This window comes from Prionailurus viverrinus, chromosome A1 (genome assembly GCF_022837055.1).
Source record: "Prionailurus viverrinus isolate Anna chromosome A1, UM_Priviv_1.0, whole genome shotgun sequence".
NCBI classification, from domain to species: Eukaryota; Metazoa; Chordata; class Mammalia; order Carnivora; family Felidae; genus Prionailurus; species Prionailurus viverrinus.
Window position 1 is genome coordinate 18,983,992 of NC_062561.1, and position 288,358 is coordinate 19,272,349.

Consider the following 288,358-nt stretch of genomic DNA (forward strand, 5'->3'; position numbering starts at 1 on the left):
AGTGCGTGAGCATAAACCCTCTGGGAAGATGCCAGCTAATAGGTCACGTGGGAACCTCTGGCTTAATGTTTAAGTTTATTTATCATTTTTTTTCAATTAAAAAATTTTTAATGTTTATATGAGAGAGAGAGAGAGAGAGAGAGCATAAGCGGGGGAGGGGAGAGAGAGAGGGAGACAGAGAATCTGAAGCAGGCTCCAGGTTCTGAGCTGTCAGCACAGAGCCAGATGCGGGGCTCCAGCTGTGAGATTGTGACTTAAGCCGAAGTTGGAGGCTTAACCGACTGAGCCACCCAGGTGCCCATATTTTTTTAATTAAACATTTTTTATTTTATTTTATTTTATTTTTGAGAGGGAGGATCAGAGAGAGAATCTTAAGGAGGCTCTGCACCGTCAACGCAGACCCCCAACCAGGGTCTTAAATTCACAAGCCGGTGAGATCATGACCTGAGCTGAAACCAAGAGTCAGTGGCTCAACTGGCTGAACCATCCAGGTGCCCCTATTTATTTATGTTGAGAAAGATAGAGAGCAAGCTTGTGTACACACTCGAGAGGCAGAGAGAGAGAGAGACAGACAGACAGACAGGGAGAATCCCAAGCAGGCTCTGTGCTGCCAGTGCTATGGGTGCTGAGCCCAACTCAGAGCTGGAACCCAGGAACCTGTGAGATCATGACCTGAGCTGAAATTAAGAATCAGATGCTTAACCACTTGGGCCACCCAGGAACCTCTAGTTTAGAGTTACACGTGGGCAGTTGAATGCTGACATTAACTTTTCCCCCACAACTTCAAAAAAGAATCAAGATTGGTGGCAAATTTTTTTTGTAATCTGAAATACAGAAGAGTGCACAAGTCATAAACATGTTGAGGAAAATGTGCTTAATGAATTATCTCAGAATGAATTTGCCCATGTGAACCACCACCCAGATCAAGACATAGAATATTACCAAGAGAGTATACTTAATTTGATATCACTTGATATCTGGTTGAAAATCCATTCATGAGTGTAATAGTCCATTAAAATCACATTAAACTTTTTAAAAATGTTTATTTATTTTTGAGAGGCGGGGGAGGGGCAGAAAGAGGGAGACAGAATCCAAAGCAGGCTTCAGGCTCTGAGCTGTCAGCACAGAGTCTGATTCGGGGCTCCAACTCACGAATCGCGAGATCATGGCCTAAGCCGAAGTTGGGCGTTTAACCGACTGAGCCACCCAGGGACCCCCAAATCACATTTAATAGTTACTTCATCCTTTTCCCAATTTCTTATAATAACCCTAGCTTTTTTTTTTTTTCTTTTAAGGTTGACAAAGGGGACTGAAACCGCCATCTCAGATTCACAGCTTCTCTGGAGGTATATCCTGTCCCAATTATCCTGATCCTAGTCAACTCTACTGCACTATCCATCCTGTACATTACTTAACCTCCTTCATTGGGGCAGATAGGGTGTGACTTATATGAGAGTACCGGGCTGAAGGTCACAAGCAGGGATTGAAATTCAGCCTTGCTCAACTCTCTGACTCCTTCAACTGTCACTTTCCAAAAGAGGCCTTCTTTGACTTCTGTAGCCTCCTGTGCCATCCAGTCACACTCTCTGGCAGGGATTACTGCTGTCTACCAGTCCCTGTTTGCTTCTTTCTCTGGAGCTTTAGCTCAACACATGGCCACAGCAGAGACTACATTTCCCAGCCTCCCTTGCAGGCAGGTATGTCTGCATCTAATCAATAGAATGTGGGTAGAGGTGATGTGCCCTTAAAAATGGGCACAAATTGCCCACAACCTTTTTCTCCTTCCTCCTAGTTGGAATATAGGCCAGATGATAGGAGCTGAAGCAGCTAGGGGATGGAGAGATGAAGGATTTCGGAGGTGAGGATGACAGCCATCCTACCTCTGTCCTTACCCACCTCCTCCAGACAGTCACAAACAAAGGGGAGGGGGGAACCACTTCCATGTTATTTAAATGTATTTTTGAGTTTCTTTGTGGCAAGTAATCTAGATTGTACCTTATCTAAGGTACCCTCTATGTCAAAACCTTGTTTTATTTTCTACAGAGTATCACTAAGTGAAATTTATCCCATATTTATATGCTTAAATGCTTATTATCTCACTCTGACAGAATGTGTGTTCCATGAAGGAATGGACTTTGTCTTATTCACTGCTGCATTCCCAGTTTCTAGAACCATGCCTGTCATATAATAGATGCTCATATTCGGTGAATAAATAATTTCCAAGTGCAAAGGGGAAAAAAAAAATGGTGCAGAGAGTTTAAGTAATTTGCCCAACTTTCTGCAGCTCGTCAATGGCAGAGCTAGATTCAAATTCAGAACCAGTTAACTCTGATATTCTTGTTCATTTTGGAATACTTGACAGTTTAGGATTTTACTCATGCATAAAAGTCACATGGAGGCACTTACTGATATACATTACTGAGTAACTCACAAGATCTGAATCTGAGATTCAGCACCCCAGGTGATTCTGATGCTGGTCTTCAGACAAAACTTTGAGATATGCTACAATGACCCTATGGCATATTTAGCTGTTCACAGCTCTGTATACACTTAAAATGCACATAAAGAAAAAGTGTTGTAATTGGTGCAGCATTAAAGCAACAGCCAGATTATTACTTTGCAGGAACATCAGAGTCATTATGCTATGTGGACAGAGTGAGATCAAAGAGACAGCACTATATGATTCCATTTATATAACAATGTGAAGAAGACAAAGCTCTAGGGACAGAAATCAGATCAAAAGTTACCAGGAGTTGCAGCCACTCTGGAGAACAGGATGGAGGTTTCTCAAAAAACCAAAAATAGAACTGCCCTATGATCCAGCAATTGCGCTATTAGGTATTTACTCAAAGGATACAAAAATACAGATTCGAAGGGGTGCGTGCACCCCACTGTTGATAGCAGCAGTATCAGCAGTAGCCCATCTATGTAGAGAGCCCAAATATCCATCGACTGATGAATAGATAAAGAAGATGCAGTGTGTACAATGATATATTACTCAGCTATCGAAAAGAATGAAATTGTGTCATTTGCAACGATGTGGATGGAGCTAGAACGTATTATGCTAAGCGAAATAAGTCAATCAGAGAAAGACAAATGCGGTGTGATTTCACTCCTATGTGGAATTTAAGAAATAGAACAGATGAACGCACGGGTGGGGGGGTGGGGAAGAGAAGAGAGAGAAACACACCACAAGAGACTCTTAACAATAGAGAACAAATTAAGGGTTGATGGAGAGAGGTGGTTGGGGGATGGGCTAGATGGGTGATGGGTACTAAGGAAGGCACTTGTGATGAGCACTGAGTGTTGTATGTAAGTGGTGAATCACTGAATTCTACTCCTGAAACCAATATTGCACTGTATGTCAACTAAAATTTAAATCACAAAGAAAAAAATAAAGTAACAATGGTAAAAAAAAAACAAAAAAAACCCATTACCTCGAGGTGGAGCTGGAAGGAGATGACTGAGTATGACAGAATATGACGGAACCTTTTGAACTTATTGAAATATTATATATCTTGACTCTGGTGGAGGTTGTAGCTTTTCACAGTTACCAAAACTTAAAAACTTGTACACCTAAAATGTGTGAATTTTGCTGTATATAAATGATACCTCAACAAACCTGACTTTAACAAAAAAGGTAATTAAAGCAGTTCTAATTGGCCACAAATTAAGCCACAGGAGAATTTGAGTACATCCTAAGAAAAAGAAAAATAAACCTATCCTTTGAAGAAACATAACTTGTGCAATTGTCCAGAGCAGTCATTTATGAGAGCAACAGAAATGTAGCCTGAAAGTAGAGGATGTTTTCCCTCCTTCTTCTATTCTGGCATTGACTCACTAGTCATTTTCTTCTCAGTGCCTCCTTGAAATGCACTTTCTAGAACACTGTACCTTTGACAAGAGAGAGCAAATCAACTGAAATAGGTCCTGATATACACCAGTGACTTCTTCCTAAATGCCTCATGAAATTCCACACTAATTAACTCAATAAGCCTTCCATGAAAAGAAAAAACAAAATTATTCAATATTTCAATTATCAATTGCTGCATAACAGATCACCCCGAAAAAGTGGCTTAAAACAACAGTTTATTCTCTCTCACAGTTCCGTGGCTCACTGGGCTCAGCTGGTGGTTTCTCCTTGGGGTCTGTCATGTGGTTGCAGTCAGAGAGCAGCTAGTTTGGATTGGATGTCCCAGATGTTGTTGTTGTTGTTGTTGTTTTAATTTAAATGTTTGTTTGTTTGTTTTGAGAGAGAGAGAGAGAGAGACACAGCGCAAGGGGGGAGGGGCAGAGAGAGAGAGAGACACAGGCTCTGAGCTGTCAGCACAGAGCCAATGCAGGGCTTGAGCTCACAAATCATGAGATTATGACCTGAGTTGAAGTCGGATGCTTAACTGACTGAGCCACCCAGGCATCCTTGCCCCAGATGGTTTTTTTTTTATTCACATAGCTGATGGTGCAGCTGGGATGGCTGGAAGAAACGGGGCCTGGCTGAGTAATATTCTCTCTGTCTCTCTCTCGCTTGCTCTCTCTCCACATGGCCTCTGAAGTGTAGCAGAATATGCTACCCTAAAATATGCCACTTCGGTATAAAGATCATCTTGAGCTGTGGACACTTAAGAAGCAAATCCAAGTGGAGCTCTCTACCTTCCCCCTATTTGCCTAAAAACAGGGCATAAATTTGTGAAGGTGTTCCCCCTTCCTTCTCTCCCGGGAAGGACAAAAGTTAATCACTGAATACAACCCACCCTAGACCCTGGTCAGCCCGGAGATGACGCTGAAGAAATCCACATAACTGACTGTACTCACTAGCCCTAATCTTACGTTAGCTCCCTCATGTATTGCCTTTTTATGATTTGCTGGCCTAGAAAGGCCTAGTCCTTTGCCTTGGTGTTGTCACTTCTCTGAAAGCGTACTGCTGTTTTGTTAACATGCTACCTAAGCCCAAATTCTAACCACACCTTTGAGTTATTCATCTCTGAGGGCTCCCATGTGTATGTGTAGTATACACATTAATAAACTTCTATTTGTTTTTGTCTTCTTAACCTGTCTGTTATCACTCTAATTTACAGGGTCCCAGCCATTGAACCTAAGATGAGTAGAGGGAGAAGAGATCTTTTTCCTCCCCTACCCCTCTCTACTTGGCTAGCTTGGGCTTCCTTACAGCATGGCATCTTAGAGTATTTGAGTTTTTCACAGAGAAACATGCTTGCCTTACAGTGTGTGTTCCAAGAGACCCAGGCTAACTCTGCACAACTTTTTAGTACCTAGCATTGGAAATTACATAGTATCACTTCTGTGACATTCTGTTGGTAAGAAAAGAGTTGCAGGGCCACCCGATTCTAAGGAAGGGAACTATACTTCCCTTTGAATACCAGGAGTGGCTCATTGGGATCACCTTTGGGGACTTGCTTCCACCTCCTGACAAACTTTTAATTAAGTCCATTCATTTTATCAGCCTATTCTGCTGTCCTGTTTAGTCTTTTTTTTTTTTTAAATTTCCAACCATCTTGATTTTTTTTAAGTTTATTTATTTATTTTGAGAGAGAGAGGGACAGACGGTGCGAGCAGGGGAGGAGCAGAGAGAGGAAGAGAGAGAGAATCCCAAGCATGCTCTATGCTGTCAGTGCAGAGCCCGATGTGGGGCTTGAACCCACAAACCATGAGATCACGACCTGAGCCGAAGTCAACAGGCAGAGGCTCAACCGACTGAGCCACCCAGGTGCCCCCTGATGGTCTTCTAAGAACTTCATATTTCAGTTTATATAAAATTTTACAATGAACGATCACATTATTTAATTTGATTACTGTGGTAATAATTGAGGCAGGCAGGGCAAGGGTTTTATGCCCAGTGTTCTAATGGGAAAAATGAGCCTCAGAGAAGTTAGGGGACTCACCCGAAGTCACATGACTAGTAACTGCCAGCCCGGAGCCTGCTGACTAACCAGGGCTCTTGGCTGGCTCTCATGCCTGCTTAATGGCATGTTTGTGTTCCTTTAGCATCTTTCCAGCCTGAATGTCAAAGTCCACTTGACAACATCCAGGTGCTGGTGTCAGCAAAGCCATGCTTCTGAGATTAGTGTGGTAAGGCAAATTTTATTTTTTTTTAATTGTTAAAAAATGTTTAATGTTTATTTATTTTTGAGAGAGAGACACAGAGCAAGAGCGGGGGAGGGGCAGAGAGAGAGAGGGAGACACAGAATCGGAAGCAGGCTCCAGGCTCTGAGCTGTCAGCCCAGAGCCTGATGCGGGACTTGAACCCACGAATCATGAGATCATGACCTGAGCCGAAGTCGCTCAACCAACTGGGCCACCCACGTGCCCCTGTGTGGTAAGACAAATTTTAAAAAAGCAAAGGAAATTTTACGGACCTATCCACTGGAGACTATCCATTTTAATGAAAATGTACTTCAGATGAAGATTGTAGGTGTTGATTGTGCTATTTAAAAGAAAAGGCTTCTTGATTTTGATTTTGTAAAATATGAGATAACCCTTTTGAAAAAAGTAGCAGTAAGTTTGCCATTATGCACTAATGTTAGAGCTGATGCCAAAGTAACCTAAAATAATACATAGACAAGTCATGAGTGCTCAAAGGGTAGTAAAGAAAATATTCTGCCTTTTGAGGTTTCAAATATTTGTATTGGTGATATTGTTTAGTGTTGGTGGTTGACAAGGCCAAGCAAATGTCAAAGTCAACAACAAAAGGATATCCTGTTACATGTTACAGAGTTAACTTCATAGGTCTCCTTACCTCCTTAATACCTGGAGACATGCTGAGACAGGGCCCAGTACTATAAGCAGATAAAACTATTTGAAATGTGCCATGAGACATAGACCACCCACAAAATTCTCATAATTAGAGAAAAATAAACTCTAATACACATATTTATACTCTTCATAATTTTCCCAAGAAATTGAAAGTATAGAAATGGAGAATAAAGCAGTCACACTTAAAACTCTATAGCTCAGGGTATGCCTGGCTGGCTTAGTCGTAGAGCATACGACTCTTGATCTTGGGGTGTAAATTCAAGCCCCATGTTGAATGTAGAGATTAGTTAAAAATAAAATCTTAAAAAAGCAACAACTCTATAGCTCAGGTATAATAGATGCAGCGGAATATAACGGTTCTGGGATGGGCAGAGTGAGGGATTAGGCCCTGCCCCTTTCTTTGGGACCTTGGGCAAGTTTTCTTACCCTCTTTGGGCCTCAGGTGCCTTATCTGTGGAAAGGGAATAATAATAGCATCTACCTTCAAGGTGGCTGTGAGGATCAAGTGGGTTAAAATGTGTATAAGTGCTTATAACAGTGCCTAGCACACAGTAAGCACTACAGAAGTATTTGCTACTCTCACAGTAAAATTTGAAAAGTAATATGCTTTGAAAATTTAAAAAGCAAAGAAGCTGTGCGGAAGACAAGTCTTGAAAGTGTTTTGTTTTGTGTTTGTTTTGTTTTTTTTAAAAAAAAATTTTTTTTTTCAAAGTTTATTTATTTTTGGGACAGAGAGAGACAGAGCATGAACGGGGGAGGGGCAGAGAGAGAGGGAGACACAGAATCGGAAACAGGCTCCAGGCTCCGAGCCGTCAGCCCAGAGCCTGACGCGGGGCTCGAACTCACGCGAGATCACTCGAGATCTCGCGAGATCGTGAACTCCCGGACCGCGAGATCGTGACCTGGCTGAAGTCCGACGCTTAACCGACTGCGCCACCCAGGCGCCCCTGTTTTGTTTTTTTAAAGTAATTTATGCCCAATGTGGGCCTCAAACTCACCAGCCCAAGATCAAGAGTTGCAGGCTCTACAGAAGGTACAGAAGGGAAAGGATTGGCCTAGCTACCAAATGCAGTATTTGAGGCCTATGCTTACAGCTAACTAGAGTACAGAATGGTAATTATATTTATTGTCATAACACACACACACACACTCCTCCCAAATTTTATATATCTAAAGTGCTCTGATTCCAAAGCACTCTGAATAAATGATCATTGAAGTTTTTTAGCTAATGAGTTGGAAGTGGAATTCAATGACTAGTGGTTCACTAAGCTGAAAAACAATTTTGGACATAATATTAGTTATACTGAGATATTAAAAACAGGTGGAATTACCCAAAGTTACAAAATAGCAGCAAAGATATTTAAATAGCAGGTCAGCTTCATGGTAAAGGCGATTTCACCCCATCGTAATGCACTTACTTCCCATGCTATCGGATGTACCCCAGATTCATTTCATACATTATTTAACTACTGTGCTAATTCTAAGGAACGCCTTAGATCTAAGTAAATAATACATCGTTGAAAAACTTAGAAAATACTCTGCCAGTCTGCTGTTTGCTACGGATCTGTTCATGCTGGTGGACCACAGCAGGGCAAATAGAGAAGCCACTTGTCTCCGGCGGGACAGGGAAACACAAAGGTCAGGGCACAGCTTCTGTGGCTGCTTGCCTGTGCCTTCATCAAAGTGTTTGCTGCTATTTTTATTCCATTCTCCATCACACTTGCTCTGTCTGTATACACTTCATATGCAATCAAGTTTCATTTATTTATTTAAAAAATGTGTTAATGTTTATTCATTTTTGAGAGAGAGACAGAGTGCGAGGAGGGGAGGGGCGGACAGAGAGGAAGACACAGAACCTAAAGCAGGGTCCAGGCTCTGAGCTGTCAGCACAGAGCCAGACGTGGGCCTTGAACTCACGAAACATGAGATCATGACCTGAGCCGAAGTCGGATGCTCAACCGACTGAGCCACCGAGGTGCCCCTCAAGTTTTATTTATATTGTGAATTACTTTTCAGTCACTAGAATTACCTGTATATGTGATTCGTTTTCCAATAAATATGTTGGTTTGTTGTCCATTTTATACCAGTATTTGCTGATACCAATGTATTTATTTTTTAGCGATAGATTTTATATTTTATCTTCAGCGTTGGTAGATGTTACTAAGTATCCAGAATTTATGATTCCATCTATCAATAAAAGAGGCTTATTTTACGTGGAATGCTTCAGTGTAAAAGAGTGCATAAGCCTTTTTCCAACAAAACTAGGAGGTACCATATATATCTACAATATGGTAACTGGTGATAATAACAACACTAACTGCCATCACTGAGCACCAAACAATCTATAGGTCTCATTTAATTTTCTGAGTGACATCAGGATTATCCAATGCAAGGTAATTATGTGCCACAGCAGAGGGATGGCACCATGTAAGAAGGAGTCCAGGAAGAGTCTATCAATATTTGGAACTCCAACCAGCCAGGCTGGCAGTGGTATTGGTTGGTACATTAGGATTGTTCCTTGTGAAATACGCCTGCAGAATAAATCCACTTATCCAGCACTTTTAGCTAGTCATTTCAACTTACTTGTGATCCCACCAGCAAAAGTAGCAAATTATTATGAACACCTTTGCCAAGACGATGTACTGGCTGAAAGTTCAGAGGAGAAATGAGCCTAGCTCATTTGGGGCGTAGCTTGTCACGACGTTTCCCGATTTGGGTGCAGGATGGGTGGGTGTGTATGGCAGAATGTCAGATGTAATATTTCCCTTCTTTTTTCATAGTTGAGGGAAGAGCTCTTTTGTTACCACACCTTCCTCCATAGGAAATTTTTATCTTTCCCTACTATATAAGTGTATTTCCAGCTAATCTAGGCTATAAACCTAGTCAAATAACAGTATCAAACACAGCCTAAAATAGATGAATGTATGTGTTTATATAAAATAAATGTAGATGTATTAGTATAAATATGTAATACTTAACTATGTGAAAATCAAGTTGTGGTCTTAGAATACAAAGATGAGTAAGACTTCATCCATGCGTCCAGAGGCTGGTGACCTGGTCAGACTGACAGATAGGTTAACAGATAGTGCAACAGTATTTACAAGGCATTATGTTCAAAGCTGCGCAGTTACGGGGGGGGGGGTGCGGGGGGGGGTGCTGTGAGGGCCCAGGTGGAGGAGCTCCTGGGTCACGGTCGCCTCTTCACTAGGTCTTTAGTGCCCAAAGCTGAAGGACAGTGTAAGGTGGGAGGGGCAGGGAGGCACCTGCAGCAGGACACGTATGGGAAACGGGACAGAAGAGGAAGTGGTTTTGTGCCCTTCGGCTCAGACTGTCTAGATGCTTTGCTTTTCCCTCTCTCTGTAAAGTGATTCATTCTCAGCAGATTTATGTGTAAAATTGCTTTGGATCTCAAGTTTATGAAAGAGCAGGATCATGTCATTCTAACATGGATTGTGCAGCGTAAGACATAGAACCAGGATGAAACGGTGCTTAGCAAATAATTTCTGGAGACGACAGAAATGTTTCCAGGCAGAACTGTCCTCAGCCCAAATTCTGAAGCCTCTGAAAATTCCTTGGTTGCCCCACTCCCACCCCTTGCCTTTTCTTTTATATATATATATATGTATATATATATATATATATATATGTATATATATATATATATATATACATGTATTTATTTTTGATAGACAGAGAGACACAAGTGGGGGAGGGGCAGAGAGAGAAGGAGACCCAGAATCCGAAGCAGGCTCCAGGCTGCGAGCTGTCAGCTCAGAGCCCGACCTGGGGCTCGAACTCACAAACCCTGAGATCATGACCTGAGCCGGAGTCGGATGCTTAACCGACTGAGCCACCCAGGTGCCCCCCCCACCCCTTGCCTTTTCATTCTGTCCCTGGGGCTGTGTCTATGCTGCCTTCCGCTCCTCAGAGCCTCCCTGCTCTGGGCTTCACCCAGGCCTGGCACTCTGGCTAAGCCTCTCAAAATTAGGCTTCTTCTCTCCTCACCTACCTGTCAAACTGCCTCTCTCTCATTTATGCCCCAGAATGACAGCTATATAATTCGACTAACTTACCCTAACGGATGAAAGCCCAAATTGCGGTTTATTATAAAGCCGTTGCAAAGAAATTTAATTTTTAAAAGAAGAGCTTTTACATCCCAATAAACAAAGACTGTAGCTCCAGATGAGATGGCCTTTGTTTTTGCTTTCCTGGCTCTCTCAAATTATGTCCTAGGGAAAGGGCCTCTCTGCCCTTGGGATGTATTTGTAAGGCTCAAGTGCCCTCTGGAGGCAGAAATAATCTCATGCTACATAAAACATTTATGCCCTGGTGTGGGTGTGTATGTGGTGCTGTGTGTGTGGAGGTGTATTTGTGTGGTGTGTGGTATTGTGTGTGGGGGGGTGTATGTGAGTGTGTGGTCTGTGTGCGTTGGTGTGCATCTGTATTTGGTATCTGGTGTATGTGTGGTATGGTGTGTGGTGTGTGAATGTACATCCCCACCCAAGACTACAACTGATTGGCATCTGATCTGGGGGTTCCCTCCTACCTCCACCTCCCGTTCTAGGCCCCCAGTCCAAGCCACCATCATCCTGGGCTTTGACCATTTTAAGTCACCTAACGGGCCCCCTTCCTGTCACTCTCACTCTCCCGCAATTTCTTCCCTACCCAGCCACCAAAGCGATCATTAATAACTTAATTCAGACCATCTTTTTCACCTGTTTCAAATCCTGAACTGGCTTCCCATTGCACTTTGCCTATTTTTCCCCCAGAGGGTAAGATTTCCCTTCATTGTCACATCAGTCTGACAAATAAGCCTAACACAGCCCGGAACACTGCGCAGGTCAAGTGCCAACACAGAGGCCTGCCAACAGCAGGAGAGAGTAATCCAGTCTGTCTCCACGTCCCCAGCCTGGAAAGATAATTCTATTGGACAAGAGCGAGGGCAGCTGACAAACACAGTAATGCGCTCTGTAGACATTTCGAGCGGAGGAATAGAAAAGCTTCCTAGGCGGATTCTGTGCAGGGCAAGGAAATGGGTCTAAGTGCCCTGAATGCCCAGCTCTTGCCTATGGCTCCCACCTCCTGCCCCAACTCTCTCCTCCCCTCACTCACTGCATGCCAGCAACTTGGGCCTGTTCTTCACAGGCACAACACAGCTTTGCTCTAGGATGTTTAGCTTTGGCACGGAATATCCTTTTACCCGGAACATTCTTCTCGAAGGTTGTCCCATGATTGCCTCCTTCACCTCTTTCCAACTTCACTCCACAGCCACCTTGTCAGTAGCGCCGCATCGACTGAAGCCAGTCTTCCCACTCCAGCATGTTCCCACTCCATCGTGTTGCCCGGTTTCACTGCCTTCCTAGTGCTCATCACCTTCTGAAACGATCTCCTTTCATCCACTCGACCCATTCACTGAGTGCCTACAGTAGGCTCTGCCTCATGCGGTGGGGCTACATCAGGGCCAAACAGAGAAGCCCTGCCTCGTGGAGTATACACATCTTGTAACCCTTTTGTTTACTTATTTATTGTCAGCCTCCCCCACTAGAATATAAGCTGGGAGCAGAGACCCTGGGCCGCCTTGTTCAGCGATTTATTCTTAGAGTCTAAAACTGCCTAGCACATCATTCGTGGTCAATCTATATTGGTTGAATGAATAAAATGTTTAGATTTTTATTAGGGTACACGGACAACATTTTAAATTCCTATCATTGTGGCAAATTTAATTCATTCAATTAGTATTTAACTATAAAAATAGGGACACCTCGGTTAAATGTCTGTTGATTTTGGCTCAGGTCATGATCTCACAGTTCATGAGTTTGAGCCCCACACCGGATTCTGTGCTGACAGCACAGAGTCTGGGATTCTCTCCGTCTCCCTCTGCCTCTCCCCTTGCTTGTGCGTGCCCTAACTTGCACTCTCTCTAAATAAATAAACATTAAAAAAAATAAGGCAAACAAGAAACCTAAGAAACCAACGACCTATAATAATTGTTAGCACTTACTGACCACTTACTATGTGTCGGGCACTGTAGCAAGTGCTTTATATTTTTTGCCTCATCTTACCTTCACAAAATTCCACGACACAGTTAGGATTGTTCTCCCCTTTTGTAAGATGAGGAATTTGAGGCTTAAAGAAGCAGTCCACCATCACAAAGCCATCGAATGAGAGCCAGTCTTCAAGGACAGAACAGTCTGGCTCCATAGTCCATGCCTTCAACCTCCTCTGTGCTCTACACCGTCCACATTTGCATCACAAAGAATGTCTATTCACTGGCTCCCCCTACCACCCTCTGAATAAACTCAACACGCTTAGCAGGGCGTGTGGGACCCTCGGAGATCAGCCCTGCTCCTTGCTAGCCTCTTCTGTTACCCTCACCTCCTATCCTGCACTGAACCATCGGGGCTCCTAGACTGCCATGCTCTTTCTCCTTTCTTTTCTTATAATTGTATGGCTTGTTCCCTCCTTTGAAACTCCTACACATAACTCCTTCTCATACTTTAAGACTCAGCCATTACCTCCTCCAAATATGGCCTTCCTGGTTCCCTGGGCTTGGTTATGTGCCCTTTCCCTGTTGCTCCCTGGCATTCTGAACATGCCTCTACAACACTCAGCCTTCCCTCGCTGCAGTCCCAGCTGTTTGGGAGATGAAGCTTCCCTCTTCGCCTCTAAATTTTCAGTGCTTAGCACAAAGCTTGGAACAGAGATGTTGGCTAAATGCTTTGAATGATGGTTATTCATTTGGGGATTGGCTGAATGCCATGTTTTAGTATTTTACACACGGCAGGGAAAGAATCCCATTATAAAGAGAGGGTTGGGGCGCCTGGGTGGCTCAGTTGGTTGAGCGTCCGACTTCAGCTTAGGTCACGATCTCATGATTCGTGAGTTCGAGCCCCACACAGGGCTCTGCGCTGACAGCTCAGGGCCTGGAGTCTGCTTCGGATTCTGTGTCTCCGTCTCTCTCTCTGCCCCCCCCCCCCCCACTCACATTCTGTCTCTCTTTGTCTCTCAAAAATAAATAAATGTTAAAAAAAATTTTTTTAAAGAGAGGGTTAGAACGTGACATGTGGAAGTCTTCATTGGTGAGATCACATGGGCATTGGGGATAGTGGGGATGGGGTAGTACACAGAGCATCAGTGGTAGAACCATATCTCTCCCTCATTCTCACCCCAGAAGATTTATTCTAATCATCCAGCTGGAAAAATAGATGCTGGGATTTTCCCCTCAGGCCATCTGACTCCAGAGCCTCCAATAATCTCTAGGCTATGTTGCCTCAAATATACTGGGCCTTCCAAAGAATGGGTGCACCCCTTGATTTATCCTTTCAGTGGTTGTATCTGTTTTTCCAGAACAATTTTCTAAAAGCACTTTTTATTTTCGCTTTTTAAATTAAGTTTAAAAAAAATCGAACCCAGGCATCTTTTTCTCCTCCTCCTTGTCCTCATCGTCCTCCTCTTCCTTCTTTCTCCTCCTCCTCGCCCTCCTCCTCCTCCCTCTCCCTCTCCTTCTTCTACTTTAAAGTTTATTTATTTATTTTGAGCGAGAAAGAGAGCCCACGCACATATGAGTGGGGGAGGGGAAGAGAGAGCGAATCCCAAGCAGGCTCCACACCACCAGCACGGAGCTGGGGTGGGCCTGGAACCCACAATCTCTGAGGTCATGACCTGAGCCGAAGTCAGATGCTTCACCAGCTGAGCCACCCAGGTGCCCCTAAAAGCACTTTTAAATTTTTTCTTTTTTCAACGTTTATTTATTTTTGGGACAGAGAGAGACAGAGCATGAACGGGGGAGGGGCAGAGAGAGAGGGAGACACAGAATCGGAAGTAGGCTCCAGGCTCTGAGCCATCAGCCCAGAGCCTGACGCGGGGCTCGAACTCATGGACCGCAAGATCGTGACCTGGCTGAAGTCGGACGCTTAACCGACTGCACCATCCAGGCGCCCCTAAAAGCACTTTTTAAATGTTTACAAATGACTAAGTGTCTAGTGATGGGTGCACAGAAAGATGAAATGATGTACCCGAGTGTATACACTACTGATAATAGAGCAATTTGCCTCTAGACTCTTAGACTATCTTAAAAACAACTCAGCCATTCATTCAATTACTCGTTCTACAAATATTTATCGAGTGCCACAGCATGCCGGCTATTGTTCTAGACCAGCAATGTTCAAGAAAACTGTCAGTGATTTTGAAATGTGCCTTATCTATCTTGCCCAATATAGAGGCCACTAGGCACATGTGGGTATTAAGTACTTCAATGTGGCGGGTGCGACTGAGGCCACGAATTTACTTTATTTCATTGTGAGTTCAAGTTAAGTAGCCACATGTAGCGACAGGGTGCCGAAAGGGACAGTATCATTCTAGATGCTAGAGAAATCAGTTAAAAGCAAAGATCCTTGATCTTGCCGAGTTTACATTTTGGGGTGAAGGCAGAGGTGAGAGGGAAAGAGAAAGTGAACAAGAGACATAATAAATAAGTATATGGTATAGCATATACAGTGCAGTATAGAGGAGCTGGCTTGCATTTTAAAGCAGAGTGGTCACATCAGTCTTAGAACTTTCTGATCCTTTGGTTAGGATAATTAGGTCTGATCCAATTTCAGCTCCAATCTCTCTCCTTCTCTCCTCTCCTTCCTCTTCAGAGTTCAGCTCCCCAAAGATGAGGCAGGAAGGCGACAGAAAAGGCAGGCTTGTCTTTTGAACTGGCCTTGCTCTGGGTCCAGCTGGTGCTGCTGATCTCTGCCCGGGTGAGGGCCCTTCAGGGAAAGTGGGGTGGGGCTCTCTAGGGGATAGTGTGCAGATTTCGTCTGGCCCCCTCCATGGTGGAGCACCCCCTCAGACAAGGGCGGCCATACTTCCCTTCTGCTGCCGTTAGCCTACTCCCAACACCTCCTTCAGGTGATGTATTACCTCCTTTGGCTCCCTGGGCAGCCTTTCTGTAACCATATTCTCCTTCATATGCGGCCAGGGGGATGGCTGAGAACCCCGATGTCCTTCACCAGGCCACTATCTCTGCAAACCAGCTGGCCAAGCCTTCCTACCTTCAGAAATCTCTCTATGAGAAATAGGCATCAGTCCTTATGTCTGTGAGACTTGTACACTCCTGCTGCCCCAGGACACACAGCAAGCCCTTCGGAGACTCCCTCATCATGCTCACCTCTGCTTGGACAGTAACTGCACCATGGAGGGTACAGACTTGACAGCTCACAAGCCACCAGCTGGGGAGAGAACTAAATGTATTCCCTTCCGTTTTTTAAAATGTTATTTACTTTTTTTTAAATCTATCTATCTATCTATCTATCTAGAGAGAGAGAGAGAGTGAGAGAGCATAGGAGAGGGGCAGGGAGAAAGAGGGAGACAGGGAATCCCAAGCAGGCTCTGCACTATCAGCATAGTGCCTGACCCAGGGCTTGATCTCACAAACCATGAGATCAAGACCTGAGCAGAAAGCAAGCGTTGGATGCTTAACCAGCTGAGCCACCCAGGTGCCCGATTCCCTTCAAACTAACTGGCTGGCTCAGTTGTTTAAGCGTCTGACTCTTGATTTAGGCTCAGGTCATGATCTCATGGTTCATGAGTTTGAGCCCTGCATCAGGCTCTGCGTTGACAGTGCAGAACCTGCTCGGGATTCTCTCTCTCCCCTTCCTCCCCTGCTTGTGCACTCCATCTCTCAAAATAAATAAATAAAACAACTTTAAAAAATTACTATTGAAGTGTAGTTGACATACGGTGTTATACTAGTTTCAGAGGTACAGCATAGTGATTTGACAATGCTATGCCTCACACAACACTCAAGTGTTGTCACCGTCTGTCACCATACAACGTTATTACAACATTATTGACTCTATTCCCTATGCTGTACTTTTCATCTCTGTGGCTTATCTACCTGATAACTGGAAGTTTGCACTTCTCAATCTATTCCTCCCACCCCTCCCTGCAATCTTTTGGCGACCCACATGATTTTGTGAGGGGAAGGACAGGCATCTCGACAAGCACCCTGCACTCTCCCTGCACCTCTCAGTTTGTCTAGGACTAATGACAAACATGTCCCTGCCACCCAATCCATTTCTCCCCCGGTTCAGACTGTGACAGTGGAGCCTGGACAAGGACAGCTGGGCTGATGTGTGAGAAAGCAGTGGGTCGTGCCACCTCTCGGTCAACTCTACGAGGAGTGGTGCTATTCACTCATCATGGCTCTGTCTAGAAGGCATGAGGTTTAGCACCTCTTCTTAGAGTCTTAACAGCAGTTTAGGACAAGAGGAATCAGCCTTCCTGATGTTAAATCACAAGTGTAATTTGTAACAATATATTAAGTGATCAGTTGATACAACATCCCTGGCACTATAATATAAAGACTTCTTTTTTAAAAAAAAGTTTATTTACTTGTTTTTGAGACAGAGAGAGAGAAAGACAGAGAGAATCCCAAGCTGGCTCCGCACTAAACCACCCAGGTGCTCCTAAAGATTTCCTTTTTTAAGGGGCACCTGGGTGGTTCAGTCGGTTAAGCATCCGACTCCTGATTTCGGCTCAGGTCATGATCTAACTGGGAGATCGAGCCCCACGTTGGGCTCTTTGCTGACAGCACAGAACCTGCTTGGCATTCTCTCTCTCCCTCTCTCTCCCACTCACTCTCTCTCTTTTTCTCAAAAGTAAATAAGTAAACATTAAAAAAAGATTATTGTTCATTCTGGCTCTCAAGCCATATTTTATTATCACTATTTTCAAAAATGGTTATGATCTGACATCTAAATGAAAGTATCAGTGAAGAATGTGTATGTGCCTCTAAGAGTTAGTAACTACATACTTCCCATGTCTAAAACAAATTAGCCTATAGAAAAGTATCCATTGCAGATAGGCCCATTTGTGGGGAAAGAAGATCACAGACACTTACAATGTTCATGGTGGTCAAGTGTATGACAGTGATGCAATCCGACAAATTTATTGCAACGATTCATTTTGACGAGAGTGCCTTAAAACCCACCATGGGCAAAGCCCAGGCCAAGTGAGGAATAAGTCAGTTCTTGTGCCTTAGCAGGGGACACTAAGTAGATTCCACTACAGGGGGCTTCAGGGCTCAGCAGGTGGCTCCTCCCACCCATCCAGCTGAATCTTCCAGCACCTCTCAGAGCCAGACTGCTGCAATTCTCCAAATGAGTTGTGTTGCTTCCTGCTTTGCTGCCTTTGCACACGCAGTCTCCTCTGTTAAACACACACACACACACACACACACACACACACACACACACACACCACACATCCAACAAGCCCCAACTGGAATCATTTGCCCCCCAGGACAGCAAACTCAGACTTAATCACAGTCTCAGCTTATCCCAGGAATGTGACCTTTCAACAGTCAATATGAAATTTCCTAATCAGCACTAGCAAGGTGATGTCTCCATGTTAAACCCTACTGTTCCATTTCCCCATAGAAGAAGATTACCTGGGATGAAACAATCCTTTCTTTTCTTTTGCAAGTAACTTCTTGCGACACCTTTCTTCCTATAGAAACCTTCCATTTTGCACAATTCCTCGGAACTCTCCTCTGCTTGCCAGATGGAATGCTGCCTGATTCGTGAATTACTTAAAGCCAATTAGATCTTCAGATTCACTTGGTTGAATTTCGTTTTGTAACACCTCTGATGGGAATGCTCAGCCTGTCTGAAGTGGACATGTGTCATGTTCTCTGGCTGCTTGGCATTGTTTTATTTATTTTTATTTTTTAATATAATTTATTGTCAAATTGGCTAACATGCAGTGTGTACAGTGTGCTCTTGGCTTTGGGAGTAGATTCCCATGATTCATTGCTTACAGACAACACCCAGCGCTCATCCCAACAAGTGTCCTCCTCAATGCCCATTACCCATTTTCCCCTGTGCCCCACCCCCCCATCCACCCTCAGTTGGTTCTCTGTATTTAAGAGTCTCTTATGGTTTGCCTCTCTTCCTCTCTTGTTTGCAACCATTTTTTCCCCTTCCCTTCCCCCCATGGTCTTCTGTTAAGTTTCTCAAGATCCACATGAGTGAAAACATATGATATCTGCCCTTCTCTGACTCATTTCACTCAGCATAATACCCTCCAGTTCCATCCACGTTGCTGCAAATGGCAGGATTTCATTCTTTCTCATTTGCTTGGCATTGCTTTAAAGCCCTGCCTACATTCAGGGAGTTTCCTACCAAGTGACTCCTTCCTCTTCAAGACAAGCCAGAAGTCTCGCGTTCCCGGCCCCCTTTGCAGATCCGGGTACAGGCACGTGACTCAGGTTCCATCCATCGGCTGCATCTACGTGGTTTATCAATTTGGAAATGAGCTAGACAAGGTAATGGACATGGTGTGGCAGTGACCTGTCAGGCAAAGCTGGCGGCAAAGGTGCCCAGCAATAGTTCCCACGCAGAGGCCCTGGCACAAAAGGGACAGTGGTACAGGCTACAACATCTAGAAGCTCTGAAGGAGGTGCACCGTGGTTTCCACGGCGGAACACTTCTGCAGTGTGTTCTGGGATTTGTTTCAAGAAGTTCTTCAGGGTACTCCATCTTCTCATCCAGCGATGGTGAAAGTCACCCAGCATCCTTTTTTTTTCGTTTTTGTCTTTTTTTTTTTTTTGAGAGAGAGTACATGTGCATACGTGTGCAAGTGGGGGAAGGGCAGAGAGAGAGGGAGACAGGATCCGAAGTACGCTGACAGCAGAGAGCCCAATGTGGGGCTCAAACTCACCCAACTGTGAGATCATGACCTGAGCCAAAGTCCCACGCTCACCCAGGCGCCCCCACCCAGTATCCTTTTAATAAATTGTTCCTGTGCTCCAGAGCTGGCTTCTGTTGATGGCAACTAAGAGTTCTGAGTGACATATCAACAGGCTTTCCTCCTAAGGGGCCATTTGTCTTTCAAAACCCACCCTGACATGGGGGGCCCCTGGGGGTCTCCCCGGAAACCCTCTTTTCCATCATTTATTCCCTTCTCTGGGATGCCATGCTACCCACACCCCTCTCGCTGCATATCCTCCCCAAATTCTAATTATTTGTTCCTTCCTCCTCTCCTTGGATGGAGGTTTCTCTGAGGCTAGCAATTGTCTCTTTAATTTCTGTATTTCCAGCACTTAGTGTGGGTTGACACAGAGCCAATCAGTGCTAAATGAACATTTGTTACTGATAGGAAGCAGTGAACGGATTTGTTTGGGAGAACTAGGGATCATGAAAAGGCTTTTGAGGTGCCTGTGTCTAGTACAGGTCTTGGTAAATAGCAGAGGGGTTTCAACAGGTAGAAATTGTTGGGACTGTCCAATTGCAGCCCATGGGGACATACGGTGTGCTCTTTAAAAATGTTTTTTAAAGTTTTAAAGTTGAAAAAAATCAAAATAAAATAATATTTTGTGACAGGTAAAATTACATGAAATTCAAATTTCAATGCTCATAAAGTTCTTCTCTGACTTATTTGGCTTAGCATGGTACACTCTAGCTGTATCCACATCATCGCAAATGGCAAGATCTCATTCTTTTCGATGGCTGAGTAATATTCCATTGTATAGATATACCACTTCTTTATCCATTCATCAGTCGATGGACATTTAGGCTCTTTTCATAGTTTGCCTATTGATAGCGCCGCTACAAACACCAAGGTGCCTGTAGCCCTCGAATCTCTCTTTTTGTATCCTTCGGGTAAATAACGAGTGGTGCAATTGCTGAGTATTAGGAGGTCACTTGTTGTGATGAGCACTGGATGTTGTACGTAAGTGATGAACCACTAAATTCTGCTCCTGAAGCCAATATTGCACTGTATGTTAACTAGAATTTAAATAAAGATTGGAAAAGAAAAATAAAAACTTTAAAAAAGTTTATTGGAACACAACCTACTTACCTCTTTACCATGTCTATGGCTGCTTTTGTTTACAACAGCAGAGTTGAATAGATGTGACAGGGATTGCATGCCCTGCAAAATACTTACTGAAATATTTACCAGCTGGTTGGGCCTTTTCAGAAGTTTGCTTGCTGACCCCTGTTCTAAACCAAATATGGTAACTCCATTCTCTTCCCAGTGTTTATGTTTGGGCAAGCATGAGACTCAGTTCTGGGCTAATACAAGGGGAAGCTTAACAGGGGAACTCCGGGAAGGATTTTTTGTGTGATAAAAAGGATATGGAGAAGGCTTCCTTCCTGCCCTTGTGTGTTGCATGTGAAGGTGTAATAGAGCTATGGCAGCCACTTTGTGATCATGAGGGAAAAGTCAAGAGAATCACAGAGAAGCTGACCGAGATACTTTTGAGGTATTAAATTAACCAACTCTGGAACTTCCTATTTCTAGACTTCTTTTTATATGCAAAATAAATATATTAATAGTAGTTGGGCGTTCTTTTACTTGTGGCCAAATATACCCTAAAACATATGATTTAAGAAAATTATTTTTTAAATTATGTCATAGTATTTCCTCTTATTGATGATCCATTGAATCGTATCCATTTATGGGCATTTATCCTAAGTCTTTGCTATTATAAATTATGTTTTTAAAAATATTTATGTATTACGTGGCAATGAGAAAAAATGAAATATGGCCTTTTGTAGCAACGTGGATGGAACTGGAGAGTGTGATGCTAAGTGAAATAAGCCATACAGAGAAAGACAGATACCATATGGTTTCACTCTTATGTGGATCCTGAGAAACTTAACAGGAACCCATGGGGGAGGGGAAGGAAAAAAAAATAGGTTAGAATGGGAGACAGCCAAAGCATAAGAGACTGTTAAAAACTGAGAACAAACTGAGGGTTGATGGGGGGTGGGAGGGAGGAGAGGGTGGGTGATGGGCATTGAGGAGGGCACCTTTTGGGATGAGCACTGGGTGTTGTATGGAAACCAATTTGTCAATAAATTTCATAAAAAAAAAATAAAAAAAATATTTATGTGACAAATCCAAATCTAAGACTCGTGAAATATACATCTCAGGTGATTTTCTTTCTTTCTTTCCTTCTTTTTTTTCTTTCTTTATTTCTTTCTTTCTTTCTTTCTTTCTTATACCCTTAAAAGCTGTCAAGGAAAAGACAAAAGAAATTCCCCCACCCTTAAAATATTGTCTTAACAAAATCTTTCATGGGATACAAAATACCGTCTTATTCCACATAGATGAAAAAATCCAAATCCATGTTTTTTGCAAATACAAACTCTACTTGATTCCAAAAAAGATTTGAGAGAGTCTTCAGTAAATGTTACATCAGCAGCCAACAATATTCAATGGGATTTGTGTAATGGGAGTTGTGTAATCAAAGCATTTTTTCTTCATTCTCATTAATTAAAAGTACCCTTGAATCAGAGATGATTTACATTTTTGAATTATTTGCAACTGCAATTAACACTTTGCTCAAACACATCCACATGGTATTAGGGCCAAAACGCTTTAAATAATGAAATTATTTCTCCTTTTGGTATCATTAACTAGTGCATTGTGAAATACTGTTGAAATAGCAAAGTCTCCCTTCTCCACGTTAGCCACTCTGTCCCCTCACCTCTGACCTGCGTTACACCTGCCCCCTCAGCACACTGTCAGCTGCACTAATGCCCCTGGATTACACAATCCCAAGTGCAGCAAACAACCACCGGAGCAAAGGGGTCAGTGCACCGACTTGCTTGTTGTTTGGAACCCAGATCTGAGATGCCACTGGGTGAACCTACCTGTATTGACAGCAGGGATGCAAGAATCTAAAGTCCTTGTTCTCAAGAGGCCATCGGATTCCTGGGGAGTTACCCTCAGAACAAAGTTCACGCGGTCACTTTCATGATTTAATGCCAAGCAGGTGATTTTTTTCCAATCAGTTCTCTCTCAGCTTCTGTGAGCTGTTAAGCTCTTCAACACCTTGTAACTGTGCCTCTATTGCTAAAGCAAAGATAACAGAAGGAGCCACTCCTGTGAGGGATTTTCAGCTGCGGAGGTGATTTTATACAATATCATGCAGGGAGACTTATTTCGGGAGAAACAACTGGTTCCTGAAACCCTCTGGCTTTTAAGAGGAAGCCTTCTGGGAGGTATTACTGTGGAGGGTCACCGTTACGAACATCAACTTCACATTGGACAGAACTTTGTGGAGTCCCAGCGCTTTCATTAGTACCTATATAAATTTGGGCAAGTGTTGAGCCTCAGTTTCCTTCACGAGCATCATTGGTGCCAGCCACGGGGTAAGGCACCAGGATACAGCAAGGAAGACAACAGGGCAGAGGCTATGGGATGAGAGTTTGTGCAAAAAAGGTAACTTCGTAAGTTAGGGGTTAAAATGTTGCACAAATGTTTCCTAGTTGTTTCTCTTAAGTTCATGGGAATAAATGGAAGCTAAGGTTGTTGAGGAGAGGTGAGGGAGAGAAGAAATGTAGCAGGAGTGAGGAGAGCCTGGAATAGCCTTTGAGAGAGTAGAAGAAGGGGCTCAAGGGAGACAGGACAAAGCATGAGACTGGCTGGGCGCTCAGCAAGGGTGCATGCGGTGCACTGGAGAAGCCTCTGCCCTCGTGGTGGATTGCCCCAGCAGGCTCCCAAAGCAGCAGTGGCCCACGTGGTGGACTGTTCCTCCAGGATCACAGAGATCAGAGGCCGTGACGCTGTCGCGTGAAGGCTGGGGTCTGAAAAGGTTAAATGGCTCATTAAAAGTCATACAGATTTTTACCCAAGTATGCTGGCTCCAAGTTCAGTGCTTTTTCCAATCTGTAACTGCGGATCTGGATCTGCCCTTAATTAGGGTTCCTTTGGACCTCATTCTAGTTTGCAAAAGCCACCGGACCAGGGGATACTGAAAGTCCCTTAGTCCTATGGGGTGTTCTAACTGTAGGTTCTGCTCCTTAGTCTGCTTCCCACCAGTTACGACACAAGCCACTTTGGACAAGTATTTCAAACTCCCTGGCTTGTTTCTATAATTGCATTCTGTTTCAGAAGTTTGACTTCTAAAGTGCTGATTCTGTGAAAAGTCAGTTTTGTGCTGTTTTGAGGAGTGCCCCCATTGATCAGGGGTCTGGTACCTTCATGGCACCGCCTACCACAGGAAGGTCTAGTCCCTCCTGCATTCACCTTAAGCACTAACACAAGTCACGTGGAATATTTGAGTCCCTGCCTCCTGCCCCCATCACTTTAACTTACATTGGCATTAGCCACATGCCGCATCCAAACAGGGCAAACACAGATTGTAAAAGAAAAAGATAGCATGGTTTAAGGAAGAAAACAGTGTAGAAAATGAGAATAAATGCATGAAGACTGAACCAAAGGAATCAGAAGGCTATGACCGAGTTACACTGAGCAGCTGGAAGCAACGCTAGACCAAGTTGTTTCCAATTGAGTAGGTGTTGGCTCTTTGGTTTAGGACACTAGAGAAAATGCCTTTACTCCCAGTATAAAAGATTCCTTGAATAGTGCTTTTTCATAAAATGTCGGAGAGCCATAGAAATAGCCTATAATTCATTAGAACTGAAAGATCAGAGAGGCCGACTGACAGCTAGCTTTCATCGGTGGGTGTACTTTCTCCAATGTCATTGGTGAAAGCGGAATTCCGTGCGGTAGGCAGAATGGGAAAAATTGTGTGTGTGTGTGTTTATGGCAGTAAACGAATGTGTTTTTATCACTACAGTTTCCAGTACTTTTGTACTCAATTATAGTTTTTTTTTTTTTAATTTTTCAATTATAGTTTAAAATTGAGGCCTTGAGTCCCACCAAGGTAACCCAGCCTAAAGACTCAGTGGGTCCTCCTAACTCCTGACACCCCCAGCCCCCGCCCCGAGGTCTAACTGGGGTCTTGCCTCTCACGAGGGCCCCGGGAACCTGGAAGAAGAAAGGCAACCGGGACTCCGAGACCTCTGCCCGCCCGCCCGCTCCCGCGCTCCCGGCGCCGGAGACCCGCGAGCTGCGCGGCCCGAGCGCGCCCGCCTCCGCCGCGGACTTCCGCTTCCCCCGCCCCCCGCCGCCGCCGCCGCCGCCGCCGGGGCGCTCCTGGGCCCGCGGGGTCGCCGCCCCGTGTGCTCCCGCGCGGGAGGGCGGGGCGGAGGGCCGGCCTGCGGCCGCCGCGAGTGTTAAGCGGCCGCCCCGAGCCGCCGAGGCAGAGCCGGGAGCCAGCGGCGGAGCCCGAGCACAACGCGGCCAGCCGGCGCGGCGGTGAGCGCAGCCCCGGCCGGCGCTCCGGGCTGCAGGGAGCCCGCGGGGAGGAGGGAGCGGGACGCGGGCGGGCCTCCGCGCCCGGGCGGCGTGACCTTCCCCGGCAGCCGGGCAGGGCTCAGGGGTCCGCGGCCCGGCGCGCCGCACACGTGCCCAGGGACCCGCGGGAGCTGCCGGCCGGGGCTCGCCGGAGACTCGCGGGCTCCGCGGCCTCCTCCCCGCGGTGCTCACCTGCTGGGAACGTTGCCCTCTTTGCTCCCTCCGAGTGTCATCAGGCCTCCGGGCGCCGCGCCGCCGGTGCTCCAGCCCGGGGTGGGGGTTGGGGTGGGGGACGGAGGCGCTTATGAATGGGAGACTCCTGCAGGTTGTTGGGGGCAGAGTCAGCGAACGCTGAAGCTGGGAAGAGAAAGTTGGGAGCGGTCTCCCTGAGCTGCCCCTGTGCCCGCCAGGACCCCGAGCCCCGGAGCAGGAGCGCCTGCCTGGCCGGCGTCCCAGCGGCCAGACGGGTGGGCATCGCAGCGCCTGGTGCCCCGGCTCTAGTGACCTGGCGGGCGGGCGGCCTCCTCCCGCGCCAGCTTTGGCCTGAGGCTGGAGTCTTTCCTCAGTGCGCGGAGTTACCTGGCGGAGAACGCGACCTCAGAGGATTCTCCCGACCGAGAAATTAATTTCCCCAGGGAACGAGAGAAGGCCTGTTTGGCTCTGTTGTTTGTCTCTCCTGGAGTCAGACTCGCGTGTCCTTTGCAGGAGGGGTAAAGGGACGCTGAAAGGATTCGGCTGTTCAACAGGTTCAGGAATGAGTTTTAACTCCTGCTGACCAGTCTTGCCTCCCTCGGGGCGAGCCGTATGTCCTCTTCAAGACTTCTTGAAGCCTTCTTAAATTACACAATGATTTAAGTCCGTTGCCCACGCGTTCTGAGTTGGTCTGTTCCCACCACTGTTTAGTGTCCTAATCTAGAAGTCGTTATTTGTAGGATTCAATGTGTTTAAGTTTGGCTTACCTGCAGGGGTTGAATTCACACTGACGACACAGTACGGTCTATGCCTGCCTTTCTTTGTGAATTAAGAAATGTCCACACCCAAATAATTGACCACTCTGAGAAGCCACATTTGGTTGGGCCCTGTGTGACTCTTCTTTCTGTGTGCTTCCATTTTTCCTCTAAAACGCAAGGTTCAGTGTTTATTTTTTTCCTTTTTGGTCAGGTTGGAATACTCTGGAATTAAATACTGGTTGGTAAGCACAGACCCAAAAGGCAAGACTTGAGTTGAGACCACTGACTACTTATAAAACCTTGGAAAAGCCCTTGCTTACTGGCCTCAGTTTTCCATCTGGAAAAGGGGGAGATTGGATTAGGACCCTGATATCCTTCTCGAGGTGCCGGATGGCCACCACCTTATCAGCTTTATTTTTTCCTTAACTAATCCCTATGCCTAATGTGGGGCTTGAACTCAAGACCCTGAGATCAAGAGTCCCCTGCTCCACGGACTGAGCCAGCCAGGCTCCTCCCACCTCATAAGCTTTAGTTATTGATCCTGCCTCTCCAGTCCTATCAACACAAAACCCATGTCTTGTCTAACTTAGTTGCTTTTTCAAGTCCAGTACTGTGCTTTTGTGGTTGCAGTTTTTGGTAAAGAAAGATTCTTAGTGTCTGGTCATTGGCAACATGCTTCAAGTGGCTAAACTTGTGAGTGGATAAAATTCTTTTCTGCTGATGTTTAGGCTGACATTGGCCTTCATTAATGATCCAGCCGGCCCACCACCCTCTGAGAGGTGGCCTGATGAGCACAGAGGTCTTTAGTGTGATGAATAAAAATTGTTCTTTGTTATTCACAGATAAGTCACTTACATAGCTTGAAAACCACACAGAATTGGTTGCTGAATTGGTTATCTTAATATTCTGTCAATGAGCCACCTTTCCTTTTTTTAATCCATATTTATAAAGTCCCTCCCTCTGCAATAGGTGATTTTTGTGTAAAGGCAGAGGAGTAAACTCTAGTCCTCCCAAACTTCTTGGGATCTAGCACAAGCCTGCTGAATCATGATCATTAGCACAGAGGCCTGGGTAACTGAGTATTAAGTGCCCCAGTGATTCTTATCAAGCAAATTGAGCACACAATTGACCAGGTGTTACTTTTCAAAATGTGGTTGGGGGCTCAGTCATTATCAGCCTCATCTCGAAGCTCGTCATGACTGGCAGGGTTTCTGGTCCCATGTGAGGCCTATCTCATCAGAATCTAGTTTCACGAGGTCCCCAGGTGATTTGTGTATACGTTTATGGTTGAGAAACTCTGGAAGGGACTATGATGATCATGTTTGGTGCTATGCTTCATAGCTCTAAGAACACCTGTCCCATGTCACTATTTGTGATTGCCTTTGTATTATAATACTTCTATTACTCACTTTTTATATGTGGGGACCCCTAGCTTTAGGGGCCCAAGGGGCCACACTGCAGGTGGCAGAGCAGGCGTTCAGACCCAGGCATGTGTCACCCTGTGGTGCTCCTAACCCATTCCTTTACAGACCTACCGTTTCGTGACTTCCTTTTAGGGACCCAACACAGGCTGCTGTCTGAATTTAGAGCTGAGCCTAGTGGACTGATAGCTCCACTTAGGGCTCTGAAAAACTAGTTTGATGTGGCTTGGGTGTCTGTGGTATTTGGCATTAAGTTGTAGGCTTTTCGGAAAGGTCGGTTGAAATGCCCCTCCCCCCACCCCTCCCACCAGTGGCTATAGCATTGATACTCCATTTTTTGACTTGTGAGACTTGTGAGTTTTTTATGAGGAGGTGGTGGGTGGGGAGAACGGGAGGCCAATTTCTAAGCTGCACTGACACTTTTGGCTGCCTTTCTTTGGAGAAATGTAGAGCCGATCTCCTGGCTCCCAGAAGTTGAGGTCCCAGTAGATGGTGAGCTGCGGAGGCCCCACTGATGGAGAGCTCTTGTCTCCTCTCAGGGATATGAGACATCCATCGTAAGCTCCAGAGAGTTGCCTTCTACGGAGCCCAGCAGAGGAGTGGGCAAACATGAAGTCCAGCCCTGCCATCCAAGCTGCCATTGACCTTACAGCGGGGGCCGCAGGTAATTCCAGGGGAAACCTCATCCTCTATTCCTCAAGTACCTGCTATGAGTGAGCTCCAGTGAAAGGGTGAAGAGAAGATTACCTTTGTCACTCCAGAAGCAACATGCTTTCGCCTTGGAGTGGATCCATTTAACGGATGTGTAATACTGTGTTCCAAGAACGGCCGAAGGTAGAGTAGTTCCCTTACAGTAAAACTTTGAGTCAGGGTACAGAGTGGGAATGTCCTCAGTTTACAGCCAGAAACCCTCACAGCTCAAAGCTGAAGTCACTTGTCCATTGTCACATGGCTGGGATATGCAGGTGATATGGGATTTTACTCCAAGCCTGGCAATCAATCTGCAGAGCCCTTGTAGTCCCGGATCACACTGTGCCACCTCTCCAGGGAAATCCCAGTTACTGCCCTTATTACTGCCAACGACAGGAAGGAGGACACCCTTTAGAAATGTCTTTGGTAAATGAGATTGATATTTGATGGTTTCTGCAGCCCTAAAAGGAAAGGAGAGGCCCTAGGATTTGCCAGGGAATGGTGGGCTGGACTGGGGCCGAGCCCCAGAGTTGACCGCAGCCCCATAGGGCACAAGTACTCTTGGGCTGTGCTTGTAACACACAAGCCACTCTCTAGAAAGATTACCTTTGCTCAGCCTGAGGTCAGTAATTGGAAGTGCATGCGTAGTAACTTGGTTCTCTAGGTTCCTGTGTTATTTTAGGGGCAGAGAAGTGCTGGGATGCTATTTCCCAGATGAGAACCCTGGTTTACCCTTGCCCCTTGTACTGATTCTTCTAATGGGTCACAGCTCCTGGGAGTGGAGAGGCCAAGAGGGGTGGGTTGCCCATTGTCCTCTTATCTAGTGGGACCTCCTGGGTCAACACACCAAGTGGGCTGCCACCTGTCATCCTGTCATTCCCTTAATTGTGAAGAAAGTCACAGTTCTGATGAACCAAGGGTCGACCAAGGTAGGCTAATGAGGAAGGCTATAGACCGTGCATTGTAGACACTAGTAAGTGCAGGCACCAGCTTCCAGGTTGAGACCCCAGGAGGGTCCTGGTCCAGGAGTAGGGGAAACTAAGGGCTGCCTAGGTTTTGCCCCACTGGCCTCTTGGCTGCTGAGTGCCTTTGGGTCGGTCCCTTACCCGACTGCAACCCTTGACCACATGTTCCATCCCCCACCCCACTCCCCATGCCACATTGGGAAGGCACCATGGGAACGGTGGACCCATTTGCCTACCTCTGGCACCTTCTTAACAGTCCTGTGAATGCTCTGGGCTCAGTTTTTGTCTCTGTCACAGGAGGGTATTTAACCACATGAAAAATTCTCAGCTTTTGGAATTAAACGTCCCTCAGTCAGTCTATCAAAGATGTAGAATCTGCTGTGATAGGATTTTCTTTTTCCTGTGAAGGCTTTTCTGTGTGGACAGGTGTTTGGGTGCCACATTTATAATTTACAGTACACTTTAAAGATCTAAGTTGCAAGGGTATTGTTGGGAGTCTGGCGTGTAAGGCACTTGCTGGTGGACATGCTTTTTTGTTTGTTTGTTTAATAATATTAACATGTTTTGGGCCCTTATGTGTATGGCATTTAATTATCCTGATAACTAGGTAGGATTTCTTCCTGTGCTGGTAACACAGGGTCACCCCTCACTGATGTAGATTGCCCTGTATTTACCTTTGGAGGACAGCAGGCTCCTTTGCAGGGGTCTGTGCTCTAAGCCAGCAGTGCTGGCAGAGGAGGCTCCTGTTAGTGATCTGGGAACTCCCTCTGCTGGGAGGTGTGTGCAGTGCCAACAGCCCCACTTTGGAGGGGTCTCAGTCTCCCAATGATGGAGCTAGAAGGGCCTTTAGAAGAGACCATTGGTTCTAACGCTCACTGTATATGTAGAAAAGAGACCCAGAGAGGGACAGTGGATTTGGTCATGATTGCACAGCTAGATGGTGTCAAGACAGCGCTAGGATCTTGGATGCTTGGTTCCTTGACAGCCCTATTGTCTTTGTTTTAATACTATGTAATGGGCCAACAGCACTCCTGGGGGTGGAGGTTAGTCTGGAGCCTTTGCCGCCCGGCTCTCTGGATCAGGACATCGGGCCATCGTGGTCTGAGGTGATCTAGGTGTAGCATACCTATGTTCTTCTCTGTGTCACTCCTTTTCTCTGAAACAGACCTCTCCCATCTGGCAGGTTTTGGGTCCAGGTGCTGGGAAGCTGTCACTGCCTGTCAGAAGCTAATATAGGAGAAATTCCAGGAAGGAACCAAGAACTCTAAGCAGCTAGGGTGGGGGAGGGTCTGGAGAAGATAGTTAAGTAATTGGGTGATGTTGAAATGAGGCAGTGTGGAGCTCAAAAGTTAAATTGCCTTAAAGGGTAACCTTGGTCTCCCTTTAAGAATTAGCAGTTTGATGATGATAAAATAACATGCACCACCACCCTCCCGCCCCCCCCTTGACTGCTCTGTTGCTGTATGCCTTAACTAGTGTAGTTTGGGAATGTGACATTTTCGATCATTGGCATTTATCCTCTCAAATGCCAAAATTAAAAATAAGCCAAAAGCCTTTTTTCCTTATTGAAATATGGTTAACATCTGTTAATTTCAGGGGTGCAGCATAGTGATTTGACAGTTGTATAGTGTGCACCATACGTGTGGTCAGCTTCTGTCCCCATACAAAGTTGTTAAAATATTATGGACTGTAATTTTCATCTCCATGACTTATTTTATACCTGGAAGTTTTGTATCTCTCAGTCCCCTTACCTGTTTTGTCCACCCACCTCCCCTCTGGCAACCACCAGTTTGTTCTCTGTATTTAAGAGTGTTTGTATGTTCTTTAGATTCCACATATAAGTGAAATCACATGGTATTTGTCTTTCTCTGACTACAATTTCACTTAACATAATACCCTCTAGGTCTATCCATGTTGTCGCAAATGGGAAGATCTCCTTCTCTTTTATGGCTGAGTAATATTCCATTGCATGTGTGTATATATATGTGTGTGGTGTGTGTGTGTGTGTGTGTGTGTGTGTATATGTATATAGGCAATTCACCCATTTTTACTGTAGAAAGAAACATAGGTAAAAGGATTACTTCACCTAGTCCTGCCATTCATAATTAGTTCACACCGAGTATGTATCTTTCCATATTTCTGTGGACATACACACGTATAAGTACTTGTACAAAGATAGGAACATACTATGAATATCTTGGTGTCAGTTTAAACCTGTATCTTATTGTATGTGCACATAGGTCTGTACGATTAAGACTGCATTCCTTCTGCTGTAGGGATACACCAAAATTTCTTTACTTGTCACTGGACATTTTTGTTTCATGAATATTTACACATTGTAAACTCCCCTAAAACAATATCTTTGTGTTATAATTATTTCCTTAGGACAAAGTCCTAGAAATGGAATTGCAGGGTTTAAGAGATTATGAGCATTTGTAAGGCTTTATAACCTCTTTGGTGTGTATCTGTTTTCTCTCTTCCAAACAATTTCCTCTCTGTGGTGAATCCCCAGTCTACAGCTTTCAGCACAGGTGAAGACAGCCCGAACACCCCACTGACACTTGTGTTCAGTCCATCAGCCTTCAGGTAGTTGAGCAGCCGACACATGACCTGGAATGCAGAGATGTTGTTCTCTTGACACCACAGGGACAATATGGAATATCCTTCTCTTGAGGGATATTTTCACCGAAGATCCAGATGGGTGCAATCCCTCTGCCATATCTGAGAATCTGTTCTGGCTCACGGGCTATTTTACTTATTTATTTTTAATTTTTTTTAATCTTTATTTTTGAGAGAGAGAGAGAGAGACAGTACAAGCGGGGGGAGGGGCAGAGAGAGAGGGAGACACAGAACTGGAAACAGGCTCCAGCCTCCAAGCTGTCAGCACAGAGCCTGACGTGGGGCTGGAACTCACAGACCACAAGATCATGACTGGAGCCAAAGTCCGACGCTTAATTGACTGAGCCACCCAGGCGCCCCTCAAGGGCTATTTTATTTTTAAACTTATGGAAAATTTTATCTTCCTTGGATTTTTGTTTTGCCATGGAATCCAATTCTTCAGGTACTTATGGTTCCCATAATTTCTGATTCATTTGCTTTTTCAACAACTTCAGGTGTAATCTCATCTTGTTTCTATTATGATTCCAAATTCTGGAAAAAAGTTGTGGTCTGGAATTGTTCTGTCCAAATAATCTGATTGTGTGCAAGCCTGCTTATGTCCCAGTCTCCAGTCTAAGGGCCTGACGCTCCTTGTGCAATAATGTGCCTTGGGACGCCTGGAGCATGTTTGGGGGCCTACACAGCCACAAACCCTGCAGAGATGAGCATCAGACTTGAGCTGGAGGCACACAGACTCACCTGTCTCTGGACGAGGGGTCCTCAGAAGGTGGCTCATATGTGTAAAAGTCATTTTTCCAAGGTAGCTGATTTCTAAAAACAATTGATTCACTCAAAAGCTGGGGCCCAGAATGCGCAAGGGAGTGGGGTGGGGGTGGGGACCGGGCGCTGCGCGGGACCACGCCCCCTTCACCTTGGCTGGCCCCTACCTTGCGAGGCCAGCGCCGCCTTCCCGGTCCTGGCCCGGGAACAGCGGCTGCCCGCCGCGTGGGCCTGCACATCATGGTGGCGCCCGGCAGCAGAAGAGGAAGAGGCCACGGCGGAAGGCGTTGGCGCGGTCGGCAGCTGCGGTGGAGCTGTAGCGAGGAGGCCAGCTCTTCTGGCCCTCGCAACCCTGCCTCCCACCTTGCTTGGGAACTGCCGGCTGCCACGTGGGCCCTGCCTCCGCGGAGCCTAACTCAGGCGGCCGCCACTGGCCGCCACCATGGAGCGTGAGGGGCCACCTTTATCGCCTCCTCTTTGCCTCTTCATCTGCCAGTGGGCGCTTGGGTTACCCATATCTTGGCTATTCTAATAATGCAGGGAACCTAGGGGTGTATGTATCTTTTTGAATTAGTGTTTTTGGTTTTCCTGGGTAAATACCCAGTAATGGAACGAATGGATCACGTGGTATTTCTGTTTTTAACTTTTTGCGGAACCCGCCAACATGCTTTTTTCCCTTGTGGCTGCACTGATGTACATTCCCACTAATAGTGTTTAAGAGTTTCTTCTTCTCTGCATCCTTGCCAACGCTGGTTATTTCTTGTCTTTTTGATTCTACCCATTCTGATAGGTATTAGGTCATATCTCGTTGTGGTTTGGATTTGCTTTTCCCTGATTAGTGATGCTGAGCATCTTCATGGATCTGTTGGCCATTTAGATATGTTTAGAAAAATGTTTATTCAGGTCCACTGCCCTCTTTTGTTTTTAATGTTAGAGAGACAGAGCGTGAGTGGGGGAAGGCCAGAGAGAGAGGAAGGCACAGAATCTGAAGCAGGCTCTAGGCTCTGAGCTATCAGCATAGAGCCAGATGCAGGGCTCAACCCCAGGAACCCCGGAGGTCATGACCTGAGCCGCTTAACAGACTGAGCCACCCAGATGCCCCCCCCCCATTTTTTAAATTTGTTTTTTTTGATGTTGAGTTATAGAAGTTCTTTATGTATTTTGAATATCAACTCCCTATCAATATCATTTGCAAATATTGTATTCTCTTCCATTTAGTAGGTTTTTTGTTTTATTGATGGTTTCCTTCACTGTGCAGAAGCTTTTTTATTGTAGTGTGGTCCCAATAGTTTATTTTTACTTTTGTTTCCCTTGCCTTAGGAGACCTATCTAGAAAAATGTTGCTATGACCAATGTCAAAGGACTTACTGCCTATGTTTTCTTCTAGAAGTTTTATGTTCTCAGGTCTCGCATTTAGGTCTTTAATCCGTTTTGAGTTTATTTTTGTGTATGGTGGAAGAAAGTAGTCCATTTTCATTCTTTTGCATATAGCCATCCCTTTCCCAGCACCGTTTATAGAAGAGTCTTTCTTTTCCCTATTGTATATTCTTCCCTTCTTTGTCACCGAGTAATTGACTCTATAAGTGTGGGTTTGTTTCTGGGCTCTCTGTTCTGTTCCGTTAATCTATGTGTCTACTTTTGTGCCAGTACCATACTGTTTTGATTATTATGGCTTTGTAGTGTATCTTTTTTTAAAAGAAAAGGTTTAATATAAAGATTCAAGATTCACATTAATACATATGATAAAATTAAATACCTTCTTAATAAGAGTTCAAGTTTTGCATTTTTTCCTACTTATCCTGCCCTATTTTTCCTGTGCTTTTTTTTTTATTACTTTAACCCCACCTCTGTCTATAGTTCAGAAAGTCTACTTCTACAGAAGCTATGATGATTAATATTAATTTTAATATACTCTTTAACTTTCCCAACATCTGGGTAGTATCTATAACATGCTTTTCCCCTACTTCCCAACTACTTTAGCTGTCCATCTTCCTAGGTAGAAATGTGACATTTTATTTTCCAGTTTTCCTTGTTTACTTATGGTGTGGGAAGAAGATAATGTATATTGTGTGTATTTATAGTCATCCTAGATTGAAAGACTTGTTGGAGTATATACTTTAGCAAAGGGGGGGGGGGATGCAAGAAATAAACTTTGTGAATGCTTTGGTATCAAAACATGTTCTTGTTTTACCTTCAACGTCAAATGCCAGTTTGGCTGGGTATGGCATTCTAGGTTTAAAGCCTTTTGCCTGAAGAACTTTTATGATATTGCTCCGTTTACTTCTAGCATCCAGAGTATCCAATAAGTCTGCCATCAGTCTGAAACTTGTTCCTCTGTATGTTCTCTCTTCTCTTTCTGTAAGCCTTTATGATTTTTTTCTTTATCATTGGAATTCCAAGATTTCACCGAGATGTGTCTAGGAGCAAGTCTGTTTTCGTCAGTCTTACTAGCTACTTGATAAGCACTGATCCTCTCAAAACTTGAATCTTTCTTTACCTCTGGAAAGTTTTCTTCAATTATTTCCTTAATTATTTCCTCTGCTCCATGCTCTTCATTATCTTTTTTCTGGAATTCCTGTCAAAATGGATGTTGGAGCTTCTGGGTCTATCCTCTGTGTCTCGTGATCTTTTTTTTTAATGTTTTTTTTTTTTTTGCAGCATGATCTCATTTTTATTTTCATTTTTAACATTAAACTTTTAAAAAATAATTTATTTTTAAATTTACATCCAAGTTAGCCTATAGTCAACAGTGATTTCAGGAGTAGATTCCTTAATGACCCCGCCACATTCCCTCCAGCAACCCTCTGTTTGTTCTCTATATTTAAGAGTCTCTTATGTTTTGTTCCCCTCCCTGTTTTTATTTTTGGTTCCCTTCCCTTATGGTCATCTGTTTTGTATCTTAAGTCCTTATATTAGTGAAGTCATATTTGTCTTTCTCTGACTAATTTCACTTAGCATAATACCCTCTAGTTCCATCCACGTAGTTGCAAATGGCAAGATTTCATTCTTTTTGATTGCTGAGTAATACTCCATTGTGTGTGTGTGTGTGTGTGTGTGTGTGTGTGTGTGTGTGTGTGTGTACACCACATCTTCTTTATCCATTCATCCATTGATGGATATTTGGGCTCTTTCCATACTTTGGCTATTGTTGATAGTGCTGCTATAAACATTGGGGTGCATGTGCCCCTTCAAAACAGCATACCTGTAGTGCTGATGCATAGGGGCACTTGTACCCCAATGTTTATAGCAGCACTTTCAACAATAGCCAAAATATGGAAAGAGCCTAAATGTCCATCAACTGATGAATGGATAAAGAAATTATGGTTTATATACACAATGGAACACTACGTGGCAATGAGAAGGAATGAAATATGACCTTTTGTAGCAATGTGGATGGAACTGGAGAGTGTTATGCCAAGTGAAATAAGTCATACAGAGAAAGACAGATACCATATGTTTTCACTCTTATGTGGATCCTGAGAAACTTAACAGAAGATCGTGGGGGAGGGGAAGGAAAAAAAAAGGGGGGGAGGGAGCCAAACCATAAGAGACTCTTAAAAACTGAGAACAATCTGAGGGTTGATGGGGGGTGGGAGGGAGGGAAGGGTGGGTGATGGTTATTGAGGAGGGCACCTGTTGGGATGAGCACTGGGTGTTGTATGGAAACCAATTTGACAATAAATTTCATATTAAAACAGCATACCTGTATCCCTTGGATAAATACCTAATAGTGCAATTGCTGGGTTGTAGGGTAGTTCTATTTTTAATTTTTTGAGGAAGTTTCATACTGTTTTCCAGAGTGGCTGCACTAGTTTGCATTCCCACCAGCAGTGCAAAAGAGATCCTCTTTCTCTGCATCCTCGCCAACATCTGTTATTGCCTGAGTTGTTAATGCTAGCCATTCTGATGAGTGTGAGGTTGTATCTCCTTGTGGTTTTGATTTGCATTTCCCTGATGAGGAGTGATGTTGAGCATTTTTTCGTGTGTCAGTTGGCCATCTGGATGTCTTCTTTGGAGATGTGTCTATTCATGTCTTTTGCCCATTTCTTCACTGGATTATTTGTTTTTTGGGTGTTGAGTTTCAGAAGTTCTTTATAGATTTTGGATACTAACCCTTTATCTGATATGTCATTTGCAAACATCTTCTCCCATTCCATCAATTGCCTTTGAGTTTTGCTGATTGTTTCCTTTGCTGTGCAGAAGCTTTTTGTTTTGATGAGGTCCCAATAGTTCATTTTTGCATTTGTTTTCCTTGCCTCCGGAGATGTGTTGAGTAAGAAGTTACTGCAGCCGAGGTCAAAGAGGTTTTTGCCTGCTTTCTCCTCGAGGATTTTGATGGCTTCCTGTCTTACGTTTAGGTCTTTCATCCATTTTGAGTTTATTTTTGTGTGTGGTGTAAAAAAGTGGTCCCGGTTCATTTTTCTGCATGTTGCTGTCTGGTTTTCCCAGCACCACTTGCTGAAGAGACTGTCTTCATTCCATTGCTTGTCAAAGACTTGTTGGCTATATGTTTGTGGATCCACTTCTGGGTTCTTTATTCTGTTCCATTGATCTGAGTGTCTGTTTTTGTGCCAGTACCATATTTTCTTGATTACAGTTTTGTAATACAGCTTGAAGTCCAGGCTTGTGAGGTCTCCATCTTTGGTTTTCTTTTTCAAGATTGCTTTGGCTATTCGGGCTCTTTTCTGGTTCCATACAAATTTTAGGATTGTTTGTTCTAGCTCTGTGGAGAATGCTGGTGCTATTTTGATAGATATTGCATTGGATATGTAGATTGCTTTGGGTAATGACATCTTAACACCATTCTTCCTATCTAGGAGCATGGAATATTTTTCCTTGTGTGTGTGTGTGTCTTCTTCAGTTTTTTTCATAACCTTTCTATAGTTTTCAGTATATAGATTTTTCACCTTTTTGGTTAGATTTATTCCTGGGTATTTTATGGGTTTTGGTGCAGTTGTAAATGGGCTTGTTTCCTTGATTTCTCTTTCTGTTGCTTCATTGTTGGTGTACAGAAATGTAACTGATTCCTGTGCATTGATTTTATATCCTGTGACCTTGCTGAATTCATGGATCAGTTCTAGCAGTTTTTTGGTGGAATCTTTTCGGTGTTCCATATAGAGTATCATGTCATCTGGAAAGAGTGAAAGTTCGACCTCCTCCTGGCCGATTTGGATGCCTTTTATTTCTTTTTGTTGTCTGATTGCTGAGGCTAAGACTTCCAATACTACGTTGAATAATCGTGGTGAGGGTGGACATCCCTGTCTTGTTCCTGACCTTAGGGGGAAAGCTCTCAGTTTTTCCCCATTGAGGATGATAGTTAACGTTGGGTCTTTCGTATATGGCTTTTATGATCTCGAGGTATGCTCCTTCTATCCCTACTTTCTTGAGGGTTTTTATCAAGAAAGGATGCTGTGTTTTGTCAAATGCTTCCTCTGCATGTATTGAAAAGATCATGTGGTTCTTTTCCTTTCTTTTATTGATGTGATGTATCACATTGATTGTTTTGCAGATATGAACCAGCCCTGCATCCCGGCTATAAATCCCACTTGGTCATAGTGAATAATATTTTTAATGTATTGTTGGATCCTGTTGGCTTGTATCTTGTTGGGGACTTTTGCATCTATGTTCATCAGAGAAATTGGTCTATAGTTCTGTTTTTTAATGGGGTCTTTGTCTGGTTTTGGAATCAAGGTATTGCTGGCTTCATAGAAAGAGTTTTCCTTCCGTTTCTATTTTTTGGAACAGCTTTAAGAGAATAGGTGTTAACTCTTCTTCAGATGTTTAGTAGAATTCCCCTGGAAAGTCATCTGGCCCTGGACTCTTGTTTTTTGGGAGAATTTTGATTACTGATCCGATTTCTTTACTGGTTGTGGGTCTGTTCAAATTTTCTATTTCTTCCTGTTTCAGTTTTGGTAGTGTATATGCTTCTAGGAATTTGTCCGTTTCTTCCAGATTGCACATTTTATTGGCATATAATTGCTTGTAATATTCTCTTATTATTGTTTATATTCTGTGTTGGTTGTGATCTCTCCTCTTTCATTCTTGATTTTATTTATTTGGGTCCTTTTTCTTTTTGATCAAACTGGCTAGGGGTTTGTCAATTTTGTTAATTCTTTCAAAGAACCAGCTTCATTGATTTGTTTTACTGTTTTGTTTTTTTGTTTGTTTGATTTCCTCCCTAGCTCCATGCTTTGAATCTGGTAGAGTTTTACCCATTTTTTCTTAAGTCCGATATCGTCCTCCTTTTTTTCATTTTGTGGGCATGTATCTTTCAGTAATTCTTTTATAAATGATTTTTGGCTGGTAAATTTGCTGAGCCTTTGCATATCTGAAAATGTCCTTACTTCGCCATGCTTAATGCTTAAATGCTAATTTAACTTGGCCTAGAAAGTTAGGTTCAAAATCATTTTCCATTAGGATGTTGAAGACATTGCTTCATTGCTTACTAATGTCCATCGTTGCTGATGAAAAGTCTGCTGCCGTGAGTATTGCTTCTTCATCTTTACCAGAGGTTTTTTAGAATTTTCTATTTGTTCTTTAAATTCTGAGGGATTTTTTTTCCTGTTATTCTTTGACCACTTCATCCTCTTCAATCTCTCTCTTTCTCTCCTGTTACTTCTGCAAGGTGCTGCAATCTCTGCATCCATCACTATATTGCTGATGGCTTCTTCCACACTTCTCATGACTTTGTGATTTTGTGATTCATCATGGGACAGTTCCTTACCTTGGTTTGTATCGTACACTTTAGCTTCACCTAGCTTGCTACTCAGATCACTTATTTCTTTGAAAGTCAAATTTTCAGGGCACCTGGGTGCTCAGTTGGTTAAGTCGCTGACTTGATTTCAGTTCAGGTCATGATCTCATGGTACATGGGTTCAAGCCCCATGTTGGGCTCTGCGCTGACATTGTGGAGCCTGCTTAGGATTCTCACTTTCTCCCTCTTTCTGCCCCTTCCTTGCCCATGTTCTCTCTTTCTATCAAAAATAAACAAACATTCTTTTAAAAAGTCAAATTTTAAATATCCTCAACTACTTTAGAGTTTGCTCTTTCTATTTTCTTTATCTTGTTTTTTGTGTGGCTAAATCTTTGTTGCCACTCCTTTTTGGTACTGGAGTTCTTTGGATTTTTCATTTCAGATAAGGTACTTTTTATTCCTAAAATTTCCTTTAGGTCATTTTTAAGAGATTCTCTTATCTCTTTAACCAGCAAGGCAGATTCTCCATCAAGCCTTTAAATTTCATAATTATTGATAGGTCTTTGCATTTTTAATTAATTTTTTATTTTTTTGCATGCATGAGTACTTTATTCATTTTTTTATTTTAATTTACATCCAAATTAGCATATAGTGCAACAATGATTTCAGGAGTATATTCCTTAATGCCCCTTACCCATTTAGCCCATCCCCCCTCCCACAACCCCTCCAGTAACCCTGTTTCTTCTCCATATTTGAGTCTCTTCTGTTTTGTCCTCCTCCCTGTTTTTATATTTTTGCTTCCCTTTCTTATGTTCATCTGTTTTGTATCTTAAAGTCCTCATATGAGTGAAGTCATATGATATTTGCCTTTCTCTGACTAATTTCACTTAACATAATATCCTTCAGTTCCATCCACGTAGTAGCAAATGGCAAGATTTTATTCTTTTTGATTGCTGAGTAATACTCCATTGTGTGTGTGTGTGTGTATGTGTGTGTGTGTATATGTGTGTGTATATATATATATATACATATATATATATACACATATATATACATATATACATATATATATATAAAGTCACATCTTCTTTATCTATTCATCCATTGATGGGCATATTTGGGCTCTTTCCATACTTTGGCTATTGTTGATAGTGCTGCTATAAACATTGGGGTGCATGTGTCCCTTTGAAACAGCACACCTGTATTCCTTGGATAAATACCCGGTAGTGCAATTGCTGGGTCATAGGGTAGTTCTAGTTTTAGTTTTTTGAGGAACCTCCATACTGTTTTCCAGAGTGGCTGTACCAGCTTGCATTCCCAATTAATTTTTTAAATGTTTTATTTATTTTTGAGAGAGATAGTTTGTGGGTGGGAGAGGGGGAGAGAGAGAGAGAGAGAGGGAGACAAAGAATCCGAAGCAGGCTTCAGGCTCTGAGCTGTCAGCACAGAGCCCAATGCAGGACTCAAACTCATGAACTTCGAGATTGTGACCTGAGCCAAAGTCAGACGCCTAACCAACAGAGCCAACAGGCACTCCTTCATGTCTTTACATTTTAAATCTAATACCTAAACCATCTCCTGGTCATTTTCATCAACTGAATTCTTTCCCTATAGGTGATATTTTCCTATTTCTTTGCAAATCTAGAAATTTATGGCGGTACACAAGACATTGTGGCTATGTTGTCAAAACTGGATAGTTTTGTTTTCCTGAGGAGTAATTTTTGTTTTTGCAGTCTTGCTAGACCTTCCCAAACTCAGGAAATTAAAAAAAATATATATCATCCAGGGAGGATCATTCACCTGGGAGGAAGTACTCTGCAGAGTAGGATTTGGTCTTCTGTACAGCTGTGTCTTAGTGCCTGGAGAAGGAATCCCGCCTGAGGATGCACACATGGACCAAGGGCTTTGTAGTATATCTTGAAATCTGGGATCATGATGCCTTAAGCTTTGTTGTTCTTTTTCAAAACTGGTTTGGTTATTCAGGGATGTCTGTGGTTCCTTACAAATTTTAGGATTATTCTTGTTCTGTGAAAAATGTTGTTGGTATTTTGGTGGAGATTGCTTTGAATCTATTGATTTGCTTTGGGTAGTATTGACCTTTAGTCAATATAGTATTGACAATATTTGTTCTTCCAATCCATGGGCATGGTGTGCCTTTCCATTTGTGTCATCTTCAATTTCTTTCTCAATGCTTTATAGTTTTCAGGAGTACAGGTCTTTCACCTCCTTGATTTATTTCTAGGTATTTTATTCTTTTTGGAGTGATTATAAATGGGATTGTTTTCTTAATTTTTCCTTTTTTTTAATTTTAAAATTAAAAAAAATTTCTCTAATACTTTGTTATTAGGGCACAGACACGCAACGGATTTCTGTATGTTAATATTGTATCCTAAAAACTTACTGAATTCATGTATCAGTTAAACTAGTTTTTTGGTGAAGTCTTTAAGGTTTTCTGTATGCAGTATCATGTCATCTGCAAATTAGTGACAGTGTAACTTTTTCCTTACCAGTTTGGATGCCTTTTATTTCTTGTATGATTGCTGTAGCTAGGACTTCTAGTACTATGTTGAGTCAGTAATAAGAGTGTACATCCTTGTCTTCTTCTTGATCATAAAGGAAAAGCTCACAATTTTTCACCATTGAGTATGATATTAGCTGTGGGTTTTTCGTACATGGCCTTTATTATGTTGAGGTGTATTCCCTCTAAACCTACTTTGTTGAGAGTTTTCTTCATGAATGGATGTTGTATTTTGTCATACTTTTTTCTGAATTTATTGAGACGATCATGTGGTTTTTATCCTCTTGTTAATGTGATGTATCCCACTGATTTGAGAATATTGAGCCATCCTTGCATCCCTGGAATAAATCCTACTTGATGGTGCTGAAGGATTTTTTTTATTGTTTTGTTGAATGTAATTTGCTAATATTTTGCTGAGGGGGATTTTTGCATCTCTGTTGATCAGAGATATTGGCTTGTAGTTTTTCATAGTGTCTTTTTTTTTTTTTAGTGTTTCTTTTTGAGAGAGAGTATGAGTGGAGGTGGGGCAGAGACAGAGGGAGACACAGAATCTGAATTAGGCTCCAGGTTCTGAGCTGTGAGTACAGAGCCCAATGTGGGGCTTGATCTTGTGAACTGAGAAATCATGACCTGAGCTGAAGTTGGATACTTAATTGACTAAGCCACCCAGGCACCCCTACATGGTGTCTTTCTTTGTTGTTGATTTCAGCATAGTGCTGGCCTCATGGAATGAATTTGGAAGTTTTCCTTCCTCTTCTATTTTTTAGAATAGTTTGAGAAGAATAGGTATTTCTCTAAATGTTTGGTAGAATTCACCTGTGAATCCATCTGGTCCTAGAATTTTGTTTGTTGGGAATTTTTTGTTTCTGTTTTTTTTTTTTTTTAAATTTAATGTCATTACCAGTAATTGGTCTGTTGGTCTGTTCAAAATTTTCTGTCTGATTCAGATTTATAAGATTACAGGTTTCTAGGAATGTATCCATTTCTTTTAAGTTGTCTAATTTGTTGGCATATAATTTTTCATAATCTTATAATCCTTTGTATTTCTCTGGTGTCCATTTAAAAATTTTTTTTTTGGTTTTTTAGCCTTTTTAAAAAAATTTTTAACTTTACATCCAAATTAGCATATAGTGCAACAATGATTTCTGGAGTAGATTCCTTAATTCCCCTTACCCATTTAGCCAATCCCCCCCCCCCCTCACAACCCCTCCAGTAACCCTCTGTTTCTTCTCCATATTTAAGAGTCTCTTCTGTTTTGTCCCCCTCCATGTTTTTATATTATTTTTGTTTCCCTTCCCTTATATTCATCTGTTCTGTCTCTTAAAGTCCTCATATGAGTGAAGTCATATGATATTTGTCTTTCTCGAATTTTGCTTAGCATAATATCCTCTAGTTCTATCCACGTAGTTGCAAATGGCAAGATTTCATTCTTTTTGAATGCTGAGTAATACTCCATTATGTATGGGTGGTGTGTGTATGTATAGACATGTATATACACACACACACACACACACACACACACACTCACATCTTCTTTATCCATTCATCGATGGACATTTGGGCTCTTTCCATACTTTGGCTATTGTTGATAGTGCTGCTATAAACATTGGGGTGCATGTGCCCCTAAATTTTTTTAAAGTAGGCTCCATGTGCAATGTAGGGCTTGAACTCACAACCTTAAGATCAAGAGTCATATGCTTTACAGGCTGAGCCAGCCAGGCATCCTAGTGGTTTTAGTTCTTATTTATTCCTTCTCATTTTTGATTTTGAGTTCTTTTTTTTTTTTCTTTAAAGTTTATTTATTTTGAGGGTGAGAGAGAGGGAGAGCTAGAATCCCAATGTGGGGCTTGAACTCACAAACCAAGAAATCATGACCTGAGCTGAAATCAAGTGTCAGATGCTCAATGGACTGAGCTACCCAGGTGTCCCAGAGGCCTCTTTTTTTGTTGTTTTTGTTTTTAATGAATCTGGCAAAAGGCTTATAAATCTTGTTTATCTTTTCAAAGAATTAGCTCTTCATTTTATGTATCTTTTATTTTTTAGTCTTTCATATTTCTGCTCTGATCTTTTCTTTTACTGTCTTTGGGTTTCATTCTTTTTCTAGCTCTTTTAGGGTGTAAGCTTAGATTGTTTGAGATTTTTCTTGTTTCTTTAGGTAGGCCTGTATTGGTATAAATTTCCCTCTTAGAGTTACTTTTGCTGCATCCCAAAGATTTTGGATCATTTTGTTTTCATTTTCATTTGTCTCCATGCTTTTTTAAATTTCTCCTTTGATTTCTTGGTCAACCCAGTCATTGTTTAGTAGCTTATGTTTAGCTTCCCTGTATTCGTTTCTTCTTTGTCTTGTTTTTGTGATTGGTTTCAAGTTTCATACTGTTGTGGTCAAAAAGATGCTTGATATGATTTCAGTCTTTTTAAATTTTATTTTGAGAGAGCATGTGCACACACATGAGCGAGTGGGGGAGGGGCAGAGGGAGAGGGAGAGGGAGAATGCCCAAGTAGGCTTCCTGCTCAGTGTGGAGTCAATGTGGGGCTCGATCTCACAATTGCAAGATCATGACCTGAGCTGCTATTTAGAGTTGGACGCTTAACCTACTGAGCCACCCAGGTGCCCTGATTTCAGTCTTCTTAAAATGTATTGAGATTTGTTTTGTGGCCTAACATAAGATCTATTCTGGAGAATGTTCTATGTGTACTTGAAAAGGATGTGTATTCTTCTGTTTTTGGATGGAATGTTCTGTGTGTATAGGTTATGTTCAACTGGTCTAATGTTTTATTCAGAATCACTGTTTCCTTGTTTTCTGCTAGGTGATCTGTTGATGTAATTGGGGTGTAAAAGCCCTCTACTATTATATTACTGTCAGTTTTTCCCTTTATGACAATTGCTTTATGTATTTAGGTGTTCCTGTGTTGGGTGCATAGCTCTTTATAAATGTTACATCCTTTTGTTGGATTGATCCCTTTATCGTGATCTAGTGCCCTTCTTTGTTTCTTGCTACAGTGTTTGTTTTACAGTATTTTGTGTAAGTATTGACACTCCAGCTTTTTTTTTTTTTTGGCCTTATTTTGTATGTTAAATGTTTTTCCACCCCTTTATTTTCAGTGTATGTGTGTTTAGGTCTGAAGTGAGTCTCTTGTAGGCAGCATATAGATGTTTGTGTGTGTGTGTGTGTGTGTGTGTGTGTGTGTGTGTGTTATTGATTCAGTCACCCAGTGTCTTTTTTTCTTTTTTTAATGTTTTATTTTTAAGACCGAGAGAGAGACAGAGCACTAGCAGGGGAATGTCAGAGAAAGAGAGAAGCACAGAATCTGAAACAGGATCCAGGCTCCGAGCTGTCAGTGCAGAGACTGATGCAGGGCTCAAACTCACGAACTGTGTGATCATGACCTGAGTCGAAGTCGGGACGTTTTACTGATTGAACCACCCAGGCGCCCCCTCTTTTTTTGCTTTAAGTAAACTCTGCACCCGGCATGGGAGTTGAACTCACAACCTTGAGATCAAGCATTACATGCTCTACCAACTAAGCCAGCCAGGCCTCCTTACCCTCTGTCTTTTGATTGGAGGATTTAGTCCATCAAGAGCATTTTTCATTAGAATATTTTAAAAATGCTATGCTTCCAGTGCTGTTAAACAGAACATTTGTTGAGTGCTTCCACTGAGTTTGAGATTCTCTGTTTTGCATAGGTGGACAGGGTGGTCAAGGGTCTGCTTTTTGGTCTTTAGCTCTATCTTCCCTACTTTCACCACTGACACCATCCCTGCCCTGCCAGTCATTGCTGACTCAGTTGTGTAGAGCAGAGAAAACCCACAACACTGACCTTGGTGAAATGTAGAGTGTACCATGGTCTGAGTGCCTGTCTTGCAGAATAAATGCAGGGCCTGTTGGGATACCTACAAAAAAATGCAGGTGCTGTTTCCACTTGTCTCTCAAGGAGAATGAGATGATCAGAGGTCTGTGCTCTAAGTAAGTGGAGAAATATTCCTGTAAATTATTCATAGCTTCGTGGATACTTGATGGGTACCTAAGCATCTACTAGGTCTCAGTGACTGGTGCTGGTGTTCAGAGTAGTCCTCATCCACATGAGTGGGGCTCAGCAGTGCCTCGACAGTGTCATTTGTGGTAAATTACAGGAGAGTCAACTAACCTCCATAGATGAGAGGAGACAATTGTTGTAAGGATTTGAAAATGTGCTAGCTTCCTACCTTCTCTCTGTTGGAAATGTAACTGTTACAGATATGCAACAAATGTGTCTATTAGCAACCTGTGATGTGGAACTGTTTGGGATAACTGGGTTAAAATATGGAAACTTCCAGTTAAAATTGTGATGCTCTGAATTGAATGCTTTATTCAGTGTATCTGCATCTAGGTTACCTAGATTATGTATCCTCTTTAAACATGCTGACATTCACTTCCTCTTTTCAAGTGATTAAATTATTTTTTGATTTAGGGTCTTATTTTATTCTTCTCAATACTTGGCAAAGAATAACCCTAATAGTAGCAACCTCTTATTGAATTATATTCTAATTCAGAACTACTAATTCAGTGGGAATGTATCCTTACTCTCCTAGAAGAAATGAACAGTAGGGAGAGGATCCCAGAGATCACACTTGTGATTGCTTAAGAGAAGAGTTCAGTTTTCAGAACTCTTGAAAATGTCTTTTTATCTGCCAGTAATTACTTGGGGTTATTTGAGACAGGACCTCTCCTATCTTTGCTTTGCACAGTTCAGTTGGGGTAACTGTGTGTAATGTCAAATTATGAAGTTGCATTCCTTAAATATTTAATGTAAGACTTCAGTTTTGATGAAGCTTTAAAAACTTCATCCGATGGTTATGTTTCCTGACACAAGCAGGGAATGTCTGAGCTACGGTGGCCTCTTAGGCCCCAGAAAGATGGAAGTCTTGTGGCATTTCACAAATGCTGACCCAGTCCGGGGTCTGGGATATCACAGGGTGGTTATAGTTCGTTATTTCCCTTATGTTCAGAATTTTTATTGAAGTCATCTGACGCAGTTTTGATCTTGCTGTTTTCTAAAGTCTTACAGTATAAAAGTGCAAAAATATGTGATTTGTACTAAGCAGAGTCAAAGTTTAGCTCTTTAGCGATTGGCCAGACTCTTTGTCGCCTTTACCTATTGCTTCTTCCTCTGTTTTTCGGATAATCATCAGTACGGCTGGGCATTAGGCAAAGGGGAGTGATTAGCTCCTGCGAGACTTTCTTTCCCTTCCTTTTATATGGTTGCATGTACACAGAGACTAAGTGCTATTTATTAACCACTTGTGCAGCAGCCGTTACGTTAAGTCTTTTCATCCATTTTTATTTAATCCTCGTGCTAACTGATTGAGGAACCAGGGCTCAGAATTGGTATTGCTTGTCTGGGATGTCACAGCAGAGCCAGGCCTCAAGCCCAGGTCCCTCTAACCCCAAGCTGACACCCGAGAACACACTCCACTCTTTTGCATCCTCTGGTTTTGACTGTTGAACACATATCAGTCTCCTACCGAGGGTGAGCTCTTTCAGGGCTGTAGCTGGGTGCTGGGCACATTGGGAACCCTGTGTTGTTTATTGGACTGGGCTCGAAGGTTTGGGGGAGGAAGAAGTCGAATGAACACAAGTGTAAGTAAGCCCTGGGGTAGGCTGCTCCCCTCTCGTTTCTGTGGGTATTTGAGGCTGCACTCTAACACACGTAGACTCGTGCTGGAGATTTCTGTCCTGGTTGTAGGGGGCACGGCATGTGTACTGACCGGGCAGCCCTTTGACACCGTGAAAGTGAAGATGCAGACGTTCCCCGACCTGTACAGGGGCCTCACCGACTGCTGCCTGAAAACCTACTCCCAAGTGGGCTTCCGTGGCTTCTACAAGGGGACCAGCCCAGCGCTGATTGCCAACATCGCCGAGAACTCTGTCCTCTTCATGTGCTATGGCTTCTGCCAACAGGTGGTGCGGAAAGTGGTTGGATTGGAAAAGCAGGCCAAGCTAAGGTGAGTCGTGGGCACTAATACCTGCTCAGTTTGTTTCAAAAGACAACATTGTTGGGGGCGCCCGGTGGCTCAGTCGGTTGAGCGTCCGACTTCGGCTCAGGTCATGATCTCACGGTTTGTGGGTTCAAGCCCTGCGTCGGGCTCTGTGCTGACAGCTCAGAGCCTGGAGCCTGCTTCGGATTCTGTGTCTCCCTCTCTCTCTGCCCCTCCCCTGCTAATGCTCTGTCTTTCTCTTTCTCACTGTCTCAAAAATAAAATAAACATTAAAAAAAATTTAAAAGACAACGTTGTTGTATAGTCAAGGTTTTTGTGATACCTTATGGGAAGGATGTTTCCTTTTTTAAAATAACCCACTTTCTCTCTGGTTATGGAGGAATACGTTGTCATCCTATAAAACTTGCAAACCACGAATTCTGCAGGACGAGGATTGCCTGTAATGTACCATGGAGAAGGAGACACACTTACGTATTGGTGTCCTTCACGAAGATGCTTTTCAGATGCTGCAGGTGGTACTACTACTCTTGTGGGCACAGGTGCTGGACCAGAGCCACAGATGCAGCCTGGGAGCCACGTTTGGGATTCCACTTCATCGGCAAAATGCGGAAGATTGGAAGAAGCTGCCTGAGCCAGTCTGAGAGACACTTGGAATTTTAGGAAGAGTCGGCAGCATCTCAGAAGATGGAGATGAACCTGTTTGGCCATGTCTGCCCCAAACGTCAGACTCTGCCATGTGCTTGGCCATCCCTTGGATATTTATGTACACAGCAACTAGGAAGAACTCGGGAAACACTGGGATGTGTAGCCATCCCTTTTCTGAACGTTGAATTTTTAAAAATCACTTAAATTGTATCAGCTGCATGGTTCTTACGGGTTGTATTGGTAAGAATTGGAAACCCTATTGCAACTCGGGTCCCACTTGACTAAAAGTAGGTCCCTTTTGTCCAGAAGTTCCCTGGAGGTGCCTAGTGGTCTTTAAGACGTGCCCTTTTGCAAGTGGGAATTTTGTCTTGATGGATGGAACTTGTTTTTTAAGGGGACTGGATGAAATCACCCAGGGAGATAGCTTCTGTAGGGGGCTGCGCACTGATTCTAGGACCTTCCAGCACAGAGGGGTCAGGAAAAAGAGATGAAGTAAAGAAATACGCAAGAAACAAACGAGGAGAAGGTGGGATCTCATGATAGACTGATGGGAAGAACACTGTAGTGAGTGTCGCCCTCCCTGTTCAAGGGGGGAGACTTTCTACATGAGGAGACCTGGGGTTTAGGTCCCCTGCAGCATCCCCAGAGGAGAACGCCTTGCAGAGAAGACAGCAGCCACATGAGGTCTCGGAGGAAGTCCTGCAACAAAGAAGCCGGCCTATTTCACTTGGCCTAACCCAGCACCCTCCTCTTTTTTTGGTCTTGGCATGGGAAAGGGCTGCTTTTTCATCATTCAGAACAGTGTGTAGTTATTGCCTGTTGGGAAAATGCTACCTTAGATGCTACCTTAGAGTTGACAGAGCTATGACTCCCACGGCTATCGTGGTTTTTTGGTTCGTTTTTGTTTTTCTTGTGTTTTTTGTTTTTGTTTTTAGCCCTCACTGATGTCCTGCGAGAGCAGCAAAGCCGGTGGATGGTGTTAATTGTGTTACAGATGGGGGGAATTTCATGCAGATCCTGACAGGCTTAGGATCATATTATCTGAGCTCATAACAGAGAGCAGGACTCAAACCCATGCCTTCTGGGCCCCCATCTGGTGTTCTTTCCCTAAGACCAGAGTCGGGGCTCTGGACCGTGGGTAGGGGTCAGGTCTAGAGAAAAGATAAATCAGCAGAAGCAGTGAAAGGAAGGCACTGCTTGGAAGAAACTACTGTGAATTTCAGCAAATTTGTAAATATTTGTCCGTCCATGGTTTAAATTCCACCCTGAGTCATGTTCTCCTTTGACCTTTGGCTGCATGGGGTCTAAACACAGCAGGCATGTCCAGGTACTTGTTTGTTGAAGGGGTGACAAACAGCGGATTCTTACAAAACCCCATCCTAGGCCTACTGAAGCTTCAGTTCCAGTTCTGAACGCCTTTACGGCAGGTGCAGCCTTGGGCCGGCCTACCTTATTTAGTGCCCTGGAAGATGAGAGTATTTATCAGAGAGCCAAAGTCTGTTGCACACCTGATTTGCCTTGTTGTTGTGCTGGAACAGCATGCTCGGTATTCCTTCGGGTGGCTGAGCCATTATTGTGTCTTAGATTGATAGATGTCCCCATTTATTGATGCCGCCTCTGTTCCGGCAAACTTGGTAACTCTGGTTAATGACCCTAATTGACTGTCGCCTGTCGCAAGTTGACAGAGAGTCCCTGAGGGAGACCAGGTATGGATCTGCAGGCTGGCTGAAAGACCACAGAAACCCCCTGAAGCTTTGGCGTTGACAACCAGCTAAGCAGGAGTGAAAGGCAGAGAAGGAACAGTGTGAGTGGTGTTGGGCACTTTCCACACACTAGAAGCTGAGAGCAAGGATAGTCGTGTGTCTGGCTCTCACCAGGTGATGGGCTGATATTTAATTCTCTGAAATGAAAAGTTTCTACTCAAAGCAGCGTCTTGCTCCTGGAAGAAGCCTCCCTCCAGGCCAGCTATTCTGAGACCTGGGTGTGCAGCCGACCGGCTGGACCCGGGGCACCCTCCTCCTGTCTGCCCGCAGCACCGAGGCCAGGTCACCTGGGGATAGGAGAGGGGGCTGAGATTGGAGGAAGCCCTTGATTTTATACTAACGTCTGATGTCAGTTTATGTAACTGTTGGACATAACTTGAGGATGAGTGAACATGTTAGGTCTATTAGGCTCTTGCTCATGGTTTGGAGGAAAATTGTTGGGATCTCCACCCAGGGCAGTCAGCTGGGGGGCTTACCCCCCAGGGGGGTGTCATCCCAGTTGTCCAGTGACAGTGGTATGCTGGCATTTAACGGGGGAGTATCAGGGAGCCCACTGTCCTGCTGTGAGCCTCTTGCTGCTTCCTTGCCCAACCCCATGTGCCAGCTGAGCTCCTGTGGCAGAACACTGCCCGGGTTGGAAAGGGTCTTATTTTCTGGCCCCCATGAACACTCACAGAGTAATTCCTGATGATGGATTTCTCAGGCTTCTCCCCATATTTTTGGACTCATCAGACCTCAGTTTCACAGCCCTGCTGGTGACTGTGGCCAGTGGTACCAAACCCTTTTGAGGTGAGGTGAATACTTCCGGTTTCTGTGCGTTCCTCCATTTAGATTTCCGACTTAGCCTTTTTGCCTCCAACTGTCGAGCTTGCTGACTGGCACTGGCTTCACTCCCTCCTTCAGTACTATTGCAGCCTCCTGGTGCCCTCTGTTGCTGAGGTCAGGAGGTCAGCGGAACTGGGAAGACACTTTGTGATGAGCAGCTTTATGGTTAAAAATTCATCCCGGGCTTTCATCTGGGCAGTTACGTTACATATCTGGTTGCTCCAGGTTGGATTTTTGGGCATGTGGGGATAGCCTTGGAACCTAGTTTTATAAAGCTTAGTGGCAGATACTCTGAAGTATTAATAACGGGTGCCTTTGGGGTGGTGGTGGGAGTATGGGTGACTTTTTTCCTCTCTCCTCCCCCCCCCCCTTCCTCTCCTTTTGATTTTGTTTTATGTGGCATTGTGTCTTACTTCTGGATGCTGTAACAAAATACCATCAACTGGGTGGTTTATTTTTTCATACATATATATAATTTATCATCAAATTGGTTTCCGTACAACACCCAGTGCTCATCCCAATAGGTGCCCTCCTCAATGCCCATCATCCACTTTTCCCTCTCCCCTACCCCCCATAAACCCTCAGTTTGTTCTCAGTATTTAAGAGTCTCTTATGGTTTGCCTCCTTCCCTCTCTGTAACTTTCCCCGCCCCCCCATACCCTCCCCCCTGGTCTTCTGTTAAGTTTCTCAGGATCCACATATGAGTGAAAACATGGTTATCTTTTTCTGCCTGACTTATTTCACTTAGCATTACACTCTCCAGTTCCATCCATGTTGCTGCAAATGGCCAGATTTCATTCTTTCTCGTTGTCAAGTAGTATTCCATTATGTATATAAACCCCATCTTCTTTATCCATTCATCAGTTGATGGACATCTAGGCTCTTTCCATAATTTGGCTATTGTTGAAAGTGCTGCTATAAACATTGGGGTACAAGTGCCCCTGTGCGTCAGCACTCCTGTATCCCTTCGGTAAATTCCTAGCAGTGCTATTGCTGGGTCATAGGGTAGATCTAATTTTAATTTTTTGAGGAACCTCCAGACTGTTTTCCAGAGTGGCTGCAAACTGGCTGGTTTAAACAAACCTTTGTTTCTCACAGTTCTGGAGACTGGAAAGCCCAAGGTCATAGTGCTGGTTGATTTGGTGTCTGGTAAGGGTCCACTTCCTGGTTTGTAGAGGGATACCTTCTTGCTGTGTCCTCAGTGGGTGGAGGGAGAGCTAGGTGGTCTCTTATAAGGACACTAATTCCATCCTGGGGGTTCTACCCTTGCGATTTCCTCTCCGTCTGATTGCCTTCCAGAGTCCCTCCTGAAATACCAGCATATTTGGGATTAAGGCTTCAGCATAGAAATTTGGGGGTGGGGGATACATTCGGTACATAGCACTATGACTGATGAAAGGAGCATGGGTTTTGCAGTCAGGCAGACCTGCGTTTGAATCCTAGTATTGCTACTTGGTAGTAGCATGCGTTCTACGTATTCTGTGTGTTGTGTTGCCACATGACAGTTGGGGCGTTGCTGTCAGCCTCCCAGGGTTGTGAGACCCTTAGATGAAACACCACGTGCAGGTTCCCAAGTGTTCCTCTCTTTGATGGTGGCTGTCCCTCACTGCCCGAGTGCTCTGCGTGGTGAATGCTGAATGAATGAATAACTGCTTGTCTCCTTCCAGTGATCTGCAGAACGCGGCCGCTGGTTCCTTCGCCTCTGCCTTTGCTGCTCTCGTGCTTTGCCCCACTGAACTCGTGAAGTGCCGACTACAGACCATGCATGAAATGGAGTCGTCAGGAAAGATAGCCAGAAGCCATAAGTAAGCACTGCTTGGGCACAAGTGTTGGGTCTCTGTTGCCTTGCTGCAGTATTTGTATATTTTATATTGTACTCAAACTAAGTGAGAGAAATGGATTTATCTACTCCGAAATACTGTTTTCAGAACTCTTTCCCCTGCCAGAGGATAACTTTCTGGACGGACTGCCTGTGATGGCTGCACCCACCCCCGCCCCCACATCAGAGCATTGTAGGCAGATATTTAATAGCTGGGAAGTAAGCCAGGAGCTAATACTGCTCTTGGCGTGTTGAGTGCGTGAGGCATGATCCTCAGCTGTGTAGGAGGCACATAGCAGACAGCTTTGGAACGTGTCTGAGAGCTGAGCCTTCATAAGTATCAGTTTGGGCTCGGAGATGAATATTTGATGGCCATTCCCAGGTCTCACATGGGTGATCACCCCACATGCCAGGGTAACTTCCTTACTTCCCTCCCTGATCCTTCACATGTACCCAAAGAGGGCCCATGTTCTAAAAAAACTCCTCAGAGCCCTTGTGAGCTACTCTGTGACCATCAACCCACTATCCTCCTCAGTCTTTTTTTTTCTAATAAATATTACCTCATTTATTCATTTATTTATTTGAGAGAGAGAGAGAGAGAGAGAGAGAGAGAGAGAGAGAGAGAATGAATGAATGAATCCCAAGCAGGATCCACACTCAGCACTGAGCCCAACACGGGGCTCAATCCCATGACCTGAGCCAAAATCAAGAGTCTGACACTCAACCAACTGAGCTACCCAGGTGTCCTTCCCCCTCAGTCTTTTAATGAGACCATATATTCATTTATTGAACATAGTATTCTATACCTCTATTAGGCCACATTAGTTAATCATGTTTAAGTCTCTTACCTTTTTTCTATAAGCAAATTCTTCCAAAAATTTTGAAAATTTAAATTTTAGTTAATATACAGTGCAGTATTGGTTTCAGGAGTGGAATTAGGTGATTCATCACTGACCTATGATGCCCAGTGTTCATCCTAAATGCCCTCCTTAATGCCCATCACCCATTTAGCCCATCCCCCCACCCATCTCCCTCTGTCAACCCGTAGGTTGTTCTCTGTCATTGTCTCTTGTTTGTTTCCCTCCCTTCTCTTCCCCTGCCTTTCCCACATGTTCATCTGTGTTGTTTCTTAAATTCCACATATGAGTGAAATAATATAGTATTTGTCTTTCTCTGGCTTATTTTGCTTAGCATAATACCTTCTAGCTCCATCCACATCATTGCAAATGGCAATGTGTATATATTTACACACACACTACATCTTTATCCATCAGTCAGTGGACACTTGGGCTCTCTCCATAGTTTGGCTATTGTTCATTATGCTGTTATAAACATTGGGGTACATGTACCCTTTGAATCTTTTTTTAATCCTTTTCCCCTTCAGTCTTTAAAATAGATTCTAGTCACCTCATGAGAGTGTGTCATATACAGTATGATTTATTTGGATTCTAAAGCAATTTATTGTCTTTGTTAATCTCAACACTTGTTTATTTATCTTAACATCTGGCTGACCAAAGTTCTCGTCAGTGTGGTTTACTCAAAGTCTGTAAATCTGCTGGGAAAAAAACAGATAAATCGGCCATTTACAGAGTTAGTCTCCTCCTAGTGAGGATGGTGTTTGATTAACAGAGCTCTATATCCTGTACCCTGGAGATTCATTACAGCCAGTTTGAATCTAGTCCTAGCTTAGGGGTCCAAAAATGTAAGTCTTTAAAGCTTTTTGTTGAACTATAATACATATGCAGAAATCATAAGTGTGGGGTTCTATAGTCCTAAAACAAACATAGTTGAAACCAGGGCCCAGATCAAGAGGTAGAACATTAACAACACCCAGAAAGTTGCTCTCATGCCCCTTAGTAAAGGTACTTTTAAGAAAGTAAATTTTGGGGCCAAAGACTTAGGAAAATGGATACCTTGCACAAAAGTAAATATTGGTTGACTGTATTTTAGGTGTGGCAGTGCCCACGCAGGGGTGTAGTAGCTTAGGGTTAAAACTTGGATTCAAAGGCACTGAGTTGAATTACTCTGTTACATTCCCATTGTAGAATGGGAGCTGAGTTGCAGGAAGGACCTGGCCAGTAGGTGATGCCTGAGGAAGCCTTCTGAAAGGCCTTTTATTACCTTCGGTTTGATCCTCCACTGGTCCAAGCCAGGGTCACCTGCTGAGCTAAGTGAGAAGCGAGGGGTTCTCTACACTGCACTGAGCAGGTGTTTCTGGTACTGTTTTTCTGGTGGGTAAAGCCTGCCATGGTGCCCACCGTCAGGAAGAGGGGTCTAGCAGAAAGTGTCCTGCATCCCGGCTGCTACAAGGCTCTGAGCGGCTTGAAATGAAAATTATTACATACCTACTTCTCGAAAAACGAAATTCTTGGTGCTTCTTGCCCTACAGGAATTTTTTTGAGAGAGAGGGCACAAGCAGGGAGGGGCAGAGGGAGGAGACCGAGCATCCAAAGCGGGCTCTCTGAGGACAGCAGAGAGCTTGATGTGGGGCTCAAACTCACCAACCGTGAGATCATGACCTGAGGCAAAGTCAGACTGAGCCACCCAGGTGTGCCCCACCCTCCAGGTATTTCTAAGAATTTCCTTTGTCTTGCCTTCAAGTAACATTTACTCCGTTGTTCATTTCCCTGTACGAGCCCAGAGGAAAACAAACCTGAAGCACCTGAACCAAATGCCTCAGTACACATCAGTTCAAAACAAAGGTTGGGGAGGGTAGGACTGGTGGGAGGTAGGGGCCTGGGCAAATACAACACCATTTTATTTTTGCTGAGTTTGTACAGCTCCTTATTGTAATTTCACTCATTTGCTGTTGGAAAAAGATGGGTATTGGCTCTCTTACAGCTTTGATAACGACCTCTAGAATGTATGAATGCACTTTTTATTTTCAAATGAAGAACTAAGGAATTTGTTTATTGAGGGCCAGAGGATGCAAGCCATAAAAAAAAAAAAAAAAAAACTTATCTGGCTTTCACAAACCTCTCTTTCTCTGCTTGCCAAACGGGGTTGGATTTTATTTGCACATCTTCGGAGGGTCCTTTACACGGGGCGGGGGTGGGGGGGAGCTGTGGGGCAGATTCCTGAAGAGCCCCTCCAGAGAGGGGTCCTTGGGTGGGAGGGGTGGGAGTGATGCCCGGTGCTGTCTGCGTCTTTCCCTTCTGCTTCGTGTGTGCTACAAAAGTCATTGCATGTGATGTGAGCCCAGCAGTTAGCCAAAAGGAACTCTGTGAGCTCCCTCTGCCATGTCCGTTCTGGTCCGGGTCCATCGCTTGTTTTGTCCACGGCCAGAGCACCTGATTTTCCAAAACTCCAGGGAACTCCTTTTCCATGTGTACTCTCAGGCCCTCCTTTGCTGAGTAGGCTCGATCCCCAGCCCACTTGGGACGTGTGAACACCATGCTTCCGTGTGAGACGGGGTTCTGGTGCAGTCTGTTGAAATCTTGGTGGGGGGTGTGGTGGGCACACCCAGCTTTGTACAAATGCACTTTAATGAAATGTCTTTGTCATCGGATAGTTTATGAGAACACTGGTCCTAAAATAACTGCGCTTCTCTGAGATTTCCTCTCAGTAGAAGCCTTCTGTTCTCAGAATCCGGGTCCCTTGGTTTCTAGAATCAGCCGCTGCCTGCCCTAAGCGCGGCTCACTGTCTCCTCACAGCACAGTCTGGTCCGTGGTGAAGAGCGTCCTCAGGAAGGACGGCCCCTTGGGCTTCTACCACGGCCTCTCCAGCACTTTACTCCGAGAGGTGCCAGGCTATTTCTTCTTCTTCGGCGGCTACGAACTGAGCAGGTCGTTTTTTGCATCAGGAAGATCGAAGGATGAACTAGGTAGGTGTGCCCACGTTGACCCAGTCGGCTGGGATGGGCTGTGCCCCAGAGTGGCGTGGTGGCCAGGTGTGCTGTTGGGAGTCTGTCTGGCGTTTCTGGAGGCCGGCAGGGAACTTGGCACCTTCCTGTCGGTGTGGTAATGTCCCCGGGACGGGGGTGAAGCCGTGCATCCCAAACTTCTTTACTGGAATAACATGTGTTAGGGGAGAATATCAAAATTACCTTCCCTGTGGGAAATCTCCAATAAATGGGTGAATGGCCCATAAAGGATTTTGCAGTAAGCTTAAAACTTGGTAATAAATCTCAAGAGTGCTTCCAGAGCGCTGAAAAGTGTAGTTCTTTCTAGATAATCCTATTGAGCTGCTTGACTCATGTCATGACTCATGACAAACCATGGCCACGTTTGGCTCCCATGAATGATTCCTTTTTTTTCTCAAACACCTCCCTTCAGTGTTTCGGACTCACTCTGGGGTTCGGCAGCTCCCAGGCTTAACCGTTGTGCTTAATAAGACAGTTTGGGTTTTCATGGTAAAGGAAGAATCAGGGCCGTGAGGCATTAAAATATCGAAACACTTGAGAGGGAGAGAGGTGAAGAGATCGTGGCCTGTGTCTCAGTGGCCACCGTTCTCATTCCTCCCGGCGGGGCGTGCTGCTTCTGTGTGGGCCGGCCCCCTGGAAGACAGGCCACAGTGATCAGCACGGACCTGGCACAATGAGGGGCCGACCCCGAGTGCCACAAGGGACCTTGTGCCCGAAGAGCTTTGGCCGCTCCTTCTGAGGACTGTGCTCTGCGCATTAGCAATTTTATTTGCACCTGCCTGCAGCCGCTGCTACCCTGACCTGTGGAAATGCTGTTCTTGAGGCAAAACGCTGTTTGCTGATTTCCTCGCCTAGGCCCTGTCCCTTTGATGTTAAGCGGTGGAGTTGGTGGAATCTGCCTCTGGCTGGCCGTGTACCCAGTGGATTGCGTCAAATCCAGAATCCAAGTCCTTTCCATGTCTGGAAAACAGGCAGGATTTGTCGGAACCTTGATAAGCATCGTGAAAAATGAAGGTGAGTCCGCTCGTTGCAGAAACAGAGTAGGTGTGTCCAGTGTGGTCGTTTCTCCGCCAACCTTCCCGAGGTCGATCGGGGAGTGTGGTTGCGCTCTCCCCCTGCCGCCTCTCTCCAGCCCTGGTGCTGTTTTCACACCCTTTCTTTAGACTCCTTTCATCCTCAGCCATGTTTGAAGTTGTTATCCTTCACTTCTGGGCCAGTAGTCTGTTCTAAGTCACCTGGGGGGAACTTTAAAAATACGGTCTGTGTCCAAGGGGATGAACGTTTTGAAGCCGCACCATTTATTTTACACAATACAGATGGGATCAGAAACGACCTCTGACAGAGACACTGAGGGATTTAAAGGAACGCGCAACAAATTCTTAATGCTAAGTCCTCCTGAAGGCCATTTGCTATTCATTGTGAGAGTTATACAGGAATATAAAGGCTCTTCAGGTGATGTTTGTATAAAGCCAGTTTCATGCCACTAGTGAGTCAAGACCTGTTCTTCTGGCAACCACTATACAACTTGGGATGTGAACTTCTCTGTCTTGATTAAAAAAAAATTTTTTTTAATGTTTGTTTATTTTTGACAGAGCGCATGCAGGGGAGGGGCAGAGAGAGTGGGACACACAGAATCTGAAGCAGGCTCCAGGCTCTGAGCTGTCAGCACAGAGCCCGACGCGGGGCTGGAACTCACGAACCATGAGGTCATGACCCGAGCTGAAGTCAGACGATTAACAGACTGAGCCACCCAGGCGGCCCTTGATTTTTTTTTTTTAATGTTTATTTTTTTGGGGGGGGGCAGGGGAGGAGGGAGAGAGAATGAGAACATGAGTGGGGGAGGGCCAGAGAGAGAGAGAATCCCAAGCAGGCTCTAAACTGTCAGCTCAGAGCCAGACGCAGGGCTCAGTTCCACAAATGATGGGATCATGACCTCAGCCAAAACTGAGTTGGACGCTTAACCGACTGAGCCACCCAGGTGCCCTTCTGTCTTGATTTTGAGCGAGAGCACAGTTACGGTGTGTGGCAACAGTTTGGTTCATGTCCCAAAGCTGCAGAACACTTCATAGTTTCACAGAGTCCTCCCACCTCCCTTACCCACCTGGATCTGCATAGCCACCTTGGGCCGTGCCAGCAGTCGACACGGGACTCAGACTTAAGCGCCTGTGCTCTTCGCCCGATGCTTTATGGTCCCTGCCCCCCGGGGGCCCTGGGCTGCCAGGTGAGGCCTCCGCTCTGCCTGATCCATTTCCTGGGGATGAACCAGGCATGAGATTAGGGTGTGTTACCTGAGCATCCACCAGCTTTGCTGGGAGGCCTGACGCTTGTCCTTGTTTCCATTAGTCCGTTTCGTTCCTGTTAGTCCAGGGAAACCTGGAAGGAAGTTCTTCCATCACCTACCGCTTTGTAGTGCGTTGTCTGGATTTGTAGGTACACAGCCCTGTGCTCTGCAGTTTCACGTGATGTCTCAGACTTGGGTCACTTTTTGTCTTCTAGGAATAACGGCCTTATATTCTGGACTGAAACCTACTATGATTCGAGCATTCCCTGCCAATGGGGCGCTATTTTTGGCCTACGAGTACAGCAGGAAGTTGATGATGAGCCAGTTTGAAGCATACTGAAGTGTCCTGGTGAACCTAGATCCAAGTATCGGCGTTTGAGGACAACAGTTCATCTCAGGGTTTCGTGGAGTACAAGACCAATGTAGAATTACTTTGGTTTCATAAGAATTTTATTTTTTGGTCTTCCCTTATCCTACCCTAAATCTTAAACTTTATGGAAGAGCCTCTATTTTATATCCTATAATTTTTGCCTGTAATTGAAAAGTTGCTGCTCTTGTCCTCGGTGGGACATTTAGGGTGAGCCGCTGGCCCCTGTGTCCAATCTGAAAGGCTAAATATAGTTCTGTCAGGGCTTTTGCATAAACCTGTATGTGTCCATGCAGTTTGGATGGTTGCATGTTGTTAAAAAAGCAAGGCTGGTTCCATGTTTAGTCTCAGATCTCACCAGAAAAACCCAGAGGTAACCATGTTCATGAAATGGCTATAAACGCATACTTGACTCATTGTAGATGTAGGGTCTCTTTTAAAATCTGCTTAGCACATGCACTACACTAAGCAGCTAAAATTTTAAAAAGTTTTCCTGTGGTGCTTGAAAACTAAAATATCAATCTAGAACTGGTAGAGGAGAGCACACTTGCATACTGGAGTGGCTTCCGTGTTACTGATACAAATTTAGAGTAAGCATCTTGGAATTTCCCAAGATGTTCTGTTAAAATAGTGCCATTCATTTTCTAGATGGGGCCACATTCTAAGTGGGATCTAGGCCTAGAGCGGCGTAGCCTTACCTGTGCCGACTTCCCTTCTCCCCTCCCAAAGAACTTCCCCTCTGCTGGGCTTTAGGTTGAGGAAGGGGCTGAGGGGAGGGGACTGTGCTGCTTTGCTTTGTGAAGGCCAATGACTGACAGCAGCCCTTAGCTTCTGTCTCTGGGTCCTGGCCTGGGTAGGATTCCAGAGTATTCCTTTGGACCACCTATGGGCTGTTGATCCACTTTTGAACACTCACTTATTGCCTCCACCGATCAGAAACCCTTCCAGGGAGCAGAGTGCCAAAGCCAAGAGAAGCCCTTTTCCCTGGCTGGTGACTGAGTGATGGTGCTCGTGGGCAAAGTCCTCTCTCCGATGGAACTGGACACAACATAGTGCGTGTCCCCCACAGTGAGTGATGTCGGGGCTGGCCCTTTCTGAAGTTTATCTTGGGATCCGTAACTGCTTGCCATGTTTCTTACGGAGTTGGAGCCTTTTACATTTGGTACCAGCGGTCAGTGGATCCTCATGATGATTATATATAGGGGGTGACTTTATACAACAAGGAAACAAGCCGAGTAATTAAGTTCTGCCATATGTATGCACTAACAACAACCACAGAAGCTCAGGTCACCTGGTCTAAGAGGATCCTTCTTGTCACCACTTAGGCAAGCCCCATCATTCCGTGCTGCTCCAAGACCAGCAAGGACTCTCTCGGTAACAAGTGTTTTTAAGCAGGCTGACCTGTGTCTGTCCCGTGTGCTTCTGTCATTGTTGGCACAATGAAAGCCTTGCGTGAAACCTCCGGTTTCCTTAAGCTTTGTGTTCTGCAAAGCTTCTGACATGCCCAAAGCAGGAGGGTCAGGGAAGTGACATGCTGACCCATGGGGGCTGCTGTGGACATTTGGGGAGGGGTGCTCAGTGTTGTGCCTGATGGACTCTGGAGCAATGGCTGGTCAGCCACCTGTGTTTTCTTTGAAAGAAAATCATTTTTCTACCTTTTCTCTCCATACCTTAAGTGGTCAGTAGCTACTGAGTGGTGCTTCATCTGAACAGGCCTGGACCGAAGCAAAATAGAAAATGGGGCTGGCTTCCAGCAGGAAGTGAGCTACCTGAGAATCCGTGAGCCCATCTGAGTTAGGCCTGTTGGCAGGGGACCTTCTCATACGTTGTCCTTTTAAGATTCAACTAAACATCTGCAATAGTGGCAGTCCGAGGCAAGGAAAAGAGTAAGGAATGAAACCTAAATCAGGGGAATTATTTTTTTCCATTCTATTTGCTTAATTCATGGTTCAGTATTTGAATACAATTTGTACCATTTCAGATCTGTACTCCAAAAATAGTAAGTTGAAGTTGTGTGTTTAAAGCAATTCTGGTGTTCTATCATTAAATTATTTACCTAAAATTTGAGTACATGAGTTGTTTTAAGTATTTTACATGCTAAGAACCAACTGTCAGGACTGCTTAAGAATATAGTAAGGTTTCAAGGTGGTGGCTTCATTGCAATGAGCATTTTTTTTTTTTTTTTTTTTTTGGTCAGCATCATTCTTGATGTAAAATAATTTCACTGTAAGTAAATTGACAAAAATGTGTTCTTTATTACACTGCAGTTGTGAAACTTGGCCCGCTAGCATTAATCTCCCTCTGCCAGGTGGTACCTGTGATGTTTCTGATGGGGCAGGATGCTGTTCTATTTCTAAAAAATAGTGAAACTTGCTATTCAGTTTTGGATAATTCTATTCTGGGTAGCAAATTCTATTTAAGAAAACTGGTATCGTTCTGATGTATTATGATGTAAGTTTTTCAAGTTGTTCAAAGGAAGTATTTACATTGGGTTCTAAGGTGGAAACCTCCCATAAAATCTCTTTATAGGAGCAAAAGCACGATAGTGTGGCACCTCATAAGGGCCAGGAATCTTGATGCACCTTAGAGGGTTAGAGAAGAGAAACCCCGGCTATGATATTTCAAAAAACAAGAGACTTAATGGGGGTTTCCTTCCTCCCTTCTTGCCAGTATTGAGAAGGGCTAGACCTTACTGCTCCTCACTGAGCCAGCTCGGTATTTTCCCACTGACCTAAGCCTGCCACCTGATCTGCCCGCTGTAGCTCACTGCTGCATGGGTTTTAAAGGATACAGTACAGGGGCATCTGAGTGGCTCGACTGGTTAAGCATCTGACTTCAGCTCAGGTCATAACCTGGCCATTTGTGAGTTTGAGTCCTGTGCTGACATCTCAGAGCCTGGAGCCTGCTTCAGATTCTGTGTCTCCTTTCTCTGCCCCTCCCCCCTTGCACTGTCTCGCTCTCTCTCAAAATTAAACATTAAAAAAATTTAAAGGCAACAGTACCAGCTGTTCTGCTGCAACACATTCCTATCACAAATTACAGGAAGTAATGTAGTCCTAACACGTTGAGAACTTGAAAGACTTTTCCTCCAAAAGGAGCCTTCAGGTAGGTTGCTGCACTGGCAGCTGGGACCCCTTGTGGGCTGACTGGAGGGAAAAAGTGAACCTTTCATGCCATGTTCATAAATAAGGACAGTCAAGGTACAATGACGGGGAAGGTACTTGGAATAAAATAGTAAGAGAAAACGCTTCCCTGGGGACACAGGACTAACCGATATTTGCAATGCAAAGATGACCTTTCTTCAGAGTTCCCTAAACTTAAGTGAACTTGGCTGTGAGCAGAGTTGGTGAAGAAGGAGGTGGACTTTAAAAGAATCTAGATTTCTCTAGGCAAACATTTCCTTTGACTCCACTCGTGAAGGTGCAAAAATAAATAGAATATTCAGTAACCGCTGCTTGTGTTTACCGAGATTCCTGTGCCCTCCCCGAAGTCTGCGTGTGTAATTAGCCCATGCACTGGTGGGTCTGCTTGTGTGCACAGTTTTCTGGGTTGAAAACAAGCAAGTCTTTGTGCCAATCTGATGTTTGTTAAGTAGTTTATAAATCAAGCAGAGGAAGAAAACAGAAGTGACCTTTCTGATCTGAAATTAAAATGTAAAACAAAGCAGGGAATACTTGTATTTTAGATAAGTAAACTCAGATTATTGGGAGGAATCATAATTCTTAAATATTTTAAGGTTTGTTATTTAAAGGTTCTTCAAAGTGATAATTTGGAACATAGTACATAAGAACGTTAGTTCTCGCAAACATGACCTAACTCCTTCAGAAAGTAAGAAGCACCCTTGAGATTTTACTTTGTATGTATTTAATAGGTTTGGCAAAAACATATGTACATGAATGTAAATATAAGTATACCAGCAAGGAAGGAGGTTTAGAAGCTACAAATATGTGGCAGGGATTGTGAAGAACATGATTCTGTCCGAGAAAGGGAACTACGCTTAATTAGGTACCAGCTACGACCTCATCAAAAAATACCTCGACTGCAAACTCTGGACGGTAAATTTTCCATGTTTTTGGTTTATGGGGATTATCCAATTCATTTCTTGAAAGATAAAGCCTAGAAAAGCAGAAACATCATTGCAAGCACAGAAGGGTAAAAAAGGAGACCCACCTGCCACGGTTAGTCGCAGCCTCTGTCCGATCCCCTCTAGCCAGCTCCCCACAGCCAACCAAATCTTAATCATCAGTAATTACAACCACAGCCAACCAAATCTTAATCATCAGTAATTACACATCACCGATTCTTTTCACGTTGCCTTTTATAGGATTAAGGACATTTGACATTAATAAATTGCCATGTGAAATCCTCCAGAGAGACTAGGTGTGTATTAAAACCAAGTAATAAAATACCGAGTCTTTTAAATGAGGACAGAGGCATTTTTGACCAGTTAACCACCTTGCAGCTAATAAAACAGCTATACCAAGCAGTAGGGAAAATTAGATCACTTCTCTCCTCACTTTTATAGGTTTCTAACTCATTGCCTCTCTAGTATGATCAATGTGTTTTAAAGGAAAAAATTGTGCCCCGTGGCAAGAACCACTTTGGAAGAGTAACACCCAATGAAGTTTCACCCGGATCTCGACTGAGGGGCTTGGCTCAGGTTGGGAGTCAAAGTTTATTGTTTGTATACACCCAGGGAAAAATTGGTAAAAATTCCCCCATCAAATCCAAAGTTCACTCTATCCATTAAATAGGTGCATCAGAAGGATGTAGACCAGATATTCAACTTACTGTTGCCTTTACTGGACTCGAGGTGTGAGAGGAGGTGGTCAGATTTGAAGAAAAGGCTGGGATTATATGTAATGGGAACTGTCGATTCATGCCACATACAGTCACAGCTACCTCAAAACTCCGGTTCTGGAATATTTTTCCCTTTTTGTATTGGATGATGATTACGGTATGGTGAGAACAATACACCTCAAATTTTCAGCGCTGAAGAACAAATACTCCTTAAAGTACTAGAGGACTAGAATTCTAGAGAATGTCTAGACTCAGGAATGAGTTTCCAGACAAGAAGTTTTCTTGGAATAATCTTCAGTCAATAACTACTTTTTAAAAAAAACTTTCCTAGGTGCCTGGGTGGCTCAGCTGGTTAAGCCTCTGACTCTTGGTTTCGGCTCAGGTCATGATCTCCTGGGTCCTGGGTCAAGCCCCACTTTGGGCTCTGAGCTGACAGTGCGGATCCTGCTTGGGACTCTGTCTCCCTCTCTCTGTGCCCCTCCCCCACTCAATATACTTTTTAAAAAATAAGCAGAGGGGCGCCTGGGTGGCGCAGTCGGTTGAGCGTCCGACTTCAGCCAGGTCACGATCTCGCGGTCCATGAGTTCGAGCCCCGCGTCGGGCTCTGGGCTGATGGCTCAGAGCCTGGAGCCTGTTTCCGATTCTGTGTCTCCCTCTCTCTCTGCCCCTCCCCCGTTCATGCTCCGTCTCTCTCTGTCCCAAAAATAAATAAACGTTGGAAAAAAAAATTTTTTTAAATAAGCTTAAAAATGATTTTCTAATAACTAAACTGGGAAAGGTTTTTTTTTTTTCTTTTCTTTTTGAGAGAGAGCATGAACAGGGGAGGGGCAGAGAGAGAATCCCAAGCAGACTCTGTGCTGTCAGCACAGAGCCCAATGCAGGGTTTGAACTCACAAATGTGAGATCATGACCTGAGCCAAAGTCAAGACTTGGAGCCACCCAGTCACGCCAAGAAAGTCATTTTTAAATGGGAGACTATTAAAGCGGTCTTCATTAATGCTTACTGTGTCTTCTAACTTCTGTCCTAGATCTAAGTGTGTCAATCACCTTTAAACTAGCTGCAGCTTCCCTAGAAGATGCCTTCCTTTGGGGCATAGAATTTAGTGGGTGGTCGGTCTAGGTAAATTAACACATCGGGAGGACCTCCCACAGGGTACTGAGCAGACTCCTACTAAACTTGCATGGGAGGGCTTTATTACCATACTCCAGATCTGATCAGAACATGTTTTAACTTCTGTGAAACAGTCCTAGGGCACAGACCTTGAGGATAATGCAACGGTAGTTTCCAAGAATAGCCATATATTTTACATAACCAGATTAAGAGGAGAAAGGCAGTGAAGAATTGGGGAATTTGAGGATTCTTGGTTTCTGGAAATTGAGCATATGGCAATCAGCAAAAGGTTTGCCTTTGCACTTTACACAGACCTTGAAGATTAAGCTGTTTCTACTGGATTGTATCTGAGCCATACCTGTTATTTTGTATAAAAGATGTATGGAACCAGAAGAAAAATGGGCAGTTGTCATAGTATTTAGGAAGAACCTAAAATTAAAAAAAAAAGTTATTTTTCATAGTAAAATTGATACCAAAAGCTAATTCCAAAGGGATTAAAATTCCATTCATTTCTAGATTTGTCAATTGTAGCCATTAAGTACATAGCACTCACAGTGTATAACTTTATACTCATGACACAAAGGAGGAGGCTTTAAGAAATGGCTATTTCTAGCAAATGTAAGGAAATGTAATTTTCTCTGTACTTTTAAGCAATAGTCTTCTAATATAGTTTAGTTCTAAACAGAAACCTATACCAGTTTATGCCTGAAGAGATCATCCATTTCTACAAGGAGCAGCTACATTGATAATTGTCATTATTGGTGATAAAAATACCTAAACATTTTGAAAGTGTTTTCATCTCCTGGCCCTTGAAAATCACAAAATGACCAACATTGCTTGGGCCGGTGCCTGTAGCAGTGCTTCTGCTCAGAGACCACCGACTGAGAGAGAGTTCAGACTGGCTTCGTTATTCAAATCCAGTATGGGTCACTTGCTTCAACACAGATACTTTTTTCAGTACTGAATAGATTCTCCCACAACAGAGAGCAAGCAGGGCATGAAGGAGGGCACAGGATATACATTTTAAATTGATCGACATAGTTACTTGTTGGCAGTTCTGCTTGATAATTTTAATAGAAAAATGAAACTACTGACCTTTAGAAATCTGTTACATATAGAATAACACTCGTGCACTTTATGACTGCTCAATATAAATTATACACTCATGATATTCAGAGTAATGACTATGGCAAACATTCTCGTTTTATGTAAGGCAAATATCGGATTAAAAACACTTTTTAAAAAAAAACTTTCCTAGGTGCCTGGGTGGCTCAGCTGGTTAAGCATCTGACTCTTGGTTTCAGCTCAGGTCATGATCTCATGGTTTCATGGGTTCAAGCCCCCAGGTTCTGTCCGTGCAGAGCCTGCTTGGATTCTCTCTCTCTCTCTCTCTCTCTCTCTGCCCCTCCCTCACTCATGCTGTATTTGTCAATCTCAAAATAAACTTAAAAAAATACTATTTAAAATGAATTATATGTCAATCCAAAGGAAAGTAAAATCTCCCTTTTACCCCCAGGTTTTTATTTAAATACCAGTTAGTTAACATATATGGTAAGATAGGTTTCAGCAGAATTTAGTGATTCATCACTTAAATAACACCCAGTGCTCATCCCAACAAGTGCCCTCCTTAATGTTCATCACCCATTTAGCCCATCCCCCCACCCAACTCCCCTCCAGCAACCCTCCGTTCTCTATTGCAAACACTTCTAATTAATGAAAGAAGATGTTAGTTCAAGGATGCTTTCTACACAGTATAGATTCATAGAGTTAAACGTACACATAAATTTACAAACAATGCTACCTTAAGGAAAGAAGGTGTTTGTTGAAAGATGCTTTCAACACCATAAACTACAAATTATGGGGAACAATGTGTTTTAGAGATATAAAAGAAAAATGTGATCACTGCTCTGCAATAAACATACCTTGGTTTGTTTCTTATTTGAAAATATATGCAAACTGTATAGAATTTAGAAAAAATGAGCAAAAACCAGTTTAGGTTCTTTTTAAAAATTTTTGTTATGGATCTGACTTGTTTTTCTCCCTCTCCCTGGCCAGGGCTTGACATCTCCTATTTCTTGCCGGGAATTGTAGGAAAGGAAATCCTAAAGCAGAATAATTCAAAAGACCAGACGAGAATAACACTGTTTCTTGATTACTCACTGAGGAAGAGAGAAACCGTACTTTCACATCATCATACAGAGGTGGACAGCTGGATAAATGAATTATCACGTTGTCTGTTTCAATATCGTGAAGTATCTGTGAATGAACACATGGAATTCACAACCTTAAAACCAGCTGGTAAGAGAACAGTGAAGTTCATGGTCACAGATAAAGGCTTCCTGTATTTATCAAGTACGCTTGGTCTCATAGTCCAGTCACTACATGTAAACGTGAATCATTATTTCTATAAAGTTGCAATACTGTTACGTTTTTAAAAGGCCAACATGTTTGGAGGTCATGGTAGGGCAGTGGTAAAGAACAAAGCGTTCCCATTTCCATTAGAGTTTAACCAAGTAAACATTACTGTTGAATGTGTGCCACTTGATTTTCATATGCTGGGATATGCTAACAGGCTCGGTTTTAAAGCTAGCCTTCACATTCAAAAAGCAATACATAATTGGTCATGTTTTATCAAAAAGGGGTCAGCTGATGGGATCATGGACCTTGTCCATGGCTGACTGCTGGATGGAGTGACCAAGAATTGGCCAAGTTTCTGGAATGAAGGACTTTCTTGAAACTATACTAAGTATTTCTTTGTTATTGATTATCCTTGTGTAATAGTGGCCCCCACAATAAGAAAAGTCTATGTACCTGTGCAAAATAGAAAAGAAGGTGCAGACTCAAGGCATGCTTCAGGGAGCTACATGCACAAGAAGTAACAGAATGGCATAAATTACATGTCAAGCTAGATGATGAAGACTTTGGAGAGGTTAACAAGAAGCATAGAATGAGAAAGGTTCACAGAGAAGGTAGAAACAGAGTTGGGCATGGAAGGATTTGTATAAATGAGGAGCACTGAAAAGAGAATCCAGTGGAGGCAGGGTGGTGTGGGAGAGGGGGAGGAAAGACCAGCAAAAACATGAAGCAGAAATTAAGCGTGTTGTGTTCCAAGGGCCAGAGGACACCCAATCTACTTGGAATGGAGTCTGCAGGTCAAGTACCTGATGGAAGTAAGCTCAGGTCTCAGGTATGTTATGGCTAAGGTTCAAGAGCCAGGGAAATAAGAATGAAGTTGAAGAATATGGAGAGGGGGGCATTTCCTATGTGACAAAGTGGCCTGATGATGATCACATATAACACTTAGCAATTTATCGCTCACAAAGAAACTTCACATATATTATCTAATCCTCAAAACACTTGATATGTGATCTTTACAGATAATGCTGAGCCAAAGATAAGATATTAACTGGCTTTGACTACGGGCATGCCGTGTGTCTTCTCTACTTACAGCTTTGCACTGTTGGAGCAATGAAATACCTGCATATTGCAGGACTCTATATACTGTATTGTATGAGGGGAAGGAAGAGGTAGGGAGACCGTTGTGGAAATCTGGGCATGAACAAACGAGGTGTTGGCAACAGGAACAGGAAGGAACGGAGAGAGTGAAGAGAGATTCCAAGGTTACAATCAACAGGAATTAGTGACTGACTGGATGTGCAGGCACAGCAAAGAGAGAATCAAAGATACTGCTAAATTTTAAGGCCTCAGTGAGAGAACGCTGGTGTCAGTTGCACAAGCAGAGGAAAAGCTCATTTGACAAACGTGGACTGACAAACATGGTTGGATTGTTGGGGCGGAGACCGTCCATGTTGTGGGTCCTGGTAGGTGCTCATAATCATGTGCGGAGTGGAAGAAAGGAAAAAAATATATAAGGCAGGGGAATGGACGAGCAGAACCAAGAGTAGGGTATGTACAGAGGTAAGAACAGAAAGCCAAGGATCAGGACTGGGTGAGGGCCTTCCGTGGAGGAGAGGGGAAGGAGTGGTGCTGGAGAAGTGATAGAATAGAGGCAAGCCTGCGAGAGAATTCTAAGAGTTTATATTTCTTAGATCTAGGAAGGTTTCTTATTGCTTCAGAAAAGGTTGATGATCTTAGGCATACCAGGTCCCATTGCTTTTGGGCAGAAAGCTACATCCAGCCAGCCACTTGGGTTACTCTTGAAGGTACAGACCCACAGGACATGTGAGATAGAATCACTTGGGACATTGCTAACTCGAGAGATTCCTGAGCCCCATTCCAGATTCCCTGAATCATATTGAGGTACAGTCTTGATGTCTCCATCTTTTTAGTGTGCATGCCAATCACCTATAAGCTTATAATTTCAGAATCAGTACCATATTATAAAATGACAAGAAGAAGACTATTTAGCTAAAAATGACCAGATACATGAATCGAAAACTCTGATAAATTCCTGGGAACATGCTTGGCATTTGTGTAAAAGGGAAAGGCAAAGCAACACACTGAACTGAAAAGATAGTTTGGAAAATGCCCTGAAAAGACTATTTTGAATAAGGAGTTTGTGCTCTGACTTGTATCTGAACACAGGGATGCCAAGTTGGATGGTAACCAGAAAACAGCATGGTCTTTCTTTGTGGTGAGTGACGGTCTGGGAGGTCAACATGCTGATTGACGTGGAGAATTAAAACAAATGCCAGCATTTTCAGTTTACGTGCTCTTACCCAACAATTTTTGGAAGCAGAACTTAAAAAGACGATTTTGCGGTGCAATATTATTTGTACTTTTAGATCATTTCCATTGCCTTTTCCAACACCTGAATGAAATAAAATTAGGCCAGTTAGAGCAAAGATCAAAATGTCTTACCAATTAACATTATGGTTTAGAAAGAAAATTATTCCAGCTCACAATGTGTCAGTACTGAATCATTTGGGTCTTGCGTGAATTCTGTCTTTAAAAGACAAAGCTTCAAGCCCAACTTTGTCTCCCAAAGCCCAATTTATAAGGCTGGAGCGGGGGGGGGGGGGGGGGGGAGAAGAAATATAGTTTAGCTTCTTAGAATTTTATCTCTTTCACCTTTCTAGAAAAAAAAATCAGGGAATGGGACTTGTACCCTTTCCTGCTGATGGGTTGCATTTTTCAGATACCCAATACTGTTTCTTAATAATAAATAGCCTAAATTCCTCTTGCTGTCCTTTAACTCCAGTTCCCAGGGCAGTCCCCATGAAAATACTGGATGGCTATACCTAAACATTCCTGTGACGTTCAGTATACATATACAGACAAATGGTTTCTCTCCCTGTATTCAATTCAGAGGACCTTCTTTTAGTAGTTCCTAAAAGGACTGGTTTCTCAAGCCTTCAATTTTTAGTGCTTTCCTTTTATCCATGCAGGTCACAAATATGCACAGAGGTAAAGGTACAGAACTCAAAAAAATATTCTAACAAAGTCATATATATATATATATATATATATATATATATATATATAATTCTTGATGGTCATATTATGTTTGCTTTGTTTCCACCAAACCCACATTATTAATTTGTAGTAGACCATCATCATTTCTTTGCCTGTCTTCCCCTGGCCCCATTCCAGCTGGAGAACCTCTTCCCACTGATGCCAACTGGAGATCAGTGAAATGAACAACTAAACGAATTGAAATACTTGCTTTCTAAGCTTAGATTACCACACATTTAAAATTTTTAAAATGAAGCATATTTACACAATATAACTTTTAAAGTTTATTTTGACAGAGAGAGAGCAAGCATGAGTTGGGAAGGGGCAGAGACAGAGGGAGAGAGGTAATCTCAAGTAGGCTTTATGCTGTCAGTGCAGAGCATGATGGGCTCAGTCCCATGCACCGTGAGATCAGGATCTGAGTCGAAATCAAAAGTCAGATGCTTGACCTACTGAGCCACCCAGGCACCCCTATTTACACAATATAAAAGGTAGAAAAGACATGAAGTGAAGAGTCTGTCTCATCCACCCCCCCCCCATTTATTTCTCCAACTCCAAATAGATGTTTTTTATGCATATATAATCAAATATGAATACATACTCTCCCAGAAGTTTTTATGTACGTATATATACGCAAACATGAATACATGTTATTCCCCACTTTTGTTTTACAGAAATCGTTGCATATCGTCACTGTCCTGTACGCATACCATAGCACTGTCCTCTACCTTGCATTTTTTTAAATTCTTTTTTTTAATGTCTATTTATTATTGAGAGACAGACACGGAGCATGAGCAGGGGAGGGGCAGAGAGAGAGGGAGACACAGAATCTGAAGCAGGCTCCAGGCTCTGAGCTGTCTGCACAGAGCCCGACGTGGGGCTCCAACTCATGAACCGTGAGATCATGACCTGAGCCGAAGTCAGACGCTTAACTGACTGAGCCACCCAGGCACCCCATCTACCTTGCATTTTTTTAATACACGTCAAAAATTTTATTTTACTCAATGAGAAACCAGTAAAATGTTACAGCTCATTCAAAGTACTGCACAAGCCACTGGGAAAAACAGTATGGAATTTCCTCACAAAATGAAATATCGAATTACCATATGGTCCAGTAATTTCACTCTAGGTATTTACCCAAAGAATATAAAAATGCTAATTTGAAAAGATATGTACACTCCTATGTTTATTGCAGCATTATTTACAGTAGCCAATATATGGAGGCAACCCAAGTGTCTATTGACAGATGCATGGATAACGAAGATGTGTACGTATACCATGGAATGTTGCTCAGCCATAAAAAGGAATGGAATCTTGCCATTTGCAGCAATGTGGATGTACCTAGAGAGTAGAATGCGAAGTGAAATAGGTCAGAAAGACAAATACCATATGAATCCCCTCATATGTGAAATTTAAGAAAATAAATGAAAGAAAAAAAGAGACAAAAGACCAGACTCTTGAATACAAATTGGTGGCTGGCAGAAGGGAGGTGGGTGGGGGGATGGGTGAAATAAAGGGGATTAAGAGTACACTTACCTTGATGAGCCCTGAGTAATGTACAAAATTGTTAAATCATTATATTGTACACCGGAAACAAATATGAGCTAATGTACGTTATACTTAAATTTAAAAAAGTACCGCAGCTACTGGTAGCTCAGTCAGTTGAAGGTCCGACTTCGGCTCAGGTCATGATCTCAGGGTTCATGAGTTTGAGCCCCACATCGGGTTCTGTGTCTCCCTCTCTCTCTCTGCCCCTACCCCATGCGCACTTGGTCTCTCTCTCTAAAATGAATAAACATTAAAAAAATAAATAAAAAATAGGGGTGCCTGGGTGGCTCAGTCGGTTAGGCGTCTGACTTCAGCTCAGGTGATGATCTCACAGTTTGTGGGTTCAGCCCCGCGTCGGGGTCTGTGCTGACAGCTCGGAGCCTGGAGCCTGCTTCGGATTGTGTGTCTCCCTCTCTTTCTGCTCCTCCCCCACTCATGCTGTCTCTGTCTCTCAAAAATAAAAATAAAAAGCATTAAAAATGTTTTAAAAATAATAAAGTACTGTACATTTATAGGCGGATAAGGGCTGATGGCATGAATTTACAAATAAATACAAAATGGCTCAATAATCCATTGCATTCCACCGGACACAACTAATTTGCATTTTTAAGTACAAAAATTATTTGCAGCATTACCAGTTTTCTACAACTTACAGTTATAAAATAGCTTAAAGACCACAAGAGGTGAAGATAATCCCAGAAGCGTCCACTAGACAATTTACTCTCATTTCAAATTCTTTCACCCTTTCTTCTGACAGTCTCCCCATCCCCCTTCTGTTTTGATCATAACAATCTCAAAGGAAGGTTATTCTTATTCCAAAAGAAGGCTGGTGTTTCCAACAGTGAGTCAGGAAAAAATAGGAAATCTGAACAGACCAATTACTAGTAATGAAGCTGAATCAGTAATCAAACAACTCTTAACAAACTAAAGCCCGGGACCAGATGGATTCACAGGTAAATTCTAAACATTTAAAGAAGAGTTAATACCTATTCTCTGCAAACTATCCCCAAAAATAGAAGAGGAAGGAAAACCTCCAAATATATTCTGCGAGGCCAGCATTACTTACACCAAAACCAGACAAAAGTCACTATGAAAAAAAAACTACAGGCCAACCTTCCTGATGAACATACATCTAAAACTCAACAAAATATGAGCAAAGCACATTCAACAATACATGAAAAGGATTATCTACACAGTCAGCGGGATTTATTCTGGGGACGCAAGGTTGGTTGCATGTTTTCAACTCAGTCAACATGGTACACCGCTTTAGCAAAAGGAGGATAAAAATCATATGATGATTGTTTTTCGTTGCTGGAAAGATGGCAGAGTAGGAGGATCCTGAGTTAAGCTCGTCCACAAACACACTGAGATCACAGCCACATCAGTGCAACTATGAAAATGTCCCCAACACTGGCAGGACAGACTTTCCACAGTAGAGAAGAGGCCACGTCGAAAAGGTTAGAAGGGGAGACAGTTGAGAACTGTCCCGGCAAGGCTAACCATAAACAGGAGGGAACCACCAGCTTAGGCAAGAAAATCAGACCCCACCGCAGGCATAGAGGGCCTGCACTGGGAAGATGAGTCCCTGTGACGTTTGGCTTTGAAAACCAGCTGGCTTAACAAGTTTTTATGACCAGAGGGCTTAACTCTGGGCACTTTATTTAGTCAAGTATAATTAATATACAGTATTATATTTGTTTTGGGTGTACAATATAATGATTAAGGGTTCTATACGTTACTTAGTGCTCATCAAGGTCGGGGTTCTATTAATATTTTTTATCCCACCCCTTTTCCCCTCTGGCAACCACCAGTTTATTCTTTGTATTTAAGAGTCTGGTTCTTTTTGTTGATGTTCTGTTTCTTAAATTGCATTTATGAATGAGATCATATGGTATTTGTCTGTCTCTGATTGAATTATTGCACTTAACAATATACCCTCTAGGTCCATTCACACTCAAATGGCAAGATTTCATTTTTTTATGGCTTAATATTCCATTGTGTGTATATATATATATATATATATATATACACTACCTTTATCCATTCATCAGTTGATGGACACTTTAGTTGCTTCCGTATAATGGCCATAGTAAATAATGCTGCAATAAATATAAGGATGTGTGTGTGTGTATACATATGTGTGTATGTATATACATAAAAGATGTATATACACACATATACATATGTGTGTATGTATATACATATACATAAAAGATGTGTGTATATATACATAAAAGATATGTGTGTATGTATATATATATATGTAAAAGATATGTGTGTGTATGTATATACATAAAAAAGTATATGTACATGTATATAAGTATGTATATGTGTATATATGTATATAAGATATGTATATGTATATAAATAAGTTTACTTATTTATAAATGTAAGTATACATATGTATACATATATACATAAAAGACTTGTATATATACATAGAAGATACATATATACATAAAAGATATGTGTGTGTATATACATACACATAAGTCTATATATATATATATGTGTGTGTGTGTGTGTGTGTATATATGTAAACATAAGTTTACTTATTTGAGAGGGAGAGAGAGGGAGAGAATCCCAAGCAAGCTCCATGCTGTCAGCATGAAGACTGACACGGGGCTCAATCCCATGAACTGTGAGATCATGACCTGAGTTGAAATCAAGAGTTGGATGCTTAACTGACTAAGCCACCCAGGTGCCGCCTATATCTTTTCAAATTAGGGTTTTAATATTCTTTGGGTAAATACCCAGTAGTAGAATTACTGGATCATGTGATAATTCTATTTTTAATTAATAGTTTCCACAGTGCCTGCACCAATTTGCATTCCCACCAATAATGTACGAAGGCTCTTCCTTCTCCAATTCCTCAACAGCACTTGTTATTTCTTGTGTTCTTGATTCTAGCCATTTTGATATGTGTGAAGCTATAGGTCATTGTGGTTCTAATTCATATTTCCTTGATGACTAGTGATGTTGAACATCTTTTCATGTGTCTGTTGGCCATGTGTAGGTCTTTTTTGGAAAAATGTCTATTCAGGTCCTCTGCCCATTTTTTAGTCTGATACTTAACTTTTTGGTGTTGAGTTGTAGATGTTCTTTTTAAAAAATGTTTTCATGTTTATTTATTTTGAAAGAGAGAGAGAGAGGGAGAGAGCGCACACACACAAGTGAGCAGGGGGGAGGCAGAGAGGGAGAGAGAGAATCCCAAGCAGGCTCCATACTGTCAGTGCAGAGCTGGATGTCAGGCTCAGTCTCATGAATCATGAGATCATGACCTGATCTAAGATCAAGAGTCAGATGCTTAACCAACTGAGTCACCCAGGTGCCCCTAGTTGTGTATGTTCTTTATATATTCTGGGTATTAGCCCCTTATCAGATCTTTTACAAATTTCCTCTCCTATTCAGTAGGTTGTCTTTTCATTTGGTTAATGGATTCCTTCATTGTGCAAAAAAGCTTTTCCTTTTGGTGTAGTACCATAGTTTAATTTTGTTTTTATTTCCGTTACCTTAGGAGACATATCTAAAAAAATGTTGCTATGGCTATGTTAAAGAAATTACTGTCTATACTCTCTTCTATGAATTTTATGGTTTCAGGTCTCACATTTAGGTCTTTAATCATCTGTGAGTTTGTGTGTATGGTGTAAGAAAGTGGTAGAGTTTCCCTCCTTTGTATGTAGCTGTCCAGTTTTCCCAATATCATTTGTTAAAGAGACTGTCTTTTTCCTATTGTATATTCTTGCCTCGTTTGTCCTAGATTAATTGACCATAAAAGGGTGGGTTTATTTTGGGGCTAATTATTCTGTTCCATTGATGTTTCTATTTTGGTGACAGCACCATACTGTTATGATTACTACAACTTAGTATATCTTGAAATCTGGGATTGTGATACTCCCAGCTTCATTGTTCTTTGTCAAGATTGCTTTGGCTATTTGGGGTCTTTTGTGGTTCCATGTGAATTTTAGGATTATTCGTTCTATTTCTGTGAAAAATGTTGTTGGTATTTTGATAGGGTTTGCGTTAAATCTGTGGATTGCTTTAGGTAGTATGGACATTTTAACAATTTAAAATTTTAACAATGGGGTTGTTAATTTCTCTTTCTGCTACTTCATTATTAGTGTATAGAAATGCAACACATTTCTCTATGTTAATTTGGTATCCTGTGACTTTATTGAATTATCAGTTCTGGAAGTTTTTGCTGAAGGACTTTATATAGTATCATGGCATCTGCCAATAGGGACAGCTTTACTTCTTTCTTAACAATTTGAATGCCTTTTATTTCTTTTTCTTGTCCGACTGCTGTGGCCAGGACTTCCAATAGTATGATGAATAAAAGTAGTGATAGTAGTAGACATCTTTGTCTTGTTACTGATCTTAGAGGAAAAGCTCTTGGTTTTTAACATTGAGGATGATGTTAGCTGTGAGTTTTTTATGTATAGCCTTTATTATGTTGAGGTATATTCCCTCTAACCCTTGAGAATTTTTATCATGAAAGGATGTTGTATTTTGTCAAGTGGTTTTCTGTATCTATTGAAATGATCATATGGTTTTTATGCTTTCTCTTGTTAATGTGATGTGTCACTGTTGATTCATTTGAAAATACTGAACCACCCTTGTATCCCTGGAATGGATGATGATGAATTTTTTTTTAATGTATTGTTGGATTCAGTTTGCTAATATTTTTTGAGGATTTTTACGTCTATGTTCATCAGAGATATTGGCCTGCAGTTTTCTTTCTTTCTTTCTTTCTTTCTTTCTTTCTTTCTTTTCTTTCTTTCTTTCTTTCTTTCTTTCTTTCTTTCTTTCTTTCTCCCTCCTCTTATTCTTCTTCTTTGGTAATATCTTTATCTCATTTTGGTATCAGGATAATACTGGACTCTTAGAATGATTTTGGAAACTTTCCCTCTTCTACTTTTTGGAATACTTTGAGGAGAATAGGTATTAGCTCTTCTTTAAATGTTTGGTAGAATTCACCTGTGATGTCATCTGGTCCTGGACTTTTGTTTGTTGGAAGTTTTTTGATTACTGATTCAATTTCATTGCTAGTAATTGGTCTGTTCAAATCTTCTATTTGTTCCTGATTCAATTTTAGAAGACTGTATGTTTCTATGAATTTATCCATTTCTCTAGGTTGTCCAATTTGTCAGCATTTAATTTTTCATAATATTCTCTTATAATCTTTTGTACTTCTGTGGTGTCTGTTATTTCTCTTTCATTTATGATTTTGAGTCCTCTCTTTTTTTGAAATGTGTGGCTAAAAATTTGTAATTTTTTTTGTCTTTTCAAAGAGCCAGCTCCTGGTTTCAATGATCTGTTCTGTTGTGTTTTTAGTTTATGTATCATTTATTTTTGTTGTAATCTTTATTATATCTTTCCTTCTACTAGCTTTGGGCTTTATTCCTCTTCTTCCAACTCATTTAGTTATAAGGTTAGGTTTCTTGAGATTTTTTTAAATTAATTTTTTAATTTACATACATGTAAATTTACATCCATGTTGCATGTAGTGCAACAATCATTTCTGGAGTAGATTCCTTAATGCTCCTTACCCATTTAGCCTATCCCCCCTCCCATTACCCCTCCAGCAACCTTCTGTTTGTTCTCCGTATTTAAGAGTCTCTTATGTTTTGTCCCCCTCCCTGTTTTGGTATTATTTTTGCTTCCTTTCCCCTATGTACATCTGTATCTTAAAGTCCTCATATGAGTGAAGTCATAGGGTATTTGTCTTTCTCTAATTTCGCTTAGCATAATACCCTCTAGTTCCATCCACTTAGTTGCAAATGGCAAGATTTCATTCTTTTTGAATGCCAAGTAATACACCATTGTATATATATATATATATATATATATATATATATATATATATATATACCACATCTTTATCCATTCATCCATCGATGGACATTTGGGCTCTTTCCATACTTTGCCTGTGCATATGCATTGGCTGTACATTGGGGTGCATGTGCCCCTTTGAAACAGCATACCTGTATCCCTTGGATAAATACCTAGTAGTGCAATTGCTGGGTCGTAGTGTAGTTCTATTTTTATCTCGAGATTTTTCTTGCTCTTGAGGGGACTTGTATTGCCACAATCTTCCCTCTTAGAACAGCTTTTGCTGCATCTGTAAGAGTTTGGACTGTTGTGTTTTCATTTTCGTTTTTCTCCATTTTTTGATTTCCTCTTTCATTTCTTGGTTGACCCATTTATTGATAGTAGCATATTATTTAGCCTCCATGTATTTGTGTTAAGTTTTTTCTTGTGATTGATTTCTAGTTTCATACCATTGTGGTCATAAAAGATGTATGATAGGATTCCAGTCTTTTTGAGTTTATTGAGCTTTGTTTTATAGCCTAACATGTGATCTATTCTGGAGAATGTTCCATGTACACTCGAAAATAATGTGTATTCTGCTGTTTGGGGATGGAATGTCCTGTTATATATTAGGTCCATCTGGTCCTATTTCCTTGTTGATTTTCTGCCTGGATGATCTATCCATTGATGTAAATGGGCTGTAAAATCCCCTACTATTTTTGTGTTACTGTCAGTTTCTTTCTTTAGATCTGTTAACTGCTTTTTGTATTTAGATGCTTTCATGTTGGGTGCATATTTGCAGTTATATCCTCTTGTTGGATTGTTCGTTTATCATTTAATGTCCTTGTCTCTAGTTACCATCTTTGTTTTAAAATTTATTTCATCTAAGTATTGTGACCCCAGATTTCTTTCTTCTATTTGCATGGTAAGTGTTTTTCCATCTATTTACTTTCTTTTTTTAAAATTTATATCCAAGTTAGCATATAGTGCGATAATGATTTCAGGAGTAGATTTGCATCTATTTACTTTCAGTCTGCATGTGTCTTAGGTCTGAAGTGAGTCTCTTGTAGGCAGCATATAGATGGGTCTTGCTTTCTTAACCAATCGCCCCATGTCTTTTGATTGGAGCATTTAGTCCTTTTAAAGTAATTATCATTAGGTATATACTTATTGCCATTGTGTTACTTGTTTTATGGTTGTGTTTTCATAGTTTTTCCCTGTTCTTTCTTCTCTTCCTCTCTTCCCTTGTGGTTTTATGGTTTTCTTCAGTGTTATGCTTGGATTTGTTTCTATTTTTTGCATTTCTATTGCAAGTTTTTGATTTATGAGTACCATTAAGCTCATATATACACACGTTATACACAGAGCAGTCTATATTAAGTTTATGGTTGCTTAAGTTTGAACACATTCTAAAAGCAATAAATTTTTACTTTGTACCAACCATGTTTTATGCACATGATGTCATACTTTATATCCTTTTATTTCACAAATCCCTTGGCTGATTTTTGTAGACATAATTGATTTTAGTGTGTTTATGCTTTAACCTCTATACTGGTTTTATGATTTATCTACTGCTTTTATTATATGTTTGCATTTACCTGTGAATTTTTTTCCTGTCATAATTTTCTTACTTCTGATTATGGTCTTTTGTTTCCACTCAAAGAATTCCTTTTAACATGTCTTGTAAGCCTGGTTTAGTGGTAATGAACTCCTTTAACTTTTGTTTGGGAAATTTTTTATCTCTCCTTATGAATGGTGGACTTGCTGAGTAGAGTATTCTTGACTGCAGGTTTTTTCCTTTCAGGTTGATATCAGCCCTAGCACCAGTTTTCTATATTTGTCTCCTCCAGTATGGGAAACAAAAGGAATGATAAGCTATTGGGACTTCTCTAAAGTAAGCTTTTTCACAGTCAAGGAAACCACCAACAAATTGAAAAGGCAACCTCCTGAGTGGGAGGAAATATTTTCAAATGGTATATCTTATAAGGAGTTAATATCCAAATATAAAGAACTTATAAAACTCAACACCAAAAAATAAATCCAATTTAAAGGTGGGCAGAGGACCTGAATAGACATTTTCCAAAGAGGACACACACACGAAAAGATACCCAACGTCACTAACCATGACAGAAATGTAAATCAAAACCACAATGAGATATCACTTAACACCTGTCAGGATGGCTACAATAAAAAAGACAAGAAATAACAAGTGTTGGCAACGATGTGGTGAATGAGGAACAGTTGTGCACCGCTAGTTGGAACGTAAATTGGTGCAGCCACTGCAGAAAACCGTATTGACGTTCCTCAAGAAATGAAAAATGCAAATACCATATGATCCAGTAATTGCACTACCAGGAATCTATCCAAAGAAAACAAAAACAGTAATTTGAAAAGATATCTGCACCTCTATGTTTATTGCAGCATTATTTATAATAGCCAAGATATGGAAGCTACTCAAGTGTCCACTGATAGATGAATGAATAAAGTGGTATATAAATACAATGGAATATTACCCATAAAAAGAAGGAGATTTTGCCATTTGTGAGAACATGGATGGACTTAGAGGGTATTATGCTAAATGAAAGAAGTCAGACAAAAAAGGACAAATACCATTTGGTTTTACTTATACGTGGAATCTAAAAAGTGAAACAAACAAATGCACAAACAAAAAAAGCAGAACCAGACCTGTAAAAATAGAGAACTGATGGTTGCCAAAGGGGAAGCAAGTGGCGAGGTGAAGGAGAGTGGGAGAGAAAGGCTTCCAGCTATGTAATGAATAGGTCATGGGGATAAAAGGTACAGCATTAGGAAATACAGTGAGTGATACTGTATGTGTATGATGTTGGACAGTTGCTACACTTGTGAACATAACATACAGACTCGTCAAATCACTAGGTCATATGTCTAAAACTAACATTTTGTGTCAAATATACTTCAATAAAAAAAGTTTGTTTTAAAAAAAAGATTTTATTTTTGGGGCGCCTGGGTGGCTCGGTCCGTTGGGCGACTGACTTCACTCGGGTCATGATCTCACTGATTGTGAGTTCGAGCCCCATGTCAGGCTCTGTGCTGATAGCTCAGAGCCTGGAGCCTGCTTCGGATTCTGTGTCTTCCTCTCTCTCTGTCCCTCTCTCTCCTTCAAAAATAAACATTAAAAATTTTTTTAAATATTTTATTTTTAAGTAATTTCCATACCCAATGTGGGGCTTGAATTTACAACCCCAAGATCAAACGTCACATGCTCTACTGACTGAACCAACCAGGAGCCCCAAGAAAAAGTTTATAAAAATAAGGAGAGACAACATGTAGAAGTCCAAGAATTGTTACTTATAAAAGAATGGCAACAACAAAAATGAAAGCCAATGTTGCTGGAGCTAATTTATGGAGGGACAGAGTGGAAGGGATAAAATCAGAGAAGTGGATGGTGAGGGATAGAGATGGTGTAGTGAGACATGCCAGAGACATCCTAGTTCAAGACAACAGAGATTTACCAAGCTCCACCTATGTGTCATGGCCTGGGGGATTCAAAGATGAATGGATAATGGTCTCTGTCCTTACGCAGTTTGCAATATAGGCTATATCCCCCGACTTAGACTCTAGTGTTATAAATACACCTTAATAATAAGCAAATGGCCACCCATAGTTTGAGTTCTCCTCGAAGCAGACCCTGAGCCAACCATTAAGGTGCTGGTGATTTACAAAGGAAGTGTTCCTAGGAGGAACTCATAAGAGCCAAGGAAGGGTGGGATTTCAAGCAACAGATTCAGCTTGATCCATGGGGAATTCTTTAGTGTAAATTGTACTGTCGAATTTGTCACACTTTGAAGCAACAGAGTTAGGTTTTTGTACACCTGCTAAATGGCTATGGGCTGCCCAACAGGGTGGTGTCACTCTCAGGCATTTTGGGTTCCATATAGGTGAATTGGCTCCAGTGGTAATTCTCTGAAGACTATAGCAAAGGGAGTGGAAGCTGGGGGTGGGAGCACAGAGATGTTAGAGGGGACCCAAGGGGATGCTGATGGGGCACCAAGAGGCTCCACCCCCAAGGGCTAACAGAACTTCTTAGCCTAGAAGATAGGGCTTGAAGGACAGGTGGCGGATAATAAGTGAAATAAAACAAAACAAAAGAAGGCTGGTGTCATTAGCTGTGGCCTGATTATTTACATGGGTGCAGAAAGAATGTTAACTTACCATGTGGGCCTCTTAAGTCAGCTCTGCAAGCCTGGGCCCACGTTGTACTAAACAACTGCTGAGGTTGCAACTTTGTCTGGAAGTCTACATGAGGAATCTCAAACTGGACGTTTATAATCCATTTCATGTTAGCCCAAGACGAGCAAACCAAACCCATGAAATTCTCTACCACTTTTCCCCTGCAGAGCTCCTACATTTGGGTCAGTTCCTTTGTTCTCCACATCTGTGCCTTATAGTTTTAAGTACACAACGTTTCCACAGATCTTATCTAAAACTTAAAATATGAACAGAGAAATCACAGTCTTAGGATATCATATCAGACTGAGAAACATGAAATTGTAGAACTTATTTAAAACCTTTATAATTTTTAAAAATATTTACTTAGAGAGAGGGAGCGCACATGGGGGAGGGACAGAGAGAGAGGAAGAGACAGAATCCCAGGCAGGCTCTGAGTTGTCAGTGCAGAGCCCGAGGTGGGGCTTGAACTCACAAACCGTGAGATCATGACCTGAGCCAAAATCAAGAGTCAGACACTTTGAGCCACCCAGGAGCCCCTAAAACATTTTTAAGCTTAGAATTTTGAGAAACTATTCCCACTCTCACTATTCATATTAGAAAAATATATTAAAACTCCACTGGACTGAATGCCTATTTACCTGTTTAATACGGAGGTTTGTATAGATACTATTGGTCTCATTAACAAAGAGGAAACTGAAGCAGAATATACACGCAGATACAATCCTGGCTCTCATGCCACTGAGTTGGTTTTATCATTGGGTTTATATTTCTCAGTGGAAGAAACTGCTCCTATGGCCGACTGTGTTGCTTCTCCGGCTGTAGAATAAAGCAGTTTAGTCTTTCTCCAGGACCCCACGGAATGTGGAAAGGGAACGGAGCAAAGCGCTGCTGTCCCAGCAAAGCGCTGCTGTCCCCCACCTTCTAACACCTGTTGCATGAGCCTGGTTCTACCCTGGGGAGGTCTCACAGCCGTGGAGTTCTGAGGTCAGCCATTAGGATCCGCCGTAACCCCGTCCCTCCTAATTCACACACAGCCCCTGAAACAGTCCTGATGGACTCCGCAGGGGACTTTGCAGTCTGCAAAACCTTTTCACAGTTGCTCATTTATATACATAGACAGCCTTCTGCTAGAACAGGCTGTGTTTCAAGGGTCTGCCTGCACAATGCTTGTTTGGAAACCTAGACTCAAATTTCCCACAGAAACAAATGCTACTGGGTTGACACTTGTTTTCGCAAGCCAGAAACCTATGCGATCTGTTTGTGGTGATCCGTTAAAATTCCTCACCACCACCTCTATGTGTGTGGTGGGGAGGAAGGGACACATAAATAATTGGAAAAGAGCATTTTGTACACTAATGAACTGTAATTTTTTGACTCTGCAGTTTTTAAAATATATTTTAAAGGATTCTTTTATTTCTGAATAATTGGATGAAATGTTAAAAAAAAAAAAGTCTAGATCTTATTTTGTGTGACTCCCCAGAAGGCTAAAAATACTAGGCTGTCTGGATGGTTACCAATGCCCTGACATTGTACCAACTATGAGAGACCCAGCACCTCCACAGGGTCCACAATCTGACTTTGGGGAGCCAGAGCATTGCCCCCTGCTGCACCAATGGCAGCGAGAATGAGGCCCCATCCCCGTCCCCACCGAGGGGGCCCTGCTCTGCCCCCTCCCCTGTGAGCAGTGCAGGAAGTGAGGTGGGTCATGCAGAAAGAGAGCCATGAGGACAATTCCTCCCTGCTCCTCTTCTCCCTTTCTCAAGCCCCAGAGATGGACAGTCTGACCAATTCTCCTTCCTCCCTGGGGTGATGGTAGATCCCAGTCTCTCCTGACATTCTTGAAGAAGGCGAAGAGTTTTTTTAAACATTTATAAGGATTTTTACTTCCAGTAATAACTGATAAGACACCCCCATAGCGCCCGGGGTTCTCCCAACTCTTTCTGTGTTCATGTAGATTCAGGCGGACCTGGGTGCTGCTCCCTAGGAACCTTTCTTGACGGCCAGGGCCCAGTCTCTGTGTGCCCGCAACACTGTGGCCAGCTTTTTATCTACATGTACTTATTCCTCTCCTTCTTAAGGGCAAGGAAACACTAGCATGGGACCTGGCCCAAAGCAGGCACTCGGTAGTTATTCATAAAAAAGAATTTGTGGCAACAAAATTCATTTGTTGTTTGGGCATTTCAGATGTCTTTGGGTATTTAAGACATACGAAGACATCTTGAGTTGCTGGGGGGAGAGGGCTATGGATGGAGGAAGGAGGGGAGAGGGAGAAACCACTGTGATGAGACGAGGGTTTCTGAAAGGAAGGTGTGAGAAAATGATACAAGGGTGCCTCTGCCAAGATGCACCCTGAGCTAAAGGTGGGTATGAGGACGAGGTGGTCTCCAGGGCTCATGGGCCCTTCCTGTCTTCTCCATCAGGGATCCTGTTCTGAAAAGTCTGCCCCCAGCTGAGGCCAAAGCAGCAATGAGAACAGGAGAAAAGGGAAGGGGAGGGGGCCCCCTAGTTGGTGGTGGGAAAGGAAAAGAGAGGACATGAAAGGGCTCTTGGGCTCTTCCTGGGGGAGGGGTGCCTATGTAAGGATGCATGAGAGGACAGCCATGAGTTAGGATTTTCGGTACAGATAGCTAGGAGCAACCCTCCTGCACTTGAAAACGAAGAACATCGCCCCCTCCTGCCCAATTCTCCAATTGTATGTAAAGCACTTACCGTGAATTGAATAAATAACGATTTTTTTAATCTTGAGTGTTTTTCTGGCAGGGAGATTCAAGTTGTAGATATTTTTCACATCCGCAAAATATCCAACATATCTACTCTGCAAAACAACAGAAGCCTCAATTTAAGTGGAGATGAAAAACTCCGCATTCCCGATTTTTCTTTTTCTTTTTTCTTTTTTTAACACAGAACTTAAGGCCAATCATTCACTAAAGAAACATTTGTTGGGTGTCATTATAGAACTAAGCATTTTCATGGTCGCTGCCTTACGACTCAATATCTACCCTAAAAAAAAAAATACTGAACTCAGTGCTGTGGGGAAGTAACAAGAAAGGAGCCAGGTGTTGCTTTTAGGCTGCTCATATCTGAGAGGGCATCTAACCAGAACCAACCGAGAGCTATGACATGACACCAAGATGTACCTGATGCAACTGTGAAAAAGGTCAATCTGAGGGTGGAGCCTTCGCGGTGACTGAGTTAAAGGAAGCTCTGTGGTTTGGTGAGGAGTAGCCTCCCAGTCATGAAAGAACTCAAGAAGACCTCCCCAGGCCATTAACAGACACATATGCTCTTATCCCTGTGGCCAGCTTGAGTTTACTCACTTTCCATTTCCCCAATTCTATTTTTGTAAGGAAGCCTTGGATTCTCTTTGCCGAGTCCTTCTGTGGCAAGCTGCTCACGGGGCCTCTCCTTGACTCCTTTTTTAAGATTTATTTTAGTTTTTAGTTTTTAAGTAATCTCTATACCCAACACAGGGCTCGAACTTACAACCCTGAGGTCAAGAGTTGCAGGCTCCACTGACCGAGCCAGCCAGGCGCCCCTCTCCCCGACTCCTCCTTCACTCAAGAAGTGAAAGAGTTCTGACATTGAATCAAACGGACTTCAAAGCTCACAGATTCTTTCCCACCCAATGGGAAGGGTTCATAAGATCAACTGCCACACTTTCCATTGGAAAGTGCCAGTCAAGAGAAACGCTCGAGCAAGTTCGTAGCCTGGGGATGGATGAAGTGTAGTCCACAGAACGGGCCACATGCACAGCCAAAATGTGATGGTATCTGAAATTTGCCACCCCCCAGGGAGGGAACGCTGTCTTGGGGCCCTGAGGACACAGCGCTCAAACCTGAGGCCGAGTGCTTGTTATGCCAGTGAATCAGAAGACAGTCCGTGGCAGCCTCTGGTGTGCCGGTTCCGGAGTGAGAGGGACCGCCCGGCACAGAAGCGGTGGGGAAGGGAAAATGTACAGGGAGAGTCCTTGAAGGAGTCGCATCCAACATCCCCTTGCTCCTGCCACCAGATTCTCTACTCTCCGCGGAAGGCGTGTCACGCAGCAGGGCCCTCAGGCTGCTTTTGTCCCCCCATCCTTCCTTCTCCTGGAGCTTAAGACAACAGGAGTTAATACAACGAACAGTGTGTTTACTAAGCGTTCCCTACAAACAGCACTTTGGGATGCAAAAGATGCTAAGATGGGTAAGGCAGGGGCCTTGCCTGCCCAAGAGGTGGAGAAGTCAAACAGCTAGAGAACAATGTGAAATAACTTCGTCCCCCGCCAAACACAAAAATAAGAGCCTACTTTGGCTCTTCTAATTGGCTTTGGAGTCTGACAGAGCTGGATTTGAGCTCTTGATTCAAAAAGTTAGTTTCCTCGAACCTCCATTTCCCAATCTATAAAATGGGCACCATTTTACGTTCAGAGTTTTTGAGACTATTACAGGAGGTAATGAACATGCATGCTTTTTACAACAAAGTCTAGACTGTCGTAAGCTCTATAGGATAAATATCCTGGCGTCTGCAATAAACACATTTTAAGCTATAAAAGAGACAGGTGGGAAACCTATAAACTACAAGAGACTGAAGAGATATAGCAACCAAATGAAATGTGTGACCCTTGTTTGGATCCTGACTGAAGCAAACTACATTTTAGAAACATTTTGAGATGATTATGAAAATTTAAACATGCGCTAGCCACTTGTTATTATCAAGGCATTATTAAGGTCTAACATTTTTAGGTTTGATAAATGGTTTTAAGGTGCTTTTTCCCCTCAAGAATCTATGTTGGAAGTCATATTAAAATACTCGTGGGATAGTATGATCTGATGGCTGGGATCTCCTTCACAGTAATCCAGATTCAGAGAAAAAGTGGAGAAGGGGAGTGTGTGAGAGGAGATTGGGGAGGGAATGAATGATGGGTGATAAAATGATTGTTGAAGTGCTGTGAGGGCTATAAGGGGACTTATTATAAGACTGTCTTGACTTTTTAAAAATTAATTTATTTTCTAAGAGAGTGAGTGTGAGTGAGCACAGGGAGGGGCAGAGACAGAGGGAGAGAATCCCAAGCAGGGTCCATGGTGACAGCATGGAGCCTGACACGGGGTTTGAACCCCAGGCACCCCTGTTTTGGTGTTTTATGTTTGAAATCGTCCATCATAAAACATTTTTAAAAGGACAAAATAGGGGAACTGCATATATTTCACATGGGTTTTCTGAGTATTAAATGAGATAATATATGTCAAAGTGCAATCGTGTCTGGTACATAATACGTTTCTGAAAGATATTCATTTCCCCTCTTCTTTCACTTTCAAAATACAGCAGCCTTTCCTCTGTCTCTTTCTCTCTCACACACACACACAGACGTGATGTTCTGCAAGAGTTGAATTGCCCCAGTAGGGGTTTGTGAAAGATTTGAGTTCCTCTTTAAAGGAAAATCAATTTGGGCCATCTCCCTTTTCTTTTTGAGAAGCCTGGCTGGAGGTTTATCAATTTTGTTTTTTTCAAAAAACCAACTCTTGGTTTCATCGATCTGCTCTACAGTTTTTTTTAGATTCTATATTGTTTATTTCTGCTCTGATCTTTATTATTTCTCTTCTTCTGCTGGGCTTGGGGTGTCTTTGCTGTTCTGCTCCTATTTCCTTTAGGTGTGCTGTTCAGTTTTGTATTTGGGATTTTTCTTGTTTCTTGAAATAGGCCTGGATTGCAATGTATTTTCCTCTCAGGACTGCCTTTGCTTCATCCCAAAACGTTTGGATTGTTGTATTTTAATTTTCATTTGTTTCCATATATTTTTAAATTTCTTCTCTAATTGCCTGGTTGACCCATTCATTCTTTAGTAGGGTGTTCTTTAACCTCCATGCTTTTGGAGGTTTTCCAAACTTTTTCCTGTGGTTGATTTCAAACTTCATAGCATTGTGGTCTGAAAGTGTTCATGGTATGATCTCAATTATTTTATACTTATGAAGGGCTGTTTTGTGAGCCAGTATGTGATCTATCTTGGAGAATGTTCCATGTGCACTCAAAAGAAAGTACATTGTGGTGTATTAAAGTATGTTAAGTAAGTGGAGTATTAAAGTCCCCTACAATTACCACATTCTTATCAATAAGGTTGCTTAGATAAAATCATATATGAAAATGGAATTATTACAACCAATCCCTCAGAAATACAAGTGATTATCAGAGAATACTATGAAAAATTATAGGCCAACAAACTGGACAACCTGGAAGAAATGGACAAATTCCTAAGCACCCACACACTTCCAAAACTCAAACCGGAAGAAACAGAAAACTTGAACAGACCCATAACCAGCAAAGAAATGGAATCAGTTATCAAATATCTCCCAACAAATAAGAGTCCAGGACCAGATGGCTTCCCAGGGGAGTTCTACCACACATTTAAAGCAGAGATAATACGTATCCTTCTCAAGCTGTTCCAAAAAACAAAAACGGAAGGAAAACTTCCAGACTCATTCTATGAAGGCAGCATTACTTTGATTCCTAAACCAGACAGAGACCCAGCAAAAAAGAGAACTACAGGCCAATATCCCTGATGAATATGAATGCAAAAATTCTCAATAAGATTCTAGCAAATCAAATTCAATAGCATATAAAAAGAATTATTCACCATGATCAAGTGGGATTCATTCTTGGGCTGCAGGGCTGGTTCAACATTCACAAATCAATCAGTGTGATACATCACGTTAATAAAAGAAGAGATAAGAACCATATGATTCTGTCAATCGATGCAGAAAAAAGCATTTGACAAAATTCAGCATCCTTTCTTACTAAAAACGGTCCAGAAAGTCGGGATAGAAGGAACATAAACATCATAAAAGCCATTTATGAAAAGCCCACAGCTAATATCATCCTCAATGGGGAAAAACTGAGAGCTTTCCCCCTGAGGTCAGGAACATGACAGGGATGTCCACTCTCACCGCTGTTGTTTAACATAGTGTTGGAAGTTCTAGCATCAGCAATCAGACAACAAAAGGAAAGCAAAGGCATCAAAATTGGCAAAGATGAAGTCAAGCTTCCACTTTTTGCAGATAGCATGATATTATACATGGAAAACCCGATAGCCTCCACCAAAAGTCTGCTAGAACTGATACATGAATTTAGCAAAGTGGCAGGATACAAAATCAATGTACAGAAATCAGTTGCAATCTTATACACTAATAATGAAGCAACACAAAGACAAATAAAGAAACTGATCCCATTCACAATGGCACCAAGAAGCATAAAATACCTAGGAATAAACCTAACCAAAGAGGTAAAAGATCTGTATGCTAAAAACTATAGAAAGCTTATGAAGGAAATTAAAGAAGATATAAAGAAATGGAAAAACATTCCATGCTCATGGATTGGAAGAATAAATATTGTTAAAAAGTCAATACTACCCAAAGCAATCTATTCATTCATTGCAATCCCAATCAAAATTGCACCAGCATTCTTCTCAAAGCTAGAACAAACAATCCTAAAATTCGTATGGGACCACAAAAGACCCCGAATAGCCAAAGTAATTTTGAAGAAGATGACCAAAGTGGGAGGCATCATAATCCCAGACTTTAGCCTCTACTACAAAGCTGTAATCATCAAGACAGCATGGTACTGGCACCAAAACAGACACATAGACCAATGGAATAGAATAGAAACCCCAGAACTAGACCCACAAAAGTATGGCCAACTAATCTTTGACAAAGCAGGAAAGAATCTCCAGTGGAAAAAAGACAGTCTCTTTAACAAATGGTGCTGGGAGAACTGGACAGCAACATGCAGAAGAATGAAAGTAGACCACTTTCTTACACCATTCACAAAAACAAACTCAAAATGGATAAAGGACCTGAATGTGAGACAGGAAACCATCAAAACCCTAGAGGAGAAAGCAGGAAAAAACCTCACGGACCTCAACCACAGCAATTTCTTACTTCACATCCCCAAAGGCAAGAGAATTAAAAGCAAAAATGAACTATTGGGACCTCATGAAGATAAAAAGCTTCTGCACAGCTAAGGAAACAATCAACAAAACTAAAAGGCAAATGACGGAATGGGAAAAGATATTTGCAAATGACATATCAAAGGGCTAGTATCGAAAATCTATAAAGAGCTCACCAAACTCCACACCCGAAAAACAAATAACCCAGTGAAGAAAAGGGCAGAAAACATGAATAGACACTTCTCTAAAGAAGACATCCAGATGGCCAACAGGCACATGAAAAGATGCTCAACGTCGCTCCTCATCAGGGAAATACAGATCAAAACCACACTCAGATATCACCTCACACCAGTAAGAGTGGCTAAAATGAACAAAACAGGAGACTATAGATGCTGGAGGGGATGTGGAGAAACGGGAACCCTCTTGCACTGTTGGTGGGAATGCAAACTGGTACAGCCGCTCTGGAAAACAGTGTGGAGGTTCCTCAAAAAATTAAAAATAGATCTACCCTATGAAGCAGCAATAGCACTGCTAGGAAGTTACCCAAGGGATACAGGAGTGCTGATGCATAGGGGCACTTGTACCCCAATGTTTAGAGCAGCACTCTCAACAATAGCCAAATTATGGAAAGAGCCTAAATGTCCATCAACTGACGAATGGATAAAGAAATTGTGAGGGGCGCCTGGGTGGCCCAGTCGGTTAAGCGTCTGACTTCAGCCAGGTCACAATCTCGCGGTCTGGGAGTTCATGCCCCGCGTCAGGCTCTGGGCTGATGGCTCAGAGCCTGGAGCCTGTTTCCGATTCTGTGTCTCCCTCTCTCTCTGCCCCTCCCCCGTTCATGCTCTGTCTCTCTCTGTCCCAAAAATAAAAATAAACGTTGAAAAAAAATTAAAAAAAAAAAGAAATTGTGGTTTATATACACAATGGAATACTACGTGGCAATGAGAAAGAAGGAAATCTGGCCTTTTGTAGCAACGTGGATGGAACTGGAGAGTGTTATGCTAAGTTAAATAAGTCATACAGAGAAAGACAGATACCATATGTTTTCACTCTTATGTGGAGCCTGAGAAACTTAACAGAAGACCATGGGGGAGGGGAAGGAAAAAAAAAAAAAGAGGTTAGAGTGGGAGAGAGCCAAAGCATAAGAGACTCTTAAAAACTGAGAACAAACTGAGGGTTGATGGCGGGTGGGAGGGAGGGGAGGGTGGGTGATGGGTATTGAGGAGGGCACCTTTTGGGATGAGCACTGGGTGTTGTATGGAAACCAATTTGACAATAAATTTCATATTTAAAAAAAATAAGGAAAATCAAAGGCTAGTGACTTACAATAATCTTCAAGGGTCTGGAATCTTAGAAATCAGACCTTCCTACTTTGGGAAGGGAATCAACTCTTGAACTCTGTGAGCAATGACCAATATAAAATGGACCACGGATGCCCTGGGAGAACTTTGTGTTTGCAGAGCACCAGGAGGGCCCCAGCTGTGGCTCTCGGGCCCTGGGAGGGATCAAGGCCTATCACAGGCACCAGAGTCAGGCTGCCTGATCGCCAGAGGAAAAGAATCTAAAATGAAACCAAATAATAGCTGCCAATCTTAACCAACTTCCCGAAGAATCCCCTTGTAAAAAACACAACTTACCTGAGAAGGAGTCTCAACTCCCTGATATTTAGTGCTGGTGCTTTTATCTGTTCGCCGTTCTCCAAAATAATAAAGGCTGTCCTACAGAAAAGGGGGCCACACAATCAAGGTTCGTCTGCATGTTCTTTTCCTTGTAAGGCATCCTTAAAAGTTCTGAGGGCACATTATTTCCTTAAGTCAGCAGCCTCTGAGCAGAGGCTGCCCCAAATAAAGTTAACAACAACAAAAAGCCACATGCAGGCTTGTTACACACACACACACACACACACACACACACACACTCACACACGACTGAAACCAAAGTTTCACAAAACAATAGTTACCTGTTGCTATTTTCTATCCTAATCGATTCCATTTTGTTATTAAAAATGCCAGTCATGACCCAATGCAGTTGAGTTTACAGTTCACGGATCGATTGGATCCAGTTTGAAAAACACTGTCCAATACCCAATTTCCTAACCTGTGTGTCTCGAATTAGGAACAAAGCAGAAGGTGGCGCTAGAGGGCGGGCCACATGGACAATGTGAAGGCCCCTTCTCAGACTGTGGGCCAAGTGGGGAGCAGAACTGCTGGGTGCCCCTGTTCAGTGGGAGCTTCTCAGCAGGATCATGGTGGAACTAACACTGAGAACCCCACTTTAAGAAATAGAAATAGCCCACCCTCTCTTCGCAGAAATTTCCAGAGGGCATGGACCCCACAGAGAGTGATTATGAGAAGTTAATAACACACAGGAGAGACTTTGTTCTGCATGGCAAAATGTACCTTTTATCTACCTAGAACCTCTTTATTTTTCTTAAGTTTATTTATTTATTTTTTGAGAGCGAGAGAGAATGTGTGTGTGAGCAGGGGAGGAGCAGAGAGGGAGGGAGAGGGAGAATCCTAAGCAGGCTCCACACCGTCGGCATGGAGTCTGATACGGGACTCGAACTCACAAACGGTGAGATCATGACCTGAGCTGACACCAAGAGTCGGGCACTTAACCAACTGAGCCACCCAGGCACTCCTACCTACTACTTCTAAGGATGTCTGAAGTCCTTTAGAGAACTTACCAAACCAGTCTTGATATTATTCTTGTGAGGAAGGAGGAAGTCCCCTAACTGGGGGCATAAGAGCAGGGCTGGGATGAGGTGAAGTGAAGGAAGCATTACGATTGTAGAGTTTTTTTTTTTTTTTTTTTTTTGCACTTGGACTGCTTGACCCTACCTCATCTTAATTCTGTCCCTATTTGTCCCTGTCTTTATTTACATATTTTATTAGTTTTTAAAAATTTATTTATTTATTTTCAGAGAGACAGCAAGAGCAAGTGCAAGCAGGAAGGGGCGGAGAGAGGGGGGAGAGAGAATCCCAAGCAGGGTTCATGCTGTCAGCACAGAGCCCGACTTGGGGCTCAACCCCACAAACTGTGAGATCATGCATGACCTGAGCCGAAATCAAGAGTTGAACACTTAACCAAAGGAGCCACCCAGGTGCGCCTGAGCCGTCTTTATTTAAAATGTTATGGGGCGCCTGGGTGGCGCAGTCGGTTAAGCGTCCGACTTCAGCCAGGTCACGATCTCGCGGTCCGTGAGTTCGAGCCCCGCGTCAGGCTCTGGGCTGATGGCTCGGAGCCTGGAGCCTGTTTCCGACTCTGTGTCTCCCTCTCTCTCTGCCCCTCCCCCATTCATGCTCTGTCTCTCTCTGTCCCAAAAATAAATAAAAACGTTGAAAAAAATTTTTTTAAATGTTAGAATTATTGGTGTGCCTGGGTGGCTCAGTAGGTTGAGTGTCTGACTCTTGGCTTCAGCTCAAGTCATGATCTCAAGGTCACAGCATTGAGCCTCACGTGGAGCCTGCTTGAGATTCTTTCCCTCTGCCCCCCTCCCCTGCTCTCTCACTCGCTCTCTAAAATAAAAAATATTTAAATAAAATTAAATGTTGGGTATTATTGTATATACCATGGATTTTTTTTTGCATTCGTTTTGATCATTAAAAATAATGCATTAGATTATTTATCTTAATGACTGAAAATTTTGGCATTCCCTTAAATTTTGTGCCTGAAGTGAGTGTTTCACTGACCTCACTCTAGTCCTGGCCCAGAGTTAAGAAGCACCTAGGTCAGTTGCTAACCAGCGCGAGTTAAACAAGGAAGTATCAAAACCAGGCTTTCTAATAACTGCTTCCCCAATTACAACTTTGTTAAGCACCACAACTCAAAGAATAATCTTAACGTCCTACCAGTGAGGTTTCAGAACTATCAAACTCAATCAGCATAAGACAGAGCCTGCGGTCACATCTTTCCTACCTCTGCAGTTGTAAATATTTCACTGGCAATAAGGCAGGCACAAGCCATCGTTCCAGTTCTTCCTGGAAAAGAAAAGAAGTCCATGAACCATTGTTCGTGGCAGTACTTGGTATAAAAATGCTGTCATGAATATTCAGAGAGCTCAGTTTGGATTGATTTTCTTTCGCTCTGAAAGTGCTTGTTGAAAATGTTTCAATTCAGGAATAGGCAAAGCTGTTTCGTGGGTCTGGAGCTGTCCCTGGAATTCTGTCCTGTGCGCAGGGACACACATGTGCACTCATGTAGGGTTCTTGACTCGCTACGGCTGGGGATCACAGCTGCAGGCAGAGGCAGTGAGGTCTATTCTGGGACTCCGAAGCTAAAGAGCTACTTACCAATTAAGAGCTAATTATACACTCTGTTTTTCTAACTAACCTAAGTGAAAGTACCTATAAAAGATAAAACGTGATCAGAACCCAAAACATGACGAAGCATTTACAACATCCATTTTTCCTTCTATTTTTGAGCTGTTTTTTTTTTAATGTTTATTTATTTTGAGAGAGAGAGAAAGAGAGAGAGAGAGAGCGAGCATGAGCAGGGAAGGGGGAGGGGCAGAGAGAGAGGGAGACACAGAATCCAAAGCAGACTCTGGGCTCTGAGCTGTCAGCACAGCTCATGAACCACAAGATCATGAACTGAACTGAAGTCAGACGCTCAACCAACTGAGCCACCCAGGCACCCCTATTTTTAAGTGTGTTACCAAACATGTAAGAAAGTAAAGAGGATAGTATAATGAACCCCCATATATCTGTTCCCCAGAGTATATCATATTGCTGTACTTTTCTCTCTCCTCTTCCCTCCCTTCTTCCCTCTCCCCGTTTTTCTTCCTTTTTTCTATAGCATTTTATTTAAAAAAATTTTTTTTAACGTTCATTCACTTTTGAGACAGAGAGAGACAGAGCATGAACGGGGTAGGGGCAGAAAGAGAGGGAGACACAGAATTGGAAGCAGGCTCCAGGCTCTGAGCCATCAGCCCAGAGCCCGACGTGGGGCTCGAACTCACGGGTCGCGAGATCATGACCTGGCTGAAGTCGGACGCTTAACCGACTGCGCCACCCAGGCGCCCCTATAGTATTTTATTTTTTAAAAACATTTTAAATGTTTATTCATTTTTGACAGAGAGAGAGCACGTGAGAGAGGCAGACACAGAATCGGAAGCAGGCTCCAGGCTCTGAGCTGTCAGCACAGAGCCCGATGTGGGGCTTGAACTCACCGCGAGATCATGACCTGAGCGGAAGTCAGATGCTTAGTGGACTGTCACCCAGGCGCCCCTCTTCTATAGCATTTTAAATTTTTTTTTTTCAACGTTTATTTATTTTTGGGACAGAGAGAGACAGAGCATGAACGGGGGCGGGGCAGAGAGAGAGGGAGACACAGAATCGGAAACAGGCTCCAGGCTCCGAGCCATCATCCCAGAGCCCGACGCAGGGCTCGAACTCCTGGACTGCGAGATCGTGACCTGGCTGAAGTCAGACGCTTAACCGACTGCGCCACCCAGGCGCCCCTTCTATAGCATTTTAAAGCAAACCCTTGACTTCAGTCATTTCATCCTCAAAATTTCTTATGTTTTATTCTAATTTATATTTTTGTCCCACTATACAAAATTTGTTTTAAAAAATATGTTGCTTCTTTTATTTCCACAGTTACTTCTAGCTTTTGTCTTAGCCAGTGCGTGCTGAACTTACACTTACTTTCTGTAATTGCAAACTTACCTTTTTAACTTGAGATACATTCTATTTTCTATTCGATTCCTTTTTTTTTCCCAACGTTTTTATTTATTTTTGGGACAGAGAGAGACAGAGCATGAATGGGGGAGGGGCAGAGAGAGAGGGAGACACAGAATCGGAAACAGGCTCCAGGCTCTGAGCCATCAGCCCAGAGCCCGACGCAGGGCTCGAACTCCCGGACCGCGAGATCGTGACCTGGCTGAAGTCGGACGCTCAACTGACTGCGCCACCCAGGCGCCCCTCGATTCCTTTTTTTTAATGACCCAAACTTATTTTGCAACTCATAGTTTGAAAAACATTCTAAGCCAAGTACTTCTAAAAAAAAAGACTATAATTTTTTTAAAAAGGTTAGGGACAGAGTACAAGTTGGGGAGGGAGCAGAGGGAGGGAAAGAGAGAGAGAGAGAGAGAGAGAGAGAGAATCTTAAGTAGGCTGCATGCTGCATATGGGGATCCCACAACCCTGGGATCACCACCTGAACTGAAATCAAGAGTCAGACGCTCAGCCAACTGAGTCACCCAGGCTCCCCCCCAAAAAAGGCTTGGTACCACCCAATGCTATGATACATAAAGGCTTCTTGCTAAAGGAAATCCTGACTATTAACACCCCAGCTCTCAGTGGTATAGACTGTTAACATTTCAATTCTGGAGGACATCTCTGGATGTCTATACTGGTATCTTCCCATCTGAAAAACATTTTTGCAGATTTCACGCCCTTGTGGTTGTGTACAACCAAAGACACAGTAGATGCCCTCTCATCCAGTCAAGTCAGGTAGAGCAGGGAATCATGAAAATGATTGTATGAAAAGTATTACCTTTAATACTTAATTTTAACTTCAAACATAAATATACACTTATTCACTAACCTTCCGATACCGGACAGAGGTTTCAACTTTTTAAATATGTGTCTCCCCAGTTGGAATTCTTTCTTGGAAAGGCCAGGCCTGTGGTAGAAACCACTGCATCATCTATAATTTCTAGTTTCAGATTCTTTAAAGCAATCCAGGTAGAGAAGCCCCTTAGATTCTGGGGTTTTTCTCCCCATGTTTTATATGAGTCTCACTTGCACTTTTTTAAGCTTATTTATTTATTTTGAGAGAGAGGGAGGGGCAGGGGAGGAGCAGAGAGGGAGAGAGCGAATCCCAAGCAGGCTCCACACTGTCAGCACAGAGCCTGATGCAGGGCTCGATCCCACAACCATGAGACCATGGCCTGGGCTGAAACCAAGCATCGGATGCTTAACAGACTGAGCCACCCAGGTGCCCCTAAGTCTTACTTGCATTTAATTCCGCTGCATTTTTTATTGTAGCCGCTCAACTTCATTGAACCTTCTTGAAACTTTCAACTAAGGGCTCATAAAATTATAGCTTTCTGTTCACTCTGCCATTTTACAGATCTGTATAATATTTAATTCTTTGGCAGAAGCATAACAACAAGTAGAAGTGACAGACACTGGTGGAAGAAGAAACACACAGGCACGCTAAATTGAAGCTTACTAGTTGCAAGTTCTCAAGATGCCAGGGAACACCACAGGTGTGTTTATAAAGGGAATGGAGAATATTCACCAAGTTGGTTACAGGGAGTCTGCGAGAGAGCCTTTGTTATCCTGAAGTCGGCAGAAGCATCTTGCATCTCTAAATGCAATACAGTACTGGCTTTCATAATGATGACTAACACTTGGGTAATACTTTACAGATCTCATATAATCTTTACAACAATTTTGTGAGGTAAATACCCTGCATAAGGAGGGAGAAACTGAGGTTCTACACATTGAAGCAACTTTCACATGGTCAAAGACATCTTAATACCAGTTTATATGATCTTTTACAATAGTCCTTGAACTTTATTCTTTCTCAGCTGCATCCATTACCCTCCCTACAATGTACAATTTATACTCTATATTCTGGAATTTGTAAGCAGAGACTGAGGCAATGTTCCTGACCCCAGCTGTGTGTGTGTGCGCGTGTGTGTGCATGCGCGCACCTTAGAGCTGCTTAAAGCACCTAACATGTAGCTAAAAGAGGAGAGTTCCAGTCCAAGATGGCGTCATAGGAAGATCCTGAACTCACCTCGTATTTGGACACAACAAATCTGCACCTGTTTAAGCACAGTTCCACCTGCAGAAGAACCAAGGGCTGAATGAACAGCTCCCGCTGCTCACAAGATAGACCACACAGAGAACAGCAAGAGAGAGGGAGACGTGGTAATGAAGGGACTCCCCATGCCCAACACTGCAAACTGTGGTGGGGAGGGACGGTACTGAGGGACCGAGCAGATTCATCTGCCCCAGGGCAGAGAAAAAGTCTAAAAGAGAAACCAGTAGGGCATCTGCGTGGCAGTTGACAGTCTGACTCTTGTTTTCAGCTCAGATCATGCATCCCAGCGTCATAGGATCCAGCCCTGCATTGGGCTCTATGCTGAGCATGGAGCCTACTTGAGATTCTGTCTGTCTGTCTGTCTGTGTGTCTCTCCCTCCCTCCCTCCCTCTGCCCTACTCTCTCTCTTCCTCTGCCCTACTCTCTTTCTCCCTCTGCCCTACTCACTCACTTTCTCTCTCTCTCCCTCTCCCCCTCCACCCTACTCTCTCTCTCCCTCCACCCTACTCTCTCTCTCCCTCCACCCTACTCTCTCTCTCCCTCTGCCCTACTCACTCACTTTCTCTCTCTCCCTCCCTCTCTCCCTCTGCCCTACTCTCTCTCTCTCCCTCTGCCCTACTCTTTCTCCCTCTGCCCTACTCACTCACTCTCTCTCTTTCTCTCTCTCTCTCAAAAAAATTTAAAAAAAAAGAGAGAGAAACTAGTATACAAAAGATCCAGTCCCACAACTTCTCCCAAACAATGGGAGGCCTGCTGGAACTCTCTCAGGGTCAGAGAAGCTGGTAAGCGACACAGTTTCTGCTTCCCCTCCACCTTGATACTGGGAATAGTAGCAGTGAACGGGTGCCCTAGATGTCCTGCCACCTCAGTGAGCCCCAGGCCACTAATCCACTCCAGCCCCAGCTGTCCCACCAAGGCAGCCCCAGTGTTATATGCACCGGGACACCCCTGGTTAGCGCTCACTACAACTCTGGCTGTTGTGCCAAGGTGATACAGATGCAAAGCACCGCAGAACACAGGCTTGCCCCATTTCAGCTTCAGGCAGCTTGTTAAAGCTCTGTTAATGCAGAGCACTCGGGGATCTCCCAATTCATACCTGCTTCAGCTCCAGCCACCCTGCCAGAGCACCCCTCCATGGGGGCACCCCTGGATACTGACTTGTACCCACTTCAGTTTCAACTGTCCTTCCAGGACACCCTCTGCATGGAGAGCCCCAGGACTGCCCTGGTGTGCACACTCAGTTCAGCTACAGCTGTCCTGTTAGGGCATCTCCTGGGAAGAGTACCACTGGCCTGCATGCCACCTTAACTCAGCCACTCCAGTCCCCTACATGGAGTGTCCCGGGACCCCCAGCTTGTGCCTCAGCTCCAGGACCTAGAGTGAAGGGCACCTTCTACACAGACAGCCCCAGGATCCCTCCGGTTGCACCTACGGCTGCACCAATGGCTCCAGCCATTCTGCCAAGGACCCTGTGCGTGGAGAGCCCAGAGACTCCCTGGATCACACTCACTTCAGCCTCGCCAGTCTGTCAGGATGCCCTCTATGCAGGGAGCCCAGGGTCTGCCCTGGCCAAGGCCTATTATAGCTCTGGCCATGCTGCCAGGACAGTCCAGCATGGAGTGTTCTGGGACCCACAGCCCAGGTCCTTCACAGGTCCAGTCAGCCAAAGTCACCAGGCACACACAGTCTACGCAGGGAACGACCATACACAAGACCATCCCTTCAAAATTTAGAAGAAGTAGCCGTGCTGCCTAATTCATGGGAACAAATGCAGGAAGTCAAGTAAAATGAGGAGACAGAGGAGCAGCCTGTAAACAAAAGGGTAAGACAAAGCCTTGGGAAAGGAACTAAATGAGACAGATATAAGCAATATGCCTGATAAAGAGTTTAAAGTCATAATCATAAAGATGCTTATTGTACGGGAGAGAAGAGCGAAAGAACTCCTTGATAACTTCAACAAAGAGAAGGAAAACAAAAAAGCCCAAACTAGAGTTTAAAACACAATAATTGAAATGAAAAATTCACTAGTGGGAATCACCAGATTAGCAGACGCAGAAGAACAAATCAGTGACCTGGGAGACGTGGTAATGGAAAACACACAGGCTGAACGCAATTAGGAAAATTTTTAAAAAATGAGTAGGTTAAGGGATCCCCCGGATGACATCAAGAAAACAAACATTCACATTTTGGGGTCCCAGAAAGAGAAAAGAAAGGAGCAGAAAACTTATCTGAAGAAATAATAGCTGAAAACCTCCTTAATCTGAGGAAGGAACCAGACATCTAGGTCCAGGAAGCAGAGAGAGTTCCAAACAAGATGCACCCAAGGAGGTCCACATCACAGCACATAATAATTAAAATGCTGAATGTTAAAGATACAGAGAATTTTAGGGGCGCCTGGGTGGCTTCAGTTGGCTGAGCTCCTGACTTCGGCTCAGGTCATGATCTTGTGGTTTGTGAGTTTGAACCCTGAGTCAGGCTCTCTGCTGTCAGCATGGAGCCCACTTTGGATCCTCTGTCCCTTTCTCTCTGCCCCTCCCCTGCTCATGCTCTCTCTCTCTCTCTCTCTCTCTCAAAAATAAACTTAAAAAAGATAATTTTAAAAGTAGCAAGTAAGAAGCAAAAAATTATGTACAAGGGAAACCCCATAAGACTATCAGCTGATTTTTTGGCAGAAATTTTGCAGCCCAGAAGGGAATGACATGATATTTTCAAAGAGCTGAGAGGGAAAAAAACCTACAACGAAGAATATTCTACCCAGCAAGGTTATCATTCAGAAGTGAATGAGAAATAGAGAGTTTCTCAGGTAAGCCAAAGTTAAAGGAGTTCATCACCACTAAACTGGCCTTATAAGAAATATTAAAGGGACTTAAATGGAAGAGAAAAAGGCAATAATTAGAAGTAAGAATATTATGAATAAAAAGTTGTGAATATGGTAACATATACATAAAACATGGAGTGAGGAGTAAAAAAGTTAACTTAAGTGGCCATCAGCTCAATACAGATTGTTACACCCTTGGGATGTTATACGTGAACCTCATGGTAACTACAACCTCAAACCTATAATACATATACAAAAAATAAAGAGAAAGAAAGCTAGGGGCACCTGGGTGGCTCAGTCAGTTAAGTGTCCGACCTGGGCTCAGGTCATGATCTCATAGCTCGTGGGTTCGATCCCCGTGTCAGGCTCTGTGCTGACAGCTCAGGGCCTGAAGCTTGCTTCGAATTCTGTGTCTCCCTCTCTCTCTGCCCCTCCCTCCAACAAGTACTCTGTCTCTCTCTCTCTCTCAAAAAAGTAAACATTAAAAAAATTTTTTTTAAAAAAGAGAAAGTTAAGCATAACACTAAAAAGTTATAATCACAGGAAAGAGAAAAAGGGAAGAATAAAGGAACAGAGAAATACTATAAAAACAATTAAACAAATTTAAAAATAGTAATAAGTACATGCCTATCAATAATTACTGTAAATATAAATGACCTAAATGCTCCAATAAAAAGTCATAGGGTGACAGAATGGAAAAACCAGATGCATCTATATGCCTCCTACAAGGGACTCGGTTCAGACCTAAAGTTACATACAGACTGGCAGTCAAAAGATGGAAAAAGATATTTGGTGCAAATGGAAACAAACAAAAAGCTGGGGTAGCAGTACTCATACCAGACAAAACAGACATTAAAATAAACACTGTAATAAGACACAGAAAAAGGGCATTACATAATGATAAATGGGTCAATCCAACAAGAGGATATAACAATTGTAAATATCCACACACCCAACATTGGAGCACTTAAATAGATAAATATTAACAGACATAAAGGGATAAACTGATAATTATACATTAATAGGAGACTGTAACACCTACATTGATGGAGTGATTAACCAAGCAGAAAATGCATACAAAAACAGTATCTTTGAATGACATCGTTAGACCAAATGGACTTAACAGATATATAAACCATTCCGTCCAAGATCAACAGAATACACATTCTTTTCAAATACACATGAAAAATTCTCCAGAAAAGATCCCATATTAGACCACACACACACACACACACACACACACACACACACGCTTACTAAATTTAAGAAGACTGAAATTACATCATGCATCTTTTAGACTACATCAGTATGAAACTAGAAGCCAGTCACAAGAAGGAAAGTGGAAAAACACAAACATATGGAGGCAAAATAACACGGTACTAAACATCCAATGGGTCAATGAAGAAATCAGAGGAGAAATAAAATGCATGGAAACAAATAACAATGAAAACGCAACAGTCCCAAGTCTTTGGGATGTAGCAAAAGCAGTTCTAAGAGACAAGTCCTATAGCAATACAAACAAACCTCCAGAAACAAGGAAAGTCTAAAACAAACAACCCAACCTTGTGCCTAAAACAGTTAGAAAAAGAACAATAAGGAAAATCTAAAACAAACGACCCAACCTTGTGCCTAAAAGGGTTAGAAAAAGAACAAGCCCAAAGCTAGTAGAAGGAAGGACATAAAAAAGATTTGAGCAAAAATAAACAAAATAGACACTAAAAAAAGAAATAGAAAAGATCAATGAAATGGAGAGCTGGTTCCCTAAAAAGATAAAAAAAAAAAAATTATATGTCAACAAATAATCTAGAAGAAGTGAAAAAAATTCATAGAATCATACAATCTTCTAAAACTGAATGAGGAAGAAGAAGAAAATCTAAACAGACCAATTATAAGTAACTAAATTGAATTGGTAATAAAAAAAAAAAAACTACCAACAAACTAAAGTCTAGAACCAGATGGATTCACAGGTAAATTCCACTAATCATTTACAGAAGCATTAACATCTATTTTCCTCAACCTATTCCAAAAAATAGTAGAGGAAGGAAACTTTCCAAATATATACTACAAGGTTGGCATTACCCTGATAGCAAAACCAAACAAAAAAAAAGGAGAAGAAAAGGAAAAGAAAACAAAACTACATGCCAATATCCCTGATGAATATAGTTGCAGAGACCCTCAACAAAACATTAGCAAACTATATTCAACAACACACTAAAAGGATCATTCACCACAATCAAGTGGGATTTATTCTGGGGATGTGAAGATGGTTCAATATCTGCAAATTAGTCAACATGATACACCACATCAACAAAACGAAGAATAAAAATCAAGATCATCTCAAGAGATGTAGAAAAAGCATTTGACAAAATTTAACATTCATTCATAATAAAAACTCTCAACAAAGTGGGTTTAGAGGAAACATGCACAAACATAATAAAGGCCACATATGAACAACCCACAGCTAACCTTCTACTCAATGGTAAAAAACTGAGAGTTTTTCCTCTATCAGGAACAAGACAAGGATGTCCACTTTTGCCACTTTCATTCAACACAGTACTGGAAGCCCTAGGTACAGTAATCAGGCAGAACAGAAATAAAAGGCATCCAAATTGGTAAGGAAGAAGTAAAACTCATTATTTGCAAATGACACGATATTGTATACAGAAAATCCTACAGATCCCATCAAAAACTATTAGAACCGATAAATGAATTCCCTAAGGTTGCAGGATACACAATTAATACACAGAAATTGGTTGTTCTTATATACCCTAATAACAAAGTAGCAAAAAGAGTCATTAAGAAAACAACTTTGTTTATAATTGCATCAAAAATCATTTAAAAAGCCCGGGAATAGACTTAACCCTTAAGGAGGCGAAAGATCTGCACTCTGAAAACTATAAAATGTTGATGAAAGAAATTGAAGACACCACAAACAAGTGGAAAGATATTCTATACTCATAGATTGGAAGAATTAATATTGTTAAAATGCCCGTAGTACCCAAAGCAGTCTACAGATTTAATGCAATCCCTATCAAAATACCAACAACGTTTTTCACAGAACTGGAACAAATAATCCTAAAATTTGTATGGAACCACAGAAGACCTTGAATAGCTAAAGCAATCCTGAGAGAGAACAAAGCTGGAGGTATCACAATCCCAGATTTCAGGATATACTATAAAGCTGTACTAATTAAGACAGTGTGGTACTGGCACGAAAATAGACGCATAAACCAATAGAACAGAAAAAAAGGACCCAGAAATAAACCCATGCTCACAGGGTCAGTCAATTAATGACAAATGAGGCAAAAATATATGATGGGGAAAAGAGAGTCTAGTCTCTTCAACAAATGCTGTTGGGACAACTGCACGGCTACATGCAAAAGAATGAAACTGGACCACTTTCTTACACCAGACACAAAACTAAACTCAAAATGGATTAAAGACCGAAATGTGAGGCCTGAAACCATAAAACTCCTGGAAGAAAATGTAGGCAGTAAACCCTCTGACATTGGCCTTAGCAACATTTTTCTACATATGTCTCCTAGGCAAGGGAAACAAAAGCAATCACTAAATACTACTCCTGAAACCAATACTACATTATATGTTAACTAACTTGAATTTAAATAAAGTCTTAGAAGTCAAAAAAACAACCCTAAAACCAAAAAACAAACACAACTATTGGAGTTAAACCAAAATGAAAAGAATTTCCATAGTGAAGGAAATCATCAACAAATTGAAAAGCCAACCTACTGAATGGGAGAAGATATTTGCAAATGATATATCTGATAAGGGGTTAATACCCAAAATATATAAAGAACCTACACAACTCAACAACAACAACAACAACCACAATCTGATTAAACAATGGGTAGAGAACCTGAATAGATATTTTTCCAAAAAGACCTACAGATGGCCAATAGACACATGAAAAGATGTTCAACATCATTCATCATCAGGGAAATGCAAATCAAAATCACAGTGACATACCACCTTATACCCGTCAGGGTGGCTAGAATCAAAAAGAGAAAAAATAAAAAGTGTTGGTAAGAATGTGGAAAAAAAGGAATCCTTAGGCACTGTTGGTGAGAATGTAAGTTGGTGCAGCCACTGTGAAAAACAGGATGGAGATTCCTCAAAAAATTAAAAATAGAATTACCATATGACCCAATAATTCTACTTCTGGGTATTTCCTCAAAGAACACAAAAACACTAATTTGAAAATATATTTGCACCCTTATATTTATTTATTTTTCATTTATTTATTTAAGTTCAAGTCAGTTAACATACCATGCGGTATTGGTTTCAGGAGTAGAACCCAGTGATTCATCACTTGCATGTAACACCCAGGGCTAATTCCAACAAGTGCCCTCCTTAATGCCCATCATCCATTTAGCCCATCCCTCCACCCATTCCCTCCCTCCCCCCCCCCCCCGCCCACTGCAGCAACCCTCAGTTTGTTCTCTGTACTTGAGAGTCTCTTATGGTTTGCCTCCTTCTCTGTTTTTATCTTATTTTTCCTTCCCTTCCCCTGTGTTTATCTGTTTTGTTGATCAAATTCCACATATGAGTGAAATCATAGGAGATTTGTCTTTCCCTGACTTATTTCACTTAGCATAATACAGTCTAGTTCCAACCATGTTATTGCAAATAGCAAGATTTCATTCTTTTTGATCACTGAGGGATATTCTATTCTATATATATATATATATATATATATATATATATATATATATATATGCATGCCACATCTTCTTAATCCATTTATCAGTCTATGGATATTTGGGCTCTTTCCATAATTTGGTTATTGTTGATAGCACTGCTATAAACATTGATGCACCCCTATGTATATTGCAGCATTATTTACGATAGCCAAGATATGGAAGCAGCTCAAGTATCCGCCCATAATAAATGGATTCAGAGGTGGTATAAACATACAATGGAATATTATCTGGTCGTAAAAGGAAGATCTGGCCATTTGCAACAATATGGTTGGACTTAAGAGTGTATCATGCTTAGTGAAATAAGTCATACGGAGAAAGACAAATTCCACATAATTTCATTTATGCGTGGAATCTAAAAAACAAAACATAAATGGATGAATGTAAAGCAGAAACAGACTCATAAATACAAAGAACAAAATGATGGTTCCCAGAAAAGAGGGGGTAAAGGGATAGCAAAGGTATCCTGTAGGAGGTACAGGTGCCACTTATGAAATGAACAAGTCACAGGATAAAGGGTACAGCATAGGGAATATAGCCAACAGTATTGTAACAGCATTGTATTTTGACAGATGGTAGCTAGCTCCACTTGTGATAAACACAGCATAATGTATACACTTGCCAAAATCAGTATGTTGCGTACCTGAAGCTAATGTAACATTGTGTGTCAACTATACTTCAATAAAAGAAAAACAATGTAACTAAAAGAATGTCCTCTTCAAGATATTCAAGTCAAAATAGACTTTTGCCAGTTTGATAAAGTGCCTCACTTGATATAATTAATATCTCAAAGAAAGATGTACCTTGTAGCATCCATTAAACCACTTTGAAAGAGCTAGAGAAGCTTAGACATTCACCTCTATAAATAAAAACATGCTGATTGCATATGTACTAGAAAAAGACTAAAGAAAGATAAGTCTGCTGTTAAAAGTTGACAAGTGTAGGTCTGAGGGATAATAATAATGGACAATATTATTGAGCCGTTGCCACCTCCTGTCTGGTACTTTCCACATTTCATTTAATCTCCACAATAGGACTAGGAGGTCTGTATTTCAGCATCACATTTTAGAAATACTAGAAAACAAAGGCAGGGAGATTTTAAGTAATTCATGCAATGCCACACAATTATTTAATGGCATAGTTGAGATGTGAACCCAGATATTTTATTTCAAAGCCTGTGCTTTTAATCATTATATATTTATATAGTGTTTGTTTATTTTTGAGAGAGAGAGAGAGAGAGAGAGAGAGAGAGAGCATACAAGTGGGGGAGACGCAGAGGGAGAGAGAGACACAGAATCTGAAGCAGGCTCCAGGCTCTGAGCTGTCAGCACAGAGCCTGACTCAGGCTCAGACTCATGAATCGCGAGATACTGACCTGAGCCCAAGTCAGACGCTTAATCAATTGAGCCACCCAGGCACCCCTACTTATTTATTTTTAATTTACATAGCAGTTAGTTAGCATAGAGTGCAATCTTTTCAGGAGTAGAATCCAGTGATTTATCCCCCACATATAACACCCAGTGCTCATCCCAACAAGAGAATCATTATGTTTTCATTTTTTTCCCTCAGTCTTTCAAACAGGAAAAAAAATCTAATTGAAAAGACTAAACATTGGTGAAAAACGTCTGTAAAAGACAGCTAAGGAATCTGTGAAAATTCTCGGTTAAATTCCCATGCACTTACATTCTAGAAAACTTAAAATTCCTGAATGAATAAATTTACACAAGAGATTGCTCACCATCACTGGATATTCTTCACGGTGAAGAACATGAGAAGTGCTGTCACTTAGAGCTGACTTCATTTCCTACTTTGAAAATCAGGAGGTGGTACATTTCCCAAACCGTAAGCCATTAGCTTTGGTGTTAATTCAGGCAAAAATACTAAGGCAGATATACTTAAAAGGATTGGTTGTATACACATAGATGAAGAAAAGCCATGGTTACTCAGGCCAAATATGACTCTTCTAAGTTCTGGTAGATTTCATTTATTTCTTTGATAGTCCCATGATACACTTCATACTTTCTTGTATTCTCAGGGTACTCCTTGTATGGCATCTGCTCAAATGTCATTTTATTGGTGAGACTTCTTGATCATCTATTTATATGTCAAATTAGCAACCTCTTCCCCACTTCATATTCTTCTTATCCTCTTATTTGTTTCTATTACACAAATCGCCATTTAATACATATTTTCTTTGTAAACAATAGACTGTGGTCTCCATGGGAGCAGTGCACGTGTATGCTTCATACACTTTCACATACCCTGCACTTCATAGTATCTGGTGTTAAATGCATAAATGAATGACTATCTGGTCTTTCAATTTATCATGACATCCAGTCCCATGACCACTTCCTCATCCACCTAGATGCATGGTAGACAATTTCACTATTGGTTTTGTCAACACTGAAAAATCACTGCCTTTCTTGTTTCTGGGTTCTGTACCCACACTCTGTAAAAGTCTAACCCTGGGTCGGTTCGGGCACCTACTTCCCCTGTTCCTACACCAGAAATGTAGAGACACCAGAGTACAGAGAACCGCTGGAGAAAAATCATACAACTTTTCACACTGGTAATATAAAGGAACAGTTTAACACTCAAGCTGGACCCTCAATGCAGCCAAGACATTTCTATTTGTTGCCAGTCAGTTCCTTTTCCCGGTTCCCTCAGAATCTGGTTGAAAATTTCAATACAACATTGGGCTCGATCCCACCGCCCTGGAATCATGACCCAGGCTGAAATCACGAGTCAGACATTCAACTGACTGAGCCACCCAGGTGCTCTAACACTAGGGAATTTAAAATAAGTAATTTTTAAATAATCCAGATGTTTAAAAATCACTTCTAGATAATCTCTGTGTTTAAAAATCAGATGGGGGCACCTGGGTGGTGCAGTCGGTTAAGCGTCCGACTTCAGCCAGGTCACGATCTCGCGGTCCGTGAGTTCGAGCCCCGCGTCAGGCTCCGGGCTGATGGCTCAGAGCCTGGAGCCTGTTTCCGATTCTGTGTCTCCCTCTCTCTCTGCCCCTCCCCCGTTCATGCTCTGTCTCTCTCTGTCCCAAAAATAAATAAATGTTGAAAAAAAAAATTAAAAATCAGATGATTTTCAGGAGAATGATTTTTAGGAGAATTAGTAGAATCATGAATTTAAAAAAACTAAAAAACAACAAAAGTAGTCACTATAAAACAACTGAAAGTCAGCTAAAGCAGTATTAACAACAACAACAAAAAAACCCATAAACTTTGAATAAGTCATACAGCTAAAAAATTAAAATTTAATTAGCTAAGTTTTCAATTCAAGAGAGTAGTAAAAGAAAATGAATCTACTAAAGTCAAAAAATGAAATAAGCATTAAAGAATAACTTAATGAAACAGAAAACAAAATAGTTTTTTTCCTCAAAAAATGAATACACAAGTCTCTTATAAAACTGATTTTTAGAAAAGGAGAGGAGGCATAAATATTAGAAATAAAAGGGCAAAGTACTGTACAGTAGAAATTCAAAAACATTGTAAGAATAACTTTAAGTCAATCATTTTCAAGACAGTATCAGTTTAAAAAACTGACTCATGGGGCGCCTGGGTGGCTCAGTTGGTTAAGCGTCTGACTTTGGCTCAGGTCATGATCTCATGGTCCGTGAATTCGAGCCCCGCGTCGGGCTCTGCGCTGATGGCTCAGAGCCTGGAGCCTGCTTCAGATTCTGTGTCTCCCTCTCTCTCTGACCCTCCCCCATTCATGCTTTCTCTCTCTCTGTCTCAAAAACAAATAAACATTAAAAAAATTTTTTTAAAGTGACTCAAAAAGGGAAAATCTGAATAAAACAATAACACTGTGTTGAAAATATTTATAGTTTTTCTTACTACCTCCCTCCAAGAGGACAAGATGAGATTGCTACCAAATCTATAAGGAAGAAATAATTCCTGTCTTTTATAAAATCTTTTAGATCATAGTAGAGAAGCGAAAAAATTTTAGCTTATTTACTAACACCAGTATAACAAATGCCAATACTACAAAAATACAGCAGAAGATAATTTTATACCAATGTCACTGAGGAACATAGATGTTAAAACTTAAAGTATTTGTCAAGTGAATCCAGCAGTTGAAAAAATATATAACAGGGGCGCCTGGGTGGCGCAGTCGGTTAAGCGTCCGACTTCAGCCAGGTCACGATCTCGCGGTCCGTGAGTTCGAGCCCCGCGTCAGGCTCTGGGCTGACGGCTCAGAGCCTGGAGCCTGTTTCCGATTCTGTGTCTCCCTCTCTCTCTGCCCCTCCCCCGTTCATGCTCTGTCTCTCTCTGTCCCAAAAATAAATAAACGTTGAAAAAAAATTTTTTTAAAGAAAGAAAAAATATATAACAATACCAAGTGCCATTTATCTCAGAAATGCAAGAATCCTCAGTTTTTAAAAATTTTGTAGGGTTTATTTATTTTTGAGAGAGAGAGAGCGAGCATGAGTAGGAGAAGGGCCGAGGAGCGTGGGAGGGAGACACAGAATCTGAGACAGATCATGACCTGACGCTCAACTGACTGAGCCACCCAGACACCCCGAGAATCCTCTTATATCAGACACCTATATTAATGTAATTTATCATACTTACAGAGTAAGGGGGACATACCTTGCAATCATTTCAATGAACATAGAGAAGACCATTTACTAAAATTCAGCATATATTCATAATTTTAAGAGCTAAGAAAAACTAGGAAACTTCTTTAGCTTGATGAAGGGAATCTACCAAAAAGGATTTTCGCTTTTATTAAAAAAAAAAAAAGGGAAAAAGCAAAAATACTGTTCCACTTTTGTTCTGCAGGGACTATTTACAGAGGCAGCACACACTCTGAGCAGTGAGAGTGACATCACCCAGGTCCTTCCCTGGGAACTACACTTGGCATCAAGCCACCAGAGCTTTGAACTGTGTCTGTGAGCATCTGTGCTTTATCGTGATTTATTTTGTGCCTCCATTATCAAGATGTGCCCTAAGGTACCAGGAAAGTCTAAGACAGGTTATTTTTTCAGGTCTTCGAATGCTGCAAAAATTTTCCATATAAATTAATGGCGATTGCTTCTTCATTTTACACCATTTTGGCTTACAAAAGTTTTCATGGAAATGCTCTACTATCGGATAGCAGGAAATCTGTACATCATATTAATGATGAAATGTTGCTAGCGCTCCCTTTAAATCCAAGAACTAAATAAATGTCCATTATTCACTGCTCCTACTTAACATTATAGTACAGGGCTTAGTGCACTAAGAAAAAGAAACAAAACATATAGGGATAAAAATAGAAGAAACAAACTTTCATTACTTGCAGATTAGAAAAAAAAAGTAAATCTACAAGCTAACTCCTAAAATTAATGAGAGTTCAGGTAGATTGCTACAAGGTCAACATAAAAAAATCAATAGCTAAATGGAGGATATAGGTTGAAATCTTTAATATAATTACTATAGGAATATCAAGAAGGAATATCAAAATAATATATGACTTCCAAGCTAATGGTGGGGTCAGGGGAGAAAGGTATTATATTGTAAAATTTCAATCAAACCAAAATAAAATGTCGGTAAGATTTGAATAAAGAATAAACAGAAGATTTGAATAAAACAATTAACAAATGACCTATTGGATACAGAAAACTGTTCATACCAAAGCATAATACACTTTCAAGTGCACAGAAAACATTTGATAAAATTGACCAAATTGTGGCAAGTATAAACAAATTTCAAAGAACTAAAAAAAATATGTAATATGCTCTCTGACCACAATGCAATACAACCAGAAATCGGTTGCTAAAAGAGAATTACAAATACGTCTGTGTTTAAAAATAAGAAAGTGTACTTCTATGTAATACATGGGTCAGAGAAAGAAGTACAATGGAAATTAGAAAATATTTTGAATACCGATCAAAAATACTACATATAAACGTTTGTGGGATGAAACTAAAGAAATTCTTAGAGGGAAATTTATAGCGTGAAATACTAAATAGAAAACAAAAAGCCGAAAATCTGTGAGTTCATCATCCCTCTAAAGAAGTTAAAAAACAAGAACAAATTAAACCAAAGAAAATGGAAGAAAGGAAACACTAAACAATTGTAATTAATGAAGTAGAAGACAAACAAGAGAATCAATAAAGTAAATAAACTTGGTACTTTGAAAGGACTAATAAAATCGATATATCGCTGATGAGACTAATCAAAGGAAAAAAAGAGAAGGCACCAAGAAAGTAATATAAGGAATGAAAAAGGGAGCACTATAGTAGACATTAGAATACACTGATATTTTGAACCAACTGATGCCAGGACATTTGAAAATTTAGATAAAATAGACATGTGCTTGGAAAAATACACCCTACCAAAATGTGCAGAATAAATACAATTATAAATAATTCTGTATCTAATAAAGAAATTAAACCACAATTTTACAACTTCCTCACAAAGAAAATGAGGCCAAACCCCCACACGGAGGCCAATGTGGCTTCACCTGAGAATGCCACATTAAAGAAAAAAAATGTCAATTTATACAAACTCACCCAGGGAATTAAAAAAAAAAAAGAGGAAACACAACCCAATTCTGGTTTATGAAGCCAAAATTTGAAAAGAATATTATGAGAAAAGAAAGGCATAGCCAATCATACTTATGGCCTGGATACAAAAATTCTTAAGATTAAATTTTAATTAAAATTAAATATCCACCAATTTATGCAAAATAATACAGCACAACAAAATTGTGTCTCTTCTAGGAATACAAAGATGGTCAACCAATGCGATCAATCAGATTAGTAGAATAAGGTAAAACTTGTATCATCTTCAGGACTCAGAAAAACTGTCTCATAAAAATCTACTCATGATAAAAACTTAGCAAATTAAAGGAATTTCTTAATCTGACAAAGAGTATCTAAAACACACACACACACACACACACACACACACACACACACACACCCTAAATTCATTGGTGAGAGACCTGTTAACTTTTCTGCTGAGAGCAGGAACAGAACAAGGATGAGTGCTATCACCACTTCTTTTTAAAATTTTTTTTTTTCAACGTTTATTTATTTTTGGGACAGAGAGAGACAGAGCATGAACGGGGGAGAGGCAGAGAGAGAGGGAGACACAGAATCGGAAACAGGCTCCAGGCTCTGAGCCATCAGCCCAGAGCCTGATGCGGGGCTCGAACTCACGGACCGCGAGATCGTGACCTGGCTGAAGTCGGACGCTTAACCGACTGCGCCACCCAGGCGCCCCTCACCGCTTCTAATTCAACAGAGGATCAAAGATTCTAGCCAGTGCTAGGAAAAAAAAATTGAAGAGGAAAAATTACAATTCATTATTTTCACACAATATAATCACGTACCATAAAATCCAAAAGCATTTATGGATAAATTAGAATAAGAAAGTTTGGTGAAGGAAAGAGCCTAACTGTCCACCAACTGATGAATGGATAAAGAAGATGTGGTTCATATATATGATGGGCTACTACCTGGCAATGAGAAAGAATGAAATCATGCCATTTGCAGCAACATGGGTGGAACTGGAGGGTATTATGCTGAAAGAAATAAGTCAGCCAGAGAAGGACATCATATGTTTTCACTCATATGTGGATCTTGAGAAACTAAACAGAAGACCATGGGAGAAGGGAAGGGGAAAAAAAAGAGTTACAAACCGGGAGAGAGGAAGGCAAACCATAAGAGACTCTTAAAAACAGAGAACTGAGAGTTGATGGGGGAGCGGGGAAAATGGGTGATGCGCATTGAGGAAGGCACCTGTTGGGATGAGCACTGGGTGTTGTATGTAAGCCAATTTGACAATAAATTATATTCAAAGAAAAAAAGAAAGTTTGGCGAGGTTGTTAATTGAAGGTTAATAAGATCAATTGCATTCCAGAGCAACAATAAACATTTAGAAAATAAAAATTTTTAAGGGATATCATTTATAATAGTATCAAAGATATCTAGAAATAAATCTAACCAAAAATATAGAAGCTTTCTTTAAAAAAAAAAGTTTATTTAGTTTTTAGTAATCTCTGCACCCAACGTGAGGCTCAAACTCACAACCCTAAGATCGAGAATTCCTTGCTCTTTCGACTGAGCCCGCCAGGTCCCCTCCCCCAAATATACAAGGTATTTGTACAGAAAATGAAAAAGCATTATGAAGACAGATTGAAGAAGTCCTAATTAAATGAGGAGAAATTCCATTCATGGATTGGAAGATTCGGTATTGTAAAGATTTCAATTCCTTTTTATCTACAGATTCAACATAATTTCAAACAAAATAACATCAGGGTGTGTATGTAACTTAACTAGATGATTTAAAAATTTATGTGGAAATACAGATGGCCTAAAAAACCCCAAACAGTTGTGAGAAAGGACAAGATGGGTGGACTCCTTTGACAGGAAATCAGGACTTAGTAGAAAACTATGATAAGTAGGATGGTTGTGTGACAGGCACACAGATAGATGAAAATCAATGAACAGAACAGAAACTACAGAAACTGAACCATGACCCTCAGAGCAGTAAAGAAATAAGTCTTTCCAATCAGTGTGCCAAAACAGCCATAGGGAAAGGATGAAACTTGACCCCTGTCTTATACCGCACATAAAAATCAATTCCAAATAGAATAAACTGTCTATAAGATATCATAGGAGAATGTCTTTTTAAACTGAGGGAAAGATTTCTTAATCAGGACACAAAACCACTAACCTTATAAAGAGAAAGAATGATATAGACTATGTTAGAACAAAGAATGTCTGTTAACCAAAGGATACTCCTAAGATACAGAAAAGTCAAAATACAGAGTGGAAAATGATTCTTGCAATACATAAAACAAAACAGGGTTGAAATCCAGAATACATAAAGAACTCCTAAAGTCAATTGGAAAAAAACAGAAATTCAGGAGAAAAGTGGGTCAGGAAAAAAAAAAGGGCAAGGATATTAGAGTTACTTCATAACAAAGGATATTCAAGTGCCTATAAGCCTGTGAAAACTTTCTTAATTTGGTTAGTAATAAAAGAAATGCAAATTAAACCCATAATGAGATTCAACTACACACCCAGTCAGTGGCTAAAAATAGTAAGACTAAGATTCCAATTGTTGGGTAAAGAGATGGAACATGGAACCTTCATACACTGCCAGTGGAGTAGAAATTGGTACAACTGTTTTTGGACATCAGCTATTTAAGTCTGTGATTCGTTACCCTAAATACAAAACTTACAGTCCAAGTTACATAATCAACAGAAATGGGGGTACATGTGCAACAAGGAACATACATTTATAATGGCAACATCATCCATAATAGTAAAAAGTGGAAATGATCCAAATGTAACATGAAAAACCAGCTTCCATTTGCAGGAGCAGTATGCCTAGGAATGAATTTAACAAAGATATACAAGGCCATAATGTAACATTGTGTGTCTACTAAAAAAATATTCAAGACCACCATGAGGTAGAAATTATTATTGAAAAACAACCAAACACTTCCGAGAAAGATGGCTGAGTAGAAAGATCCTAGGCTCAATTTGTCCCATAGATACACCTAGATAACACCCACAACAGTCTAAGTAAACCAGAAAATGACCTGAAGACTGGCAGAACAGGCTCTCCACAGCCAAATGTAGAGAAGACGCCACATCGAAGAGGGTAGGAAGGGCAGAGAAGTGATTGGGAGCCAAAACCCTCAGGACTGTCTGTAGGAGGGAAGGACACCAGTGGCGTGGAGAGGGGAGAAGGGCAGATCCCCCACCAGGCACCCCAGGCATGGGAGGCCTGCACTGGGAAAACGAATCTCCCTAACATTTGGCTTTGAAAACCAGAGGAACCTAACTTCACTAGCTCTTACAATCAGTGTGGCTTAACAGCTAGAACTTTAAAAGCTAACTGGATAGGCTCAGGGAAATCTTGAGGGCTGTAGGAAACTGAGTCCCCTTCCTTAAAGGGACAGCACAACAAACAGCTCAGCTGAGATACAGAATAGAAACAGTAGTTTGAAAAACAGATGTGTGGGAGGGAGATTTGTTTACTCATCTCAGAGCCTATGCTGGAGGAGGGAGGGATCTTCAGTAGACTTTTCCAAGAACAAAAGAGCTTGACAGGTACTGCTTCCCTCCCCAGCCCCCCAGCCTAGATACACAACATCTGGGGAATCAGTGTAGCAGTGTAACACTTTCCACTCTGCTTTTGCTAACGGTGCACCTCACCCCAGGCTCTTCTGCAGACCCACCAGAAGGAGGTTTCAGGGGGCTGCAGGTCCCCTCCAGCAGAGAGCTAGCATGGGCCTTGCTGGTACCACACGCTCCACCCTGCTTCTTCCATGGGCCCACCTCATCCAACACGCCCTTGTTGGATGTCCATCCAACGTGGTGCCAGTGTACAAGCAGCCCTGACAGGGCCAGCACCACTCCAGAGGGACTCCTGCCCAGGGAGAGGGAAAGAAAACCACACACACACAGTTCGACTGTGGCCCCCAGCAGTGGGCTGGGGGCAGATATCGGGTCTGACTTTTAATACCGCCCACCAATAAAAGCTTCTCCAAGGACAAAACAGAGAAAGTGCCCTGAAGTTTGGTGCTACTGCATCTCTGGCAAATGCCTGGTCTGACTGAACTCAAGCCCAAGAAGGCTCCAGACTGGCCCACTAACACCACAGGAAACGCTGCCCACAATAGGCAAAGAGAGAGCCATTGTAGATAACTGGACTGAAGGCAAATTGGCCAAGACACGACAGTAGGGCACACGCGACACATATAGGAGATACCCCTGAGGTACCAGGTTCTGGTGAATAGGGGACATTGCACTCAGGGCACTACACGATCTCTTCTTCATAGGGCCACTACTTTCAAAAGTAGGGGACATAACTGACTTTCCTAGCACAGGAACAGACTAGACAGACAAAAAGAGGAGACAAAATAATATGTTGCAAATGAAAAAAATGGGACAAAATCACAGCAAGCGAGCCAGATGAAACAGAGGGAATATGCATAATAGAAAAATTAAATGGTCATAAAGATACTCACTAGATTTGAGAAAAGAGTGGAGGACCTCAGTGAGACCCTCAGTAAGGAGACAGAAAACATAAAAAAGAACCAGGCAGAGATGAAGAACTCAATAACTGACATCAAAAGTACACTACAGGGAATAAGCAGCACACTGAAGGAAGCAGAAGAATGGATCAGTGACCTGGAGGGCAGAGTAATGGAAACCAACCAAGCTGAACAGGATAAAGAAAAAAGACTAATAAAAAATGAGAATATATTAAGGGAAATCAATGATACCATCAAGCATAATAATACTCACATTGTAGGGATCCTAGAAGGAGAAGAGAGAGACAAGGGAGCAGAAAATGTATTTGAAGAAGTAATAGCTGAAACTTCCCAAATCCTGGAAAGGACACAGATATCCAGATCCAGAAGGCACAGAGAGTCCCCAACAAAATCAACCCAAGGAGGTCCACACCAAGACACATAGTAATTAAAGTGGCAAAAAGTAGTGAGAAAGAGAATTTTAAAAGCAGCAAGTCGGGAGCCTGGGTGGCTCAGTTGGTTAAGCATCCGACTTCAGCTCAGATCATGATCTCCTGGTCAGTGAGTTCAAGCCCCACATTGGGCTCTGGACTGACAGCTTAGAGCCTGGAGCCTGCCTCAGATTCTGTGTTCTCCCTCTCTCTCTGCCCTTCGCCCACTCATGCTCTGTCTCTTTGTGTCTCTGAAAAATGAATAAACATTCAAAAAAAAAGAAAGCAAAAGAGGGGCACTTGGGTAGCTCAGTCAGTTAAGCATCTGACTCTTGATCTCAGCTCAGGTCATGATCTCACTGTTCATGAGTTTGAGCCCCGTATCGAGCTTTCTGCTGACAGCATGGAGCCTGCTTGAGATTCTCTCCCTCTCCTTCTCTCTCTATTCCTCCCCAATGTGTTCTCTCTCTCTCTCAAAATAAATAAATAAACTTTAAAAAATAAAAAATAAATAAAAGCTTGCTGCTTTTATTCAGCTGATTTTTCAGCAGAAACTTTGCAGGCCAGAAGGGAGTGGCTCGATATATTCAAAGTGCTGGAAAAGAAAAACCCACAGCCAAGAATACTCTATCCAGCAAGGCTATCATTCAGAATAGAAGGAGAGAGAGTTTCCCAGACAAGTAGAAGATAAAGGAGTTTATAACCAGCAAACCATCCCTACAAGAAATGCTGAAGGGTACTTTTTGAGTGGAAAGGAAAGACCATAAGCAGGAGTAAGAAAAGTCGGATGCACAAAAGCAGTGAAATTAAGTGTGTCTATAAAAATCACTCAAAGGATTCACAACATAAAAGAATGTAGAGTATGGCACAGTGTACCTAAAACATGGGAGGGGGAGAAGAGCACAAATTTAGTGGTATTAGAATGACAAACTTAAGTGACCATAAACTTAACATAGACGGCTCTATACATAAAATGTTATGTATAAACCTAATGGTAGCCACAAATAAAAAACCAGTAACAGGTATGCAAAAAATAAAGAGAAAGGAATCCAAGTATGTCACTAAAGAAAGCAAACTAACTGTGTGAGAAGAGAGCAAGAGAAGAAAGGAACAGAGAAGAACTACAAGAACAACAACAAACAAGTAACAAAATGGCAGTAAGTACATACCTGTCAATAATTACTTTGAATTTAAATGGACTAAATGCTCCAATAAAAAGACATGGGTTGACAAAATGGATAAAAAGCAAGACCCATCTGTATTCTGCTTATAAGAGATTTATGTCAGAACTAAAAATATGTGGAAATAAGGTTGATGGAAAAGAACGTTTCTAAAAAATTAAATAAAAAAGAATGAAAAACACATGCAGATTGAAAGTGAAAGGATAGAGGCAAATGGAAGTGAAAAGAAAGCCGGGGTAGCAATACTCACATGGGACAAAATAGATTTTAAAAACAAACACTATAACAAGAGACAAATAAGGGCACTATATCATCATAAAGGGAACAATCCAACAAGAAGATATAATAATTGTGAATATTTATGCACCCAGCATGGAAGCACCCAAATACATAAAGCAGTTAATAACAAACAAAGAAAGTAACCTATAGTAATACAATAACAGTAGGGGACTTTACCATCCCACTTACACTGATGGACATATGATCCAAACAGAAGATCAGGAAGGGATGGATGGCTTTGGATGCATTGGACCTAACATATATTCAGAATGTTCCACCCTCAAACAGTGGAATACACATTCTTTTCAGGTGCACATGGAACATTTTCCAGGATAGATCATATATTAGGCCACAAAACAATCTCAATAAATTCAAAAAGACTGATATTGTAGCATCCATCTTTTCTGACCAACACACTATGAAACTAGAATCAACCACAAGAAGGAATCTGTAAAGAGCACAAATACATGGAGGTTAAATAACACACTATTAAACCATAAATGGGTCAACCAAAAATCAAAGAGGAAATCAAGAAATGCATGGAGACAAATGAAAATAAAAACGCAATGATCCAAAATCTTTGGGTTGCAGCAAAAGCTGTCCTAAGAGGGAAGTGTATAGCAATAGAGGTCTACCTGAAGAAGCAAGAAAAATCTCAAATGAATAACCTAAACTTCCACCTAAAGGACCTAGAAAAAGAAGAGCAAGCAAAACCCCAAACCAGTAGAAGGAAGGAAATAATAAATATTAGAGCAGAAATAAACAAAATAGGAACTAAAAAACAATAGAACAGATCAATGAAACTAGGACCTGTTTATTTGAAAAACATCAACAAAATTGATAAACCTTTAGCCAGACTCATCAAAGAGAGACAGACAGACAGAAAAAGAGAGAGAGAGCACTCAAATAAATAAAATCACAAATGAAAGAGGAGAAATAATCACCAATACTCTAGAAATACAAAGGGTTATAAGAGATTATGAAAAATTGTATGTGAACAACATACAACTTAGATGAAATGCATAAATTCTTAGAAATATATAACTTCCCAAATCTGAATCAGGAAGAAACACAGTATGTTTACCTGATTACCAGTAATGAAGTTGAATCAGTATCCAAAAACTTCCAACAAAGTCCAGGACCAGATGGCAACACAGGTGAATTCTACTAAACATTTAAAGAAGAGCATGCCTATTCTTCTCAAACTATTCCAAAAATAAGAAGATGAAGGAAATTAGGAAATTTACTTATTCTATGAGGCCAATATTACCCTGATACCAAAACCAGACAAAGGTGCTACAAAAAAAAAAAAGATAACTATGGGCTAATATCTCTGATGAACACAGATGCAAAAATCCTCAACAACATGTTAGCAAACTGAATCCAATACATCAAAAAAATCATTCACTATGATCAAATGGAATTTATACTTGGGATGCAAGTGTGGATCGATATTCACAAATCAATTGACACGATACATCACATCAATAAAGAAAAGATAAAAACCATATGATCATTTCAACAGATGTAGAAAAAGCATTTGACCAAGTACAATATCCATGCATGATAAAAACCCTCAACAAAGTAGGTTTAGAGGGAACATACCTCAACATATTAAAGGCCATATATGAAAAACACATAGCTAACATACACAATGGTAAAAAACTGAGAGCTTTTCCCCTAAGATCAGGAACAAGACAAGCATGTCTACTCATCACTCTTATTCAACATAGTACTGGAAGTTCTAGTTACAGCAGACAAGAAATAAAAGGCATCCAAAGTGGTAAGGACGAAGTAAAACTCTTTGCAGGTGACATGATACTATATATAGAAAACCCTAAAGACTTCACCAAAAAACTACTAGAACTGATAAATTCAGTAAGATTGCAGGATACAAAATCAACATACAGAAATTCATTGCATTTCTATACATTACTAATGAAGTAGCAGAAAGAGAGATTAAGAAGAGAGTGCCATTTATAATTGTACTAGAAATAATAATATACCTTGAAATAAACTTAATCAAGGAGGGGAAAGACCTGTACTCAGAAAACTATAAAACACTGATGAAAGAAATTGAAGACGACACAAACAAATGTAAAGGCAGCCCATGCTCATGAATTGAAGACTAAATATTGTTAAAATGTCCGTATTACCCAAAAACAATTCATAGATTAAATGTAATCCATGTCAACATATATACCATTTTTCACACAACTAGGAAAAAACAGTTCTAAAATTTATATGAAACCACAAAAGACCCCTAAATAGCCTAAGCAATCTTGAAAAAGAATGTATCACAATCCTAGATTTCAAGATATACTACAAAGGTATAGTAATCAAACAGTATGGTACTGGCACAAAAGGACAAACATAGACCAACAGAACAGAATAGAGGGCCCAGAAACTCACAGATATAGGGCCAATTAATCTAGGATGAAGGAAACAAGAATGTGCAATGGGAAAAAAGTGTTTTCAGTAGATGGTTTTGGGAAAACTGGACAGATACGTGTGAAAGAATGAAACTGGACCACTTTCTCATACCATACACACAAATAAACTAAAAATGAATTAAAGATCCAAATATGAGACCTGAAACCATGAAACTGCTTGAAGAAAACATTGGCAGAAAGCTCTTTGACATCAGCCATACCAACATCTTCCTAGATATGTGTCCTCAAGCAAGGGAAACAAAAACAAAAATAAACCTTTGGGACTACACCAAAATAAACTTTTGCACAACGAATGAAACCATCAACAAAATGAAAAGCCAACCCACTAAATGGGAGAAGATATTTGCAAATGTCACATCTGATAAGGTGTTAATATCCAAAATATGTAAATAACTTACACAACTCAATACCAACCACCACCCCCCCCCCCCAAATAATTTGATTTAAAAAGAGGCAGAGAATCTGAATAAACACTTTTCCAAAGACATATAGATGGCCAACAGACACATGGAAAGATGTTCTACATCACTAATGATCAGGTTAATGCAAATCAAAATCATAATTAGATATAACCTTACACTTATCAAAATGGTTAGAATTAAAAAGAAATAACAAGTGTTGGTGAGGATGTGGAGAAAAGGGAAACTTTGTGCACTGTTGGTGACAATGTAAATTGGTGTAGCCACCACAGAAAACAGTATGGAGGTTCCTCAAAACAGAATTCCTTAAAATTCCTTAGGTTCCTTAAAAAGAGAACTGGCATATGATCCAGTAATTTTGCTACTTGGTATTTACCCAAAGAATACAAAAACACTAATTCAAAAAGATGTATTCACACCCCTGGTCACTGAAGCATTATTTGCAATAGCCAAGGTATGGAAGCAATCTAAGTGCCCATAAATAGATGAATAGATAAATAAGAGGTGCCATACATACACAATGGAATAGTACTCGGCCATAAAAAGGATGAGGTCATACCATTTGTGACAACATGGAGGGACCTAGAGGGTGTTCTGCTGAGTGGGATAAATCAGGGGAAGACAAACACCTATTATTTCAGTTAAATGTGGACTGTAAAAAACAAAAAGCAGAAACAGACCTATAAATACAAAAAACAAAGTGGTCATTGCCAAAGGGAAGGGAGTGAGGCTTTGGGTAAAATGGGTGAAGGGGAGTGGGAGATACAGACTTCCAGTTATGGAATGAGTAAGTCAAGGGGATGAAAGGTACAGCACAGGGAATACAGTCAATTGCATCGTAAAGCAATGTCAAAGGTATCATGAAAGCATTGCATAGCGATGGACCGGTAGCTACACTTGTTGGGAGTATAGCATCATGTATGGACTTGTCGAATTAGTATGTTGTACACCTGAAACTACTGTAACATATTGTATCAACTATACTTTAATAAAAACTTTTTTTAAATAAAAAATTACAGCTGTGTGGTATAAAGAACTCAGAAACAGTCCCAAACTTCTATTAAAACTTGGTACATGACTAAGAAGGGGTTTTAAGTCAATGAGGGAATAAATGAGCCTGCTATATATGGGGTTAGGACAACTGTCTGTCCATATGAACAAAAACACCTCCTTCCCCAAATCTCAATTAGATTAGAGGCCTAAGTGTAAAAAATAAAACTTTAATAATATTTTATAAGTAATAGAATACCTTCACTAACTCAGTGTACAGCCTGGATTTCTTAAACATGACAAAAAGCACAAACCACACACACACACACACACACACACACACACACACACACACAAAACATAACCACATACACATACACACACAAAAACACACACACTGATAAATTTCACTACATGCAAAATTATAAATATTTATTTTTTTAATTGTATTTAAATCCAAGCTAATTAACATAGTGTAGAATGGCTTCTGTGACAAAATAAATCATAATCAAGTTAAAAGACACAGTGGGAGGAGATATTTATAATATAAACTACTAATAAAAAACAGCATCCATTTTTTACGGCTGAGTAATATTCCATTGCATGTGTATGTATACACACACATACACCCCCCCACATCTCCTTTGTCCACTCATCAATAGATGTCTATTGATAGACATTTGGGTTGCTTCTAGATCTTGGCTATTGTACATAATGCTGCAATGTATATAGGGGTGCATAGGTCTTTTCAAACTAGTGTTTTTATTTTAACATTGTGTGTCAACTATACTAAAAAATTAGCATCCGCTTTATTTAAAGTAGTCTCATAAGTCAATAGTAAAATATTCTGACTATCATGATACTACTGGTAATGTATAGGCACCAACTACCAAGAAGAGAGCAAAATCAATATGAATGAAAACTTGAAAAAAAAGAGGCTACTCTGGTGCCTACCACCTGAATGCCAGCCCCCAAGCAATCCTAAAGGAAAGTCAATGAAAGACATGTGAACACAGAACAGTTTTAAGTCCCCTCTCAGAAAAAATTTAAAAATGAAATTTGAAATGAAGGTTTATCCTTCAAGCAGGGAATTAGCTTTTATTAAAAGAAAACAGAAGCCAGTTGCATGCATGAGAGATAATATTTTAGGTTGAGCTACGTGAAATGACCATTTTTGTAAATAAAAGATGGTCAAAAACAGGCAATTCCGTATAGTTCCACCTATGGTCTTCATTTCTCCGTGGTATTATAAATTACATATCCAGAATATTTCAACCTATGGAACTAAAGACAGAATCTACCTACTAATTAATGGGCTTGAAATAAGTTTTCAGGTAAGACTAAAACTTGATTCTACTCAATTCTATAAGGCAGTTTTATTTTATTTTATTTTATTTTATTTTATTTTATTTTATTTTATTTTATTTTTTTTTTTTTTACTTTTTAAGGCAGTTTTAAAGTATTGTGTTTTCCTGGAATACAATAAAAAACTGTTTTGTAGCCTACTAAAAATGTACTTCTTTGTCAAAAATTATAAAATATGCTTAGATGATTATTAAAGCCTAAAGCTGAATGAGAGAAAAATCTAACTCGACTTAAATTGATTGAATTTACAAACACTTTTTTTCCATTTTACCTCACCAAAATCAACTTCTTTGTATCTCTATGCTATAAAAATTCCACTGATTTTTGGTTTCTGAAGCAGCATCACTGTTGGCTCCTTAACTTTAAAAGGTTTTCACAAAATTTAAGAACAATCTTCAATAAAAGTGTTCTGAGTTTCTAAAATTAAACACGTTTTTATTTTCATAGATATTTTGGCAAATCAAAAATGAAGAAACGCAAGCAGTCAGAAACAAGAAAAAAATATGCTCAATCTTCCTTACTTCTGTTATTCCTATTTTCTTCCCTTCCTTAGTCTTTACCGTCCATCCTCCCTTCTTCCTGTTTCCTTTGCTTCCTTCAGTCTTGAAGCTAACATCAACAAATGTTAATAACTGGGATGCCTATGGGGCGCCTGGGTGGCTCAGTAGGTTAATCCTCCGACTTCGGCTCAGGTCATGACCTCCTGGTTTACGGGTTCGAACCCCACGTCAGGCTCTCTGCTGACAGCTCAGAGCCTGGAGCCTGCTTCGGATTCTGTGTCTCCCTCTCTCTCTGCCCCTCCCCCTTCATACTCTGTCTCTCTCTCTCCTTCAAAAATAAATAAACATCAAAAAAATAAAGTTAAAAAAAATAACTGGGGTGCCTGGGTGGCTCAGTCAATTAAGCATCTGACTTCAGCTCAGGTCATGATCCCACAGTTCATGAGTTTGAGCCCCGCATTGGCCTCTGTGATGACAGCTCAGAGCTTGGAGCCTGCTTCGGATTCTGTGTCTCCCTCTCCCTCTCTCTCTGCCTCTCCCCCACTCACACTCTGTCTCTGTTTCTCTCTCAAAAAATAAATAATAAATATTTTAAAAAAATTATTAAATATGTTAATAACTGTTAATACTAATTAGCAGCAGTCTGTATCTTGTTCTTGTACTTTACTGTATTAACATTTAGAAAAAGAGAAATTTTAGAAATTTAGAAAAAAAGAGAGTTTTTACCTTTGCCTCCCTTACAGTGAATTGCTATGATGTTTTCATCATCTTGAGCCATCCACTCATCTACTTCTTTGGTGAATGCCAACATCTCACTGATTTCAAATGCAAAAGTTTTAGTTGAATTAAAATACACCCACAAATCAAGGCCAGGGTATTTAGCTTTCTTTTGACAGCCAACTTGGCATAAAACTTACCTTAGTGTGGGGACATTGTGATCATCAATCATGATTCGCCGGACCCTGTAATGGAAGTACTTAGGATCATAGGCTCTTTCACCTACAAGAAATGATGCATGGGTCATATTTCTATGCCTAATAACACAGTAAAGGATCAAGTTATGAATAAGTCATACTTTTGTATTATAAATTCCTTATCCACCTTTAAAACGTTTCTGACCGGCTCTTGCTGCTGTAAGAATATTAAGAGTCTGAAAAACAGAGATAGTAGTGGTTTGTCCACCTTGAGTAACCTAAGCACAACTTATTTGGGTCTAACAGACCTTACTTTTAATTTTCTATCAGGCTATGCATCATGTTATCATAGGGTAGAGAGACACCACAGAGCAGAAGCAAAAGTGGCCAACCCGAGTGCTTGCCTCCTGGAAATGTCTATTTAATATACAGGAAAAGTCAAGAGAGGCAGAGTAGTAAACTGGGATATAATCTGCTTTCTACAGGGTTTTGCTCTTTGAGCGTATTTCCCCTTGTTTATTGACTACTTGCATTTTTTTTTTAATTTGGGCTTTGCTGTCCTCGTACTCCACTCCTAGTGAATTAGAAATGTATTCGTTGAATTGCCTGTCTTCAAAACACGAGCTGGCAGGAAAAATAGAAGTATTTTCCCAAACCTAATACCATTAGGGCAGATTCTACCTCCCATGGCTCTGCCTCCACTTAAGCCTCCTGCCTCCCTCACCAGGGCATGTATGCCGTTGATCGGTCTTTTCCTACCAAATAGAGCCAGTGCAACACAGAGATTTTCAAACTCGCTTTCCACCGCCACCAAATACTTATGATTAAATGACATGTAAAAGCAGAATCATCTTCTTTTATGCAGTGATCTGCTTTCCGTTGGTGGTAGCAAACTATCTGACTATGTACATACTGCATAGATTATAGACTTGATAGTGGTCTTGATGTTTGGTATCCAGGAACCGCACAACTTCCTAGAAAAAATAGGCACACATGTTACATAAATGCACATGGCACCAACATAAACCATTCCTTAGGAGGAAGCTGAAATGGTCATAACCTTTTTTTTCTTTTGAAGTTTATTTATTTATTTTGAGAGAGAGAGAGAGAGCACAAGAGGGGGGTAGGAGCAGAGAAAGAGGGAGAGGGAGAGAGAGAGAGAGAGAGAGAGAGAGAGAGAATCCCAAGCAGGCTCTGCACTAAGAGTGCACAAGGGGCTAAAACTCAGGAACTGTGAGATCATGACCTGAGCCAAAAAAAGCAGTTGGATGCTTAACTGACTGAGGCACCCAGGTGCCCTTGGTCATTACCTTTTATTCACTTGTCCCTCACTTGGAAGCTTTTAGGGGAGATTTAGGGAATATAAGAGTATGTAAATTCCAAGTCCCATCTCATCCACTGATGGTTTTCAAATAGCCTACAAAGTTGTGCTTGACTACTCTGATTAACCTCTATTATAAATACACACTGTTTAAAGCTACCAGAGAAAGTAAACTGGCTTTAAGTAAATTTGTTCTGAATTATAAATTCACAGTAATATGTGGTTCTTATTTTCTGAATAGGTTTTTTTAGATAATGAGTTGGACATTATAATTTATGTATGCACTGTTTAAATGAATAAATGCAAAAATGTACAGTATGATTGTGTGTGATATGCATGACACTGGACATGTGTGATATACATGATGTGATATTGTATGATTATGGTATTATATGCATGATAGAAAAATAAATATTTTTATTATATTAAATTATTAATTATATTAAATTTTAGTTAAGTGGTGGCCATATGGAGATTTTTGGGGGGTCATCTGTGTTTTCATATTTTCTTTTATTTAAAAAAAAATTTTTTTTTTCAACGTTTATTTATTTTTGGGACAGAGAGAGACAGAGCATGAACGGGGGAGGGGCAGAGAGAGAGGGAGACAGAATTGGAAACAGGCTCCAGGCTCGGAGCCATCAGCCCAGAGCCTGACGCGGGGCTCGAACTCACGGACCGCGAGATCGTGACCTGGCTGAAGTCGGACGCTTAACCGACTGCGCCACCCAGGCGCCCCTGTTTTCATATTTTCTAAAATGAATACACATGTGTGCATATGTGCATATATGTATATAGACACAAATTTGTGCATATATGTGTAACTTGTCAAATAGACATTATTTAAAATGGTTCCTATCACCATACTAATACAATATTTCCAGCAAATTTATCCATCTGAAATACACACATGTGCATGTCTCTGTACAACAAAAGGACTATAAAAAAGCTCAAAAATTGAGGACTATAGTACCCTGAGCAATGTTTACTGGCTTCGTATTGGGGAAAAGACAAATTAAGATATCAAACTGATCAATTGGTTAAATTGTCAGGAGGAAATAGTAAGTCAAAAAGATAAACGCTTCAAGTCTGCATAATACTGGAATGGGGGTGCTAAATAGACCCATACACGTCAAAAATTCATGAGCTCCTTTACACCAAAATAAAATCCAGATTGATTGAGGAATATAAAGAAAATTTAAGCGAATATTAACCAGTTCTTTGGATAAGAAAAAGCACTGTTAAATCAGTGGAAGATCAACAGACAACAGATTTAGGTTTGACTTTATAAAAATTTGAAATTTCTATTTAAAAAAAATGTTACAGTACAACAAACATTAATAGGGGAGAATATTTTTCAGATAAAAAATTGAGTGAAGGGGGACTATGCCTAGTATTATCTATACATTAGTTACACTAGTATAAACTAGTAACTTATAATAACAATTTAAATAGTATTCTGTCAACCTATAGACAAGTGGATCTAGGACATAAATAAAATCATAAAAGAGAAAATCTAACTGTGTAACAACCTACCTAGATAAATATTCAGCCTCACCAATAAAGAAGTCTAAAACAACAATAAAATCCCATTTGCACCCATGACATTAGCCTTTTCCTTTTTAATGACAAAATCCAATGCTGGCAAAGATGGCATGAAAATAAAACATTTGATTCATTTTTAACACAATCCCTTGGATTTGGGAATATATTTTGAGAACCCTAAAAGTACTCAATACTCCATAACCAGGTAACTTTACTCCTAGGAATCTATCCAGAAAAGGTTTTATGTCTTTGTGTCTTTATGCCTCTGTTGTGGCATTAGTAATATTGGTGACACCTAAATACCCAACATTCGAGGTTGATTACAGCACTAATGAAATATAATGCAACCATTAGAATACCGTCTTGCCCTTCATTCCTTCAACAAGTAAATATGTCACAGTGGTTACTTTATATGCAACCTTCTTTAGTATACCCGCACTTAACGATAGTATTTGATTTTTTATAAAAAAGTTAATATGCCTGGATGGCTAAGTCTTGGGATTAAAAAAAATCACCTTCATAGTTATCTATATGTCTAAAAAAACTCAAGAATTTGAGTTTTTTCCAAGAGTCCATTCTTGACTCAATACATAGACAATTTACTGCTGTGTTTTCTGACTTAAATAGTTTATCTGAAGATTCCAAATACCTCTTAAACTAATTAGCTGAATAGAGACAAAAAGCATATAAAAGAAAGTTCAACTCTGCCAAGAAGCACATTTTTTAAAAAATTTCAAGTTTTTAAAATTCTAGTTAGTTAACACATATGGTAAAATTGGTTGCAGATGTAGAATTTAGTGATTTACCACTGACATATAACACTCTGTTCATCACAAGTACCCTCCTTAATACTCATCAACTATTTAGCCCATCCCCCCCCATCCCTCCATCAACCCTCGGTTTGTTCTCTGTGTTAAGTCTCTCTTATGGTTGGTTTGCTTCTCTTTTTTCCCCTTCCCTCTGCTCATCTCTTTTGTTTCTTAAATTCCACCTATGAGTGAAATCACATGGTATTTGTCTTTCTCTAAATTATTTTTGCTTAGAATACACTCTAGTGTCATTCGTGTCATTGCAAATATCAAGATTTCATTCTTTTTGATGGTTGAGTAATATCACAGTGTGTGTGTGTGAGTGTGTGTGTGTGTGTGTGTGTGTGTGTGTGTGTGTACACATGTATATCTTCTTTATCCATTCATCGGCCAGTGGATTTTTTGGTTCTTTCCACAATTTGGCTATTGTTGATAATGATGCTATAAACATCGGGGTGCCTGTGCCCTTTCAAACCAGTATTTTTGTATCCTTTGGGTAAATATGTGGTAGCACAACTGCTGTGTCATAGGGTAGCTCTGGTTTTAACTTTTTGAGGAAGAAACTACATTTTTGAGGATAGATGGATAGTTTCCATCCTCAAACAGAATAAAGAATATCCAACTGAACCCAGGTCAAAAACTAAAAGATAACTAAGATTTTTTTAGGACTGTAGGCAATGTAGATCTCCTTTTTCTCAATAGCTCAGTCTTTGCATGGGTTTACTAAATTTACAATTCCTGAAACTCTTCCTTGGGATGTGAAAGCGAAAAATGCTGTCTACTCTTTGAAAGCCTTTTGGTAACAAAAAGGCTTTGGGTATCCTGAATGTGCCAAACCCTTCTCTCTGGTGTGTTCACACAATATTAACTCAAATATTACCTAAACATAACACTTTAGACCAGAAGCCTATTGTCTACCTTAGCATTTTCCTTGATTTGGAGATGAAGGTATACCCTCATTGCTAGAATGTGGTGGCAGCAGTGGCCAGGCTGTTGACACTCCCACGAGAGTGCTTGCTTCTTCATTCCCACATATGTACAATCCTTGCTACTTCTAGGCAACACTTGACATTTCGGTTAGCAAATTTACCACTTATGAATTTCCACTGTTTGCTCTGCATATTACTATTCACTGTTGTTAACAATATAATTCTGCAAATGTATTCTCTCTTAAGAGTGAAGGGGAACCACATGATTGCTTAGCATTCTGTCGGGAGTTAATTATGCCAAGATCTGAATCTTGCACTCTTTAGTCAGACTTGAGTTAGATTAGTTTGCAGATGGCTTTTATCTTAAAAATGACAAAGGCATCCTCTGTGCAGGATTTGTGTTGTTATCATTGAACACGCAAGCACTGAAGCCGTTCCATTGCTGAATTCTCAGTCTGCCGAGGTAGCTGAAATAATAGCTCAGACATGAGCCTGCATTCTGGCAAAAGAGGGGGCCAAATATTCATATGCAGTCAAATGCTCTACCCCTGAGCCATATCCCATAAATATTCATATGGGTAGTAGATATGCTTTTGGGGTGGTTCATGATTTATGGATTTTATGAAAACTGATGATTTATTACCTCTTCTTCACATATGTTGATTGAAAATGATAAAAAGATCATGACTTATTAGAATGTCATCAATATCCTATGGAGATAACACTGTAATAATGGAAAAAAAAATCAATAGTCTAGAGACCACCCTAGAAACCAAGAGTAATGTCTTTGCTTTGACTTACAAGCTAATGAAGTTTATGGCTTTTTAACACCCTAGCTAATATTAAGTGTTGCTAAATTTATATTTATCACCATCAAATCGACAAAAGAAAAGTGAACCAATTTAGATGAGTTATAATTAATTCACAGTCATCATCTCAACTTACTGAAAAGCAATATTGGCAAAGAATGCTTTATTCCTAGACATAGATTCTGGAAATTTGAGGATGACTGTCTTGAAGTGACATGATCCATCCAATGGATACTGGTCAAATTACTCCAAAACTATTCTCATATGGGAAGAATAAAGTAGTTTATCCTTTCATTCAACAGAGGCTTAGAAAATTTTTCAAAATTGGCAAAGTAGTAGAATCATGTCTTATTCATAAACAGCATAACATAGATAAGATACAGTTCACACTCTCAAGACCTTTTTGAACATTTACAAATGGATTTTATTCGACTGCCCCAATCTCAAGACTATAAATATGTACTAGTTATTGTTTGAAAAATTTTTGCATGTATAGAAGAGTTTCCATGCCTTAGGATAAGTAGAATGATTTCATTTATTGTCCAAATACTTTGTCCTTCCCTGCATTTACCTTGTACTGCCCTTGCTCTCCAACCTTGTGCTCTATCACATGAGTTGGTTTAGTCAGTGGAATGCCACAATGCAGGAACTTGCAAAAGCCTTTTGCAAGATTCCACTCCACCTCTTACCTTTTGTCATCACATAAGAACACACCCAGGCTAGCCTAATGGAGGATGAAAATATGTGGAGCAGATATGAGGTACCCCAGGTAAGGTCATTGTAGACCAGCTGATAAGGAAAATTGAGATTCCATTCCAAGGTGGTGATATAAGAAGACTCTGAACTCATCTTCTCCATGGACCATATTTATACATACTAATAAAATAATTCCTCTTGCAGAACTGAGGGCTGACTGAACAGCTTCCGCACAACAAAAGGTAGACAAATCACACAGAGAACAGCAAGAAAGAGGGAGACACAGTAATGATGCTGTAAACTGTGGGTCCAGAAGAGATTCATCTGCCCTGGGGCACAGAAAAAAGCCATAGTTTAAAAGGGCAACTAGAATATAAAACATCTAGCCCTACAATTCTGCCAAATGATGGGGGAATTCCTAGAAATCTCTCTGGATTGGACAGGCTGTTCCATGTCATGGTTTATGTCCCCCCTTCACCTTGATAGTGTGGATAGGAGCGGGGTCTGGATACACAAGCCAGTATATAACCCCAGTGAGCCCCGGGCCCCTAGCCCACATGAGCCCTAGTCATCCCACCGAGGTGGCCCCAGTAAGGCACACACCAGGACATTCCTGGTAGGCACCACTACACTTCTAGCCATTGCATCAAAGTCACATGGGTGCAAAGCATTCTGAAATACTGCAGGCCCACACTACATTGACCTCAGACGGCTTGCTAAGGCACCTGTAGCACAGTGTGCTCTGGGACCTCCTGGCTCATAACTGCTTTGGCTCCAGCCAACTTGTCAGAGCACCCTCTGCACTGCAGTGAGCACCCTGGGACACCCTGACCTACACCCACCTCAGCTTCAGCAGTCCTGCCAGGGCACCCTCTGTGTGGAGACCCTAGGACACCCTGGCTGGCACCCACTTCAGTAACAGCTGCCCTGCCAGGGTGCCACTTGTGTGGAGTGTCCCAAGACCTCCCAGTTTGTGCCCCACCTCAACCTAGCCACCCTGCCAGGGCACTTTCTGCATGGAGAGCCATGGGCACACTGGCTGGCACTGACTTCAGCTATCCTGCCAGGATGCTCTGTGCACGTAGCACCCTGGGACCCTCTGTTTGCACCCATTTCAACTTCAGCTGTCCTGCCAGGGCACCGTGTGTGGACATCCCCAGGAATGACCTAGCTCAGATTCACTTCACCTGTGGCCACCCCCTAGGGCAGCCCCAGCATGGAGTGCCCTACCCACTGAACATACAAACCACAACTCTAGCCAGCCCCTCAAAGTCACTAGACACACACAGTGTGCACAGGGGTTGACCATACACAAGACCATTCCTTCAAGTTTAGAAGTAGCTGTTCTGCCTAACTCATAGTAACAAATCCAGAAAATCAAGCAAGATGGGGAGACAATATGCTTCAAAATACTGAACAAGACAAAACCTTGAAAAAGAATTCAATGAAACAGAGATAAGAAATATGCCTGATAAAGAGTTTAAAGATATGATCATAAAGATGCTCATTGGACTGTGGATAAAAGTGGAAGACCTTGAAGAGAACTTCAAAAGAGGGAAAACAAAAAGGAACCAATCAGAGTTTAAGAATACAATCTTAAAAAATCAACAGTTGGCTAGCTAAAGCTGAAAAGATCAGTGATCTAGAAGATAGAGAAATGGAAAGCACACAAGTCAAACAGCATAAAGAAAAAAGAATTTTTTAAAATGAGGATACATTAAGGGATCTCGTGGTCAACATCAAGCAAGCAAACATTTGCTCTACAGGGGTCCCAGAAGAAGAAGAGAGAGAAAGTAGAAGACATATTTGAAGAAATAATAGCTGAAAACTTCCCTAACCTGGGAAAGAAAGTAACATTCACATTCAGGAAGCACAGAGAATTCCAAACAGGATGAATGCAAGGAGGTCCACACCATAACACAGAATAATTAAAATGTCAAATGTTACAGATAAAGAGAATTTTAAAGGCAGCAAGAGAGAAGCAAAAAGTTAAATACAAAGAAAACTCCAGTAAGGCTATCAGCTGATTTTTCAGCAGAAAGTTTGCAGCCCAGAAGGGAGTGGCATGATATATTCAAAGTGCTGAAAGGAAAAAACCTGCAACTAAGAATACTCCACCAGCAAGGCTTTCATTCAGAACTGAAGGAGAGATAGAATTTCTCAGTCAAAGCAAAAGGAGTTCATCACCACTAAACCAGCTCTATAAGAAATGTTAAAGGGACTTTTTTTTTAAAAATTTTTTAACTTTTTTTAAAATTTATTTTTGAGACAGGGAGAGACAGAGCATGAACAGGGGAGGGTCAGAGAGAGGGAGATACAGAATCTGAAACAGGCTCCAGGCTCTGAGCTGTCAGCACAGAGCCCGACGCGGGGCTCGAACTCATGGACCGCGAGATCATGACCTGAGCCGCAGTTGGCCGCTTAACCGACTGAGCCACCCAGGTGCCCCATAAAGGGACTTTTTAAAGTGGAAACAAAAAGGCCATAATTAGAAGAAAATTATAAATAAAAAGATATAAAGTATGACAACATATACATAAAACATGGAGAAAGGAGTAAAAAAAATTCCTTTAGAATATGTTAGAACTTAAATAATCATCAACTTAATATAGACGGTTATATACTTAGAATGGTATATACAAACTTCATGGTAAACACAAACCTAAAACCTATAATAGATACACAAGAAAAGAGAGCCAAGCATAACACTACAGAAAGTCATAAACTGAAGGAAAGAGAGGAAGATGAAATAACAGAGAAGAACTATAAAAACAACCAGAAAACAATAAAAATGCCAATAAGTTTACACTGAAAATAATTACTTTAACTGTAAATGGTCTAGGGGTGTCTGGGTGGCATAGTTAGTTAAGTGTCCAACTCTTGATCTCCGCTGAGATCATGATCTCACAGTTTGTGAGTTCAAGCCTGGCATCTGGCTGTGCGCTGATGGCATGGAGCCTGCATGGGATTCTGTCTCTCCTCTCTGCCCCTGCCTCACTTGTGCTTTCTCTCTCTCTCTAAATAAATAAATAAACTTAAAAACAATTTTTTAAAATGTAAATTGTCTAAATGCTCCAATCAAGAGGCATAGGGTGGCAGAATGGATGAAAAACAAGACTCATATATATTTTGCCTACAAGATACTCACTTCAGATATAAGGATACACTCAAACTGAAAGTGAATGGATGGAAAAGATATTTCATGCAAAAGGAAGTGGGAGAAAAATCCACAGTAGCAACATTTATATCACAAAGTAGACCTTAAAGACTAACAAGAGACAAAGAAGGGCATTGCATAATGATAAAGGAGTCAGTTGAACAAGATGACATAACAATTATAAATATCTATGTACCCAATAATGGAGAACCTAAATATGTAAAGCAATTTTTAACACATAGAGTAAGAAAGAGTAATAAAATGATAGTAGGAGACTTTAACACAGCACTTAAATCACTCTGGTAGATTATATAGGCAGAAAATCAATAAGAAAACAGTATTTTTGAACAACACATTAGGTCAGATGGACTTAACAGATAAATACAGAACATGCCGTACAAATACAACACACATTCTTTTTATATGCACACAGAACATTCTCCAGGATAGATCACATAGTAGGCTACAAAACAAGTCTCAATAAATTTAAAAAGATTGAACCATATCATATATCTTTTCTAATCACAATGGGATGAAATAGAAATCAATCATAAGAAAAAAATTGGAAAACCAAATAGGTGGAAGCTAAGCAACATGCCACTAAACAACAAATGAGTCGACAAGAAAAACAAAGACCAAAGTTAAATATACATGGAAACAAATGAAAATGAAAATACAATGGTCTAAAATCTTTGAAGGGCACCTGGGTGGCTCATTCAGTTAAGCATCTGACTTCAGCTCGGGTCATGATCTCACAGTTCATGGGTACAAGCCCACACATCGGGCTCAGTGATGACAGCTCAGAGTTTGGAGCCTGCTTCTGATTCTGTGTCTCCCTCTCTCTCTGCCCCTCCCTTTCTTGTACTCTCTCTGTCTCTCTCAAAAAAACAAAAAACAAAAAACAAACATTAAAAAAAATTTTAATAAAAAAATAAAAGTTTTGAGATCTAGAGAAAATAGTCCTAATGGGGAATATTTATAGAGATACCAGCTGACCTGAAGAAATAAGAAAAACTTAGGTAAGTTTAAACTTACCTAAACTTACCTACTAGAAAAAGAAAAATAAAGCCCAATACTAGTAGATGGAAGGATTTAATAAAAATCAGAACAGAGGGGCACCTGGGTAGATCAGTCAGTTAAGTGTCTGACTCTTCATTTCAGCTCAGGTCATGACCTCACATTTGTGAGATCAAGCCCCATCTCTGGTTCCACACTGGATGTGGAGTGTACTTGAGATCTTGAGATTCTCTCTTCCTCTCCCTGTGCCCCTTCCCTACTAGTGCCTTTTTTGTTTTTTGTTTTTTGTTTTTTTAGAGAAAATCATAGCAGAAATAAATGAAATAGTCTTAAAGAATAGAAAAGGTCAATGAAATGAAGAGCTGATTCTTTCAAAATGTAAAAAAAAAAATCAATAAATCTTTAGTCAGACTGATCAAGAAAAAAAAGGAACCAAATGAAACTAGAAACAAAAGAGGTAACAAAAAACTCTACAGAGATACAAAGGATTATAAGCAAGTACTACAAAAAAATTATATGCTAACAAATTGGATAACCTAGAAAAAATAAATGAACTCCTAGAAACGTACAATTTTCCTAAACTGAATCAGGAAGAAATGTGAATTTGAAAACCAAATTACTACTAACAAAATTGAACTGTTAATCAAAAAACTACCAACAAACAAAATTCCAGGACCGGATAGATTCACAGGTGAATTTACCAAATATTTAAAGAAAAGTTAATACCAATTCTCTTTAATCTATTACAAAAAATATCAAAGGAAGGAGAGCTTTGAACTACATTCTATGAGGCCGGCATTACCCTGATACCAAAACCAGACACATTACAAGAAAAAAAGGAAGGAAGGAAAGAAAACTACAGAACAGTATCACGTAGAACATAGAAGCAAAAATTCTCAACAAAATATTATCAAACCACGTTCAATAATACGGTAAAAGGATCATCTACCATGATCAAGTGGGATATATTCTGGAGTTGCAAGGATGGCTCAATATTTGCAGATCAATCACTGTGATATACCAAGTCAACAAAATGAAGTATAAAAATTATATGATCATCTTGGTAGGTACAGAAAAATCATGTGACAAAATTCAACTTTCATTCATGATAAAACTAAAAAAAAATGGGGTTGGAGAGCACATAACTCAACATAATAAAGGTCATATATGACAAACATACATAGTGGTGAAAAACTGAGAATTTTTCTTCTAAGATCAGAAACAAGATAGGGATGTCTACTCTTACCACTTTTATTCAACATACTAGTTACTGAAAGCTCTAGCCACAGCAATAAGACAAAGAAAAAAAAAAGCATCCAAATTGGTAAGGAAGAAGTTACTGTCACTATTTGCAGATGATATGATACTACACATAGAAAATCCTAAATACCCTACCAAAAAGCTATTAGTATGTATGAATTCAGTGAAGTTGCAAGATGCAAAATTAATACATAGAAAGCCATTATGTTTTTGTACACTAATAATGAAATAGCATAAAAAGAAAACAATTCTATTTATAATTGCACCAAAAAGAATACCTAAAAATATACTTAACAAAGGAGGTGAAGGATCTGTTTTCTGAAAACTATAAAACGCTGATGAGGGCACCTGGGTGGCTCAGTCAGTTAAGTATCTGACTTCGGCTCAGGTCATGATCTCATGGTTTGTGGGTCCAAGCCCCATGTTGGGCTGTCTGCCGTCAGCACAGAACCTGTTTCAGATCCTCTGTCTCCCTCTCTCTCTGTCTCTCCCCTGCTAGAGTTCTCAATCTCTATCAAAAATAAATAAACATTTAAAAAAACACTGATGAAAGAAATTGAAGAAAAAAGGAGTAAATGAAGAGATATTCCAGACTCATAGATTGGAATAATTAATCTTGTTAAAATATCCATACTCCCCAAAGCAGTCTAAGATTCAATGTAATACCTATCAAAACACCAACAGCATCATTCACAGAACTAGAACAAATAATCCTAAAATCTGTATGGAACCATGAAGATCTCAAAAAGCCAAAGCAATCTTGAGAAAAAAGAACAAATCTGGAGGTATCACAATCCTGTATTTCAAGATACACTACAAAGCTGTTGTAATCAAAATAGTATTGTACTAGCACAAAAATAGACACATAGACAAACAGAACAGAATAGAGAGCCCAGAAATAAATCCACACTTATAGGGATAATGAATCAAGGAAAAAGGAGGCAAGAATATACACTGAGGAAAAGACAGTCTCTTCAATAGGTGGTACTGACAAAATTGGACAGCTACAAGCAAAAGAATGCAATGACCACTTTCTTACACCATACACAAAAATCAACACACTGGATTAAAGACCTAAATGTGAGGCCTGAAACCATAAAACCCCTTGTAGAAAACATAGGCAATATGCTCTTTGACATCAACTATAACAATATCTTTCTAGATATGTGTCCTCAGGCCAGGGAAACACAAGCAAATATAAACCATTGGGATTACTCCCAAATAAGAAGTGTTTGCATGGTGAAGGAAATCATCAACAAAACAAAAAAGCAAGCTACTGAATAGAAGAAGACATTTGCAAATGAAATATCTGATAAGGGGTTAATATAAAAAATACATTAAGAACTTACACAACTCAACACCGAAAAATAAATGATTCAATTGAAAATGGGAAGAAAACATGAATAGACATTTTTCAAAGACCACTAGATGACCATTCAGATGGCCAACAGACACATGAAAGATGCTGAACATCACTTATCAGGGAAATCAAAACCACAATGAGATATTTACACCTGTCAGAATAGTTAAAATCAAAATGACAAGAAATAACAAGTATTGATGAGGATGTAGAGAAAAAGGAACCCTTGTGCACTGGTGATAGGAATGCAAATTGGTACAGCCACTGTGGAAAAAAGTATGGAGGTTCCTCAAAAAATTAAAAACAAAATTACTATATGATCCAGTAATTTCGCTATTGGGTTACCTAAAGAAAACAAAAACATTAATTCAAAAAGATTATCTGTACCTCTATGTTTATTTCAGCATTATTCATAATAGATAAGATGTGGAAGAAACCCAAGTGTCCATCAACAGATGAATGAATAAACAAGAGGTTGCGCGCACACACACACACACACACACACACACACACACACACACAATACTACTGAGCCATAAAAAAGAATGAGATCTTGCCATTTGCAACAACACGGATGAACCTAGAGGGTATTTTGCTTAGTGAAAGTCAGACTGAGAAAAACAAACACCATATGATTTTACTTTTGTTTTGAATCTAAAAACAAAACAAACAAACAAAAAGCAGAGCCAGACCCATAAATACAGAGAACAAATTGATGTTTCCCAGAGGAGAGAGGAGTGCGGGGATGGACAAAATACATGAAGGCAAGTAGGAGATACAGGCCTCCAGTTATGGAATGAGTAAGACATATGGATAAAAGGCACAGCATAGGGAATATAGTCAATGGTATAATAGTGTTTTATGGTGACAGATGGTAACTACCCTTGTGGTGAGCACAGCATAACATACAGACTTTTCAAATCACTATGCTGTATACCTGAAACTAATGTGACATTGTATGTCAACTACACATCAGTAAAAAAAGAAAGAGGTGCCTGGGTAGGTCAGTCAGTTGAGCACCCAACTCTTATTTTCAGCTCAGTCATGATCTCATGGTTGTGATATTGAGACCCGCAATGCGCTCTGCGCAGGATATGGAGCCTGCTTAAGATTCTCTCTCTCCCTCTCCCTCTGTTCCCAGCTGACCCCACTTGCTTGCTTGCTCTCTCTCTCAAAACAAAACAAAAATAATGGAAAATTGAAGGTCAATATCTCTCATTAACATATGCAAAAAGTTGTACATAAAATATTAGCCAATAGAAAGTAGTGATAAGTAAATAATATATTAAGACCAAAGGGGAGCTTATTCTAGGAATAAAAAAGGTTGGCTTTACATTTGAAAATAACCGAATAACAGAGAAAAACCTTTCATTATCTCCATACACATAGAAAAAGTATCTGACATGTTCACCAATTCATGATTCAACTCCGAGCAGACTAGAAATAAATAAAACTTTCTTAATCTGGTAAAGAACATGTACAAAAACTTCTGTAAAACATCATTTTAATAGCGGAATTTCTAATTCTTTCCATTTAAGTTTGGGAACAAGGAATGGTATCTGCTCTTAGTACAAGTCAACATTACAAGTGGAGGTCCTAGACAATTCAATAAAGAAAAAAAGAAAAAGTATACTAAGTTAAGAAAGTAATTTGACATGATTATATACATAAAAAGTTCAAGGAATATACAAATTATTAAAATGAATCCATGAATTAACATTTTGCGATCTTTTATTTCTATTTTTAACTTTTAATTCCATTGTAATTAACAAAGTGTTATATTGGTTGCAGGTGTATAAATAGTAATTCAACAGTTCCATAATTCTCAGTGTTCATCAGGATAAGAGTACTCTTAATCTTCCTTACCCATTTTACCCATCTCCCCACTTGCCTCCCCTCTGGTAACAACCTGTATTCTCTGTACTAGCTCTATCCATGTTGTTGCAAATGGTGAGATTTCATTCTTTTTTATGGCTGTATAACATTCCATTACATACCCATATATATCCATATCTATCCATTCATCTATTGATGGTCATGAGTTGCTTCCATAGTTTGGCTATTGTAAATAATGCTGCAATAAACATACGGGTGCACATATGATTTCAAATTAGTATTTTTGTATTCTTTGAGTAAATACCCAGTAGTGTGATTCCTGGATCATAGAATATGTTTACTTTTCATTCTTTGAGGAATCTCCATACTGTTTTTCAGAGTGGTTGTCCCAGTTTGCATTCCCACCAACAATGCAAAAGGGTTCCCCTTTCTCTGCATCCTTGCCAACATCTGTAGTTGTTACTTTTAGCCATTCTGACAGGTGTGAGGTATTATCTCATTATGGTTTGGATTTGTATTTCTCTGATGAGTGATGTTGAGCATTTTTTCACGTGTCTGTAAGCCATCTGGATGTCTTCTTTGAGAAAATGTCTATTCATGTCTTCTTCCCATTTCATCACTGGATTATTTGTTTTTTGGGTGTTGAGTTTGGTAAGTTCTTTATAGATTTTGGATACTAGCCCTTTATCAGATGTGTCATCTCCAAATATCTTCTCCCATTCCCATAGGCTGCCTTTTAGTTTTGTTGATTGTTTTGTTCATTGTGCAGAAGACTTTATCTTGATGAAGTCTTAGTTTGTTTTTGCTTTTGTTTTCCTTGCCTCCAGAGACATGTCTAGTAAGAAGATGGTGCAGCTGAGGTCAAAGAGGTTGCTGCCTGTTACCTCCTCTTGGATTTTGATGGTTTCCTGTCTTACATTTAGGTCTTTCATCCATTTTGAATTTATATTTGTGTATGGTGTAAAAAAGTGGTCCATTTTCATTCTTCTTTATGTTGCTGTCCAGTTTTCTCAACACCATTTATTGAAGAGATTTTCTTCCCATTAGATATTCTTTCATACTTTGTTGAAGATTGATCATATAGTTGTGGGCCCATTTCTGGGTATTCTGTCCTGTTCCATTGATCTATTTTGTGCCAGTATACTGTTTTGATGACCACAGCTTTGCAATATAGCTTAAAATCCAGAATCATGATACCTCCAGCTTTGCTTTTCTTCTTCAGGTCTGTTTTGGTTATCTGGGGTCTTTTGTGGAGCCATACAATTTTTAGGATTGTTTGTTCTAGATCGACGAAAAATACTGGTAGTATTTTGATAGGTATTGCATTAAATGTGTAGATTGTTTGGGGTAGTATAAACATTTTCACAATGTTTGTTCTTCTAATCCATGAGCATGAAATGTTTTTCCATTTCTTTGTGTCCTCTTTCAATTTCTTTCATAAGAGTTCTATAGTTCTCAGAGTACAGCTCTTTTACCTCTTTGGTTAGGTTTATTTGTAAGTGTCTTATTGTTTTTGGTGCAATTGTAAATGGGATTGATTCCTTGATTTCTTCTTCTGTTGCTTCATTATTGGTGTATAGAAATGCAACAGATTTCTGTACATTGATTTTATATCCTGTGACTTTGCTGAATTCATGTATTAGTTCTAGCAATTTTTTGGCGGAGTCTTTCAGATTTTCCATGTAGAGTATCATGTCATCTGCGAAGAGTGAAAGTCTGTCTTCTTTCTTGCCAACTTGAATGCCTTTTATTTCTTTTTGTTGTCTGATTGCTGAGGCTAAGACTTCCAATACTACGTTGAATAATAGTGGTGAGGGTGGAAATCCCTGTCTTGTTCCTGACCTTAGAGGAAAAGCTCTCACAGTTTTTCCCCACTGAGGATATTAGCTGTGGGTCTTTTGTATATGGCCTTTATGATGAGGTATGGTCCATCTATACCTATTTTGTTGTGGTTTTTTTTTTTTAATCAAGAATGGATATTGTATTTGTCAAATGTTTTTTCTGCATCTATTGAAAGGATCATATGGTACTTATCATTTCTTTTATTAATGTGGTATATCATGTTGATTGATTTGCAAATATTGAACTACTCTGCAGCCTAGGAATATATCCCACTCGATCATGGTGAATAATTCTTTTAATGTACTGTTTGATTCAACTTGCTAGCATCTTGTTGAGAATGTTTGCATTCATGTTCATCAGGGATTATTGCCCTGTAATTCTCCTTTTTAGTGGGGTCTTTGTCTGGTTTTGCAATCAAGGTAATGCTGGCCTTGTAGGAGAGAGTTTGGAAGTTTTCCTTCCACTTCTGTTTTTTGGAACAGTTTGAGAAGAATGGGTATTAACTCTTCTTACTCTGGTAGAATTCCCCTGGGAAGCCATCCAGCCCTGGACTTCTGTTTATTAGGAGTTTTGAATCCTGATTCAATTTCTTTGCTGGTTTTGGGTCTGTTCAAATTTTCTATTTCTTCATGTTTTAGTTTTGGTAATTGTATGTTTCTAGACATTTGTCCATTTTTTCCACATTACACAGTTTGTTGGCATATAATTTTTCATAATATTTTCTTATAATTGTATTTTTTGTGGCGTTGGTTGTGATCTCTTTTTCATTTGTGATTTTATTTATTTGGGTCCTTTCTCTTTTCTTTTTGATCAGTCTGGCTTGGGATTATCAATTTTGTCAATTCTTTCAGAGAAACTGCTCTTAGTTTTGTTGATCTGTTTCTGCTTTGTTTCTCTATTATTTATTTCTGTTCTAATCTTTATTATTTCCCCTGATGGCTTTGGGCTTTATTTGCTGTTCCTTTCCTAGCTGCTTAGGTGTAAGGTTAGATTGTGTATTTCAGAGTATTCTTGCTTCTTGAGGTAGACCTGTATGGTAATAGACTTCCCTCTTAGGACCACCTTTGCTGCATCCCAAAGGTTTTGGATTGCTGTGTTTTCATTTTCATTTTCTTGCATGTATTTTTTTTTCTTCTTTAATTTCCTGGTTAACACATTAATTCTTTAGTAGGTCATTCTTTAACTTCCAAGTATTTGTGATCTTCCCAAATTTTTTCTTGTGGTTGACTTCAAGTGTCATACAGCATTGTACTCTGGAAATATGCATGGTATGATCTCAATCTTTTTGTACAAAAAGGGCTGATTTGTGACCCAGTATGTGATCTATTCTGGAGAATTTTCCACGTTCACTCAAAAAGAATGTGTATTCCACTGCTTTAAGATGAAATATTCCAATTAGATCTGTTAAATCCATCTGGTCATTGTGTCACTCAAAGCCATGGTTTCCTTATTGATTTTCTGCTTAGATGAGCTGTCCTTGCTGTATTAATGGGGTATTAATGTTCCCTACTTGTACTATTATCAAGGGGTTTATGTTATTAATTGATTTATATATTTGGGTGTTGCAAGTTGGGGGCACCAATATTTACAATTGTTAGATCTTTTTGATAGACCCCTTAATTGTGATATAATACCCTTCTTTATCTCTAGTTACAGTCTTTGGTTTAAAATCTAATTTGATATAACTACTCCAGCTTTCTTTTGATGTCTATTAGCATGACACATGGTTCTCCATTCCCTTTCAATCTCCAAATGTTTTTAGGTCTAAAATGAGTCTCTTGTAGGCAGCATATAGATGGGTCTTGTTTTTTTTAGTCATTCTGATACTCTATGTCTTTTGATTGGAGAATTTAGTCCATTTACATTTAGAGTGACTATTGAAAGATATGAATTTAGGGCCACTGTGTTGCCTACAGGGTTGGTGTTTCTGGTGACATTCTCTGGTTGTTTCTGGTCTTTGTTATTTTTGGTCTTTTTTTTTCTCTAAAGAGTCCCTTGAATATTTCTTGCAGGGCTGGTTTAGTGCTTACAGACTCCTTTAGTTTTTGTCTGGGAAACTCTATCTTTCCTTCTATTCTAAATGACAGCCTTGCTGGATGAAGTATTCTTGGCTGCAGAGTTTTCCCATTAAGTATACTGAATATATCACGCCACTCCATTCTGGCCTGTCAAGTTTCTATGAACATATCTGCTGCGAACTTGATCTGTTTTCCCTTATAGGTTAAGGACTTTTTTCCCCTCGCTGCTTTCAGGATTCTTTCCCTTTCTGTGTATTTTGTGAATTTGACTATGATATATCTTGGTGATGGCTGACTTTTGTTGAATTTAATGGGAGTTCTCTGTGCTTCTTGGATTTCAATGTTTGTTTCCTTCCCTAGATAAGGGAAGTTTTCAGCTATAAATTATTCAAATAAACCTTCTACTCCTTTTTCTTTCTCTTCTTCTGGGACTCCTATGATACAAATGTTATTACACTTTAAGGAGTTGCTGAGTTCCCTAAGTCTACATTCATGATCCAATACCTTTCTTTCACTCTTTTTTTCAGCTTCATTATTTTCCATAATTTTATCTTCTATATCAGTGATTCATTTCTCTGCTTCACCCATCGTCAATGTCATTGCACCATTCAGTTTTGCATCTCAGTTATAGCATTGTTTTATTCCAACCTGACTCATTTTTTAGTTCTTTTATCTCTGCAGTAAGGGATTCTCTAGTGTCTTCTGTGCTTTTCTCAAGCCTAGCTAGTACCCTTATAATTATTCTTTTAAATTTTGGTTCAGACATCTTGTATCTGTAATGATTAAAACCCTGGTTGTGACTTCTTCCTGTTCTTTCTTTTAGGGTAAATTTTCTGTCTTGTCATTTGTCTGGCTCACTGTGTGTGTGTGTGTGTGTGTGTGTGTGTGTGTGTGTGAAAGAGAGAGAGAGAGAGAGAGAGAGAGAGAGAGAGAGAGAGAGAGAGAGAGACTGTTAAGAAAGCCTGTTGTATTCCTGCTCCTGAGAGTAATGGCTATATTAATAAGTGTCCCCCCCAAAAAACCCAAAAAAACAAAAACACGGAAGCTAGATACTAGTTGTGCTTTGGTCTGCTTGCTAAAAGAAGCTAGATCTCAAAAAAAAAAAGAAAAAAGCTAGATTCTATTTCCCCTAGAGTTGAAGTTTGCAGCAGCACTCTGTGATCACTAGACTTGGTGCATGCAAGGGGTTTATGCGGGTCTTCTGGGGGTGGGGCCTGCTGCACCCATTCTCAGGCTGACGTGCCCTAATGGAGATGCACCTACAGGGTGCAGGGTGGCTGGGTTTGGTGTAAACAGCTTCAGCCTCCATTGGGAGGCACTGTTTTGCTCACTTATTTGGTCAGTGCTGATGGGGGGAGGGGAAAAATTACATGACCCCACTCTCTCCTCCCTGGAGCATTGAGTTCATGCCTGCTACTCTTCAGGGAGCTCACACAGAAGAGCCAAACAATCACACTTTTGTGTCCCTGACTTCTGCCAGATCCCTGCACCCAAGTTTTCTGTCTGCCAGGTAGAAGTCTGTGTTTTATCTCAGGCATGTAGCTGGGCTCCAAAACTCCAAATTTTAGATGTCATGTGGGGTAGACCCATACTGATTCTCTGAGGGAGGGTCTCGCTGAGTTGTGGCCAGTGCTGGTTTGTCCAGAAATCAGTTGTGTGACCATGCAGCAGTTTGGAGTTTACAGTAAAGTGCAATGGAAAGCCAACACCAAGGTTTGCTGCCCTCAGCTGGTATTCTTTGTTCCTACACTAGGGAATAGGGCAGCACTTTGGTGGTGCCAGCTCTTTTTTTCCCTGGAAAGGCCATGCCACCTCTCCCAAATGCACTCTAAGCAGGGCAACTGTTTATCCCTGTGTGATGCAGGGGATCCTTGGACCACACTATCCACTCACAGGTCTCTGCCCTCCTTCCTCACCAGAGCAACTCCAAGCCCACCAGGCATGACCCTGGTGCTGGCACGGACTCCAAAACTTCAGACTTTGCACTCCATTGCTTATAAAAACTCGCAGTAGTCAGTCCCTCTTCCTTTTCCAGTCAATGGTTTTGGGGAAGAGTTTTTCTTGAGCATTCCTCTGTGTGCACTTTCATTCTTTCTCTCACTCTGTTTCTCATTCACTCTTCTCTCCATGATCAGGGGTCCTTCACCTTCATGGCCCCTGTAGTTCTCTTCTCCCCCAAATCAACTCTCCACAGGCTCCTACCTTCCACTATGTGGCTATTTTTCCATCTCTAATTGTGCAGTTTTGCTCTCTAAGTCCTCAGATCAATTTCTTGGGTGATCAAAATGATTAGATATTTATCTGGCTGTGCTCAAGGGTCAAGGCAAGCGTAGGGTCCCCCTAGGGTCCTCTGCCATCTTAACTTCTCCCCCTAAATGCAGTATTTTCAATTCACATGTTTGAAGTCATGCAAGCTGTACGACTTCCCTGTCAAAATTACTGGTTGCCAAATTTATGGTTTCTTTAGCTGTATCTTTTTTGAGTTTTATATTTTCTGTTATGTAGATGTTATAGAATATAACACCATTGCTGTCTTTGTGACGTGGTGTATGATTGTATGATTTCTGTATGTAAACTGAATGCTTAAGCTTTTGATACAGGATTCTAGAAAGCAGTAAATTTTAGTGTTATAGTGAATAAGTATAATATATAAATGTTGTAAGAACTGTACAAAAATATCGAATGTATCTCAGATTTGGGGCATAAAAAGCCAGTCAAAAAAGAAGTATTTTATGATTCCACTTATGTGAAATTCAGCAATAAGTAAAACTAATCTGTGGTAACAGAAGTTAGAATAGCAATTACCTCTAGTGTGTTGGCATATTGACTGAAAAAGAGCAAGAAATGTTCTATATATTGTTAGGGGTGTTGGTTACATGCATATAGACCTATATATAATCTCATCAAAATCCACTTAAGGTAAGTGCAATTGACGGTATTTGTTATGCCTTGACAAAAGTATAATTATACATGCATGTATATATGCAGACTTACATGTAGACGTATACATATACGTACGTAATTACACCGTATTAATATATAACAAAAATATAAATTACGCTAATGAATACACAGCCACACACATATGCAAACTCCTTAAACAATGGCTTTTAACTGGAGTTTCATATTACATATCATTTTATGTTTGAAATTATTTAATACACAGACTCTAAAGCAGTATGCCTCCACTATAATTTAGGATCTCAACCTAAGAACACACATTTTATCTAAAGAATTCCCATCCTTCTCCCCATGATAGACTACGAAAAATGGCCGTAATTTGTTGCAATTCCTGCCAGCAAGAGATGCGGTCTATTCTACGCCTTGAATCTGGACTGAGTTGTAATTTGCTTCGTACCATAGAGTGAGGTAGAAGCCATATAATACTAGTTTTGAACCTGGGCTGTTAGGGGCTCTGCATTCTTCTGCTTGCTACTTGTGGGATCTTTGCCACTGCCACCATGTGAACAAGCCTCCAACTAGTCTGCTGGAGAGTGAGACATCACGTGGAGCCATCCAACCAGGCCATTTTAGACCAGCCAATCCTCTGATTCCAAGTAGCTGCCCACAGATGGATACATTAGCCCAGCTGTGATTAGTTACACCTGGCCCTGATCAGCAGACCCACTCAGTTAAGCCCAACCCAAATTCAAATTCAGAAACCCCATTATTATGAACTAAGTAAATGGTTAATGCCAGAAGCCATTAAGTTTTTGCACGCTTCATTACATAGAAAAAGCTAATTGCTATCGATCCTTCATAATTTTTTACCTGGGAGAGCAAATTTTTACAACACTGCCATCTCTGAGCCAGTGGTACACTTACGACTCTGTAGTCTATGTTTAGTGAGAAATATGAACATTTGTTGTGTAAATATCCTCACCTTAATGGGATTCCTATAGAAAGACTGCTGTCCAGAAGATGGGAATGACATGGCAATAATACGCTCTGGAAGTCAAAAGAGTCATTATTATGAATGTCATTATAGATGTGAAACAATGTATGAGAGCTTATTATATATGTAATCAGACTTCTTTTTCATAGAAAAGAACTTTCAGGATTGAGAATGACAGAACTACCTTTCAGATAACCAAGACAACGTATTAAATTATCCAATATAATGACCATTAAACTCACATTGTGTTCCTAGGACTCAACTGGTTCCAGCCATATGTGACAAATTTGTGTTGCCCTATAAGTGGGAATTTATTTCTTATTTAAACACCAAAGAAAAATGAGAGATCTGGGCTCCAGGAATGGTGGCATTGGTGCTTTCCAGTGCTTCTGACTCAGAAACCTTGAGACCCCTTATTCTCTAGGGGTTGAGGAAGAGAAGAGGACTCTCTGAAATCCTTGCAACACAGGAAAACAACTAGGACTCAAATTCCAAACCAAACAAAGGGAGCCAGCTGGAAATCCGTTCAATTTCCTGTAACCAAGCAGCCCGGATTTGAGAGATCAAAGCAGATTTTCCATTGTCAGGAGGAGTAAACTACAAATATGTTGCACTACCACAGTGACTCATATCTTCATGGGTAAAGAATGCTTTGAAATGACATGGCTCCTCAAAATAAATAAATAAACTTTAAAAAGGTCGGGAGGACACCTGGGTGGCGCAGTCAGTTAAGCGCCTGACTCTTGATTTTGGCTTAGGTAATGATCTCACGGTGAGATTGAGCCCCACATCAGGCTCTGTGCAGACAGCATGGTGTCTGCTTGGGATTCTCTCCCTCCCTCTCTCTCCGTCCCTCCCCCACTCACACATGAACACTCTCTCTCAAAATGAATAAATAAACTTTGAAAGAACATGGCTCAGACGAAACAAGAACAAAATGAACATAATTACACACAAGAAAGAGTCGAAGTTAATATAAGTAGACAGTTGAACTTCACGAACCAGTAACATAAGTGAGGTCTAAGTCAAATCCATCCTTCTTGTATCGCCGTTTGTTTTCTGAAACCTAAGAGTTTAAAACAATCATTAACTTGCAAAACAAAAATCAAGGTAAAATAAAGAATGTTACACAGATAAGTACAACCCTCGCCAGTATTTCCTGAAACAAACATGTTCTGAATCATAAGTATGTTTTGGCCACTTACCAGCCTTCTGGTCAGCATTTCAAGATGTTTCTTTTGATGAGCCAGATGGAAAACTCTTATCAGAATAATAAGTCGCAGAGATTGAAATAAAATTGCCAATCTAACAGTAAAAAGATCAATTTTTGCTTTAGAAACAAGATTTTGTCCATATGGACCAAGTCCAGAGGACTTGTTCTTAACCAGGGTGATTGTGCACATACACAACCCCCCACCAAGTCTCCTACCCACCCACCTAGGGAATACTTGGCAATGTCTGGGGATATTTTTCATTATCATACTGTGTGTGAAGGTATGCTACTTGTATCTAGTGGGCAGAAGCCAGGAATGTTGCTAAACACCAATCAATGCACAGGACAGCCCCTATAACAAAGAACTCTCTGGTCCAAACTCTCAATAGTGCTGAGGTTGAGAAACTCTGGTAGAGAGAGAAATAGTTATAAGATAGACTTAGAATTTGTGTACTGAACTTTTGTGGCTTAAGACAAGCCTTTGTCAGTCATTTTCCCATCAAAAGAAACTGAGCGTTCTTGTTCACCTTTGTTATTCCCATCCGTAACAGAGGCTCACTACAGCTGCTAACATACATCGGGCAGGCAGCAGACTGAGATACTTCCCAAGTGTACTAGCTCACATCTCTCCTACCATCAGAAAAAAACATGGCAGAGCACTGATGATTTGAATATGTGCTTCTCTAGCTTGAGTGTGCACATAATTCAGTAGGCCTGGAATGGGGCTAGAGATGTTTTTCCTTTTGCATTTCTGGCAAGTTCTTAGGTGATACTGAGGTTGCCAGAGGACCATACTGGATCCACTTATTTCAAAACAATTCCAAAGGCCTGTCATGTGATATGAAGTTTTGTTGGGACCTGAATTAAAGTCCTGGGTTACTGGAGTGCAGAAAGAAGGTGCTGGACTAATGAGCGAGTCATCCAACATCTATATCCCGATACACATCTCCTTCCTTTTCCTCATTACCACAGTAGCGAGACGAAGAAAGGAGGGAAAGCCATCAGTCACTTTTATACACATTTTAGTTTCCTGATAGCTAAGCAGTTCTAACTTTGCTTCAGCTTTCTTCATTTCAACTATACTGTAAGATTCCACCTCCATGGTGCTACCTATATGACCTTGTTTTCTGTTCTACTTGCTCCTTTTTAGGAGAATCATGATGGGAGTCTCTCAAATTTTGCAAACCAATACTCTGGATTACAGGAAAAACCCAGGAATTTCAGGTAAGGAACTTGTGATTGAAACTCAATGGGAATTTCAAAACGTAGAAAAGTTAAATTAGGTACAAGAGGCCAAGTTCCCAGTTTGTTCTTTCGGTGTTCCATGTTCTTTGTTCAGCTAAAGGTGCTTAATGTGTACACCCTTCACACTTCCCAATAAACAACCATGCTTTAGTGTCCAAGTAGGTGGAAATTTTTCTAAATATTTCAGTTTTGGCAACTTAACTGGCTCATATTCAACACATTCAGACTTTGAAGGATTATACAAATGGAAAGCCACAGAAGGCACCCCCCCCCCCCGAAAAAAACAAAAGGGAAAAAATGAAAACTTTAAGAGAAATTATTATGTTTCTTACCTGGGGATATCTTTAAGAACCTTAAGGTCATAAAACATATAAATTATATCAACCAGTAGAGTCACTACAATGATGACAGCATCTAAGCAGTTAAGTATATCAGAAAAATACAGTCGTATCCTGTAGTACAAAACAAAAAACATTAGTTTATGCTCCTTCAAAGAGGAGATAGGGATATTTTAAGAGCACAAATTATTTGACTCATCCCATTAAGAATTTTACTTAATGGATTCTTTAAAATGCATTTACTAGACTGGACTAAGAGGGAAGACATCCAAATTCTCTCCTACTTTATACATACAAATGACAAAAGCATCAATGTAGCAATTCAAGTATAGTAAGAGATATGACCAAACCACTGAACAAGAGGCAAGCATTGCTTTCACATATTGGACAAGAAAAGTGGGATATTTGGCAGTCCTGCTGAGCAATAGAAGCCAAATTTGTCACGGCCTTAGAGCCACTTGGCTGTGATGAGTGTAAAAGAGGAGTTTGTGAGAGATGGGCCCCCTAATTTGGCCTGTAAACTCATCATCTGGCTTTACATCCACAGTAGAATCCCAATGGGCTAGTGGCCTCCACTGTACAAAGCTGAATTTCCATCCACTTTGCCTTCCTCCCCAATACTGGCTCCCTTCAGGCAAGGACACGATGTCCCAGGGAAACCTCCTTCCAATTCTGAGGTAACCCCTCTCAGGCTCTGAGTAATCTGGAGGTAAAAAGTCCTCCCCTAAAGTGTGAGTATAGCAGTTCAGCAGGAAAGGAGACAAGCAGGCTTCTAAAATGCTCTGGATGAAATGAGGCCGGGGAATTAGTCCCTGCCTCCCACAGCTGACATGATCCAGGGCTTGGCTCACTTGATCCACCTTTTCATAAAGCCAGCAAGTAGAGAAAACCAGCTGCTGCCTCACCACCAAGCCTTGTTGATGGGATGAACATGCTTCAGAGCTCTTGTGTAACTTTTTGGGTGGGGGGAAACTTTATAACTTTTTCTTTATTTTGATTCAAGTTAGTTAGCATATAGTGTGGTATTGGTTTCTAGAGTAGAATCCAGGGATTCATCACTTACACATAATCCGGTGCTCATCCCAACAAGTTCCCTCCTTAATGCTCATCACCCATTTAGCCCATCCCCCCACCCACCTCCCCTCCAACAAACCCTCAGTTTGTTCTCTCTAGTTAAGAGTCTCTCATGGTTCGCCTCCCTCTGTTTTTATCTTTTTTTTCTTCTCTTCAGCTTTATTTTTTTATTATTTTTTTTATATATGAAATTTATTGACGAATTGGTTTCCATACAACACCCAGTGCTCATCCCAAAAGGTGACCTCCTCAATACCCATCACCCACCCTCTCCTCCCTCCCACCCCCCATCAACCCTCAGTTTGTTCTCAGTTTTTAACAGTCTCTTATGCTTTGGCTCTCTCCCTTTCTAACCTCTTTTTTTTTTTTTCCTTCCCCTCCCCCATGGGTTCCTGTTAAGTTTCTCAGGATCCACATAAGAGTGAAACCATATGGTATCTGTCTTTCTCTGTATGGCTTATTTCACTTAGCATCACACTCTCCAGTTCCATCCACGTTGCTACAAAAGGCCATATTCCATTTTTTCTCATTGCCACGTAGTACTCCATTGTGTATATAAACCACAATTTCTTTATCCATTCATCAGTTGATGGACATTTAGGCTCTTTCCATAATTTGGCTATTGTTGAGAGTGCTGCTATGAACATTGGGGTACAAGTGGCCCTATGCATCAGTACTCCTGTATCCCTTGGATAAATTCCTAGCAGTGCTATTGCTGGGTCATAGAGTAGGTCTATTTTTAATTTTCTGAGGAACCTCCACACTGCTTTCCAGAGCGGCTGCACCAATTTGCATTCCCACCAACAGTGCAAGAGGGTTCCCGTTTCTCCACATCCTCTCCAGCATCTATAGTCTCCTGATTTGTTCATTTTGGCCACTCTGACTGGCGTGAGGTGATACCTGAGTGTGGTTTTGATTTGTATTTCCCTGATAAGGAGCGACGCTGAACATCTTTTCATGTGCCTGTTGGCCATCTGGATGTCTTCTTTAGAGAAGTGTCTATTCATGTTTTCTGCCCATTTCTTCACTGGGTTATTTGTTTTTTGGGTGTGGAGTTTGGTGAGCTCTTTATAGGTTTTGGATACTAGCCCTCTGTCCGATATGTCATTTGCGAATGTCTTTTCCCATTCCGTTGGTTGCCTTTTAGTTTTGTTGGTTGTTTCCTTTGCTGTGCAGAAGCTTTTTATCTTCATAAGGTCCCAGTAATTCACTTTTGCTTTTAATTCCCTTGCCTTTGGGGATGTGTCGAGTAAGAGATTGCTATGGCTGAGGTCAGAGAGGTCTTTTCCTGCTTTCTCCTCTAAGGTTTTGATGGTTTCCTGTCTCACATTTAGGTCCTTTATCCATTTTGAGTTTATTTTTGTGAATGGTGTGAGAAAGTGGTCTAGTTTCAACCTTCTGCATGTTGCTGTCCAGTGCTCCCAGCACCATTTGTTAAAGAGGCTGTCTTTTTTCCATTGGATGTTCTTTCCTGCTTTGTCAAAGATGAGTTGGCCATATGTTTGTGGGTCTAGTTCTGGGGTTTCTATTCTATTCCATTGGTCTATGTGTCTGTTTTGGTGCCAATACCATGCTGTCTTGATGATGACAGCTTTGTAGTAGAGGCTAAAGTCTGGGATTGTGATGCCTCCTGCTTTGGTCTTCTTCTTCAAAATTCCTTTGGCTATTCGGGGCCTTTTGTGGTTCCATATGAATTTTAGGATTGCTTGTTCTAGTTTCGAGAAGAATGCTGGTGCAATTTTGATTGGGATTGCATTGAATGTGTAGATAGCTTTGGGTAGTATTGACATTTTGACAATATTTATTTCTCCAATCCATGAGCAGGGAATGTCTTTCCATTTCTTTAAATCTTCTTCAATTACCTTTATAAGCTTTCTATAGTTTTCAGCATACAGATCCTTTACATCTTTGGTTAGATTTATTCCTAGGTATTTTATGCTTCTTGGTGCAATTGTGAATGGGATCAGTTTCTTTGTCTTTCTGTTGCTTCACTGTTAGTGTATAAGAATGCAACTGATTTCTGTACATTGATTTTGTATCCTGCAACTTTGCTGAATTCCTGTATCAGTTCTAGCAGACTTTTGGTGGAGTCTATCGGATTTTCCATGTATAATATCATGTCATCTGCAAAAAGCGAAAGCTTGACTTCATCTTTGCCAATTTTGATGCCTTTGATTTCCTTTTGTTGTCTGATTGCTGATGCTAGAACTTCCAGCACTATGTTAAACAACAGCGGAGAGAGTGGGCATCCCTGTCGTGTTCCTGATCTCAGGGAAAAAGCTCTCAGTTTTTCCCCGTTGAGGATGATGTTAGCTGTGGGCTTTTCATAAATGGATTTTATGATCTTTAAGTATGTTCCTTCTATCCCGACTTTCTCAAGGGTTTTTATTAAGAAAGGGTGCTGGATTTTGTCAAAGGCCTTTTCTGCATCGATTGACAGGATCATATGGTTCTTCTCTTTTTTTTTGTTAATATGATGTATCAAGTCGATTGATTTGTGAATGTTGAACCAGCCCTGCATCCCAGGAATGAATCCCACTTGATCATGGTGAATAATTCTTTTTATATGCCGTTGAATTCGATTTGCTAGTATCTTATTGAGAATTTTTGCATCCATATTCATCAGGGATATTGGCCTGTAGTTCTCTTTTTTTACTGGGTCTCTGTCTGGTTTAGGAATCAAAGTAATACTGGCTTCATAGAATGAGTCTGGAAGTTTTCCTTCCCTTTCTATTTCTTGGAATAGCTTGAGAAGGATAGGTATTATCTCTGCTTTAAACGTCTGGTAGAACTCCCCTGGGAAGCCATCTGGTCCTGGACTCTTATTTGTTGGGAGATTTTTGATAACCGACGCAATTTCTTCGCTGGTTATGGGTCTGTTCAAGCTTTCTATTTCCTCCTGGTTGAGTTTTGGAAGAGTGTGGGTGTTCAGGAATTTGTCCATTTCTTCCAGGTTGTCCAACATGTTGGCATATAATTTTTCATAGTATTCCCTGATAATTGTTTGTATCTCTGAGGGATTGGTTGTAATAATTCCATTTTCATTCATGATTTTATCTATTTGGGTCATCTCCCTTTTCTTTTTGAGAAGCCTGGCTAGAGGTTTGTCAATTTTGTTTATTTTTTCAAAAAACCAACTCTTGGTTTCGTTGATCTGCTCTACAGTTTTTTTAGATTCTATATTGTTTATTTCTGCTCTGATCTTTATTATTTCTCTTCTTCTGCTGGGTTTAGGCTGCCTTTGCTGTTCTGCTTCTAGTTCCTTTAGGTGTGCTGTTAGATTTTGTATTTGGGATTTTTCTTGTTTCTTGAGATAGGCCTGGATTGCAATGTATTTTCCTCTCAGGACTGCCTTTGCTGCGTCCCAAAGCGTTTGGATTGTTGTATTTTCATTTTCGTTTGTTTCCATATATTTTTTAATTTCTTCTCTAATTGCCTGGTTGACCCACTCATTCGTTAGTAGGGTGTTCTTTAACCTCCATGCTTTTGGAGGTTTTCCAGACTTTTTTCTGTGGTTGATTTCAAGCTTCATAGCATTGTGGTCTGAAAGTAAGCATGGTATAATTTCAATTCTTGTAAACTTATGAAGGGCTGTTTTGTGACCCAGTATATGATCTATCTTGGAGAATGTTCCATGTGCACTCGAGAAGAAAGTATATTCTGTTGCTTTGGGATGCAGAGTTCTAAATATATCTGTCAAGTCCATCTGATCCAATGTCTCATTCAGGGCCCTTCTTTCTTTATTGACCGTGTGTCTAGATGATCTATCCATTTCTGTAAGTGGGGTGTTAAAGTCCCCTGCAATTACCACATTCTTCTCAATAAGGTTGCTTATGTTTATGAGTAATTGTTTTATATATTTGGGGGCTCCGGTATTCGGCGCATAGACATTTATAATTGTTAGCTCTTCCTGATGGATAGACCCTGTAACTATTATAAAATGTCCTTCTTCATCTCTTGTTACAGCCTTTAATTTAAAGTCTAGTTTGTCTGATATAAGTATGGCTACTCCAGCTTTCTTTTGGCTTCCAGTCGCATGATAAATAGTTCTCCATCCCCTCACTCTCAATCTAAAGGTGTCCTCAGGTCTAAAATGAGTCTCTTGTAGACAGCAAATAGATGGGTCTTGTTTTTTTATCCATTCTGATACCCTATGTCTTTTGGTTGGCGCATTTAATCCATTTACATTCAGTGTTATTATAGAAAGATACGGGTTTAGAGTCATTGTGATGTCTGTATGTTTTATGCTTGTAGTGATGTCTCTGGGACTTTGTCTCACAGGGTCCCCCTTAGGATCTCTTATAGGGCTGGTTTAGTGGTGACAAATTCCTTCAGTTTTTGTTTGTTTGGGAAGACCTTTATCTCTCCTTCTATTCTAAATTACAGACTTGCTGGATAAAGGATTCTTGGCTGCATATTTTTTCTGTGTAGCACCCTGAAAATCTTGTGCCAATTCTTTCTGGCCTGCCAAGTTTCAAAAGAGAGATCAGTCACGAGTCTTATAGGTCTCCCTTTATATGTGAGGGCACGTTTACCCCTTGCTGCTTTCAGAATCTTCTCTTTATCTTTGTATTTTGCCAGTTTCACTATGATATGTCGTGCAGAAGATTGATTCAAGTTCGTCTGAAGGGAGTTCTCTGTGCCTCTTGGATTTCAATGCCTTTTTCCTTCCCCAGTTCAGGGAAGTTCTCAGCTATTATTTCTTCAAGTACCCCTTCAGCACCTTTCCCTCTCTCTTCCTCCTCTGGGATACCAATTATGCGTATATTATTTCTTTTTAGAGTATCACTTAGTTCTCTAATTTTCCCCTCATACTCCTGGATTTTTTTATCTCTCTTTTTCTCAGCTTCCTCTTTTTCCATAACTTTATCTTCTAGTTCACCTATTCTCTCCTCTGCCTCTTCAATCCGAGCCGTGGTGGTTTCAATTTTGTTTTGCATTTCATTTAAAGCGTTTTTCAGCTCCTCGTGACTGTTCCTTAGTCCCTTGATCTCTGTAGCAAGAGATTCTCTGCTGTCCTCTATACTGTTTTCAAGCCCTGCGATTAATTTTATGACTATTATTCTAAATTCACTTTCTGTGATATTATTTAAATCCTTTTTGATCAGCTCATTAGCTGTTGTTATTTCCTGGAGATTCTTCTGAGGGGAATTCTTCCGTTTGGTCATTTTGGATACTCCCTGGCATGGTGAGGACCTGCAGGGCACTTCCCCTGTGCTGTGGTGTATAACTGGAGTTGGTGGGCGGGGCTGCAGTCAGACCTGATGTCTGCCCCCAGCCCACCGCTGGGGCCACAGTCAGACTGGTGTGTGCCTTCTCTTCCCCTCTCCTGGGGTCGGGATTCACTGTGGGGTGGCGTGGCCCATCTGGGCTACTTGCACACTGCCAGGCTTGTGATGCTGGGGATCTGGCGTATTAGCTGGGGTGGGTAGGCAAGGTGCACAGGGGCAGGGGGGGCAGGCTTAGCTCGCTTCTCCTTAGGTGATCCACATCAGGAGGGGCCCTGTGGCAGCGGGAGGGAGTCAGATCCGCTGCCGGAGGTTTGGCTCCGCAGAAGCGCAGAGTTGGGTGTTTGCGCAGAGCGAGCAAGTTCCCTGGCAGGAACGGGTTCTCTTTGGGATTTTGGCTGGGGGATGGGCGGGGGAGATGGCGCTGGCGAGCGCCTTTGTTCCCCACCAAACTGAGCTCTGTCGTCAGGGGGCTCAGCAGCTCTCCCTCCCTTTGTCCTCCAGCCTTCCCGCTTTCCGAGCAGAGCTGTTAACTTATGACCTCCCAGAGGCTAAGTCACGCTTGTTGTGGGAACACAGTCCGCCTGGCCCCTCCGCTTTTGCAAGCCAGACTCGGGGGCTCTGCTTGGCCGGTGAGCCGCCCCTCCGCCCCGGCTCCCTCCCGCCAGTCCGTGGAGCGCGCACCGCCTCGCCGCCCTTCCTACCCTCTTCCGTGGGCCTCTCGTCTGCGTTTGGCTCCGGCGACTCCGTTCTGCTAATCCTCTGGCGGTTTTCTGGGTTATTTAGGCAGGTGTAGGTGGAATCTAAGTGATCAGCAGGACGCGCGGTGAGCCCAGCGTCGTCCTACGCCGCCATCTTCTCTTCCTGTTTTTATCTTATTTTATTTTTCCTTCCTTTCCCACATGTTCATCCGGCTTGTTTCTTAAATTTTACATATGAGCGAAATCATGTATTTGTCTTTCTGATTGACTTCTTTCACTTAGCATAATACAGTGTAGTTCCATTCATGTTTTGCAAATGGCAAGATTTCGTTCTTTGTCATGGCTGAGTAATATGCCATCGTGTGTATATCTATACCACATCTTTGTCCATTTATCAGTCAATGGACATTGGGGCTCTTTCCATACTTTGGTTATTGTTGATAGCACTGCTATAAACACTGAGGTGCATGTGTTTTGAATCAGCATCTTTGTGTCTTTGGGGTAAATACCTGGTAGTGCAATGGCTGAGTCATAGGGTGGTTCTATTTTTAACTTTTTGAGGAAACTCCATACTGTTTTCTGGAATGGCTGCACCAGTTTGCCTTTCCAGCAACAGTGCAAAAGTGTTCCTTCTTCTGCATTCTTGCCAACATCTGTTGTTTCCTGAGTTGTCACTTTTAGCCATTCTGACAGGTGTGAGGTGGTATCTCATTGGAGTTTTGATTTGCATTTCCCTGATGATGAGTGACGTGGAGCATCTTTTCATGTGTCTGTTAGCCACCTGGATGTCTTTTTTGGAAAATTGTCTATTCATGTCCTCTGCCCATTTCGTCACTGGATTATTTGGTTTTTGGGTGTTGAGTTTGATTCTCACATACCTTAACATAAATTTTTATTTTAACTGAGGTAGGGGTTGTTCAGACCTATTATTTAGTATTTAATACACTGTCAGCTTTTATTTAGATTCAACTCTCAGGGAGAGTTTACATTTGTACTTCACACACATATTCCTTTTAATAATGTGCATGTAGGGGCGCCTGGGTGGCTCAGTTGGTTGAGTGACCGACTTCAACTCAGGTCATGATCTCACAGTTTGTAAGTTCGAGCACCACATCGGACTCTGTGCTGACAGCTCAGAGCCTAGAACCTGCTTCGGATTCTGTGTCTCCCTCTCTCTCTCTGCCCCTCCCCCGCTCATGCTCTGTCTCTGTCTCAGAAATAAATAAACATTAAAAAAATAATTAAAAAAATAATGTACATGTAGACACATCAGCTGCCTGGCTCTACTTTGCAAACCCTTTAAGCTTTACCTGTTGAAGGAACTATCCATAATAAGTTGCTGGAAACTAGAGTATCAGTTGCAACAATAAAATTAAAGCCCACTCTAGTAGAAATTGGGATTTGGATTGTTTTCTCATGGACCATGTGGACCATGCCTCCTCTTTAACAAAGAGGAACACATTCACATTTGGTTGGGTTGACTTGGTAATTATTTTGGGATGCTTCTCAGAGCAGTACAAGACAGCTTTATAATAGGTAAAAAAAATCAGTGAAACTTACCCTTCTGCATATACTCGAAGAAGAACATCCAAGACAAAAAATAAAGAAATAGCTAAAGAAATTAAATGAATTTCCACAGGAATATATATTGCGTTTTTAGTGACAAGCAGGTCTGTAATGACGAGGGACATATCCACAAAGATAAGCAAAATTCCAAATATTCTACAACAGATAAACAGAATAAAGATAAAATGATTTTCACTCCTAAAGTTAGACCATATTTAGGTCAATGATCTGATAACAAAATGTAATTTAGGATTAAATTATCCACTGGTAGGGAATACTGTGTTGCCTTAAAATATCAAAAAAAATTACTAAGTTTTCGCCCAATGGAAGCAGTTATTAGAGAATTAAAATCTCCCCCACACCATTTCACGTTATCATGTCCTTTTATAAAAGACATATCAGACTAACCCTCCAAGATAGCACAGGCAACCTGAATTAAAATACACGTCCCCACTTGTGAACTCTTCTTAAAATCTGAGAATTTTTTAAGAGGTTTCTACCAATTTCTCATAAAAAATAAAACCACATTCATACTGATTAACTTTTACAAATTTAGCAATAAAAACCGAGTGAAAGTATGACTAACATAACCTTAAAAGACCTCTTTGACCACTACGATGTTTTATCAGTGAGATTTTCAATAAGTATATGATTATATATTAATAGATGCTTCTAGCACAGTGCTAGGCACATGAGAAGGAATCATACTGTATAGATGATTAAACTCTAAAGTACCTCCTAAGCCTTCCTCTTATATATTCTAAACACATTCTTCATAAACTGAGTACACTACTTGTATAATCTATGAAGATACATTCATTAGCCTTCAAAATACTTTTTAAAAATTACAATGCAAATTAAAATATTATAAATTTAAAAGGAAGCAAGTATATTGTGTGACTCTGTATCATAGCATGAAATAAATCTTACTATCATGTAGAGAAGAAGTCTGAGTAAAATGGTCCCAGAATTAAGGAGTATTTCTAGACAAATAAAGTATCTAATAAAAACACTTAAAGAATTTTTAAAGGCATGCTTCATTATTTTTACTTTTACAGGCAGAAAAAACATACTAATATGTTACTATTAGGCTTAGGTAAATATCATTTCTTTGAATATCTCAATGTTCAGCTGAAACTAAAATTTCAATACAAATTATGTTACATAAAATGGGGCACAAGAGCTATTTAGCAACATACTGACAGTGAAAATGTGTTTCCCCCTCCCAGGTCCTTTATTATTAAAAATATTAAATATTATGCATATTTAATTTCCTCCCTTTCTAGGGTCTCACATACCTGAATGTGAGTGATGATACAAGTGAGTATACAATTCTCTTAATCATGCTGCAACAAAAAGAAGTAAAAATTAAATTCCAGAGTATTCAAATTTATCACAGATTTCTTCTAATATGGAATATGAATTTAGCCAATAAAAAAGGATTCTAGAAACATAGTTTTAAAAGAAAGTTCTTCAGAAGTTGCATAACAAAATGCTGTTTACTAGGATTTTCATTGTTCTGCTTCATGATTTTTAAGTTTTCATATGTGGAATAAATTCAAATAAAACCCTCAACTGTGTTTAGTAGTATTTCCCTTGCCTGCAAAGCCCCAATCCCAATTTTATGGTAATATTAAGTTGGGGTCATCAACTAAAGCAAGATAATGTAGAGACAGAAAGGCGTGGTAGAGAGATAGGCATTCCAGCTCTCCCATAGATGAGCTGAGGGATCCTGTGCAAGTTATCAAACCTTGGCCAGGTCTGTTTCCACAGCAGCCAAATAAAGGACTTCAGGGATAGGTAGGGAATAAATGATACTCTTGTCCTATAATGTTCATCTCTTGAAAAAAGATATCCCATAACACAACAGTTAACCATTAATGAGAATCACATTGGGGGTGCAAGTGCACTTTGGAGATAAAGAATTTTAGTAAGATATATTTCAAAGGAGAAACACCGTAGAGATTGGGCTCCTTCCATTAATAGGAGGAGGAGAAGCCTGTTTGATGGGGCCTTCAAGTTATGCTTCATTTTACTCTATGGCTGGAGACAAGGTAGCCACTGGGGAGCAATTTATTGCCCTGCAGATGCCTACAATGTGGGACCCAAACTCCTCTCCGGTGGCATCAATGTCAAAGCAGTGTTCATAGCCTGTACCCAAGACTGAACTAAACAATGGAGTGAACATATGCTGAATAGAACTGGGCACTCCCAAAATTGGCCACAGATGAATGGCAAAGCAGAGATATAAGGGCTTCCTCCTTTCTGCAAATTCTCCCTCCTCCACCTGCATCCACCACCTCTGCCCAGGCTTAGGAAGCTCAGGATAATGTGGATGTGTGCCTGATTGGCCAAAAGAGGTGAATTGCATAGAGGTTGCCATTTTCTTAAAGCATGCCCTTCTGATCCCACACAGACCGGATCTCTGGGTAGTGAAGAAATATTATGATAAACTGGAACTTGCTTGACAAAGTGACCACAGAGAACCATGCAGAGAATCATGAGGCACAAAGGGGGTGCTTTAATTCCCTTACCTCTTTCAGGGCTTCCCCAAACTACTTCAAGTAAATATACAATTGAGATTCTTAAAAAAAAGAGCATGTTAAGTGTATAGCTTTAAACAACGTGTGTGGAGTTTGCAGGGAAAGAACTGTAACTCAGTAATTCTATAGGAGAACTGTTCACATTTGAAGGAGAAGCACTGTTCATATTTGAAAGGAACAGAAAAACACCCCCCAACATGCCACAGTTCAAAACATAGGCATGCGTCTCTCCTAAAAACAATTACTCAAAGAAGTGCTCAACTGAGCGATGAATCAAAATGAAGAACTCAGGAATAAGGAAGATACCTCACAGGGAAAACGTGTTAAGAAATCATAAAAATTCAGAACTAAGTCTAAATAATCATTGTTAGTGTTGCATGTGGCAATGTAAACAAATGATTCTAAAACCAAGGATAAATAACATGAAATTCTCCTTAATAGCATGGCTTTAATATTGTAGGTTATCTAGAGACTTCTAGGAAGATGCTGGAGTAGGAGGATACTCAGCTCACCTTGGGCACACCAGGATAGCAGCCACATCAGTGTCACTAACCCAGAAAATGACCCAAAGACTGGCAGGACAGACTTTCCACAGTTCATTATAGAGAGGAGGCCACATTGAAAAAGGGGATGTGGAGTGGAGATGCAGACGGGAACAAAAGTCCTGCTGAGACTAACCACCAACAGGAAGGATCCTGCCTGGAAAAGGGAGAGGAGCAGACTCCACAGCAGGTACCCCAGTCATGGGGGGCCTGCACTGGTAAGATGAGTCTCCAAAACATTTGGCTTTGAAAATCAGTGGGGCTTAACTTTGTGAGTTTGTACAACCAGCAGGGCTTAACTCAGAGTACTTTAAAAATCAGTGGGCTTAGTTCTGGGAGAGCCAGAGGGTAATAGGAAACTGAGTCCTTGCCCTTAAAGAGCCAGAACAACAAACAATCCCACCAAGATAAGCATAGAAGCATCAGGTTGAAAAATACCTGGGGTACAGTGAATGAGATTTATTTACTAATCTCAGAGTGTGTGCTAGAGAGTAGGGCTCCTTAGTGAGATCCCTGGGAGATCCAGGGAGAGTGGGACCATTTGCCCCCTCCCCAGCCTAGATAGCCTGGCACTTGTGGGAACGAGTGGGAACACTCTTCACCTGCCTCGCTAACCCTATGCACCTGGCCCTCATGTTCTCCTGTGAATCTGCCACATTCAACATGCCCCACTCAGAGGGGCTCCCTTCAAAGTGGCATTTGCCCTGAGAGAGGGGAAGAGAACTACACACACCAATTCCACTGCAGTCCCAGCAGTTGAAACTTATAACTGGCAGTACAGAGTGCCCTGTCAACCAATGTACATGCCACCTGAGCAGATGGACTGGGGGCAGGCATCTGATGTGATTGCCATCCACCAATAAAAACTTCCCAGGGGGCAGCACAGGAAGAGAGACCAACAGTTAGGGCCACCACAGTTCTGGAAGATAAACTGGGGGGAGGCATTTAGATAGTCTGCAGGCCCCACCCACCAACCAAAGTTTCTCACAGTACAACACAAGGCGAATGCCCTGAGTTCAGTGTGACTACAGTCCCAGCAAATGGGTTGAAGCCAGGCATCTTTTCTGACTGCTGACACCACTCAACTGCAAGTCCACAGCGGCCCCAGACTGGCCCCTTAACAGCAGAGGAACCACACCCTGCTTACTACAGGCTACATAGGCCATTGACTACAGGCTACATAGGCCATTGACTGAAAGGAAATGAGGCTTAACCACAAGAGTAGAATGCATGCAATCCACATAGGAGATACCTATTTTTGGTAAACAGGCACTACGGAGCCTCTTATTCATAACGCCACTACTTTCAAGGTCAAGAGATATAACTGACTTTCCTGATACATAGAAACAAACACAGTGAGTTAGATAAAGTAAGGGAACAGAGGACTATGTCATAAATGAAAGGACAGGACAAAACTAGAGCAAAAGAGCTAAAATGAAACATAAATAAGCAATATGCCTGATAAAAAAGTCTAAGTAATGGTCACAAAGATACTTACTGGAAAAAAAAAAAAAGACTGGAGGACCTCAGGGAGAACTATAAAAAAGATATAAAATATAACAAAGAACCAATCAGAAGTGAAGAACTCAATAACTGAAATTTAAAAAAAAACACTAGAGGGAATAAAGAATAGAGGCAGAAGAATGGATTAGCAAGCTGGAAGATAGAATAACAGAAAGCAACCAAGCTTAACAACAACAACACAAAAGAATAAAAATGTGAATAGGTTAAGGGAATCAAGCAAAATCATCAAGCATAGTAACATTCACATTATAGGAATCCCAAAAGGAGAAGAGAGGGACAAGGGGGCAGAAAATTTATTTGAGGATATCATAGTTGAAAACTGCTCATATCTGGGGACAGAAACAGGCACCCAGATCCAGGAGGCACAGAGATCTCCCAACAAAATTAATACAAAGAATTCCACACCATGACATATAACATTTAAAAGGCCAAAGGTAGTGATAAAAAGATTTTTCAAAGCAGCAAAGGAAAATAAAGCAGTTACATAAAAAGGAAATCCCATAAGACTATCAGCTGGTTTTTCAGCAGAGACTTTGCAGGGAAGAAGAGAGTGGCATAATATATTCAAAGTGCTGAAAGGAAAAAAACCTACAGTCAAAAATATTCTACCCAGCATGGCTGTCATTCAGAATAGGAGAGAGCAAGAGTTTCCCAGACAAAAGTGAAAGGAGTTCATTACTACTAAGCAAGTCTTACAAGAAATGTTAAAGGAAATTCTTTCAGTGGAGGGAAAAGGCCATTATCAAAAGTAAGAAAATTATGAAAGGAAAAAATTCCACAGGTAAATACAAACATAGTAAGTAGACTAGTTACTTATAAAGCCAGTATGGAGGTTAAAGCAAAAAGCAGCAAAATCAAATATATCTATAAAAATCATTCAAGGGATTCACAAAATAAAAGGATGCAAAGTATGACATCATATACATAAAACACAGCGTGTGTAAAAATTTAGTGCTTTTAGAAAGGGTTCAAACTTAAGCAACCACCAATTTAATATAGACTGCTATGTGCATAAGATGTTATACATGAAACTAATAATCACAAATCAAACAGCTGTAATAGATTATGCAAAAAATAAAGAGAAAGGAATCCAAGGATATCACTAAATGAGACATCAAACCACAAGGGAGAGAGCAAGAGAAGGAACAGAGAAGAACTACAAAAACAACTATAAAACAAATAAGTACATATACCTATTAATAATTACTTAAAATGTAAATGAACTAAATTTTCCAATAAAAAAACATAGAGTGACTGAATGGATAAAAATATCTATCTATATGCTGCCTACAAGAGACTCATTTCAGATCTAAAGACATACAGATTGAAAGTGAGGGGATGGAAAAACATTTACCATACAAATGGAAGCAAATGGCTGGGATAGCAATACTTACATTAAAAAAAAGTCTTTAAACAAAGAGACAAAGAGACATAATGATAAAGGGAACAAACTAACAAGAAAACATAACTGTATGCACCCAAATATAAATTATGCACTCAACTTGGGAGAACATAAATCCATAAAGCAACTATTAACATATATAAAGCAAGAAATTGAGAGTAATAGCATGATAGTAGGGGACTTTAATACCCCCATTTACATCAATGGACAGATTATCCAGACAGAAAATTAACAAGGAAACTGTGGTTTTTGAATGACTCATTGGATCAGATGGACCTAACACATATATTCAGAACACTCCATCCTAAAACAGCACAATATACATTCCTTTGGAGTGCAGATGGAACATTCTCCAGAATAGATAACATGTTAGGCCACAAATCAAATCTCAACAAATTCAAAAGGATTGAAATCATATCATACATCTTTTCCAACCACAATGGTGTGAAACCAGAAATAAATTTTGGATGCAACAAAAGTTGTTCTGAGAGGAAAGATTATAACAATACAGGCCCACCTCAACTACCACAAAATATCTCAAATGAACAACCTAACCTTACACCTAAAGGAACTGGAAAAAGGACAAAGCCCAAAGCCAGTAGAAGGAAAGAAATAATAAAGATTAGAGCAGAAATAAGTGAAATGGAGACTAAAACAAAAACAAAAACAGTAGAACAGATAAATGAAAGCAGAAGCTGATTCTTTGAAAAGATCAACAAAATTGGTAAACCTTTAGTCAGACTGAGAGAGAGAGAGAGAGAGAGAGAGAGAGAGAGGGAGGGAGAGGGAGAGAGGGAAAGCAAGAGCAAGAGAGCACACACAAGGGCGAGTGCATGCAAATAAATTCAGAAATGAAGGAGGGAAGAGAATGACCAACACAAAAAAATACCATTATAAGAGAATATCATAAAAAATTATATGCAACAAACTGGACAACCTACAAGAACTGGATAATTACTAGAAACATAACACCCCAAAACTGAATCAGGAAGACATCAAAAATTTGAACAGACCAATTACTAGCATGAAATTGATTCAGTAATTGAAACTACTCCTGATAAACAAAAGCCCAGGACCAGATGGATTTACAGGGGAATTCTATTAAACACCTTTTAAAAATTTTTTTAAATGTTTATTTATTTTTGAGACAGACAGAGACAGAATGTGAGCTGGTTAGGGGCAGAGAGAGAGGGAGACAGAATCTGAAGCAGGCTCCAGGCTCCAAGCTGTCAGCACAGAGCCCGACGTGTGACTCGAACTCACGAGCTGTGAGATCAAGACCTGAGCCGAAGTCAGTTGCTCAACCAACTGAGCCACTCAGGCGTCCCTCTATTAAACATTTAAAGAAGAGTTAATACCTATTCTTCTCAAATTATTCTAAAAATAGAAGAGGAAGGAAAGCTTCCAAATTCATTCTATAAGGTCAGCATTATCCTGATACCAAAACCTGATAAATACACTACAAAAAAAAGAATTAGAGGCCAATATCTTGATGAACACAGACGCAAAATTCCTCAACAAAATGGTAACAAATCAAATCCAACAATGCATTAAAATTTTTTTTACCACAATCAAGTGGGATTTATTCCAGGGATGCAAGAGTGGGCCAATATTCACAAATCAATGTGATACAACATATCAACCAGAGAAAGGATCAAATATATATGGCTATTTCAATTGATGCAGAAAAGGCACCTGATAAAATACAACATACATTTATGATAAAAACTCAATAAAAGTAGCTTTAGAGGGAACATACCTCAATAAAATAGAGGCCATATATGACAAACCCACAATAACATCATAATCAGTGGTGAAAACTGAGAGCTTTTCCTCTAAGATATAGAACAAGACAAGGATGTCCACTCTCGCCATTTTTATTCAACATGGTACTGAAAGTCCTAGCCACAGCAATCAGACAAGAAAAAAGAAACAAAAGGAATTTAAATTGGTAAAGAGAAGATTAGAGTCTCTGCTTACAGATGACCTAAAACTATATACAGAAAACCCTAAAGACTCCACCAAAACTACTATAACTGATAAAGTCAGTAAAGTCCCACAATACCAAATTAATATACAGAAATCTGTTGCACTTCTATACACTAATAAAGAAGTAGCAGAAAGACAAATTAAGAAAACAATCCCATTTGTAACTGCACCAACAAGAGTAAACTACCTAGGAATAAACTTACCCAAGGAGATGGAAGACCTGTACTCTGAATACTATCAAACATCGATGAAAAAAGGAAAGCAAACAAATGGAAACCATTCCATGGTCATGGACTGGGAAAACAAATATTGTTAAAATAGCCATACTACCCAAAGCAATCTACATATTTAATGTAATCCCTATCAGAGCACCAAAAGCACTTTTCACAGAACTAGAACAAATAATCCTAAAAATTTGTTTGGGACCACAAGAGACATCAAATAGCCTAATCAATCTTGACAAACAACAACAAAGTTGGAAGTGTCATAATCCCAGATATCAAGATACACTACAAAGTTGTAGCAATCACAACAGTATAGTATTGGCACAAAAACAGACAGGCAAAGGGAACAGAACAGAGAGCCCAGAAATAAACCCATGCTTTTATGGTAAATTAATCTACAACAAAGGAGGCAAGCATATACAATGGGGAAAAGATTGTCTCTTCAACAAATGGTGTCAGGAAAACTGGACAGCTACATATAAAGGAGTGAAACTGGACCACTTTCTTACACCACACACATGAACAAACTCACAACAGATTAAGGGCCTAAATATGAGACCTCAAATTATAAAGTTCAATGAAGAAAACATAGGCAGTAATTTCTTTGAGATCAGCCATAGCAACATTTTTCTATATATGTCACCTAACGTGAGGAAAACCAAAGCAAAATGAAACAACTTGGACAACATCAAAATTAAGAGCTCTTGTAGAGTCAAGGAAACAATCAACCAAATGAAAAGAAAACTGTCTGAATGTGAAAGGATATCTGCAAATTACATACCTGAAAAACAGGGTTAGTATCCAAAATATATAAAGAACTTATACAACTCAACACCAAAAAACCCCAAACAATCCAATTAAAAAATGGGCAGAAGACATTTCTCCAACAAGACATACAGATAGCCAACAGATACATGAAAAGATGCTCAACATCACTTATTATTAGGGAAATGCAAATCAAAACCACAATGACCTATCTCCTCACACCTGTCAGAATTGCTAAAATCAAGCACACAAGAAACAGGTGTTGGTGAGGCTGTGGCTAAAAAGGAACCCTCAAGCACTGTAGGTGGCAATACCATCTGGTGCAGCCACTGTGGAAAACAGATGGATGTTCCTCAAAAAGCTAAAAATAGAATTACCATATGATCCATTAATTCTACAACTGAGTATTTACCCCAAAAATATGAATTTGAATGTTTACTGCAACATTATTCACAATAGCCAAATTGTGAAAGCAAGCCAAGTGTCCATTGATAGATGAATGCCTAAAGAAGAAGTGGAATATATACAAAATGGAGTATCATTCAGCCATAAAAAATGAAATTTTGCCATTTGCAACAACCTGGACAGATCTAGAGAGTATAATGCTAAGTAAAATAAGCCAGAGAAAAACAAATACCAAATGTGGAATTTAAGAAGCAAAACAAACAAACAAACAGAGACAAGGGGTCCCTGGGTGGCTCAATCGGTTAAGCATCTGACTTGGTTTTGGCTCAGGTCATGATCTCACAGTTTGTGGGTTCAAGCCCTGTACTGGGCTCTGCACTGGCAGTGCAGAGCCTGCTTGGGATTCTTTCTCTCTTTCCCTCTTCCTCTGCCTCTCCCTAGCTCGCTCTCTCTCTCTCTCTCTCTCTCTCAAAATGAATAAACCTAAAAAAAATTTTTTAAAGAAATAAAGAGACAAAACACCAGACACTTAAATATAGAGAACAAACTGATGGTTATAGATGAGAGGTAGGTGGAGGATGGGTCAAATAGGTGAAGGGGATTAAAAAGTACATTTATCATAACAAGAGCTGAGGAATGTATAGACTTGTTGAATCACTATATTGTACACCTGAAACTAATATGACACTGTATGTTAATTATACCGGAATTTAAAAAAAACTTGTTCCTGCAGCAGTTATTAGTAAAATATCCATGTCCCACCACCTCAAAGCAGTTGCAAACTTCCCTAGGTTTCTTAGGGTATTCGTGTCCATTTATCCTTCACTTGGCTCAAGTGCTTCAGCCCCTTCACAGATTGGTAAAAACGGAATCCCAGTGGGACTGGTCCTCAAAGGAAAGAGAAGCATTCAAGCCAAGGTGGCTGTTAAACAGGTCCAAGCCTTAGGTGTTTGTGTATAGGGACAACCATTTGAATGGATGCAGCCGGTCACCCAGAAGGGGTTTAGATGGAACTTGTAGCGATGGCAAGGGCACAAATGCATACTGTTAGGTTTCCGGTCACAGTTACGGAAAGAAGCCGCAATGTGGTATTGCATTTTAGAACACCTGTGTGCTACTTACCAGGCCTTACAGCAAGTAGAAGACATGACTAAAAGAATCCCGGTGACCATTCACATTCAGTACCCTATAGCAGGATGGCTAAAGGATACATTTCAAGAGTCCAAGTCAGGCATTGCCCAAAAATCCAGACTGTACCCAAATGGCATGTCTTCTTGCAACAACATAGTACCTTGATAAACATCCCTCTTATTGTAGATCTGTACTCCATTCTTGGCCTTGTGACTCATGTCACCTCTGAAGGACAGCCATTAGCTAGCTGAGGCAGCAAAGCCACCTCAGCTGCCACTCTTTATGCAGAAAGGAGGTGGACCGATCCCTGAGCATGCCTGTACACTGAAGAGTCAACAAGAGGTGACCCCTGCACCTTGACAGCTATTGCCATCCAACCCTCAACTGAAAGTGTCTGGAAAGATTCTGGCACTGGACACAGTAGCCCACTGCAGTGGGCTGAATTGCAAACAGCATAGATGGTATTGTTCCATGAGCCTGATTCCACTGTTCTATGAATAGATAGCTGGGAATCTACAAGGGACCAGCCATTGGCTTCTCCAATGGGAGGCACAGGATTAGATGGTGGCAGGGTGACCACTTTGGGAAACAACATGTAGAACTCCAATGCACATGAGGTCAACATTACTGTTTACCACGTAGATGCACACACCCCACCTGGTAACCGATAGGCTGATGAATTGGGCTGCATCCACCTCCTAGAAGACATTCCAATGGAAGACACTGCCACCTGGCTACACAACATGAGAAATCGAGGACAACAGACGTTGTGGGCCATTGCTAAGAACTGGGGCTTGCTGCTGCATGACAAAGACATTGCAACCATCTGCCAAGAAGGCCCAACCTGTGCCCAGGATTGACTATGACCTTTACTGAGAGACACCAGACAGATAGTGGAGAGGGGGGAACCCCATTCAGAGATGGCAGATTGACTATATTGGTCCCCTGCCTCTCTCTGATGGCTGCTGTTATGTTTTGACATGTGTGACACTTATTCAGGACACCTGCAAGCCAACCCCAGTAAATGTACCACACAGAGGGCCACCATCTGTGGCCTGGAACAGCTGTGTGCTGCATACAGGGTGCCCACTGACCCTGACGGCAATTAAGGCTCCCACTTCAGAGGACATGAAGTGCAAGTGCGGGCAAAAGCTCAAGACGTCCATTGGCATTTCCATCTACCATACAATCCCACCCCAGCTGGGTTGATAGAATGCAGGAGTGGCCTGTTGAAACAACTAACTAGAAACCCATTCACTGGCCTTTTGGACACATCACCTGTCAACAGCTATATGGACATTAAACAAACATGTACATTCCAGTTGACCCAGTGCCTATACTCACGCAAGGGCCTGATGTCACCCTTAGAAATATAAGTAGACAGCATGCAGGAAAGATGTTCTATGCTGCAGGTAGGAACACAAGGGAACCTTTTACTGCCCTTGCCACAAGATCTATTTACAGGGGAACATGTAATTGCCTGTCCCTGGAAATGGCAAACAAGTCCACAGTGTTTTGGGTTTTTGGCCCTATAGGGATAGGGATAGAACAGGTCCTAACCATCACCCCATTTCTTCACCCCACTCCACTGAAAACAATGAAAACATCCCTAGGCCTCTCATAAAAAAGGGACACTATCATAATTGCCATGTGGAGCATTGTTTTACCCCCATAACCTTTTCAGATTTGACCCACCTTGTAGCAGAAGGGGAACAAACAATTTGGTACTGCAAACCTGGAGCTAAACTGCAGCCAAGGGTGGGGTTATCTCAGAACACCACCACTTCCTGCATTCTATTAGACAACTGGGACTTTCCTTTTCTGGTGCCTACTCAACAGCTTACTTTTTGCCCTTAGATTCTGCATAAGAAACCTGTTTACCGAGTGGGCCCTGACTATAGCTTCTCTACAGAATAAGACCAACTGTTGGGTGTATAGTGAACTCCCCCTATCAGCGACCATGGGCCTCCTCTGGGGAATCCAAGCCGCCAGCCTCAGCATTTGGGAAGGCTTCTACCCTTGGTGTAACACCTTTAGGGCCCCTACCCGGACTGACCCATATTCGCTAAGTGTTCAGGCTTCCCACCCAGGAAGACACAAAGGACAAAATTTTCCAATCGATATGGGAATAAATAAGACTCTGCCAATGGAATATGCCATTGGGATGGCTTGGGATGATTAACTGCAACCCAGGTGCAAATTATGGGAGTGGCCCCATGGTGCATAGTGAGGCACAACAGGACCACAAATGCTATAGGTCATAACGTAGGATGGACATGCACACAACAGTGCAATAACACTATACTCATCACTGCTGATACTTGGCTGTGGAAACAACATGCATCCGTTCCTGTGGATGCCTTCCTCTCTCTGTGGGGATGGCTCTGGGCATGTGGTACTCATGGCTGTCCCTACTTAACCTATAACTAGACTAGGTGCTGCACCTAGGGGTGGCCCTACCTGCCAGGCTGTATACTCACCCAGTTACAGGAGAAGCCTACCAACTGGGAGGTGGTCAGGGCCCGATATAGAACCAACAGATCATCTTGATGGTTCCATCCCCTGTCCACTCTCTCCCCTCTGTGGCCACAACTGACATAAAATGGTGGGTGCAGACCTTAGCCAAATGCATGGTTGCCACCTTTAATTCCAAGCATAAGGTAATCATCCTCCTTACCAGGGAGGGTTTCCAAATGAGAAAAGTAGTTCTGCAAAGTAGGATGGTTTCTGACATATGTCATCATCAAGGCAGATTGCAGCACGTATATACCTGACTATTCCACATTTCTCAAGCCATGGCTAGTTTAAACACACATATTAAAGCTATTGATTCTCTGGACACTGATCTTGCTAGTGCTTGTTTAAATAAAGCACTTGCCTTCTTCCTGGAAAAATGTTTTTTGTAGTTTCTTAGCTATTTGTGTTCTATTATTTGGATGTTGTGGCTTATACTGTTGCTGTGGGATTTGATTGCAGCGCACCTCAGCATACCTGGTCCCAGGAACATCATGGAAGAGGAGCACGTAAAGAATGTATAGGCCATTCAGGGTGTGCTGGGATGGAATATATGGTACATGCTGGATAGCTAGTTCATGCAAACATAACCCAAATGCCTGTTAATCACTATCTTGAGAATGTAGAGATCCCATCCTCTCTCCATATTCCTATCAAGCAGAATATGCAGAAAAAATGCTGTTCAGTGTTCAAAGTCAGGGGCTCTGGGGCACCTCCCTTGTAATGAAGGGTATCCTGGTGGCAGGCCTTGATCTCCTCAAAAACACTGGCCATGCAAGGAAGGGAAGGGCCACTGGTGGCTGCGGATACTTAACTGACTGACCCACCCAGGTGGCGATGCCCCAAGATTCAGCAATTCTATTCCTCAGTATTCACCAAAGATAAATGAAACTTATGTCTACACAAAGCTTTGCTCACAAATGTTCATACCACATTATTCGTAACAGGCCCAAACTGGAAATAATACAAATGGCCATTAATGACTGAATGGATAAGAAAATATGGTTATGTTCAAATAGTGGAATACAAGTCAGGAACAAAAAGAAACAGACTACTGACACATGTATTAATATGGTTAAATCTCCAATACATTATGCTACATGTAAGAGGCTACAATTCTGCTCAAATCCATTAAATAACATTCTGGAAAAGGTAACACTATAAGGACAGAAAACAGCAGTGATTGCCACAGGCTGGGTTGTAGGAGGAGCTGAACACAAAGGGACTTGAGAAATTTTAAGGGCATGTTAGAATCATTCTTATCATGATTATGGTGGTGGTTACATGAATGTATTAGTCAAAACTCACAGAATTGCCACAAAATGCATGAAATTCATCACATATAAGTTGTATCTTAAGTTAAAAAAATGTCTTAGTGTGCTGTAAATTATACTTTAATGTGTGAAAACTGTAATGTTTTCAACAAGCTAGTAAAATCATGGAATAAAATAGATTCTGGAAGCAACAAGTATGCAAAGATTCATAATATAATAGAAAGGGACTTAAAAATCATTGAAAAAGATAAATTTTTTCAAAAAAGGGTTAATTGATTCAACCAAACTCATTGAACGCCTACTATGTGCCATGGAACTGCTTTAGACACTATACAGATAGCAATTAAAATAGAAAAAAATTTATTCCTTTATTGTGCTTGCATTCTTGTTGTGAAGATAGACCATAAATACAGTAAATAAGCAAGTATCATCGTAAGTTATAGGGTGATAAGCACAGTAAAGATAATTAAAATGGGGCAAAGAAAATGGAGGGTGATGCAATTTTGACGTGGGAAAACTAGTAGTCACGTGGGAGAAAAATAGATTCCTACACTTTATACCTTAATGCAAAATAAATTCTGGGAAGATGTTTCATTTAAATGTAGAAAATAATTTCAAAATATAGTAGAAATTTTGGTGTATATATGAAAATTTTGAGTAGATACTTTCTAAGTATGACCCTAAAGGCATGAATCATAAAGTATAGATATATTCTATTGCATGAAAATTATAAGTTTCTGTATAGTGAAAAGCTAGAGAAACTGGGAAAAATTACTTGCCCTATATAGGATATAATAAAGATCGGTATATTTAAGTTTTCAACCCAACAACAGAGATACAAAACACAATTTTAAATGGGCAAAGGTATTTTGCCAATAAAGAAATTCAACTCTATGAAAAAAGTATGTCAAAGAGATGTACATTAGAACAAACATATTTACTAATATTGATAAGATCAAAGATGACTAGTGTGGGTAGGGAGGAAATGCATAGCTCTGTATCTTGGTGTAGGAGAGCTTATCAATATCAATAGCCTCATAAGCATTTCTTCTGACACAGAATTCCACTTCTAAGAACTTATCATAAGGAAATGATAACACACAGAGATTTGGTCTCAAATATTTGTCACTTTTTGCAACAGTAAAAGTTGTAAACTATGTCCAGCAATATCTATTTAAATAAATTATGGCACATCTATGCCATGACAAATTTATTACACAGCTGTTAAAAATGTTAAAGTAAATCAACTCAGCTATTGGCAGAACCTCAGTAAAAATTTTGAAATGTTAAAAATATATAATCAAATGTATATGTGTATTTTATTAACCTGGAAATATATTCATAATACATCACTAAGGAACAAATGTATTTTTAAACACATATAAGCATGGCAAAAATAAACTATTGGGACTACATGAAAATAAAAAGCTCTGCATAGCAAAGGAAACAATCAACAAAACTAAAAGGCAACCTATGGAATGGGAGAAGATGTTTGCAAGTGACACAGCTGATAAAGGGTTAGTATCCAAAATATGCAAAGAACTTCTACAACTCAACACTAAAAAAAACAAGTAATCCAATTTAAAATGGGCAGGAGATATGAACAGACATTTCTCAAAAGACAACATACAGATGGCCAACAGACACTTGAAAACATGCTCAACATCCCAAGGCATCAGGGAGATGAAAATCAATGAGATAATACCTCCCCACTGTCAGAATGGCTGGAATCAATAACACAAACAACAAGTGTTGGGGAGGATGTGGAGAAAAAGGAATGCTTATGCACTATTGATGGGAATGCAAACTGTACAACCACTCTGGAAAACAGTATGGAGTTTCCTCAAAATATTAAAAAAAAAGAACTACACTGTGATCCGGTAATTGCACTATGGGGTATTAGCCCAAAGAATATGGAACACCAATTTGAAAAGATATGTGCACCCCTATGTTTACTGCAGCATTATTTACAATAGCCAAGATATGGAAGCAGCCCAAGGGTCCACTGATAGATGAATGGATAAAGAAGATGTGTATATACATACAACAGAATATTATTCAGCCATAAAAAGAAATGAAATCTTCCCTTTTGCAATGACATGGATGGAGCTAGAGAGTATAATGCTAAGTGAAGTAAGTCACAGAAAGACAAATACCATATGATTTCACTCCTATGTGGAATTTAAGAAACAAACAAAGGGGAACAAAGAGACCAACCAAAAAACAGACTCTTAACTGGATTACCAGAGGACAGGTTGGTGGGAAAATGAATGACCTAGGTGAAGGGGATTAAGAATACACTTATCGGGGCGCCTGGGTGGCGCAGTCGGTTAAGCGTCCGACTTCAGCCAGGTCACGATCTCGCGGTCCACGAGTTCGAGCCCCGCGTCAGGCTCTGGGCTGATGGCTCAGAGCCTGGAGCCTGTTCCCGATTCTGTGTCTCCCTCTCTCTCTGCCCCTCCCCCGTTCATGCTCTGTCTCTCTCTGTCCCAAAAATAAATAAACGTTGAAAAAAAAAAAATTTAAAAAAAAAAAAAAAAAAGAATACACTTATCATGATGAGCACTGAGTAATATATAGAACTGTTCAATCACTATATTGTACACCCGAAATATAACACTGTATGTTAAGTACATTGAAATTAAAAAACTTAATAAAAAACGAATGTAAGCATGATACCTTATCCATAAACAAAACATGTATAAAGAACCTAAAATAACAGGTTTCAGAAATTAAGAATCACTATTTATGGGTAGATTTATTGTTTGCCTGTATTTTCTGATTTTCCTAAGAGAACTTCTGTTGTGTTATTTTTGGCTTTTAGCATACAACTTATTCATGGTGCTTTAGTTTTAAAAACACTTTTACACCTATTATTTACTTTTATTATTAGTTTTTAATTATGTAACACCCAGTAGATAGGTACTGTAAATAGAAATGTACCAGTTTACAGATGGATGATCTAAAGTTTAAAGAGATTTAGTGAGTTCCCAAGTGCCAGGTGAATCTTAGATGCCAAAGCCGAGCATTAATTTCAGCTCCTACTCCAAATCTAATAACACCTCCCTGGCTGAAAACACCAGTGTATCTCACAGGGATTAATGCAAATACCAGTATCTATGCAATAAGTGTTTGCAATTTAAAAAACAAAACAAACAAAACCCCACTTTATTTTGTTTGGAGGAGGTAAGAAGGAAATGCTTGCCTTGCTCAGTCTATTCAAAATTTGCCCCTCTCTTTTTTTCCCCTTTGCGTGTTTTGTTTCTTAAATCCCACAAAGGAGTGAAATTGTATGGTATTTGTCTTTCTCTAACTGACTTACATTGCTTAGCATTATATTCTAGCTCCATCATTCAAATGGGAAGATTTCATTCAAATGGGAATGTCAAGATGTCATTCAAATGGGAAGATTTCATTCTTTTTTATGGCTGAATAATATGAATAATAATAATATGAATAATATTCATATTAGGTAGGGGTGTGTGTGTGTGTGTGTGTGTTTGTGTGTATCTTCCACATCTTCCTTATCTATTCATCAATCAATAGACACTTTGGTTACTTCCATAATTTGGCTATTGTAAATAACACTGCTATAAACACAAGGGTGCATGTATCCATTTGAATGAGTGTTTTTGTATTCTTTGGGTAAATACCCAGTAGCGTAATTGCTGGGTCATAGGGTAATTCTATTTTTAACTTTTTGAGAAACTTCCATACTGTTTTCCACAGTGGCTGCAAACAGACTTTTAACTGAGGGGAGGTGGGTTACCAGAGGGGAGGTGGGTAGGAGGATGAATTAAATAGGTGATGGGGATTAGGGGTGCATTTGTCATAATGAGCATAGAGAAATGTATGGAATTGATGGATCATTGTATTGTACACCTGAAACTAATATAACACCATATGTTAACTACAGTGGAATTAAAAACTTAAAAAACTTTGCCTCAGTCCTGGGCAGTCTTATTGCAGAAAATGTATAGCTAATATCAAGACCTAAAATTTAATTAAATAGCAGAGTTTACTCTTCAGTAATGGCCCATGATAAAAAGTCGTAGAAAATGGAAATGAATTCATGGGTAGCCTGGAGTACTATTTGGATTCATTAGTTTCCCCCTTATTGTCCATGTAATCTTTGTCTAGATAGCAAACAAATTCCAGCAGTGACCAGTTAATTTCCTCTTCAGCACTACTCACTCTCCAACATATTGGCACAAGCTGCTAAATGGTCAAATAAGTGGCCAAGAGGAAAGCAGAAGAAAAATCTCATGAATATTTCTGCAGTTCCAACACATGTGATTCTAAGAACGTATTGTTACCTTGCCATGGGTACATAGTAAAAATGCCTTCAGGTCAAGTGCAATAGGAAGTACTTCCTCTCAGGGAGATTACTCAGAAACAAGTCAAAATTAACAAAATTCCAGTGAGCATGAAGAGGCCTTTAATCAGAAAAATGTGTTCACTTGTGTTCTGGGTCCCATTTGCTCATAGACAAAATTAACAAAACTGGGAACCAGAATATATCCAGAAAAAAAATTAAGAAAGGAACACAACTAAGGAATAAGTAGAATTCTGCAATCCTCTGTTAAGAAGAAACTTTATAATAAAATTAGTGTCTATTCAGAATATTTTCACATTTTTTAACTAGATGAACATTTATTTGTGAATGTGTGAAAATAATTCTTTCAAGCATGGTACTTATCTGCAAACTGAAGTTGAGTCATTGTTGTGTACTTTCCCTCTCAAACATTTTGATACCTTTCCATAGTTCTTCTCTTTTGCCTCAACACAAGCTCTACCTTTGCAAAGATAAGAGATCCACTGATGACCCCCCTCCTCCAAACTTCAAACTGACTTACTCATATGAATTGAGAAAGCCAATGTCTTCATCATCATCATCATGGAACCTGGAGAGTCGTTCCATTATACTTTAACCACCAACAAATGCAAAAACATGTCATTAGAATTTTGCTACATGGACAAGCGATGTGAAAATGTATTTGAACTAGAATTCCTTGAATCTAAAGGATATAGCAAACATGACTTAGCTCACTGGATGGCCTAAATTTTTAGGAAGAATTTTAGACTTATTGTCCAGAAAACTGTATTCTCATGGATACTTCCAAATCTCTCTAGTTTTCTCTTCCCCTCCCCCATCCCGTCTCTCCCTCATCCCTACCCTCTACCCCTCTCCTTCCCCTTCCCTCCCCCACCCCCCACTTTGTCTCCTTTCTGTCTTCTGCCTCTTTCACCCTCTTTGTCTGTCTTTCTTGGGTGTGCGCTCTCTCTCTCTCTCTCTCTCTCTCTATATATATATATATATATATATCACTGATCCAAATAAATGACATCAGTAGTCTTTAATGCACCATCGTTGAGAGGTAAAATATATCAAAGTAGTCAAATACTTCCGATGCCACTTTATTCAAGTCAGTGTGAAGGATTAAAAATGTACATAGAGCTAAGTGAGTTCATAGACTTACTTTTTTTGGTTGAAATTGATACATTTGCTATAGAATATATAAACTAATTGAACTCTTAAAAATATGTCAATTAGTTATTTGGAATCTGAGTCCCTCCCACCACCTTCTACTCTTCACATATCATGGATAACTTGGATAGGATGTACATAATTGTTAGAAACAAGGACTTCATAACTAATTTGACCTCATAGACTTTAGTATCCCCCTTCCTCTCTCTGTATATATTTATATCTCACCTTTCCTTGGGCGCTTTAACACAGGTTACTCTTTTCAACTCACTTGAGTCATAGCTAAGGGATTTAAAATGCACATTGTAAGACTCCATGTCTTTCTAGACTTATTTTTAAATGCAAATTAGTGTCAATGACTCTAGATTTATAATCTGGCTGACCTAAGAATATAACATCCTAATCAGTTCATTGAAACCAGGTATATAATATTTCCCTAGAAACTAACTTTACATGTTTGTAATGAAAATCTTAGTCCTGTAGAAAAAATTAATAAAATCAAGTTTATGTATACTTCTTTTAATCCCCAAATATAATACCATTTTGTGGTTAAATTTGCTTCAAATTCAACCTCAGTCTGTAGATACTAATCTTGCTTGCCCTTGTAATTTTCTGTCTTAACTCCCTACACCACCTATTAACCCTTCAAGAATCATAGAGGTCTTTCCTGCACCTCAGAAAGGATCAAATACCTCCTGACCTGAGTTAGGGGCTGCCTCCAGTGTGATAGTGGGTTTGGGGTACCACCTCACATGGTGGCAGCACTCTGGAGGGTAAGAGGCATATCCAGGGTCTACGAGCTCCATTTTTTTCTGCTGAGGGTTCCTCTGCTCCCTGTCCACTGCTGATTCCTCCTTGCTCCAAATTCAATTCTGTCCTCTCTTGGCCCCATACACTCAGGGGGTATGTCATCTCACACCTGGGCAATTTCATAGTTTCCTAAGTGTTTTGGCTGCTACAAAAAGTAACAGACTATTTCCTTTTATGACCTGGTCTCCTTGCCCCAAATAGACCCAGAAAAGAAAGTTACATTCTGAAGCTTGCAAAGACTTGAGATAAAGTGTCAAAGAAACTGTGTATTGTCATGAGAGCACTTTCCTGAATGAACTTCACAAATCTCAGTATCTCCCTTCCTCTATTTCCATGTATTTATATCTCACCTTTCATCAAAGGGTCAACACCAGTTACTTTTTTCCCCTGACTTGGGTCATTGCTAAAGGATTAAAAATGCACATTTTAAGACTTCACGTGTCTCTCTAGATTTGTTTAATTTTTATATGAAAATTAGGTACAATTTGGCTACAATTTGTACTCAAGTGGATTAAAAACAATTTAATCAGCCTTTGATACCTGGCATTCAATGTTTCCCTACAAATGAGGCTTTATATGCTTAAAATGAGACTCTTACTCCTGTGGACAAAAACTTAATAAATCAAGTTTGTGCACATTTTCTTGACTCCTGAATCTTCTCCTTGCTCCAAAATGGGTTTATCTCCTCTCTTGTTCTACTTTATTTTTTTAAGCTTATTTATTTATTTTGATAAAGAGAGCACGAGAGAGCATGAACAGGGGAGGAGAAGAGAGAAAGAGAGAAAGACAGAGAATCCCAAGCAGACTTCATGTTGTCAGTGCAGAGCCCAACACGGGGCTTAATCCCAGGAACCATGAGATCATGATCTGAGCAGAAATCAAGAGTCAGATGCTTAACTGACTGAGCCACCCAGGTGCCCCTTTGTTCCGCTTCCGTTAGAGTCTCATACATGGGGCATTTTGACAATTTCCTAGGGGTTTGGGTAGCCACTGGCTAAGGCTGACAAACAGGAGAGGAATAAGATGCATCCCCTCATGACCTGTTTCTCTTTTATCCAACTCTGTCTAAACTGGAGACAAAGTCACTTTCGTATGCCACAGTAATTTGGAAATGGTGTCAAAGACTCTCAGTGTCTTCTGGAAAATAGTATGGAGGTTCCTCAAGAAAATAAAAATAGAACTACCCTACAACCCAGTAGTTGTACTACTAGGTATTTATCCAAAGGATACAAACATGCTGATTCGTAGGGGCACATGTACCCTAATGTTTATAGCAGCACTATCAACAATAGCTAAAGCATGGAAAGAGCCCAAATGTCCACTGTTTGATGAATGGATAAAGAAGGTGTGGTATATATATATATATATATATATATATATATATATACACACACACACACACACACACACACACACACACACACATATATATGTATGTATGTGTGTATATATATATATATATATATATATTTTGAATATTACTCAGTGACCAAAAAGAATGAAATCTTGCCATTTGCAACAACGTGGATGGAACTAGGGTGTATTATGCTCATTGAAATAAGTCAGAGAAAGACACGTATTATATGGTTTCACTCATGTGGAATTTAAGAAACAAAACGGATAAACATAGGGGAAGGGAAGCAAAAATTAGATAAAAACAGAGAGAGAGACACAAACCACAAAAGACTTAAATGCAGAGAACAAACTGAGGGTTGCTGGTGGGGTGTTGGGTGGGGGATGGGCTAAATGGATGATGAGCATTAAGGAGGGCACTTGTTGGAATGAGCACCGGATGTTATGTGTAAGTGATGAATCACTAAATTCTACTCTTGAAATCATTATTATACTATATGTTAACTAGGATTTAAATTTAAAAAAAGAAAAAACAAGGAAGACACAGAAGGAAAAAAAAAAGACACTGTAATGTCTTGAATGCTCCTGAAAATGAACCTCCAAATCTCAGTCTCTCTCCCTCCCACCGTCTCCATATGTGTCTTTATACATGTATAGTTCTGTTTACATCTCTATTTATATCTCACATTTCGTTGATGATTTCACCAGAAGTTACTGTTGTCAGTTCACTCAAGGCAATGCTAGGGGATAAAATAGGACAGAGTCAGACACTACATGATATTCTACATTAAATACTACAGGTCAGTTAGTTAAAATTACTCTCCAAATTACAAGATAGTTAACTCTTTTAAAATTTACATATAAATCAGTTATTTGAAACCTGGTATGTCGTTTCCCCCTAGAAATGAGGCTTTTTGTCTTTGTAATGAATACCTTGCACCTGTCAAAAAAATTAATGACTCAAGATTTAGGTATAGTTCTTTACTACTGAATCTGACTCAATGTGTAACATTCTTTTTGGGTGGGATTTATTTATTTACCTCAGCGTAGGAATACACCTCTCTTGACCAATCTAATTTCCTCATTTGCAAGTCTTTCCAACCCATCTGTGCTTTTTAGGAATCATGGATGTCTTTCCTGCCCCTCAGCTAATATCAGATCACTACAGGTCTGAGTCAATGGCTCTATCCAATATGATGGTAGGTCTGGGCTTGGGGCACCCCCCAGCTGCAAATGGGGGCAAACATACACAGATCCAAGTCTATAGGCTCAATTATTTTCTGCTGAGGCACCCTCTGCATCCTGTCCCCCCATATGTTTGCTGTTTATAATTTACTAGTATTCTCTTTCCTACCCTAGTACAGACTCAGACACAGGCAATCTGAAAATTTCCTATCAGTTTGGCTGCTCATAACCGAGGGTGAAGACTGGGGGTGAGAGAACTCCTTCTATGACCCGTTCATCTTTCTTCTACCTTGATTCAAAAACCCTTGATTCTATATTACATATAGAAGCTTACCATGAGAAGACTTTACAAACAATATCAAGAGAACTGTGTATCCCCACGGGGAGTGAACATCCCAAATCCCATCCCAAATCCCAATATGTGTGCGTACAGACACATATTTATGTATGTATTCATCATAGCTCACTTTGCATTGGAGAGTCCATTGGAGGATACTGCTGTCCATTCACTCATGGCAGTTCTAAAGGATTAAAAGTAGACATAGTTAGATACCACATGACTTCTAGACTTACTGATTTAGTTCAAATTGGTTACAATTACTCTTGAACTTATAAACTGGTTGATACTTAGAAAATTTGCCTGCAAATTAGTTATTTGAAACCCAATATCTCCTTTTTCCTAGAAATGAAGTTTGATATGTTTGCAATATGTATTTTAGACCTAGCAAAAACATGAGTGATTCAAGAGTTAAGTACAGATCTTTTCTACTGATGCTGGCTCAGTGTGTACCAGCCTTTCATGGTGGAAATTATTTCAATTCAACCTCAATTTGCAAGTATACATCCTTCTTCCCTCCCAAATGTTCTGCTTCTCAAGTCCCTCCTTCATCTCCTTTTACCACTCTTGCCTTCTCTGCCCTCAGATAGTGTCAAGTAACTGCAGGCCTGAGGCAGGGGCTCCCTCCATGTGACTGTAGGTTTGGATCTGGGACAGCAGCCTCATATGGTGGCAGAACTCTTGGAGGGCGAACGATCCAGGTTCAATTAGCACCTTTCTTTCTGCTGAGGGCTCCTCTGTCCCCTGGCTACTGGCACCTCCTCTTTTGTCTTAGTAGGATTCTGTTCCCTCTTTACCCAGCCTAGTAAGACTCATACATAGGCACGCTGGAAATTTTCAAAGGTTTTGGCTTCTAGACACTACGAGGAGGAAGGATTCCTCTTAGGACCTGCTCCTCTTTGATCCAAACAGATCCAAAAAGATAGGAAGTTACCTACAGGTGCGACAGTGAGAAGATTCAGAAACAAAGACACCGTATTGTCATGGATGATCCTGAGAATGCATTTGGAAACCTTATCCCTTTCGCTCATAGTATTTGTTTTTGAACGTGTCTTTGTGTGTCTGTGTGCATATAAATGTATACATACATATGTGCATATAAATATATATTTATCTTTATTCATTTATATCTCACATTTCACTGGTGAATTCCTCATAGCCATCTGATTTCAATTCAGTCAGGGCCGTGCTAAAGGATTAAAGAGGTACATAATCAGACACCATGTGTAATACCAGACTGACTTTCCTTCATTTAAATAACTATAATTGCTCTATACTTATGAAATGGTCAGTCTTTAAAAATTCATGTATTTACCACCTAATTGAACCTGGTAGGTCATTTTTTTTAGTAGAAATGAGGCTTGGGGTGCCCCTGGGTGACTCAGCTGGTTGAGCGTCTGACTTTGGCTCAGATCATGATCCCATGATTCCGTGAGTTCAAGCCCAGCAATGGGCTCTGTGCTGACAGCTCAGAGCGTGAAGCCTGCTTTGGATTCTGTGTCTCCCACTCTCTCCTGCCCCTCCCCTTCTCATCTCTATCTGTCTCTCAAAAATAAACATTAAAAAGATTTTAAAAAAGAAAGAAAGCAATGAGGCTTTATATGAGATGTTAATGACTACCTTAGGTCTATAAATAATGCATCAATCTGTAAGTTCTTTACTGCCACTCTAAACTGAGTGTGTAACAGCCTTTTGTAGTAGAATTTATTTCAAATTCAACTTCAGTTTGGAGGCAGTCATCCCTCTTATCCATTTAAATTCCTGGTTCTGAGGCCCTTCCCTCTTCTCCTGACTTTCATCTAAGGTTTGGCTGCTAGAAAGGGAAACAAATCCACTCAGGGTAAGAAGTACCCCTCTTATGTCTTCCCCTTTTATTCAACTAAATCTAAAAAAAAAAAAAAAAAGATAGAAAATTACCTACATATACTACAGTGAGAGAACTTAGAAGCCATATTGAAGACACTCCAGGGAGGAGTTAAGATGAGGAATGATTAGGGAGACCCCAAGCTTGTCTAGTCCCTTGAACACAGCTAGATATTTATCAAATCATTCTGACCAAAGAGATCAAACAGAGGTTTGAGAGAACAAAAATCGCGAGACTACAAGTGGAAAAGTGACCACCCTTTAGGAGGTAGGAGTCGTGGAGAATTTAATGGGGGAGCTGTTGTTCTGGGTACAGCTTGGGGAAGGATCCTGCTTGGAGAGGCTACTGCAAAGTAGTATAAATAGCGGAACACAAAATCTCAACTTTTAGCAGTCTGCTACCATGGAGGAAGTGCCCGGCTTAAAGGTGCTCAAGTGGTGAAGTGGAGCAGAATCCCAGGAGTGACAGTGTGGTCTGAGAATCCCTTGGGGCACAAGAAAGACACGCCATGCCAACATACTGTGCTGTTTCCAGGCATAAGAGAGGGGACTCGCTCTGGCAGAGGGCAGCAAACAGGAGTGCTAGCTGTCTGCTCTGACATAAGCTCTGAAGAGCGGTATATTCATGCCACTGCTTTTTTGGCACAGGCTGGCAAAAACCTGGCGAGACCCTCCCCCGGAGGAACACTGTGGGTCTGCCCCCACAGGGATCCCTAAAATTTGGGAGTTTTAAACTCAGTTGTAAGCCTGAATAAAAAAGCTTGGACATAGGCAGGGTGAATGCAGGGTTCTGATGAAAACGGGGGACACAAGAAGGGTGATTAATTGCTCTTCTGTGAGGTTTCCCTGAAGAGTAAGTGGCGCAAGCATTTAGCTCCAGAGCTATAGAGCAGGGAGCTGCCATTTTCAATCCACTTTTCAGAGCCAAAAGGCTTCAGGGAGCAAAACAGCACCACCTAGTGGAGGTCAGAGCCACTTACACCAAGCCCCTCCCCCTCGCACCCTAGAGGCGAATTTCCGCTCAAACAAGTCAGCCTGAGAATTAGTGCAGCAGGCTCCTCCTCCAGAAGACCAGCACCAAGGACTCACTTGCACCAAGTCTACTGGGCAAACAGATCTAGGAAACATAGGATCTAAATTCCATTTTACTTTTATTCTTTATGTTTTTATTATTACTTTTTTCATTCATTTTCTTATTTTTTTTAAATTCATCTTAAAATTTTTACTTTTTTTGGGTTGCCTGGGTGGCTCAGTAGGTTGAGCCTCCGACTTCAGCTCAGGTCAGGATCTCTCAGCTTGTGAGTTCTAGCCTCACGTCAGGCTCTGTGCTGACAGCTCAGAGCCTGGAGCCCGCTTCGGATTCTGTGTCTCCCTCTCTCTCTGTCCCTAACCCGCTCACACTCCATCTCTGTCTCTCTCAAAAATAAATAAACATTAAAAAAAGAAAATTTTAAAAAAATGGTTTTTTTTTACATTTTTATGTATACATTTTTATATATACATATCCTCTTACTTTTTATTTTATCCTTTGTTTTCATTTCATTTCATTATATTATGTTTTAATTTGGGTCTAGACTCCTAACAAGCCACCCAAAGCACACCCAGGATCTAGGGTGGTTGTTGTTTTTAATTTTGTTTGTTTGTTTGTTTTCTTTATTTTTTCTTTTCTTTTATGGACAAAATGACAAGATGGAGAAACTCACCCCAAAAGAAGGAACAGGCAGTAGAACTCATGGTCAGAGATTTAATCAAAGCAGATATTAAGTAAGATGTCTCAACTAGAATTTAAAACCACAATTAAAAGGATGCCAGCTGGGGTTGAAGAAAGCATAGAAGACAGCAGAGAATTCCTAAACTAAAATCTTGTCAGCCCCAAATTAAAAATGCTGTAACCAAGGTGCAATTTCAAATGGATGCCATGATAACGAGGCTGGATAGAGCAGAGCAGCGAATCAGTGATAAAGGAGATAAAATTATGGAAAATAATGAAGCTGAAAAGAAGAGGGAAACAAAGACAAAAGATCATAATACAAGACTTAGAGAACTCAGTGACTTATTAAAGAGGAATAACATTTGTATCATAAGAATCTCAGAGATGAAGAAAGAGAAAAGGGGGCAGAAGGTTTATGTGAGCAAATTATAGCTGAAAACTTCCCTAATATGGAGGACATACATCTTAATCCAAGAAGCACAGAGAATCCCCATTAAATTCAGCAAAAGCCAACCATCGCCAAGGAATACCATAGTCAAATTCACAAAATACACAGACAAGGAAGGAATTATGAAAGCAGCAAAGGAAGAAAAGTCCTTAACCTACAAGGGAAGACAAATCAGGTTTGCAGCATATCTGCCCACAGAAACTTGGCAGGTCAGAAAAGAGTGGCAGGATACATTAAACATGCTAAATGGGAAAAATATGCAGCCAAGAATACTTTATCCATCAAGGCTGTCATTCAGAATAAAAGGAGAGATAAAGAGTTTCCCAAACAAACAAAATCTAAAGGAGTTCATGACCCCAATCCAGCCCTACAAGAAATTTGAATGGGAACTCTTTGAGTGGAGAAAAACAAAACAAAACACCAAAAGCAACAAAGACTAAAAATGACCAGAAACACCAACTCCACAGGCAACACAATGGCACTAAATTCATATCTTTCAATAGTCACCCTGAATGTAAATGGACTAAATGCTCCAATCAAAAGACATAGAGTATCAGAATGGATTAAAAAAAAAAAAACAGATACATCTCTATGCTGCCTACAAGACACCCATTTTAGATCTAAAGGCACCTTTAGGTCTAAAAGTGCCTTTTAAAAGTGAAAGTGAGGGGATGGAGAACCATAGATCAGGCTAATTGAGGTCAAAAGAAAGCTGGAGTAGCCCTACTTATATCAGACAAACTATATTTGAAACCAAAGGCTAACATGAAATGAAGAATAGGTCTACCCTAATCATAATTAAGGGGTCTATCCATCAAGAAGATCTAACAATTATAAATATTTATGTCCCTAACTTGAAAGAACCCAAGTATATAAATCAATTAATAACAAACATAAAGAAACTCATTGATAATACAATATTATTAGGGGGCTTTAACACCCCACTTACAACAATGGACAGGTCATCTAAGCAGAAAATCAACAAGGAAACCACATCTTTGAATGACACACTGGAACAGATGGACTTAACAGATATATTCAGAATATTTCAACTTAAAGCAGGAGAATACACATTCTTTTCAAGAAAACATGGAACATTCTCCAGAATATATCATGTATTGGGTCACAAATCAGCTCTCAAAAAGTACAAAAAGATCAAGCCCATACCACACATTTTCAGACCACAGTGGTACAGAATTTGAAATCAACCACAAGAAAAAATATGGAAACAACATGAGTACTTGGAGATTAAAGAACATCCTATTAAAAAATGAATGGGCTAACTAAGAAATTAAAGAGGAAATTAAAAAGTACATGGAAGCCAATGAAAATGAAAATACTACAGTCCAAAATTTTTGTGGTGCAGGAAAGGCAGTCAGAAGAGGGAAGTATATAGCAATCTAGGCCTTCCTAAAGAAGAAATGAATGTCTCAAATACACAACCTAACATTACACCTAAAAGGGCTGGAAAAAGAAAAGCAAATAAAGCCCTAAATCAGCACAAGAAAGGAAATAATGAAGATTAGAGCAGAACTCAATGATATCAGAAAAAAACAAAAAATGTAGACCATAACAGTGAAACTAGGAGCTGGTTCTTTTAAAGAATTAACAAAATTGGTAAACCCCTAGCCAGATGTCTCAAGAAGAAAAAAGAAAAAAACAAAATAGATAAAAAATAAGAATTAAAGAGGAGAGACCACAACTAACACCACAGAAATACAAACAACTATAAGAGAATATTATGAGCAAGATATGCCAACAAATTGGGCAATGAGCAAGAAATGGATAAATTCCTAGAAACATATAAACTATCAAAACTGAAATAGGAAGAAATAGAAAACTTGAATAGATCCGTAAGTAGTAAAGAAATTGAATCGGTAATCAAAAATCTCCCAACAAACAGGGTCAGATAGCTTCCCAGGAGAATTTTACCAAACATTTAAAGAAGAATTAATACCTAATCTTCTCAAACTATTTAAAAAAATAGAAATAGAAGGAAAACCTCCAAGCTTATTCTATGAGGCCAGCATTACCTTGATTCCAAACTAGACAAAGACCCCACTAAAAAGGAGAATTACAGACCAATATCCCTGATGAACACTGATGCAAAAATTCCCAACAAGATACTAACAAGATACTGGCACAAAAACAATCAATGGAATAGAATAGAGAACCCAGAAATGGACCCTCAAATGTCTGGTCAACTAATCTCAAAGCAGGAAAGAATATCCAATGGAAAAAAAGATGGTCTCTTCAACAAATAGTTGAAGAATGGGAAAACTGGACAGCAACAGGCAGAAGAATGAAAACGGACCACTTTCTTACACCACACAAAAATAAACTCAAAATGGATGAAATACCTAAAGGTAAGACCATAAAAAGTCCTAGAAGAGATAGCAGGCAGCAACCTCTTTGACCTCAGTGGCAGCAATTTCTTAGACATGTCTCCCGAGGCAATGGAAACAAAAGCAAAATGAACTATTAGAACCTCATCCAGATGAAAAGCTTCTGCACAATGGAAGGAAACAATTAACAAAACTATAAGGCAATTGATGGAATAGGAGAAGATTTTTGTAAATCTTCTGATAAAGTGTTAGTATCCACAATCTATAAAGAATATATCAAACTCAACATGAAAAAAACAAACAACCCAGTTCAGACGTAGGCATAAGACATGAGCAGACACTTTTCCAAAGAAGACATCCAGATGGCTAACAGACACATGATGCTCAACATCACTCATCATCAGGGAAATACAAATCAAAACCACAATGAGGTACCACTTTGCACCTGTCAGAATGCCTAAAATTAACGACTCAGGAAACAACAAATGTGGGCAAGGATGCAGAGAAAGGGGAAGACTTTTGGACTCCCGGTGGGAATGTAAACTGGTGCGGCCACTCTGGAAAACAGTATGGATGTTCCCCCCAAAATTAAAAATAGACTACCCTACAACCCAATAATTGTACTACTCAATATTTATTCAAGGATACAAAAATGCTGATTTGAAGGGGCACATGCACCCCAATGTTTATAGCAGCACTATCAACAATAGCCAAAGTATGGAAAGAGCCCAAATGTCCATCAACTGATGAATGGCTAAAGAAGATGCGGTATACACACACACACACACTGGAATATTACTTAGTCACCAAAAAGAATGAAAGCTTCCATTTGCAATGACGTGGATGGAACTAGAGTGCACTATGCTAAGCGAAAGAAGTCAGTCAGCGAAAGACAAAAATCATATGATTTTACTCATATGTGGAATTTAAGAAACAAAACAGATGAACATAGGGGAAGGAGAGGCAAAATAAAATAAGATAAAAACAGAGAGGCAAACCTTAAGAGACAACTAAATATAGAGAAAAAAACAGGGTTGCTGGAGTGGAGCTGGTGGGGGGATGGATTAAATGGGTGACAGGCATTAAGGAGGACATTTGTTGGGATGAGTGCAAGGTGTTATATGTAAGGGATGAAGCACTAAATTCTACCCCTAAAACAAACACTACACTATATATTAACTAAATTGAATTTAAATAAATAAAAAAGACACCCCGTGGACGCACCTGTCATTTTAAAAATCTCATATCTCTCTTTGTTGTTTTATGTGTGTATGTGTCTAGATTATACATACAATTTTAAATTTACACATTCATATCTCACATTTCATTGGTGGATTCCTCATAGTTTTCTAATGTCAGTTCATTCTGGGCATGGCTAAAGAATCAAAAAGGTACATAGTCAGACACAATGTGTAATTCTAGATTTCCTTTTTTCCATTCAAATAGCTACAATTATTCTACAGTATGAGTTGGTTGAGTTTTAACAGTCCAAGTGCAAATCAATAATCTGGAACTTGGTGTGTCATTTCATATTAGAAATGAGGGTTTATATGGTGGTAATGATTATCTTAGGCCCATGAATAGTGAACACATCAAGACTTAGGTAAAGTGTTCTTAGTCATTACCCTAACACAATATGTAACTACCTTTGGTGGTAGAATTTATTTCAATTTGACCTCAGTTTATAGGTTTATAAGTACATATCCCTTTGACTCCAACTAATGGCATGATTGGCAATTTCCTCCATCCCCTGCTTACTCTTCATGCTTCATGGCTGTCTTTCCAGACCCCCAGACAGGGCTAAGTAACTAAACACTTGAGGTAGAGGCTTCCCCCCAGTATAACAGTAGGTTTAGGATGGAGTCTCAGCCTAATACAGTAGCAGAACTCTTGAGAGTCATGGACACATCAGTCTATTATCTCCATTGTTTCCTCCTGGCTTCAATGTGCCGCCCACTGTAGACTCTTCCTTGTTCCAAATACCAATCTCTCCTCTCTTGGCTCACCCTAGTAGAGTCTCATATACAGGCCATCTGGTAATTTCCTCAGGGTTTGGCTGCTACCCACTAAGGCTAACAAACATGCTTAGAGGAAGAAGCATCCCTTTCATGACCTGCTCCTATTTTAAGTGAATCTGAAAATAATAGTTATCTACAATGTTAATGTGAGAAGACTTAGAAAAAGTGTCAGACACTCTGTATTGCTTTGGATGTTTCTCAGGGTGAATTTCACAAATTCTATTTCTTTGTGTTACATATCTGTGTGTGTGCAGGTGTATGAGTGTTGTGTGTTCGTGTTGACAGGAGCATGTATGTGTGTGTGCATATATTATATACTTATATATATACACATATCTTTATGCCTTTTAAGCTCACATTTCATTGTCGTCTTCCTCATAGGTTTCTGATGTCAATTCATTAGGGTTTGGGCTAAAGGATTGAAAAGGTACATGATCAGATACCACATATAATTCTACACTTATTTTTTTTTGTTCAAATAACTGTAATTATTCTATTTTTATGAACTGTTTGGTCTTTAAACATTCATGTAGATATCAGTAAATTGAACCTGGTATATAATTTTTTATTAGAAATAAGGTGTTAGACTTCTGCGCAAGATGGTGGAAAACAAGGATCCTGAGCTCACCTCATTCCATAGATACACCTAGATAACACCCATATCAGTATAAATAGCCCAAAAAATAACCCAAGACTGACAGAGGAGACTCTTCATTCATAAATGTAGGGAATAGGCCACATCAAAGAGGGTAAGAAGGGCAGAGACACAGTCAGGAGCTAAATGGACCCACAGGACTCCTCATGGGAGGGAGGGATGCTGTGGGCACATAGAAGGTAGAGAAGACTTCACACCATGCATCCAGGCATGGGAAACATGTACAGGAAAGTCAAATCACCAGAACATTAGGCTTTAAAAACCTGGTGGGGGGGGGGGCGGTGTATCAACCTTACTAGTTCTTAGAATCAGTAGGACTTAACACCTGGAACTTTAAAAATCAGTGGGCTTGGCTCTGGGAGAGCTGGAAGGCAATATGAAATAAGTACCTGCCCTTAAAGAGACAGCACAACCAACAGCTTCCCAAGGTAGAGTGCAAACATAGCAGTTTGTAAAACACTTGTGGTATACAGGAAGATTTACTTACTCATCTCAGAGCATGTGCTCAAGGGAGAGGGACCTTTGGGAAACTTGTCCAGGAACAAAAGTGCTGGCAGGTGCCATTTCCCTTCCCCACCTCTCAGCCAAGTTACATGGATACCTGCAGGAACCAGTACAGCACAAACACTCTCCACCTAGCTTGCTAACTGTGCCATGCACCATATTCTCCTGCTGATGCTCCCCCACCATCTCAGACTGGACAAGAGTTTTCTAGGAGCGGCTGCAGGTCCCTTCCCACACTGGACCATTGTGGACCCAGTACCCCTCTCCCGCATTCTCCTGCAGACCTATCCTCAGCAGGAGTCCCTCCAAAGCTGTGTCACAAGCAGTATGCAAGCAGCCCTGACACTGACCAGCACCACTACAAAGTGACTCCTGCCCTGGGGAGAGGGAAAGATAACCACACATACCAGTTCAAGTGCAGTGGCAGGGCAGGCCCAGCCCACCAACAAAAGCTTCTCGGGGAACAACAAGGCAGAGTGCTCTGCAGTTTGGTGCTACAGCAACTCTGGCAAATGCCTGGTCTGATCCCCTGAAGCCCATGGTGGCCACAGACTGGCCTACTAACAACACAAGTAATACACCCTGCCCACAATAGGCAAATAGAGCCATTGCAAATGACTAGGCTGAAGGCAAACACAGCTCAGTCACAACAGTAGGGCACATGTAACACACAGAAGACACCCCTGAAGTGCCAGGTTCTGGTGAACAGGGGACACCACTGCAGCACATGACAGGACCTCTTTTTTCAAGAGCAAGAGATGTAGCTACTTTCTCAACACATAGAAACAGACTCGGAGAGTTAAACAAATGAGGAGAGAGAAGAATATGTCCCAAATGAAAAAAAAAAGGACAAAAATCACTGCAATAGAGCTAAATAAAATAGAGATAAGTCACATGCCTAAGAGGATTTAAAGTAATGGTAATAAAGATACTCATTGAACTTGAGAAAAGAGGTAGGACTTCAGAGAGACCTTCAAGAAAGAGAAAGAAACCATAAAAAGGAACCAATCAGGGGCATCTGGGTGGCTCAGTTGGTTAAGTGTCTGACTTCAGCTCAGGTCACAATCTCATGGTTTGTGAGTTTGAGCCCCGCATTGGGCTCACTGCTGTCAGCACAGAGCCCACTTGGGATCCCCTGTTCCCTCTCTCTCTGTCCCTCCCGTGCTCATTCTCTTTCTCTCAAAATAAATAAATTTTAAAAAAGAACCAATCGGAATGAAAAATTCAATAACTGAAGTTAAAAGTACACTAGAGGGAGGGGCACCTGAGTGGCTCAGTCAGTTAAGCATCTGACTCTTTATTTCAGCTCAGGTCATGATCCCAAGGTCATGGGATTGGGCCCTGCATTAGACTCCACACTGAGCATGGAGTCTGCTTGGGATTCTCTTTCTCTCTCCCTCTCTCCGCCACTCACACACTCACTAAAAAAAAAAACAAAAACCAAAAAAAAAAAACCCCAAAAAACAAAAACAAAAAACCACTAGAGGAAATAAGTACTAGAAGAAGAAGAGTGGATCAGCAACCTGGATGAGAGAGTAATACAAAGCAATCAAGCTGAACATGAGAGAGGAAAAACAAACAATAAAAAAAGGAGAATATATTAAGGGAACCAGTGCCATCATCAAGCATAATAACATTTGCATTATAGGAATCCCAAAAGTAGAAGAGAGACAAAAGGGGGCAGAAAATCTATTTGAATAAATAATAGTAGGAAAATTTCCTAACCTGGAGAAGGAAACTAAAATCCAGATCCAGGAGGCAGAGAGAACCCCCAACCAAATCAACCCAAGGAGGTCCACACCAAGACACATAGTAATTAAAATGCCAAAAAGTAGTGATAAGGGAGAATTTATAAAGAAGCAAAAGAAAAATCAAACAGTTATATACGAAAGAAACCCCATAAGGCTATTAACTGATTTTTCAACAGAAATTTTGTAGGTTAGAAGGCAATGGCTGATATATTAGTTCTGAAAGAAAAAAACTTGCAAGCAAAAATACTCTATCCGTTAAGGCCATCATTCAGAATGGAAGGAGAAATCAAGAGTCTCCCAAACAAAAGGTTAAACAAATTCTACATCACTAAACCAACCCTACAAGAAATTTAAAGGGGACTCTGAGTGAAAAAAAAAGAGATCATAAGCAGGAATAAGACAAGTAGGAAGCACAAACGCAGTAAAATTAAGTACATCTATAAAAATCAGCTAAGGGATTCACAAAATAAAAGATGAAAAGTATGACACCATATACCTACAATGTGGGGGAAGAGTAAAAATTTAGTGCTTTTAGAATGGGTTCAAATTCAAGCAACCATCAACTTAATATAGACTGCTATATGTATAAGATGTTATATATAAACCTAATGGAGCCACAAACAAAAACCAGTAATAGATATGCAAAAAATAAAGAGAAAGGAATCCAGGTGTATCACTAAAGAAATCCAACTAACCATGAGAGAAAAAGGAAGACAAGAAACGAATACAACAATAAAACCACTATAAAGTAACAAAACGGTAGTTAAGTACATATGTATCAATAATTACTTTGAATGTAAACAGACTAAATGCTCCTGTCAAAAGACATAGGGTGATGGAATGGATAAAAAAAGCAAGACTCATTTATTGGCTGCCTACAAGAGACACATGTCAGAACTAAAGACACATGTAGATTCAAAGTATAGGGATGGAAAGCATTTGTCACACAAATGAAAGTGGAAAGAAAGCTGGGGTGATAATACTTATATTAGACATAATAGATGTTAAAACAAAGACTGAAAAGAGACAAAGAAAGACATTACCATAATCATGAAGGGAACAATTCGACAAGAAGATATAACAATTGTAAATATGTATGCATTCAACATGGGAGTACCCAAATACATAAAGTAATTCATAACAAACACAAATTAATTGATAATAATTCAGTAAAAGTAGGGGACTTCACCACCCCACTTACATCAAAGGACAGATAATCTAAACAGAAAATCAAATAAGGAAACAGTGGCTTTAGTCCAGATGAATCTAAAAGATCTTTCAGAACATTTCATTTCATCCTAAAACAGCAGAATACACATTTTCCCCAATAACACATAGAACAGTCTCCAGAATCAATCCCAGGTTAGGCCACAAAATAAGTCTCAACAAATTAAAAAACACTGAATGCATACTATGCATTTTTGACCACAGCACTAAGAAACCAGCACATCAACCACAAGAAGAAATCTGGAAAGAACACAAATACATGGAGGTTAAATAACATGCTACTAAACAATAAACAGGTCAACCAAAATAAAATCAAAAAGGAAATTAAGAGGGGCACCTGGGTGGCTCAGTCAGTTAAGTGACCAGCTTCAGCTCAGGTCATGATCCCCAGGTTTGTGGGTTCAAAGACCCACAATGAGTTTTGTGCTGACAGCTCAGAGCCTGAGCATTCTGTATCTCCCTCTTTTTCTTTCCCTTCCCTGCTCATACTCTGTCTCTCCTTCTCTCAAAAATAAATAAAACCTGTAAAAAAGGAAATTAAGAAAGTAGCAGAAAGAGATATTAAGAAAACAGTCCCATTTACAACTGCACCAAAAATAATAAAATAAAATACCTGGGAATGAACTTAACCAAGGAGATAGAAGACCTGTACTCTGAAAACTATGAAACACCTGATGAAAGAGACTGAAAATGACAAAAACAAACAGAAAAATACTCCATGCTCATGGATTGGGAGAATATTGTTAAAATTTCTACCCAAAGCAACCCACAGATTCAGTGCAATCTCCATGAAATTACCAACATTCTTCACAGAACTAGAAAAAAGAACCCTAAAATGTATATGGAATCACAAAAGACCCCTGAGTAGCCAAAGCAATCTTGAAAAAGAATGAAACTAAAGGTATCACAATCCCAGATTTCAAGATATACTACAAAGCTGTAGTAATCAAGAAAGTATGGTACTGGCATAAAGACAGATACATAGGTCAGTAGAACAGAATCAAGAGGGCAGAAATAAGCCCACGATAATACAGTCAAATTAATTTTCAACAAGGAGGCAAGAATATCCAATGAGAAAAGAGACAGTCTTTTTAAGAAATGGTGTTTGGAAAATTTGACAGTTACCTGCAAAAGAATGAAACTGAATAACTTTGTTATTCCATACACAAAAATAAGCTTAAAATAGATTGAAAACCTAAATGTGAGACCTGGAACCATAAAAATCCTAGAAAAGAGCACAGGCAGTAATTTCTGGTATTAGCTGTAGCCACATCTATTTAGATATTTCCCTGAGGCAAGGAAAACAAAAGAAGTATAAACTATTGGGATCACACCAAAATAAAAAGCTTCTGCACAGTGAAGGAAACAATCGACAAACTAAAAGACAACCTACTAAATGGGAGAAGATGTTTGCAAGTGACATATCTGATAAAGGGTTAGTATCAAATATGGTCAAGTAACTTCAGGCCTAGGGCAGGGGCTCCATCCAATATGTGAAGAACTTATACATCTCAACACCAAAAACCAAATAATCCAATAAAAATATGGGCAGAAGACATGAACAAACATTTCCCCAAAGAAGATATCCAAATGGCCAACAGACATGTGAAAAGATACTTAACATCATTAATCATTAGGGAAATGCAAATCAAAGCCACAATGAGATATCACCTCACACCTGTCAGAATGGCTAAAACCAAGTATCTATTGATAGTTGAATGAATGAAGAAGGTGTGGTATATATACACAATGGAATATTGCTCAGCGATAGAAAATAATGAAATCTCGCCATTTGCAACATGGATGGATCTAGATGGCATAGTGCTAAGCAAAACAAGTCAGAGAAAGACAAATACCCTATGATTTCACTCATATGTAAAATTCAAGAAACAAAACAAACCAACAAAGAAAAATGAGACAAAAAAAATAATCAGACTCCTAAACCAGATTCCTAACTAGGCCAGAAGGGAGGTAGGTGGGGGGTAAAGGGGATTAAGAGTACACTCATCATGAGGAGCACTGAATAATTTACAGAATTGTTGAATCACTATATTGTACACCTGAAACTAATATAACCCTGTATGTTAATTATACTGGAATTGAAAAATTGAAAAGAAAAAATGAGACTTTGTATGGTGGTAATTAATATCTTAGGACTGTGAAAATAGTAAGCATCAAGGTTTAAGTAATGGTCTTTACTTTTCCCTAATCCCAATAACTAACAGCCTTTTGTGGTGGCATTTATTTCACTTTAACTTCAGTTTATTAAGTACACATCCCTCTTACTCCATCTAAATGCCTGATTCTCAAGTCCTTCCATCACCTCCTTACTTTCACCCATCATGGTCATCTCTCCTGCTTCTCAGACTGGGTCAAGCCCTACAGGCCTGAGGCAGTGGCTGTATCCACTATAGTAGTGCGTTTGAGTTTGAGGGTCACTTCACATAGTGGCAGAGCTCTGGAGGGTATGGGGCAGATTCCAGTCCACTGCCATCATTCTCCTTGCTCCAAATAGGAGTCTCTCCTCACTTGTCACATACTATAAGTTGGATATAGTCCCATCAAAACTGAAATGTTGAAATCCTATCTCCTGGAACTCAGAATGTGACTTTGTCGGAAATAGGGTTGCTGAAGATGTTATTAAGATATAGTCAAACTGGTTTGGGGGGCTCCTAATCCAGTCTGACTGGATAGCCAAAGGAAAAATTTAGACACAGACACACATACTTCACCCATGCAGAGATTAAGGTAGTAACTGGAGCAATGATGCTACATACCACAGAACAGCAAAGTCTGACAGCAATCACCAGAAGCTAGGAGAGAGGTATGCACTAGATTCTTTCTCACAGCTCTCAGAAGGAAACAACCCTGCTGACATCCTGATATCAACTTCTAGCCTCTAAGACTGAGACAATAAACTTCTGTTGTTTAAACTATTCCGTTTTATGATATTTTATTACAGCATCCCTGGCAAATGAACACAGCCCAAGCTAGTAGAATCTCATATACAGCAATCTGACAGCTTTCCCAAGAGTTTTGGCTGCTGGTAACTCAAGACAGGAGGGCCTGTTCCTCCTCTAACCAATTATATAAAAAAAAATGTTATATACAGAAGTTGATATTGCCAACACTTTAGAAAGAGTGTCCAAGAAACTCTGCACTGAATATCTTGTATTTTTACATATACATATACTGTACATATACATATACATGTACACACACACATACACACACACATACCACCTTTTACTGGTGACTTCCTTATCAGTTACTGATGTCAATTTATTTCGATCAGAACTAAAGGATAAAATGTATCTGATCAAACACCATGTGATCCCTTACTTACTTTTTTTCATTCAAATTAGCTACAATTTATCTACACTTGATAATGTGGTTGAAGCCTCAAAAATTCTTACGTAATTTGGTTATCTGGAAAGAAGTATTTCATTTTCCCCCAGAAATGCAGCTTTATATGGTAGAAATGAAATTCTTAAGCTTGTACAAGAATCATTCATGGATAAAGATTTAAAAACATTTCTTTACTACGGAACTGAACCCCAGTGTTTATGTGCCTTTTGTGCTTGTGTTTATTTCAAATTCAACTATATTTTCATGCTTCATGAAGTTTTTCTTGCTCTTCCACTATGGGCAAGTAACTTCAGGCCAGAGCAGGGGCTCCATCCAACATGATGGTGAATTTGGGTTTAGAACAACTAGCCTCACAAGTAGCAGAGCTCTGAAGGGTGATGGAAAGATCTTAGGTCTCTTAGCTCCTTTATTTTCTGCTGAGGGTGCCTCTGCTCCCTGTCCACTGCTTTTGCCTATTTGCTTCCCAGTAGTATTCTCTCCTCCCTTGTTCCACACAAGTAGAATGTCATATACAAACACTGTGATAATTTCCCAACTGTTTTAAATTTTTTTTAATCTTTTTTATTTTTGAGAGACAGAGTGCAAGCAGTGGAGGGGCGGAGAGGGAGAGGGAGACACAGAATCTGAAGGAAGCTCCAGGTTCCGAGCTGTCAACGCAGAGCCCGACGAGGGGCTTGAACTCAGGAACCGCAAGTTCGTGACCTGGGCCGAAGTCGGACACTCAACCGATTGAGCCACCCAGGTCCCCCAGTTTCCCAAGTGTTTTGACTGCTAATCCCCAACGCTCACAAACAGACCTATAATAAATGTTCTCCCTCTTTGATCTGTTCCTTCTTTTTCTATTTAGATCCAAAGCAGACAAAAAATTACATACAGAAGCTAACAAGCTATCATGAACAAGCCCTAATGCCACTGATGCTTCCAAGTGGTTTTCCCACCCAGATGACAGAAAATCAACTCACCTATTGTTGATATTGTGTCCAGAGGACACCAAAGAGGACATTGGAGTGTTGTTATGTCTGCCAAAGGGAAAAAAATACACAAAAAATAAAGTCAGATGACGTGGAAGGAAATCACGCTCTTTCCTGAAAGGAATTTCAGATCCGAAAAGTAAATCACACATCACAAATCCTGAAGAGAGGTGAAAGAAACTGAAGCAACAGCTTTGAGTTACCACAGTGTAACCTATAAGCCAGCCTCCAGTGTGTGTGTGTGTGTGTGTGTGTGTGTGTGTGTGTGTACACAGGTACATATTTACTGAAAATAGAAGCAGCAATGATGATTAATATCCTTGCTTCTTTCCCAATTTCTCTGCAATTCTGGAAACTGCTGAATAAATTTGGGAAGAGAGACAGACACACAGACAGACAGACATGAGAGTATATGGATGGGGAGGTGGATCCAGGTAACGGTTGATGAAAGGATACAGATTTAATGGAAAGAAATGCCCAAACAATGAGAATTTCAATGGCAAGGCCAGTCCCTAGTTGCTATTTGGTAGGGTAGAAACAAGAATATGCCTAAATTATGTTCACAAACGTTTCTTGAAAGTGGAGCACATCATCAGAATGACTTTTCTTGCTGTTAATCCTTTAACAACTTTTTTTAATTAAGGTGTAATTGACATACATTATATTAGTTTCAAGTGCACAACTAATAATTTGTTATTGTATATATTACAAAATGATCACCATAGTAAGTCTAGTTAACATGTGTCACCTTAGAGAATTTTTTCTTGTGATGAAGACTTTTAAGATTTACTCTCCTAGAAACTTTCAAACATGCAATACAGTATTATTAACTGGAGTCACCATGCTGTATAGTACATCTCTATAACCTGTTTATTTTATAGCTAGAAATTCGTAGCTTTGGACCCCCACCACCCAAATAGAAGAAACAATCAATGAATTCAAATACAGGGCAGTGCAATTCATCTAATCAGAGAGAAAAAAAAAAAAGAATGAAGAAGAGTGAAGATAAAACAATGATAAAAAAAATCTTAGGGGCACAGCAAAAGCAGTACTAAGAGGGAAAGGAGTAGCAATATAAATCTACCTCAAGAAACAAGAGAAGCTCAAATAAAAAAAATATATCCTTACACCTAAAAGAAACTAGGAAAAGATTTTAAAAAGCCCAAGGTGAGTAGAAAGTAGGAAATAAAAACTATCAGGGAAGAAATAAATGGCATAGAGACTAAAAAATATATATGTATATGTATATGTATATGTATATGTATATGTATATGTATATATGTGTAAATATGTATATGTATATATGTGTATACATGTATATACATTGTGCCTGTGTTTATATATCAATAAAACCAAGAGTTGGTTCTTTGAAAAGATCAACAAAATTGACAAAACCTCAGCCACCCTCATTAAGATAAAAAAAAAAAGAAAGAGAGAGAGACTCAGTTAAAATCAAACAAAAGGGGAAAACTGACACCACTGAAAAAAACAGAATTATAAGAAAATACTATGAAAAATCACATGCCAACAAATTGGACCACTCAGAAGAAATGCATAAATTCCCAGAAACATACTATTTTCCAAAACTGAATTGGGAAGAAATAGAAATCTGAACAGGCTATTACTAGTAATGAAATTGAATTGGTAACCAAAAAATTTCCCCCAAATTAAAGTTCAGGCCAACATGAATTCACAGGTGTATTCTATCAAACATTTAAAGAAGAGCAAATTCCTATTCTTCTCAAATTATTCCAAAAATAGAAGAGGACAGAAAGTTTCCAAATTCATTCTATGAGACCAGCATTACTCTGATACCAAAATCAAAGACACCACAAATAAAGAAAACTACAGGCCAATATCACTGAGGAACACAGATGCAAAAGTCCTGAACAAAATGTTAGCAAAATCACATTCAATAATACATTAAAATGATCATTCACCACGATCAAGTGGACTTTATTCCAGAGATACAAGGACGGTGCAATATTCACAAATCAATCAATATGTTACATCAACTTAACAAAATGAAGGATAAAAACCATCTGATTTTCTCAACAGATGTAGTAAAAGCATTTAACAAAATTCAACATCGTTCATATGAAAAACTCCCAACAAAGTCGGATTAGAGGGAATATGCCTTAACATAATAAAGACCATGTACGAAAAACCCACAGCTGACATCATAGGTGAAAAATTGACATTTCCTCAGAGATTGGGAATTAGTCAAGCATGTCCACTCTCACCACTTCTACTCAACATAATAGTGGAAGTCCGAGCCACAGCAATCAGATAAAAGAAAGAAAGAAAGCAAGGAAATAAAGGAAACAAATAAGAGACATCCATATTAGGTAAGGAAGAATTTAAACCGTCACTATTCACAGATGGCATAATACTATACATAGAACTCAGAGAGACTCCACCAAAAAAAAAAAAAAAAAAGCTATTACAGGTAATAAATGAAGTCAATAAAGATCCAGGATACAGATTAACACCCAGAAAGTCCTTGTCTTTGTGCGTGTGCTCCCTAATCCATCCATTAAATACAAGTCAGAAAATTATAAATTTGATAACATATTTGATGGTATGAGGAGGATCTAGAGAGATGGGGGAAAAGGGTATGTTCCTTAACTTAACCAGAATTGATGATTAAATCACTTATGTTTCGGACCAGAATATTTGAAAAAATTTAAAATAGGCCCCATGATTTCTGTTTAGCATCTTGCTTTGGATGTGAAGTATGCACACATGGAGTAATTAGAGAGCAATTTGAAGCAGTGTGTGGACACAAGAAGGAGATAAATCTCTACGCTGGGCATAAATGGACTGTGGAGACAAGAAAGCAACAGAGGGAAAGACAATCAGTTGTGCAGGAAACACAGATTACTGAGGAGATTGAGAATATTGGAGAATGAAATATGAGCAAGAGCACAGAAATGGGAAATAGGTGATACATCAATGCGCCATTGGTAGGCACGTGTGCCATTAACATAGAAGGTCCAGAGAGGACCAGGCCTTGAGTTTTTTACCTCAAGATGCTCACAGCCAAGCAGGGGGAATAATATGCAAACCACTCATTATAGTATCAGTGGTTAGTGAGGATAGAAGGAAAGTAAAAACTTGTCTGGTGGAGGGAGTCTGGGAAGGCTTCTCTAGGGGGAGATAAAATTTGAAGAAGGAGACAGGAACTTTCAGGCTAAGAGAATACCAGATATAGTTGGATGGAAGGGAGATCTCTGGTGGGAAACAATCTTCCACGTACTTTGAAATCTAGTATCAATTATTTCTAAATTTATCAAAAGACCTACTACTTTATGAGACTGTTGCACAATAGCTTTGAGACTTCACATTTCAAGTATTTGTGAAAATTGCTAACAATTCATCAAGTATAATATAAAAATAATTTTGGGGCACCTAGGTGGCTCAGTCAGTTGAGTGTCTGACTTTAGCTCAGGTCATGATCTCGTGGTTCGTGGGTTTGAGCCCCATGTTGGGCTCTGTGCTGACAGCTCGGAGCCTGGGGCCTGCTTCGGATTCTGGGTCTGTCTCTCTCTCTCTCTCTCTCTCTCTCTCTCTCTCTCTCTCAAACATGAATATTTTTTTTTAATGTCCATACTAACCAAAGTAATCAATAGATTCAATGCAATTCCTATGAAAATACCAACAACATTTTTCACAGAACTAGAGCAAACAATCCTAAAATTTGAATGGAACCACAAATGATCCTGAAGAGACAAAGCAATCTTAAGAACAACAAAGCTGAAGATAGCACAATCTAAGATTTCAAAATATACTACAGAAGGAAACAATCAACAAAACTAAAAGGCAGCCTACAGAATGAGAGAAGATATTTGCAAAGAACATATCTGATAAAGGGCTGGTATCCAAAATCTATAAAGAATTTATCAAACTCAACATCCAAAAAACAAACAACCCAGTGAAGAAATGGGCAGAAGACGTGAATAGACACTAATCCAAAGATGACATCCAGATGGCTAACAGACACATGAAAAGATGTTCAACATCACTCATCATCAGGGAAATACAAATCAAAACCACAATGAGGTATCACCTCACACCTGTCAGAGTGACTAAAATTAATAACTCAAGGAAACACCAAATGTTGGCAAGGATGCAGAGAAAGGGGAACCTTCTTGCACTGCTGGTAGGAATGCAAAATGGTGCAGCCACTCTGGGGAACAGTATGGAAGTTCCTCAAAAAATAAAAAATAGAACAAGCCTATGATCCAGAAATTGCACTATTAGGTATTTACCCAAAGGATACAAAAATGGATTTGAAGGAGTACATACACCCCAATGTTTATAGCAGCTTTATCAACAATAGCCAAACTATAGCAAGAGCCCAAATGTCCATCAACTGATGAAGGGAAAAAGAAGATGCGGTATATGTATATATATATATATATATATATATATATATATATATATATATACACAATGGAATACTACTCAGCTATCAAAAAACAACAATGATATCTTTCTATGTGCAATGATGTGGATGGAGCTAGAGTGTATTAGGCTAAGCAAATGAAGTCAGTCAGAAAAAGACAAATATCATATAATTTCACTCATATGTGGAATTTAAGAAACAAAACAGATGGACATATGGGAAGGGTGATAAAAAGGGAAGAGAAAGAAACTAAACCACACACTCAATGATAGAGAACAAACTGAGGGTCCATGGAGGGAGGTGGATGGGTGATGGGCATTAAGGAGGACACTTGTGATGAGCACTGGGTGTTGATGTAAGTGATGAATCACTGAATTCTACTTCTGAAACCAATATTGTACTGTAAGATAATTAAATAACTAAAGTAAATAAATAAGAAGATAAATAAATAAGAAAAAAGCCAAAATATACTACAAAGCTGTAGTAATCAAGACACTATGGTACTGGCACAAAAATAGACACATAAACCAATGTAGCACAATAGAGATCCCAGAAATAAATCCATACTTATAGGGTCAATTAATCTACAAGAAAGGAATAATATGCAATAAGGAAAAGACCATCTCTTCAACAAATGGTGCTAGGAAAACTGGACAGCTACATGCAAAAGAATGAAACTGGACCACTTTCTTACACCATTCACAAAAATAAACTCACAATGGGATTAAAGTCCTAAATTAAGACCTGAAACTACAAATATCCTAGAAGAGAACATAGACAATAATTTCTGTGACAATGGCCATAGCAACAATTTTCTATGTGCTCAGACAAGAGAAACAAAAGCAAAAATAAACTATTGGAACTGCACTAATGTAAAAGCCTTGTGCACAGCAAAGGAAACTATCAATAAGTCAAAAAGGCAACCTGTTGCATGGGAGAAACAAATGTTATGACTGATAAGGAGTTAATATCCAAAATATATAAAGAACTGATACAACTCAACACCCAAAATAATGAATAATCCAACTTAAAAAGGGGCAGAAGACATGAATAGGTCTTCTTCAAAGAAGACATACAGGTGGCCAAAAACACAGGAAAAGACACTCAAGGTCACTAACCATCAGGGAAGTACAAAATAAAACCACAATGAGCTATCACTTTATACCTGTCGGAATGCCTAAAATACAAATGCCAGGAAATAACATGTGTTGGTGAGAACATGGAGAAACAGGAACCCATGTGCACTGGTGGTAGTAATGCAAATTGGTGCAGCCACTGTGGAAAACAGTATGGAGTTCCCCCCACAATTAAAAATAGAATTCCTGGGGCGCCTGGGTGGCACAGTCGGTTAAGCGTCCGACTTCAGCCAGGTCACGATCTCGCGGTCCGTGAGTTCGAGCCCCGCGTCAGGCTCTGGGCTGATGGCTCAGAGCCTGGAGCCTGTTTTCGATTCTGTGTCTCCCTCTCTCTCTGCCCCTCCCCCGTTCATGCTCTGTCTCTCTCTGTCCCAAAAATAAAAAATAAACGTTGGAAAAATAAATAAATAAAAATAGAATTCCTATATGATCCAGTAATTCCACTATCAGTATTTACCCAAAGAAAATGAAAAGACTAATTTGAAAAGATATACATATTCCTATGTTTACTACAACATTATTTACAATAGCCAAATTATGGAAGCAACACAGTGTCCACTGACAGATGCATGGATAAAGAAGATGTGGTGTATATATACAATAGAATATTATTCAGCCATTAAAAAAGAATGCCATCTTGTCATCTGCAACGACATGGAGGACCTGGAGGGTATAAATAAGTGGAAAAAGTCAGAGAGAAACAAACACCATATAATTTCCCTCTATGTGGAATTTAAGAAACAACACAAAGAAAAAAACAAACAAAAACCTGGACTCAAACACAAGAACTGGTGGTTGTCAGAGGGGAGGTTGGTGGGAATTTGAAACAGATAAAGGGAAGTAAGAGTACACTTATATTTGATGAGCACTGAGAAACGTATAGAAGTATTGAATCGTTATATTGTACACCGGACACGAACACTGTATGTTAATTATACTTGAAATAAAAAAGTAAAGGGGGCGCCAAGGTGGCTCAGTTGGTTAAGTGTCCAGCTCAACTCAGGTCATGATCTCACAGTTTACAGGTTTGAACCCCGTATCAGGCTCTGTGCTGACAGCTCAAAGCCTGGAGATACTTCAGATTTTGTGTGTGTCTCTCTCTGCCCCTCTCTCATTCGTGCTCTCTGTCTCTCAAAAATAAATAAATATTAATTTTAAAAAAAATAATAAAGAATTAATAACAATCTCAAACTCTTCCAAAAATAGGAGGAAATACTTTCAAACTATTTTAAGAGGCCAGCATTATCCTGATACCAAAGCCAGATAAGGACATCATAAGAAAAGAACTCCACAGGCCAATATTCTTGATGAATGTGGATGCAAATTTCCTCAGTAAAACATTTGCAAACTGAATAAACCAATATATTAAAAAGATCATACGCTGTGTCTAAATGGGATTTATTCCAGGGATGCAAATATGGTTCACTATCGGCAAATCAATAAATGTAATACATTACATTAATAAAATGAAGGATAAAAAACATGATCATCTCAAAAGATGTAGATAAGGCATTTCACAAAACCCAATACCCTTTCCATGATTAAAAACTCTCAACAAACTGGATGTAAAGGGAATGTACCTCAACATAAATAAGTCCATTAACACACAGCTAACATCATACTCAACAGTGAAATTATGAAAGCTTTTTTTTTTTCTAAGATCAGAAACAGGACAAGGGTGCCCACTGTCCCCACTTTTATTCTACATTTCACCAAAAGTCCCAGTCAGAGAAATCAAGTAAGAAAAAGAAATAAGAGGCATCCAAACTGGAAAGGAAGAAGTCCAACAGTATGTATTTGCAGATGATATTATCTTATGTAGAGAAAACGCTAAAGAGTCCACCAAAAAACTGTTAGAACTAATGACCAATTTTATTGTTTGAATCAAAGTTGTAGGATACAAAATTAACATATAAAAATCAGTTGTGTTTCTATAATACCAACAACAAACTATGGGGAGTAGAAATCAAGAAAAAATCTTATTTACACAAGGGTTAAAAGGAATTAGATACTTAAGAATAAGCATAACCAATGAGGGGAAAGATCTGCACATTGAAAACTACAAGACGCTGATGAAAGATGTTCAAGAAGACATAATTAAATGGAAAGATATGCTGAACATGGTGGAGAAGTAGGGGGACCTGAAGCTCCCTCGTCCCTCAAACACAGCAGTATTGAGGTGAGAAGACTTGGAATTCTAGGAATCCTGGCTACAGACTGACAGAAACATCTCCAGGGGCCCACGGGGACAATGTGATGGGCCCTAGGTGCATGACTGAAAACCGGGAGAGATAAAATGGGCAGCATAGGAATGGAGGGGAGGGATCTCCTTCTGTGGAGACAACAGAAAGAGAAGGAGAGGCTGTGGAAGTGTAGGATTACATTTGGACAAGAGAAAAACCACAGACTGGGAAATGGAGAAAGAGCTAATTTCTCATTGTGAGGCTTTTTCAGCCCTGTTCGTGTGCCTGGAGAGGAGGGGAGCCAGCCCCAGGCATGGTGGCTAGCTCCCAGGAGCAGTAGAAGAGAGCAATTCTCTCCCATGAGTGCTGTGAGAAGAAGGCAAATAACCATTCCAAGGACAAAAGACCCTGCAGGCACCGGCCAGCCAGAGGCCCTTAGTCAGCTGGCTGGCAGAATGACAGTACCCTGGAACCAGGGTGCACGGAGAAGGATCCTTTAAGGCATCAGGATTTGAATCCCAGCAAAGCACCTGGGAAGCATGGGAGACTGTGGAGTGGAACAGAACTGGCCCACTCAGGCCACTGTGAAAATGGCCTGAACAGAGTGGTTTGGGACACCCAGGGTGGGGAGGAGAGACAGCGGTGTCGCCATTTTTTTTACCCATCACCAACAAGGTGGGGTTTCAGGGAATGGACAATGGGCCCGCAGTGGAGGTGGGACCACTTACCCCAAACCATGCCCCCCCTCCCCGTGCCTGGTAACTGCATATCTAACAGGCAAGATTGACACTGACAGAACCAGACAGCCCCTCCTCCAGACCAGCACAGCCACCAGTTCCAAGTCACCATCAGATATCAGCCCAGTGGTTTTGCATTCTCTGATTTGATTCTTGGTCAATTCTTGTTTTATGTGTGTATATACATATATATATGTGTGTATATACACACACACACACATTTTTTTTCTTCCTTTTCTTCCTCTTATTTCTTCCCTTCTCTAGTCTGGTTGTTCTGTTCTTTGGTTTGTTTAAGCAGACTTTTTAAATCTATTCTTTTTACACCTCTTCTGTATCTCCTTCTTTATTTTCCTCTCTCTCTCTCTCTCTCTCTCTCTCTCTCTTTCTCTGGACTAATCTATATAGTTTCTCTGATTTTCTGCCTGCTCAATTTTTTCTTCTTTTTCTTTTCCCTGCCTCTGTCATTTCTCTCTTTGTATGGGATAAGGCCTTTTCCATCACCTCCCCCATCTTATTTAAACTTTTCCAGATATACTTCAATGAAAAATCAAAGCACACCTGGTGGAAGGTTCAAACCACCACTACGAGTAGGGAGATAAAGCAACCAGAGTCATAACAACAGAGAGCATGAAACACACTCCAAAAACACCTCCTAAAGAGCCAAGCCCTGAACAGCATATGATCCCTTTTTAATATAGTAGTGATCACAGGTGCAGGACTCATAACAAGCTATTAAAACACATAAGGGACAGAAAATTAGCCAATATGATGAAATGGAAGAATTCTCAAAAGAAATTCCAGGGATAAATGACAGCTAGAGAATTGCTCAAAACAGATATAAAAATATAACTGAGTGAGAATTTAGAATAACAGTCATAAGATTAATAGATGGGCTTGAAAAAAGCACAGATGACAGCAGAGAATCTATTACTGCAGAGATCAAAGACCTAAGAAATAGTCACTACAAATTGAGAAATGTTGTAAATGAGGTGCAAGATAAACTAGATGCAGTGACAGTAGGATGGAGGAGGCAGAGGGGAGATTAAGTGAAATAGAAGATAAAATTATGGAAAATGAAGCCGAGAAAGAGATAAGTAAATACTAGACCATGAGGGGAGAATTAAAGAACTAAATGATTCAATGAAATGTAATAATATCCGTATCACAGGAGTTCCAGAAGAAGAGAGAGAGAAAGGGACAGAAGGTCTACTTGAACAAATTATAGCTGAGAACTTCCCTAACCTGGAGAAGGAAATGGATATCTAAAGCCAGGAGGCACAGAGAACTCCCTTCAGATTTAACAGGAATAGATCTTCTCCACGGGATATCATAGTGATACTGGCATAATACAGATAAACAGAGAAATCTGAAAGCAGCTAGGGACAAGTGGGCCTTAACTTACAAAGGTAGACACATAAGGGTAGTGGCAGACCTATCCACTGAAACTTGGCAGGCCAGGAGGGAGTGGCAGAAAATATTCAATGTGCTGAATAGGAAAAATATGCAGCCAAGAATCCTTTATCCATTAAGGCTATCATTCAGAATAGAAGGAGAGATAAAGGCTTTCCCAGACAAACAAAAACTGAAGGAGTTCATGACCACTAACCCAGCCCTACAAAGAGATCCTAAGGGGAACTCTGTAAGTGGAATGCTACAAAGATTACAAAGGACCAGAAACATCACCACAAGCATGAAACCTACAGATAACACAATGACACTAAATCCATATATTTCAGTAATAACTCTGAATGTAAATGGGCTAAATGCCCCAAGCAAAAGACCTAGGTTATCAGAATGGATAAAAAACCAGATCCATCTATATGCTGTCAACAAGAGACCCATTTTAGACCTGAGGACACCTTCAGATTTAGTGAGGGGATGGAGAACCCTCTATTATGCTACTGGAAATCAAAATAAAGCTGGTGTAGCCATACTTATATCAGATAAACTAGATTTTAAACTAAAGGCTGGAACAAGAGATGGAGAAGGGAATTATATCATAATTATGGGATTGATCCATCAAGAAGAGCTAATAATTGTAAATTTTATGCTCCCAACTTGGAGGCACCCAAATACATAAGTCAATTAATCACAAATATAAGCAATCTTATCGATAAGAATAAATTAATTGCAGGGAACTTTAATACTCCACTTACAACAATGGACAGATCATCTAGGCAAAAATCAATAAAGAAACAATGGCCTTGAATGATACACTGGACCAGATGGACTTGACAGGTATTCAGAATTTTTCATCCAAAAGCAGAATACACATTCTTCTCAAGTGCACATGGAACATTCTCCAAGATAGATCACATGCTGAGTCACAAAAAGAGCCCTCAATTAATATAAAAGAATCGAGAGCATACCATGCATATTTTCTGATCACAACACTATGAAACTTGAAATCAACCACAAGAAAAAATTTGGAACTCCTCCAAATGCATGGAGGTTAAAGAACATCCAACTAAAGAATGAATGGGTCAACCAGGCAATTAAAGAAGAAATTAAAAAATATATGGAAGCAAATAAAAATGAAAACATGACAGTCTAAACCCTTTGGGATGCAGCAAAGGCAGTCCTAAGAGGAAAATACATTGCAATCCAGGCCTATCTCAAGAAACAAGAAAAATCCCAAATACAAAATCTAACAGCACACTTAAAGTACCTAGATGCAGAACAGCAAAGAAACCACAAAGTCAGCAGAAGAGAAATAATAGAGTAGAGCAGAAATAAACAATATAGAATCCAAAAAAACAGTTGAACAGATGAGTCTAAGAGCTGACTTTTTGAAAAAATAAAATTGATAAACCCCTAGCCAGACTTCTCAAAAAGAGAGAAGACCCAAATGATAAAATCACGAATGAAAGAAGACAGATCACAACCAACACCACAAAAATACAAACAATTATCAGAGAATACTATGAAAAATTATATGCTAACAAACTGGACAACTTGGAGGGAATGGACAAATTCCTAGACACCCACACACTACCAAAACTCAAACGGAAAGAAATAGAAAATTTTAACAGACCCATAGCAAGCAAAAAAATGGAATCCGTTATCAATAATCCCCCAACAAATAAGAGTCTTTGGCAAGATGGCTTCCAGAGAGATTCTACCAGACATTTAAAGCAGAGTTAATATCTATCTTTCTCAAGCTGTTCTATAAAATAAAAATGGAAGGAAAGCTTCCGGACTCATTCTATGAAGCCAGCATTACCTTGATTCCCACACCAGACAGAGACCCCACTAAAAAGCAGAATAACAGACCAATATCCCTGATGAATATGGATGCAAACATTCTCAACAAGATACTAGCAAATCAAATTCAACAGTATATCAAAAGATTATTCACCACGATCAAGTGGGATTCATTCCTGGGCTTGCAGGGCTGGTTCAATATTCGCAAATCAATCAATGTGATACATCACTTGAATGGAAGAAAAGGTAAGAACTGTATGATCCTGTCAATAGATGCAGAGAAAGTATTTGACAAAATACAGCATCCTTTCTTAATAAAGACCCTCAAGAAAGTTGGGATAGAAGGAACATACCTCAACATCATAAAAGCCGTATATGAAAAGCCCACAGCTAATATCATCCTCAACGGGGAAAAACTGAGAGCTTTCTGCCTGAGATCAGGAATACAGCTGGGATGTCCACTCTCACCACTGTTGTTTAACATAGTGTTGGAAGTCCTAGCATCAGCAATCAGACAACAAATGAAATAAAAGGCATTCCAATTGGCAAAGAAGTCAACTTTCACTTTTCACAGATGACATAATACTCTAGGTGGTTAATCAAAAGACTCCATCAAAAAGCTACTAGAACTGATACATATAAATTCAGCAAAGTCACAGGATACAAAGTCGATGTACAGAAATCATTTGCATTTCTATATACCAATAATAAAACAACAGAAAGAGAAATAAAGAAATCAATCATATTTACAATTGCACCGAGAACCATAAAATACCTAGGAATAAACCTAACCAAAGATGTAAAGATCTACATGCTGAAAACTACAGAAAACTTATGAAGGAAATTGAAGAAGACACAAAGAAATATTAACAAATTCCATGCTCACGGATTGGAAGAACAAATATTGTTAAAATGTCAATGCTACCCAAAGCAATCTACATATTCAATGCAATCCCAATCAAAATTGCACTGGCTTTCTTCTCAAAGCTAGAACAAACAATCCTAAAATTTATATGGAACCACAAAAGACCCTGAATAGCCAAAGTTATGTTGAAAAAGAAAACCAAAGTGGGAGACATCACAATCCTGGACTTTAGCCTCTCTACAAGGCTCATCAGGACAGTATAATACTGGCACAAGAACAGACACAGACCAATGGAATAGAATAGAGAACCCAGAATTGGACCCACAAATGTATGGCCAACTAATCTTTGACAAAGCAGGAAGGAGTATACAATGGAAAGAAGAGGCTTTTTTTTTTTTAATGTTTATTCATTTTTGAGAAACAGAGAGAGACAGAGCATGAGCGGGAGAGGGGCAGAGAGAGAGGGAGTCACAGAATCCGAAGCAGGCTCCAGGCTCTGAGCTGTCAGCACAGAGCCCAATGCAGGGCTTGAACTCACAGACTGTGAGATCATGACCTGAGCTAAAGTCAGACACTCAACCAACTGAGCCACCCAGGTGCCCCGAAAAGAGTCTCTTTAGCAAATCGTGCTGGGAGAACTGGATAGCAACATGCAGAAGAATGAAACTAGACTGCTTTCTTACACCACACATAAAAATAATTCAAAATGGATGCAAGACCTAAATGTGATACAGGAAGCCATCAAAACCTTAGAAGAGAAAACAGGCAACAGTCTCTTTGACCTCAGCCACAATAATTTCTTGCTCAACACATCTCTAAAGGCAAGGGAAATAAAAGCAAAAATAAACTATTGGGACCTCATCAAGATAAAAACCTTCTGCACTGCAAAGGAAACAATCAACAAAACTAAAAGGCAACCAACAGAATGGGAACAGATATTTGTAAATGACACATCAGATAAAAGTTAGTATCCAAAATCTATAACAAACTTACCAAACCCAACACCCAAAAAGCAAACGACCCAGTGAAGAAATGGGCAGAAGACATGAATAGACACTTTTCCAGATAGGATCACCAGATGGCCAACAGACACATGAAAAGATGTTCAACACCAGTCATCATCAGGGAAATACAAATCAAAACCACACTGAGATACCACCTCACACCAGTAAGAGTGGCTAAAATTAACAATTCAGGAAACAACAGATGTTGGCAAGGATGTGAAGGAAATGGGAACCCTCTTGCACTTTTGGTGGGAATGCAAACTGGTGTAGCCACTCTGGAAAGCAGTGTGGAGGTTCTTCAAAAAATTAAAAATAGAACTACCTTATGACCCAGCAATAACTCTACAAGAAGTTATTGCCTTGAATGGCCTATGAATACAGCAGTGCTGATTCATAGGCATACATGTACCCCCATGTTTATAGCAGTGCTTTCAACAATAGCCAATTTATGGAAAAAGCCCAAATGTCTATCAATTGATGAATGTATAAAGAATATATGGTTTATATATACAATGAAATACTACTTAGCAATGAGAAAGAATGAAATCCTGTCACTTGTAGCAACATAGATGGAACTGGAGGGTGTTATGCTAAATGAAATAAGTCAGTCAGAGAAAGACAGATATCATATCTTTTCACTCATAAGTGGAACTTGAGAAATTTAACAGAAGACCACGGGGGAAAGAAAGGGGAAAAAATAGTTTCAAACAGAGAGTGAGACAAACCATAGGAGACTTTTAAATACAGAGAACAAACTGAAGGTTGATGGTGGCGGGGAGGGAATCGGTGATGGGCATTGAGGAGTGCACTTGTTGGGATGAGCACTGGGCTTGTATGTAAGTGATGAATCATGGGAATATACCCCCAAACCAAGAGCACATGGTATACACCGTTAGCTAACTTGACAATAAATTATATATATTAAAAAAATTTTTATTAAAACAAAAGATATCCCATGTCCATGGATTGGAATGATTAACACTGTTAAAAAGTCTACACTACTCAAAGCAATCTACAGATTCAATTCAATCTATCAAAATTCTGACAGTATTTTTCACAGAAATAGAAAAAAAAATCCAAAAATTTGCACAGAACTAAAGACTCCAAACAGCGAAAATAATCTTGAGGGGAAAAGAACAAAGTTAAAGAAGTCATTCCTGATTTCAAACAATTTTACAAAGCTAGGGTAATCAAAACAGTATGGTGTTGGCATAAAAAACACATAGATCAATGGAACAGAATAGAGAGCCCAAAAATAAACTCATTATATATAGTCAAATTTCAGGAAAGGAGCCACAAAAACTTGTGTTGAGAAAACTCTATAGCCACATGTAAATGAATGAAACTGGACCCCCTATCTTATGCTATACACATAACTCAACTCAAAATAGATTAAAGACTTGAATACCTGAAACCATAAAACTTCTAGAAGAAAACATAGGAAGTAAGCACCTTGACATTGGTCCTGGCAGTAAGTTTTTGGACGACACTAAAAACAAAGACAACAAAAGCAAAACCAAACAAGTGGAACTACATCAAACTAAAAAACTTCTGTGCACCAAAGAAAACCATCAAGAAAATGAAAATGCAACCCATGCAATAGAATAAAATACTTGTAAACCACATAACACATAAAAGGTTTATATCCAAAATATTCAAGGGACTCATTCAACTCAATAGGAAAAACCCAAATAACCTAATTAAAAAATAGGCAAGGGGTGCCTGGGTGGCTCAGTCGGTTAAGCATCTGACTTTGGCTCAGGTCATGATCTTGTAGTTCATGGGTTCTAGCCCCTCGTCAGGCTCTGTGCTGACAGCTCGGAGCCTGGAGCCTGCTTCAGATTCTGTGTCTCCCTCTCCCTCTGCCCCTCCCCTGCTCACATTCTGTCTCTCTCTCAAAAATAAATATTAAAAAAAATTTTAAATAGGCAAAAGACTGAAATAAACATTTATTCAAAGACCTACAAAAGGACAACAGGTACATAAAAAGGTGTTCAACATAATTAATCATCATAAAGGAAATGCAAATCAAAACCACAATGAGATCACATCATACCTGTTTATCAAGAAGACTAGAGATAACAAATGCTGGTGAGGATACAGAGAAGAAGAAACCTTTGTACTGTTGGAATGTAAACTGGTACAACCACTATGGAAAGCAGTATGGGGGTTCCTCAAAAAAATAAAAATAAAACTACAATATGATCCAGTAATCTCACTTCTGCGTATACCTCCAAAGGAAATGAAATTATTATCTCACACAATTATACGTACTTCCATGTTCATTGAAACATTATTCAAAATAGACAAGATATGAAAGCTTAACTCTTCACTGATACACAATGGACAAAGAAAATGTGGTATATACATAAATAAAAATGGAGCAATACTCAACCTTAAAGGAATTTTCACCATTTGTAATGACATGGATGAACCTGGAGTAACGAGGCAAAAAGAATTACAAAGCCATAGGATGCTCACACCCAAGTTTGAGTAAACAAGATCAGGTAAATAAGTATAGAGGGGGCAGGGCCAAGTCCCCCAGGATAGACAGGGAGGGGCAAAGGCCCCTGTGCAAAGGTATTAGGTATTCAGGGCAAAAATGTCTGGCAATTTACTACTGTAGCAGAAAGCTGCTTTTTCACTGGAAGGAAGGACCAAAATAGGGAAACAGGTAAATAGGGCTATAGACAGCTGTGGGTGAAGCTGCCCAGAGAGAGCTAATTAGCAAAAGAAAGGTGCCTTGTTAACCCTGAGGCAGCATGTTCTCTGTCTTATCCCCTGGGCTGGCTAAGTAAACAGACCTGGAGCCTCCTGTTTGCAGTTATCATCCAACTGCCCGGCGGGGCCAGGATTTTGGTTTATATTGACCCAAACCCCTAACACCGGCTCTCTTCAAAACCCCCTTTCCCTCCTGCCCATGAGTTAATGTTCACAGATTCATTGTCTCTTTGTGCACACCCATCACGTTTGCAAGTAAGATGAATTAGGGTGTGAGGACCTAATGTATAATTGGTGACTATAGTTGATAACTCTATATTGTATAATTAAAATTTGCTAACAGTAGAAGTTAAATGATCTCACACATAAAGTAAATATGTGAGGTGATGGCTAGGAATAATCCTTTCACAATGTATAGCAGATCATCATTTTGTACTTTTTAAATATCTTATATTTTTGTCAATTATACCTTCATAAAGGTGGAAAAAGGTTTTAAATGCATATGTAGTTTTATTAACTAGGAAATATATTCATGATATGTCATTAAGTAATAAAGTTATTTTTTTTTAATGTGTGATTGGGGCACCTGGGTGACTCAGTTGAGAGTCCGAATTGGGCTCAGGTCATAATCTCACGGCTCGTGGGTTTGAGCCCTGTGTTGGGCTCTGTGCTGACAGCTCAGAGCCTGGAGCCTGTATCTCCTCTCTCTCTACTCCTCCACCCCCCCCCCCAAAATAAATAAAATGTTAAAAATATTTTAAAAGAATGTGTGATTTAGTACCTAGAAACAAAAAATGTATATACCTAAAAAACTAGAAGGGTATGTATCAGATTAAGAATGACTATTTGTGGATGGACTTATTGCTTATATTTTCTGATTTTGCTATAATGAACTTGTGTTCTTTTGGTTGTTTTATTTTTAAGAGCACCATTGCACTTATCTAAAACAGGCAAAAAGTAGCTTGCTGATAGGTATGGTATTGCCTGGTTCTCCTTTCAGAGAGACCTTAGAAGATAATGTTGCCTGGCAATTTTAAAATACAAAGTTGTAGCGCTTTATAGCACATTCATTCGACAGTTTTCTGAGTGCTTCATGGCTCCAGATATGCCAGAGCAAAGAAGAAACAACCCCTGTGATCCCAGTTCAGGATGCAGGTGGCACCCACATTAGGAGACAGTTGTGTTTTGTTGGTTTTTTAAGACTTTACTTTTAAAACATTTTTATCTTAACAGCAAAATTAAGATGATGGTACAGAGATTTCCAATATGCCCCATCCCCACATGTGCATTGCCTACTCTATTAGCAACATCGTCCACCAGAATAGTACATTTGTTATCCACCAACATATTATAATCAATGTCCATAATTTCTGGTTCACTTTTGAGGCTGTACATCCTATAGGTATGGACAAATGTATAATGACATGGATCCATCATTATAATATCATACAGAGTATTTTCACTGCCCTCAAAATCCTGTGTGCTTCTCCTATTTATCCTTACCCCCCTTTTTGAATATTAGCATAAAAATTACGGTGCTTCAGAGTTTTCGAAGCACCTTCACCAACATTTTTTCCACTTTTACTGTTAATTTTTTATTATACAAATCTCAGTTAGACAGAAACCTCCAATAGTATTACCACCAGTTTACAGATGAAGAAACAAGTTTGAAGAGGTTTAGGGACTTTCCAAGCATCGATACCAGCTCTTATTACAAATCCAAGACCATCCCTTAGGTAGAAATCATCAGTGTTTCTCACAGGGAGTACTGCAAATACCTCCTTTCCCTATATAGTAAACTTTTGTAATATTAAAAAAACACAAAGAAAACCACCCTCAAATCTATTTTATTTGGAGTTGGGTGGGAAGAAGAAAATGCTTGCCTTGCTCAATCTATCCGAATTTTCAATCCCATTGCAGAATAAGTGTAGCTAATATGTAGACATGTAACACATCCACTGCCTATTTTCATATCATCAAAAAAAGGAATGCCAAGTTATTTTCTGGAAATACGTTTTGGAGAAAATGGATAATTTGGTGATTAAGGAAACAGATAAAGACTAACCATGATACGGAGACCTATGTACCACCCAGGGTCCTATAATGAGGAATCTGAACTGAGACCAGGTCATCTGTAGGCTTCTTGTTGGCCAAACTATTCATTTTTTTTTTTTTTAATTTTTTTTTTTTTTTTTAGCGTTTTATTTATTTTTGAGACAGAGAGAGACAGAGCATGAATGGGGGAGGGGCAGAGAGAGAGGGAGACACAGAATCGGAAACGGGCTCCAGGCTCTGAGCTGTCAGCACAGAGCCCGACGCGGGGCTCAAACTCACGGATGGTGAGATCGTGACCCGAGCCGAAGTCGGCCGCTCAACCGACTGAGCCACCCAGGCGCCCCATTGGCCAAACTATTCAGATGTCCCTAAGGGAGGGAGCAACTAGGCCAACTAAGGAGAGATTCCCAAGACTGAGATTCTGCCCATGGGAAACTAGATGAAGAAAAATTCAAACTGAATTCCACATCCCTACAGGTTTCGATCAGACACAGTTGCATCAGTTTAGCTCTGTACCTCTTACAATACACCAGAATACTTCCTGTGTTCTTGTAAAGTAATCCCACTGTGTGCTGTGGTTACTGGCTTCCTTCCTTCCTTGATTTACTTAAAGTATGTACCAGTGTATCACTATGTGATGAGCTATACTTTTATTTTTGGCATCATTTTCCTAAATATTTTCATTAAGTACAATTTTGGCTATATTAAAAATTGGTTTAGAATACTTACTAATATTTTCTTAGAAATCCAGTTTCTGCATAAGGAGAACAGGTTTATAGATACTACCTAGCAAGAGACTTTGTTCCAGGGACATATCAAATATCTAAATAAATAGAGCTGGCTAGGCAAACTGCCTGACATAGAGTATATATTCAATAAATGCTCATTTCTGTCACTACCCCAGTCCATAAAATTCATGTGACATACTCCAGGACCCTTAAGTGGTCTCCACTTCACTCTCCATTGAAGACCCATGATGAAAGAAGTCATGAAAATGAAAAATCATGGATTTCCAAGGAAGATGGTGGACTAGGGGGATTCTAGGCTCACCACGTCTCACAGATAAACCTAAATAACACCCACATCAGTATACATAACCCAGAAAACAACCTGAAGACTGGAAGAACAAACTCTTCACAGCTAAATGTAGAGAAGAGGCCATGTTGAAAAGGGCAGAAACATGGTTGGAAGTCAAAGTGACCTACAAGACTGTCCTTAGGAGGGAAGGACATCATGGTCACGAAGGGAGAGGAGCAGACCTCATACCAGGCACCCCCAGGCATGGGGGACCTGCACTGGGAAGACAAATCCCCATAACATTTGGCTTTGAAAACCAGAGGAGACTAACTTTTGAATTTTTATCATCAGTGGGGCTTAACACCTGAAACTTTAAAAACCAGCAGGCTTAGCTCTGAGAGAGGTGGAAGGCTATAGGAACCTGAGTCCTCACCCTTAAAGAGACAGTGTAACAAACAGCCTGACTGAGGTACAGCATAGAAGCAGCAGTTTGAAAAACACCTAAGGAATACAGGAAGGACATTTGTTTGCTAATATCAGAGCTTGTGTTGGAGGGGGTGGGGATCTTTAGGAGAACAAAAGAATTGGCAGGTACCATATCATCCTCTACTCCCCAACCTGGCTATATGGACAGCTGCAGAAACCAGCACAGTGCAAACACTCTATACCCAGCTGTGCACTCTACACCCACACTCTTGTGGACCTGCCCCCTCCACCCTAGCCTCGCCAAGAGTTTTCCAGAAGTTCCCCTACCACAGGTGAAAAACACATACCTTGCTGGCACTATATAACACACCCCTATATTTTCCTGCAGACCCACTTCATCCAACATGCCCTGGGCAGGCGTCCATCCAAAGAGGATGTGAGAGTGAGAAAGCAGCCCCAGCAGGGGCCAGCACCTTCCCAAAGCAACTAGTGCCCTGGAGAAAGGGGAAGAAAACCAAACACACATACAGTCAGACTGTGGCCACAGCGTTAGGCTGCAGGCAGACATCTGGTCTGACTTCAAGCTCTGCCCCCCAAAGAAAGCAGCTCAGGGAATAACACTGGGAGAGCATCCTGCAACTTGGTGCTACTGCATTTCTGGCAAATGCCTGGTCTGACTGAACTCAAGCCTAAGGTGGCCTCAGACTGGCCCACTAAGAACATAGGCAACAAACTCTGCCCGCAAAAGGCAAAGAGTCACTGCAGAAATCTGGACTGAAGTCACAATAGTAGAGTATACACAACACACCTAGGAGGCACCCCTGAAACAACATATTCTGATGAGAAGGGGACATTGCATTTCAGGGCACTAAAGGACCTCTTCATAGGGCCACTACTTTCAAGAGCAGGGGACACAGCTCAATTGCCAATCACATAGAAACAGACACAGACAGACAAAATGAGGAGACAAAGGAATAGGTCCCCAAACAAAGAAGAAGACAAAATCACAGCAAGAGAGATAAATGAAAAAGAGATAAGTAACATGCCTGATAGAGAATTTAAAGTCATGGTCATGAAGATATTCACTGGACTTGAGAAAGGAGTGAAAGACCTCAGTGAGACCCTCAATAAAGGGATAGGAAACATAAAACAGAACCAATCAGGGTTAAAGAACTCAACTGAAATTAAAAATACCATAGAGGGAATAAATAGATTAGAGGAAGGAGAAGAATCGATCAGCAACCTGGAGGACAAAGTAATAGAAAATAGTCAAGCTGAACATGAGAGAGGAAAAAAAAAAAAAACAATAAGAAACGAGAATATATTAAGAGAACCCAGAAACACCATCAAGCATAACAACATCCACATTATAGGGATCCCAGAAGGAAAAAGAAAGAGGGAGAAAATTTGAGTAAATAGCTGAATACTTCCCTAACCTGGGGAAGGAAACAGAAATCCAGATAAAGACGACACAGAGAGCCCCCAACAAAATCAACCCAAGGAGGTACACACCAAGACACATAGTCATTTCATGGCAAAAAGTAGTGATAAAGAGAGAATTTTAAACGCAGCAAAAGAAGACAGTTACATACAAGGAAAATTCCATAAGGCTATCAGCTGATTTTTCAGCAGAAACTTTGCAGACCAGAAGAGATTGGCATGATATATTCAAAGTCCTGAAAGGGAAAAATGTGCAGCCAAGAATTCTTTATCCAGCAAGGCTATCATTCAGGATAGAAGAAGAGATAAAGAGTTTCTCAGACAAAAACTAAAGGACCTCTCCAAGAAATATTAAAGGAGACACTTTGAAAGCAAAGGAAAGACTGTAAGTGAGAGTATAAAAAGTAGGAAACACAAAAGCAGTAAATATGAGCATATCTGTAAAAACCAGGTGAGGGATTCACAAAATAGAATGTAAAATAGGACACCATATTCCTAAAATGGTGGGGGGGTATGGGAGGAATAAAGAATGGGTTCAAACTTGAGCAACCATCAACTTAATACTGATTACAATATTACAGAAGAGGATATATAGAAACCTAATGATAAACACACATACAAATGCTGATTCCAAGGGGCATGTGCATCCCAATGTTTATAGCAGCACTATCAACAATAGGCAAATTATGGAAAGAGCCCAAATGTCCATCAACTGATGAATGGATAAAGAAGACGTGGTGTGTGTGTGTGTGTGTGTGTGTGTGTGTGTGTGTGTGTGTATAATGGAATGCTACTCAGTGATCAAATAGAATGCAGTCTTGCCATTTGCAACAATGTGGTTGGAACTAGAGTGTATTATGCTAAGTGAAATAAGTCAGAGAGAACACAAGTATCATGATTTCACTCATATGTGGAATTTAAGAAACAAAACAGATTAACATAGGGGAAGGGAAGGAAAAAGAAGATAAAAACAGCGGTAAACCAACCAAGAGACTCTTAAATACAGAGAACAAACTGAGGGTTGCTAGAGGGGAGGTAGGTGGGAGGATGGGCTAAATGGGTGATGGGCATTAAGGAGGGCACTTGTTGGGATGAACACTGGGTGTTATATGGAAGTGATGAATCACTAAATTCTACTCCTGAAACCAATATTGCACTATGTTAACTAACTTGAATTTAAATAAGTTAAAAAATTAAAAAATTTAAAAACCAGTTATAGCTATGCAAAGAATAAAGAGAAAGTATTCTATCACTAAAGAAAGACACAAAAGCAGGAAAGAGAGCAGGGGAAGAAAAGATTTTTTTTTTAAAAAATCACAAAAACAACCACAAAACAAGTAAGAAAATGGCAATAAATACATATCAATAATTACTTTGAATGTAAATGGCCAAACACTCCAAAAGAGATAGGGTGACAGAGTAGATTAAAACAAGACCCATCTGCCTGTCAGACACCATTTCAGACCTAAAGACATCTGCAGATTGAATGTGAGTGGGGAGAAACATTTATCATGTAAATGGATGTCAAAAGAAAAGGGTAGCAATACTTAAAAAGAGTATTTTTTCCTATACAAGTTTTTATTTAAATTCCAGTTAGTTAACATGCACTATAATACTAGACTCAGGAGTCCAATATAGTGATTCAGCACTTCCATACATCACCTGCTGTTCATCAAAACAATTGCACCCCTGGGATGCCTGGGTGGCTCTGTTGGTTAAGTGGCCGACTTTGGCTCAGGTCATGATCTCAAGATTCATGAGTTTGAGCCCCACACCAGCATCTGTGCTGACAGCTCAGAGCCTGGAGCCTGCTTCAGTCTGTGTCTCCCTCTCTCTCTGCCCCTACCCTGCTTATGCTCTGTCTCTCAAAAAAAATAAACATAAAAAATTTTTGTTTAAAAGTGCACTCCTTAATCCCCACTACCTATTTAACCCACCCACCCCCCACCTCCCATCTGGTAACCATCAGTTTGTTCTGTAGAGTCTGTTTCTTGGCTTGCTTCTCTTTTTCCCCCCTTTGCTCGTTTGTTTTGTTTCTTAAATTCCATATATGAGTGAGATCATATGGTATTTATCTTTCTCTGACTTATCTCACTTAGCATAATACTCTCTAGCTCCTTCCATGTTGTTACAAATGGCAAGATTGCATTCTTTTTGATGGCCAAGTAATATTCCAACACCACACACACACACACACACACACACACACACACACACACACACACTCTTTATCCATTCATCAATCTATGGATACTTGGGCTGCTTCCATATCTTGGCTATTATAAATAATGTTGCTATAAATATCAGGATGCATGTATCTCTTCGAATTGGTATTTTTGTATTCTTTGGGTAAATACCTAGTAGTGCAATTGCTGGATCATATGGTAGTTATACCTTTTGCAGAACCTCCATACTGTTTTCCAGAGTGGCTGCACTAGTATGCATTCCCATCTACCATGCAAGAAGGTTCCCCTTTCTCTACATCCTTACCAACACCTGATTGTTTCTTGTGTTGTTGATTTTAGCCACTCTGATAGGTGTGAGGTGGTATCTCATAATGGTGCTGATTTGCATTTTCCTGATGAATAATGTTGAGCATCTTTTCATATGTCTGCTGGTCATCTATAGGTCTTTTTTGGAAAATTACCATTCATGTCTTCTACCTTTTTTATTTTTGTTTTTTAAATGTTTATTTATTTTGAGAGAGGGACAAAGGGCAAGAGCAAGCAGGGGAGAGGCAGAGAGAATCCCAAGCAGACTCCACCGTCAGCACAGAGCCCAACACAGAGCTCAATCTCACAAACCAGGAGATCATGACCTGAGCCAAAATCAAGAGTTTGATGCTTAACATACTGAGCCACTCAGGCACCCCTGCCATTTTTCAATTGGATTGTTTTTTGGGTGTTGAGTTGTATCAGTTATTTATATATTTTGGAGACTAACCCTTTATCACATATATCATTTGCAAATATCTTCTCCCATTCCATAGGCTGCCTTTTAGTTTTGTTGATTGTTTCCTTTGCTGTGCAGAAGCTTTCTATTTTGATGTATTCCCACAGTGAATTTTTGGTTTTGTTTCCCTTGCCTCAGGAGACATATCTAGAAAAATATTGCTATGGCTAATGTTAATTAAGTTACTACCAGTATTCTCTTCTAGGACTTTTATAGGTTTCAGGTCTCACATCTAGGTTCCTAATCCATTTTGAATTTATTTTTTGTGAATGGTGTAAGAAAGTGGTCCATTTTCATTCTTTTGCATGATGCTGTCCAATTTTCCCAACACCATTTGTTGAAGAGACAGTCTTGGAAGAAATAGACTTTAAACCACAGACTGTAACAAGAGACAAAGAAGGACACTACATAATCATAACAGGAACGGTCTAAAGAGAAAATATAACAATTGTAAATATTTATGTACCAAACATGAAAGCATCCAAATATATAAAATAGTTAATAGCGAACATAAAGGAACCAATTGATACTAATACAACAATAGTAAGGGACTTTAACACCCACTTAGATCAATGGACAAATCATCCAATCAAAAAAATTAATGAGGAAACAGTGGCTTTGAACGACATACTGTACCAGATGGATTTAACAGATATATTCAGAATATCCCATCCTAAAACAGCAGAATACATATTCTTTTCAGGTGCACATGAAACATTCTCCAGGATAAACCACATATTAGGCCACAAAACTAGTCAACAAATTAGAAAATACCGAAGTCATGGTATGCATCTTTTCTGACCACAACACTATGAAACTAGAAGTCAACCACAAGAAAAAAATTAGAAAGAGCACAAATTCATGGAGGTTAAATAACATGCCACTCAATAATGAATGGGTCAACCAAGAAGTCAAAGAGGAAATCAAATTTAAAAAATTACATGAAGACCAATGGAAGTGAAAATACAATGAGTCAAAATTTTCGGATGCAACAAAAGCAATTGTAAGAGGGTTATTTATAGCAATATGGTTCTACCTCAAGAAGCAAGAAAAATCTCAAACAACTTAACATTACACCTAAAGGAGCTAGGAGAAAAAAGAGCAAATAAAACCCCAAACCAGGAGAAAATAATAAAGATAAAAGAGGAAATAAATGATATAGAAACTAAAAATTGAACAGATCAATGAAACCAGGAGCTGGTTCTTTGAAGAGATCGACAAAACTGATAAACCTCTAGCCAGACTAATCAAAAGAAAAAAAAAGAGGAAGCGCAAATAAACAAAATCACAAATGAAAGAGGAGAAATAACCACCATAGAAACACAAACAATTGTAAGAGATTATTATGAAAAATTATATGCTGAAAAACTGGATAACCCCCAAAAGATGGATAAATTTCTAGAAACATATAACCTACCAAAACCGAAGCAGGAAAAAATAGAAAACTTGAACAGACTGATTACCAACAATGAAATTGAATCAGCGATCAAAAAACTCCCAACAAACCAAAGTCCAGGACCAGAGAGCTTCACAGGAGAATTCTACCAGTTAAAGCAGACTGAATACCCCTTCTTCTCAAACTATTCCAAAAAACTGAAAACAAAGAAAAACTTCCAAATTCATTCTATGAGGCCAGTATTACCCTGATACCAAAAATCACATAAAGACACCACAAAAAATGAAAACCACAGGTCAATATCTCTGATGAACATAGATGCAAAAATCCTTAACAAAATACTAGCAAATCAAATCCAACAATACATGAAAAAATCATTCAACAATCAAGTGGGATTTATTCCCACAATGAAAGGGCGGTTCAATATTTGCAAACCGATCAACGTGAAACATCACATTAGTAAAAGAAAGTATAACAACAATATGATCATTTCCATAGGTGCAGAAAACGCATTTGGCAAAGTACAGCATCTGTTCATGATTAAAAACCCTCAACAGAGTAGGTTTAGAGGCAACATACCTCAACATCATAAAGGCCATATATGAAAACCCACAGCAAACATCATACTCAATGGTAAAAAACAGACTTTTTCCCCTGAGGTTAAGAATAAGACAAGGATGTCCACTCTCACCACTTTTATTCAACACAGTGTTGCATGTCCTACCCACAGCCATCAGACAACAAAAAGAAATAAATGGCATCCAAATTGGTAAGGAAGAGGTAAAACTATTTGCAGATGACATGATACTATATAGAGAAAACCCTGAAGATTCCAACAAGAAAATACTAGAACTTATAAATTCAATAAAGTCACAGGATACAAATCAATATATAGAAATCTGTTTCATATCTATATACTATTAATGAAGCAGCAGAAAGAAATTAAGAGAATAGTCCCATTTACAATTGCACCAGAAATCATAAGATACCTAGGAATAAACTTAAGAGATGACAGGTCTGTACTCTGAAAACTATAAAACACTGATAAAACAAATTGAAAAGGACACAAACAAATGAAAGATATTCTACGCTCATGGTTTGGAGGAAAAACATTGTTAAAAATGTCTATATATTTTTTAATAAATAAACTTTTAAAAATGTCTATATTATGCAAAGAAATTTACAGATTTAATACAATCTTTATTAAAATATCAATAACATTTTTCACAGAACTAGAACAAACAAACCTAAAATTTGTATGGAACTACAAATAACCCCCAATAGTCAAAGCAATCCTGAAAAACAAAACTTGAGATATCACAACTCCAGATTTCAGGTTATATTGCAAAGCTATATAGACACACAGATCAACAGACAAAAATGGACACACAGATCAACAGAACAGAGAGGCCAAAAATAAACCCACAATTATATAGTCAATTAATCTTTGACAAAGGGGAAAGAATATACAATGGGGAAAAGACAGTCTCTTCAACAAATGGTGATGGGAAAACTGGACAGCTACATGCAAAAGAATGAAACTGGACCACTTTCTTATACCATTCACAAAAATAAATTCACAAGGGATCAAAGCATCAAAGTTCTAGAGGAGAACACAGACACTAATTTCTGTGACATTGGCCATAGCAACATTTTTCGAAATATGTGTCCTCAGGCAAGAGAAACAAAAGAAAAAAATAAACTACTGGAATTACACTACAATAAAAAAATAAAATAAAAATAAAATAAACTTTTGTACAGCAAAAAAAAAACATCAACAAACCAAAAAGGCAATCTAGGATATATCCGATAGGGGGTTAATATCCAAAATGTGTAAGTAATGTATACAATTCAAGATGCCCAAACAAATAATCAAATTAAAAGTGGGGCAGAAAACTGCATCGGACTTCAACTCAGGTCGTGATCTCAGGGTTTGAGAGCTCAAGCCCTGCTTTTCTCTCTCCCCCTTCCCTTCTCCTCCCACCACTGGAATATTATTCAGCCATGTAAAAGGATGAAATCTTGTCATTTGTAACAATATGGATTGATCTAGAGGGTATAATGCAAAGTGAAATAGTCAGAGAAAGATAAATACCCTAGGATTTCATTCATGTGGGGGATTTAAGATGCAAAACAAGTGAACAAAGTAAAAAAGAGACAAACCAAAAAAGAAACCCTTAAATAGAGAATAAAATGATGGTTACCTGTGGCAGGAAGAGGGGGTCAGGTGAAATAGGTGAAAGGGATTAAAGAGTACACTTATCGGGATGGGCATTAAGTAATTATAGAATTATTGAATCACTATATTGTATACCTGAAACTAGTAACGCGGTATGTTCATACTGGAATTAAAAGAATTTAAAGGGAAAATTATGGATAATCTCAAGTATTTGTAGTCATTAGTTGGCCCTTTATGTTCCATGTAATCTTTGTCTAGACAGTAAAACAATTCCAACAGTGACCAGTTTATTTCCTCTTCAGCACTCCTCATTCTTCAACATTGACACAATATTAAATGGTTGAATAATATGGCCAGAAAAATCCCATGACTCTTTGTGCATTTCAGATATATGTGGTTTTATTTTTTTTTTTTAATTTTTTTTTTTGGGGGGGACAGAGACAGAACATGAACAGGCGAGGGGCAGAGAGAGAGGGAGACACAGAATCGGAAACAGGCTCCAGGCTCTGAGCCATCAGCCCAGAGCCCGACGCGGGGCTCGAACTCCCGGACCGCGAGATCGTGACCTGGCTGAAGTCGGATGCTTAACCGACTGCGCCACCCAGGCGCCCCAGATATATGTGGTTTTAAATATGTCTTCTTTCCTTGGCTCGAGTACACAGTAAAAATGCCTTCAGATCACAGCAATAGCAAGTATTCTCAGTCAGATTACTTAGAAACAAGTCAAAACTAATTCCAATGAGCAAAAATTTAATCTGCAAAACATGTTCACATCTATTAGTCTCATTACTCATAGACAAAAATCCACAAAATGGGGAATCATAATACATCCAGCAAAAATGAGACAGGAATATAACTGAAGATTTACCAGTGGCCCTCATTTCTCTATTTTAAAAGACTGATAAAATTTCAAAAGATATATTCACATTTTCAACTAGAATATTTAAGTGTGGTAAATAGAAAAAAAATTTTAAACATGGTACTTTTCTATATAAATTATTGTATGCCTTTCCCTCCCACACATTTTGATACCTTTCCATAGTTCTCCATTTTCTTCCTAGCTCAGAACAAGCCATATCTCCCCCCAAATGAGAGATTCATCAAAAGCTCCCCTCCCCCAAGACTTCAATCTGATTTTCCTAATTCATCTGAAATTGATGTAAATCAATGTCTTCATCACCATCATTGTGCCTAGAAAGTTGGTCTAGCTTACTTTAAACACCAACGAATGAAAAAATATCATTAGAGATTTCCTACATGGAGCAGTGAGGTGATCAATTTATCTGAACAACAAAAACCCCTTGAATCTAAAATTTATAGTCAACATGACCTAACTCACAGAAAGCCCTAACTTTTTAGAACGAATTTTATTTTAGATCACTGTTCAGAAAATTCTATGTTGCCATGGATACCCCTGAGACTGAATTTCTCACCATCCCCCAATATATTATACCTTACCTTTCATTGGTGGCTTCATTAGAGATTCCTGATATGAATTCATCAAGATCATCTCTAAAGAATTAAAAATGTGTATGATCAGACCCCAGTGGCTTCATAGCCAAACTTCTGTTTTAACTTAGCTTTGTTGTTGTTGTTGTTGTTTGTTTTTTAGAATTCAACCAGCTTACAAATTGAAGACTCCCTGTAACTATTTGTAAATTAGTTATTTGGAAACTGGCATTTCCATTTTCCTTAGAAATGGGTTTTTTTTTAAATAGTAGTAATGAAAATCTCTGGCTTAACAAATCAAAAAAGCCTAACAAATCAAGGCAAGTACAATTCTTTACTGCTAAATTCAATTCTCCTGAAACTGCACTGAGGTGGAATTTACTTCAAAATATAGCTTCATTTTGTAGGTATACAGCCTTTCAGCTTATTTCCTGATTATCAAGTTTCTTCACTGTATCCTTACTCTTCGTGTGTCATGTAAGTCTCTTCTGTTCCTGAGTTTGGTTCAAATAACTGCAAGCTTGAGTCAGGGGCTTCCTCAAATATAATGATGGGTTTATATCTGAAACACCAGCTTCAGATGATTGTAAACCTCTGGAGGGAAAGGGGACAGCCCAAGGTCTATGAGCTCCATCCTTTTCTGCTGAGAGCTCCACAGTTACCTGTCCACTGCCACCTCTCGCTCAAATAATAGGATCCTCTCTTTACCTGGTCTACTCTAGCAGAGTCTCACACACATATATTATGAGAGTATCCTAAGAAACTCTGGCTTCTGGTTACTAAGGGTCATAAACTATGAGCAGGAAGTCTCCCTCTTCTGACATGTTCTTCCTTTTATCCCCCCGACTTAGACCCCAAAAGAAAGACAGTTATTTACAGAAGCTTACAGTCTCTTATGGAAACCTCTTATTGCCAACAATGCTCTCTAATACCTTTCGGCACTCAGATCAGTCAAGTCAACTCACCCATGGTCATCACTGTTGTCAGAGGAATCCATAATTCTGCTAAAGGGTAAAAACATACAAAAAAATAAATTCAGACATTCTGGAAAGCAATCAGTTTCTTCTTCCCAACAGAATTTTATGACATGAAAAGTAAAATCATGAGGAAACATGACAAAATGACAGAAACATTGTCAGGGTACAGCAATGAGACCTCGGAGATAGCCTCTTGGCTGTGTGTCTGCCCACTGGAAAGGGAAGGAAAGAATTAAGGGAGGTATAATTTTTGTGATTAAACCTCCTTTCTTCTCCATTTTGTCAACCATTCACATATTCTGGAATCCGTTTGGGAAATAGGAATGATCTGAGCAAAAGGATGGGGAGGGAGATCCAGATAATAACTAATGAAAAGATACAGAGATAAAGAAAATGCCACAACAATAAATATTCCGGTTTCAAGGACTAGCCCCTGATCACCATTTGGTAGAGAAGAAACTAGTAGGTAGGTCAAGAATTGGCTAAATAATGGGGCACCTGGGTGGCTTAGTTGGTTAAGTGACTCCTGATTTCAGGTCATAATCTCATGGTCCATGAGATTGAGCCTGCATTGGGATCTGTGCTGACAGTGCACGGCCTGCTTGGGATTCTCTCTCTCTCCCTCTCTCTCTCTCCCCCTTTCCCCCATGCTCTCTCTTTCTCTCTCTCTCACTCAAAACAAACAGACAAACAGGTATTCAGAATGGTTTCTTTTTCTCTCAATTCATTTTACGAAAAGGTATCTGGTTAAATTATTCAAAGTCAAGACTCCTCACCACCAAACCACTGGCTTGGATAACTTAATTTCTCTACAATTTAAATTTCTCATCTGTAAAATAAGACACATTGAAAATGCACTTTACATTTGTCCAGGTCATAAAATCATGCTGTATGTTCATCATATCACAAACATTACTGGTTTTTAGGCAGCCTTCCCTCTTCACCAAATGTTATACCAAAAATACCAATGTGACAAACAACATGGAAGAAAATCATAAATTTCAAAAACACTTCAATATTCTCAAAGTACTAAATTTCCATAATTTCCTAGGAAATCTTGGATTCCTATCCATAGGAGAGTCTTCCTCCCAAAACTATAGAAGTCAAACTGAAATATGGATTTAAAAAACTAACAATAACAGAAACCCTGGGAGAAGCCAGAAGACTGAGAGCTGTCTCCTGTGGTGGATAGACTGAGGAAAAAGTCTGATACAGGCAGTCTTGAGGGGCTTAATGGGAGGGAAATTTTTAAGTTCTTTTCTTGCTTTTCCTCTGAGTTGCTTGGAGACAATAACTGCCATTCTCAGTAGAAGCCAGCAGCCACTACCCAGATGTAGTTAGGATAAAATTTGGGTAGCATTATGGCACCTGGGTAGTTCAGTCAGTTGAGCATCTAATTCTTGATTTTGTTCAGGTCATGATCCCAGGTTTGTGGGATCAAGCCCTTTGTTGGGCTCTGCACTGAGCATGGAAACTTCTTAAGATTTTCTCTCTCTCTGTCTCTCTCTCTCCCTCCCCCCCATCCCTCTCCCCCACTCACATGGTTTCTCTCACTCTAAGATAAAAAAAATTTTCATTGGCATTAGGTTAGCTGATGAAAACAGGGAAGGGCTAAAGAGCAATCCTTGGGCCTTCACTCTTCCACCCTTTTACCTCCAAAAGTCCCAGGTGAACAACCTAGAAGTCTGCCTTCTCCAATGCTTCTTTTGTCCAAGACCTTAAAAGTAGCATATCTTGACAAGAGAAATTACCTGGATCACCGTGTTTCACCATTATGCAGAGTCTCTGTCCCCAGGCTATCACCTCCCTTCATGTTAAATTTACTGAGAAAAACATACCTTAGGTCCTAGCTTTCAACAACAGTTACTATATAAAATGTCACCCAACCCAAGATACTTTTGAAAGTGAAAAGGATATGTTATTAATAATTTTGCTGAGACAACAGCCACAGATTGAGATTTTCCCAAGAAAATCTTCAGTCCTTCCCTAATACAATTTACCAGTCAGAGGGCTCAATGGCCACAAGGAATATGAGCTCACAAATCAAAATAGTTAGATACCTGATGAGTACGACTGAAAAAGAGACACAACAAACTGAACAACATATACCATCTGAAACAGAACTATTGGAATATACTGAACAAGATTTTTTTTAACATGAAATTTATTGTCAAGTTGGTTTCCATACAACACCCAGTACTCATCCCATCAAGTGCCCTCCTCAATACCCATCACCCACCCTCCCCTCCCTCCCACCCCCCATCAACCCTCAGATTGTTAAGAGTCTTTTATGGTTTTCCCTCCCTCTCTAACTTTTTTTCCTTCCCCTCCCCCATGGTCTTCTGTTAAGTTTCTCAGGATCCACATAAGAGTGAAAACATATGGTATATCTGTCTTTCTCTGTGTGACTTATTTCACTTAGTTATTTCTCCAGTTCCATCCACATTGCTACAAAAGGCCATATTTCATTCTTTCTCATGAACAAGATTTTTAAGTAAACATAAGAAACATGAGAAATACACTTAAAAATACAAGGGAAGATGTTAGTAACATGAAATAAGAATAAGAAATCGTATTGAAAAACCCAAGAGGATATCTTAAATGTAAAAGTCAAATTGTTGAAATAAAGAATCATTTCATGGCATAAACAGTAATTTGGATACATGTCGAAAGCAAGTTAATCCAGAGTTGGAAGAGGAGGTTGAGAAATCCCCAGAAAACAGAAGAGACCACAAAAGAAAAACCAGTTGATATAAAGGATAAAAACAGATCTCTAACACCTGGACTCTAGATAACAAAATATATATATATATATATATATATATATATATATATATATATATATATTTTTAGTAAATTTCCCCAAATTAAAGAAAATATCAAAAGTGATGTTTCATCTAACAAACATTTAAATGGTATTTACTAAGTGCCAGGTATTGTCCTCATGCTTCACAAATATTTCAATTGGTCCTCAACCTTCAAGATAGTTACAATTATTATTTATTTTAACCAATTCACAGATCTTGAATAGTCATGTTTCTAATATCCACCATACTGATTTATAAGCCACTCATTGCTAATAAAAATTTGTGACCTTCCCTGTGGTAATTTACAGTGTTTCAGGTATTGATTGAAATGGGACAATGGAAGCCCTTGCAATGACCATCTCAAAATGATCATCCCCCACCAGCCATAGACAGAGCATCCCCCATAAGGGCATCCAGCTGTCCTAGAGGGAAAGCTTAAAGTGACTGTAACTGGCATGTGCATATTGTTAATGGCATACTGTCTAAGCAGTAGTAGTATAGGAAATTGTAAGCATAAAACAGTGTCTTTAAGTTGTGAGTTTGCCGAATTTCATTTATGTATAGTTTACGCTCATTATGAAAGAAGGTATATATATATATTCCCTATTCAATTAACCTTGAATTGTGCTTAAAATTTGGTAAAATTTGCATCTTATTACTTACTTATTATTTCTTTGATGCGTGAACCAGAGATATAAAGGGTTCCTCTTTAATCTCTGCATGGTATTGTCTTGTGGACAACCACAATCTACAATTAATCTGAAAAAAAACAAAAGAAAAGCACATATGACTTTTATATTCAGGATTTTTAAAATACATAGAATACTTGCCCTGTTAGGAAGAAAGTCACACATAGAACCTACCAGGTATGCATTGGCCTTTCTAAAGTCTTGAATCTACAACTTATAAGATCTACAACACTGTACAATTTTATCATTCCTCTGAAATATGTATTCTGTATTTTATTTTAGTTCAAGAAATGGAAGAAAAAGTTTTTTGAATGTTCAGTAAAATTTAAGTTTAGTTCAAAGACAGAACACTTTAAAGACTGCTCTCTTGCTACATAGGACCCGGCAAGTGAAATAAAATGAATTTCAAACCAAATTTACATCATCATAGTGATTTATGATATTTCCATCTTGAAACATTCCATAGCATAAATCAAAGGAGTGGTAAAGCAAAGATATGTCCTTCAACATTTCACATAGCAGATTCGTGGCATGCAAGGTAACTGGAAGTCACTGGAGAATAAGACATTGCCAATTACATTTCCAAGTTACCAAATAGGCAGACTGAAATGTGCCACAAGGCCCTAAATTCTTGGCAAAGAGCAAAAAAATGAAAACAAACTGAAAAATACTTTTTTCATAAATAAATCAATTGGGGCATAAATTTTTATTTTGAGTTTTGGGCTTGAGAGCAAGCCACCTGTAAATGCTGTATCTTCAAGAGGTATCACCTCATGGACAGTGGGAGTAGGAATCCCAAAGTTCTTTTCCAGAGGTGACCAGGAAAAACAATGTGGACCAAGACAGAGCCACGTATCTAAGGATCCTCTGTCCCTGCAAACCTCAGATCTGCTTACCTACAGGTAGGGCTGCTTTCAAGGGGCCACAGCAGAAGGGAGGTGGAGCACAGAAGGACTCAGATCTTGGGACTTGAATACAACTTTTCCTAAGTGGAAGCAAATATTACTCAAGATCCTATTATCAGTATTCTTTCCTGGATACTGCCTTTAACTTCTTTTTCTTTTAAAAAATTTTTAATTTCCCCAGACCAAGCCCATTAAGTCAAATCTTGTCCCAATTCCTGACCAGCAACAAGGTTACTGCTTTTTGGTCCTATATTGGCCTAGTACACCCCCATCCCTGCCCACACATCACCATCTCACATCCCTTCCACCTCTGGTTCCCTGGGGATGAGGAGGTTCTTTCTGGAAGGTCTCTGGGAAGAAGTGAACATTTATTAATCCCCTACTGCTGAGCACAAGGCAAAACTTGCCATCTATGGCCACAAAGACCCCCACCTGCCCCTTTCCCCCCACCTTCAGCCCTCCCTCTAAGAAATTCTTCTGTCTTTGAGGATGAAAAACAACATTAGCCAACATAGAAGGCAGAGGATGGGATGCCTTTGTCCAGAGACACCCTCCCACCCTTAGGTGTTTACCTGGTGCTGGTAACAAGCTAGTACTGGAATAAGAACTTCGTGTCCATGGCAACCCCAAACAACAGATTCCAAGTGGTCCTGAGAGTGTAGAAGAGTGGGGAATACAATGAACTTGGTTCCACACTGATTCCAGGTAGTTCTGAGATTGTAGTAGTACGGTGGGGAATACAGTGAACTTGGTTCTAGGCTATAGGGTCTTAAAAACAGATGCTGTTCTCCTTAAAGATGGGGGTACCAAGATCAAAGATCCCAGGATAATAATCTCAGAGAAGATTGTCTCACCTTATACTTTTTATTTTGCAAGAAAGAGAATGATCAAAGAGCTAAATGTTTTCTAATATAAAATTTGACTAAAATATGCAAGGTTGACACAGGACCCAGGACAAAAATTATTTGCACAAACTATCATTTCATGGGATTCAGAAGAAACAATCAAATATTATTTGTGAATTTAAAATACACCCATTTTCCTGGTAAAGTAAATCTGAGAAGGTGGAAACAAATGCCAAAAAACAAAAACAAATATAGAAAGTTTTAAAACTCTAGATGAGGAGAGCCTGGGTGGCTCAGTCGGTTAAACAGCCGACTTTGGCTCAGGTCATGATCTCACGGTTTGTGAGTTTGAGCCCTGCATCATGCTCTGTGCTGACAGCTCAGAGCCTGGAGCCTGCTTCAGATTCTGTGTCTCTCTCTGTCTCTGTCTCTCTCTCTCTCTCTGCCCTCCCCCACTTGCTCTCTGTCTGTCTCTCTCTCAAAAATAAACAATAAAATTGTTTTAAAAAGCTAGATGAAACATTAGAATTTTCTATATGAAAATTATAATATAAAAATTACCACAAAAATAATTAAGAAAGATCTGTTTGACAGTTTGTGTTGGTACATGTTCTGATGCTGAATAAATAGTCACAGTAGAAGTCATGGAAATGAGATTAAGGTTGTATTTATTTAATATTTCTATAAGTAGTTTGCAAGATACAAAAATGAATAAAACATGGTCACTGACTTCAATGTCACATCGATGACCTCAAGGCTAGACCAGTTTGAAATATGCCCAGAGCATTCTGTTCTCTGCGAGAAAGACCCAGCCTAAAGAGAAACTACCAGAGCCTTGTCTGATCTAAGGAAAGGGCAAGAAGACAATCTTAGCCCCTTCTAGCCTTCCTGTCTCACATAGCAGGATGGAAAAGAGACAAACTCTTCTGAAGGTCACAGCCCTTGTTTCTTTTCATGTCTTAGTATTTTATTGAAGATTGGGCTTTTAAAATAATATAACAACTGCAAATCAGATTTTTCCCTTTCCCCAGGGTTTATTGTTGGTTTTTTTGGTGACTTTTCTGAATTTTAATTAGGAATTTCTAATTCAAAATTCTGTAAAGTCTCTATTCTTTGCAGAGTGTGGAAATCTTTCGATTCTTTGGAAAGTGTGGAAAGTCTCCATTCTTTGCAGAGTGGAATTCTCTGCACTCTATTTTGTGTAGTCAGCTTGATTAGCATAATGATCAGCTAATAAAAGGACAGAGATTCCCTCAGATGCCTGGAACCAGTAAGTCTCTTAGCAGAGACAAAGGAGATTCATGTACACGCTTGAGCATGTTTTTCACACAGCCAGGCAGATTACAAATCCACCATAACCTACGTTTCCTTCTATGTGCAGAGCCTCAAGTTTGGTCAGAGATGAGAGCTTTAGGTCTTTCCAGGTCTTTCTTAAGTTTACAAAATCCTAGACACGTGTACAGCCTTAGATATGCAGGTGGTCTTCTAGAGTCCCAGGAATAGGTTTCAACTTTTCAAAGCTCCCTATGGATAGCTCATAACACAGCTTTTTCTTTTGCCTCAACTATTATCTGTACCTCAGGCAGCCATGATGTTCAACAGCTGTCTTTGACTGACTATCTTCAACCAATGTCCCCAGGGCAAAGGCTGGGGGAGCTCCAAGTCAAGCAAAATGAAGACAGTCTTGTGAGTGGGGTCTTGCCAGGACCCACTAGATAGATCAAATAAGGACATTATCTGGGAATAGACCTTTGAAGGAGTTCTAACCCCATTCTGTCCCCTCCATTGGCCCTCAGGTGGCTCGTTTATTCCATGATTGCAGGATGTTGGTCCTCAAGGCTGCCACAGAGCTGAGGAGAGTGTGACGGGAATGGCGCAAGTTAGAATACCACAAAGTTCATGATTCTTACCAAAATACAGCCTATGTTCTTAAATAAATGCTCCCCAGATTGCTGAAAGCCTTTGATTAATTTCTAGAGTTCTGAAAAAGGTGATTCTGATCATTTTTGCCAGTATTCTTGGTAATTTTATAAAGGAAGAATTTTTGGAGATCCCTATTTTGTCATTTTCACTGGCATTATTGCTAAACTTACTTTTAAAAAATTTTTTTAACGTTTATTTGTTTTTGAGAGAGAGAGACAGAGCATGAATGCGGGAGGGTCGGAGAGAGGGAGACACAGAATCTGAAACAGGCTCCAGGCTCTGAGAGCCCGATGCGGGGCTCCAACTCCTGAACCGTGAGATCATGACCTGAGCCCAAGTTGGCCGCTCAACCGACTGAGCCACCCAGGCACCCCAAACTTACTTTTAAATACATTGCTAAATTCAAAAGAAAGCAAGGGAATTACTAAGTGATCACGGGCACATAAACATACACATACATACATGCATACATACACACTCTGCTATTGAAAGTAAAGTGGTAAATGACAGAAGCTTGGAATGCTCTGGAAGTATGTCAAGCAAAACAAAAAATTCAGAATTTTGTTGGTTAACATTGTGGCTGCCTGAAGTGGCAAATAGGATGTGGGGCAAACAGTAGCCTAACCAAAATGGGGGTAGGAGGAAGGAGGGAGAGAGACGGGGTGGGGGTATGTGAGGGAGAGAGACGGGGTGAAGGTGTGTGTGTGTGTGGGGGGGGTGATGGTGTGAGGGAGAGGGGAGGTGAGGGGGGGTGAGAGGGAGAGAGACGGGGGTGAGGGGGAGAGAGACGGGGGTGAGGGGGAGAGAGACGGGGGTGAGGGGGAGAGAGACGGGGGTGAGGGGGAGAGAGACGGGGGTGAGAGGGAGGGGGGGTGAGGGGGAGAGAGATGGGGGTGACAGGGAGGGGGGTGAGAGGGAGGGAGGGGGGTGGGGGGGTGAGAGGGGGGGGTGAGAGGGAGGGGGTGAGAGGGAGGGGGGAGGGGGGGTGAGAGGGAGAGGGGGGGAGGGGGGGTGAGAGGGAGAGAGGGGGGGTGAGACAAAGAGAGAGAGAGAGAGAAAGAGAGAGAGAGAGAGGGAGAGAGAGAGAAAGAGCGAGAGAAAGAGCGAGAGAAAGAGCGAGAGAAAGAGCGAGAGAAAGAGCGAGAGAAAGAGCGAGAGAAAGAGCGAGAGAAAGAGCGAGAGAAAGAGCGAGAGAAAGAGCGAGAGAGAAAGAGAGAGAGAGAGAGAGAAAGAGAGAGAGAGAGAGAGAAAGAGAGAGAAAGAGAAAGAGAGAGAAAGAGAGAAAGCAAGAAAGTTATAAAATGACATGTGAAGAAAGGACTTTGAAAAACTCTAACATAATCCTGGGAATCTAGAGTTTTATTGTTTAGCTAAGTAATGAGATTTGACTTTGACAAAGTGGTAAGCTGAATCTAAGATCTGCACACAAATCCAGGCATCCCAACTGGCTATATATTTAGTTGAGAAGAAAAACTTGGAAAAAATCTATATGCTGACAGAGTGACCAACAAGCAAATCAGTTTGTCTCTATTGGCATTGGGTTTAAAAATATTAATAATTTTAATTTAATAGTCTTTCTTAAGAGAAAGACTCTCTTCCTGGAATTTGAATTTATACCACAGTCTACCACCTCAATCCAATCAATTAAATTGAAATGGTTCTTGATTGGTAGTGATCCCTCCTAGCACTCAGCACAAACCAAGGCGAATCATCTCAATTTAGGTAGCTAAATTTAGGAATCTCAAAGCTAAAGTTTAGTCAAATAGGAGCTCTTAAAAAAAATTTTTTTTTTAATGTTTATGTATTTTTGAGAGATACAGAAAGAGCATGAGAAAGGTAGAGGCAGAGAGAGAGGGACACAGAATCCAAAGCAGACTCCAGACTCTGAGTTGTCAGCACAGAGCCTGACATGGGGCTCAAACTCACAAACCATGGGATCATGACCTGAGCCGAAGTAGGACGCTTAACCAACTGAGCCACACAGGCACCCCATAGTCAAATAGGAACTCTTAACACAATCTAGGAAACATGTGAGGAATCACACCCTCATGAACAGAAGTCAATAGAAATTATAAGAAGAAAAAAATCAAAAGACTATAGGTATTAAAGTAAGAAACTTTATGCTCAGGAAGTACGTTTAAAAGTGTGTTTGAAGTGAAAGACATCAACACTACCTGGAACAGGAAGAAGGGCTGTTGACCTGCTTTGGAACTTCAAGCTGATTTTTTGAAGGAGAGGATTCTTGGACTTGAAGGACAGTAAATAATAAGCCAGGAGGAAAGAAAGTGGTGAGAAAACTCCAGACAGAAAAATCATAAAAAAAACAATTACATGGAAACATTGAACAGCATGCAGACTTTAGGGAAAACGGTAAACATTATTACTCCCATAACATGCAGAACAGGGAAGAGCAGACATTTTAAAAATAGTCCCATACACCATATTAAGAAGTACAGACTTTATACACCAACAAATTAGACAACCTAGAAGAAATGGATAAATTCCTAGACACATACAATCTTGTAAACTAAATCAGGAAGAAATATAAAATCTGAACAGGCCAATTACTAGCAATGGAATTGAGTCAATAATCCAAAAATTCACAGCCAACAAAAGTCTAGGACCAGATGAATTCACAGGTGAATTCTACCAAACATTTAAACAAGAGTTAATACCTATTCTCAATATATCCAAAAAGAAATAGAAAGAAGGAAAGTATCCAAAAATAGTCTATGAGCATTCTCCAGATATCAAAACCATACTAAGACAGTATAAAAAAGTAAACTGCAGGCCAATATCTCTGATAGAGATACAAAAATCCCCAACAAAATATTAGCAAACCGCATTCAGCAATACATTAAAAAGATCATTCATCACCATTAGGTGGGGTTTATTCTGGGAATGCAAGGATAGTTCAATATTCACAAATCAATATGATATACATCAACAAAGGATAAAAATCATGTCTTCTCAATAGAATTTTGTCAAATGCTTTTTCTGTACCAACTTCTGTTTGTGATAAAAACTCAACAAAGTGGGTTTAGAGGAAACATACCTCAATATTATAAAGGCCATATATGAGGGGTACGTGGGTGGCTCAATCAGTTAAGTGTCTGACTTCAGCTCAGGTCATGATCTCACAGTTCATGAGTTTGAGCCCCTCGTTGGGCTCTGCACTGACAGCTCAGAGCCTGGAGCCTGCTTTGGATTCTGTATCTCCCTCTCTCTTCCCTTCATCCACTCACACTCTGTATCTCTCTCTCTCTCTCAAAAATAAATATTAAAAAAATTTTTAATAAAAAAAATGAAGGCCATATATGAAAAACGACAGCTAAAATCATACTCAGATGTGAAAAACAGCTTTTCCTCTAAGATCAAGAACAAGAGAAGGATGTTCATTCTTACCACTTTTATTCATAGGCATCCAAATAGGTAAGGAAGACATTAAACTGTCACTATTTGCAGATGACATAAATACTATACATAAAAAATCCTAGACTCCGCCAAAGAACTATTTGAATAAAGGAACGGTAAAGTACTAGGATACAAAAATAAATACATAGAAATTGGTTGTGCTTCTGTAAAATAATGAAGTATGAGGAAAATTAACAATTCAATTTACAATTGCACCACAATAATAGATAGTAAAAAACTTCACCAAGGAGACGGAAGACATGTACTCTGAAAACTATAAAACATTGATTAAAAAAATGATGATATAAATAAATGGAAAGATATTCTATGCTCACTGATTGAAAAAATTAATCTTGTTAAAATGTCCATACTGCCCAAAGCAATCAATAGATTCAATGCAATCCCTCTTAAAATATCAACAGCATTTTTCACAGAACTAGAACAAAGAATCCTAAAATGTGTATAGAACCCAAAAGACCTTGAATATCAAGAGAATCTTGAGAAACAGCAACAAAGCTGGAGTTACCACAATCTCAGATTTTGAGATACACTACAAAGCTGCAGTAATCAAAACAGTATGGTACTGGCACAAAAATAGAACACAGATCAGTGGAACAGGATAGAGAAATGAGCCAACACTTAAAGGGTCAATTAAACTAGGGCAAAGGAAGCAAGAATATACACTGGAGAAAAGACAGTCTCCTCAACAAATGGTGTTGGCAAAACTGGACAGCAACATGCAAAAGAATGAAACTATGCCACTTTATTACACCATACACAAAAATAAACTCAAAATGGACTAAAGACCTAAATGTGAGACCTGAAACCATAAAACTCCTAGAAGAGAACACAGGCAGTAATTTCTTTGACACCAGCCATAGCAACATATAAACATATGTATGTGTGTGCATATATATATGTATGTATGTATACACACACACACACACACACATATATATGTACCACCTCTTCTTTATGCATTCATCTGTTGATGGACATTTAGATTGCTTCCATATTTGGGCCATGGTAAATAATGCTAATAATATACATATGCATAAAAAAGGAGGAAATCTTGTCATTTATAACAACATGGATGAACCCAGAGAGTATTATGCTAAGTGAAATAAGTCAGACACAAATAGACAAATACCGTATGATTTCACTTATATGTGGAATCTTAAAAACAAATCTTAGAAACAGACCCATAAAGACGGAGAATGAATTGATGGTTACCAGATGGGAGGTTACCAGAGTGGGGGGATGGGCAAAATGACTGAAGGGGAGTGGGGGGGACAGGCTTCCAGTTATGGAATGAATAAGTCATGGAGATAAAAGGTACAACATAGGGAATATAGTCAATGGTATTGTAATATTGTTGTATGAGGACAGATGGTAGCTACATTTTGGAGAATAGCACAAGGGATAGATTTGTTCAATCATATGTTGTACACCCAAAACTAAGGTAACATTGTATGTCAGCTATACTTCAATTAAAAAAAAAGTACATTCTTTGACATAGGCCATAGCAACTTCTTTCTAGATATTTTTCCTGAGGCAAGGGAAACAAAAGCAAAAATAAACTATTGGGCTACATCAAAATAAAAACCTTCTGCACAGCAAAGGAAACAATCAACAAAACTAAAATGCAACCTACGGAATGGGGAAAGATATTTGCAAATTACATATGTGATAAAGGATTAGTATCCAAAATATGTAAAGAACTGACACAACTCAACATCCAAAAAAATGAATAATACAATTAAAAATAGGAAGAAGTCATGAGTAGACATTTTTCCAAAGACCACCTACAGAGGGCCAACAGACACATGAAAAGATGCTCAACATCACTTATCAGGAAAATGCAAATCAAAACTACAATGAGATGTCACCTCACACCTGTCAGAATGTCTACAATTAACAACTCAGGCAATAACAGGTGTTGGTGAGGATGTGGAGAAAGGAGAAGCCCCTGGCATTATTAGTGGGAATGCAAACTGGTGCAGTCACTCTGGAAAACGGTATGGAGATCCTCAAAATGTTAAAAATATAACTAGCATACAATCCAGCAATTGCACTACTAGGTATTTACTCAAAGAATACAAAAATACCAATTCAAAAGGATACATGCACCCTGATGTTTATAGCAGCATTATCTACAATAGCCAAATTATGGAAATAGCCCAAATGCCCACTGATTGATGAACGAATAAAGAAGATGTGCTATAGATATATATAGATATAGAGATATCTCGCCACAATAGCCTATTACTCGGCCATAAAAAAGAATGCAATCTTGCCCTTTGCCATGACATGGATGGAGCTAGAGAGTATTATGCTAAGTGAAATAAGTCCGAGAAAGACAAATACCGTATGATTTCACTCATATGTGTAATTTAAGAAACAAAGCAAATGAGTGAAAGGGGAAAAAAGAGAAAGTGGCAAACCAAGAAACAGACTCTTACTGTAGAGAACAAACTGATGGTTACCAGAAGGGAGGTGGGTGGTGGATGGGTTAAATAGGTGATGGGGCTTAAGGAGTGCACTTGTCGAGATGAGCACCAGGTGTTGTATGAAGTGTTGAATCACTATATTGTACACCTGGAACTAATATAAAACTCTCAACTAATGGGAATTTAAATAAAAACAAAAAAGTAAAGACTTTAGTAGGCAATCCAGGGTCAGCTGAAGGATTTTAAGCAAGGGCATTTCATGATCATTTTGTTTTAGGTAGGCTGTCTAGCAATAGTGAGGGAAAGAATTTAAGAGGAACAACAGCTTAGGTGAGAGATGATGAATGCTGAAAAACCCAGAGTAGTAGTAAGAATTGAGAGGAGACACAGACTGGAGAAATAACAGCCAAAAACTCTGTAAAACTTGTGAATGACTAGTTATGTGGAAGATGAAGGGGGAAATGGCTCCCGGGCTTCCTCCTTAGGTGACTGGGCGCTCCTTACTGATACTGGAAATAAGAAAGGAGAACAAGTTGGTAGAGAAAGATAATGGGTTCAGCTGTGAAGGTTTTAGGCTTGGGGTACTTGTGGGAAACCAAGGGTGGGAATGTTTAGCAAGCACCTGAAGCTTGAAGCTCAGAGAAGTCAACACTGACAGCCAACGGCTTGAGTGGATGACTCACCTAAGGAGACTCTCGGAAGAAAAAGAAAGCAGCATCTATGGGTTGTACCTTGGGTTTTCCTGAAAGGCAGGAGAAGCTGGATTCTTTTTAGAATAAGACAGTTTTTAAGCAGACACAATTAGGTCAAAAAAATGTAAAGCAATTCTCATAATATCAAAATATTAAAAACTACCTAAATGTCAAAGAAAACTAGAATGGTTAATATGATATATTCACCTCCGAGAATATCAGTTCTTTTTTTTTTAATTTTTTTTAACGTTTATTTATTTTTGAGACAGAGAGAGACAGAGCATGAACGGGGGAGGGTCAGAGAGAGGGAGACACAGAATCTGAAACAGGCTCCAGGCTCCGAGCTGAAATATCAGTTCTTTTAAGTAATGTGTAGGAAGAGTTCACATAAATGTGTTTAAAGGTAAAAAAAAAAAAAAAAAAAAAAAGTAACATTTAATCATACTTCAAAAACTATGTATCATATAAATAATGTAACAAGATGTATAGTAAAGTCTGGAAAGACACAAATATATTAGAAGTAATTTTTCCAAAAAAAGTAATTTTTTCAAATTATTCAAAATTCTCCCTGTAATATTCTTATAATGGGAAAATAACTCTTAAAAACACATTTTTCCACAAGGAGAAAACACCCCGCACAGTTGGATGGCTATCATAAAGATAGACTAACAAGTGTTGATAAGGACAGAAGTAACTGGAACCCTCATAGGTTGCTGGTGGGAATGCAAAATGGTGCAGCCACCTTGGAAAACAGTTTGGTCATTTCTCAAAAGGTTAAACAGAGAGCCACCATATGACCCAGCAATTCTTAGGTATATACCCAGAAGAAATGAAAACATATATCCACACAAAGACTTGTATGTGAATGTTCATAGCAAAATCCTAATAGCCAAAAAGTAGAAACAGTCCAAATATTGATCAACTGATGAATGATTATTTTAAGTATGGGATATCCAAACAATGTAATATTATTCAGCAATAAAAGGGAATGAAGTACTGACATGTGCTACAAGTTGGGTGAACCTTGAAAACATCATGCTACATGAAGGAAACCATACATAAAAGACAACAAGTTGTCAGATTCCACGTATAGGAAATGCCCAGAATAGGCATGTCTATAGAGACAGAAAGTATTTATTTTTAATTTTTTTTCAATGTTTATTTTTGAGAGAGAGAGAGAGAGAGAGAGAGAGCATGAGCAGGATAGGGGCAGAGAAAGAGTGAGACACAGAATCTGAAGCAGGCTCCAGGCTCTGAGCCATCAGCACAGAGCCCGACGCAGGGCTCGAACTCAACGAACCGAGATGATGACCTGAGCCAAAGTCAGACACTCAACTGACTGAGCCACCCAGGTGCCCCAATAGAGACAGAAAGTAGATTAGAGGTTGCCTAGGTCTGAGGTGGAGAGAGGGGAGGAGGATTAGGGAAGATAAGTAATAGTCATGGTGTTTCTGGAGTGATGATGATGTGGAACTCTATACTAAAATCCATTGAACTGCATACTTTAAAAGGGTGGATCACAGGGTATGAGTTCTATCTCAATAAAAGCTTCTAAAAACAAAAAAACCACGTCATTTCCATCTACCCCCAGGAGAGACAAACACAGCAACACATCCTACCCAATACCATGTCTGATGCACGGTAGGCCCTCTGTAAGTGCGGAATGCATCCAATGAAGAATGAGGGCGCTGGCCTCTGATTTCCTGCCTTTGTACACGGTTGGTCCCCCAACCCCCAGTCCTGTCTGTTGCCAATGTCATCACAGCCACAGGAGACATAGTCCTGAAGTCTGCAGCGTTCATAGCCTTGTCTCTGGTCTTAAACCTGGGGCCTCACTGGGCACCAGGGAGATTCATGGAAGATCAGCTTTCCTGGAAGCAAGCCCCAGCAGGACTGTGCCCTGACATGGATCCTCCACATTCTGGTTATGCATCCTGCAAAGAAAGTTCGGGATAGGACCCCTCAAAGGGGGGCTGGGGCAAAGGCTGAGGTCCCAGCTTCCTTCTGACCAGTCCTGACTTCCCTCACGGTGGGAGGAGGCTGTTCCCCAACACCATGTGGCAACAGCAGCAAAGCCACAGGCCAAGCCCTCCACTCTGGTACTGTCTAAAGCACCTCTCCGGTTTGTTCTCTGTCTCACCACATTTGTATTAACCGACAGATGAAATCTTGGCCTTAGGTTCCCAGCTCACCCAAGCCCAGGAGGGTTCTACAAACAGTAGTCAATATTATTATTACCTTATTTCCCTATGTCCCTGGGATTCCAGCGTTGGGGGTCCACACCCAAGGGCTCCCGCCCCTGGGCAGGCTTTGGAGCATCTGCTGAGGCCTGGAAGAGCAAGAGCCCCCAAGGGCTCCAGTGACAACAAACACCTCCAGATGGTGAAGGCTAATAGGACCCTCAGGCATCCAGAAAGCCTGCCTGACTCTGATCTGGGAGGTTACGTGCCCAATTCTTGTGTCGTGGAAGTGACAGTGGTGCTGATCAGTACGCTCAAGGGAAGTCTGTGAAAACCTCCACCATGAAGCTAGAGGAGGGCGCCCATAAGGCAGGGATCCTGGCATTGGCCCCGCCCCAGGACGTGCTGGGCGAGGCCCTCCTTCCAGAGATCCCTCCTGTGGTTTACAAACTCTCCCGGTCATTGAGGGCCAGGCACGGCACGTGTGGAGCGCCAGGTGCAGGGGGCAGGCAGTGAGTGGGCAAGACAGAGAACCAAGCTGAAAGTTACAACAGTGTGATGGAGAAAGGAAGGGACAAGAAAGGTCTCCCAGAGGGCCACCACTTTCACAATATAAGGAAGTAAAGAGGAAAGGGCTGGCATGTGAGTCTCATTGATGGTTTGTTGATGAAAAGCTCCCATCTGATGGTTTATGATTCTTCTGTGAAGTGGGTGCTCCAGCCCATCTACTCGGGGAACAAAAATTTGAGGAAAGTGGAGAATATTTGAAATGGTCTTGAGTAGGATGGAGGAGGAAGTGACTAAGGAGAGGATGATGTGAGCTCCAGAGGCAGGAAGCTTTGTGCTGGGTTCACAGGGGCTAAAAACAGTGCCTAGCACCTTGAAGGTAGTTAACATCAATGTAGTAAATGAGGTAGTGGGTGAATGATTTTCACGTGGTGTTGGCACAGGTTACTAGTTGTGACCATGAGCTTATGGTAGCACCAGTGTCCTGGTGGGTGTGTTTTATCAAATAGAGCTGAACCACTTCTTAGAGGCCAGATCTGGAAGAATCGGAGTTGGGATTTTGCCAGGTGGGAATGATGAAAGGGGCATGATGGAGGTGATGTCTGGTAAGTGATAAACCTTGAAATATACCACAGACTGAGAAAATTAAGACAAGAAGTTGCTGATGATCAAAGGTGTCGGTGGAAAGGTTGATCAACTGAAGATCCTGACAAGCTTAACAACCCTGCTGTGTAAAGGCAGTCCTTATCCAGATTTTCAGTGACACAAGTCAATATATTCTCTTTTGTATAGAGGCCACTGAATTGTATTTAAATCTCTTACACCCAGATTATTCCTCATAATACCAGAAGGGTCTCCATCCCTGGCTCCTGCTTCTGAACTAACTTGCTAAATTAATATTAACTTTTCTGTACCTCAGTTTCTTTTTCTGTCAAAGGGGATGAACAATACATAGAGTTGTAAGATTAAATGGATGATAATTTTTTTTAAATTTTTTTTAATGTTTATTTATTTTTGAGGGCGTGAGTGGGGGAGAAGCAGAGAGAGAGAAGGAGACATGGGATCCAAAGCAGGCTCCAGGCTCTCAGCTGTCAGCACAGAGCCCGACGTGGGGCTCAAACCCACGAACTGTGAGATCATGACCCGAGCCGAAGCCAGACGCCCAACCGGCTGAGCCACCCGGGCACCCCTGGATGATAATTTTTTTAAAAAAACATACATTTGCTCCACAACATTAAGATGCAAAAATCATCCCATTAATTTTTTTTCCAAACGAAAATTAAATCTGGCTCCATACCTGCATTTCCTATAAGAAGACACCCAATATTATCATGCTTCAAGGCCCCTTTCCTTCTTCTACACTTGCCCTTGGAGTTCCCCAGTAGGGTTAAGCCCCAGTTGGCAAGAGTGACAACTTGCTTGATGATAGATCCTTTATCTGTTGCCCTGCTTTGCCTTCCTCCTCTCCTTTTCCCACTCCCCAACTGGTGTTTTAAATCCTGTTCCAGGGCTCACTTCTGTGAGAATCTAAACTAAAATAGTCTTTAAAAAAATTTTTTTTTAACATTTATTCATTTTTTAGAGACAGAGAGAGACAGAGTGTGAGTGAGGGAGGGGCAGAGAGAGAGGGAGACACAGAATCTGAAGAGGCTCCAGGCACTGAGCTGTCAGCACAGAGCCCGATGCAGGGCTTGACCCCACGAACCATGAGATCATGAGCTGAGCCAAAGTCTGAGGCTTAACCAACTGAGCCCCCTAGGCACCCCTAAAATACTCTATTCTTTTTCATTTTGGCCACTGTGGGGAGTAATTAGGGAAGAAATATGTTTTAAAAGCCTTCTAAGGGGATGAGGTAATAATGAAAAAAGGTTGAGAAACATTGGCTTAGATACATGTACCATCTCAAATTTATTTATTTATGTATTTATTTATTTATTTTGATTTTTTAAAAAAAATTTGTATTTATTTTTGAGACAGAGAGAGACAGAGCATGAGCAGGGGAGGGGCAGAGAGAGAGGGAGACAAAGAATCCAAAGCAGGGTCCAGGCTCCGAGCTGTCAGCACAGAGCCCAACACGGGGCTTGAACTCACAAACTGTGAGATCATGACCTGAGCTGAAGTCGGACGCTCAACCTACTGAGCCACCCAGGTGCCCCAAATTTATTTTTGTGTACAGTGTAAGGTAGGCCTCAAGTTTCATTTTTTTCCTTTTACATATGTTTATCCACTTTCAATAGCACCATTTGTTTTAAAGACTTTTTTCCCCCCATTAAATTGCTTCAGCACCATTGGCAAAAATGATCTATCTATATCTATATATATGGGTCTCTTTCTGGACTCTATTCTGTTCCATTGGCTTCTTTGTCTATTAATATGCCAATATCACACTGTCTTGATTATAGGAAATCTTAAATAGTATAATCTTCTAGCTCTTTTCTTCTTTTTTGAGATTGTTTTGGCTAATTTTAGTGCTTTGCATTTCCATATTAATTTTAGAACCAGCTTATGATTTTCTACAAAAAGTGCCACTTGGATATTATTGCAATTGTGTGCAATCCAGAGACCAATTTGGAGAGACTAACAAACTTGAATCTTCCACTCCATCGACATGACATATGTCTCCATTTATATAGGTTTGTGTCTTAAACAAGTTTATGTATTTGATGATATTGCAAGTGGTAATTTTTATTTCATTTCTCAATAGTTCTTTTTTTAAAGATTTTATTTTAAGTAATCTCTACACCCAACATGGGGCTCGAACCCACAACCCCAGGATCAAAAATCACATGGTTCCCTTGACTGAATCAGCCGGGCACCCCTCAATGGTTTCTTGCTAGCATATAGAAATACAACTGTTTTTCCTTTATAATTTAATGAGTCATGTAATTATTCATCTAGCTGCAAATATTAGATTCATGATCATAATACCATTATTTATTTGTGTCACTATTAATATAAACCAAACCCAAAAAACTGATGAATAGAAATACATTTGATTTGGGACATTCATTCTTTATATAAAATGTTGTCGGGGGAACAGTTACCAGTTCATACTAAAGTGATAGGCTGAAGGAAATACTATAGGACATTGCATTTTTAAAATATAGAGCAAGGATGATATTAAACTTTAAGTTTCTTGAATCCCCATATAAAAGCATTGTAATTCATTTACCTCTTTTGTTTGCTACCAGACTTTCTCCACTCTGTCATATTCAAGATTCTTTTAGCAATATAATACACATTATATTTATGTATATGTATCTATTCACATCAATGTTTAAGTTATACCGTTGCTTGAAGTTAAAAAATTTTTAAACATAATTTTTATTGAAGTATATTGTATGATAATGCTCTTAATAGTTATCATTAAATTTTGCCTTTATGAAAAACCATTAAGTATCACACTTAGATAAGAGCACAGAAGTAGAGTATATACAGACCTTATGTAGTAACTGTATTCATTTCTTTGTTATTTTTTTCTTTCTGTTTTTAAATGTTTTTCATTTATTCATTTTTGAGAGAGAGCATGTGTGCACGCGCCCAAGTGGGGGAGTGGCAGAGAGAGAGCGGAAGACACAGAATCCAAAGCAGGCTCCGGGCTCTGAGCTGTCAGCGCACAAGCCCAACGTGGGGCTCAAACTCACAAACTGTGAGATCATGACATGAGCTGAAGTCAGACGCTTAACCGACTGAGCTACCCGGGTGCCCCTTAGCTTTTCTTTCTTCTTTCTCCCTTTTTAATGCATATCCTTATATGTTGGTGTTTCGTTTCCATAGGAGGTATTCTCAAAAGTAGTATTACTAGATCAATGAATACATTCATTTAAGTCAGGAAGCATAACAATACAATAAACATCCATAAACCCAGGACTTCACACAGAATGAAAACATTTCTCATCCTGGGGAAGCTACTGGAGGTTCCTCCTTGATCCATTCCTCTTGCCTTTTTATAGAGGGTACCACCTATCTGACCATTATGTTCATAACCCCCTTGCTTTTCTTTATAGTCTAGATAGATAGAAAGATAGCTAGGTGACAAAGATTATTTTGTTATGTTGAATTTTAGCTTTATAAAAATGGGTATCATTATGAAATAATATTTACCTTGAAGCACATCTTGATTACTCAAAAACACACAATAAATACTAGTTGACTTAACCGTTAACTGTTTGCATAATTTATACAAATGTTATTCTATAACATATCTAAATAACATTCCATGTTAATAAATATCAATGGCTCTTTGATTTAAAAATGGTGAAAAATAGATGCCTGGGTGGCTTAGTCTGTTAAGCGGCCAGCTCTTGATTTGGCTCAGGTTGTGATCTCATGTTTCGTGAGTTTGAGCCCCGTGTAAGATTCTGTGCTGATGGTGCAGAGCCTGCTTGGGATTCTCTCTCTCCCTCTCTCTCTCTGCCCCTCCCCTGATCAGACACTCTCTCTCTCCCTCTCTAAACAAACAAACAAACATAAAAAAAATAAAGATGGTGAAAGGCTAATTGTAAATGTTTTTCATACATCCACCTTATTTTTCAGCGGCATTAATGCCGTCCAGATATTTAGAAATAGGTCATTTGGGCAAGAAAAACTTGCTGAACTCTGGAAAATACAAAGGAGTCACAATGGGAGATTTTTGCACCTGGAGAAGGAAGGATAATATTCCATAAATGATTTTTCATAGTTGTGGTTCTTACACTGAGAGACATTTTAATTGCTGTATTACCAATTTGCTTCACTAGATGGAGATATGAGGCATATTGCAAACACTTCAGAAAGGAAAAATAACTCCTGATATCAATATTTGTAAATTTTTTTAATGTTTATTATTTTTGAGAGAGAGAGAGACCAAGCAGGAAAGGGGCAGAGAGAGGGAAGCACAGAATCAGAAGCAGGCCCCAGGCTCTGAGCTGTCAGCACAGAGCCCAATGCGGGGCTTGAACTCACAGACCACGCGATCATGACCTGAGCCGTAGTCAGCCGCCCAACCGACTGAGCCACCCAGGCGCCCCAAGAAAATATTTGTAGACGAGAAACTATCACTTATAAGGTGTCATCTTAAAGGGTTTAATCTTCTATAGAATGAATTATCAGCCCCAAAGAGAAACATTTGCTGGGATTTGACAATGAATAGTTTACTGGTTAATAATAGCTCATCAGGGAACTGAGTAGACTCCTTCGTTTATTCATCCATCCATTTGTTCGTGACTTTCATTCACTGGCCAAGCACTTACCAAGCATCTACTGTGCCCAACATTGCTAGGCATTGAGGATATAGACACAAGAAGGAGACCATCCCAGCCCGCATGGAGTTCACAGGCTTGGTCAAGTAGGGCAGATTAAGTATACAAACTACCAAATAGAATACACCTGGGGCGGATTCACTGACTGGGTTAACACGAGTTTCAGAGGTGAAATAAAGAACAAATGGCTCTTACTGCCTCAGAAGAGAGGCCTGGGATGTGTGCTAAGGAACGAATGATTCAGAGACAATGGAAGATGAAAAGAAGATGAAAGCCATAGTCCAGACAAAACTTGGTGAAGGCCTGAATCACGTGGGTACCCATGGGGATAAAGGAGGAGAAAAATGGATAAATCTGGGGGAGGCAGGAGAGGTTGGACTTCATGCCTATATGATTGTGAGGCTCAGAGCGGGGGGGAGGAGTTTCCTGGACAGTTGAAGACAAGTGCTCCGGAGGTCAGGATAAAAATTCAACATGAGTGTGAGAAATGGAAAATAATTTTAATAGAGCACCTTTACTCATATCTTAAATTGTAAGCTGCCTCCCCCCACCCTTTCCCTCTCCTGGAGATCTCCGTTCTGTTTGCTCTGGCGTGTGAACCTATTCTTCCTGCCAAGTGAGTCAGTCTCAGAGTTGTGCTGACATGTATTAAATTTCCTGTAAAAGTAAGAAACTAGTATGTCACATCTCTCTCTTTCACACACACACACACCCACACACACCCACATACACCATACACATTCAAACCCACAGAGACACAGGGACATGTACATAGAAAAAGTATAGTGTCATTTGTAGAAAATTACAAAAACAAACACACGAAATGATTGTTCCTACAGCAGAAGAGCCATCTTGCACAGATAACAAACCCCAAGAAATTCTGCTTGTTACCCTTAAGTGTTCTTCCATCCTGGAATAGAAGGTGAGCTTTCCTGCAGGTATTTAAATCTTGATGCATACTGACCTGTTTGGAATGATTTTCTAAGTGTTTTTTTCAGTTCTATTATTTTATACAAAAGATTAGAAATCTGGAATGTCTGTTTTCAGTAGTTTCTGTTTTCAGTCTTTTAATTTCCACTGTGAACCCAGCTCTGTTTTCATTTCACATCCATATGTTTAACTGCATCCACCCCTAACACAGAGGATAATGATACATACCCAGTGAGGGTGTGACTGCGAGAAGCAGATTGCCATGACCCCATAAATCAGCTCAGACATCTGCTGGGGGCACCTTGAGAGGGAGAGAAAGGGAGGAGAGCTGAACTCACGAGGAGCACCTTCCCTACGGACACAGTGGATCAAAGGCCGGAGAAAAATGAAACTTTCTAAATTCTGACTCGCTGATGAAACTTGTGTGATTTCTAATTTTCATAGTGGTAAGCAGAAAGAATTCAGATGTGTATATTCGAGTCCTATTGAGATTCTCCCAGCCTCCTTCTCCATATCTTCGTCTGTATCCACAGCATCTCTGCCTACAGCTGTACCCTTATTCACACTCAAATCCGCTCCTGTATCTTCTCATCTGCCTGCTGCCTCATCCCAGCACTACGAGTAGAGTGGACAAAGAAAGATTGGGACTCACCGCAGGCAATGCAGGCTGACTAGGACAAGCTCAGCAAGGACACACTCCACCTACCTTTACACTATATTTCCAGGAACGCTTATAAAGGGCTCAAGTCACATTGTTTAAGAAGGCACTTGCTGGGAGGAGCCCTGGGTGTTATATGCAAGTGATGAATCACTGGGTTCTACTCCTGAAACCAATACTACACTGTTTTTTAAAAAATGCTTATTTACTTTTGAGAGGGAGAACCCAAGCTGGGGAGGGACAGAGAGAGAGGGGGAGACAGAGGATGTGGAGCAGGCTCTGAGCTGTCAGCACAGAGCCCGATATGGGACTCGAACTCATGAGCCGTGAGATCATGACCTGAGCCAAAGTCGGATGCCTAACCGACTGAGCCACCCAGGCGCCCCTAGGTAAATAAACGCTTTAAAATAGACAGAACCTAAGAGGTTTATATCAAAAGGTCTTGGTTCATGAGTGTCCTTGGAGGAGTGCCTGATTCTAGGGCTGGGGTGGGAGAAATCTAATTGAGCCTGGAAAACCTTGTGTCTGAAAATAAGGAAAGACTGAAAACAGCAACCCCACGATGATAAGGCATGACAAAGGATGCAGGAGCCAACCTAAAGGAGTTTCCAATGGCCAAAGGTGGAGCGATTTGGGCAACAAAATAATGACAGTATAACCTACAGAATAAAATAAATATCCACAAGTTCATACATATCAATATAACTACTCTACAAAGTTACTAGTAGGTGAGCATCACAAGAATATTTGTTGCAGGCGAGATCTATCCATCGATAGATATACGAAAATCTGTGAGTGGAAGTCTGAGGAAAAACAAGATATGAGCATAGTCTCCATGCATCTCCTCCAGGTTATTTATCAATTACAAAGGGAAAAAATTATAAGCCGACAGTGGAGACACCGCCTCGACCAAGTGACCAAGGTTAACATCACCAGTAAGAAGACATAACAACAGTGTGTGCTTTCTGAAAAGATGCACTGAGAAGGACATTTCAACTCTGTGGTAGTCTTACCAAAAACATATAGCCTCAGTCTAATTGTAGGAAAACATCAGACAGACCCCAATGAGGGGTATTCTACAAAATACTTGACCAGTACTCTCCAAAAGTGTCAAGGTAATGGAAGGCAAAGACCGAGAAACTCTCCCAGATTGGAAGAAACTGAGGAGACATAACAACTAAATGCAGTATGAGATTCTGGATTCAATCCCAGAATGGTAGACAAAAAGACACCAGAGGGAAAACTGATGAAATTCAAATAAGGTTTGAGTTTAATTAATAGTACTATAACAATGCTACTTTTCTGGTTTCGATAATCAAACTGTGGTTGTAAAATTGTTACCATTAAGGGAAGCTGGATGAAGGGTCTACTTGAACTCCAGGTACTACTTTTAAAACTTTTCTATAAATCTAAAGTTATTTAACATTAGAAGTTCTAATTTTTAAGAGCTTAGTTCAAATATCTGCTCCAAACCTTTATTAGTTCCATGACCTTCCTGGGCCTCATTTTCCTTACTAAACAGGAACTTAGGATGGATGGTCCCCAAGCCCGTTCTAGAGAACTATAGAGTTGTGGTCTGCCTTCCCTTCCTTCTGCAGACCAAATGACCATTGATGATCAGTTGCTGAAAGGAAGAATCCTGAAAACAGTCACGAAATGATCATTGTAGGTCACCTATCTCTTTAGTTCAAGCTTCCAATTTAAGGCAAAATTATACAGCACTGGAGAATTGTTCCCAGCTTGTTAGGGGTAGGGAGCTGCTTTCCTAGTTATGCCAAGAGGTAACTTACTGGCCCAAAAGAATTACTAAGAAAGAGAATTCTGGTCTAGAAGAAAACCTAAACCAGTTAGAGGTTTGTTTTGTTTTGTTTTGTTTTCAGTTATTAAAGAGTAGTGGAATCATGAGGAGTCATTTTGTTTCAAAGTTTCTTTAACGTCATCATTGTCTTTTTAGAATTAACAATACATCTTGGGAAAAAAAAATGCTTGTACTTGTAATGGAGAAGCATATTGTTGAAACTCGCCACCTCTCTAATCCTAGCATCTAGGGAGAATGTCCCAGGAATGCTTTGGCAGTTAAAAAATAAATCAGCTTGGCAGAGTTCATTTCCCTCGACACCCTCCCACACACCCACAGATGCATTTCTCTTGACCACTACGGACATTCCATGCTCTCTTTTTCCAACAGTATCCGCCTCCCTGTTCTCATTCTCCTGTGGGCCCTTTATCCCTGCAGATACACGGCTTCTAATTCAGGCATGAATCTGAGCTCAAGGATACAATGCCTCAAACTAGCAGAGATCGCCTTTTCATGGTGATTTCCAGGTCCGGCGAAGTTTTCTTTAGCTGCTGACAATCAGAAATTTTCATCCTCTTTATTTATCCACTTTTTGCTCTCGTTTCGAAGTTCCACTCATCGAGTTTCTCCTTCAATGCAACAAACAAGTATTTTGTTGTTGTTGTTGTTGTTGTTGTTGTTTGTTTAAGATTTTATTTTAAATAGTCTCTACACTCAACATGAGGCTGGAACTTACAACCCCAAGATCAAGAGTTGCATGCTCTACTGACCGAGACAGCCAGGTGCCCCCAACAAGTGATTTTAATACTCCACCCCACGTGGTACAGTTTCTAACTGTCATAGGAAGTTGAGTTTGTTTTTAAAATTTCCTGGAAAATTTTTGCAGTCAAATCTCTGGAGAGTAGAAATCACCCAGAAAACTTACTAGAAGCCCATTTAGAATGATTCACTTTCAGAAAAACTAGCAAGACTTTTCATGGGCCTTACCCTATGGAGTGCTCACAACCATATGCCCCAAGGAAAGCACATGTTTTCAGAATTACTCAGCATTGTTACAGCAGTAATGAAATTACATGTTGGTCGTAACCGTGTTAAGTCAGTACTTGTTGGGATTACATGACCCCTTTTCGTGTAGAACTCCACTCACCTATTTCACAGTAGTCATCTATTCAAAGGTGGCTCCTCTGCCACCAGTCCTGGCTCTACCAGGGAGTGGCTTTAATCCCTGACCGGGATAGTCCACATATCTGAAAGATTTATCCTTTCAAGCACCAAAACAAAAATATTAAAGTATTCTCTATAGAATGTTCATGTATTTACCCACCCTTGCACTTAAAGTAGAGTATACTGGGGCGCCTGGGTGGCTCAGCTGGTTAAGCATTCGACTTGGGCTCAGGTCATGATCTCACAGTTGGTGAGTTTGAGCCCCACATTGGGCTCTGTGCAGACAGCTCGGAGCCTGGAGCCTGCTTCGGATTCTGTGTCTTCCTCTCTCTCTGCCCATCCCCAGCTTGCACTCTGTCTTTCTCTCTCTCTCTCTCTTTCTCTCTCTCTCTCTCTCTCAAAAATAAACAAACATTTGGGGCACCTGGGTGGCGCAGTCGGTTGAGCGTCCGACTTCAGCCAGGTCACGATCTCGCGGTCCGGGAGTTCGAGCCCCACGTCGGGCTCTGGGCTGATGGCTCAGAGCCTGGAGCCTGTTTCCGATTCTGTGTCTCCCTCTCTCTCTGCCCCTCCCCCGTTCATGCTCTGTCTCTCTCTGTCCCAAAAATAAATAAACGTTGAAAAAAAAATTTAAAAAAAAATAAACATTTAAAATTTTTTAAAAATAATAGAGTATACGGCATGTAAATTAATATTTCTGGATGAGCCCTATTTTAATGGGACATGTATAGCATGTCTGGTTTTGTTTCAATTATTCCAAGCCCACACTCTTTTGAATTTCTAGTTTATGCTTTTCATTTTTCTTTTTCTCCTTCACTGTCAAGGTGTTAGCCTACTCACTGTTACCAATGTGCTGGCCTATGTACTTTTCAGCTACTTCTAATCTGGTGTAAGCTTAAGAAGGAAATATCTGGGATCATAATGTTGCATATAAAATATAGAGCCAGAGGGAGACATAACCTCTTACGTTATTAACATACATGAGCTTTGAGTATGGTTTGGAAGAAGTGAAAGAAGCTAGAAAGAAACTAAAATGATGCACTGGACTTGATTATTGAAAAAGTCTCCTTTGAACGGCCTACAAAAATATGAGATTTTAACATTCTTTCATTGAGGTATATTTCATATACAATAAAATGCATAGATCTTCAGTGTATACTTCTGTAAGTATTCGACACATGAATATACCCATGTGACCCCGTTACTCAAAGCAAGATGTAGAGCATTTTCGTCACCCTGGAAGCTCCCTTGTATCCTTTCAAGCCAATGTCCCTCTTCCTGTTAACACACACACACACACACACACACACACACACGCAGAGGCAGCAGGTGTTCTGATTTCTATTGCTATAGATTCATTTGCCTACCCTTGAACTTCTTGTGAATGGAATCATACAACATATACTTTTCTATATTTGGCATCTTTAGTTCATTATAATGTTTTGGAGGTTCAGTTTGTTGCATATAGTCATGGTTCATTTGTTTTTATTGTTGAATATTAATCCATTGCACAGATATAGTACAATTTGTCCATTCTTCTGTTGATGGAATTTGGAATTCTAATTTGGAGTTCTAATAAGTAAAGCCTTATGAATATTTAAGTATAAGTGTTTTTGAAGGCTTATATTTCTATTTGTCTTGGGTAAATACTTAAGAGTGGAGGGTTTGTTTTTGTTTTTGCTGTTGGGGGGGGTTGTTTTTTTTTTCCCCAACACAATTTATTGTTAAATTGGCTTCCATACAACACCCAGTGCTCATCCCAACAAGTACCCTCCTCAGTGCCCATCACCCATTTTTTCCCCTCTCCCCACTCCTCCATCCACCCTCAGTCTGTTCTCTGTATTTAAGAGTCTCTTGTGGTTTGCCTCCCTCCCTCTCTGTCACTAATTTTCCCCCTTCCCTTCCCCCATGGACTTCTGTTAAGTGTCTCCAGATTAAGAGTGGACTCTTTTTAATAGGCCCAATCTTACCACTTATTTTTGTGTTTATATATATACATGTTCATCCCTTAAATGTTATTGCTTGGCTTTTAAGTTTTAGAATTAACCTACAGAGAAAGCAAGTGAAACATAACTATAGTTCTAGAGAAAAGAGTGGAGAAATGAGCAGGTGGGTAAAAGGAACAGCACACGTGAGGGCCCCAGGGAGGAAACTATTTGATGTACTTGAGGATCTGACTGAAGGGCATGTGGCTGGGGCCTAACGTTGGAAGGAACAGTGGTAGATGAAGCTGATGAGGAATGACTTGGGTTAGATCATGCAGTTTAGCAGTCTGCATTTAAGCATGCTGGATTGTATCTTAAGTGCGCCCAACCAATGATTTTAGGAAGCCAAGTAATATGGTCCATTGTTCTCCATGGAAGAGATGGAAGTGTAAAGGGAAAAGAAGACAGATTTCCAGCAGTAAAGTTCTGGGGAGATGGGCATGGCCTTCGTTAGCTATAGATGGAGAAATATGGGCATATGTGAGACATAATTTGGAGGTAGAATTTGAGCTCATGGCACCCACCCAATGAATTTCCAAGTAAAAAATAGAATAAAGTTAAACAGATTTCCAAGGACTACTTTTGAAATCTTAAATTTATCACCTTTTTGGTATGGGCTTATTTTCTGTGAGTCATTAAAAGGTATTTCCAGGACAGCTAAAAGAAATGAGACTAAAGAGAAAAGTTAAATGAAAAGCCCTCTCTCCATATTAATAAGCGTTTCCCAATCTTCCAATGGTTAAGCATTTTTCAAAGTCAGTCAGCTGTTCACTTGTATCAGAGGCAGTTGGGGGTTATTAAGCATGCATTCCCGGGTTCTACCCTAGACCTATTGAATCTCAGTCTCAAGGAGGCTAGGGATGGGGATTTGCATTTTAAGCTAATTCCCAAGAAGATTATGATTCCCAGACATTTTGAGAAGTACTGCTCTATGCTTCCCCAAAGCAGTAACAGCCACCATTCCGTACTAGCCTGAATCCCTTTTGCTGTTGGATGAGTGGGATACAGGTAGGTCTTGATGAGTCCAAACTCTTACACAGTAATATTGGAGAAGAGCATCTCAGATAAATGAAGGGAACTATTGACAGAAGCAAACATTTAGAATTACTTTTCCCAGCATAGAATATCTAAAAAATGCTATTGGAAAAAAAAAAAATCTAAATATGCTACCGCAAAAGGCATATTTTTAAACGTTACATTGGGATAAAAATGAAACAACTAGTAAGAGGACCAGAAAGTACTAGAAAACAAATCCAAAGGAAAGGCTAACATTTGTGCTGATCCTGGTGGCTGGAACATCCCAGGGAGCCAGGAAACAAAGCCTAAAAACTGAGCAGGTAAAAGGCAAACTGTATCCCCACATAAAGTCAGGTGGAAGAGGACAGCTCAGTGAATGAATCATATCATCCACCACACTACGGTTAGATGTGAGTCTTTTAGAAGGGAATATTGTGAGCCCTTCCGGGGGCAAGACTCCTTAGACACCACTCCAGAAGTCACACATCAGGGAGGCAGGTATAACACAGTGGCTAAGAGTGTGAACTGTGGAGGAAATTGCCAGGGGTATGAGCTTGACTCCACATTTTCTTTTTTTTTTATTTTTTTTTAACGTTTATTTATTTTTGAGACAGAGAGAGACAGAGCATGAACGGGGGAGGGTCAGAGAGAGGGAGACACAGAATCTGAAACAGGCTCCAGGCTCTGAGCTGTCAGCACAGAGCCCGACGCGGGGCTCAAACTCACGGACCGCAAAATCATCACCTGAGCCTAAGTCGGCCGCTTAACCGACTGAGGCACCCAGGGGCCCCAACTCCACATTTTCTTAATGTGACCTTGCACAAGCTCTTTAACCTCACCGGGTCTCAGTGTCCTTGTCTGGAGACATGTAGCTCACAAAATTGGCATAAAATTAAATTATTTAATACATGTCAAGTGCCTTGACCTGTGCCTCACACATAGCAAACTCTCCACAGATATTAGCTGGGATTACATGCACCGGTGCCCTCACAGCAAATGCCAAGCAGACTAGTTACTCTTTGGAGTTACTTAACCTTTTAATGCCCACATCACACACATTTAGCTCTAGTATTTGGAAATCCAAACAGTGGTCCCTATTTCCCATTGAAACATTGACGAGTTATTTCTTTAACATTCTAGAACACTATAATAAGTATAAATGATATATGGCCTCACAGCTACTTCTCCATAGATGTGTGATTCCACATGTTAATTTCAGGACCTAGCTTATTCCAACTGGATCCAGCCCCTCCCTCTTGTGTTCCACTCTCATCTCCTGCCTTTGGCCCATCACTGCCAACTCCAGACTCTGCCTCAGCATGGCTTCCAGACCGTCCAAAACGCAATCATTCCCCAGTTTTGCTGCTGCTGTTTCTTACCAAAGATTGGCTTCTTTAATGCTTCCCGACGTTTTGCTTTGCCAAAGCCTCTATTACTTCAACACAGAGACAACAAACAGCTGTTGATTTTTATAGTCACCACACCCTCTTGAACGCTAGAAAACAAATTCCCTGAAAGCAAACTTTGTATTTTAAAATTGTTCTTAAATGAAAAAAAACCTTCTTTCACTTGTGTTGAGTCTTATGGAGTGGGTCATAAATTTTAAACTAAGTAGTAGGACTTTGGATAGGTTTTACTAACACTATCAGTACATCCTGCGTTATATGTATCTATTGATTACTCACCAATGTCATAGGCTGGAAATGAACGTTGAAAAATGAAAAGTGGTGTTACGGATCTGTGACAGCCCTTTTCTTCTTCAAAAGTGCCTTTAGTCTTAAACTAGATTTGAAATATATGGAAATTAAGTTAAAATTCCTCATTAACAAATTTCCTCTTTTGACTCAAATAACTTTCAAACAATTATTATTTATTACTTTTGAATATCGCCTCACGGAGCCTCAGAATCAATTGGTCTTTACAGTTAGGTCGAGCAAACTTCCTTTTCATAATGTTACATTTTACAACTGTGATCAAGGAACCCATAGCAAGTTCTGCTACCTCTTGTATTTTGGCACGAATTTTTCCTGTAAAATGTCAGACTTGAAATTTAAATCTTTTTCCTAACTCGCAATAACCAAAGTTTAATCTAATGAATAAGGGTGACAAGTTACTGACTGACAACACAACACAGAAGCAATAGAACTGTCTCCTAATAACAAATGGCTCAAAACAAAGTCCAACCTACATAAAACATTGCTCTGCCTTGATCTTCTTGAACAAGAAGTTCTCGTTGGAAAGCCTTCACTATAAAGACTGTGTTAGAAGGACATCTGGACTCACAGTGGCAGAGTAGAAACAGATGATGACTGTGCAGAAGGAGAGCTGTGGCACTTTGACAGCCCAGAGCTGCTCACTCCACGTTTTCTCCCCCTTGTTCTCCTAATCTAACAGGAAATAATAAATAATTAGGAAAACAAGGATAGTGTTTTAAATGTCTCCATCTAATTAGCTTCAAAAATATTTTCTTGTTCTAGAACTCTCCAAAGAAATTGTACATTTGTATCACGGGGTGTCATAGTAATAAAGCATTGAATGTCAATCAAAATATCAATAAAGATCATGTTCTCATCTTTATCCTATGAATATTTTGTTAGATTTTGAATGCAGGCTAGTGCTTAATTTGCTACATCCAACCACCCTTACCCCACCTTAGATAAAAGGCAAATAGCTACAACATAGTTTATTGTGCGTATGTGAACTTTGGAGCCTGACAGCCTGGGTTCAAATCCTGACTCAGCCACTCACTAATTGTGCTCTTGGGCAAACAAGTTATTTAACTTCTTTGTACCTCACTCTCTTCATCTGTAAGCTGAGAAGAATGCCTTCTAGGGTCGATGTACGAATTAAATAATACACGTAAGCACCTACACACGGTGTCAGCACATAGTAGGCACTCACTAAATGTTAGCTGTCTTTAGTTTAAGACCTTACACAGACCTTTCTTAATGCTGATGATTTCTAGATTATGAAATTCCTATCCTTGTCAGTGCCCAGTGTGATGGGAAATCATGTGCTGCCTCAGGGACCTGTGGAATGGACTGGCCAACAGTGAATCTTCCTCAGCCATAGTGATGGTTGTGTGACCTTGAGCAAGTCCTTTCTCTGGGAGTCTCCCACGGCCATGCAAATTCAATGAATTGCCTTATACCTATGCACCCAGGCTGCTACACAGAGCTCACACAGTAAGCAGTTCTTGACTGGAAAGATGCATATCTGTGAGATCCTCTGGAAATTACTCATAGCAAGCCCTTCTTTTCTAAGTTCCCACAAGTTACCGACATCAAAAAAGCTCTTCAGATAAATTAGATAAAGAAACAGTACCCAATCGTTCTGAAAGCTTGGTTAAACCAATTTTGAACACTAAATTCACAGTAGGCAAGTTTGGCGCCCAAAGGATGTCTCCCTCTGGTTTCTGCTTCCTGTTAACCAGGGGTTCCTGCCTGGAGGGAGTCTCACCAGTTATGTAAATGAGTGAAGCAAGATAAAAGAGAGTGTTAGAACTGTGAAAACGTGGATTATAGAGGCACCAATGAAAACATTCTATTTAAAACTTTGTGTCTAAAAATTACCTGTAGGCCAAAGTTAATCCTCAGGCAACCAGACATCAACTTTTGTGGTTGTTTTTGAATTTGTATAGCTAGCCAAATTGTAGCAAGATTCTCACACAGAGAGATGGGACACTGAGGCTCTTCTTTCCAGAAAGCAGTTTTATCCATGGCAGCATGGGCTCAGCCGGCTAAGACCCCAAAAAGGCTGAGCCCCGAGTGCAAGGGGGTGTAGCCTTTTATCCAATTTCTACTTCTTTGTCTCCTGTATCTGGTGACACATATAGTCTGATTGGACACACTCCAAGTTACAGAGTCGTGTCAGGGTTATGCTTACGTGTATAGGAGTTGACTGGGCCACGTTGCAGGTTGCCTTCCTTTGTTCTGAGAAAGCCTCCATCAGGTTCCTTAGGGAGGGGCTCTACCACATTCCCCCCTTTGATGCTCAGACCTCGCATTTTGGGTCAAAGAGCATCATCTTGGTTTAGAGGTTTCTATTTCCATAACATCATCACATGTACGGCCGTCTTCCATTTTGAGTCTCCTGGGTTAAGGATGGCAAAATTAACGGGGTTACAGGATCCTGACTGGCAGTTTGACTCAGCCACACACTTCTGGAGGGCTGTTTTGTCTTCAGTCTGCCAGGTGGTCCAGGTGACACAGCTTCCATAAGGACAGAAAGACTGAGGTGGATGGGGTCAGTGACCACATAAACCAGACTCCTCGCACATGTGCTCATCATTGCTCTGGTAGTCTCGATCCCATGCCAGACCTCCACGTGACACACCACATGGCAATATGTCGCCTAGGCTGTGCATGCGTCAAAGCATATAGACACCGGCTGGCTTGGATTGGGAATTTGAGCTTTGTTAATTAGTCGGCCCACACTGGTGGTGCCTGTCTTGAAGGCACCAGCCTTCAATGGCTGGGGTGACTCCAGACCTCTAGCCATTCCTCCTTTGGGGAGCACTGTGGGTCAAAACAAGTGTATTGACTCTCCCGTTGGTAGATAGAATAGGTGGTCTTATCGCGTATGCAGGTCCCCAGGATCTTTCCCTGGCATGAGAAGTGGGTATGATATAGTAAGGTCCAAGTGACTCCTTGGCCTGACCTGGTTATGCAAATACGTGGGTCACATGATGAGGAATCTAGGTCTACAGAAGGGGTCCAGATTAGAAGCAACAGTACCAACGAAGCATCCTATCCACAAAAGGAAGATGAGTGCTAATAGAAACCTCCCACCACACTCCCAGCTGGTCTGGGTGGCTTCTGCCAATCCTATGGTGAAAAGTGGAGCAGGGATCACAGTAACAGCGAGACACAAGGGGTGACAGCGCATCACAGTAAGGAAACATATAGAAGATAAGGATGGTCTATTTGTTCCACCAGACTGTGGACTCCTCAAGCTTCTGCCGTGCGTGGTCAGCTTCCAGAGTGACTAAAGCAGAGCTGCAGTCTCCCGGAGCCCCTGGAGTTGCAGATTGCTTCTTTCGTATGGTCAGCTTGCGCGGCGTTGATGAATCAGGAACGCACCTCCGCTACCTTTACTGTAGTAAGGCTGGACAAGGGGACAACGAATGGGTCTCTCCAGAGGGGCTTTAGGGGTTGGACATTCCATTCCTTTACCCACACAGCATCTCCTGGTTTAAAGGGGTGAGCGTCTGTGGTCAGACACAGGTAATCGCTCCCTAACCCAGTGGTGTAAGGTGGTTAAGGTGAAGACAAGGGCCCGCATCTGTTGCCTCAGGGTTAGATTGCCTATCTCGTTTAGATCCCCCCCCTTATGCCCTTGATAATGGGGGGGGGCACCCATAAAGGATTTTAGAAGAGGAGAACCTCATCTGCTTCTTCAGCCTTTCACTTGCAGCTATAGTCTGCCTCCTGAAGGTCACTTATCTCTCCCTGCCTAATGTTAACCCTTCCCCTACTCATTCCTCCCCCTGGAATAGGACCCCGAACTGCCTTTAGGGAACAGGGATGATGACCTTTCTGGCTTCTTCAAGCTGATAAGGGACTGTGTCAGGGTACAGCAGTTAGAGCCTACCCAAGGGTCCGTCAAGTGGCCCATCGTAGGGTTCTGCAGAAAGGCTGACAGGCACGAGGCGGCACAAACATTGGCGGACACAAAGAGAAAAACACAAAGTAAAGATTATACTGACCAACAAGACAGCATCTTAAGATACTGTCCCCAGTTCCCAAATCAGTCAAAGAATGCAGGAGAGACCCTGACTTTGACCAATTATGGCCAAATGTCATCTATCAGTTCTAAGACTATGTGAGAATTATCAGTTATATTGAAACAACACATGTCAAGGAATCTCTCATAACCCAGGTGATGGAGAAGCAGTAATTAACGGTGGCTCTATTCTCCAAGAGTGGGGCCCTAACTTGATTTAATTTTTTTTTTTATTTAAAGCATCTAAAGCTTGTGAGGTGTTAGAGTTTTGCTGAGTATAAGCAGATAGTTTGCTTTATTTTGAGGTATAAGACTTTTTCAAGAGCTGGGGGTCCTACCAGAGAAAGAGTCAAGGTAGCCATTTACCATTACTAATTCACAAACATTTAGGTAAGCTGAACCCGGGTATTATTTCATAAGGCAGAGCTTTTATTACCTCTTGTGCCTTTTCAGTTTTTTTGTTTTGTTTTGTTTTTTAGAGGAAGGCCTCTACCCAATTAGTAAAAGTATCAACCCATCCCAACAGATGTTGGCATTCCTTTGACCTTGGCATATGAGTGAAACCTAATTGTCAGTCTTCCCTAAGCCTCCAGTTCCTTGATGGCCTGGGAGAGCCAGTTTGTAGTCGAGAGGATCGTTTCTAAGGCATACTTCACAGGCTGATACTACTTGCTGAACTGTCCTTGACAAATTTTTCCCAGTAAACATCCTTTGGGCCATTTGATAAGTTTTATTCCTCCCTAAATGAAAGGCCTGATGCAGTGCTTTAATGATCTTTTAGCTCTGTGAGCTCATTAAGAGTTACTGCCCCTGCTCTGTTTGTAACCATCCCGAGGGCTAGAGACAGGGTCCATGAGTCAGACCCCAGTTTATTTCCTTGGGAGAGTAGGTGGGATTGAGTCCCCTTTAAAAATTGATACAGCAGGCAACCTATTTTCTGAACTCAGGATCCACAGCCTACCAAATCCAGTAATTCCCAGAAACTCACACAATTGTTGATCGGTCCTGGAATTAGCAGCACTATAGTCTCTGATTTTGTTATAATGTCCCTTCCTAGTAACGCTCTCTGGTAGTATCAAGAAAGAAGCAGAAAAAATTAGTTTTCCCCGTATGCATCCCAGGGGCTGAAAGAAAAATTTAGTTAAAAGTCTTCCGGAGACGCCTCTGATCATTATCCTACATTTGGATAGTTGCCCCAGAGTGGAAAGGAGGGCAGAAAAGGTGGCTCCGATATCTAGAAGGAAATGAACCAGCCTTTTAGTCACCTGAGTTTTCCAGAGTTCCCCCAGGCTCCGAGGCTCCCAGGGCTTCCAAAAGACTGTGGGTTCCCAGGAGCCGCCTCCAAGAGCCCCAGGCCCCATCAGTCCTTTTCAGGGACACTGGTTATCTGAGCCCTTACAGAGAGAGGTCCCTGAGGGCATTTAGACTTCCAGTGACTCCAGATAAAGGGTATGGCTAGGAGGGCTTTGACTTCTGTGGTCCCTTCAGAGGACAGCCTCAGTTTCCAGTGCCCTGACTGGCCATGTAAGCGGCGTTTGGTCCCCAGACCTCGGGAAGTCTAGTCTTAATGCGTAATGCATAAGGCCACAATTAAGGTCTCAGATTTTTCTTAAGCCCTTTTCCTGTTGTTGTTGTTGTTTGTTTGTTTGTTTTGATCTCAGTTGTAATAACCCACTTGTAAAAGCTCCTCCATGGTCCCTTCAAGGCCAACAGCCAATTTTTGCATTTTCTCTATCTAGGGTTGATTGAGTGACAAATTTGTCCTTTAAAATCATCTCAGCCTTAAGGGTGTCAGGGGGATAGCCATATATTTAATGAGAGCCTCCCTCAACCTCTCCAGGAAGGCCATTGGGCTCTCATTCTGTGTAAAATAGTGGCTAATTTAGCATAATTTAAGGGCTTAACCTTAGACCTGCTTAATTTCTCCACAGCACAAGTTTGGAAGTGGTAGCAATACCATTTCTTAATGGGATGGTCACAGTCCCAGTTAGAATCTTGGGATGGAACTACCTGGGCCCTGGTGGAAAACTGCCAAGTTCCCTATAGTACCTCCAGTCCCATGATGATTAATGAGTTGTTTTTTTATTGTTTGTTTGTGTTTGCTTGTTTTTGTTTTCTTGGAGTTTATGTATCAAAATCATCCCAATTTTTCAGAATGCATCCCAAAGGAGTATTGGCCCCGGTTGGGGAATTGCCCATCTATAGGAAAAAGGAGGAAGAGGCATCCCTTAATTTTCATAGTTGGCCAGGAGAAGCCTCATCTCCTGGCCCTGCGTTTTGGCTGGCTATTCCACTGGCAGCCAAAAGCTTTGTCAGTCTCACGAGGTGCTGGGAGCAGTCGCTCTTATCCAGGCTTGACCCTACCTCCGAGAATTGACCTCGGCTTTCTCCTATCCCTTTGTTTTCTGCCTGCGGGAATTTGGGGATATCGACTCTGGCCAAGCAAGACTTCCCTGGTTGTAGAGGATGCCCTAATTTTATTTTGGCCCAACAGTAATCCTCTTTACAAATACATTTTAAAAGGCCGGGGAAAACCATTTTTGTAAGGATAAAATTGGTCATCAAGGGGGCTAAAAGGGCCAAAGTCGAGGTCTATTTCCTTGCCTTTTTCAGCAGTGCTCACATAAATATGTTCTAGCCACATGGATATCCACTTTAGAGTATCTAGGGTTACAAATTGGCACACCCTGGGCTAAATGTAGCAAAATGACTATGTATTCCAGTACAAGCCCTTTATATATTATAGTCATCTATCTCTTATATGGCACAGGCATCCCTTTCTTTGCTAGACAGAAACAACACAAATGGGGAGGAGCATTTGGAGGCTGGCAGCAAGGACGCCGTCACCTTCTCCCCAGCCTTTGGATCAAAGGAGGGGCAATTTCAATCAAGCCTTGAATAAAACAACTCAAAAGGACATGCTGTCCTGCCCTTCTGGTTAAAAATCATATTTTTTTCCCATCTTTTTGGGCAGACAAAAAGGGAAAACTTTGCTTACCTCTTTTTTTTTTTTTATTAAAAGCATACCAACCATCTAAGAAAACTTTGCCTTTTTAACAAAGAGTAAAGCAGAATTTTCATCTTATACCAGCGTACTTTTAAAACCCATTTATTTTAACCTTAGTCCATCCTGACCACATATAAAATTTCTTTCCAAAGAATTCCCTTCACAAACCTTCTACAACTCTTCTTTGCTTTCAGATTTTGACCTAAGCCCTTTTTCTCCAAACAACCAGTCTCATTTAGGACAAAATAACTTTCTTTTACCTTCAACAAAAAATGTGTTCCCATTTTTTATACCTTTCTTACATATCTCCTACTTTTCTACATACGGAGTTACTTTTCTTATTTTTCTCAGTCTTAATTACATTTAGCAGAATTTTAACTCTTAGAAACCTTAGTCTCCAGTGAAAACTAAGTAGTAACCAGTTGTGAACTGTTACATCAGAATTTTTTTTTTTTTTTTTTTGGCCATAAGCTTTAGCATTCCATTCGATTTGGAAAAGGCCTAAATGTCCAATGGATTTAATTTAGTTTATTATATAAGCAAACCTTTAAGGCTTTAGGTTACCAAAGACCCTGAAAGTTATCTGAATAATTACCCACGAAAACTTTGAGCCAGACAAAATGAACCATCAATTTAAGCCATGGGTTTTTTTTTGGTGGACAAATTGTAACAGAGATATCTTAATTGTTTCACCTGTGTTTACTTAAAAGTCCACCATTGTCAATTTATACTTAGGGTACCAGTGAGGAAATCTGAGGTGGGTGGTGTAAGTCTAAGGGGATGTTCTTTGCTCTTTGACAGCAAAGGAAGGAGGCACCCAGATGGTCTAGGAGCCAGATATGGAAGCTGCGCCCAAGGTGGCGCAGAAACAGGATGGGGAGAGGAAGGCAGAGGAGGTAGGTGCCACCAAGAGGCCTGGAGGCAGCTAAAAGGCCAGAGGGCAGAGAAAGAGGTCTCCTGGTCCTAAAGCCTGTCAGCTCAGACAGAAAAGCGGATGCAGATTTTTTCCACCGCCAAGGGGAATTAGGCAGTCCACATAGATCTAGAGAAGACAGGGAATTTCCCCAAAACAAAAGGAGTTTTGGCAGCTGCTTGGGAATATTCCTTCATGTCTCCATCCTGAGGTAGACTAACGAGAGTCAGTTGGCTCTAATTATCCTAGTCATTGACCCAGGAAACGAATGAGGGAGAAGCCCCCACCTATGGTTAGAGTCACGGGAATGTATGAGGAGAAACAGTGAGAGAGAGTTTCAGTCTCCTTTGTTAGGGATGGCCTGTGTTTTGTTTTGTTTTGTTTTGTTTTTTTAGCAATCTGGGTTAGGTGTTGGAACACTTCTATATATTGATAAGGGTTGTCTGAAAATTTGCCCAGGTGCTTTTTATTTGCTTAGAATCTTGCAAGGGAAATGGAACCTTTATGGGGCCAAATCCACCATAACGCAATGTAGTCAATAGATGCATTGAACATGCCTTGATTTTAGGGGGAGAATTTTTTATCCCTGGCAATCCTGGATAAGGAGGTCATGAGGGTCTAACAAGTGGCTTTTCCTGAGGAGAGGCCTCAGGGGGTGAGTCTGCAAGTACTTGCCTTTCTTGGCCCCTTTAAGGCAAAGAAGACGTGCAACATAAGGAACTTCTGACCATTTACCCTCTCTTCTACAATATGGATCTAACTGTAACATAGCACTACACTGAATACTTCCTTCGGGAGGCCAGGACTCTCCATCCTCCAGGAGATACTTCAGGTGCGTCTTAGCATTGGCAGGTTCAGTATCAAGCCCTGACCCGGGTCAGACACCAGAGGAAGGTCTGACACCGCCTTAAGCCATATGAGGTCGCCAGGGAACCGCAAATCAGCACTCAACACCAGCTTTGGCCCCTTGATCAGGTTGGAAACTTTCTGCTCTCCTTCTCATTCACACACAGTCACACAGCAACTCCAACCCATCGCCGAACGCCCGGCGCCTTAGAGTTGTGGTTTTGTTCCTTATTCCTTATGGGACTACTCAGGCAACTCTGGGAGGTGATCAGGCCCCCCGTTCTGCCTCTTAGGGGCAGGTCTACCAAAAGGAACCCGGGGTCCTACCAGTCTGACATGTGGCGCTCCCTGAGCTGGTTGCTGGGCCTCACCGGTTCCATTGTGCATCCCAGGTCCTCGCCCTGGCACACCCGGAGGGGCTAGTCTTCTACAGATCAAGCCGTCTGCTGGCACCAGGAAAGGTGGCTTCTCCCAGCGCTCTGAGGTTTGCACCCCAGTGACAAAGGAGGAGGAAACGCACCGTCTCCGAATCCTGGACGCAAGACCCCAAGAAATGTAGCAGGGTTCTTACACAGACGGGACACTGAGGCTCTTCTTTCCAGGAAACAGCTTTATCTGTGCCAGCACGGGCTCAGCCAGCTAAGACCCCAAAATGGCTGAGCTCCGAGTGCAGCGGGGTGTAGCCTTTTATGCAATTTCTACTTCTTTGTCTCCTGTTTCTGGTGACACATATAGTCTGATTGGACACAGTCCAAGTCACAGAATTGTGTCAGGGTTATGCTTACGTGTATAGGAGTTGACTGGGCCACGTTGCAGGTTGCCTTCCTTTGTTCTGAGAAAGCCTCCATCACATTCCTTAGGAAGGGGCTCTACCACAGAATGAGGTTTACATTAGTTCTTTGTTAAACTACTATTACTAAATTCTATATGCAATACACAGAATTATTCAGTACCCAGGGTTACATCCCACTGGTTGTAAAAACTCAAGAAATTAAGCCCCACTGGTTTTCAAAGCCAAATCTTATGGAGACTCATCTTCCCAGTGCAGCCCCCCCTGTGTCTGGGGTACCCCCTGTGGGGTCCGCTCCTCTCCCTTCTCGTGGCTTGTGGGGGGCCCCTCCTGTTTGTGGTTAGTCTTGCCAGGAGTTTTGTTCCCCACTGAATCTCCTCCCCACCTACCCTTTTGGACGTGGCCTCCTCTCTACAAAGAACTGTGGAAAGTCTGTTCCGCCAGTCTTCGGGTTGCTTTCAGAGTTAGCGGCTCTGATGTGGCTGTTATCTCCTTGTGTCGGTGGGACAAGGTGAGCTCAGGATCCTTCTGTTAGGTAGAAGCTAGATATGAGCAGTGGAAGGAACGACAGGAGGCAGAGTCCCAAATTTTTGAAGGGGAATGACAGACCTGAGCTGGTAGACCTAGCAAGGATGGTAAGAAATAAGCTACACATGAGAAGCCTGGGGCACGATAGCCTGACCTTGGGGCTGAAAGTTCAAGCGCCACAGGTGTGGAGCATGCGCTCTCCTCTTCCACCGCTGCCCCAGGGTAACCCCTACACTCATTATAATACATTTGCATAGCGGGACAGCCCTGCCCGCTGACGCTGACGAAAGTCTGCTCTGCTGCTTCTGGTACTATCTCCTAGGGTCAAAAGCTCCCCCCCTCCCAACCTGTGGGAGGAGTCCCCCATAGGTTTGGAATCAGCCTCCATTAGAGACCACCCAGCTATGCGTCATGCTCCTCCCAGCCCAGAGACTTGCAACAAATATCCAATCCCAAAACAACCTAGGGCCGGTTCCACCTTGAGGAACCTGTCTGCTCTCCCACCTTGAGAGTGTATTTTCACTTTAATAAATTTTTGCTTGCTACTTTCCTTCTGCCCCTCTTTATTCGAGCACGGATCCTCATGGAAATCTTCTCATGGGGATTCCAAGGGCCAAAATCTCCATTCATACAGCACAGACTCTCCCACCAGTAACACTCCTAACTCCATCTTCCCAGAAGTCCCCAAGATGTGCATTCAGGATTGGCCTTCCTCCTCCTGCACCATCTAACAACGAGCTAACACCACGTATCTTGCAGCTGCCGTCAATAAGGCCCTATTCAGCGATGTGGCTAGCACCTCCTAGGAGCTCACCGAAGCTCTACGCAGTGGAGTAACAACATTCGTTCAAGGAGTGCCTACCCTGCGCGTTACCAAACATCACAAGGGCAGCCAGGCAGGTTTTTCTATTTTTCAGCCCCTATTTTACTAAAAGGGTTTGGATTTAGCAAATCATGCCATCACTTTCCTTTCTTACTTCTTTAGATACACTGCTGCCTTCCCATTTAGCAGAAGCACAACATTTTTTCCTTGTTACTTACAATCACAGCAAATCTGTGTCTACTCTTGCCATTTCCAAGTCTGCTCTCTAAAGTTGTTCTGAACTCTGTTCAAGTAGCCTCAGCCAGTGTATACGAAGGCCCAGATACCCTGTTCCGCCCTAGGCAGAGGATTATAAGGCTTTTCTTCCTTATGGAGTTTGCAATCTAAAATGACCACCTGTGACTCGGGTAGACATACAACAGATAAGAGAATTGTAATTGCGACACAAACACATGAAATACACGGAACTGAATTTGGAACGGTAAATTGGTTGCCACAACAGAGCTGTGACTGTTACTTTAGTTCCACTTACCTTTTTTGTTCGAACCCCTTGTTCCTTTCCTCATTTTGGAGGTGAGGCAACTGAAGCCTACCCAGTTAAATGCTCTGCAAAGTCCACACAGAGCCAAGAGAGAACTCAGGCTCTTGACCGATAGGCTGTTCTCTGCAGTGCGCATGGATGGCTTCCTTCTTTCTGCATATAATAACAACCGCCTAACTCTGGGCCATCCAGAGAGTGTTTTAGGAATCTCTGTTAAGCGTGAGATGGTGATGAGTGTTCTTTTTGTTCAGTCTAATAAATTTGAGCGAAACCTGTGTGCCGGCCACTATTAGTTGATTTTCTTAAGGAAGGCAAACATGTGAAAAACAAATGCGACTATGTAATCATCGCTGTAAGGAAGGTACTTAAAGGTGGGAGGGGACACAGAGGAAGCTCCTCATCTCTGCTCAGAAATATCAGGGAGGCCCTAAGTAGGAGTTCACCAGATGGACAAAGCATGGAAGGGCACCCGTACTTCAGGAGATAGCATTGCAAAGCCTAGGAAATGAGAGTGTGGCTTCTTTAAGGAACTGCACATAATGTATAGGATATTTGTGTCAACGTAGGAAATCTGTGCCAGATCTTGGAGGGTCTTCCAAAGCATGCCAAGAAGTTTGGATGATTTCTGCAGGCAGCTGGAAATCACTACAGAGGTTTCCCTAAGGGGACTGTCACGGTCAGATGTGCACTTTAAAAAGAATGCTCTGGCTGCCATGGGTCACATGAATTAGAGGAGGGCAAGACAGAGGCAGGGGAATTTTGGAAAATTAATGAAACAGTACAAGCAAGCAACTATAAGGCAGTGCCATAGGGCTGAAACAAGCAGGGGTAACATTGATACAGTTTTGATGACCTTCATCAAATCCTCGGATTGGAGGTGAAGGAGCACAGCCAAGAGCTATAAATACATGTTTGAGAATTTTCATGGATGGTGGTTGGAGCCCTGAGTGCGGATAAGCCTGTCTGGAAAAGTACGGAGAGTGAAAGGAGAAAAATAACAAGGATGATACCAGGAGGACCAATATTTAAGAGTAAGGAGAAGAGAAGAAGCTGACAAAGGGAAGTAAGAAGTGGTCTGAAAATAGGAGGACACCCAGGAGAGACTGTGGTCCTGGAAACACAGGGTGGCAAGTGTCAAATGTCCCCGGGAGGCCAAGTAGGTCACAGTCTGAAAGGGAGACAATGAGTTTGGAAACAAGAAAGTCATGTATTTGTTCAAGTCAGCGAATATGCGTTAAGCACCTATTAGGTACACACACTATTCAAGGCGCTGAGGATAAATCCGTGAACGAATTAGAAAATAAAAATCCCGGGGCGCCTGGGTGGCGCAGTCGGTTAAGCGTCCGACTTCAGCTCAGGTCACGATCTCGCGGTCCGTGAGTTCGAGCCCCGCGTCGGGCTCTGGGCTGATGGCTGAGAGCCTGGAGCCTGTTTCCGATTCTGTGTCTCCCTCGCTCTGTGCCCCTCCCCCGTTCATGCTCTGTCTCTCTCTGTCCCAAAAATAAATAAATGTTGAAAAAAAAAATTAAAAAAAAAGAAAATAAAAATCCCTGCCTCTAGTCTTATTTCTAGTGAGGGACACAGACCATAAACATGGAAATACGTGAAATTTTAATATGTTGTATAAGTACTCTGCAGAGAAGTAAAACAGGTAAGGAGGTCTGGAATTGGGTGTGGGAGAGGTGTGGGTGCAGTGTGAATAAGGAGGTTGGAATGGTTTTGTGAGCAAGTGCAAAGTCCTTGACAGGAGAGTGCTTTTCGTTGTAATTGGTTTCAATCTCATGAAAGTAAAAGCTGGACTCTGATGAACTGAAGAGTGAATGGGAAGAAAAGAAGGAAGGAGGTGATGCAAGAGAAGGAAGTAGAATAAACAGCTCCTTCCTGCTGCTACAAGGCAGGGATGAGAGGCTAAGCACAGGTACAAGGAAGAGGGGAAAGGTAGACAAAGAAAGGCCTGGAAATGGAGGGTGTTGTAGGGTGGAGGCGAGGAAGCGGGGCTGCAAAGTTGCACAACTTCACTTCGTGGGACTGTCTGTGGGACTGTTGCTCCCCGGGGTTGTGAAACGGGGTGTTCCAACTCATTCCCTCCGTTAATTCCAATGTTCTACGTAGATTCTACGTTAATTCATAGAATTAGGAAGAATATCTATTTTCTTTTTTTTTTCTTAATGTTTATTTTTGACAGAGAGAGACAGAGCATGAGTGGGGGAGGGGCAGAGAGAGAGGGAGACACAGAATCTGAAACAGGCTCCAGGCTCCGAGCTGTCAGCACAGAGCCCGATGCCGGGCTCGAACTCACGAACCACGAGATCATGATCTGAGCCGCTCAACCAACTGAGCCACCCAGGCGCCCCAGGAAGAACATCTATTTTCAAAAGACAGAGCACAGGGATGTCCTGGAAGGTTTCAACTGGCTGGGACACAGGCTATAAAGAAATAAATACCGGGGCGCCTGGGTGGCGCAGTCGGTTAAGCGGCCGACTTCAGCCAGGTCACGATCTCGCAGTCCGTGAGTTCGAGCCCCGTGTCGGGCTCTGGGCTGATGGCTCAGAGCCTGGAGCCTGTTTCCGATTCTGTGTCTCCCTCTCTCTCTGACCCTCCCCCATTCATGCTCTGTCTCTCTCTGTCCCAAAAATAAATAAACGTTGAAAAAAAAAATTAAAAAAAAAAAAAGAAAGAAATATGTAAAATGTATCAAAAGAGCTGAAGTCAGATATGGAAATGGAAGTTGAATCTAGGTGGCCAAGTGGCACTGAGAGCTTGGAGGACAGTTGGGCCACACACTGGGCCTTTCACTCACACCATCTCGCTTAACGTTATCACCAGTCTGGCAAGAAGAGACTATTCTTACTGGATGGTAAGAAAACACAAGCCCACGGTGCTGAGGCACCGTGCACGAGTTCATGCAGCTGGGAGGTAGCAATGCCAAGGTTCCAGACAGAGTGAGCTTTCCCCTACAACACGCTGCTTGAGATACAAACAGGAATGGGATACAATCCCTGCTCTCAGCTCTCACACTCTATTGGGAATAAAAACATATAAACAACTATAGAACAATGAGATGAATGCAAAACTGGTTTATGAGCAACGTGCTGTGGGAATACAGGCTTGTAAATTCTCCCAGGCAGTTGTGTGTTTGTGGTCAGCCAGGAGGGAGAACAGGAATGACAGAGGCAAAATATGAATAAATTCTCATGATGACACAGTGAGTATCCTTCAATGCCACTTTCTTTTTAAAATGTGTATCCAACACTTATCATTTAAAATCAGCAATTTCTTAAGGTTATATGTGGTTGGTTACTATGAGCCTTATATGCAGATTTTAAAAACAGACAGTTTAAGGTGCATACTTTGAAAGTGAACTTCTTCAATATATCAAAACCTTCACATTCTGTGTAAAGAATGAGGGAAATAAGAACATAAATGCATAGATATGAACATAGATCTTACTTCTGCATGAAGAAACATTGCAAGGACAAATCAGAAACCTCTCAGGTAGGTGTATGGGGAATGGGTTAGAAGGGATAGGGATGGAAGTGAGACTTTTCTGAGTATATATTTTTATAGTTTTTATTTATGATCCATATAAATGCTTTATTTATTTAAAAAAGAAACAAGAAGGTTGTAAAATTAAAAACAGAGTGAAACAAATCAACCAAACTGTGTATCAAACTGATAAGATAACCACACAGAGATAAGAATTTTGAATGTATTTTTGAATGTTTATTTTTGAGAGAGAGAGAGCTAGCACAAGTAGGGGAGGGGTAGAGAGAGAGAGACACACAGAAATCAAAGCAGGCTCCAGGCTCTGAGCTGTCAGCACAGAGCCCAACGCAGGGCTCAAACTCAAGAACCGTGAGATCATGACCTGAGTCAAAGTCGGATGTTTAACTGACTGAACCACCCAGGTGCCCCTGAATGAACTTTTGAACACAATGCTCTAATTATATACCTTATTACAATATAGTCTAAGGGCAAAAGAAATTTTGAAGATATCCTAAACTTCATCCTCTACTTTGAGTTATAACTATAGCACTTTTTGAGACTATTTTGTGTATATTCGGGATAAAGCAAATTAATATTTTGATATTTTTAGGAACCAAGAGGTTTAGCAAGAGAAAATGGTGTAAAAAAGTCTAAGAGTTTTAAAAAATGTAATAATGTTAAAATCTGAATTGATTTATGCATCTGCAATCAAAGGACATGATCAGAGGTCAAAAGGCAACCTATAGAATGGAAGAAAATATTTGTAAATTTTGTCTCTGATAAGGGATTAATATACAGAATATACAAAGAACTCCTACAACTTAACAACAAAAAAGCAAGATAATCTTACTTAAAAATGGGCAAAGTTCTTGAATAGATGTGTCTCTAAAGAAGATATACAAATGACCGATAAGTATATTGGTTCAACATCACTAGTCATTAGGGGAATGCAAATCAAAACTACACGGAGGTATCACCTCACACCCATTAGGATGGCTACTGTTTAAAAAAAGAGAAAGAAAATAACAAGTGTTGGTGAAGATGTAAAGAAAATGGAACCTTTGTGCACACTATCCACAGACACGTGAAATAGTGCAGCCACTATGAAAAACAGTATGGTGGTTCCCCAGAAAGTTAAACACAAAATTATCATATAATCCAGCAATTCTGCCTCTGGGTATATACTCAGAGGAATAAAAAGCAGGATCTTGAAGGGATATTTGCACATCCTTGTTCATAGCAGTATTACTCACAATAGTCAGACAATTTATTTTTTTATTTTATTTTTTATTTTTTTATTTTTATTTTTTCAATATATAAAATTTATTGTCAAATTGGTTTCCATACAACACCCAGTGCTCATCCCAAAAGGTGCCCTCCTCAATACCCATCACCCACCCTCCCCTCCCTCCCACCCCCCATCAACCCTCAGTTTGTTCTCAGTTTTTAAGAGTCTCTTATGCTTTGGCTGTCTCCCACTCTAACCTCTTTCTTTTTTTTCCTTCCCCTACCCCATGGGTTTCTGTTAAGTTTCTCAGGATCCACATAAGAGTGAAAACATATGGTATCTGTCTTTCTCTGTATGGCTTATTTCACTTAACATCACACTCTCCAGTTCCATCCACGTGGCTACAAAGGGCCATATTTCATTCTTTCTCACTGCCACGTAGTACTCCATTGTGTATATAAACCACAATTTCTCTATCCATTCATTAGTTGATGGACATTTAGGCTCTTTCCATAATTTGGCTATTGTTGAGAGTGCTGCTATAAACATTGGGGTACAAGTGCCCCTATGCATCAGTACTCCTGTATCCCTTGGGTAAATTCCTAGCAGTGCTATTGCTGGGTCATAGGGTAGGTCTATTTTTAATTTTCTGAGGAACCTCCACACTGTTTTCCAGAGTGGCTGCAGCAATTTGCATTCCCACCAACAGTGCAAGAGGGTTCCCGTTTCTCCACATCCTCTCCAGCATCTATAGTCTCCTGATTTGTTCATTTTGGCCACTCTGAATAGTCAGACAATTTAAATGACCATCAGTTGATGAATGGATAAACAAAATGTGGTGTATGCATACAATGGAATATTATTCAGCCTTAAAAAGAAGGATAATTCTGACACAGGCTGCAACACGGATGAACCTTGAAGACATTATGTTAAGTAAAATAAGCCAGTTACAAAAGGACAAATACCGTATGATTCCCCTTATATGAGGTACGAGAGTAGGTAAATTCGTAAAGACAGGAAATAGAATGGTAGTTGCTAGTGCCTTCGGGGAAATAGGAGGGACAAGGAGTTGTTTAACAGGTATAGAGTTTCAGTTTTACAAGATGAAAAAGTTCTGGGGATTAAGTATAATAATGTGAATATACTTAACAGTATTGAACTGCACAGTTAACAATTAAGATGGTAAATTTTATAAGTATTTTACCACAGTTTTTACAAGTCTGAATCAAAATAGCATTATGACCTCATGATTTTTAAAAATATGTTTCCCAGTACTATCCTTTGAAAAGGCCAGAAGCAAAGGCACCCTTGATCTTGGTTTCTAAACACTATTTCCTACCAAAAGAAAGCAGAACTCTTTAAAGACATGGCTGATTTCAGCCCTGGGCAAAGAAACGCAAGTTGAACCCAGGACATCTTAATGTGCCAAAAAGCAAGAAAGCTCTAAGTTAGAAAGACTAACAGGGATCTTCCAAGAGGACACAGTAGCCAGTCTGAAAAGGCCCCCAGTGGATAGATTCAAACAGTTTGGACATCAAAAGGAATAACTGATTATAAACTATTACTTTGTTTTAAAACTCCATGAGTTAGTTCATGTATACAGAAATGATTATACTAGTGACTTACTTTAAAATTTAATAATTAGGGTGCCTGGCTGGCAGTGGGAATGCAAACTGGTGCAGCCACTCTGGAAAACAGTGTGGAGGTTCCTCAAAAAATTAAAATTAGAACTACCCTACGACCCAGCAATAGCCCTGCTAGGAATTTATCCAAAAGACACAGGAGTGCTGATGCATAGAGGCACTTGTACCCCAATGTTTATAGCAGCACTTTCAACAACAGCCAAATTATGGAAAGAGCCTAAATGTCCATCAACTGACAAATGGAGAAAGAAGATGTGGTTTGTATATACAATGGAATACTACTTGGCAATGAGAGAGAATGAAATCTGGCCATTTGCAGCAACGTGGATGGAACTGGAAAGTATTATGCTGAGTGAAATAAGTCAGTCAAAGACAGATATCATATGTTTTCACTCATATGTGGACCTTGAGACACTCAACAGAAAACCATGGGAGAGGGGAAGGGGAAAAAATAGTTACAAACAGAGGGGGAGGGAGGCAAACCATAAGAGACTTAAATACAGAGAACAAACTGAGGGTGAATGGGAGGTGGGGAAGAGGGAAAACGGGTGATGGCATTGAGGAGGGCACTTATTGGGATGAGCACTGGGTGTTGTATGGAAGCGATGAACCACAGGAATCTACCCCAAAAGCCAAGGGCACACTTCACACACTGTATGTTAGCCAATTGGACAATAAATTATATTTAAAAATAATAATAATTAGGGTGCCCGGGTGACTCAGTCGGTTGAGCATTCAACTTTGGCTCAGGTCGTGATCTCAGGGTTTATGGGTTTGAGCCCCACATCGGGCTCTGTGCTGGCAGTGCGGAGCCTGCTGGTGATTCTCTCTCTCTCTCCCTCTTTCTCTGCCCCTCCCCACTTGTATTCCCTCTCTCTCTCTCTCTCTCTCTCTCTCTCTGTCTCTGTCTCTCCTTCTCAAACAGATTGATAATTCATGGGGGGAAAGTAGGTTTTTATCCTACCTTTTTGTAAGGAACTGTAGTTCATTGCCAGTGGATGAAGGGAAACTCAACCAAAAACACAGTTAATAAATGTGGAAAGAATAATAGAAACACAAAATCACTATTTTGCTATCTCCAACAAATTGGTTGATTTAAGCAATTATAAATGGAATCTAAAACCATTAGGTAAAATGTTTTGGGGGAACAGGATGTGGACACAGCGCCCATGTACACCCTATCACCCACAGATTACTTAAGTAATTGCCAAGGGAAACATCAATAATTGTGAAGGGTCTGAGAAAACCCTACTTGCAAATAGACAAATTAGTCTGCCAGTTTTTGGATACCTTAGTGAGGGTTCATTCCTTAAAATGTTTCAGTATTTTTGTGCTGGTTTCCCCAAATCCACAGGGCAAAGTGAAGAGGGCCAGATGATACTGGCACACAGTAAACTGTATAACAATAAAAGAACCCTGAGCTTAAGGAACCCTAACTTTTTATACCAGACAGTAAGCATGCCTTCCCTTGGCTGTAGACGGAGAAAGGATCTGTATCTTCCAAGGCTGCTTGCTATTCAAGGAAGTTTTTCCTTGAAAAGAAGTGGGGAGGGGGGAGGAGTTGTGGGAGGAGGCAGTCAGTGCCTTGCTTATAAGTTGTACAGAAAAGTGAGAGACCATGGAGAGTTGTTTCCCATTCATATTTACAGTGGAGAGATCTGGCCACTGCCTCCTTAATCGAGAGTTCAAACCTAGCGTCATTAAGAATAGAATACTTGTGCCTCCTGATGTGATGCAACCCAAAATACAGAAACTCCTACGAATCTTCAGTTGAATTTGGTTAAGTCTTTAGACATAATTTCCAAGTTACAAAAAATACAGGGAATAGAGGAACAAGTTACCACCACCAGGAAGCAGTCAGACAAATCTGCACTGGACAAGTGACCCAATTTAAAAAGCCAATGTCATTTTTTAGTTTTTAAATTCTTTTAAAAATTTATTTATTTATTTTAAGAGAGAGAGAGGCAGAAGAGGAAGAGAGAAAATCCCAAGCAGGCTCCCACTGCTAGTATGGAGCCTGACATGGGGCTTGGTGTCATGAACCGTGAGATCATGACCTGAGCCAAAATTAAGAGTAGGGCACTTAACCGACTGAGCAACCCAGGTGCTCCTCAATATCATTTTATAAAAAGAGTATGTGGAGGGATGATCTAGTGTAAAAGAAGACATAAGCAAATGCAATGCATAAATCTTGATTGCATCCTGAATCAGAAATAGACTCCTTGGGGGCAATTGGAGAAAATTGAATATGGATTGGATATCAGATTATTTTAGAGAATCGTTTTCTTAGGGGTGATAATAATATGGGTTTTGTAGAATGTCGTTCTTGGAAGATACATTTTGAAGGCTCATGTAAACCTGCAACATATTTTCAAATTGCTCAGCAACACACACACCCAAGATTGAACTCCAGGAAATTGTTTCTATTCAACTGTTTCCTATTACAATTTCATAAGGTTCAACCTAACAGATCAATGAAACAAATATACCAAATGTTAACAGTTATTGAAGTCTGGTGGTGGATAGATGAGTGTGACTGTACATGCTTTCAACTCTTCTGATTATTTGAACATTTTATTCATAAAATTTGGGGAAAAAATAAGAAAAAAGATGAGAGTTTGACATGAAAATGCACCAAGGCAGTGAATCCTGTCTTTGCCACTTAGTAGCAGTAGGAGGGCAATGATGCCAAGAGAAGGTTCTTGGAAAGGGAAGTGGAGGGGAATTGGGAGAGGCTTTATTCCATTCACATCTTCTGTGGGGCCCCCACCCACACCGCCCCACTAAGCACAAGCCTACCAAAGAGCAGTGTGCTTTAACCTAAGCCTCCTAAATACTAGATTTTGACCCCGAGGGCCCACCCACAAGAAGCTATGTGACCTGGGCAGGGTATTTAATTTCCCCAAGGCCTTAATACTGAGTAGATCTGAAGAATGAAGAGGAGGGAGAAGTTTAGGATGACTTCCAGATTTCTGGCCAGAGTGACACCTCAGAAAGAGGAGATGTAAGCCTCCCTGGGGGTTTGGGAAGGATTTCAGGCCAAAGGATTCAAGGAGGAAAAAGAGGCTCTTCTTCAGTAGGGCGCAGGGTTACCTAATTTTAACACAATGGGATTTCTTTTTGTGCCCCAAGCTGATGACGATGAATGGAACAAGTACATCTATTTTTCAAATCTTCTATAACGAGCATACAAAATGAACTTTGTTTTTAAAGCAGTTCTGCAGGGGCGCCTGGGTGGCGCAGTCGGTTGAGCGTCCGACTTCAGCCAGGTCACGATCTCCCGGTCCGGGAGTTTGAGCCCCGAGTCAGGCTCTGGGCTGATGGCTCAGAGCCTGGAGCCTGTTTCCGATTCTGTGTCTCCTCTCTCTCTGCCTCTCCCCCATTCATGCTCTGTCTCTCTCTGTCCCAAAAATAAATAAACGTTGAAAAAAAAAAATGAAAAAAAAAATAAATAAAGCAGTTCTGCAGTGTAAAGCTCAGAAACACCAAAAAACAGATACAAGGTTTTGTATATTTTGAGCTGTTTTTTTAATTGAGTAGTTAGCTATATGATTGTGACCTAAATATTAAATTTTCAGTGCATGCATTTGAACTTCTAAATTTATGTCCATCAATTAAGAAAAATAAAATGCTGCTTGATTGTTTTGGAAACAGCTGAGGGAGAAACTGACAACAGCAGTAACTTCAGGCAGGATCCTGCGGGGGTGGCATCCGGGGCAGAGGTGGGCAGTGAGAGACAAGTCTCACAGTTGATGCTGGGAGAAAGAGTAGACAGGACAGGGCAGCTGGAGGTTGGAGCCATCCAGTTTCCCCAAGGAAGGGAAAGCAACAACAACAACAACAAAACACACAAACAACAACAACAACAAAAAACAAAACAAAACAAAAAACAAAAAACAGGGTGGGGAGGGCCGAGGTCCAGCAACAACACCAGGAGCTAATTGTGGGATTAGATTTCCAGGCATTAGTAATAGGTTATCCTGACCCTCACCATAACCCTGTAAGGTAGGATTGTTATGTTTGGGTTTTGTGTTAACAAGTGGGGAGGGGAAAATAGTACAGGAAGATTTACAACAAACAGTTCCTTGCTTGTTAGTTCCAGCCTCTGTCTTACTTTGTACATGCAAACCTCTTTTAACTCCCTGGCTTCAAATTCTCTTGCTGGTGCTCTCCAACCATGCAAATATGACGGAGCCACATTTTTCAGACATTACTTATGGACTCTTGCAATGAATGACAGGTAAAGATGCAGCTCATTTAATATCACCCCACACACACACACACACACGTTTCATCACTATTTTTAGTTCTATTTTTTATTTTTGCAACTTTAATTTCCTTAAACTTTTGCTTTCAGTTCTTTTAAATAGAAACAGCATCTCTGGTGCTGTGGAGGAGGATTTTTGTGAGAGGATATTTGAGCTCGGTGACTCTTACAACTCCCACCTCCACTTCTATCTTTTTTTAAGTTTGTTTATGTAAGTAATCTCTATGTCCAGGTGGGGCTCAAACTTACAACCCAAGATCAGGAGTCACATGTTCTTCTGATTGACCCAGCCAAGCGCCCCCCATCTTCACTTCCATCTCCAAACATTTCGTAAAGCTGTGCTCTGAGCCTTAGATTTCCACGACTGAGAACATTTACATTCCATTCTGTAACCATTATTGTCTTCTAAAGTTTGTGCTTAGGGTAGAGTCAGAGCAGTCTATAGACTATAGTCTAATAGACTTACTGTAATAAATGGCATTAACACAATTATATTTATGAAAACTTTCCTTCACAGCAGAGCCAAGAAATGTGACTCCTTGGCTGTACTCAGTGTCACAACCCTGTACTACTCAACTGTTCAAAGTTGCTTAGTTTCCTTCTTTTTCTTTTCCTAGTGTTTTTTTAATCAAAGAGAAAATCTGTGCCATCTTGCCCATGCTATACTTGGAATCCTCTAGCTCTATGCTCTATGAAATACCTTTATTTCCTAGAGCCCTATTCTTCAAATATGAGACACCACACAGCTAATATTCTTGGTAACATGTATTTCCTGATCCCATGAGGCTTTACTTGGCTATTTTACTAGATGACAGGCTCAAATAACTTCCTAAGAAAGGTGTATGGCCAGTAAGCTTTCTGAGTTTCTACGTGCCTAACGACGTGTGTGTGTGTGTGTGTGTGTGTGTGTGTGTTTTAATGTTTATTTAGTTTTGAGAGAAAGACAGAGACAGAGACAGTGTGAGCAGGGGAGGGGCAGAGAGAGAAAGAGGGAGACACAGAATCTGAAGCAGGCTCCAGGCTCTGAGCTGTCAGCACAGAGCCTGATGTGGGACTCCATCTCATGAACCTTGAGATCATGACCTGAGCTAAAGTCGGATGCTTAACCCACTGAGCTACCCAGGTGCCCCTGCATGCCTAACAAAGTTTTTATTTTGCCCTCACAACTAATTTGACTGGGTATAGGTTTCCAAAGTTGAAAATCATTACTCCCCTAAATGTTGAGGCTATTATGCCACTGTTTCTAGTGGGGCTACTGAGAAATCTAAATGCCACTATGATTCTTGTTTCTTGTAGGAGCTGCAGTTCCCTCACCCCAGGAGAATTCTTGGGATCTTCTCTGTATAGCTTGTTCTAAAACTTCCAAATGATGTGTGGCCTTTTCCACTCCCCCTAATCAAAACTCAGGAGGCCCTTTTTTTCAAACATTGTTTTTTAAGTGTATTTATTTTGAGAGAGAGAGAGAGCACAAGTGGGCAAGGAACAGAGAGAAAGGGAGAGAAAGAGAATCCCAATGTGGGGCTTGAACTCACAAACTGTGAGATCATGACCAGAGCCAAAATCAAGAGTCAGCAGCTTAACTGACTGAGTCACTCAGGCGCCCCTCAGGCAGTTATCTTTGATTGAAAACTCATATCTTTAGTAGTGGAATTTTCATTGTATTAGTTCTTTGGGATCTTTTCCCCCTCAGTTTCTCTGTTCTTGCTGGAATTCCTTTTAGTCTCTTATTGGATCCCCTCTGGATCTACCCTTTGTGTTTTTGTGTGTTCATGCTGTCATATTTTACATATTTTTTGCTCCAGGTTTTGAGAGATTTCCTTTAATCTATCTTACAATCCTCTCTTGAATTTTCATTTCCAAGGGTTCTGTCCCATTTTCTTTTTTTAAGATTTTATTTTTAAGTGATCTCTACACCCAATGTGGTGCTTGAACTCACAACCCCAAGATCAAGGGTCGCATGCTCCACCAACAAAGTCAGCCAGGCACCCCATCTATCCCATTTTCTGATTTTTCCTTTTTATGGCATCATAGTTTTGTTTAATAGAATATCATTTCACATCTCCTTAGGGACAAATAATTAATTTTATAGGGTTTTTATTTGACTCTTGTTATATTCCCTGAATTCTGTTTTCCTCTGGGGTTGGTTTTTCTATGTTTATCTTTTTTTCATCATATTGTAGGCTTTTCTCAGGTGATTCTCAGTTATCAGGCTGTTCCTAAAGATGAGACAGGGGTAAGGCCTCCTGTGGACCTTGCTGAGTGGCAGACATCAATCTAGGGTGACTAGAGGCCTGATCCTTATGCTGAAGTCTCTCAAAGGCCAGAATGTAGATGGCTTTGTGCTAGACACCAACCACAACTCCACTGCCCACGTTTTCTCAGACAGATCCTTCAGTGTCTTTCGGAAGGTCCCCTCTGGTTATTTATTGGTTGGTTTCTGTGTGTAGTTGGGCACCAAGTTCCTGGGCGTTCTTGGCACCAGACTTGAGTAGTGTGGAGGATGACTGTTTCACATACAGATTTTCACTGTCCTCTGTCTTCTCTGCACTCTACTAACTTCTCCGAGTCCCCAACCTCTGCCAGGTCCTAGCACATACAGAGGCTTGCTCGTCTTCTGCAAGACCCTCCAAGCATATCCTGGGCTACAGCTTCTTGCACTCAGTCTTGTCCCATTGGTCTTCCAGAAATTCACAGATAGTACTTATCCTTTGTTCTCCAAACCATTTTTGGTATTGTAACTTTTATATTCCTTTGTATAATTATAATTGAGTCCTAAGAGGAAGAGGGAATAAATGTGTGTGCTCAAGTCCCCATCTTGAGCCAGTTAGAAAAGGTAGGGATTATTCCCATTTTACAGTTGGAAAACAGAGGCTCATGTGATTAGGTGACTGGCCTCAGATCACACAGAAAGGGCCAGAATTAAACTTACATGCTTTTGACTATGTCAAACGACTTCTTTTTGTCCAAACCATGATTCAGCTGGTATGACCTGGAGAATAAGGCCTTTACATCATCCTATGAGTTTTAAATACAATGTTATTTATGTATAAAAGTAATTCAGAAACTGTCCAGACTAAAAACTGTGAAATATCATTTTATAAGTTACATGTCTAGAATAAAAGGGGAAATCATTAAAATCATAGAACAGTTTTGTATTTTGGGGGTGAGCTTGGAGCAGAATACAGCTTGAGGAGACAAAATTGGTAGGTAGGGCAGGATTAATTAATACTTGGGTAGTTATGGCAAAGGCATAGCACACTCAGGCTATCTCACATCCATAAAATCCACTTTGTCTGTTTGTTTAATTGAGGTAAAATTGACATATTAGTTTCAGGTATACAACATAATAATTTGATATTTGTATAAACTACAAGGTGATCACCACAATAAGTCTGGTTATCATTCACCACCATAAGACTGACCCCTTCACACCTTTTGTCCACATTCCAACCCCTTTCCCTTCTGATAACCACCAATCTGTTCTCTGTATCTGTGAGTTTTGTTTTGTTTGTTCATTTGTTTTCTTTTTTAGGTTACACATGGAAGTGAAATCATAAAGTATTTGTCTTTATCTGTTTAACTTATTTTACTTAGCACAGTACCCTTTAGGCCATCCATGTTGTCACAAATGATAAGATTTCCTTCTTTTTTGTGGCTGACTAGTATTCTGTGTGTATATATGCCACACCTTTATCCATTCATCCATCGATGAGCACTTAGGTTGTGTCTATGGCTTTGCTATTATAAATAATGTTGCAGTGAACATATGGAATGCATATATCTTTTCAAATTAGTGTGTTCCTATTCTGCAGATAAATACCCAGAATTGGAATTGTTGGATCATATGGTATTTCTATTTTTAATTTTTTGAGGACCCTCCATGTGGCTTTACATTCTGGCTGCACTAATTCACAATCCCACCAACAATGTAGGAGGGTTCTCTCCTCTCCACAACCTCTCCAACACTTGTTATTTCTTGTCTTTTTGTTAATAGCTATTCTGACAGGTATGAAATGATATCTCATTGTGGTTTTGATCTGCATTTCCCTGATGATTAGTGATGTTGAGCATCTTTTCATGTGCCTCTTATCCATTTATATGTCTTCTTTGAAAAAAATCTATTCAGATCATCTTCCCACTTTTTAATCAGATTGTTTTGTTATTAATTTGCATAAATTCTTCATATATTTTGGATATTAGCTCTTTGTCAGATATATTTTCTCCCTTTCAGTAGGTTCTCTTTTTACTTATTTATTTATTTTTTAATGATATCCCTCACTGTGTAGAAGCTTTTTAGTTTGATGTAGTCACACTTATTTAATTTTGCTTTTGTTGCCACTGCCTTTGGAGTCAGATGCAAAAAAAAAAAAAAAAAATGTTGCCAAGACCAATGTCAAGGAGCTTAATGTCTTTGTTTTCTTCAAGGAGTTTTGTAGTTTATGTTCTTATTTTAAGTCTTTAATCAATTTTGAGTTAATTTTTATGTGTAATGTGAGATAGCCATTTAGTTTCATTCTTTTGCATGTAGCTGTCCAGTTTTCCTAACACCATTAATTGAAGAAATTGCCCCTTCTCCATTGCATATTCTTGCCTTCTTTGCCATAAATTAATTGACCATATATACATGGGTTTATTTCTGGGCTGTATTCCATTCTAATGATCTATGTGTCTGTTTTCATGCCAATACTATATTGTTTTGAACACTACAGCTTTGTAGTATAGTTTGAAATCAGGGAGCATGATATGTCCAGCTTTATTCTTATTTCCCAAGATTGTTTGGGCTATTGAGGTCCCATGCAAATTTTAGACTTATTTGTTCTACTTCTGTAAAAAAAGAAATGCCATTGGAATTTTTACACGGTTTGCATTGGGTAGTATGGACCTTTTAACAATATTAATTCTTTCCACCTATGAGCATGGAATATCTTTCCATTTATTTGTGCCTTCTTCAATTTCTTTCATCGATGTCTTAGAGTTTTCAGTGTACAGGTCTTTTACTTCTCTGTCTAAATTGTACCTAAGGGCTTATTCTTTCTGATGCTACTGGAAGCAAGATTGTTTTCTTAATTTCTCTTCCTGATAGTTTATTATTAGTGTATAGAAACAACCAATTTTTGTGTATTTATTTTGTGTCCTGCAACTTCTACTGAATTCATTTATTATTCTAACAAATTTTTGGTGAAGTTTTTAGAATTTGTCATCTGCAAATAGTGGCAGTTTTACTTCTTCCTTTCCTATTTGGTTGCCTTTTATTTCTTCTTGCCTAATTCTCTGGCTAGGATTTCCAAAGCTATGTTGAATAAAAGTGGTGAGAATGAGCATCCATGTCTTCTTCCTCATCTTAGAGGAAAAACTTTCAGCTTTTCACTGTTGGGTAAGACGTTTGCTGTGGGTTTGTCATATACGACCTCTATTATGCTGAGGTATGTTCCCTCTATAGTCACCTTGTTGAGAGTTTTTATTATAACGTTAAATTTTGTCAAAAAAATTTTGCATACATTGAGATGATCATATGCTTTTTATCCTTCATTTTGTTAATGTAGTGTATCACATTGATTGATTTGCAAATGGTGAACCATCTCTGCATTCCTAGAGTAAATCTCACTTGACCATGATGTATGATCCTTTTAATGTATTGGGGAATTAGGTATGCTAATAGTTTGTTGAGGATGTTTACATCTATATTCATCAGGAATATTGACTTGTAATTTTATTTTCTTGTAGTGTCCTTGTTTGGGTATCAAGGTAATGCTGGTCTCATAAAATGAGTATAGAACCATTCCATCCTCTTCAATTTTTTGGAAAATTTTGAAGATAGCTATTAAATCTTTCTGAATATTTGATAGTATTCATCAGTGAAGCTATCTATTCCTGAGCTGTTGTTTGTTGGGAGGTTTTTGTTTATTGATTCAATCCCTTTACTAGTAATTAACCTATTCATATTTTTTATTTCTTCATGATTCAGTCTTCATGATTCAGATTGTATGTTTCTAGGCATTTATTCAGTTCTTCTAAGTTGTCCAGTTTGTTGGCATATAACTGTTCAAGTAGTGTCTCATTATCTGTTGTATTTCTGTGGTATCAATTGTAACTCCTCTTTATTCTCTGACTTATTTGAGCCTTTATTTTCTTCTGAGATTTTATTTAAATTCAAATTGGTTAATATATAGTGTAGTATTGGTTTCAGGAGTGGAACCTAGTGATTCATTGCTTACATATAACACCCAGTGCTCATCCCAACAAGTGCCCTCCTCAATGTCCATCACCCATTTTCCCCGCC

The 288,358-nt window shown here is 40.4% G+C and overlaps 2 protein-coding genes and 1 pseudogene across 11 annotated transcripts; 1 reads left to right on the forward strand and 2 right to left on the reverse strand.

Annotated features, from left to right (window-relative positions):
• The first annotated feature begins 24,709 nt into the window (after positions 1 to 24,709).
• Positions 24,710 to 61,097, forward strand: SLC25A15 (solute carrier family 25 member 15). 2 transcript variants are annotated; one of them, XM_047873045.1, is made up of 7 exons: positions 24,710 to 24,873; positions 27,823 to 27,947; positions 47,253 to 47,511; positions 52,406 to 52,543; positions 56,212 to 56,381; positions 57,276 to 57,434; positions 58,917 to 61,097. In XM_047873045.1, the coding sequence occupies exons 2-7, from the start codon at positions 27,893 to 27,895 to the stop codon at positions 59,039 to 59,041; spliced, it is 906 nt and encodes a 301-aa protein (XP_047729001.1). In that variant the 5' UTR covers positions 24,710 to 24,873; positions 27,823 to 27,892; the 3' UTR covers positions 59,042 to 61,097. The 2 variants fall into 2 exon arrangements, with proteins under 2 accessions (XP_047729001.1, XP_047729011.1); XM_047873055.1 differs by lacking the exons at positions 24,710 to 24,873; positions 27,823 to 27,947 and adding an exon at positions 28,002 to 28,117.
• LOC125169494 (programmed cell death protein 2-like) lies at positions 31,382 to 38,816 on the reverse strand (annotated as a pseudogene).
• A 1,837-nt stretch (positions 61,098 to 62,934) lies between the features above and the next one.
• Positions 62,935 to 233,986, reverse strand: LOC125173614 (phosphatidylinositol 3,4,5-trisphosphate 3-phosphatase TPTE2-like). 9 transcript variants are annotated; one of them, XM_047872981.1, is made up of 29 exons: positions 233,930 to 233,986; positions 233,471 to 233,559; positions 232,549 to 232,644; positions 229,067 to 229,105; positions 228,111 to 228,164; positions 198,921 to 198,977; positions 190,810 to 190,863; positions 189,756 to 189,809; positions 183,203 to 183,256; positions 182,198 to 182,251; positions 181,232 to 181,285; positions 178,611 to 178,664; positions 177,751 to 177,819; positions 159,880 to 159,927; positions 158,576 to 158,737; positions 150,007 to 150,126; positions 148,422 to 148,521; positions 148,219 to 148,282; positions 147,205 to 147,269; positions 125,639 to 125,699; positions 124,729 to 124,810; positions 124,538 to 124,626; positions 93,796 to 93,857; positions 91,515 to 91,595; positions 84,672 to 84,777; positions 69,659 to 69,750; positions 67,140 to 67,235; positions 65,338 to 65,408; positions 62,935 to 63,184 (listed from the first exon to the last, which is right to left on the reverse strand). In XM_047872981.1, exons 3-29 carry the CDS (start codon positions 232,605 to 232,607, stop codon positions 63,070 to 63,072), a joined length of 2,016 nt encoding a protein of 671 aa, XP_047728937.1. In that variant the 5' UTR covers positions 232,608 to 232,644; positions 233,471 to 233,559; positions 233,930 to 233,986; the 3' UTR covers positions 62,935 to 63,069. The 9 variants fall into 9 exon arrangements, with proteins under 9 accessions (XP_047728937.1, XP_047728945.1, XP_047728922.1 ...); XM_047872989.1 differs by lacking the exon at positions 233,930 to 233,986 and adding an exon at positions 233,788 to 233,829 and having other exon boundaries at positions 229,067 to 229,102; XM_047872966.1 differs by lacking the exon at positions 233,930 to 233,986 and adding an exon at positions 233,788 to 233,829.
• Between the last annotated feature and the right edge of the window lie 54,372 nt (positions 233,987 to 288,358).

Coding starts and splice junctions, on each gene's coding strand:
- SLC25A15 (XM_047873045.1), top strand. CDS start 27,893: ATGAAGTCCAGCCCTGCCATCCAAGCTGCCATTGACCTTACAGCGGGG. Junction 27,948..47,252: donor CCTTACAGCGGGGGCCGCAG/GTAATTCCAGGG, acceptor TCCTGGTTGTAG/GGGGCACGGCATGTGTACTG. Junction 47,512..52,405: donor GAAAAGCAGGCCAAGCTAAG/GTGAGTCGTGGG, acceptor GTCTCCTTCCAG/TGATCTGCAGAACGCGGCCG.
- LOC125173614 (XM_047872981.1), bottom strand. CDS start 232,607: ATGCAGAGATTAAAGAGGAACCCTTTATATCTCTGGTTCACGCATCAA. Junction 198,978..228,110: donor AATGAAGCCACCAATGAAAG/GTAAGGTATAAT, acceptor TCCCTTTGGCAG/ACATAACAACACTCCAATGT. Junction 67,236..69,658: donor CTGCTTCCAAAAATTGTTGG/GTAAGAGCACGT, acceptor GTTCATTCACAG/ATACTTCACGATATTGAAAC.